Source organism: Balaenoptera musculus, chromosome 3 (genome assembly GCF_009873245.2).
Source record: "Balaenoptera musculus isolate JJ_BM4_2016_0621 chromosome 3, mBalMus1.pri.v3, whole genome shotgun sequence".
NCBI classification, from domain to species: Eukaryota; Metazoa; Chordata; class Mammalia; order Artiodactyla; family Balaenopteridae; genus Balaenoptera; species Balaenoptera musculus.
This window is the reverse complement of record NC_045787.1, coordinates 29,167,671-29,398,197: the sequence shown is the minus strand read 5'-3', so window position 1 is coordinate 29,398,197 and position 230,527 is coordinate 29,167,671. Positions and strand designations below refer to the sequence as shown.

Here is a 230,527-nt window from a genome sequence, read left to right as displayed (position 1 = left end):
TTAAGGCATGCAGGCTAGTCATGTGCCAGTTACTCTGTCATAGCTGCAAGTGGAAGTCTTTTCTTGGTCTCAGTCAATTTTACACCCATACAGCAAACCTGAAAATAAGGACTGAAGGAGGGTAGAGCATGTCAGCAGAAGACTGATGGTCCTAGGCAGTCTCCAGCCTCTAGCCTGAATATGTTCTCTTAGTCTTCAAAAAACTGCAGTATGACAGTTTTGTAGTGTGCCTGACACAGGAAACAGCCTTACAAGGAAGGGTCTAGACGGCACACCTTCCAAACAAACAAGGGTTAAAAGAAGCAGTTTCCATATCTAGATTTCAAGCACTTACCATGCTTGGGAATACCTCCAGTTATCAAAAGGATTCCCCAATTTCTCAAAACAATATTATTTTGCTCACATTTTTATTAGAAAATATGTTATACAGCATTTAGTGTCATGTATATCTAAACTAAAGCCACATCTGAGTGTCCTGTTCTTTATTCTGGCTGAGTTTGGAATCTGTTAGCAAAGGAAGCTCAAACACAAAGCTTCTGCCAAGAAATTATATCCATGGACCTGGCTTAAAAACACCAACTTCAGCCTTTCTTTCTTTCCTACTTCAGCTCCTACTGTTTCTAGCCTATAGTATATGCTCAAGTGTTTGATGAATTCACGAAAAGCCATTATAGCTTATACCCTTTTCTATTTCTCAACAATTCAAATAATTATGTACCATGCTTTGTGTCCTGCTAGCTTTTCTCTAAGAAATCAAACCTTGGACCTTACTGAGGAAATCTGAGAGAGAGGAATTCTGCAGAAGTCACATTGGTAGCCCTCCAGAACTCCAGTTTCCTTTAAGCATTGCTTATACCCTGACCCTTCATGTGTGTTCAGCATTTGGACTGTGACTCTGTGTCATTAAGGTGACCCTAGTGGAAACTAATGCTTTCATTTTTTTCATACAAATACTGAATCTGGGGAACATCTGAGAGGAAAGAATCCTTGTTAGTTAAGGTTGGTGTGTAGGTTAGGAATGAATTTATATATATGGGGCCTAGGGCCAACTTCCATGGCAGGAGTAGCCTAGTTGAAGGGAAAAATTTTATGTAGGATTTTTTTTAAAAAACTGATACTAATTTAAAAAGAAGTATTTAAAATATATTCAGTCAGTAAAGGTAAAAACAAGCTAATTAAAATAACCAGCGTTAAGAATTTTAAAATGGTAAAATATTTTACCGTTCGATAAATTATTTTGATTCCCTCTAAGACCTAAGTGAGAGGATAATAAAAGAATTTTTAAATGTGTAAATCACCACAAACGAAGAGAATTGGAGAGGAGATATCACCGGAGGAGAGAAGTCACAGGAGGTGTAAGAGGGTGAGGAAACCATAATAGAATTTGTGCAGAAGAGGATAGTGATGAACAGTGAATTTAAGATACAGAGCTGACAAGCACAAAAAGGGACAGCAATCATGCTGTAAGTCTTAGAACAGTTGCAACTCATCTCTGTATCCCTTGTGCAAAGAGCTCCCAGTAGCTATGCCCGAGGCAGGAGTCCAACTTCCCACCTGATTACCTTAGAGCAGAGATCAGCAAATCTGGCCTGCTTTCTGTTCTTGTAAATAAAGTTTTACTGAAAGACAACCTGCCCATCCATTCCCATGATATCTACGCTGCTTTTGCTCATCAGTGGCAGAGTTGCATAGTTGCTACACAGACCATGTGACTTGCAAAGCCTAAAATACTTATTTTCTGACTCTTTAGAGAAAAAGTTTGCCAACCACTGCTCTAGAGTGGAGCTCACCAGATGAAATCCACCTATAAACGTTCAGAGCTTCAATAAAGAGCTTCAATAAACTTTCTAGTACCTTGCTCAAAAACCTGAATGGACAGTTAGGCATCACTTGACACAAAGAGAAAGCCCTTTTCATGAAAGGGAGAGTCAAAATTAAATGAGCAAAATAACAGACAAAAAGATCATGCAAGAAATAGAACAAGTGGTTTTTTAAAGCTAACAAGTTGGAAGGCTTAGGCAATGACAGAGGAAGCCCTATTCTCACATTTCTGTTAATAAAGAAGACATATTTCTTATCGGTGCGTGGCAAGAGTTCAACATCAATTGATTTTCATTTTAAAAACGAGTATACATGCATTCACCAAGTATATGTGTGGTCTCTTTGTCCCTACTTCTGGCTTTTGACGAGTGAGGGGCAGCTACTCCAGGAAGCTAAGTAGATTAAATGTTTGCTTTGCAGAGCACTCCGCCAGCAGATGGATGGGTGTCTAGATTTGGGGCAAATGGCAGCAAGCTGGACTGGGTTGCTGGTCCAGGTTACAATATGTTCTCTACTCTGGCTCTACTGACAATAAAGCTGTTAGTTTTATCTCTATCTGACTTCAGTGTATAATTCTAATCAGAACTCCAAGGAGTGAGGAATGTGATGTATCAGCCTCCTTAAATCTGAACATGTGAAGCATTGGCTGTGGCTTGAGCTCAGGCCTCCAAATGGCGAGAATGCTACTTTTTAATCTGACAGATAGATATGAGATGTTGCATTCATAAAATAAAACAAGTTACTGTATGAAAGGAACAATCAGAGAACAAGAAGAAACTCTTTGAAATTTAAAATATAGCTGAAATAAAAATTTTAATAGCAGTTAGAAGATAAAGTTGAAAAACTCTCAAAGATAGACTCAAAAGACCAAAAAAAAAAAAGCAAAAAACATAACTGAGGAGATCAGTCCAGGAAGAATAATATCTGACTAACAGAAATTATAGAGAGGGGCTTCCCTGGTGGTGCAGTGGTTAAGAATCCGCCTGCCAATTCAGGGGACATGGGTTCGATCCCTGGTCCAGGAAGATCCCAAATGCCACGGAGCAGCTAAGCCCATGCACCACAACTACTGAACCTACGCTCTACAGCCTGCGAGCCACACCTACTGAGTCCATGTGCCACAACTACTGAAGCCTGTCCACCTAGAGCCCATGCTCCACAACAAGAGAAGCCACCGCAATGAGAAGCCCGTGCACCACAACGAAGAGTAGCTCCTGCCCGCCGCAACTAGAGAAAGCCTGCGCACAGCAATGAAGACCCAACACAGCCAATAAATTAATTAATTAATTAATTAATTAAAAAAAAGAAATTATAGAGAGAAGAAACCAAGGGGAAGAAATTATCAAAGAAAATTCTCCATAGCTAAGAACACAGATCAAACGTCTATAACATGCCCCGTAGAATGAATTTCACAAAGAGATCCACTAAGAAACATCATAGTGAAATTTTACAATATGAGAAATAGAGAAAATATCCTAAGTTTCTACAGCAGGAAAGCACAAGTCATAAACAAAGGAATAATCATCAGTATGGTAGCAGCCCTCTTAACAGCAACAACACAGACTAGATTACGGTGAAAATACTTTCAAAGGGAAAAATTTCAAGTTAGAATTCTAGACCCAGCTATCAACCATGAGGTGAAAATAATGACATTTTCAGACATCTAATGATTCGAAAATTTTGTCCTTATGTGTCCATTCTTAGGAAACTACTGCAGGATATGCTCAAGCAAACTGAACATTTTTAAGCAAAAAGGAGGAAGTTTTGGGTTCCAGACATGGGTTCTGGATCCTACCAGAAGAGAGGCAGAAAAAGTCTGGTAGAACATCTTTGCAGCAGTCGTGAAAAATCGGTCCAGATTGGTGCAAAAGTAAGAACAGCTCCAGGAAGGAGTTTCTTGATGGAGGAATGCAGGAGGGGCAGGGGGAAGAAGACTCAAATGAATGATATGAAAGAAATCTGTAATTCTTTTGGAGCTCTATGTGGAAATTATGTAAGTGAAAAAGCAAAGCAATTTCACTAAAAGGAAAACAAGAATATACAATAAAGGAAATGTATTCATAGTAAACTTAGCTCTGATCGAACAATATTTACATAGTTTTATATTACATAAATGCTTATTAAAAATAGTGATATCCATACTGGGAGGAGAGGGAAAGACTATAAGAGCCAAGTCTTTATCTATCATAAAAAAGTCAATAGGGCACTTCCCTGGTGGTCCAGTGGTAAAGAATCCACCTTCCAATTCAGGGGACACGGGTTCGATCCCTGGTCGGGGAACTAAGATCCCATATGCCGCGGGGCAACTAAGCCCGCGTGCTCTAGAGCCTGCATGCCACAACTAGAGAGAAAACTGCACGCTGCAACAAAAGATCCCACATGCCTCAACAAAGATCCCATGTGCCGCAAAAATAAACTAAAAAAAGTCAATAGATCATAATATAATTCAATATCTAAGTTCCAGAGTTAATAAATTGCAACAGTATATTCTTTAGAAATATGCATGTTAACTACACAAAGAAATCAGAGTGGTTGCCTGTAATTATATTAAAAGCCTGTCTCATTAAAATCTTTATCTTGGAATTACTCTGAACTGTATTATAAGCAGGATTTTAAAGATTCAGTTGACAGTTTTAAGCTATCCAAGACTATTTTTCTCTTTTTTGGTTCCTTTCCTCACTTCAAATCATGGTTATTCCTCATGGGCTGTCCTCCAGATGAATCAGGGGTAAGTCATGTTATCTTTTATATGGATATCTACCCAGGAATACTTGTCTCACTCATCAAAACTTACTAAGGAAATTCACACCTGTTCTCTCCTCATTACAATTTAATTTTTAATTGTTGGCCATTATTTTAGCCTACCAAAAGCTATGTGACCAACTTAAACATCCTAACCATTTCTACAAATAAGGCTACTTCTCTCCTTCTACCACCACCACCCCAGCCAGAGTTATCATCATCACCTTCCACAGGGCGTTATTGGTCCCCCTCAGATCATTGTCAGTGCTCTTTAAAAAATGCAAATCTGGACTTCCCTGGTGGTGCAGTGGTTAAGAATCCGCCTGCCAATGCAGGGAACACGGGTTCAATCCCTGGTCTGGGAAGATCCCACAGGCCACAGAGCGACTGAGCCCGTGCACCACAACTACTGAAGCCCATGCACCCTAGAGCCTGTGCACCACAACTGCTGAGCCTGCATGCTGCAACTACTGAAGCCCGTGTGCCTAGAGCCTGGGTTCCGCAACAAGAGAAGCCACCGCAATGAGAAGCCCTCGTACAGCACCAAAGAGTAGCCCCCACTCTCCACAACTAGAGAGAAAGCCTGTGCACAGCAATGAAGACCCAATAAAGCCAAAATAAAATAAGATAAAATAAATTTAAAAATAAATAATTAAAAATGCAAATCTGACTTCACAAAAGCAAATCCCTGTTCCACTTCCCACCTATCTTAATTTCTTAATGGCTCCCCATTGCTCATAGGACATCCTTAACATGGCCTACAAAAGCATGATTTGGCCCATCTATTTCATCAGCTTCATCATTACTCTTTTTTCTCTGCCATTCACAGGAACTGCAAAGCTTTAAGCGATATGTGCTTTTCTTCACGCCCTTTGCATATGCCGTGTCATCAATTTGGGATTCTCCTTGCATCCCCTTCTTTCATCTAATTTTTTTCCCCTCAGACTTTATAGAGCTCAACCATCATGTCCCTAGGGAATGAACTGCTGGGAACAAAAAAAAAAGAGAAGTTTTCCCTTTTATCATCAGTGGTTCAACCAACATTATTTGGTATCTATTATATATATTACATGTCAGGCTTTATCCGAGGATTAGTTTCACTTGGAGAAGGAAGACTTTCTTGTCTCCCCCAGCCCTCCAGACTATTTTAGTGCTACATACTCTCATAATTTCTGTTACTTTTCCTTTTAAGCACTCATTTCAACTGTAACTTAATAACTGTATAATTGTGTACTTTGTGGTTCATTTCTTATCTCTTCCACTAGAAACACAAGCTTGTTGCCAATGGGTCCAGCACAGTTTGTTGCTGATAGTATGCACTCAGCAAGTACTTGTAAAATGACTGAATTTGCAAAAACTAAAAATAATGAACCAGTGCCAATACCAAGTGATCTCCAAGACAAACAGTATGACAGGAAAAAAAGAGGTAGAATCCAATGCTTTAAGCTCAGGAAAGGAGTGCAGAATGTAGCCTGTGATTCCTTCATCTCTGCAGCACCAAACTCCGCCTGTTCACTTGATTCATTCATTCCCACGGTCACGTTCCCTACCTGGTTTCCAGAACCACTCTACCTCAGAAATCCCACACACTCCTCTCTCTGACTTTATCACTCCACTATTCCACTTCTGCCACTCTCATTCTACTTGCTCTCCCACTTCATGGAGACCTCTGAACTTTGATCCTTCAATTTTCTCTCAATCCAGCTCTTCAACTATCCCCCCAACAAACTCCCGCCCCTGGCTCACTGATGAGTCACTCCTGCTGTGCAGCTGAGTGCTGCTGGGAAAAATAATGCAGTTTGGCATCTTCACAATCCTCCACATCGTAGCCAGTGAGTGCTTTTTCTGAACAACAACCCTGAGGATATTTACTGTTTAAAGCCCTTCCAAACTCTTAAATATGGCTTTTTAGGCCCTTTATTATCTGCTTTTCTCTCTAGCTTCACTACTCAGCATTTCAGTACTCTGTTGTCTCTCTTCCTGCCCTTGCCACTCTCCCTGATTCTCATTTATTTCTCAACTCAACCACAATCTGGCTTTGCTCTCATCCTCCCTGAAACAACTCTCGCTAAAATTTACCATTTACATCCTGAATGGCGGGATCAAGCATTTTTCAGTCTCAGTCTTACTGTGGCATTTCACGTGCTGCTCTCTATCTTCTTGAAACTCTCTAATCCCTTAGTTCTGGATTCTTCCCAGACTCTTCTAATCATTTCACCTGCCTCCATCACAAATGCATTTTTTCTTGCTGCACCTTAAATGTTAGTAGCCTCTAAGCTTGTTCTTTGGCTCTGCACTGCTTGCTTTAACTACAGCTTACGTGGCTGATGAGTCCCAAATGTAGCCCCTGACCAAACGTCCCCCCGAAAGTGTCATGTTCCCACCTTCTGCACATCACCTGAACATCCCATATGGCACTCACTTTCAACATATTTAAAATTGAACCTAGTCATCTCAAGTAGAGAAACCTGATAGCTGTTCTAGACAACTGTCTTCTTTTACCTTATTAGTCAACTGTCAAGTCTTGCTGTTTTTAGTTCCTAAATACATCTGCAATCTCTCCAATCTTCTTTATCCCTACTACCATCATTATCCTAGTTCAGGCTCTAACCATCCCTGAGACTATATTGCATTAATATCCTCTTCTTGACACCCTTAAATCTATCCTCTAGTAGCAGCCAGAGTGAGCTTTCAGTAATCCCTTGCTTAAGGTCCTTCCACTCCCTACACATTTAAATTCTCACAATTCTATACTTACCTCTCCTTAGTTCTGTAACTTCATTTTTCGATACTTTACTACCCACACCCTGTGCTGCTCACACTTCAAGTTCCCACTTAGCATGGCTCTATGATTTTATGTACCAAACTTCATGTAACACTTATTTCAGAAACAATGGCTTCAGACTGTGTCTTCTGACTTCTCATCAATCCAAGTTTTAGTCTTCTATATCAAGCCAGGTAATGTAAAAGATAATGAAAAATAGAACACATAAAATATTACATTTTGGGCTTCCCTGGTGGCACAGTGGTTAAGAATCCACCTGCTGGGACTTCCCTGGTGGTGCAGTGGTTAAGAATCCACCTGGCAATGCAGGGGACACGGGTTTGATCCCTGGTCCGGGAAGATCCCACATGCTGCGGAGCAACTAAGCCCGTGCACCACAAATAATGAGCCCACGTGCTCCAACTGCTGAAGCCCGGGCGCCTAGGGCCTGTGCTCTGCAACAAAAGAAGCCACAGCAATAAGAAGCCCACCCACCACAATGAAGTGCAGCCCCCGCTCGCCGCAACTACAGAAAGCCCGTGCACAGCAACGAAGACCCAACGCAGCCAAAAATCAATCAATCAATAAAAATAATTTTAAAAAAGCATTAGGAATATTTCAATTAAAAAAAAAAAAAGAATCCGCCTGCCAATGCAGGGGACACGGGTTCGAGCCCTGGTCCAGGAAGATCCCACATGCTGCGGAGCAACTAAGCCCATGCGCCACAACTACTAAGCCTGCACTCTAGAGCCCACGAGCCACAACTACTGAAGCCCATGCGCCTAGAGCCCATGCTCTGCAACAAGAGAAGCCACTGCAATGAGAAGGCCGCGCACAGCAACAAAGACTAGCTCCCGCTCACCGCAACTAGAGAAAGCCTGGGCGCAGCAATGAAGACCCAACGCAGCCAAGAAATAAATTAAAAAATATATATATATACATAATACATTTTACCATATCCATTTATCTAACAGGATGGTAGGCATCTCAAAAGTTACATTTAGTCATCAAGTAGCCTTCATTGAGATCTCAACGGGTGAAGAATGACCTGAAAGACGAAATCTTCCTTATTAAGAACATCTGGAGGGTTGCTCTTGGCTCACTCTTGGCTCTAAGTATGTAGCTTATAGGTAACAAGTCACCTCTTTGAGCTTCAGCTTCACCTTAAAAAGAAGGGTTTGGATTAGAAAGGATCTCTTAACTTGTAATCCATGGATTTTCAAGTCAGGTCATTCATACATAGACCTGGGTGGGGTAACCATAAATCCCTTGAAATTGTATGCACAATTCTGGATATAAATTTGTTCAGTTTTCTAAGGAGAGAGAGTTCATGGTTTTCATTAGGTTCTCAAAGAAGTTCATGAATTACAAAGTGGTTAAGAACATCTGGATTAAAGGATTTCTCAGATTCCTCATATTGTGTAATTCTGTATTTTTAAAACTATGGAATGTGCAGATCCACTGTTGGTTTAGCTTTTATGACAAACCTAGATTATAACTACTTTTCCCTTTCCTTTATTTCAGAATCTAAATCTAATAAGGGTAAGCCTAAATTATAATTCTAGGCAAGTTATGATCAAGCCAAACTTACAGGCATGTCTTAGCAGAAGAAAGGCTAATGTCAAAGGTGAAGACCCTAGAACTACTTGACAAAGTAACACAGAATAACTTTTCATTTCTAAGGGTCTAAGTGACTGAGATTAAACAATGACTGAAAAAAGTTACAAATACACAGGGGCAAAATTCCCTTCAGCAAAAACTGTAATGCCTATGAACTATAGAGTAAAAAACAATCACAGTTTGTAGTCCACTTATTTCAAACAATTAACAAAAAAGTTTCTAACAGAGGGACTATAATCCTAGGGTATCCTCTATTATCTATTTAAACCTCTGTTTCCTTACTTCAGTTCTTTATCTCCAATTGCCTGCTTGGCATTTGCCAAGTAGAATTCAAAGGATGTTTATTATCACCATCTGTCTGAAAACTAGACCTATCTCCTTACTTCATTATCTCTGTAATGGTACCTCCGTTCTAGTTATGCAGGCTCAAGAATAAATACATGAGTTTGGATGAGAGACAATGACTCTCAAATGTACCATAAATTCAGGTAAGAAAAATGATTACAAACCAGAAAATAACTGTTATCCTTCTATTTAGAATTAACTATTTTCTTAAGAATCCAAAGACTTTCTTCATGAAAAATTTGCAAATAAAAGGCAGATGAAGATACATATAAAAACTAAAAAAAGACACTTTTTGAGGAAAGTGAAAATATGAACACTTACTGGATACTTGAGGTCAAGGAGTATTTAACATTTAAAGATATTTTTATAGAGGAAATAATATGATGCCTGGGATTTGTTTCAGAAAAATGAGGGAGAGGAGTGTATAGGGTATAATGCAAACAAGCTTGATCAGAAATTCAGAATTGATTGAAACTGAGTGGTAAGTACATGATGGTTCCATAACAAAAAGTTAAAATAGTTAAATTCTGATGAGAAAAAAACCCTGTGTGCATATGGCATCACTATGAGCAACGAAGCCATATACAACGGGAGTCTTAAAAAGGAAGGGTGGGTTGGTCGTTTTTTCTTGGTTGTCATGCAAAACGTATGAGGATTTTATGACCACTTGGTCAATAAACTATACAAACTGGAATTTGGTCAGTGACCTTTTCTATCATACCAAATTTACACACAAATGTTTCTCAGATGGGACCAATACAAGTGAATTTAAAAAAACTTCACATAAATAAAAAAATCAATTTGTGTAATAAATATCTATGACAAAAATTAGCTAAGGGTTAAACTTCATAAATAGCTTTAAAATAAGCAAGGCAAAAGGTTCAAACAAGCACAACTTTTGTAGAGCAAAAATTACTATCGAATGTTTCAAATTATTTTAAATGGGTAATCTGATGCATTTTATATTTGCAAAAGTAATCTTATTCCAGTTGATATCAATATTTCTAAAGATGCAGACTACCTGGACATTAAGATAGGGACCAGGACGAGTGCTTTATGCAACTAAAAATGGTGTGTGGAGGAGGGAGAACCATACACCTTCATGGTTAAATGCACTTTCTAAATGAAAGTATGATAAATTTGCTTGCTGGTCATGAAATCTATTGGGTTGGCCAAAAAAGACTTACCTGTCTTCATGAAATAGACTACAGTTGTTAAAAATTGCGGTGTACTTCAGTTTACCTGCTAACAATTCAAATACTCAACATATTAACAGAATAAGCCATATACTACTTTCCCCTAAAAGTTCAGAATTTCTTCTCCTAGAGATTACTAAATTCTCTTTTCTGCATTTGTATTTTGGTATGGATTTTTTAAAAAACGACCCATTCGTCAAAATAATAAATAATTTAAATAAGAAAATATTAAATTTCACATTAATATAAAAAGTGAAGGCACACTTAGAAATGTTCATTTCAAATATAACCTCTTTTCAATACAAATCAATAAAACATGGTACAGCTTACTACTTATCAACAAACTATAGACTGAAATTTGTAAATTCCCAATACACTTTAAAATTTTGATTTGTATAATTGACTGCCAAGGCCTTAACTTATTTTAGTGTTAAGACCTAAAATCACATTTGAGAAATCTACTTTTCGAAAACCTTGGTTTGTATATTTAAGGGCTTCATCAATTATACCAATATTAATATACTAATAGCTAAAATATTGGAGCTTAGAATAGATGGAAAATTCCTGAAGACAGCAATTCATCTATGACCAACCAAGCTAACAGAAGCATTACTCTAAATGGGATCCCCAAGTATATATACTCCAAGGATCCTTTAAGAACTGGTTTACTTTCAAAAAGGATCATCTCCTTTAATGCTTGATGTTCAATTAACTTAAGAGTAGTGAGATGCAATTACTTCAACTCCAAATTTAAATCCCTATTATAACATTTAAAAGCAGATTACTGAATCCTGCTGAGCCTCAATTTTCCTTATCTACAAAATGGGGAAAAAAGATTTAACTAGCAGAGTTTTTGTAAAAATTAAAAGACACCATGGAGACTTCCCCAGTGGTGAAGTGGTTAAGAATCCACCTGCCAATGCAGGAGACACAGGTTCGAGCCCTGGTCCGGGAAGATCCCACATGCCGCAGAGCAACTAAGCCTGTGTGCCACAACTACTGAGCCTGTGTTTCTAGACCCCATGTGCCACAACTGAAGCACGCGTGCCTAGAGCCCGTGCTCTGCAACAAGAGAAGCCACCTCGATGAGAAGTCCGTGCACTGCAATGAAGAGTAGCCCCCCACTTGCCACAACTAGAGAAAGCCCGCACGCAACAATGAAGACCCAATGCAGCCAAAACCAAACAAATAAATGTTCCTTTAAAAAAAAAAAAAAGACACCATGCATCACTGAATGTCAGCATTCAAAACTGGCTGTTTTTTTTTTACCCACATCTCTATTCTTTAAAACTCTAGAGGCTGGGTTTTACATTCTACTTTTCCTAACTGGTATTTTACTCTTATTGATATATCATTGTTGTTTTCAAAAGCCACCTCAAATCTTTTGCTGATAAAACAAACTCCAAAGGTGAAAAAACCCAATCTACAATAGTTTTGTCCCACATAGTTCACGGTAAAAAGGAAGAGGAAACATGCAATTAAGTAGAAGAAAAAGAAGAATGAGAAAACATTTCCTTCAAGAAAAAGTTCTGAAATAATTCCACATAGGAAATGGATCCTGTAAAGTTATTTTCATAGTGGTTTAATAGGTGTTCACAAAAAGGTATTTTATGGCAATGTCACTCTTCCTCACAAATTATCTTCATTTATTGGCCAATTTCATAAAACTTAACATTCTAGAGGTCAGATTTAAAAAGCTGACTTAAAAATAGTACATATTTTTAAAAAGACTTAACTTTGAAACAGACCTCGTCCCCTGTAAATTTTAGGCATTACTATTTCTGAGCATCAACTATGCAAATCAACTAATTAAATACCCACCTCCCCATCTGTAGTAACAGATAAACGACAACTGCTCCCAAAAGATGTATAAAACATTTAGAATAGAAAATGAATAAACATCTCAACTAGTAAAATTACTCCTTTTTCAGCATTAAAAAATAACTTGTGAAAAATGTAATGTTATTATGAAGTGTCATAGTCATTTCAATTCTATTTTGAAAATAACACATGGCATAATTTTAACTAAGAGAAATGCTAGTTTTCCAAAATAGCATGATTGTTACCTTTCCCCAAGACTGTTACCTTTTCCCAAGGTTTAAAAAATAAATATTACCATCATGACATTACTAGAAAGAACTTGAAGCATACAAGGAATAAACTATAGTTTCTTTTTATATCAAAATGTACTCTTGAAAATGTGTTTGGCACAGTGCTAAATCATATATAGTTAATACTAAATATTGCAGGATACAATAAAACCCTGGAATTAATTGTTTACACCCTCTTATGGGAATGAAAATAATAGATACCAATTATTCAGAAGTCAGCCTATACAAACTGTATAAACAATATTTTATGTTTTGTTTTGAAAACCAGTGATATAATAAATTTTACATAAAAGACTGAAAAATAATATAAATGGATTTAAACAGATCTTTACAATAAGAAATTCAAATGGAAACAGACAAGTAACAAAGAGAAGTAAAAAAATTTATTGCAGTATTCGCTCCACCAGATTGCCTGGGGATCCCTTTTCTTGTATTGTTTTCAGGGTGACCTAATACATCAAAATCTACATTTACAAAAACTCCTTCTGCAGATAGGTCATAGATACTGCATGCTTTTTTTTTTTTTTTTTTTTCCAACAGAATAAATTATATATCCAGGAGATTCTGCCATTTTACAGCCTGGAAAAGACAATGCTTCCCTGGAAACTGGGCTAAGCTAAAGAAAGCCATCCGCTGCTAGGTTAAACTCCAAGAACACTTTATTAAGAACATTAACAGACTAATTTCCAACATTCACTTGTTTATTTTTTAAACAGAAAGTTTTTTTTCCAAGATATAAACAATTTTTGTTAAACTATAATACAGTGGGAGTAAAAATGAACTGAGAATCTGTTTCTGCTGCACAACAGCGAAGGGAGCTCCCACAAAAATGTTTTGCCCAACATTTCCTTCTTTTGTTCCTGCATCCCAGGTTCCATTCTTACTCTTCATAAAACTGATTTTTTTTTTTGCCAGAATGTTGATATTTCAAGTTTTTCTGCCTTTAAAAAAAAACTCCTGTAAATTTGGCTGCATGTACAAATTCATTAGCTGGAAGTCCCGTCCTTGGCGGCATACAGGGATCGTAAAGTCTGAACAACTTTATTAGTCAGCTTATTAGCACTCGTTAGAGCAATTTTTTTGTAAATAATGTCTGACTCTTTAATAGTGTCTACCCAAGGCACCAGTTTGCGGCCATCACGGCGCTTAGCCTCAGTCCAGGAGCCACTGTAGGAGCCTGCCATCCACTGAACACTGAAGCCATTGCTGGTTTTCTGTACTACTCTTGCAATTTGTGGTCGATCTTTGTACTTTGGACAGCAAATAGCGATGACATCCATGACGTCAACACTTTCATTCATCTGTGCTGCCAACTCCGTAGAGTCTGAATTTCGTTTTGACCTTCTCAATGACTAAAACATTGGGAGGGGGGAAAAAAGACCAAGTGTTACACAAAATAATTTTAGTGAAATTATTGTTTTTATTGCTTTTAATCCCTTGACGCCGGGAGTTGGGATTTCCCAGCACACTTCCATTGCCGGCAATGAGACGCACCGTGACCGCCAGCGCCAAGGGGTTAACATATACTTGTAAAACCATGTAACTCTTAATTTGTACCCGTGTCTTTACTCTTATTGATATATAAAATTATATGTACATATGAACCATAAAGCTACATAAAACTTATCAACAATAAAAAAGGATAACACACATTAATACAATCCAAAGAAAAATTAATAACCCTTTATGCTGGATAAATCTCGTTTCTGTTTTTTTCTTTTTTATTGTCTTTTATGTTAAACTTTCTACAAAAGGATGTATAAATGGATAAGTAGAGAATTTCTATCTACAAAATGTTTTCTCTCATAAGTATTACATTACTTGGTGTACATTTAATAGACTGACATATATAAGCACATAAAAATCATTTTACGTAATACGCTGCGAAATACGTTGACTCCTCCTCCGCCTCACCCCTGAAGTGCCTCCTCCTCTATCCTCCCCATCACTTTCATCATCTTCTGTCTCTGCTGCTGCATTATTTTTAGGGCTGCCTCCTCCAAGCAGCGAGGTAATTGCTTTGTTCCGAGCATTTGTGCTAGCTGACACCTCCCCTTCTTCTTCCTCTTCATCAGGGTCCAGATGTTCCATGAGAAGTTTGAACTACAAAAATTAGATATTAATTTAGAATTTTAAGTAAATTTTTTCAAACAAGACTGCCAAATTCCTAAATGTTTTCCTTTATTTAAAATTTTTTTCTTAAATGTTTTCCATGGTAGTGGTTTGGTGTGGGTGAAACAGACTTTAGCTATTGTCCAAGTTGGGGGCTGGCAAACATTTTCTGTAAAGAGCCAGATAGTAAGTATTTTTGGCTTTGCAGGCCGAAATGCAATACAAAAATGAATGGGCATGGCTGTTTCAATAAAACTTTATTTTACACAAACAGGCAGTTGGCCAGATTTGGCCCATAAGCCAGATGTTGTGGACCCTGATCCCAGTTATCAAGCACCCAGGTGATTACTAATTATTAACAGACTTTTAAACATTTCTGCCCCCCATTTTCTGCTCTCCACCAAGATAAGAGGATACAACAGGAAACAAAAAATGTTGAAGAATTTTAAAGAACGAAAATAAATGTCAAATTTAGAGTACAAGGTTTGCAGTCTATGAATAATATGAAAATCATTGTGTACATTACGTTCTTAGTCAAAAAAATCATTATTAGTTGTGTTCAACTATCAGCTTTAAGTAGATTAAAATTAAAGACTTTATTTTTACTTTTTAGGAAAATCTCAAAAAATTTTTTAAAACGTTGTAAAATTTTTATTCTGGTAAAATATATATAACATAAAATTTACCATTTTAAAGTGTTTAATTCATTGACAGTAAGTATATTCACACTGTTGTACAATCATCACCACAGTCATTTCAAAAACTTTTTCATCATCCCCCAAAGAAACTCAACCTGTACCCATTCAATACTTCCCCCCATTCCTGAGACAGCGGATGCAGGAAGAACTACAATCCTGCAGCCTGTGGAATGAAAACCACAATCACAGAAAGAGAGACAAAATGAAAAGGCAGAGAATTATGTCCCAGATGAAGGAACAAGAAAAAACAGAGAAAAACAATTGAATGAAGTGGAGATAGGCAACCTTCCAGAAAAAGAATTCAGAATAATGACAGTGAAGATGATCCAGGACCTTGGAAAAAGAATGGAGGCAAGGATTGAGAAGATGAAAGAAATATTTAACAAAGACCTAGAAGAATTAATGAACAAATAGAGATGAATACAATAATTGAAATGAAAAATATGCTAGACAGAATCAATAGCAGAATAACTGAGGCAGAAGAACGTATAAGTGACCTGGAAGACAGAATGGTGGAAATCACTATTACGGAACAGAATAAAGAAAAAAGAATGAAAAGAAATGAAGACAGCCTAAGAGATCTATGGGACAACATTAAATGCACCAACATTCGCATTATAGGGGTCCCAGAAGGAGAAGAGAGAGAGAAAGGACCTGAGAAAATATCTGAAGAGATTATAGTTGAAAACTTCCCTAACATGGCAAAGGAAATAGCCACCCAAGTCCAGGAAGTGCAGAGTCGCAGGCAGGATAAACCCAAGGAGAAACATTCCAAGACACAGAGTAATCAAATTTACAAAAATTAAAGACAAAGAAAAATTATTAAAAGCAACAAGGGAAAAACGACAAATAACATACAAGAGGACTCCCATAAGGTTAACAGCTGATTTCTCAGCAGAAACGCTGCAAGCCAGAAGGGAGTGGCATGATATATTTAAAGTGATGAAAGGGAAGAACCTAGAACCAAGAATACTCTACCCAACAAGGCTCTCATTCAGATTCCACAGAGAAATCAAAAGCTTTACAGACAAGCAAAAGCTAAGAGAATTCAGCAACACCAGACCAGCTTTGCAACAAATGCTAAAGGAACTCCTCTAGGCGGGAAAGAGTCTAGCAACTTAAAACAATCTTGTACATATACAGACTGCTATATCAAAACCTCATGGGAACAGCAAACCCAAAAGCTACAATAGATACACACACAAAAAAGAAAAAGCAACCCAAACACAACATTAAAGATGGTCATCAAACCACAAGAGAACAAAAGAGGAAAGAAAGAAGACCTACAGAAACAAACTGAAAACAATTAAGAAAATGGCAAAAGGAACACACATACCGATAATTACTTTAAATGTAAATGGATTAAACGCGCCAACCAAAAGACACAGGCTCACTGAATGGATACAAAAACAAGACCCATATATATGCTGTCTACAAGAGACTCACTTCAGACCTAGGGACACATACAGACTGAAAGTGAAGGGATGGAAGAAGGTATTCCATGCAAATGGAAATCAAAAGAAAGCTGCAGTAGCAATACTCATATCAGACAAAATAGGCTTTAAAACAAAGAATGTTACAAGAGACAAAGAAGGACACTACCTAACAATCAAGGAATCAATCCAAGAAGAAGGTATAACAATTGTAAACGTATATGTACCCAACTTAGGAGCACCACAGTATATAAGGCAAATACTAACAGCCATAAAGGGAGAAATCGACAGTAACACAATAATAGTGGGGGACTTTAACACCCCACTTTCATCAATGGACAGATCAGCCAGACGTAAAATCAGTAAGGAAACACAGGCCTTAAATGACACATTAGACCAGATGGACTTAACTGATATTTATAGAGCACTCCATCCAAAAGCAGAAGAATACACATTTTTCTGAAGTGTACATGGAATATTCTCCAGGACTGACCACATCCTGGGCCATAAAGTGAGCCTTGGTAAATTTAAGAAAACTGAAATCATATCAAGCATCTTTTCTGACCACAACACTGTGAGATTAGAAATAAACTCCAAGAAAAAGACTATAAAAACACAAATACGTGGAGGCTAAACAATATGCTACTAAACAACGAATGGATCACTGAAGAAATCAAAGAGGAAATAAAAAAATATCTAGAGACAAATGAAAATGAAAGCACAATTATCCGAAACCTATGGGATACAGCAAAAGCAGTTCAAAGAGGAAAGTTTATAGCAATACAATCTTACTTCGGGAAACAAAGTAACCTGAACAACCTAACCATACACATAAAGCAACTACAGAAATAAGAACAAACAAAACCGAAAGTTAGTAGAAGGAAAGAAATCATAGATCAGAGCAGAAACAAATGAAATAGAGACAAAGAAGACAAGAGCAAAGATCAATGAAACTAAAAGCTGGTTCTTTGAAAAGATAAACAAAACTGATACACCTTTAGCCAGACTCATCAAGAAAAAAAGGGAGAGGACTCAAATCAATAAAATGAACAATGAAAAAGGAGAAGTTACAGCTGACACCACAGAAATACAAAGGATCGTAAGAGACTACTATATGCAACTGTATGCCAGTAAAATAGACAACCTGGAAGAAATGGACAAATTCTTATAAAGGTACAGTCTCCCAAGACTGAACCAGGAATAATTAGAAAATATGAACCAATTACAAGCACTGAAATTGAAACTAATTAAAAAACTCCCGGGCTTCCCTGGTGGAGCAGTGGTTGAGAATCCACCTGCCAACGCAGGGGACACAGGTTCCAGCCCTGGTCCGGGAAGATCCCACATGCCGTGGAACAACTAAGCCCGTGCGCCACAACTGCTGAGCCTGCGCTCTAGAGCCTGCGAGCCACAACTACTGAGTCCACGTGCCACAACTACTGAAGCCCGCACGCCTAGAGCCCGTCCATGCTCTGCAACAAGAGAGGCCACTGCAGTGAGAGGCCCGCGCACTGCAGCGAAGAGTAGCCCCTCTCGCTACAACTAGAGAAAGCCCGCGTGCAGCAACAAAGACCCAACACAACCAAAAAAAAAAAAAATAAACTCCCCCAAAACGGAAGTCCTGGCCCTGATGGCTTCACAGGTGAATTCTATCAAACATTTAGAGAAGAGCTAACACCTACCCTTCTGAAACTGTTCCCAAAAAGTGCAGAGGAAGGAAAACTCCCAAACTCATTCTGTGAGGCCACCATCACCCTGATACCAAAACCAGACAAAGATACCACTAAAAAAGAAAATTACAGGCCACTATCACTGATGAACGTACACGCAAAAATCCTCAACAAAATACTAGCAATTCAAATTCAACAATACATCAGAAGGATCATACACCATGATCAAGTGGGATTTATCCTAGGGATGCAAGGAGTTTTCAATATCCACATATCAATCAGTGTGATATACCACATCAACAAACTGACAAATAAAAACCATATGATCAGGACTTCCCTGGTGGCGCAATGGTTAAGAATCCGCCTGCCAATGCAGGGGACACAGGTTCGAACCCTGGTCTGGGAAGATCCCACATGCCATGGAGCAACTAAGCCCATGTGCCACAATTACTGAAGCCCTCGCACCTACAGCCCATGCTCCACCACAAGAGAAGCCACAGCAATGAGAAGCCTGTGCACTGCAACGAAGAGCAGCTCCTGCTTGCTGCAACTAGAGAAAGCCCACACACAGCAACAAAGACCCAACGCAGCCAAAAATAAATAAATAAATCTATATATTTAAAAACCCCCAAATGATCATCTCAGTAGATGCAGAAAAAGCATTTGACAAAATTCAACACCTATTTATGATAAAACTCTCCAGAAAGTGGGCACAGAGGGAACCTACCTCAACATAATAAAGGCCATATAAGACAAACCTACAGCTAGCATCATACTCAATGGTGAAAAGCTGAAAGCATTTCCTCTAAGATCAGGAACAAGACAAGGATGCCCACTCTCACCACTTTTATTCAACATAGTTTTGGAAGTCCTAGCTACGGAAATCAGAGAAGAAAAAGAAATAAAAGGAATCCAAATTGGAAAAGAAGACGTTAAACCGTCACTGTTTGCAGATGACATGATACTATATATATAAAATCCTAAAGATGCTATCAGAAAATTACTAGAGCTTATCAATGAATTTGGTAAAGTTGCAGGATACAAAATTAATACACAGAAATGTGTTGCATTTCTATACACTAACAATGAAAGATCAGAAAGAGAAATTCAAGAAACAATCCCATTTACCACTGCGTGAAAAAGAATACACCTAGGAATAAACCTACCTAAGGAGGCAAAAGACCTGTACTCTGAAAACTATAACATGCTGATGAAAGAAATCAAAGAAGACACAAACAGATGGAAAGATATATCATGTTCTTTGATTGAAAGAATAAATATTGTCAAAATGACTATACTACCCAAGGCAATCTACAGATTCAATGCAATCCCTATCAAATTACCAATGGCATTTTTCACAGAACTAGAACAAAATATCTTAAACTTTGTATGGAGACACAAAAGACCCCAAATAGCCAAAGTAATCTTGAGAAAGAAAAATGGAGCTGGAGGAATCAGGGTCCCTGACTTCAGACTATACTACAAAGCTTTAGTCATCAAAACAGTATGGTACTGGCACAAAAAACGAACTACAGATCAATGGAACAGGACAGAAAGCCCAGAAATAAACCTACCCACCTATGGTCTACTAATCTATGACAAAGGAGGCAAGATTACACAATGGTGGAAAGACAGTCTCTTCAACAAATGGTGCTGGGAAAACTGGACAGCTACGTGTAAAAAAATGAAATTAGATCATTCTTTAACACCATACACAAAAATACGCTCAAAATGGATTAAAGACCTACATGTGAGACTGGACATTATAAATCCTCCTAGAGGAAAACACAGGCAGAACACTCTCTGACATAAATCGCAACAATATGTTTTCTGATCCATCTCCCAGAGTAATGGGAAAAAAAACCAAAAATAAACAAATGGAACCTAATTAAACTCAAAAGCTCTTGCACAGCAAAGGAGACCATGAACAAAATGAAAAGACAACCCACAGAATGGGAGAAAATATTTGCAAATGATGTGATCGACAAGGGATTAGTCTCCAAAATTTACAAACAGCTCATGTGGCTTAATATCATCAAAACAAATAACGCAATCAAAAAATGGGCAGAAGACCTAGACATTTTTCCAAGGAAGACATATGGATGGCCAAGAGGCACATGAAAGGGTGTTCAACACTGCTAATGACTAGAGAAATGCAAATCAAAACTACAATGAGATATCATCTCACACCAGTCAAAACGGCTATCATCAAAAAATCTACAAACAATAAATGCTGGAGACGGTGTGGAGAGAAGGGAACCCTCCTACACTGTTGGTGGGAATATAAATTGGTACAACCACTATGTAGAACAGTATGGAGGTTCCTTAAAAAACTAAAAATAGAGCTACCATGTGACCCTGCAATCCCACTCCTGGGCATATACCGAGAGAAAAACATGGTCTGAAAGGATACATGCACCCCAATGTTCACTGCAGCACTGTTTACAATAGCCAAGACATGGAAGCAACCTAAATGTCCATCAACAGAGGAATGGATAAACAAGATGTGGTACATATATACAATGGAATATTACTCAGCCATAAAAAAGAATGAAATAATGCCATTTGCAGCAACATGGATGAACCTAGAGATTGTCATACTGAGTGAAGTCAGACAGAGAAAGAGAAATATCATATGATGTTGCTTTATGTGGAATCTAAAAAAAATGGTACAAATGAGCTTATTTACAAAACAGAAATGGACTCACAGACTTAGATAATGAACTTATGGCTACTGCGGGGGAAGGGTAGAGGGAATGGATAGTTAGGGAGTTTGACACTGACATGTACACGCTGCTATATTTAAAAAGGATAACCAACGAGGACCTACTGTATAGCACAGGGAACTCTGCTCAATGTTATGTGGCAGCCTGAATGGGAGGGGAGTCTGGGGGAGAATGGATACATGTATATGTATGGCTGAGTTGCTTTGCTGTGCACCTGAAACTATCACAACATTGTTAATTGGCTATACTCCAATACAAAATAAAAAGTTAAAAAAAAATCTTTAAAAAACCCACCCAACTCCCCATTCCTGCCCCCCTCCCCCCGTAACTTCTGTTCTATTTTCTGACTCTCTGATTTTGCCTTTTTTTTTTTTTTTTGGCTATACCACAGCTTGAGGGCTCTTAGTTCCCTGACCTGGGATTGAACCCGGGCCCTCGGCAGTGAAAGCGTGGAGGCCTAACCACTGGACTGCCAGGGAATTCCCTGAATTTGCCTATTCTTAAAGACACTTTAAAAGCACAATTTATACACTCACATACTCACTCACATACTTCTTAGGTGGGTCTATATGTAACAGATATACAAATATATATATATATATATACACACACACACACACACACACACACACACTTGTACTGCTTCTGTAAGAATACATGAAAAAGTAGTAATATTGGTTGCCAGAAGGAAGAGGAATAGAATGGCTGAAGAGGGCAGGAGGATGACTTTTCATGGTTTTTCCTTTGATGAAATATAAACCATGTAATCCACTGAATTAAAAAAATACATATATGGGCAGAGCTTTTCTCTAAAACTTGCCTAAAAACTTTGCTTTTCACTAAAATAAAGTTAGTGGTGGGCTGGTATTTCCTAAGAAAAAACAATTATAGTGCAGTGGGTGAAATGGGAAAGACTAGCTTAAAGTAACTCATTAAAACTACACAGACAAAAATAATGAGTGATGGGTCATGAAGCATACCTTCAATGAAAGGAGGTAGCTATCTCTCTCAAAGGAATTTACTTTTTTAAAAACCCATTATCAAAATGAAATATATTTTGGTTTTACTACTCACATCTAGATACTGTTTTACTATACTCCTCTTCACATCTTCAGTGATTTTGGAATTAGCCATATCACTCCGCAGGAAGTCCAGTGTTTGTTTGGGATGAAAATGAACTCCTGTTTTTCGGTTTATCGCTTTATCATACACTTTTGCAGATTCAGATGGAGAGTATTTCTGAATTTTACTGTTTTGGAAAAACAAAACCATTAACTTAAAATTTTTTTAGGCATTTACATTTAAATTGATTCTAGTTAAATTTTATTTACTTATAATTAAACTTTTTGTCATACAGATTTTAACCAGTGAAATTGTATACAAAATAAATATAATTTAAAAAAGGGAAGTAAAGAAAGACACAAAATCAAAGATTAAAAAGAACAATATTCTCTTGTTTCTGTCAGTATTTGCCTTGGATAGAGGCATTATTTAAATGAAAGTAGTTTCTCATGTCTATTTTTTAGCACCATGATTGTGACTGTAGGACAGTTTTAATATAATTACTCAATACTACCTAACTGGTTTACCTCCTTCTACTGTTTTGTGCCCCAACTATTCATTCTCTACAGAGTGACCAGAATTATTGCTTACAAACCTGTTTCACATTATTAACAACTCTGTTTCAAAATCTTTCCAACTCCTTAGCACTGCCCCAAGACTTTACAAGGTTTTAAATTATTCTGAATTACAGGCGTATCTTGGAGATGTTGCGGGTTTGGTTCCAGACCATCATGATAAAGCAAATATTGCAATAAAGCAAACCGCACGAATTTTTTTGTTTCCCAATGTGTATAAAAGTTACGTTTACACTATATTATAGTCTATTAAGTGTGTGACAGCATTATGTCTAAAAACAACATACATATCTTAATTTAAAAATATTTTATTGCTAAAAAAATGCTATCATCTGAGCCTTCAGTGAATCGTAATCTTTTTGTAATAGCAACATCAAAGGTCACTACAAAATATAATAATAAAAAAATTTAAATACTGTAAGAATTACCAAAATGTGACACAGAGACACAAAGTGAACAAATGCTGTTGGAAAAATGGAGCCGACAGACTTGCTTGATGCAGGGTTGCCACAAACCTTCAATTTGCAAAAAATGCAGTATCTGCGAAGTGCAATAAAACCAGGTATGCCTGTGGCTGCCAATATTTAACATCAAGATAGTTCTCATTAAAATCTGGATTATCTAGCTTCTCTTGAAAAGATGGAAGCTCTGGCCACATTGTTCCCACTCTCTTCCATGGCAACAAGCTGATGAACATCTGAATAATATCTAAACCCTTTAGAAGAAACATGTTCTTTTCATTTTGCCACTGACCTACCAGGTCTACTTATTTCATTATCTGTCCCTACGAACATGTGACTTCATAGGGTTTCAATGAATGTGAAAAATGTCCAAAATTCCATGGGTACAGGCAGAAAAGAGATACCTATAGTGATTGACGATGAGTAAAATTATAGGGCACTCTATGTTATTAGTACTTTTCTATCTCTTACTTGATAGTGTACATTAAAGACTGCTAGACTGTTAGAACTTAGCCTAGTTGGTCTGCATCTATTCTTCATTCATAGCTCTTTTTTTTTAAAAAATAAATTTATTTATTTTTGGCTGCGTTAGGTCTTCATTGCTGCGCACGGGCTTTCTCTAGCTGCGAGCGAGCGGGGGCTACTCTTCATTGCAGTGCGCGTGCTTATCATTGTGGTGGCTTCTCTTGTTGCAGAGCACAGGCTCTAGGCGCGCGGGCTTCAGTAGTTGTGGCATGCGGGCTCAGCAGTGGTGGCTTGCGGGCTCTAGAGTGCAGGCTCAGTAGTTGTAGTGCACGGACTTACTTGCTACGCAGCATGTGGGATCTTCCTAGACCAGGGCTCGAACCCAAGTCCCCTGCATTGGCAGGCAGACTCTTAGGCAGTGTGCCACCAGGGAAGTCCCCACAGCTCTTTAAAAACTTGAATTTGTTATCTATTTTTAAGGTTAGCCTCTTTCTCTAATATCTTTTTAAGGATATTAAGGATTTAAGTGCTCTAATTTATAATTTATAATGCATTATCTCCAATTAGAGGAATAGTTTTCCTCTCTTCAATAAGAGAATGGACAAAGTATGGTAGATTATACAACAAAATAGTATATAGCAATTAAAAGGAACAAACTTTTTTTAAAAGAGCATTTTTAATATTCAGCATGCAATCAAAACTGGGTTTCATGTTTGTTCATTATTTGAACACAGCAAGTTTTTTCTCTCACTGCTTATGCAATCTTACCTATCAGAAAATCCACAGAGATTCTTCAAATGTTGTTTTAACATCAGAAGCAATAAAATACCCTGGGAGACATTTGCAAACTCAATTAAAGGAGCTGAATTTTCTGGCAAACATTTCATCACTGAATTTATATCATCTTCTGAATCTGAATCTGAATCTGAATCTACACGTTTCCGTGACTTCCGAGGCCTGGAGACTTCTTCTTCACTCTCGCTTGACTCATTTTCCTTACCAGGAGATGATTTTCTCTCTTTCCTTTTGTCTTTTACCATAGACTGAAAAAAAAGAGGAAATTATTCTGTCTGAAAAATAATAAAACAAAAATACCACTACAACTATACATATGCTCCATTTAACAGCTTCAAAAGTATCCTTATATTAATATTTTATATATTGAAACCCTCTGATTTTCCATGAACAACTGGGGATGTAACCCTTGGGGGGAAAAATTATGTTCCAAGACTAAATAAAATCCACTCCTTCAACCACTGTGCCACCCTCCCTAAACCATTCTGAAATATCATTCAAAGGGAAAGAATTTTCTTATAGGATAGTAATGAAAGATAAATTAGTTATAGAAGTAACAATTTGGTATACAGGTAAGCCATTATAGAGGAAAAGAAGTAATTATAATTTAACTGGGGAAAATATAATAGGCTTGAATTCCCCCAGCTTCTATCAAACTCTCCTTTTTAAGAACTTTTCAGCAAGATAATGTGCAACTTTCCTTAAATACTTAAGTTCTGGTTTTTTGTACTTTATGAAACTGTTAGCTTTTAAAAAGAAACAAAGTCAGCTGGTTTCAAGGTGGAAAAGACCAGATTACAAAGCAATATTCAAAATGTAACTGCTAAGAAATAAAACAGGAGAAACAGATACAAGTATATGTACAACAGTAAGTGAAGTAAAATAAGATAACATGATGGATCAAGTTCCTGGGAAATTATTAACCTCTCAAACTTTAATGTGCATATTAAACAACTAGAGATTTTGTTAAAAATGCAAACTCTGTTTCAGCAGGTCTAGGGTGGGGCCTGAGGTTCTGTAGGTCTAACAAGCTCTCAGGTGAGGCCAGTGCTACTGCTTTTGGTCCGCACTTCAAGTAGCAAGGGTTTAGATACTGCTGTAATTCCAACCCTTAGGTATTTAAAAAGATCTCCCTGATTTACGAGTTTGACCAGGCTGAGTTTTGAGCACGATATTGTAAAATGAGATATATACTTATATCATCAGGTACATGAAAATACTCCAATTAATTTACAAAGAATGTAAATTACTGAGTGCACCTACTATGTACCTAGGGCTATACCAGGTGCTTTTACAATGAAACTAATTATATTTCCTTCTTAAAAACCATGAAAGAAAAGATACAAAGTTTACAACAAAAAATTTAGTAAAGATTTTGGGCATACAATATGCCAACTCCATTATGATGCTGGTGTTCAGGGATAAGGAAATCAATAGTATAAATTTTCTGTGTTTACTTGTAAGTAAGCTACTTGTATTTATTCTGTATTTCTTCAAGTGTACTACTATTATCTACAGCATTACCAGATTTATAAAATAGCAAAGTGTTTTAAAATGGGGTTTAAACAAATATATGAATGAACACCAAACACTTAAGGTCGATGCTTGAAGTGAGATAAATAAAGAAGTGGGATGGCTTATCAAGAGAACAATTCACGTGTGTGTGTGTGTGTGCGTATAAATTCCACCTAAATGATCTGGAATGAAATGGTTTTAAGATCTTTCTTAATGGAAATGAAATGGCAACCCACTTCCTCTCCCCAATTCAAGCACTACCTAGATTTCAGTTAAGTTTATTTAGAAAGATTTTATATACCTGTGAAAAGAATAAAAAGAACAATGAGAAACAAAACAGTGAAAATAGCATGCCTGTACTTTGAAAGATTAAGAATAGTAATGTGTGTAACTTACCTCCTTGAATGACTGCAGTAGGTTACTACCAGAAACTGAGAGTGTAATGTCTATATGATGCATTATAAACAACGGCTCTTCCTGTGTCTGGTATGGAAAACAGGCTAGATTGTCTGCTATATACAAGAGCATATTCACTTCTGTTTTCTGTAAATTTTAGAAAAAAAGGTACACATGTTTAGTGGATAATCTAGAAATCCATCACAAAAGCCTTTTTAGAAAAAATATTACAGGGCACTTTCACCTCAGTTAATGTTTCAGAAAGAGAGAGAGAGAGTTGGGGAGAGGGAGAGGGAAGGAAGAAGAAGGGAGGAGGTGGAACAGAAACGGATTTTACAGAATAATCTTAAACCCATTTTAAGAGATTTCATAATGACTTAAACCATGGTACCTTAAGAAGGGAAGGGGTGAACTTTTTTAGTGCACCCAAGTGGAAGTCCCTGAAGTTTTCTTATAGAGTATATAGAATCTTTATGATAAATCCATACCACATCAGAAAGTATACATATGAATTCATAATTATTTGTCATTGTGCCTCTAAAAGTTTAACCCATATAGAGATCAGTTACACACAGTTACTATTCTGCCTTCAAAAGTAAGTGGTAATTATAGTACTAACATGTGGGTTAAAAAAAAAATCAAAGTTCATGTACTCATAAAACAATTGTCAGTTTCCTATGTGTACATAATTTAGAATATCAGAGTCATTCTGACAGTGCTACCACAGTTTCACAAAAAACTCTAATGCTGGCAAATTATGGTTACTACTAGTTGTTTGCTTTAAAAGAAGTAACAAACTGAGATTTTCAGCATTTACATGATGATACAGAATATAAACAGAAAGACATACTAATATTTAAACTCCTTTAAAACATTTATAGCTTAAAAAAAAATAGGCAATTAAAAAACACTCCTTCCTACCATCTCCCTTATCCTGCTGTCCAAACAACATAAAATACAGTATCAGCAGTAGTAATAACAAAAATCCCATAGGACAGATGGAATGAACTTGCTATTAGTATTCATGAGACCCCCACGTTATTTTTTATTTTTAAATATGTATCAATACCTACATGTTAAAAGTTAGAAAAATACAGACAAGCCACCCTCCTCTCCTTCCTGAAACCTTCTTCCTTAGTTTTCTCTTCCTAGCTCTTTGACTATTCCTCTTCTATCTCCTTCTCAAACCAACTCCTTTTCAAACTGCTTTTAGCAACATTCTGTTCTTTTAGGTTCTCAGGACAAAAATATTTCAGTTATCCTTTGACTATTCTCACAGACTCTCATTTAATTTATTCTTTCCTCACAACGTTTCTTCTTTCCGTTCCTACTGTCCATTCTTTTCTTTCCAACTTTCATCGTAACAGGTCAATCCCTTATTACCTTCAATGTGAACACAATGCTAAAAAATCTGTGTTCCTAAAATGCTCTTTGTCACCTGTCCTCATCACTGAATTTAGCACTTTCAACAGTTTTCCACTGTCTACAAGATCCTCCATTAACCATGCCTCATTATGATCTTGCTGCTCCAGGTAAATAACATCTATTCATTATTTCCCACACATTCTTTTTTTAAAAAAATATTTATTTATTTATTATTTATTTATGTTGGCTGCACCAGTCTTAGCTGTGGCATGCGGGATCTTCGCTGTGGCATGAGGGATCCTTAGTTGCAGCATGTGGGATCCTTAGTTGCGTCATGCATGCAGGATCCAGTTCCCCCACCAGGGATTGAACCCAGGCCCCCCGCATAGGGAGCATGGAGTCCCACCCACTGGACCACCAGGGAAGCCCCTCCCACACATTCTTATCTTTGTACCTTTATTCATGTTTTTACACCTGCCCTGCCTTAAGAGTAGATCCATCTTATCACCTAGGCCTTCAGTGATTTGTTCCTCCTCTGACTCCCACTGTATTATGAGAGCTGGATTTCCAGTTTAGCATTTCACATGCTGAGGTGACAGAGCATCCAGCTAATGATATATAGCAGGCAATGAAACCACGTAGGAATGAAGCTCAGAAAGGAGATAAAGACTAGGGCAGTATCGATACAAACCACCTGGGACTCAGACTATGCTAATCTTAACTGTTAGTTCCTTTATTTAGTGTCCTATCCCTCCAAATGGAGGTTAAGATCCAATGAGGAAAAGAGCACTATATCATACCATTTTGTACTCCTATCTAAATATCTTACACACAATGAAAGCTTAATACTGATGACAGCCCTGATGATGACTAAATTATAGTCCAAGTATTTCTAAAATAGAAGTTTGTTATATTTATTTGTTAGATAATATATCCAAAAATTTCATGTTGTACTTTAAAAGAAGAGGTCTAATAAGACATCTACATTCTGGTAATTTTAATTTTACTTTATTGAAAAAATCTGGTGTTGGAACAGCAACAAAGTCAAGCTATCAAGTGATTAAAATAAGAAAAAAATATTTCTTTTTTTTCTTTTTAAAGCTTTACACAATACACTAATTGGTAAGCTCTACGTGGAAAGATACCACATCTGTCCCATTTACTATTTTATCTTCATCTCCTAGCACAATGCTACCATAACGCAAATAGATGCTGAATAAATATTGATATAAAATGAATGAAAAAATTAAGAGATAAGCTTAAAGAACAGGATGTTTTATTTTCTTGCCTTATGGTTCTGTCCAATGCAACTTGTGCAACAGCCCCCTGAAGGGTCAAAATTGTAATTACACAAAAGTGGGCTCTTCATTAAAGGAGGTCAGGTTGAACAACCAGGGATCTCAGCAGCCAAAACCCTAGAATAGTTACTCTAACAGCATTCGAGTCTGACAGAAACAAGCGAAATTTCACTTCATCCATCTACCTACCTATCTATCTATCTATCTATCTATCTATCTATGTAATCTATCCCTGGAAGTGACAGTTTAGTAACGTAGCTTATTTAAAGGTATGCTTAAAGGAATTGCTATCAAAGTTTATAAGACACTCAGTATGGAAACACAATTACACACAATTATACTTTATCCCACAATTATACTTTATCGCTCATTGTGTTTATTCTCATGCAAAATTTCCCCTTCAATTTTGACTGTATGTATATCAAAGTCTTGCAATTAACATAGATCTAAATAAACACATTTAAAATAGCCTCTATTATTTACTAAAATGGTAATATTTTTAAAATGTTGACTACTTTAGGCATAAAATTTATATAACACTTATTTTCTTAAAATAATAAGTTTTTAATACTTACTGCTGTGTCATCAAACAGGTTGAGTAAAGAAATTAGAAAGGCTCGTCTGTGTTGGCGGTTTCCACGGATCATGGAGTAAAGGTGTGAACACAAAGCACTAGAGGACTCATCTTGTCTGAAACCTCTTACAGGATCTTTTAGGCATGTATTGATTGCCTGTTGTACCTGGTAAGACATCTTCATACCAGCCACTGCTTTCATCTGAAATCAATAAAAGCCTTATTTTTGTCACAGAAATTAGAAGAGTCAAATTAAAAATATAATTTTGAGCATTATAGTTTGAGGCAAACTTCATTATTTGGTTTTCTTTAAAATAATAAAAACCATAGAATGCAAGTGCTGGAAGGAATGCTGCAGATCATCTACTGCAATCTGCTCATTTTACAGAAGAAACAAATGGAGCCCCAGAAGAGCCATCACTGCCAAGATACACAGTAGGGACTAGAACCCATGCATCCTGATTTTTATCAAGTGTGCGTGCTGTACTGTTACCTCTAGCTCAATCTTAAGAGTTAATTTTAAACTAGAGTAAACACACTGGGGGACAAACTTAGTTGCATGTTTAGAAGTAACTACTAAGCAAAATATTTTATTCTAATATGAATCTGAGCAGGACATTTGCTAAAGACATGGTTTACCAAAGAACGATGTTTAAATTTAGGTTGCACAATTTAAAAATACATACATGAATGAATCCAGCATATTTTTTGTCTATTTCCACAAGCTGCTGATCAGCCTTGTTCCGCATAGCTGGTTCTGGGTCTGTGCCCATAGCAATTAAATATGGCACACACTGGAAATAAAAATAAAGAATTCATAAGACATCACCGTAGTAAAAGCTCTATATGTATCTTGACATATGTTAAAACTTGCTATATATCTGGGACATACGAATTTAGCTTTATAGGCCTTCCTATAAATGCCATGGTTTAGTGTTTTTTAAAAAACTATTAATCTTCCCTTAAATCTTTCCCTTAAAGCAAAAAAGCACTGGAGTATCAGCAAGAAAATGATGTGGTGAAATTTAAGCAATTTCAGTGTGATTTTAAGGTTCTTTAAAACTAAAGGGCTCCCAGACTAAGAATATCCATTTAAGATTATGATATATACTACAAATGTATAATTCAATAATTTTTCAAGCCTGACTGTATTTTCTATGTAAAGATAATAGAGGGGAAAAAGTAATTTGCCTTCCATACTCAAAACTAGAAAAATATAAATTTTTTCTCACAAAGTTGATTTTAAATATGGTTCCAATGGTCAGACAGTTGGATAGCTAGTAATTTGGTAACAGCTATACTCATTGTACACTTCTAAAAGTGAGGAAACACCACTACTATGTTAAGTGAATCTGAATTAGATAGAGGTGAGGAGGTCAGAAAAACAACAACAAACAAAAAACAACTTAAAAAAAGTAGACACAGCACTAACTGAAATGGGTCATCACGAATTAAATCCTGAATTGGGGTGGGGTGGGGGGGAGAAGTCCACAAAGAATATTATTAGCTTAACTTACAAAATATGAAAATGAACTATATATTAGATAATATTGTATCAATGTTAAATTTCCTGAATTTGATGACTGCATTATGATTTTGTAAGAGAATGTCCTTGTTCTTAAAAAAATATACGCTGAAATGTTTAGAGGTAAAGAATCATGATATCTGAAACTTACTATCAAATGGTTTGGAAAAAGTGTACATATGAAGAGAGAGAGAAAGCAAATGTGGCAAAATGTTAACAAATGGTGAAATATAGGTGAAGAGTATAAAGAAGTTTATTGTACCACTCTTGCAATTTTTTTTATAATTGTAAAGTTTAAAAGAAAAGCTTAAAAAAAGAAGATATAATAAAAGCACAACCACCTGAGACCATTTAGAATACCAGCAAAGAGCCCTAAGTATCTAAAAAATTCAAGAGTATCAACATAGTACTGTACACTTTATTAAGTAAGCTTGCCCTGAATCATGAAGAATAGGCTAAATAACGCATTACTGTGTTTTGTTTCAGGACACAGGGAAGAACACAGCATAACAACATAGAGCATACTTTAGACAAGTTCCACAAAACATAGCCAAAATAAAAATCTTGAGGGTACAGGCTTTGGTTATCTAACAAATTTACTTCTGCCCCCTATGGCACTCTCCTGAACATGTCAGATGGTGAACACTACAACATCAGAATTAGCTGCCAATCCCTTGTAGTACTAATATGTCTTGAGTACATCATCTAGTCTACACATTGGTGTTTTGAAGTGTTGGGTACTTGATATTACTTCCAATTAAAGATGAAGGAACTGAGTTCAGATTATATAGGTTATTTTTCTGTGGACTAAAATCCACCCTGTTTAAGATAAATTATACTCTTAACCCCAGTTACATTACATATTTGACATTACATACTGTTGGTTCTTAGAGATAAGAGTCAATGTCAATTAAAACATATCTATCATTTCAGAAGAAATAATTTGGAGTACGTATTCTACAAATATAAATTGGAAGTTTGTTTAATAGAGACGTTATGAATATATGGGTATTTTGCAGTAAAGACAACCTAAAAGATGGACTAAAACTTGGATTCTTAAGAGTTTGGGACAAAAAAAACCTCATCAACTAAGAGGAATAAAGAACTACTTATTTTCTAATCACCATGTCTTCAAATGGCAACAAATTTGGCTCTTTTGCTAAGTGCCGCTGCTATAAAACATACTTACCTGAACTGGATGAATAAGACCTTGGTTTAGAGTCAATGCAATGACATTTAGGGCAAAGTGGCGTACACTTGATTGGGTGTGAAAAAACGCCTCGAGCACCTGTTTGAGGTAAAGCTGCATGATGGAACTACTCATCCCTGAGGAAACATCACCCATTTCTTTTAAATCTTCCTGTTTTGCAACCTTCTTCCCTACAAAAGGAAGTAAACACACTAAGAACATGTATATTAACTTTACTAAATAATCTAAATTAGGCCACAACCAAAAGCACAAAATGTTATAGCTGGCCCAATGGTTCTCAATTTTTTTTTTTTTTTTTTTGGTGGGGGGTCTGTTAGAGACTCCTTTGAGAACCTGATGAGAACTATAATCTCTCTCCCTCCATCAAAATGTTAACATCTGCACATATATTAAATTTTATGAACTACTTTAGGGAGTTTATGAAGGATTCTTCTTTAACTGAACTCCTTTATCTAATAGATACGGAATTTTAGGTATCTGGATTAAAAAAGAGTCATAGGGTATGCTAACTGCAGCTACACTGTGCATTTTGAAAGTATGTTTTTACTTACAGTCTCTATCTGCCTGCTGCATACGTGTATCTTCTTCTTGTAGGTAGGTCTGGAGGTTTTTTAACACCTGTATTTTTAAATTTACTGAGGAGTTTTTATCAGATAAAATATTATTGTATAGATTTTTCACCTCTTGCTCAAACATTAGACTTGGATGCTGAATAAAGGCAAATCCTAAAGAAGAGAGAAAACAAAAATTCTCTTGATATATTCATATTAAAATTAAATATAACATTTAATGAAAATGTTGATAAATTATATAAACAGCTCCTTATTTCAAAAATTAAAACTTAAAATGACTGGAAGAATATGCTGGTGGCCTTACCTAGAGAAGTATTAGAGCAGGTACTTCTTTCCCCATGAATTAAAAACAAGAAATTGCATTTCAAAGGAGAATTTCACACAAGAGGAAACCTTGAGGAGGGAGCAGGGCCTAGTGGCTAGGGGAGTGGATTAGGAGTCAGGAGTCTTGGGTTCTATTCCTGGCTCCACCACTGACTTGTAGTGTGACCTTAGGTGAGTCACATAATATCTCTGTGCCTCAATTCTCCATCTGTAAAATGGGGACAATAATATTTACCACCCACCTACCTCAATGGGATATTTTCAGGATTTAAGAGGTAATGTCTGCAAACATTTTTTAGATCCCTAGCAGAAGGTACTACCTTGGAGCTATTAAATATATATATATTGAAATATATTCATTTGATGAAATGGAATAATTCTAAAATAAAGCTTAAAATCTTCTATTTATTTCTCATATATCATTATAATTGAAGCCACAATGCTGAATTCTACAACCACAAGTTAATAAGCAGCAAAATAATATTGTCCATGTTTATGTATACAAAATGCTTATTTATGTGAGATAAAATGAAGATCCTTGATGATAGCAAGTATTATGGATGCCAAATAACAAACTAAATTCAAAGCATAGAGTGATCAGATAACTAGCCCAAGGTGACACAGGATAACTATGGCCCAGGCAAGATGTCTTTTATTAACTAGTCTAAAGGCACTATTTTCTGGATAGTGCTGCAAGTTAAAATTTACACTCTTTGTTCTCTGAATTAGATGTAACACTATTAGTTTTTGCCACTTTATAGAATGTATGTCCAGATTGAATATTCAAAGGTATACATTTGACTTAAAAGATAATACTCTATCAATATAACTCTCTAGTAAGTGATATCTGAATTTTTACTATATATGCTATATGTAATTTTCTGAAAGAGATGAAGGAATAAGATATTAAGATTTAAATTTATTTAAAGAAATCAGTAAACATTTAATGAAGTTTGGGTGACTTAGAAATATCAGCAACTGTCCATGCATATTAAATTATAAACCTTGCTAACGCTGCCAAAATAAAATTTCTAAATAAGTTGTTAACCTTACTGAGTAGCTTTACATGTGTTTGTACAAAACAAAACAAACAACAACAACAACACAAAAACCTGGAGAGAGTGCTCTTCTACTAATTTTTTTACAGTGCATTCAATTCAGGTACTTTAATTCTATCCTTCTCATATTTCTCCCATATACCAATATCTTTCCAGATAAGCCACAAAGACCTAACCTTCTGCAAAGACATGTATTTATTACATCAATGCTCCCTGAACAATAATACAGGAAAAGTATACATCCAAATTGTTCCTGTGGGGCTGTTTACCCTGTGCTTCTATATAAATAAAAGTTTGGGTAGACTGCCCATTGTTTTCACTTTAGAAGAGGCAGACACATATAATGACAAAACTTTGCAAAGAAAAAGAACAATTTAAAAAATACGCAACAGCACAAATTCTTCTATATCACCTTTCTTTATTAAAGTATTTTAATGAATGTTTTTATGAAACCCTATGAATTAGGGGTAGAAGAATGTATTGTCATCTCTATTTTACTAATGAGGAAACTGACAAATAGAAGTTACATGACTTGCTCAAAGTCACCCAGGAAGTCACTGGATGAACCAATAATGGAACCCAGTTGTTTTAATCCCCAGACTTATATTCGAGATATCAGATCCTACTTTAAACAAAAACATACTTAAATAACTCACCAGTTTAAATTCACAACATTTTAAAATTTGCTCAACCTCTCAAACAACTTAAAAATATGAAGAAATTTAGACTTATCTTACCTAGACCAATGATAGCTTTTGTTTGTACTTCTTCATCTGAATGCTTTGTAAAATACATCAATAGTTCAAGTACCTTATCCTTTATGTTAACCTAAGGGGGAAAAAAACCATGTTAAAGTATATAAGGAAGAGTTAACTTAGATCGGTTTTCAACTATAAAGGAAAAAAATACCTAAAAGCAAACAATGAGAACTTCCACATGTGAACTTTACTAAAGAATAATTCACCAATACATTTATAAATCCATGAATTTTAGAACAGTGGCATTCATTGAGAATGTTAAAAAAATGAACTGCTGCTGACATAAACAGTGTGCCTACTAACACAAAGCTGATATAACTTGTGTAAACTTATCTTATTAGGACCGGTAACAAACAGTTCATGGATCAGAAGCCAGTCTGAGGGCCATGTTTTGAGTAGCACTGTTTCAGAATTAAACCAGACTACCCTAATGCCGCCTTCATCCTGAGTCATTATAGTCATTTTCAATGCCCAGGGTCACACAGTTCTGTTTTTAAAGCATACTAAATAATAAATATTAGGATCTTTACCTTACTGTTGCCTTTAAAATCTTCCAGATCAAAATCAAAATGCCGACATAGTGCTCCAACAGTGAAAAGGGATCTAAGAAGTGCTGGTTTGTTTGTTAGCAGTGAAGTGTTATTTGGGTCCTCTTGGTGCTGACTTTTTAATTTTGAAATGGCACCTAATAAAATAAGTAATATTTATTTATAACAAACCCTCTATTCTTAAATTGTTGTGTTCAAACAATTACTGCTAATAAATTAAAATTAAATTTTACTAACGGTTCTAAGTATTAAACGTCTAGAAATATAAGGGCATTCCATTGAGCCTAAAAGAATTAATGTAAGAAAAAAATATTTAAATTTTATTTTACATAGTAGGCAAAAAAGTTACCAACATTTACTTATGAGGAGACAAATTTCTGAAGTAATCATACTGGGTTATTAAGGGAATATAAAAGATACCAGAAAATATCGCTTCTGAGAGTGGACCGGCGAGGACAATCACACCTCTTATAATTCCCTTGATACTACCTTTTAGCAGATGTGTTAAAAAGGAACTGTATACACTGCAGGATCTAGCAGAATAATTTTAAAGCCCAGGCACTGAACTTACCATAGTATCTATTGAAACAGGCCCACACAAATTTAAAATTTTGTGTCACTTTATTTACAACTGCCCCAAGACAGCTTACACAATGTTGCACTACCTAAAAGAGAGAAAATGTTACTGTTTAGACAAAAGTTAAAGACAAAGGTAAAAACACAAGATTAAGTTATCATTTGTGAATTATGTACTGATCAACACAGAGATGGTAAAGTGAATGCTTACAGTCATGCCATATTTGATGATAAGCTTCATTAGATCTTCTTCAATAGTGGCAAGGAAAGTTTCACTTGGATGCTCCATCAGTGGTACAACCAGCTCTAGGATTTTTGCAACATTGCAGATAACCATGAAATCATTTTGTGTCTATAAGGATAAAATTAGTGCTTTATGAATAACAAAATCTGAAAACAAACTATATACAGCTTTATGTAGTTGGGAGGTTTGGTATTATTTATATATATATGTATATTTATATAAAGCTTTTTTTCAAAAAAAAAAACATTATTAGAAAAGAACTTCTTTAAAGAATGAAGGGAAGAAAAGCAGATAGTGACAGGAACCTGGATTCTAGCTCTGTCACTAACTTACCATGTGATCTTTGGGTCACTTATTCACAATGCTACAGTTACTCTTTTTCTTCCTAAAATGCACTGTCAATTCTGAACAATAGTGTTTAACAGAGTATTTTACCAAGACTGGTATCGTTTTCAAGATTAGTATTTTTCAAACTAGGGTATGTTAACTCAGTAGTTCTCAACTGAGGGTGACTTTGCCCCCCAATGGATATTTGGCAATATATGGAGACACTTTTGGTTGTCACAACAGGGGCATGGGGGTGCTACTGGCATCTGGTGGATTGAGGCCAAGGGTACTGCCAAAAATCCTACAATGCTCAGAATAGCTCTTGACAACAAAGAATAATCTGGCCCTAAATGTCAACAGTGCTGAGGTTGAGAAGCCCTGTGTTAACCCTTCTCATGATAGATGAAAATGTGGAATCCCAGAACTAGGTATAAGGCTCCTTTATTTTAAAACTTAGAATATTATAGTACAATTTTTCTTAATTTTAAAAGTTTTAAAGCTGATTAAAAACTAAGCGGTTTAAAAAATAGGTAGAACATTAAGAAATGAAAAAACCAAAAAACAAAGGGGACTTCCCTAGCGGTCCAGTGGTTAAGACTCTGCACTTCACTGCAGGGGGCGTGGGTTTGATCCCTAGTCGGGGAACTAAGATCCCACGTGCCAGGCGGCACGGCCAAATAAAACATCTTAAAAATAAATAAATAAAGTAAAAGCTAGTGATTTAAAAAAAAAAAGGTATTAAAGGATTTACAGTAAAAAGTCTCTTTCCTACCCCTGTCCTCCAGTCACCCAGTGGTGTCCTTGCCCATAGGCAACTAAAGTTACTAGTTCTTTCTTTCCTTTCCTTTCCTCTTCTCTCCCTTCCTTCCTTCCTCTTTCTTTCTTGACTAAGGTTTTAACATATGTTTTTTTATCTAGCCAAGTTATCATTCCTTATTCTTTTTTTTTTTTTTAAAGATTTACTATTTATTTATTTTTGGCTGCGTCGAGTCTTAGTTGTGGCATGCAGGATCTTCGTTGAGGCAGGCAGGATCTTTCATTGCGGTGCGCGGGCTTCTCTCTAGTTGTAGTGTGCGGGTTTTCTCTTCTCGAGTTGTGGCGCGCAGATTCCAGGGTGCGTGGGCTCTGTAGTTGTGGCGTGTGGGCTCTGTAGTTTGTGGCACGCAGGCTCAGTAGTTGTGGCACATGGGCTTAGTTGCCCTGTGGCAATGTGGGATATTAGTTCCCTGACCAGGGACTGAACCCGCATCCCCTGCATTGTAAGGCAGATTCTTTACCACTGGACCACCAGGGAAGTCCCTCAGTCCTTATTCTTAGCAACAGGTTTTTGACACTCATTTTGAACTCTTTGAGCTTATTATTACCTCACTGGTTAAAAACTTTCTGACCTTACATTCATCCTTCCTTTCAGGATACACACAGGATTAAATAAAAAAATAGGCTAAGATGAATTTTTTTTTTCTAAGTAACATAGATGTCCTATTGTTCCCTGCCATCTCCCACTCCCACCTCCTTTAAGCAACAGGGGATGAGTTAAAGTGGGTGTAGGGATAAATTAGTTTTTGTCAAGTAAGATAAATTCATTTGATAATCACTGCCGAAATTTTACTTAAAAATATGTAGTAAAAAATTTTTGAAACATAACTGGCTTGAAAAATCAAGTAAATGAAGTATCTTAAATTCTAGAAGGAAAATTTAAATGAAGACGTAAATCATGAACGAAAAGAGCTGTAGAATGTAAGAAATATTTGAAATGAGTATACATAAGATAGTTCAGTATCTCAAACATTTAAAGAGTTTTCAAAAAGAGGTCCACAATTCAAAGGTAAAATGGGCAAATGATAAGAACAGTCAAATCACAGAAAATCAAGTCCAATTGGTTAATATCATAAAAAAGATGCTCAACCTTCTTAGAAATCAGGGAAGGGAAACTGAAGCAACAATGAACTATATTCTTTTACACCTGTTAGACTGGCAAAGAGTACAAAAATGACGCAGATTGTCATTTACTGGTTTCCAAAGAGGCTGTGAAACATGTCCACCAGCAATCTGGAAAGATCTATTCAAAACCAAAACCAAAACTAAAAAAAATTCCTTCAATCTGGGAAGTTAATTCTTCAGAATCTATCCCAAAGGAAAAAAAGCACCAGTATTTAAAAGTATATGAATAGGAATGATTATTAAGGAATTGTTTGTAGTGGCTATCAATAGGAAACAATGTAAATAAATACCTGCCAAGATGGGAAATGGTTAAATAAATCACAGGACGTCCATAAGATGAATAATATGTAGCCATTCAAAAGGATGAATTAAACATATATCAGTTGTTTTGAGATTAGTAAAAATGCCTAACAGATATGTATATAACATGACCTGATTTTTTAAAAATGTGGTCAACCATTTGTATATTTGTCTATGTGTGCCTACAATTATAGAAACATGGATAAAGTGGCAAGGATATTCCAGATTGCTTATCTTGAGAAGAGGAGGAATAAAGATGGGGGTAGGATATAAAAAACAAAAAAAATTTTAAAATGTGTCTATTATATTTATGAGATGGCCTTATTTATATATAAAACATTATATTGGTGTATATATAAAAATATGTATATATGCATAACAAATTATACAAAACGTTTTCAAAGTAACCTTGCTTTAAAAAAATATTGACTGAAACGAGGACAATTTATAAAGGTTCCATTAAAGTTCAGATTCTAGAGGCAAGCCATGGTGTTGAATTCTAGTTTTGGGACTTGTTAGCTGTGTGACACTGGGCAAGTTAGTTATATTCTCTAAGCTTTCATTTCCTAATCTGTAAAACTGAGATAATAACGGTACCGACTTCACAATGTAAATGAGATAATGTATGTAAAATTCTTCACAGTGTGGCACTGCACTCAATAAATATTATCTATTATTATTAGCCACAGATTACCTATTAATCAGTTTATTTCTGGATCTAACACCAAGATCTAAGCCTTAAAGGTAGAATTAAATGTTGTCTTAAATGTTGTTTTCAGAAGTACTATATATTGTTTTTTTAAAAAAATAAATTTATTTATTTAATTTTATTTTTGACTGCATTGGGTCTTCGCTGCTGCGCACGAGCTTTCTTTAGTTGTGGCTAGCAGGGGCTACTCTTCACTGCGATGTGTGGGCTTCTCATTGCAGTGGCTTCTCTTGTTGCGAAGCACGGGCTCTAGGCACGCAGGCTCAGTAGTTGTGGCTCGCGGGCTCTAGAGCTCAGGCTCAGTAGTTGTGGCGCACGGGCTTAGTTGCTCCGCGGCATGTGGGATCTTCCCAGACCAGGGCTCGAACCCATGTCCCCTACATTGGCAGGTGGATTCTTAACCACTGCGCCACCAGGGAAGCCCTATATATTGTTTTATATGTTGTTTTTAATGCATTTATCTTCTGGTACTTTCCTCAGTCTTTAAAATTTGTCAGGACATCCTGAAGGTTTTCACCTAGAATTTGTTTATTTAGATCGCCAAAAAAAACCTGACCGTGGCAAGAAAACAAATTTAGTAAACAGTTCAAATTAGCTCCTTAGGAACACTGGGAACATAGTAAGTAAAAAACTATTTACATTTATAGGTTTTTAGAGTATTTTAAAATTTAGTGTTATAATAAGCCACTTAACTCACCACGCTGTCATGTTAAGTTGCTAGATTATCTTACTGAAGCAATATTTAATCTTCACATTTGATTTTAGGAAAACACAGTATGTGTAATATTAACTTAAAATAACAGCCTAGCATCTCTGATGATCCTATGTCTTCCATATTCAATATATTGATATGTTATAAAAATAAATAAAATATATCAAAAATGACAAATGAAAAGCAAAATCAGAATCCAAAAGACGGTAAATTTCTCAGTGACAGGAACTCTGTCTCATTCACCTCTTAAGTCCTAACAATAATTACAACGTTTATTAAGCATTACTGAGGATTTAGCTTGAGGAGTTCACAAAGAAATGGGACTTGAACTTTATTTATAACACCTCAGAAAAATGATGTTTGTAGATAACTTGCCACAAATATTAGAACATACATTTGAGTACATAACCCAGTTGATCTGTCAGTGAAAATGACTGTCATCTATCAGTGAAAATGTGGATGACACAATGTGAATTCTAAATTTAAAATATTTACTACATGGTTTATATAAGAGAAAAATAGGACAGCTCTAATACTTACACTACATTTAGTGGTAAGATATGGTTGCATAGTCATGGCATGTTTAACCATGAGCTGGGGTCTTATTTTGCTGAATAAGAACAAAGTGGTTATGCAAGCTACCAATCTTCCAGAATTCACACCTTTATTGTCAGAGTCTGGAAAAACAAACAGAGAAATAAGACACTAAAGTATGACAAGGCAGTGGAAATTATACAGAATATTATTTAAATTACTCAATACTATCCCCTGAATAGATTCAGTACACGCCTGAATACAACAGATTAGCATTTCTTATGATGCTAGACTTCCTGCATTTCATTTTTTCTTTGTTATATAGTATTACATATATTAAGGATAAAGGACAAAGAGGCTGCACTGGGGAAGGCAAGTTTTACACTGAGGGGAGTAGGACTGAAGTTAAAAAGTAGAATGGAAGTTGGGAAGTTTAGAGATGGAATTTTCAGAATAAACATGGTGTTGATTATATCTAAAACTGGATGGAAATGAGTATGGGAAAGAAAATTAGCAAAGGAGGACAAAGACAATTTAGCTGAGGTGATACTGTGTTTAAGGGTATTGGGGAAAAAAAGAGATGCTGCTGTGGTAGAAGAATATTAGAAGACAGGAATGATAAGAAGGTGGACCAGTGCTGTATTAGAAAAGTAAACAAAATGCTGTTCAGGTGAGAGGAAAATGTTGCTAGTTAGGAGATAAAATGTTTCTTGGTTCTCAGGAGTTTTTAGAGGAGATTAGAAACTTTTTAACATTAAGTGACAACAGTATCACCCTTAAAATCTAGGATAGGGAAAAGTAGGGGAAACAACAAAATATACAAAGAAAAAGAGGTAAACATGGAAAATGAAAAAAAAAATTAAAGAAAAAAAACTGCAATAAAAATATAAAGAATATCAACAATTTTACCATAAATGATACCTCTGTATAGAGGCAACTGGCCCCCAATTCTGAAAACTGACTGAGGCTGACTATTGTTCCTCATTAACGTACATTAGGGGATGGGAAATAATGTTAGTCTTGTGTGCTTTTAAGCAATAATTATCAATTATGACTTTTATAGTTTTATATAATTATTTATATTTTCATTAACTTCAATTTTGTGACTGATAGTGTGATAAATAATATAAAATATTAAATATTTAAGGAGTTTCTCAATTAAAAAAATATTAACAGCTTTCTAGGTCAAGATTAAGCACATTTTATATAATAATTATAAATGATATTAGGTATATACTGCAAATCTTTTAAAAACATTTTTATAATAATTAAAACAATTTCATTTTGATAGAAAATTTTATATAATTTAAAAGATATTGAAGTTTTTGGATGAGTGCATTTGGCTAAATACATATTAGCCCCTGGACTTACTTTAATTCCTGTTCATTATGACATCTAAAATTATGTGCTATTGAAAGATATGTGGAAGAGATAAGTCCTATGCTTGTACTGTACTGCTCTAGATAATATTACTCAACCGTAACAATATAGCCTAGGATTCAACACCAAACAAAAAACAGATTTCATTTAAAAGTGAAGTAGTTAATTATTAGGCTAAGCAGAGCTAGAGGCAAAAATGAGAAATGTGCCCAAAGTATTTTAAAGTATCTTATAAAATCAACTTAACGACCAATATATAAAATGTCTTACCAGCTAGAGATTCCTCATATTTAAGAATGTGCTCAACTAGGTTATCAACAAGTTGAGTACAAGCTTTCTTCACAGGTTTATATGAGGAATCCTCTTCGGACTTCAACAACTATATATGTGTATATATAAAAAAAAAAAAAAATCCCAGTATAATTATTCATTAGACAATAATAATATAAACGCATTTAATGTGTCCATAAGTAATAAGCTTTTCAACTGGTTATTAACAATTTAATACTGAAAATGCAAATTAATAAACAAAAATATGTAACAAATATTTTAAAATATCTTAAAAACCAGTAATTTATAGATACTTTCAAACAATTTTAGTATGAAGTTATTTAAATTGCTATGTGTAGGACCTAAGGTAGAATATGAGAGAAATGAGAACGGTGACCTTCCCTTAAGAGTACCACTCAATGTTAGTTGAATGATTTTAAAGAATGAGAATTCCATTCCTTATTATTTCAAGTTCTTTGATGTCTCAAAAAAGTATATTATGGGTTAATTACATTTTTAAAATAATTGTAACTACATCTGAATTGCACCTTATAATTCACAATTATAAAACACAAGGCTGGATTTCTTCCCTGTGTTATCTTTACCAAGTTATTAATAAACAATGTTAGAAAAAATGATATGAGGAAAAGAGATCAATCTAACTATAGCCAAAAAATAAAACCAATCCAATCTTTCATAATAATCAGAGGTCAATGGTAAAGTCATCTAAGGTATATCTGTTTTGTTAATAAAGAACAGCTAATACAATTCTGGGGCTATTAAAGAAATTGAAATGTTTAATTTCTGTCAAGAGTTCCAGTGCTGTCCAATGTAACTTTCTACAATGATGGATATGTTCTATATCTGTGCTGCCCATTATTGCTGCTACAAGCCACATGCAGCTACAAAACACTTGAAATGTGGATAGTATAACTGAGGAATTAAAAGTAAATAAAAATTCAAGTTAATTTAAATGAAAAAACATGTGTGGCTAGTATGGGACAGCACAAGTTTAAACTTTCACTACAATATGCGTGGATGATTAAAACTGATAGCAATCAGAATAACATATCACACACATTTCCCCTGCTCCCTCCAATTTAAAGAAATAAATCAAAGCAAGAGAACTTCAATTTACCCAGTTACAACTCCGAACAGCAAATTCTCCTTGTCCTGCTCTATAACTCAACCTTAAGCAGCTATTAAAATTATATGCTACCCTGGTCTTTTTCAGGCAGGAGTAGAAAACAATCTCCTCGCCTGTTTTTTCTTTCTGCTCTCCAAGACATCAAGTATACATAAAAGTATTAATCATAAATTTTAGTTCACGACATTGCCAATACTGGTATGTGCCCTTTTAATGTATTTACTTATAAATATAAAGATGTACTATGAACCTAACTCAAGAATATTTCCAATAACTTATATTTTCCAATGTACTCCTTCTTTTATCCCATCTTCCTGTCTAACTTTCAAGGTACCGCTTATCAGGAATTTTACCATTTCTTTGCTTAAAAAAAATTGTCTAAGTTAAATATTGTTTATAGTTTTGCTGGATTTTCAACTTTCTGAAAGGTATCATACTGGATGTAGTCTTCTGGGATGTGCCTTTTTCACTCAACATGTCACTAACTGTAATCCAGGTTGTTGCATGAAACTACTTTATTCATTTTCACTGCTATACGACAGGCCGTTGTATGTCTATACTGCAATTCATTTATCCATTCTTCTGAAGATAGGTTAATTAAAATTTTAGTGGCATAACGAACATTCTTGTCTCCTGGTGCACATATGCAAGATTCTCTTGGGTATATACCTTGGAGTGGAATTACTGGGTCATAGGATATATGAATGTTCAACTTTATGAAATAATGCTAAATTTAAAAACTTTTGTTGTAATATTTTCTCAGCACCAGTGTTTAAGAAATGCTATTTAATCCATCTTTTCTCCGTCATCTGTTATCACCTAACTTCAACTTTTGCCAATCAAATGGGTGTAAAATGTGGTCTTGATTTGTATGTCCTATATTACTATGAGGCTGAATACCTTATAGGCCATGTGTGCTATCTCCTCTATGAACTGCCTATTCATGACTTTCTCCTGTTTTCCTACCAGGACTCCTGCCTTATACTGGTTTGCAGGACAGGAGTTCTTTACATATTTTTAACAATGATCCTTTGTTAGTTATATGTGTATCAAATATCTTTCCCAGTTTGTGACTTGTGTTTTCTTGATTCATAAATGTTCCTCATTTTAAGGCAGTGAAATTTATCAATCTTTCCAGGTTAATGGCTTTTGTGACTTAAGAAATTCTTCCCTAAGAAAGGTCAAAAATATATTCACACATATACTTTCTTCTGTAAGTTTTAAAGATTTCCTTTAATCTATATGGAATTGACTGCTGAGTTGATTAAAAAAAAAAAAAAATCCTTATGGATAGCCACTTGGCCCAGTCTCATTTATTGAAAAATCCATGCTACCTTAATTACTGTATCTCTAAAAATAAGTCCTGATATTTGTTAAGGCATATCAGTGTCCCTGCATTTTCAGAAGTGACAATTATTTTCAGCTCTTTACTTTTCCATATACATTTTTAAATCACTTTGACATGTTTGATGAATACTTTTCGTTCTTGATTTTGATGAGATCTTCTAATATCTTTCCATTTTGCATGATTTTCATTTTAGGTTTTATAGTTTATTCTCTGTCAGATTTTATTCCTAGTTTTACTAGAAGTTATCATTCAAGGGTATTAAATTTTAACAATGATTTCTCCTGTATCCTGACATGATTATTTTTTGTTTAATGTTAAATCATACACACGTGTGATGTTAAACCAGCCCCATGATATGCATGCATAGATATATGTATATATGTGTGCATATGTGTATGTAAACATATACAAATCTCTATCCATCTTTTTGATGCATTTCAAAGTAAGCTGCAGACATCAGTGTATTTCCTCTTTTTTCCTTTTGAGATAAAATTTACATGAAATATGTACAAATCTTCAGTGTATACTTGCCCGGTTTTGTTAAGTGTATTCACCTATATAAGTCAAACTCCCTATCAAGATAAAGGACAGTCTTTCTCCATCTTTAACTTATATCAGGATCATCTGCAGACTTTGTTTAGGTGGGCCCCTACTTCAGAGTTATGGATTAATTAAGTCTGGGGTAAAGCCTTAGAACTTCACTTCTAACAAGTCACAGGTAATCTTGATAACTTTTAGAACCACTGATATAGATTATTACCATCACCCCTGAAAGTCCCCTCATGTTCCTTTCCAGTCAATCCCTGGCCCCCTGCAACCACTCTTCTGATTTTTTTCCAATATAGATTAGTTTAGCCTCTCCTAGAGCTTCATATAAGTGGAATCATAATATGTACTCTTCTGTGTAAGGCTTCTTTCATTCTGCATGTTTTTATTATTTACCTATGTTGCTGTATGTATCAATAGTTTGTTCCTTTGTGATATGGTGCACTATTAAGTTGTATGGATACATCAGGTTTTTTTTAACCCATTCACTGGCTGATGGAGACAGAGACAGTATTTGACTATAAACTCAGGCAGGAGAAATCAAGCTGCACCTTCAACACTTTGCTTAGAAATCTCCTCAGCTAAACATTCAATTTCATCACTTGAAGGTCCACCTTTCACAAAACACTAGAAGAGAAACACAGTTTAGCCAAGTTCTTTGTCACGTTATAACAAAGACTCACTTTTCTCTGTTGACTGATAGCATGTTCCTTATTTGCATCTGAGACCTCATCAGAATGGCTTTTAACCATCCATATTTCTACCAACATTCTGTACATGATTATATATATGCTTTAAAGAGATGGAAGCTTTCCCTATAGCTCTTCTCTTTTCTTTCTGAGCCCTCATCAGAATTGCCTTTAAATGTCTTCAAAGCAATATCAGTTTTTTTCTAGTATGCACCTCAAAAATCTTCTGGTGTCTACCAACTACCCAATTCCAAAGTCACTTCCACATTTTTAGGTATTTATTTCAGCAGCACCCCACTTATTGATACCAATTTCTTAGTATGGGCTGCTTTAACAAATACCATAGACTATGTGGATTAAACAACAGAATTTATTTCTCATAGTTCTGAAGGTTGGGAAGTGCAAGATCAACATATGGTTGGTTTCTGGTGAAGATCCTCTTCCTAGCCTGCAGATGGCTGTCTTCTTGTTGTATCCTCACACAGCAGAGAGCAGAGAGGTAATTTCTCTCATGTCTCTTCTTAGAAGGACACTAATCTGATTCATGAGGGCCCCACCCTCATGACCTAATTATCCTCCAAAGCCCCCATCTCCTAATACCATCACACTGGGGATTAAGCTTCAACATTATGTATTTTGGAGAGACACAAACATTCAATCCACAGCATTCTTTGAAGAATCCTCTTGAGGAAGGAGTTCCATGCACTACTGAAAATTTATACTGTTAATCCTTTCTCCAACCTTCCCCAAAGGAACCTATAGTCTTTTACCAGGTTAACTGTGCATTGGGGGAAAAAAATTATTAGACGTTTTAGGGATTACCAGACACTGGCTCTGAACTGACACTAATTCCAGGAGACCCAAAACATCACTGTGGCCCACCAATCAGAGTAGGAGCTTATGGAGGTCAGATGATCAATGAAGGTATAGCTCAGGTCTGTTTCACAGTGAGTCCAGTGGGTCCCCAAACCCATCCTCTGGTTATTTCACCAGTTCCAGAATGCAAAATTAGAACAGATTTATTCACAGGCTCACAGAATCCCCACGTTGGTTCTTTGATCAATGGAGTGAGGGCTATTGTGGTGGGAAAGGCCAACTGGAAGCCACTAGGACTGCTTCTACCTAGGAAAATAGTAAATCAAAAACAATACTGTATCACTGGAGGGACTGCTGAGATTAGTGCTACCGCCAAAGACTTGAAAGATACAGGGGTTGTGATTCCGACCACATCCTTATTCAACTTGCCTAATTGGCCTGTGCAGAAGACAGATGGATCCTAGAGAATGACAGTGAATCAGCATGAGCTTAACCAGGTTGGGACTCCATTGCAGCTGCTGCACCAGATGACGTATCAGTGCTTAAGCAAATTAACACATCCCCTGGGATCTGGTGTGCAGCTATTGATCTAGCAGATGCCTTTTTCTCACCCCTGTCAAAGGCCCACCAGAAGCAGTTTGCTTTTAGCTGGCAAGGCCGGCAATACACTGCACTGCCCTGTCTCAGGGGTATATTAACTCTCCAGCCATACATTATAAATTAGTTTGCATGTTCTTGATTATCTTTCCCTTCAACAAGATATCACACTGGCCCATCACATTGATGACATTATGTTGATTGTACGTAGTAAGCAAAAAGTAGCAACTACACTAGACTTATTGGTAAGATGCGTGTGTCAAAGTGTGGGAAATAAATCCAACAAAAATTTAGAGGTCTTTTACTTCAAAGAAATTCCTGGGGGCTTAGTGGTATGGGGTATGTTGAGATATTCACTGTAAAGTAAAGAATAAGATGTTGCATCTGGTCCCTCCTATAACCAAAAAAATGACTCAACACCTACCTAGTGGGTTTCTTTGAATTTTGGAGGCAACAAATTCCTCATTTGGGTATATTATTCTGGCCCATTTACTGAGTGACCTAAGAAGCTGCCAGTGTTGAGTGGGGCCCAGAACAAAAGAAAAGGCTCTGGAGTAGGTCCAGGCTGCTGTGCAAGTTGCTTTGCCACTTGGGCCATACGATCTAGCAGACCCAGTGGTGCTTGAAGTGTTAACGGAAGACAGGGTTGCTGTTTGGAGTCTTTGGCAAGCCCCCGTAGGTGAACTGCAGTACAGGCCCTTAGGATTTTGGAGCAAAGCCTTGTCATCCTCCATAGAAATAGCTCTTGGCGTGCTACTGGGCCTCAGTAGATACTGAATGCCTAGCCATGGGCCACCAAATTATCATGCATTCCGAGCTGTCATGAACTGGGTGTTTTCTGACTCACCAAGCCATAAAGTTGGGTGTGAAAAGCAGTACTCTATCATCAAATGTAAGTGGTATATACATGATTAGGTCAGAGCAGGCTGAAGGGCACATGAAAAAACGGCCTAAATGCCTGTGGTTCCCACTTCTGCTACACTACCTTCTCTCTCCCAGCTTGCACCTATGGCCTCAGCTGACCATGGGGAAGACCCTAGGGTCAGTTGACAGAGGAAGAGAAGACTTGGTCCTGGTTTAGAGATGGGTCTGCACAATATGCAGCTACCACCCAAAAGTGGACAGTTGTAGCAATACAGCTCCTTTCTGGGATATCCCTGAAAGACAGTGGTGAAGAGAAATTTTCCCACTGGGCAGAACTTGAAGCTGTGCATCTGGTTGTTCACTTTGCTTGGAAGGAGAAATGACCAGATGTGTGATTATATACTGATTCATGGGTCATGGCCAATGGTTTGGCTGGATGGTCAGAGACTTGGAAGGAACATGATTGAAAAGTAGGTGATAAGGAAATCTGGGGAAGAGGCATGTGGAGACATCTCTGAATGGGCAAAATCCATGAAAATATTTATATCCCACATGAATGTTCACCAAAGGGCGACCTCAGCAGAAGAGGATTTTAAAAATCAAGTGGATAGGATGACCTGTTCTGCAGATACCTTCTCTGAGGATATCAGCCTCTTTCCCCAGCCACTCCTGTCATCACCCACTGGGCTCATGAACAAACTATCCATGGTGGCAGAGATGGAGGCCATGTATAGGCTCAGCAACATGGACTTCTACTCACCAAGGCCACACTGGCTATGGCTACCACTGAGTGCCCAACCTGCCAGCAGTAGAGACCAACACTGAGTCCCTCATATGGAATGATTCCCTGTGGTGATCAGCCAGCTACCTGGTGGCAGGTTGATTACACTGGACTGCCTCCATCATGGAAGGGGCAGCATTTTGTTCTTACTGGAATAGACACTCTGGATACAGATTTGCCTTTCCTGCATGCAATGCTTCTACCAAAACTATCTCCTGTGGACTTACAGAATACCTTATCTACCATAATGGTACTCCAAACAGCATTGCTTTTGATTAAGAAACTCACTTCACAGCAAAAGAAGTGCAGCAACGAGCCCATGCTCATGTTCCCGACCATTCTGAAACAGCTGACTTGATAGAATGTGGAATGTCCCTTTAAAGATTCAGTTACAGCACCAGATAGGTGGCAATATCTTGCAATGGCTCAGGCAAGATTCTCTAGCAGGCTCTTATGCTCTGAATCAGCACCAATACATGGTGCTGTTTAGTCCATAGCCAGGATTAGTCCAGGAATCAAGAGGTGGAAATTTGAGGGGCATCACTCACTATTACCCCTAGTGACCCATTAGCAAAATTTTTGCTTCTGTTCCAGCTACTTTATGCTCTGCTGGCTTAGAGAGAGGTTCTAGAGAGGGAATGCTTCTACCAGGAGACACAACCATAATCCCACTGAACTGAAAGTTAGTACTGTCACCCAACTACTGTGTGCTCCTCATGCTTCTGAATCAACAACAAAGAAGGGAGTTAGGGTTCTGGATGGAGTGATTGATCCTGACTACCAAGAAGAAACTGGAGTTCTACTCTATAATGGAGGTACGGAAGAGTATGTCTGGAATACGAGAGATCCCTTAGGCCATCTCTTAGTATTATACCAGCTGTGATCACATTACCAGTTATAGAAATAAGGACTTTAATTGCCATGAGTATTTCCTACTTATTTTTTCATGAATACATTTGTGTGTGTGTGTGTGTGTGTGCGTTGTGTGTACAGAGGTGGGGGAGAGGGAGAGGGAGAGAGAGATCGAGAGGGAAAGTGAGAAAATATCTTTCTTCCCCCCCTTATTCCTTTATCACGTAACATAAAGTGTACTGACCTCATATCATAGTATTTAAATGTTGTTAATCTGACATCACAGTACTTAAATTATGGGATATCAAGAAGAGTAAACATCACTCAAGGACTTCTTCTGGGGAAGGGGTTAGTGCATTTTTGGTTACATGCATGACAGTTGTATCACGTTAGGTAGAATCATGACCTTGTTATTGTCTTTATTTGGAGATCTAGTATGGTTTAAGGAGATGTATATGGGTGCCAAGTTAACAAAGGGTAGAACTGTGATGGTTAATTCAATTCTAAGTGTTAACTTGACTGGGCCAAGGGATGCCCAGTTATCTGGTTAAACATTATCACTGGACGTGTTGGTGAGTAAAGGTGGTTCTAAATGATATTAGCATTTGAATTGTGGACTCAGCAAAGGAGATTGCCCTCTCCCATGTGGGTGGGGCTGAACAGAACAGAAGGTAGAGGAAGAGAGAATCCAACCATTCTCTGAGTACTTGAGCTGGGACACTGGTCTCCTCCCACATTTGGACTGGGATTTACACTATCAGCTTCCATGGTTCAGGCCTTAGGACACAGACTAAACTACATACTAGGGGCTTCTCTGGGTCTCCAGTTTACAGACAGCAGACTGTGGGATTTAAGAGCCTCCATAATCACATAAGCCAATTCCTTATAATAAATCTTTTCTCTGTCTCCCTTTCTCAGTATCTTGTTGGTTCTGTTTCTCTGGAGAAACATGACTAATACATGTCCCTTCTGAGTCAATCCCTGGCCCCCTGCAATCACTCCTCTGATTTTTTCCAATACAGATTAGTTTTGCCTCTCCTCGAACTTCATATAAATGGAATCAGAGTATGTAATCCTCCGTGTAAAGCTTCCTTCATTCTGCAGTGTGTTCATTAACGGTCTATGTTGCTGTATGTATCAGCAGTCTGCTCCTTTATGATGTGGAGCACTATCAAATCGTATGGATATATCCGTTTCTCTATTCATTCACTGATTGATGGCAATAAGAGTAGTTGATTGTAAACTTCAAGAAGGAGATCTTGTTTTGGACTACAAAGGCCAGGAACAGATGAAATATAGTTTATTCAAGTTTTTTCATTGCCTGCATTTTCTTGTAAACTAAAAAAAGGCTGTAGTCTTAGTTCATAAGCGATGACAATGAGTGGCTCTGTGAAATTAATTCTGTGTACCCAACATAGGCTATGACAGTGGTTTAAATTAATTGAACTACTTTTTAGAAATAAAAAAAAAATGTAAGGACTTTCATGATAGAACTTTTTCTTTCAAATACTACTGAAAAAAATCACAAAAAAGCTATGAATTCATTAGGTTATAAGGGAATTGAATTTCCATACATTTACAAAATGTGTATATGTAGTTAGTGGACAGAGTTTGATGCCTGTGTAAATATGAAGCTGTTTCATGTAGTACTTTAAGTTTCCCTAGGAAATCATATTCCATGAATTGGGAATCACTGATCTATACGAAGCCGACCCAACATAAAAATAATAATGAGAAATATCTGAAATTGGACAGAATGGAATGTGTGTACATGAATCCATGTGGAAACAGTAAGAGTGCTAATTATTTTTGATTCAAGAATTTCAAACAATTCCAGTAGTCCCTTTGTATCCTTCCCAGCTTCTCTTAAAATTTATGCACAGTGTTGTTACAACTGCTAAGAGTGGTTATATCTCCATCAGATGTATTTATATAAATATTTTTTAGTTTTCTTTATTTCATTAAACTAAACTCTGCTAGTCTAATGACTGTATCAGAAAGTCACAATGTCATTTTGGTAAACTAAATTGTTGGCAGAAACTAAAGTAGGAAAGCAATGAATAGGGAGCAACAGAAAGCAATGAACTAAAAGAGGACTAGAGAGTAAAGATATAAAGAATATAAAACTACTGCTAAGAGGTTATAAATCTAGTGTTCTCTTTTCTACTTCCAACTTGCTAATAACACATAGGGATATTATCTTAGATTCTTTTTATTAATACTAACTAATGACATTTCTGATAGCTATACTTAATTCTTACTTAAACATTTATTACAATCATCACATGAAACGTTGTTGTAGAGCTTTCTAGGAATTATTATGTCCCCTTTGGAATGGCTGACATAAATATAACTAAGACAGTCATAAGGCTCTATAATATAGAGCTAATTATTTGACTTAGGAGGGAAAGGATGTCAAATATATCATGTAAAATTATAAAATGGAAGATGATTGATGAAGAGAGTCCAAGACATTACAGACTGGATAACAAAGGCAAACATCATGAGGATGCTTAAAAAAGGCATCTTAAAAATTTTTTAAAAGCAACATATTACTACATACTACCAGAGGGCTAAAGTTAAAAAGAATGACAATACCAAGTACTGGTGAGGATGTGGAGCAACTGGAACATTGCTGGTGGAAATGCAAAATGGTTCAGCCATTTTGGAAAAACAGCTTGGCAGTTTCTCACTCACCACATGACCCAACAATTACGATCACAGGAATTTACCCAAGAGAAATGAAAACACCTATCCCCACAAAAACTTGCACACAAATATTCATAGCAGGATTATTCATAATAGTCCAAACTGAAAACAACCCAAAAGTCCATAAATTTGTGAATAAAGAAATTATTATACATCCATACTACTGACACTACTCAGCAATAAAAAGGAATAATACATTAATACATCAGCAACATTCTGCTAGTTAAAAGAAGTCAAACACAAAAGACTACATGTTGTATGATTCTATTGATATGAAATTCTACAAAAGGGACAACTGTAGTGACAAAAAGTGAATCAGTGTTTTCCAAGGATCAAGGGGAGAGGATCAACTACAAAGAGGCACAAGGAAGCTTTTAAGAGTGATATTCTTTACATCACTGTAAATAATTATTAAAGTTAATCAAAATGTACACCTAAAATTGGTGAATATTTTTGCATGTAAGTTATGCCTCAATAAAATAATTTTGATTGATTGTTAAAAATATTGCTAAATACAGTTTTATTACTAAAAGTATTATTAAAAATAAAAAAGTAAACAAATAGACTTAACAGATAGTAAATTGTTGACATAATCGAACAGAAAAAATTACTTCATGATAGACTTTTAATGGTATATGTTTAGTGAGCTACAGATAAAAAGAAATGCAAAAAAAATCTTAAACTGTATCCAGTAATCTTACTGTTAATATAGTAGGGCAAAGCAAATAGGAAATTATGTCCACTTCCTTGGAAATAAGATTTTTAGCCTAAAGGAAATAATAAAATCAAAGAAGCAGAATCTCATAATCTTAAATTTGAATTAAAAATATCAATATAAATTCTTGATTTATTTTTTTCTTTCTAAGAAATATGTATCTTTTAGCTCTATCCTCTGAGAAGGCCCAAAGCTATGATAACCCGTTAGCAATGAACATCCACAGCACCCAGATTATTCCCACCAAAGGGATTCAGGGCTTTTTGGAAAAATGGTTGATTTCAGGTTTGGGACAGAAAATGTATAAGTTGAGTCTGGGGCATCTTGTAGAGGCAGAAAGTAATCAGGCTACAAAAGAGTAATGAGGTTATACCAAAAAGATACAAGATCGATTTGAAGGGACTACCACTGGGCAAAGACGGGACAATTTGAGCTTCAAAAAGAATTATGATTGCAATAAATTAAAATACAAAGATACAAAAATCTTTTAGTTCACACTGATACTGACAGGAAAACTCATTATTCTGAAACTTGATTAAGTAATGGAAAAGAATAAAGTATTTCCCCTGCCCTTCCTGTACAAACTATATTTTACAGTAGCCAAATATTAGGACAAAATTCCTCTTTAAAGAAGAATCCTTGCTAATTAATATGGAATAAATAAAATAACTAGAAAAAAATCAGTATTTTGCAACTTCTAATGAAAATAATGAATCTAGGTAGTGATCTTTTAAAACCAGTCCTGAAAGACTGTATAATAGATGTACCAGGCAATCAAAATCACTGAAAATGTAACAACCAAACATTATGTGCCTCTTGATGTGAGGCAATAATATTTAGCATTGCCTGTGAAGTATTTCTGTCTATACTCCTAAAACTGAACTTCAGTATTAGTAAACCTCTAGATCTAACTTAAGATTTTACAGAAAAAAATGGTGGACAGAGGAACAACTTAAATGACACCAGAAAGAAGAGGTCTATGAAATCCAGAATGTGGGACACTCTACAGGAAAACATGTAAGTGGCATGAAAAAAGGAGTGAAGGGTTGACTATTATAGACTAAGACTTAACAGCCATGTCAACCAAAGCAACCGCAAACCAACTATAAAAATACATTTTTGAGACAATCAGGGAAATGTGAACATCGACTAGGTATTAAATATTAGGAAATAATTTTATTAATATTTATTTTGATATAGATGATAAAGATATTCTGGTTATTTTTTAAAAAGTCATTTCTGTTAGAGATCAATACTAAAGTATTTATGGATGAAATGATACAAAGTATGGGATTTTCTTTATAGTATTACAGCCAAAAAAAAAAAAATTAAAGAAAAAAAAAGATGGGGGAAGGATAGAGATAAATATTAGGAAAGTGCTAACAATTTTTGAAGCTGGGTGATGGGTACATCTATCTATTTGAAAATTCTTAAATAAAAAAAATTCTTATTTCAATTTATAAAATTTTTAAAGAACACTAATTGTGGTTTAATCCTACACTACTATAGGAAATTCTACATATTTTATAACATGTCAAATAATGTAAATATATATTTAATGCAATCTATATACCTATTTATAGATCTCATGTCTATCATCTATATTAAAGGGATAAAAAAATTATCTAGAAGGATGGGAAGATAGAATATCAATATTAGTGATTTAGAAAACTTACTTGTAGCAAGCAATTGAACAATTCATTAAACAGGGATATTAACCAAAACATTCAGCCTAATATATTGAAATAAATTTTCCCTACCACAAAGTATATACTTAAAAAATAACTGAAAAACTTCTTTTAAATCATAAAGTCTACAAAAACTCACGTTTTGAAGAAGTTGCTCAAACCAGTCATAGCCAGTATCTCTGCATGCTGCAACCTAAGGGGAGAAATATGGTGAAACTATCAAAGTCAGAAATTTACTTTAAAATATACTTTTGCTATGCTGTAGCCTCAAGTATATAAATATCCAAAGTTCTAAATTAAAAAAATTATTTTTAGAGTAAACTATTTTTTCAGTGAGCCAATAATTTACCATGTTAAAGAACTTTATTCTAAAAATATCTTAGAAGACATTCAAGAAATTAGTTCAATGTATTGAAATTTTTAAAATGGTATACATTCTGAACGGTATTATTGAATCAAACACTATCAGAAAAATCTGTAAGGTCTAAAAACAATAAAAATGGAAATGTTTGCTTCTTATTTTCCTTCTAGATAGAAGATTTAAAGACAATAGTGAAACTATAGAGTTGATCATGTAATCCGTAATATAAAATTTCTTATGTTCAAAACATGAACAGTATTCTGTGTCAAGAAAAATTGTAGCTTATGTATATAATTAAACATAATGAAACTAATCTTAATTCATGTTTTCTGAAAAAGGTAGAAATTACTATCTCATTTCAGGTTGCCATCCATGGGTTATTGTTATCTTTTTATCCACTTCTCCTTTCCCTTTAAGTTTTCAATCACTGGAAGAATCTGGAGAATTTTACTATCAGTGCTTAAATCAGTGGATGCCAAAAAGTGGGGCTAGGTGAAAACAACACTCTCATCTTACTTGCATCCCTTGAGTACATCCAGAAATATAAAGGAAGGGATGTAGTAGAGAATAACCAAATATCTTGTCATTGTCTCTCCCTTTGTAAGACAAGGCAGACCTCAATGAGGTTTGTATCCACAGGGACCACCCTTGTTCCAGTCCTTCTTACCACATCAGTGATATTTAAAATTTTCCTTGTCATTGCTTCTTTGTCATTGTGTGGAGTTGGAGTAAACCAGAGTTTCTGGAATGTTTCATTTACTAATTTCTAGAAGAAAGAAAAATTTCAAACTAAGTAACTACAACGAATGTGGCAAAATTCTTAACCCCCAATTCTCGTTAAAGCCCAAAACAGAACTATTAAAAAAAAAAAAACCTATAAATAACTAAACAAAACACAAATTACCAGAAACTATTGGTATGACATCCTCAGTATTTTTTTTTTAAATCAGCAATTAACTTACAAAAATTATAATCTTTTTCAACTTGGCAATGATTTTAAATGGGTAATACGATGCCTAGTATAGAACTTCTGAAGAGTACACATTCAAATGCTTTTAATCAAACTAAAAACACATTTTTTCTACTTTTGGGGGAGAAGTCGTTAAAAAACAAAAGAAAAAAAACACAAAAAGAAATATAGGGACAATCATATATACGTAAATTCACTAATGAACTCAGGATTAAACTTTCAACAAAGTATTTACTAATTTAGAAAACCAAGCACATACCATTTGAAAACCAAAATAAACTAAATTTGATAATAAACTTCCTATATACAATGCAATCTCTACAATGATATTAAATATTATAATTGCTAAATTGGTTGGGTAAGATCAGATTTTATTAATTAATGCAAGATCTAGAAATAAATACCTAAGTATGTCTTTTTCTTGAATTTATAATCTAAAATGATGATTCACTTGTAAAGTTTATATATATGTAAATTAACAAAATTTACATAAAATAAACATTTAAATTATTTAAAACATTAATTAAGAAATGAAATTTAAAGTAGTCAACATTTTTATCTCACCTTAATGCCCTCTTCATCATTCACTCTGCGAATCATTTTTACACACATTTCTGTAATTTTTGGAAATGTTGGTTGTTCAATACAGATGTCTCTTAGAATCTTTATTACCCTTTTTCTGACACTGATACCAGTATCCTAGGAATAGAAAGGTATTTTAAACGTCAGCAAAATTGAGATGCTTAGGTGTGTGAAATTTGATAAAATGAAATCAGAAAATACCAACAAGCAGTATACACACTATTTATTAACATGATAAACATGGTCTACATATTTCCTTTTTATATGCTCTTTTATCAGTGTTACTATAAATTTAAGTTATTTTATTACACTGTCTTTGCTTTTAAAATATAATATCTAATACATGGAAAAATATAAAATAGCACTGAACACAAGACTAGAGTATAATAAGCTTGCCAAAATTAAATGGGATAACAAACATGAAACTTTTAGGACAGTGGCGCTTAAACAGCATATGAAGTATATTTAACAAAAATGTTTAACCTAACTCTTTCAAACCATTGTCACTATATTATGATTTATAGTAAATATAAGAAACAAAGGAACAGACTAAATGAAACAGAACCATGAGGAAATAACAATACTGGCTTGGCCATTTTATTACTTATTTATTTATTTTTTAATGATATTTTCCTTTTTTTAAAAGACTTTTTGATGTGGAGCATTTCTAAATTCCTTATTGAATTTGTTACAGTATTGTTTCTGTTTTATCTTTTGGTTTTTTGGCCCCAAGGCATGTGGGATCTTAGCTCCCTGATCAGGGATGGAACTTGCACCCCTGCATTGGAAGGCAAAGTCTTAACCGCTGGACCGCCAGGGAAGTCTCTGGCTTGGCCTTTTTAAATTAGTCAATGTCATGGTGGATGTGTGTAAAAAAGAGCTAGAGAATACTCTAAATAAAACAGAGATGAGGGACTTCCCAGGTGGTGCACTGGTTAAGAATCCACTTGCCAAAGCAAGGGACACAGGTTCAAGCCCTGGTCCAGTAAGATCCCACATGCTGCGGAGCAACTAAGCCCGTGTGCCACAACTACTGAGCCTGTGCTCTAAAGCCCGCGAGCCACAACTACCGAGCCCGTGTGCCACAACTACTGAAGCCCGTGTGCCTAGAGCCCATGCTCTGCAACAAGAGAAGCCACCACAATGAGAAGCCCGTGCACCGCAATGAAAAGTAGCCCCCGCTTGCCACAACTAGAGAAAGCCTGTGCATAGCAACGAAGACCCAACGCAGCCAAAAATGAATAAATAAATAAATAAATAAATATATATATATATATATAAAATAGAGGTGAAATATTGTGGTGGCTACTTGGGTGTTCATTGTACTATTTTTCTTTAACTTTACAAATTTTCAGAATTAAAGCATTTTTAAAATAAATAAAAAGCATTGAACACTTACTGTGTAAAATTATTTCCATTATGCAATTTAGCAATTGTGAAAATATTTTAGGATACATTACTAAGGTAGACACTGTCAGAGTTCATTATACCTGAAAATCCTGAGGAGTTTGTCCTTCACTCTTGAAAAGAGTGAGGCACTAAAATGGAAAAAATTCTTCCACTCCTTCCTTAAAATTCTTTGTTTCCATCAAGATTTTATGCTAGTTGAAGATGAAATTATCTGTAACTCTCAGTCCCACTGTATTCTAATACTGGGCTAAAGGTGATAAAATAAACTCTTGTCATTTCAGAAATATCTAATCCTGTACCTAATGCATCTCTGTTGAGTTACAGAAGAAGTCAATATGTCCGCAGTGGGTGGTATGAAAATTCTACAGATAATTTGTAATGCTAATGTTTCCTTTCATTTTCCAGGGAAATACTTCAGGGCCAGAGAATTCAATGATATAGAAGAAAAGAATATCTTAGAATAGTGTTTCTTAAGTTTGGTCTTAAGACTCAAATGACTTTCTTGTTTAACTTGCAGGTATCTGAGCTTGTCATAATTCAGCTTTAAGGAAACATGCAAATATACATAACGGCCAAAAATACTGTCAGACACCAAAGTTCTATACCTAGTTCTCACTGAAACAATTCTTCCTGCTTATATACATACATATATAATTACTCTAGATTCCTGTCCAAAATATTTAACTATGCCATGTAGCTCCTATCATTTACTCATTGTAAACTGGCATAATCAAAAGGCAAGAGTAACTGGAAAAAGGAATCCAATTTTTGCCAATGATTTGTTTTACAATACTGAGCAGCCCTCCTCTTGAAATATGTCCTTCTTTAGAAAGTTGCTATAGTTTACAGATTAGGTAATATAAATACATAATTGATATCTACATTACTAGCTTAACATTTTTAAAAAGTGACATTAGGAAGGCAAAATTATACTCATAAATTACAATAAAAATGACATAACAAACATACCAATATTCTTTCAATCAGCATATCATAATACTGCTCAGCAAGCTGAGGTCGACAAAGGACAAATCGACCTAGTAATTCTACTGCTGCTTCTCTGACACTAGTGGAGTTATCCATCAATCGTCCATGAACTCCTCGCTGCATATCCAGCTAAAGAAAAATAAAGAAAATGTAATTTATACTAAGTAGAACTAATATTTTAATTTGAATAGAAAACTAAAATAAAAAGAATCATCTGTGCTCCTCTTTACCCTTGCTAGAATACTGGGGTCTACAGCAACAACCTCAGATAAACACTTCATGGCTTTTGTTCGAACGGCAATTGCATTTTCACCAAGAACTCGAAGGATCTGCCAAGCAAATATTGACATTTTCATCAATTTTAGAACACATAACATTTAACAAAATATAGAAAGAAAACATGCAAAACAATTAAAATAAATATCATATTCACTTTCCTTTAATTTTTATATAAGTGAGTAAAAGATCTGTTATCTTACTGATCCAAAGCTTTAACTTAAAACATGGTAAGGCATTCTATGCTTTAGGGACTTTCCTTTATCCTGGCATTCTCAATTAAACCTGTTTTTTATTGCTATGCTTCATCTGCAAGAACCTGTAGCCCCACTGAAACCTTCCTATCTGTAACTTTAATCAACGATATTTAGTATCATTTAAATAATAACTTGGAATTGAATATTTTTATAACACCAATCACTCTACCTATATACCATCACTCTACCTGTACCATACAGATACATATCCATTTATCTGTAAAACAAGAATCAACAGGTAAAAGGCATGCAGAACAAAGATATTTTAACAAATATGGAACACAGAAACAAATGTTACTTTCATGATTTTTTAAAATATCTGTTCTCAACAATGAATAGACATCATACTCAAACACAAATAACCAGAATTAGAAAAATCAATTTCATTGTATAAGGAATTCTGGTCCAGTTTACCTGTGTCAAATAAATATCAAAGCTCTGGGCAAACGGCCTCATAGAGGCCAAGTATCGAACAATCAAACAAGCATCATCATAGTCCACAGTATCAGAGTTCATCCTGCAACAAAAAGTCATTAAATTTTAATTTATTTAATTTTTTTGAAAAGTAGGTAAATAGATATCAAAGAGATAACTGAAAAAGTAAAGATGTTTTCTCTTTGGATCTTACTTTAATGTGCTGAACTGAGAAGGTGTGGTTTTGATAATGCTTCTAAGAAACTTTTTCCGATTTTCAGCTCGATGCATAATTTGACCAGTTGTCTCAACTTCCTTTGCGTGATGTGTTCCTTCAGATGATTCTTCATCTTTTTGTGATTTCATTGCTTTTTCTGTTTCCAGAGTTGTATCACGGAACCACTGGGCTATATAGAATTTACGAGAAAACTGGAAAGAAATTTGGTGAGATTTGAGTTTGATGAAATTAGTAACAAAATTTCCAACCTACTGATAAAGTGTTCACAATCAGGAATACAAATATCAAGGTTTACTTTAAAAAAACTTCCATCAGATAAAGACAGATTTTAAGAAAGCTAGAACATTTAGAACATCTAAATGATAGAAAACTTATTATTTTACTTTGTCCTAATGGTTATATCAATGATATCAAAAGATAATTTTATAAACACAACTGTATTAAGTCTACAATACTACTATCAACTACTTAACTAAGGACGGATCACACAACGAGTCAGTAAAATTAGAGAGAAGATGGGTCAACTAGAAAAGTTTAGAACACATGGATAAAATGCTGAAGGTAGAAGACTCTATAGTTATTTTCAAAATTTCACCTTACTTCTTCAAAAAATACATAGCCAATTATTATTGAAATATATTAACACTAAGGCACACCTATAATCTGTTCCTTTTAATCTGTTCCTGTTTTTTTTCACTTTTATTGAGAAATAATTGACATACATCACTGTATGATCTGTTCCTTTCCACAAAGACTGAAAACCTGCAGTAGTTGGCTGAACAGCTTAGTTATCTCCAACCTCTTTAGATGCATATCTCATCAATTAAAAAAAAAATTAAAAAGTGCCCCAATATAGTGTATAAATTTTACATATAAACTTCTTATACTAATATTCTGGATACCTAATATATAAAAAAACAGAATTAAGGATTATATTTAAAAATAAATATAGACATAAAATTCTAATATTCTTTTTATATGCTAACAGATCATCTCATGCACCACCTGGACAAATGCTCTCACTTGGTCTCAAAGATAACCTATGGAAAGATTTCCAAATATTTCCCATGTCACACAATTTTAGTAAACTACAATATCTGTACCAGAATTCCATTTAAGACAAATCAATCCATAATCATTCTTTTCTGTTTAGACTATCATGTACCCCTGTTTTAAAAATCAAGATTCCAATACAACTTTCCTCTTCACAACACTTCTCAATTTTCTTGCAGACCAAGTTTGAAACAAACATGTAAACTCTACAAAAAAAAGGGAGAACAGAATCCTACCACTAGTGAAGGATCAGTCTCAGTGTTTTCATCCAAGTAATCAAGCAATGCTTTTTGCAATTGTTGGATTTCATCTTCTCCTCCTGAAACCTACAAAATAAACCAAGTAGTAACAAAAAAGATATTACTAATGTTCTTTAACAAATCATCCAGTTGCATACACAAATCTGAGGGAAAAATCTGATAAATGATAAAAATAAAAATATAAGTATAGAAAGAAACAGAATACTATTTTTGAAAAACATTATATATTGATAGCTGAAGTGTACTAATAGCTGAGGTTAGCCTTTATTTTTATGAACTACATGTTAACTTTCTTTAAAGAAGCTTGTAAGTAGCTGACATAATAATTATTAGAACAACGTGTATGTAAATCTTCAGAGGTAGGAAGGTCCTAGCACTGGTTTTCTGTTTGCTAAGAGATAACTCCAAACTTTTAATCTAGTAAATGGAAACTAATTATTGTCTGAATTATTATATGTGTTACAGGTGTCTTTGGGATATTATTTTAAAAAAACATTCTGAAAGGGAAATATTTTTATTTGCAATTAACATAAAATAGTACTTTATTTCATGTAGGGTATTAAATATACAGTAGGTATATTTGAGCTGTGCATTTGATCTAGAATCAGAAAGGGACTGAGTCTTTAGTTCTGTCAAGAACAATACAGAAGCAGAAATTAACTCTGAGTTGACATTAATGTCTATAGCTTATTCTCTGGTTTACCATGTGAAATGCCAAATATATGGTTTAGAATATATCTAAGTAGAAAACAAAGATTAGAATAACCTATGTTCTTGGAGTATAGTGAAATGGATACATTCAGAAATTAGTCATGGCATGCTTGGTGTCAGTCTATTTATGTCTTGTAAAAATAAAATACAGTGTGTGTGTGTGTGAATAAAAAAAAAAAAAAAAAAAAAAAAAAAAAAAAAGAAATTAGTCATGGCACTGTAAACTAGTACACTGTAAAGTTCCAAAAGCTTTTTGGAAGTATGTCAAGAGTCATAAAAATATTTAGCAAGGATCACTCAAGTTTTACAGTGTACAATACATGGCCGTATGTGGCAAATAAGAGGTCCTAGGTCTACTCTCAGAAATACTGAAAATCACCTAGTTACCATTCTTCAATGAAAGGAACCAGCAATACTTGGAGAAATGGCTGATTCCAGGGCTGGCGCAAGAAAGTAAAAGATGAGTCTGAAACATCTTGTGCCACAAAGTCCTCAAGGAAAGATGGGAAGATATCAAAAAGATACAAAAGGCAGTTTAAAGGGGCTCCCACTAGTCAAATCTAGTTCAATTTGAGTGCTACAATAATGATAGCAACAAATGATAATCTATTAAATACAACAGGAATGGTAATATTCCATTAAATGGTAGTATTATATTAATGGTAATTTCTTGCTTTTCATAGAGGTACTGTGGATATTTAAGTGAGAGTTCTTGTTCGTGGAAAACATACACAAAGCAGTGGTTCTCAAACTTCAGCATTCAACAGAATCACCTGGAGGGTCTGTTAAACCAGACTGCTTGTCCCCACCACCAAAGCTTCTGATTTCAGTAGTTCCAGAGAGAGTCCTGAGAATCTGCATTTCTAACAAGTTCCTAGGTGATGTAAAACTTGGTGCTGCTAGTCCAGGGAATCACACTTTGAAATTCAGGGGTCATGGGGGCATCCTGTCTGCTCAAAATGGTTCAGAAGAAAATAAAAATGCATATATAGATACACATGCGTGTATATTTTGAAAAAGAATGATAAAGCAAATGTCAACCACTAAGGGATCTGGGTGAAAGATTAATGGGAGCTTTTTGTACTATTCTTAAAACTTTTCTGTAAGTTTAAAATTATTTCAAAATGCAAAGTATAGTAACAAGAAAAAAAAATTAGAGGCATTTGTCACGGCCAGCATGGATATGGTTATGGACATTAAAAAAAGAAAAAAGAGTAGAAAGAAAGTGAAAACATTGTGCATGGTAGGATTAGAGATTATTTACCTATCAATTTTCTTAAGTAACTTTTAGTATTACTACCACCTCGTCCATAGTTTAAAAAAAAAAAAAAGGTATTGTTAAACCAAATAGGAAATAGAATCATACATTCATAACAGTAGTTCACAAAAAGAAAAGTAAATTAAGGATTATATAAATCATTTGAAAGTTCCTGTTACACACAATTCACCCTACGGTATAAATTTTCTCAGTGGAGCTTTTGAAAAAGCCCATTTTTAGGAGTAAGATTTTACTCTGAATCTACAAAATGAAATGCAACACTAACATAAGAATATCTAAAAAAAGTACTTAACTATTACTTATCCCCAAAATTCAAATTCTTTATCTCAATACCTGTTTTAAAATTCGTTCTATAGACCCTTGATCCATTTTGCTTGTAACAGCATCTTTCCTCAGTCGTGCAGCAACAGTTCCAAGGTAATCAAGAGATGCCACTCTTAAAGCCATCTCTGTTGACTTGTTACTGAATTGATGAACCTACACATGAAAAATAATTTTGTTTTAATTTAACCAATTTTTACTATTTTTAATAGCAACTTATAAATTCCAAATCTATGTTGTATTATTTGAAATTTAAACACTTTTTTCCCCTGTGATATTGTTCCACAAAGTAATTGACTTTTTAAAAAATTTTATTCTATTTTATTTTTTTGGTTGCACCCCAGAGCGTATGGGATCTTAGTTCCCTGACCAGGGACTGAACCCAGGCCACAGCAGTGAAAGCCCAGGATCCTAACCACTAGGTCACCAGGGAACTCCCAGTAATTGCCTTTTGAGTTTCTGGAATTTTTAACATTTTCATTAAAAAAAAAAAAAAAAAAAAAAATATATATATATATATATATATATATATAAATTAAACCTTCTTAAGAACACAGTCACTTTCTTTAAATGTAGGCTAAGCTCTATAAAATGGGATTATTACTGAGTAAGAATTTGTTAGGCTGGAATTCTGATGCCTATGAAAAATTATCTTGGTTTCAGAATAGTATTAAGTTTTCCAGCTGACAAAAAGTAAGGTCCCAAAAACTTTGTAACAATTGCACAAGTCCAAATGTAGTCTAAAGATAAAAAGAAAAATCACAATAGTATTTCTTTGCATTTCCCTAATACGATATTACATTAGGACTAAAACGTGTCATGTTTTTAGAAATACTCTTAAAGATGACAGAGTTCACATTAATCAGTTTCATGCTTTGAAATGAATTAACTACAATAACTTATGACTCAGTGTTGAGATGCTTTTAACTAACAATACCTCCAAACAAAACAAAACAAAACAAAAAACAACAAAAAAAAGTTTTTTAAAGTACTGTTATCTTATGCAATGAAATGAAAGCACCAAAAGTCACAACATTTCAAAGTTTCTACAAGGTACTGACAGTATTGTGTACAGTTATGCACATGCAAAAATAGAGATGCAATGGTCATATTTCCTTACACATTTTTAAAGAATTCATCATCTGTGAATCAGAGTACATCCTCATTATGTTGTCTTCTAGTAATCTAATAATCTTTAAATGCTATACTCTTACCAACAGTCTCCCTAACAAACTAAGGAGTAGTTCAGCAGCTGGCCATTCAGGCTTATTGACTGTTGAAAGAAGGTCTTGAACAAAATTTTCAAATAGTGGTCTGTAATCTTCTTCACCTTGCTTACTACCACATCTGTTCAAAGATAAATAATGGAAAGGCTGTGAATTTAGGTGACATGTTCACCAATATGACTAAAACTTTGTTAACTAAGTTTTTCTCTTCTCTCATATCTAAACATGGTATACGAGAGTACATTAAATAAAATATGGTTTAAAATGAATCTGTTTCAATCTTCATTTTTTCCCCTACTACAGGGAATTCATTTATTGACATTAACATAATTTTCTGGCAAGTGTAACACATTTTAAATAATGACCACTGTTTTTCTATGAGATTACTATAAATTCTTATGAAAGCTAAGGAAACCTCTCTCCCCAAACTTTCCTATTCAATTAGAAAGTCCCAAAATTCACTGAAAAAAAATTATAGAATTTCAGTCTCGAACTTTAACTTCGGGAGTTCAACATATGAGCAAGTTCGTAAAATTTTAGATTTCTAATATTCTAATTTCCTCATTTTAAAGATAAGGAAATCAAGAGTCAGGGAGATATAGTCAAGGTTCAGATTACAGCAGGAAGTTGGATGTAATCTTTTACATAAAATAAATGAACTATTCTCTATATGGCGAAAATAAAAATCAGATTATGTTAATTTTACTCACTTTTTAAGGAAGATGGAAAGGAAGTTTTGGGCTGTTCGCATGGCTGTTTCATAAGAATTGGTAATGACAACATCTTGGTCAACCTAGATTGAGAAAAATGAATTTATACAGATATAAGAAATAACCAACATACAAGTTATTTCAGTTGCTATTGCCATGTTATTACTGAATATAGGGGCAATACATTTAAATACTAAAAATCTTAACTATTATTTATAAAAAGGGAAGCTACAATTAGCATACTAAATATATTTCAATACTTCATAAAAACTAAATAAAAATATTGATAGAGTTCATTTTTATTTATTAAAATATGTTAAGAATGACAAATGTGTTTAACAAATGAAATATCAACAGTTGTTTATCATGATCAGAACAATTCTGATTGAAAATATCAACACAAAAAGAATTTCAAAAAAAACTGCAAGCTCAAAGTTTATGGAATGCTAGAATATAATACTAAAAAAATTCAACTCCTTCATTAGAAATTTAAAGACCAGGATATAAATAGTTAATTCAAAGTTGTGGAAACCCGAAAAGTGAATAAATATATGAAAAAGTTCACTAGTAACCAGAAAAATGAAAAATAAAACATGGTATCATTTCATACTAACCAGACTAGGCAAAATCAAAATGTAAGAATGTAAACCAGAACACCACTTTAGTGAGAAAACTGACAAGTTCCAGTGAAGTTAAAAGTGCATGTACACTATGATTTAATATTCTATTTCTAAGTATATCTAGAGAAATTTTTGCTTCAAGTTGTTGTATGTCATATATGATGTGTTTAACCTAAATCAAAAAGAATCTAGCATTAGTTACATGTATTAAAAACAATGGTGATCCTATAAAAGGGTTTCATCTTCAAGAAATTCATGGAAAAGACTCTGACAAGTACAGGTTTCTGGTAACTGACTGTACTGCTGAACTGAATGAATAAGCATTTTCAGAACTCTAATGAAAAACTGATGAACTCATAAAAGTGCTAACAAAAGATCAAGATGAAAAAAAAAATTAATTACATGGGACTGAGTGAACTGATGAGGATGAGTATAATTTTTGTGACTTTCTGTCTGAATTTAAAAAAAAAAAAAAAATCCCACAAGGACTCAGAGGCAAAGAATATACAAATCAATTTTCACTGCAAAGTAAGGAGCTGTTACAGTGGAGGATTACTGTACTGAATGTCAATATTATGACATAGTATGAGTGTGTTTCATGTTTGGTAATTGCAATCATTGTTGCTTTTGTTGTGGTCATCCATGTACAATGCTTGGTGTCAGTCTATTTATGTCTTGTAAAAATAAAAAAAAAAAAAAAAAAAAAACAATGGTGAGTGAAAAAATTAGCTGTAAATATGTCACTGTATCATTTATGTAAATTAAAAAATTCTGTATCAAATTTATACAGATAAATAAATAAATAAATGGACGAAGATAAACATTCACCAATGGTAAGGAAAGAAAAGCTGAAAAGAGAACAGTGAGATTAGGAGAAGGGGAGAACAGGGACCTCAACTTTTTTGATATTCATTTTATACTTTATTAACCAGTCACTTTATTATTTATTACTATACACACAGCCACGACTATAACAGAATTAGGAAATAAAACTATCTCTCTTTCTTTTGAACTTCTTTGAGGTAAAACTATAAAACTTGGAAAAATTTTAAGTGTTGATGGGTAAGAGTTACAAAACCAAAAGCAAATCTTAGCTATAAGTTACTCAATAGTGAGGGCATAAACTCATTTTCTGCATGAATTTGACATTAATTATATTAACGATTATTTACTGTATGTGATTATAGATACTGCATATTATAATTATAATATTATTCACTTTCACATTCAATATCTCACTTGAGTCTTACAACTTGTAATAGTAGGCTTGTTAGGTATTATCATTCCCATAGCTGAAGAAACAAACTCAGATTAAAACGATTTGTATGTTTCATGACTGGTGGATGTAATAGTCAGGACAAGAACTCAAGTCTCCTAAAACTTAGTTTAATGCTCTTCAAGGATCTGAAAGCCCAGTCATGAAGCCCTAATTAAGAACTTCAGTTTTATAAGAATGGCAGAGAATATAGTTGCTTCCTCCTACAAAAATACACAGTTATAAAACTTACAAATGATTCCTTACTTTTTTATTTGAGTCCTCTTCTGAATTAGAGTCCTTCTCTGATGATGGTAAGTGTACCACACACTGAATTAGTTGTAAAACCAGTGCTGTAACCATCTGAATATACATAGGCTCTCCATCCATATCACTACTGTTTAACCTTTAACGGAGAAGAAAATATTTAAATCTTACAGAGTATGAAGAGAATTTCATTTTACATGTCATCTATGATCTGAAAGTTTCAGGATGCTTTCTTTACCAATATTTCTAGGCATTGTCTTTACTGCTTATAATAATGTCCTTAAGTCTAATTATTTCTAACTTATCAAAAAACCAACTAAATGCCTATGCATAGATAATTAAAATAGTCAAAGGAAAAATGCAGTATTTAATATAAAATTCTATACTTTATATATGTACTGCAGATTGAAAAATTATAACAAAAAATATCAAATATTTTTCAAAATGATTTTTAAAATGAGAAGTCTTCAGGATTTCCCAATGCCCAGGCATTCTGGTATTCATTTTCTTATTAAAATCTGCTACATAGTCAGCTCCTGATCATATGTTCGAGTATGAGCAACATAGAATATAAAATATTCTATGTTATAGAATATTTTATGACAGAATATAAAAAATCAAATTTTAAATCTTTTTGTTTAAAAGACAGTTAAAAACGTAAATTCCTTTAGATGTTGATAGCTTTTCTACAGGTTTTAATGGACAATAGATGTTTATCAGTACACAGTCTAAAAAATTAAGATAAAAACAATTATTTTACAGAAGACAGCCTTCAAAGCAATCTAAATATAACCCTATAAGCTAGATCAACACATTTAATCAGCCAGGAATATTATAATGATAGTTATGAAAATGATGATGATTACCTATGCCAACAAAGGCAATAATGCTGACCACAGCGGTGGATAACATTCCTTAGTTACTCTGTGCTTAGTGATTAAGAGTGTTTAATCGTCATGCTTATTTTCTACACTTCTGTTAGAGTAATTTTTCAGCTCTCTTTTAAAAATATTATGTAATGACTTACTACTGTATAAAGGATTAAGTTCAAGTTCCTTCGTAAGGCTTATAAAATCCTTGAACTGCCTCTGACTCTGGAGCCGTATTTTCTATTGCTCTTCTCACAGGCCAATAGTTCTTAACCAGGGATGATTTTGCCCTTCAGAGGACATTTGCCAGTGTCTAGTGAAAATTTTGGTGATCGTAATTTGAAAAGGTGCGTTTCTTTTGGTATCTATTAGGTAGAGGTCAAGGATGCTGCTAAGCATCTTACTATGTACAGGACAGCACTGCAAATAAAGTATTATCTGGCCCAAAATATCAATAATGCCAAGACTGAAAATCCTTGCCACAGATCTTTACACTTGAGAATCACTGAACTTTTAAGTCTCTAAAATGTGCATTGTCATTTCTCACACCTAAGGTATTCTTCACGCTCTTCTGAGACTGAATTGCCTTTCTTTTATTTGATCATTAAAATAAAAATCAGACAGAAATGATAAAGAATAAATATATGATGGCTACAGTACAATGGAGTTCTTCATTATACTCGGACTTTGCTATAGTTAGTTACCTGAAGTTCCTTAAGCTCCTCTTGCTGGTAGGTAATCTTGCAAGTGAAGTAAAAATTTCTTCCAAAATTAACTGCCTATGTTTTTCATATCTTGAGAATACCTATTTAGTAATTATAAGATTCCAAATTAAGTTTGTTATAATTATTTGAAAATAAACAAAAATGATACTATACCATGTGATAAAAAATATTATCTGCCATTTAGAATGAAAATGTTTTCATCATCTTTGATGGCAATGACTTAATTTGCTCAACTTTTCTATCATTAATTATGACATTCTTGTAGAAGTCATAGTATGCTAGTTTCATCTAGAGGAATGTGATATCTTGGGTATGAAACGTAAACCAAGATTTAAATGATTTAAAATAATTGATTTTACAGTAAATATTAAGGAATTATTAACTGAAATATTTTTAAATATTTAGAAGTGTTTGAAATCTAAGGCATACTAAAATAGTCCTCACGGAAAACTCAAATCTGCATTAGGTTTTGCACATTTGGATTGAATGATACCACTGTTATTTTTCTGAGAGATAACTAAAAATGTGAACTGATTATACTTACTGCAGTGACTAACTTAATGGCACACAACTGTAATTCACTGACATTTTCCACAAAAAATGGTGTTATTCCCATTGATGATACCTGCACAGACACAGACAGTAATCAGTACACATCTGTAACAGATTTCAGTAACATTCTACCTTACTAAACCCCAAAGCATTCATAAACTTCTGGAAAACACTGAGAGCATTTTCTTTTCCCTCATCAATCAGCACCTAGTTTTTCCTTTTGTTCCCTTTCACCCTCAAGCAAATTAGCACAGACCTTCCTTCATAGCTGCCATTCCTCTGATCTCTAACTTCTGGATTGATAAATGTCACAGGAATGTAAAAAACAAAAAATAGTTCACTGTTCTGGAAGAAGCATCCTGACACATTTTAAAGGAAATGATCATTTATCTTTCAAATAATTCACAGTTTAGAATTTATACTACATTCACCTGTCTTCTGCCCCAAATGTTTCTTTTTAAAACTTCTCTAGACTCATTCTTCCATTTAGATATAAAATACTCTGAATGGAAAAAATTAACATAGTGCTGGTATTATTATTGAGTGAGTGAGGTTTTATACTGAACTCAATTAGGTCCCTTATTCTCCTTTATTTTTTTGGTCTAGAAATATGGAAAATGCTTGAAAAAAACTTACCTGAAGAATTGTTGTGTCTGTAAGAAGCTGTATTTCTAGTAGTTCTGATAAGCTGCTAACAATGTCACAAACTTTATTATAAAGCATTACTATTACTCTCTGCTTATGGGTAGAACATTTAGCCCGTTTTGCCTTTGAACTTAATAAGCCTCCTAAAATGAAAAAAAATTCAAAACAAGGAATATATCAACTTGTAATAATGTTTATTAAAAAGTAATAAAACTGCTTTCTGAATTAAAAGTACACACCTTTTTTTCCCCCTATATAAAAATACAACCTGGCAAATAAAGCTGTCTATTTATTAAAAGAGAAAATTATTCTTTAGGGAATATTCAGTTAGAAAGTCAACATTCTTATAACAGATAATTCATGGTACACTTCAATGGTTATTAAATTCTTGTATCTTAAGGATTACTTTATTTCTATTTTTTTCCACTGATTGGAGGATATTAAGATTATATTTCCCTTGAAATCAACTTGCAATAATTAAACAACAGGTAATTAACAGTAGGTATTCGTGATCCAAGTTTGCTCTCCTCTCTTTAAATGTATACATGTTAACATACATGACTCATTTATAAAGATTATAAATAAGAGAAAGAATTATATATTTTTATTTTTTTTAAAGATTGATTGATTGATTGATTGATTGATTGCTATGTTGGGTCTTCGTTTCTGTGCTAGGGCTTTCTCTAGTTGTGGCAAGCGGCCCGGGGCCACTCTTCATCGCGGTGCGCGGGTCTCTCACTATCGTGGCCTCTCTTGTTGCGGAGCACAGGCTCCAGATGCGCAGGCTCAGTAGTTGTGGCTCACGGGCCTAGTTGCTCCGCGGCATGTGGGATCCTCCCAGACCAGGGCTCGAACCCGTGTCCCCTGCATTAGCAGGCAGATTCTCAACCACTGCGCCACCAGGGCAGCCCGAATTATATATCTTTAATCAATCCATTTTGTAGATAATATTTTGGGTAAAATTTGGGGGAAGTGATAAATGGAACCAGAAGCTACTGTTATCTGGGAAAATCTCAGACCAGTAGAAATTACTTCTTATTATATATAAATAGTTGCTAAAGAAATTATCACTGAACAAGTACTGGATTAAAACAAGTTCTATATTCTAGTCAAATGTAAGTCAGTGTTTATTACAATTTATATAATCAAGCAATTTTGGTGCCATTTTAAGTCATTGCATTCTGACCCATCCGACGTGGTAAAATTATATAACAGGTAATTTTGATGTTATACTAAAAAACTATCAGTATAAATGGGCAAACTAACCTCCATGAGGATCTAATCTGTAAACAGGATCATACTGAGGATAAAGTGTATTCTGCAAATGAAATTTAGTGTACTGTATAACTCTTTCGATTACATCCTCAATATATACAGCTTTTGGCATGTTAGGGGATGTCATAATGTTGATAGTTGTAAGACAGGCATCTGCTGATTTTGTCACTCTCTCCATAATAAGGTCTCTCCATAACCTTTCTTCTTCTTCAGTATCATTATTCTATAAAACAGTACATTGTTAATGAAATGGAAATAAACACAATTATAGGTTAAAATATTTTTTAAAGATTATAATATATTTGATTTTCACAGGTTGAAAACGTGGTGAGAGTTATGGTGTGTGTATATTTAAAGAATATCAAGAATGAAGTACAAATACTTATATTACATTAAGTATGATTTTTGTTTCAATGTTTTCAAACATAATGTACTCTTATCTCCTAACTTCACCACTAAATGTCATTCCAATAACAAACTTATAGTTATGTTTATCTTCTGTGTAATTTATTCAAATCTACGATTTTAGCTAAAGATCATAATTATACATAAATCATTTTGTGTTTGGGGTTAAAAACATTATGATAATATTAAAGCTTTTTAGTTCTGCTTGCTCTTGTGAGAGTAAAACAAAAATTAACAACAAAGGATAGACCCTTATTTAAAAGTAGTAAAATGTTATCGACTCAATCATTCCTAGTAACTGTTTTTCAACAATACTGTATTTTTGAAACTGAGATTAAAAAGTGGTGATTATGTAGACTACTGAAAACATAACTTATTTTCTAAAATAGATAATTCAACAACTGATAGACTATATTTTAATTTACATATCCGCAACCTGCATTACAATTGGGAAAAAGTGCTTTTAATCTTACTTTTAAAGTGAAAATTCTTCTATCACATCCTTAGTTATGAAATATCAACTTTATGTTCTAGGAATACTTTTGTATGCATGCTATTCAAAGCTTATAACATTGGGAAAAGGAATAAATAAAAGTATAATATTTGTAAAACACAGAAGGGCTTTCTAAATCACTAATGCCTAAAAACTCAATCTCTAACTTTCTTTCATTTTACTACTTACATACCTACTTAAAAAAATAAAGTAACTTTTCTTTGATATTGAAATTGCTGTTTCGAAGAGTCAGTTTAGGAGGTTCATCACTCATATCAAACATTAAGGCTTAAATGCAACACACTAAATAGTGCTAAGGTTTTCAGGAATGAAAATAATTTCATTAAAACTGAGTCAGCCAGTTCTCCAGAACTGTCGATTCTTGATATTTACCACAATTTCTTGCCAAAGTGTTTTAAATAAAACTTGTAGACTAAAGATGTAGTATATTGCCACTATAGGTCCTCTAATCCCTTAGTTTCTATGATTCAAAAACTAATTTAAAAAGGGCATTGGAAAAATATGGATATATTTAATAAAGCATAGAAATACCACCTGAGATTATTTCTCTACATTTTTAAATTCCATGTAGATCACTTAGCACTCCTGTGGCTTCTGCAAACATCAAGAACATCTCCCTCATGAGATATAATCCAGTGCATGTGCTAAATACATATAGTATGTATGTACATATGAGAATGGAAGTATTATCTACCAAAACTGTTAACAGTGGTTACTGCTGGATGAAAATTGAACCTTTCTGTTTTTTGTGTTTTGAAAAATTTCTATAATACACTACTTTTGTAATCAGTCATTTAAAAATAAAGAAATTTCATTAACTCAAAACATTCCCAAATTCTTATCTCTTACATTAAATTCCTATAAGCATTAGTGTTTGAATTCATTAATGTTAGACACCAAGATCAATTCAAATGCACATATGATTTTGAAAGTCTGCTATAATGCTCGGAAGGTAGATCTCAGTTCATAAACCATTATACCATGTTGCCACTGCTTTTGATAAAACATACTAAAATGTAATGACAGTTGCAGTTAACATTTATTGAGAACTTATAATGTGCCAGACATTGTTAAGCAGGTTACATGAATTAATTTATTTAATATCCTTTCAGCAACCATTTGAGCTAGATATAAAAACAATACATAAGGATTAACATTTTAGGATACATTAGGAAATCACCATAAGGTTTCCAACTATTTATTTCTCTAGGGAAGGTCAAGGAAAAGAATTACTACCTACTAACATTTTATTTTCATTTTATAAATGAAAAGACATTTGAAACACTCATCCACTTACAAAAGGAAGAGCATAATGTAAGATTAAAGAATGGTCTTTTGAATTGAATGACTTTACATCTGTTACTATTCTTATTTGTATCAAAGCTGTGAATTGATAATGTGTAACATTAATTTTAAACAGCTAAAAATCCAATTCTAACTGCAAGGCTAAATGTGAACTAGTAAATGTGGTAACAAGCTCAAATTAATGAAATTTGGAATTTTCCCTATAAACCAAAGTTCCATATGAAAAATTTTACATCTTAACAACAGAAAGGGTAAAATTAACAACATGGATCTTAAACTTACATGATTTAACAAAGTGGAGAGCTTCGACCCATCTTGAATATTCTTCTCCAAGATATTTAGGACTTTCACAGTTTTGTCAGTGGAAAGCTAAAATTGAAGCATAAATTCTTTGATCAATCACTGGTAAACGTAATAAATTATTCAAGAACTATTCTGTACAATTATTCCTTTTGGCCAATGGAATATACAGCATTAACACCCTCTTAAAGAGTGGAAAAACAAAACTTTCCTACTTAAGATCCTCTACTAAAATCTGATTATGCAGAGAACTTAATTATTTGTTTTTGAAAGACAGAATAGCAAACACAGAATGGGCACATATGTATGCTACTAACTCAAATCTTACCACATAGCTAGTTAAGACTGAATTTGTTCTGATGTCTGGCCCCCTGCTCTTATGAAAGTGACACTGAACATGCATACAAACACACAGGCACAAACACACACTCTCTAAACATTTCATCTGTTGAATTAATTATAACATGGTTTCCACACCACAATGTTTTTTAGCGGGTGTCTTAAAATCCCAGGTAATATTTTGAATAACAGAAGCCTGAATCTGAGAATGATAAAAGTTACAAATGTGGTAACACTGCTTTATTTGGTAGAAATTTTTCTTATTTTTAAAATATCTGTTTCATTTCTTACAAATAATGTTTTCTATATTTAAAAAATTAATAGTTGATTTAGAGGTTCTGCGAGGAAGCAACTGTTACTCATTCCCTTGATTGAATAGGTCTCCTTTTAGACTCTTATCATGCAGCTAGGACTCTTAACTGGAATCAGCCAGAAGAGTCAAATGGGAGCATCAATAGAATAACTTGACATTAAGTACATTTTGATTATTCGTATGCTGGCTTACAGAAAAAATTTCCCCCAAATATTGCTTTAGATAATTTCACAAGAGATTAAACTACTGAGACTTTTGGTAAACTGTCCATGCTTTGAAAATATTCAGCAAATTCACCTTTTGAAATAGAAATATTAGCTACATGTAACTATAGAACTTAGGAAATAAAACCTAAGATTGGCATTGGCACTTCAGAAAACTGAAGCCATATTCCTGTATACAAAAGAAATCAACATATCCTTCACTGCACACAGTAATAGCAATGTGAACTAATAGTACATTAATTCTTGGTTAATTATGTGATATGTCTGTATAGCTTTAAAAACCAAACTCAAGGAACCTTTGTGCACTGTTGGTAGGAATGTAAATTGGTGCTGCCACTATGGAAAACCAGTATGGAGGCTCCTAAAAAATTAAAAATAGAACTACCATATAATCAAACAATTCCACTTCTGGGTACATATCTGAAGAAAACAAAAACACTAACTTCATAAGCTATATGCACCCCCATGTTCAGTAGAGCATTATTTACAATAGCCAAGACATGGAAGCAACCAAAGTGTCCACTGGTAGATGAATGGATAAAGAAAATGTAGAAAATGTGGTGTGTGTGTGCGTGTGTGTGTGTGTGTGTGTGTGTGTGTATTCAGCCATGAAAAAGAAGGAAATCTTGCCATTTGCAACAACATGGATGGACCTTGATGGCATTATGCTAAGAGAAGTAGTCAGACAGAGAAAGATAAATGCAATTATGATATCACCTATACGTGGAATCTAAAAAAAAGAATTCATAGATATAAAGAACACATTGGTGGTTGCTAAAGGTGCGAAGTGGGGGTGGGTGAAGTTGGTGAAGGTGGTCAAAAGGTACAAATTTCCAGTTATGAGATAAGTAAGTCCTGGGAATATAATGTACAGTACAGTGACTACAGGTAATAATACTGCAGTTTATATTTGCAAGTTGCTAAGAGAATAGAACTTAAAGGTCTCATCATAAGAAAAAAACTGTAACTATGTGTGGTGATGATGTTAACTAGATTTACTGTTGTATCATTTTTCAATACATACAATATGAATTGTTACCTTGTACACCTGAAACTAATATAAATGAATACAAAATGAATAAGCGATTATATCTTAACTTTGGAAAAAACATTAAAATATTTCCCAGTCTACTTTAAAACTCAATAAATAAGTTTAATTTGTTGAGAGGATAAATTCTTCAGGTAAATATAGTCTTCTATTAATTCTTTTACTATTCTTGGAGAACAAATCATTATCTCTACATTATAGACTAAGAAACTTAAGACTTAGAGTAGATAATTCTATATAAGAGGAGCCTGATTAGAAGAGGAGGAGAGAGGATTTGTCTTGAAATTATATTTGCATAGCAATCATGCAGTGGTTTAGGGGGTGACTGGTAGCTCATAAAGATTATGGGAAGCTAGCCCTTGATGCTGTCACTATTGTTTAAAGTTACTATTAATGAAAAAATATTCTGCTATTCCATTAGTGCAATGAGACTACTCAGCAACAGAGAGCTCAGAGGAAAGACAACTCACGAAAGTCATTATAAAGCCTACAGCAATGAGGTTCTGTACTTATTAACAATTAATGTGTTAACAGACATAGAGAACAGACTTGTGGTTGCCAAGGGGGTGGGGGAGTGGGGAAGGGAAGGACTGGGAGTTTGGGATTAGCAGATGCAAGCTATTATATATAGGATGGATAAACAACAAGGTATGGCACAGGGAACTATATTCAATATCCTGTGATAAACTATAATGGAAAAGAATCTGAAAAAGAATATATATAGATGTATAACTGAATCACTTTGCTGTACAGCAGAAATTAACACATTGTAAATCAACTATACTTCAATAAATAAACTAAAAAAAACTCCAACAATTAATGTGTTAAAACCGTGGCTTTACTCTTTCACCAATGTAAATGGCTAAAGGAAATGTCAAAGAAAAATTTAGTGTATTTCTGCATTTAAATAATCTAAGTATGTGAGACAATGAAAAAATAAACAGTGACAAAAATCCAGGACTGTGCCTCTTTCAATGCAAAAATGATTTTCTTTAGAATGATTGCAGACTATTTCTTTGATTCAAGCTTTGTTGTTTTTTTTTTTTTTTTGTTATTGTTTTTCTAAGAAATAATTCTGGGGACTTCCCTGGTGGCACAGTGGTTAAGAATCCGCCTGCCAATGCAGGAGACACAGGTTCGATCTCTGGTCTGGGAAGATCCCACATGCTGTGGAGTAACTAAGCTGTGTGCCACAACTACTGAGCCTGCGCTCTAGAGCCCGAGAGCCACAACTACTGAAGCCCACGCACCTAGAGCCCGTGCTCCTCAACAAGAAAAGCCAGCGCAATGAGAAGCCTGTGCACCACAAGGAAGACCCAATGCAGCCAAAAATAAATAAGTACAATAAATAAATTTATTTAAAAAAAAAAAGAAATAATTCTGTTACACTCTCAGAAGGCAACCATGAATTTTCTTTTCATCATTACTTACTTTATGTAAACTTTGCAATTTACCTTTAAAACTTTAATTTCAATTAAGTAAAGTTATAAATTTTACTGTAATAGATACCTTATCCATTATACCCATTGCTTTAATTTTAGCAGATTCACTGCCAAGTTCGTTAAGCTGATGTTTTCCTAACAGCAGTTCCTGAGGAATTTCATCATCATCACCTGAAAAAGCAATCCAAACACACACAGTTTAGGTAAAAGAAACAGCTCAAAATAGTAAGCTTTACTTCTTAATAATTTCTGGATATACAAACAGATATAAACAAACTAAAATAACATCCTAGGACGCCTCTGTAAACCTCAAGCAAACCCTGAATGAAAGGGGACAGGTTAAAATTAGAGCTCTGACTAAGATGGGAAGATGAGATATCTTATCTTTACTACTTTATGACCCTTCTCAACCAAACTCTCTGCCCCAGGAGGCTGACCTGTATGGACTACATCAACAGTCTCCCATGCCCTCTGGCTTCTGTTTGGGTTCAGCCAGTGGGTTGCCCTGTCAGAAGATCAAAGAGAAGGAGAGTGAGGTCAGGGTATTTATATCCCTGGCTCCTTCCTTGCAAGGTCTGCTCAAGCTGCCTATGTCCTCTGACTAAAAGATTACTTCTTTTTTCACCGCAACCTATTCTACAACTTTTTTTCCTTTTCCTATTGACTGAGTTCTGTTGATTTCACTTTACCCTTGTTCCTTTGGGTGTAGGGATGGTGAAAGTTCCAAGTCTGGGTTTTGGCTGTATTCTGCCCCCATCTTTGTAATCAGTCTCTTTGTAAATAACTCCTTCTCAAATTATCCTAATTTGAGAGTGCCATATGACTTCCTGTTGGGATCTTAAATGACACGGAAGACAGTTTCCCAGCACAGAACTGGAAAGTTTTAGAAATGATGAGATAGATATTTCAAATAATGGGGAAATGCATTAATGATACTTAGGCAAGTAACTGTCACAAAAACAAATACTTTTAAAATAAAGGGTAATATACCTTTTAATGCATTTTCAAATAGATGTACTAATATCAGAATTATTGTACACCATCTAGCTTTTGTATAAATTAGTGTTTGTATCTACTGAAAGTGGCATAAAATTGTTGAGAGTACCTCTAAACACTGTAAGCAGTGTTTTTTATAAGCCTAACACCTTTAGATCTATAGATATGACCTTTACATATTACCATAAATGTAATATTACATTAATCCTATTGTATTCTGATTGCTTTTCTATTTTGTTTTCCATATTAGATTCTGTATTACTTAAAGCCAGGGGTTGGGGTATTTATCTCTGCACCTCTAGCACTTAACGTACTACTGACAAACAGTAATTATTTAATAAATATTGGCTTTTAGAATAAATTAAATATGTTCCTATTTCTGCATCTTTGCTCATATTAGTACCCGTCTTATCTAGGGCCCATTCAAGTTTCATCTGCATAAAGGCTTCCCTAATTACTCTAACCTACTGTGGTAGCTGCACTCTCAGGACTCTTAAAAAAACACTATCAACACTTAACTAATTTAACACTTGATTTTTATATCAAAGTTTTCAGTTACTTGATAACACAGACTAGACTTGACTCCACAGCTAGGTTTCAAGTTTCTTAAGAGCACAGACCATGCCTCTGTATCCACTAGAGTAACTGGCAGAAAGCTTAACACATAGGTAAATAAATATATCTTAAATTCAGTTTATATTTAGAGGTAAACAAATATATTTTAAAATGATTTTACCAAATGCAGTAAAATCCATATCTTCTAAATTATCCAAAATATTCTCTATTGAGGCTGTGAATCTCTTAAAAGTTGAAGAATCCATCATTTCTAGAACAGAGGAAAAAAAAACCCAAAACTTATTATCCACATTCCAAGTAGAAAACTGAAGTTGAAGACTATGAATAAAGACAAACTAAAATGTTACCTTCAGGTGTTAATTTTGGTTCATAAGCTTTCCGCTTCTTCTGTTTTTCTTTTTTCTTCATTTTTCTAGCAACTAAAATGAACAAAAAGAAATACTGAAATGCAGTAATTACAACTTAAAATATATTTGTTTCTACTTTCTTCCTGAACATTAAATACTTTAACAATAATCATTGCCAATCCAAACTTTTGTCTTGATTAAAAATTAGTTTTTAATTAGTTCATAAAAAAGGTATAAAAATTCTTCAAAGTTAAAGCCCTAAATTTAAAATCAGCTTATGTAAGAAATCCGTTGACACTGATGAATTACCCTCACTAAGGCTGGGAGGAGGAGAATAATCTTCCATGTCAGAATCTGACGGGCTTCGGTTTCGATAACGACCACCTGAACTCCTTCTTCCTTCATGAGAATGGCCACTTCTCCTATGATCCCCAGAGCTTCTTCTGTCACGCTCTTCATATTCCCAAGCTTTATCATCATCTTTTTTATGTCGTTTCCTAGAGGCTAGAAGCAAATCCCCATGACAAATAATTTACCTCATTTAAAAGACTATTAAAACGTGTACTTTAAAAATGAATTACATGGAAGAAAAAATCTTCATTGTGTGGATCTAGGAAATTATGAATCATTCTGTTTAAGCAGAAATATAAATTATGGTACAGAAATGGTATCACTTATTTTAGCATTTATCTAGATTTAGAAAATTTTACATGAAATGGGTTTGCTAATAAATGTAGATAGGAATGTTCTGGGAATTAAACCACAGTGCTCATTTCAAAGAGGTATTCAGTGAGTCAGTAAAGATAATATCTAAACTTCAGGGTTAATTAAGACATATAAAACAAACTTTATCTAGAATTTGGATAAAAACCAGAAACACCTTTAAGCATTTGGATTGTTGATGGGGAGTGGGGTTTGGAGGAAAAGTAAACTTTTGAGAAAGTGTTACAGAATGTGGGTAACCATGCATACTGTCAATTAACAGCCAAGTTAAGCCCACAACTCAGCTATAAATTCAACAAACTCTGATAACCTAACATCGCAAACTACAAAGACAGAATAAACCTGTATAGTTGTAAATACTCACATATTGAATTCCGTTCTCCAACAATATACTTGCTTAAACCCAAGGAGACATCTTGTAAGCTTATGCATGCTAGGTAAGCATATTTATGTATGTTACCTTCAATCCCTTCCCCATTCTTCCAGAGGTATAAGCATTCTGCTAAAATCATCAGTACTGACAGGAGCCTCTAGGCAGAACTGGCAAACAGATCTCATCTGACACATCAACTCTGATCAACTGGTAGTAGCTGCCTAAAGCATAATGTTGAGAATAATTCTGAGCCCTGAGACAAAGCATCATATTTCAGCAAGAAAGACTGATTAGAAATGCCTGTCCAGTGAGAACTGGAGGGAATACAAGTGAAAAATATTTACTATACCTGCTCTAGAGTATAAGCACTACCAAGTTAAAACCAGGATAGAAAACTGATATGTTCTACATCTTGGGATCATACACTGGTTGTTGGAGTGACCACTTGTTGCTGACAGTGAATTACTTTCTAGTCTGTTAATCTGAATCTGACTCCCTTGCTTTCTTGTGACTCGCTTCTATTCTGAATCCTTAACTATGATCAATACCCAAGTATTTAAGACAAAACTCTTGCTTGAGTCCCTAGTCCCCCACTTGGCTTAGATTTAAGGATGCCAACCTTTGGCCCATGCACTCTATGCTTATGCCGATGTCCTTCTGTGTGGGTAATCAATGTCTATACCTTGGCTAATCTTACCTTTATATGCTGCCCTAGCTATTCCTATTCAAGAATCTATTGACAGCATGGCAAAGATAATTTTGTTTCCTCTTCTTTGTGGTCATAGGTGTGGCATAGCAAGAGGACGAATGTAGATGGATGTATTTAAATCTTCAGTGATTTTCTTCATAATGAGGCAAAAATTTGACTATGAAATATATGAAGGAGAGGCAGGATTTCCCCCCTTTTATGATGAGTGTGCCCCAGAACATTCTCTTAGTGAGGGGTTGTCTCATATACTAATAAAAGTAGGTGTGTATGCATGTGTCAGAGAAACAGGTCGTTTATGTATAGCATTCACTAAATGTTTTTTCAACAAGTACCAAAATACCTACTTTGAGGAATGACAACTAACAAGCAAACTTGTTCAGATAGTAGTATTCTATGACCTCAAATATGACCTAGTTAGTCTTTTTGAATTTTAATTAATTTCATAAGAAATCTATTTCAATCCTTTAATTCTATGAGTAGAAAATGCTTGAAAAATCCTATAGTTAGCAAGAACATACAATATGCTGTATCGGTGGTAATTTTTATAGGTCTTGGAGATCTTTTTTTCACATTCATTAAACTAAGCAATTTGAAAAACAAGGAATGGCAAATTAAGAAAAAAAACCCCCACATCTTCTATGATACACTGTATGCTGCAATAAGGTTCTATCAGGATCCCAATTCATTATGACTAGTCTGTTCATTCTCTATATGTCTTGTTACGCTGGAAGAAGCAGGGGAAGAATTCAACAGAGAGGTATGTAAAATATGACTTAGGTGTTTTCCACCCTAACCCTTTCCAAATTTCACCTGTATGTCTCTTTAGCTTCTTGTATCTCCCCTCCTCCTTCCCCAGCAACCCAGAGACTTTGTAATTGTGCTATGACTATCCAAATCTTTGTGGCCCAACTTTCAAAGTTAACCCTGAACAGTTCCCCCTATCTTTCAACATAACTATTTCCGTAGTTTTAGATTTTTAGGAAACCAGTTTGATTAAACCGCAATAAAATTTTGTTTCAAAAAGGTCTCTCTCCCTCAAATCAGGATAATGCTTGCTACTTATGTTCTCATAATATTTTTACATTTTGTATTGTACTCTATTTTTATTACATTGTTTTTGTTGTGGTATAATGGCTATTTGGTTGTTTATGTCAGCTTCTTTCATCACTCATTTCAGTGGCCTCAGAGTCAACTTTTCTATAGTTACTTGTACAGAAATAAACCCCCCAAACCAGGGAACTATCTAAGGTCTCTTGAAAAACCCAGAGAAACTTCCCTTTTTCCTAGCAGGGGCTGAATGAAGCTCAGGTTCCCTAACTAATATTAGCTTTCAATATTCTTGGGCATAGATCCATGGCTTTTAAGATGAAATTATGTGCTCCCGTAAGATGAGACAATATCTCTCATCATAGAAAGCAAAGAACAGAGGTTGCAATGAGGACAAACATGAGGCATGTGTGGCTCTGTCCTCTATTTTACATTTGGTGGGCTTTTCTGATTATGCTACCCTTTTTACTTAACTGTGAGGTAGCTACAAAATTCTCATCAGCTTAGCAATGCAGGCAGCCACTTTCAATTACTTGGAGTTGAAGTGTGATTTGAAATCAGTCTGCAATTAAGGAACTCCTTTTTAGTTATTCCCTTTAGAAATGGGTGAGGTATTGGGGAAAGGAAGGGAAGTGAAGCAGAGGCATGTATATAAAGGGGAGTGAGTTTCTAGGACACCAGATCTCCTTTCTCCTCTCTCTTTCCAGATCGTATGTTCCCGTATGAACAAAATGTTTGAGTATAATAAAAATGTTAGCTTTAGCCATTGAAATATACTGCATGTAAATACATCTCATGATAATACAAATTATAACAATTATACATATAATTAAATGTCAGATTAATTTTGCATATTTTATTTCAATTTTAAAACTTTGTTCAGATTTGTTCAGTATTCATAATCTACTGCTCATACTCAAGAGCTCACAATTCTGAGAAGATCAGAGTAAATGAACATAGATTAAAAACTCTGGAGGTGAAGGGCTTCCATCAGTGATATACATTTTAAAATGGCAGCATGCATCTGTCCTTCCTGCCCTTGCTTGTCACACCTCAATCTATGGACACTAGGTGGAAAAGGTAGAACACACTGGTAGTCTTCCCACTTCTTTTGGTCATAATGACTAAGTCAGTTGGCACACAAGTGAAGATCTCCCATAGTCTGTTTCCACTGAATGCCGTTTAAGTCAAACAAGGTTGCTGACCCCTCTTGGCTAGGCTCAATTCTCTTGCTCCAGTAGAAGGAAGATAGGGATAAAAGAGAAGAACTTTTTCAGTGGACCAGTAGGAAGACAGGCGAGGTATAGCAAGTCTAGTGCAAAGACAGGTGATCACAGTGTTGTAGAGAGGTAGCTGTGTAGTGGAGAAGCCAGCTCTGGAAAACAGTGAAACAAGGGAGGAATTCCAGGACACAGCTGGGCAAAAAGGAGAAGCCAGGTCCAAACCACACAGATAATTGGCAATGTGGCTAATCCATTCATAATTTAGTGATAGTATGGTTTAAAATATTTCTTCATCTGGCTATCTCCTACGTGTCCTTCAAGACTCAGCTCAAGTGTCACCTCTTCCAGTAAGCGTTCTCTGAACCCCAGTATAATTTTGATGCCAATCCAATGTGCTCCCACAGCACCCTGGATTTACTATTATCATTGCACTCTTCTCACTGTACTACAATTGTTTACATATTTCCCCCATTAGACTGAAGGCTCTTCAAAGATAGGGGCCACATCCTATTTGTTATATTTTTATTCTCACTGCCTAGCATACAGTAGGAACTCAATAAATGTTTGCTAAATGCATATAGAGGCATACCTGTGTTATCTGACACTAATTATAACTCATTAAAAATTTTTTTCTTGGTGCCAACTGATCTCATCTTTCACACATTTTTAAGTATAAAGAAAAAAACTTGCTATACTATATTATTAAGAATTATGATCACTGTACTCTTGCTAACCCCCCCCAAATTATAAATGAAACAAACATATCAATCTGCTTTTTAATTCTAAAGTAATAATAAAGTTATATGATACTTACATTCAAAAGCTTCATCACTATCATTATCTTCATCTGAACTGATTTCAGCATATTTTGGCTTTTCATTAACTGTGCTACGCTTGCGTTTATTCATTTTCACACGTTCACAAAGTGGCATGGTGGATTCAATTTCTGCCAGGAGTTCAGGGGGTAATTCTTTTAACACTGATTGATCTATACTACCTATTAATAAAAGGTAAGAAAAAATATAAATCTGAAGATAAAAGGGAAATTTTAACTAAATTAAGCACAATGAAAATGAAATATTAATATTTATGTAAGTTTTCTAAGTCACCTTTGTATTTTAATAAAACACGTTCATATTTACAACTGTTAACAGTCTTAACCCTAAACTGATAATGCAGTTTTTAATACATATATCATCATACAGCAACTTTTAAAATATGTACTTATTATCATAGCAATGGAGGGTAGTTATATCATCAATTTTTGCTACAATTAGTGCCTGCATTTGTCTGCATTGACTAAAAATTTTCTGAAACTAGAGATCCACTTGCATTATCAGGTGTATTTGTAGTTGGGGGTACATCTCACATTCTTGGTAGCACCCAGATTTGTTTTACAGAGGTCTGGAGCAGTTAGTTTGAAAGCAATGCTATCCGTCAGTACAGATGAGAAGAGTTGGAAGACACTTATCACCTCATTCTCTTCTACTTAACACCTGCTTCTCATCCACTATCATCCTGATGGCCCTGTGCGGTGGCTGGGACAAGAGTTTTATATGCTTTTACCCATCACTGTCTATTTGAGAGGCACGGTAATGCCTTTACTGTTACGGAAAATTTCCTCAAACAGATAAACCAAAATATGCATTTAACTGAGCATAACAGGAACATGAAAGGCAAGATAAATGGAAAACAATACTTTAATATATAAATGTCAATAACTGAAAAGAGTAAATTCAAGCCTGTTATGAAATAAATTCACATTTTTCCATGAAAGAGTAAAGACAGGATAAACATATATCAACATAATACAATTAGAACTATTAACATAATATTAACTGTTTAATCCTACACACATATACACAAACACACAAACAGCTGCTATGAAGAAATAAATCCTTAACATCCTGTTGAGAGCTTAAAAATAAAGTAGAACTAGCAAAAGTTATTTATTCAGGATAATTTGTCCTTGATGACTACTAAAGATGACGATTTAAACTTACCCATGCAAATCTTTGAGTTGAAGTATAAAAATGATGTCTTACCTGCTAAATTTTAAGAACTGGGAGCAAAGAGTACCTTAGTGGTTTACAGCAGGAAGTATTAGTAACTATAATCAACATTAAGACTATAACATTCAAATGATAATAAAGAATAAAAATAAATCATTCCAAAAATAAATGGGTACTGATTAAGACAATTTAAAAGCCTCAAGAATATACAATACTAATAATTTAAGAATATGAAATATAAATTACTAATCTCAAATGAAGAATAATCCTTTTTTTATTCATCATGAAACTTTTATTCAACATCATGAAGGAGTTATTTCAGTAACTGTTAACCTCTATTCTTCTAAGGACACGCATAGCAACAATTTTACCCAACAAAGACGTAACATTCGTGACTAGTAATATTCCAAAGACTTCACTGCTTGGAATTGTGACATATTCATGTTGACTTTAACTTATCTGTGTCATTTTCAAATCATGTTAATTTCTTTGTTCTGTCTTTCTTAATTAAACGGTATCTTATCAGTGAGCTCCACTTTTTAGAATATTAGTAGAGGTAAAAAATCAACTTTAGCTTTGGATCGTCAGTATCTTCAACCCCCAAGGTAAACACACCCCTCATCTCATTTAGAAGTCCTTAATGCTCTGAGCACCTCTAACTAAATAGGTGGCTTTTTGATGGAAGGATCATGTCTTCTAGTATGTATCTTCCCCTTTCCACATGACCTATAATATTAAGTATGTATATACAGATGGTCAATAAATGATTTCTGACTCTTTGGTTCACATTATGTTCACTTACAGATGTACTTCCTGTATAATTTCAGAATTGCTATATTTTATACAAATGAAGACAGTTCCAAATTTTTTTAAAATGGAAATTCTTTTTTGTACTACATGAAACATAGCCTTTTGGGGTCTATAAATATGGATAACCCAAAGTATTTGGCTTTTAGTTCATCATGAGATTCTTTTTTTAAGAAGCAGATTTACCTAATTGTTATGTTCTGCTTAAATTTCCATTCACAGAGATATGCTGACTTGATAAAATATCATAGAATTATTCTGCAGATAAACTTACAATAAATAATCAAGGGTTAAGATATGTATGGGTACTTGCACTCTCTTTACAATGGTTTATTATATCCCAAGAACAAGGACTCTGCTCTCTTCATTCTCTCTTTAAAAAAAAAAAAAATTCAGCACAATAGCCAAATATAGAAAATTTATGTCTTATATCTGATAAAGCAGGTAACAAAGTTTATTCATTGTAGTTTACCATTTCTTATTCCCTAAATTAAAAATAATACTATCAGATTTAAGAGCTCTACTATTCTGTACATCATTTTAACATCTGTACAACTCTGAAAGTTACGGCGGTATAATTCAAAGACCAACTGTTCCACTTCTAAAGATGACCAACTTAAAAAAAAAATCCAGCAATGGTTAATGTCTCTCAGTATACTGTCCTCCAAAAGTGGACTGCCTCATTTTGAATAGAAATATCTCTTCCACAGTTTTATGTATTTTCTGTATCTCTTCCTTTTCATAAAACACTTTATAAATTGACTCAGCCAGGTCCCTTGATTATAAAGGGTAAGCAATAAAATGCTTGACACTCTTATACTCACACTCAGGATCTTTAATACATGAAAGTTTGGATAACTGACTCAGCTTCAATAGAAATGAATAAACGTGAGTACTGCAACTGATCCCTAGAACATATCTGGTTATGCTCTTTTCCCTGAATTAGGTAGGAAATAGTCCTTTAAATAATGCAAATACAGTGTTTAACTGGCTACCTCTTAATACGCTGATGATTTTCGAGATTATTGTTGTTTGCTGAGCTATTTGTTCTCAAAACCTTCAGATTGCTAATACTTGATGATTATCTTTCTCACCTCATTTCTCTCATCCCAGCTACTTTATGCTTTAAATCAGGTTGTTTGAAATACCACAAAATTTTAACTTACTGGCTTGAGGGATAATGCCATTTAGTCACTATTTTGTTTGGCACCACACTTCTGTAGATATATATTCCATTAGATACAGTGTATCTCTGTTTTCTGGCTCTAATAAAGCTAAAGAATACATTTACTTGTAGATGTGCTACATTTTAGCAACCTTGGTTTTCCAGTATAAATCACTCATACTAGCACATTTACCAGATTATTAAAACCAGAAGTCATCAAAAGACTTAAAAGTCCCAAAGAGTCACTGATTTGATAACTAACACTGTGTTTTGTCTGTTTTTTTAAATGGGGAAACAACCCTGAGATTAAAATAAATCACTTCAATCAATGAACTCTTTAGGACTGAAGCTTCAGACAATGGAAGCCAGTCCTGTTCAGAAACAAACCAAGAAACTCACATAAACCTCCAAATTTGGTAAGTCATAAAAAAACCTTAAGTAGGCATAATGTAGTTCAGTGACAATCCTTCCTATAACCTAGCACAAATGGATCTTTTACTTCAATCAGGGGCAAAAAGAAAAAAAAAGTTCAGAAGTGCAGGTTGTCAATCTGCCCCTCTTGGAATCCTAAGTTAATATGGTTTGAAGACACATATTTTTTGGTGCAAATGGTTTCTAAATGCAAGTCAACTTCTTTATTTGAAGCCACTGATAGGAAGTGCATTCAAAGAGTATGAAATGCTGATGACACAGCCTTGAAAAAAGTTAACATTTGGGAGGCAGAAACAAAGGGAGGCAACGTGAAGAGAAGCCAAAAAAATGTGGGGTTTAACTATGAGACCAGAACATTGAATGTTTCTTCCACAGGCACCCCAAAGGTTACCTAACCTGACGCAGAACAAGGGGTGAAGAAGAAGACTGTGCACTAGGAACCAAAATCCAAAGTGAATGTAGGGACATTGAATATTGATGAATAAAAGTTTTGAGGTCACAAAACACTGACCTTAGACGAAGAACTTTGACATGTGTATTTTATCAATTATTTGGAAAGAGCAATAGCAAACTAGGAGAAAGGAGATATTACTTTTTGGTGCTAAGGCTCCTTCGTTGACTGAAAATGAGGAGAGCGAAATTCACATCTTCTACAGTAGATGTTAACAGTCATCGGGACAATAAGGGGGTGGGATCTGTTTATAACTGAAGAGGAGGTCTTAATTTAAGGAAAGAGGGGATCAGGTAGACTACACCCTCTAGAAGAAAAGGGTCAAGAAATAATTGAAAGGTATGCTTTTTTGTGATGGTTCAGGATAAAAAGAAATGATGTATAATGAGATAATCAGGTTTAAAGTTGTCATAATTTTGGTAAAGAGGCAGAAATCCTAAGCATTAGCTAGAAGCTTGTTCAGGATTACATTTTTTTTTTTTTAATTTAAAAGAAAGACTAGTTATTCATTTGTGGCTATGGAGCAGTCATCAGGGTCAAATTTGAAGCTATTCTCTTCCTGATAGTCTTTGAGAAATACTCCTGAAACTAACGTAAATCATCATTATATAATCACTATATAAAGAATGCTGTAACCTAAGAACCGGCAAGTCTCCCTTTAAATTTTAGCCAGCAATTTTTCAAGCTGCAGATTGTGACCCATAAGCAAGTTGTGGAATCAGTTTTGTAGGTGTTGACTAGCAATGTGTTTAAAATGAAAGAGAAGATGTTAGTGTTATGCCTGTAGTAAAGGCAGGTGTTGTTATTATGTGTTTGTATGTGCATATTAGGTCACAACACGCATCTTATTTGTCTTAGGTCACAATCAAAAAAGTCTGAAAGCCTTTAAACTTTATGGTTGCCGTGTTTCTCAAAACAGGAATCAATTCAAATTGAAAAGGTCCTTCTAACTTAATCTACCCAATGTTTCTTTTTTTCTTATTTTTGGCCATGCCAGGCAGCCTGGGGGATTTTAGTTCCCCCATCAGGGATTGAACCCATGCCCCCTGCAACAGAAGCGTGGAGTCCTAACCACAGGACCGCCAGGGAATTCCCAGCCCACTGTTTCTTAAACTACAGGTTCAGTGAAAAATAAACAATAATTTAAATAATATACTCAAATCAAATTGATTCTACTCATTATAAGTTGATAGAATATTCACTACCTTAAGTTGATAGACTATTCACTACCTTATGTTGATAGAATATTCACTACCTTGTATCAGAGAACTTAATTATCTACATTTATAAGTCTGATATAAAAGTTGCCAGTACTACACTTTTTTTTTTTTTAAATACTACACTTTTGAAGCCCTGTTACAATAAAACCTTGGATTACTCAGAAATTACTCTTTTAATTATTTTTTATGTAAACCTTTCTAAAAAAGCACTTTATGCATCTTTTTTTAACAAGACAAGTTTCCTGATTCATGATCATCATTGAAAAGATCAAGTTTTCCACTATGCTTTACATGGCAATGCCTTTAGGAGTTAACTGCTATGCATAAGACTGTTCAAAATGATATAAAATGATCTATGCTTTCCTTCTGAGTTCTGTAGGTCTGCTTGCAATTTGCTGAAATGTATACACTCAGATTCTGCTAACAGTGTAGAATATATAACACACAGCAAATGGTGTTCAAATCCTTCAACCCATTTATACCATTCTTGGAAATTTATTCCAAGGAAATTTGTATAACAAAAGGTTCTATGAAGAAAGATGTTTAGATCAGTTTTATCTATTGTAATATCAAAGTGTCCAACAATAGGGGAACACAGTGGAAGAGTAAATCATATTAAGTATTATTATGAACAATGTTAGTACAGAGATAGTAAATGTAAAGAAAACAGAATGCAAAATGATAGGTATACTACATTGCACCTTTGTAAAAGATATTTGTAACAGGAGTTGAAGGAAATGAATGCTAATATTATACCAACTCAAGAGATGAATTTTCCTAAAGAAATAAAATTTATATTTTATGGAAACAAGAAAAAGGTCAATGATTATTTGTGAGGGATTAGGAGGTATTTCATGAGCACAGTGGGTTTTCAACAGAGGTGAGGTGGAGTGAGGTGGAGGATGGAGAACAGGGGACAAGAACTGGGAATTGGTAGCCATTTTAGAGCATTCCAGCTCTGTCTGCTCTGGACAGAGCATGATATTCAATAGGGAGAAAAAGTAGGTAAGCCCATAAAAGTAGGTAGGGTTTAGATGTTACAGTCTTTTTGAGGAGGGACAGAATCAGACTGTACTTTAGAAATGTTACTCTAGCAGTAATTGTGGGATGCACTGGAAGGGGAAAGACATTAGAAAGGAAATCTTCTAAGAGATATTCAATATGTCTCGGGAGAAAAGTAAGTAGGCCATGAATTTAACCATCTTCAAAAAGTGGTAATGTTACTATTATATACATATCATGCAAAACTTCAGAAAGGAATATTTAGCTCAAAATAATATTAACTATTTAACATGTTTAAGATCATGAAGAAACCAGAAAATATGAAATCAAGGACAACAAAATTCACTGTTGATATTTGTTATTTAAATATTTTAATCAATTTGACCAAGTATAAAACTATGTTTATTAGCTATTCAACTAACTACTATTACATTAGGTTGAATATGCAGAGAATTTTATAATATTCTAGAAAAACATTTTCTAACAACACTAGGAATGGCATATTTTCTGATTATGTTTTTACTACTAATGGCTGTAAAACAATGTTTAATTTTAACTAATCTACTCTTACCTTACTTCTTCCACATTGTACTCTAAATTAGCCAAATGTTTAACTTCTCTAAACTTGTAGTGCTTTTTCCTTCTGCCCTTGTGCTAAAAACACCTTTTTTCTTAAGAATATTACACTGTCACTGTATCTTTAGTTACCCATATCCTCCATGAGATCATAAGCTTGATAAAGTCACAGACTTGTGTTCCAGTTGCATCATCTAGCAGAGCGCATGGGATGTTGAAGATGGCCATAAATATTTATTGAATGATTAGTGTAATCATTAGAGTAAATTTGTGAAATTTTTCAAGAAATTTTTCCAGCTGAAAATTCTTTTTTAAATCCTGAAAGCAGTTCTTAGTTGCTCTATATTGACAATTATAGAGAAGTTATCCACAAAATGAAAAGATGGGAGAGAAGATTTCATAATTGACATGCAACAAGTATAAAATATTTAAAGGTAATTTCAGCCTGTATACACTTGTTATATGTTTATATTTAATATATCAATTATATATTAATATACTAATAACATATATAATTCTACTACATAAAACTAAGTGCTCACAAATATTAAATATCCTGGCAAAAATATTATATTTGGCTAATTTCATATTACATTTATAAATATTGGATAAAAATAGGAAAATAATTCAGAACTCTATCTAGATCAGTCTTTTTAATACTCAAATGATAGTGTGAAATACAAATTTTGAGTCTCATTTGCTACAGAATAAGGAATCTAGTTATCAGATGCACCTATATAAAATTTCAATTTTATATTTATATTATGTTCAGCAAACTAAAGCCTGTGAGTCAAATTTGCCCCATCGCCTGTTTTTGTATATAAAGTTTCATTAGAATACAGTGACACACTATCATTTACATATTGTCTATGCCTGCTTTCGTACTACAATGTTAGAGGTAAGTGGCCTACAAAGCCTAACATGTTTTACTATCTGGGCCTTTACACAAGAAGTTTGCCTATCCCCAATTTATATCCTGTTATACTTTATTCCATATGAAACAAAGTGCCACCCACCCTGCAAGTGCAGTCACTATATAGCTATATTCTGCACAGTTTAGGCCATTGCAAATTGGTTTATTTAATGAAGACAAAATACCAAGGAGTTGGTTTAAAGCAACTGAAAAAACACTGTTACAAAGGAAGAATGCACAAGAAAAGATTTTAAGAAAACTCTTGTTTTAAGCATCATGGTTTTGATATTGTGCAGTTGTCAAATTACCATGAGGAAGAACTACAAAAGGAAACATTTTTTTTAAGAAGTTTTTTATGTAAATGATAATTTACTACTACCTAATATAGAAACTAGGAGCAGGGATCATAAGATCCTTTCCTTAATATATATACACAGTGAGAAAAAGAAATGACAGAAGCACAACTTAACTTGCTTCAAGGAACTAGAAAAAGAAGAATAAAGTAGAAAAAGAATAAACTAAGCCCAAAGTTAGTAGAAGAAGGAAGGAGATAACAAACACCATGGCAGAAATAAACAAAAATGAGACTAAAAAGAGAATAGCAAAGATCAGTGAAAGAGTTGGATTTTTGAAAAGATAAACAAAGTAGACTAGCCTTTAGCTATGCTTACCAAGAAAAAAAAAGACTCAAATAAATAAAATTAAAAATGAAAGGGGAGACAGTACAACTGATACCACACAAATACAAAGGACTGTAAGAAACTACTATGAACAATTATACATCAACAAGTTGGACAACCTAGAAGAATGAATAAATTCCTACAAACATATAATCTACCAAGATTAAATCATGAAGATATAGAAAATCTGAACAGACCAATTACTAGGCGACTGGGCCCAAAAACCTCCCAACAAAGAAACCCCCAGGACATATGACTTCAGTGGTGAATTCTACCAAACATTTAAAGCAAAATTAATACCAATCTTTCTCAAACTCTTCTAATAAAGAGAACAGGAGGCAACACTTCCAGACTCATTCTATGATACCATCATTACCCTGATACCAAAACCAGACAAGGACACTACAAGGAAAGAAATTTACAGGCCAATATCCCTGATGAAGATGGATGCAAAAATTCTGAACAAAATATTAGCAAACTAAGTCAACAATACATTAAAAAGACCATACACCATGATCAAGTGGGATTTATTCCAGGGATTCAAGGATGGTTCACTATCTGCAAATCAATGTTATAAACCACATTAACAAAATGAAGGATAAGAATCATACGATCATTTTAATAGACGCAGAAAAAGTATTTGACAAAATTCAACATTTATTTATGAAAAAAACTCAAAAAGGTGGGTATAGAGGGAACATGCGTTAACATAATAAAGGCCATATGTGACAAGCCTGCAGCTAATATCATATTCAACAGCGAAAAACATAAAGTTTTTTCTCTAAGATCAGGAATAAGACAAGGATGCCCACTCTTGTCACATTTATTCAGTATAGGCTTGGAAGGAAGGAAAGAAGAAGTAAAACTGGTTCTATTTGCAGATGACATGACATTATATATAGAAAACCTTAAAGATTCCACCAAAAAAAGTTAGAACTAATCAATGAATTCAGTAAGTTGCAGGATACCAAATCAATACATAAAAATCAGTTGCATTTTTATACGCTAATAACAAGTATTATGAAGAGAAATTAAGAAAACAATCCATTGACAGTTACATCAAAATGAATAAAATAGCTAGGAATAACTACCAATGAGGTGAAAGATCTGTACACTGAAGCCTATAAAACACTGATGAAAGAAATAGAAGACACAAACAAATGGAAAAATATTCCAGGTTCATGGATTGGAAGAACTGATATTAAAATGTCCATACTATCCAAATCAATTTACAGATTCAAGGCAATTCCTATCAAAATACCAATGGCATTTTTCACAGAACTAGAATAAATAATCCTAAAATTTATATAAAACCACAAAAGACCTGGAATAGCCAAAGCAATCTTAAGAAAGAAGAACAAAGCTGGAGGTAACATGCTTCTTGTTTTCAAACCGTATTACAAAGCTACAGTAATTGAAACAGTATGGTACTGGCACAAAAATGGAAACATAGGTCAATGGAACAGAATCAAAAGCCCAAAAGTAAACTCTCCTATGTATGGTCAATTAATTTACAACAAAGGAGACAAGAATATACAAAGGAGAATGGATAATCTCTTCAATAAATTGTGTTGGTAAAACTAGACAGCCACATGCAAGAGAATGAAGCCCTATCTTACACCATACACAAAAATTAACCCAAAATAGATTAAAGACTTGAACAGAAGACCTGAAACCTTAAAACTCCTAGAAGAAAACATAGGAGGTAAGCTCCTTGACATCAGTTGTGACAATGACTTTTTGGATTTGACACTAAACAGAAAGGCAAAAAAGCAAAAATAAACAAGTAGGACTATATCAAACTAAAAGACTTCTGCACAGCAAACGAAACCATCAGCAAAATGAAAAGGCAACCTATGGAATGGGAGAAAATATTTGCAAATTATGTATCTGATAAGGGGTAAATATCTAAAAAGTATTTAAACTCATACAACTCAGCAGAAAAAGGAAGCAAGAAACAATCTAGTTTAAAAATGGGCAGAATATCTGAATAGAGATTTTTCCAAAGAAGACATACGGAAAGCCAACAGGCACATGAAAAGATGCTCAACATCACTAATCATCAGGGAAATGCAAATCAAAACCATAATTAGGTATCGCTTCATGCATGTTAGAATGGCTATTATCAAAAAGACAAGAAATAACAAGTGTTGGCAAGGAGGTAGAGAAAAGGGAAACCTTGTACACTGTTGGTGGGAATGTAAATTGCTGCAGCCACTGTGGAAAACAGTATGGAGGCTCCTCAAAAAATAAAAATTAGAACTGCCATATGATTGGGCAATTCTACTTTTGGTTATATATCTGAAGGAAATGGAACCATTATCTCAAAGATATCTGCACTCCCATTTTCACTGTAGCAGTATTTATAATAGCCAAGACATGGGAAAAAAACCTACGTTGTTTAGCTCATTGATGGGTGAATAAAGAAAATGTGGCATATATACACAATGGGATATTATTCCACCAAAAAAAGAAGTTAATCCTGCCATTTGCAACAACATGGATGGACTCTGAGGGCATTATGCTAAGATAAATAAGTTAGAGAGAGAAAGACAAATACTGTATGATCTCACTTATACGTAGAATCTAACAAAAACAGAATTCACAGAAGCAAAGAACAGATTGATCTTTGCAATCTGTAGGAGGTGGATGAAATGGGTAAAGGCAGTCAAAAGGTAAAAACTTCCAGTTATAAGATAAGTAAGTTCTGGGAATGCAATGTACAGCATGAGATGATGGATGTTAACTAAACTTACTGTGGTAATCATTTCACAATAAACACATATAGTCAGCCCTTCATATCTGTGGATGGGGAACCTGCGGATACAAAGAGTTGACTGTATGATACCATTTTATATTAGGGACCTGAAAGCATCTGTGAGGGGTTCTGGAACCAACTCCCTGTGGATACCGAGAGATGACTGTATGTTAAATCATTATTTTATATACCTTAAACTAAAACAATGTTATATGTTAATTTTATCTCAATAAAACTGTAATGAAATAAATGATGGCAGCAATGTTTTCAGATATACACTGAATATAAAGTATGTATACACAAGTGAGACTTATCTTAAAAAATTACTTCATTAGATAAATTCAATTAAAAATGGGATGACTGCATGTCTTTATATAAAAAAACTAGACAAATTTTAGCTCTAACTGTAAGATTCACTTTGGTCTTCATAACTGCACAAAGTAGGAAAAAAATTGGTTTCTCTATTTTAAAAGTGAATGAACTTTGAATCAGAGCTTTGAAAGGCTATGATTTGTTGAAGGCTCTGATTCCAGTGCTCTTTGAACTACAATGTATAATGGGCTTAACGGAGAATTGTCAAAAGTTAGCACGTTAGTAGTCAAAGAATGCTATTTTTTTGTGGGTGCAGAAAAGGATCCGTATTAAAAAATTCATATTATATTGTATCATATTATATCATAGTATAGTACAGCATATACTGTTAACTCTAATATATATTACTCTAACATACTGAATTCTTAAAAAAACTACTGAAAACCTCCCCATACGAGAACTTGATACAGATATTAAGATAATGAATACCTACTTGATATACTATAATACATTATAATATGTATTATAACATACTATATTATACTACATACAATAATATTAAAATATATTAACTATTTAATATAATACTATGATATACTATACTGTTACAGTTATCAAGTAGGTATTCATTATCTTAATATCTGTATCACGCTCTTGTAGGGGTGGGATTCAATAACATTTCTCATTTTAGAATGAGAGAGAATTCAGTATGTTGGAGTAATGCGTATTTCTTCATAAATACTAGTGGGTTCTCTCAGAATTAATCATTTGTTTTCTCTCACCCTTCAACCATATATCTATTTCTACAGATAAGAAAACCTTATAGAAGCCATGTCCTTAGCTGGCCTGAGATAATGAATGGGAAGGAAAGAGAACACTGCTAGCAAACTTTAATACATTTAATTTTTATGAAAAAATTCTACTTAATGAATCTCTTTAAATCAATATTTATATCAATTATCTACTAAGTAATACTTGAACCAGAGAAATTCTATAAATAGAAATCATGGACAAAATTGTTCAAAGAATTGCTCTAAAATCACAACAGCCAAGTGTGTATTATGCCAACTTCTGTAATAAATATTCTCCAAAAACTTCCTAAAGATATAACTAATAATAAAGTCTTTACGGAAACTAAAAGTTTTATTCTTTTAGAAAAGTATTTCATATATTGTTCAAATGAGCCAAAGTAAATTTCTACTGCAGCATAATTAAGGATTCTGAATATTATAATCATAACTACTTTACTGAGAATTTCTCGATTTAGAAATTCATAAACTATGCCAAAAATTCACTCTCAGAAACAGTACTTTCTCTCAGACTTACGAAGCCTAGAGTCCTAAACACAATCCAATGCTACATAAAAGGCAAAAACTAATTTCAGTGATCAACATTTTACTACAGTAGTAACTGAGGTGAAATAACTGCCTCTAATAATGACTGCAATCATTAACTAATCAAATGAGCACTATATTTTAAACACTGTTGACTATTAGAGCTGTTAGATAACTTTTTAGTTTAAAGGCCATGATCTCAAATAACAGATGGTATGTTATATTCTTGAAAGCAGTAAGTGCAAATGATGGAAAACAATACACTATTTAGAAGGAAGTAAGGGGAGGAAGAAGAAAAAGTGATTTCCTTGGATATAAAGCTTAGGTATTTTGAGACACTCAGGAATTGTAAGAAACCAAAATCAAATTGTTATAGTGTGTAATTACAAATAATACACTGTTAGCAACACATACTGCAAATCAGTTGATGATCATGCCCAGACTTAAAGATAGTATAAGTTTATATTTTAATTTGGAGACACACTGTACATTAGGGTATATTAGGATAATATTATGAGTAAAAATATTTTAACCATAAAGACATCATTTTTGGCATTTAATATACTGCTTGAAGTATATTTTAATAGATAGAAGATATTTTTTTTAATTTAAAGTTTTTACAAAGGTTATGTTGGTTCTCCACTCCCATCTCCCCTTGACAAGGAAGAAACAAGGTGATGGTAAAAAGACTGGGAAGATAACAGCCCCAGGAAATCAGAACAGAATGCATTCTGAGCCAATCTTGTAACAGCTATAGAGCAAAATAAAGGTAAAGAATAAATTAAACAGACATGAATATGAGTAGGTCTCCTTTGGAGCTTAACAAAAACTAGTAGTTGACAGGGTGGAAAGAGGTATTACAGAGTTCAGGGAACAGCTGAAAATTATGTAGCTTTTGAGCAAGGATCTACAGGTGGGAACATAAAAGATAAATACACAATTTTAATCTGCACACAAAAGCCTTTTCTAACATGGTAGCAATACAGTCTATTCATTCAACAGGCATTTAATATGCTCTTTTTATGTACTAGGTATTATGCTAGGTACTAGGGCATACACAGATCCCCACAGAAATAAAATTAAATGTAACAATGTCACTTTGCATTTAATAAGTTCACACAATAGACAAAAATAAGTAACCTATACTGGGAGTCATAAACCTATACCCCTACCATTCAAAATTTACCAGCTTAAAGCATATTCAAGGAACTTAAAATTACCCTAAAGGATGGCTATTTTAAATATGGATATCAGGTGAAATTTTATGGCTCTTCCAAGAAAGGAAAACCTACCAAGAATTCTGGCCCTAAGAATCAAAAAAAAGTATTCCAGCAATATTCAGTTTTTACTTAGAAAACACCAATATGTCAGAATATGTGATTTTCTGTGACTCTCCGAAGAAAATACCAAGTAATGTGTACTACAAAGGGTCAGTAATCCACAACTGGCCTTCCTATGCATGTAATTTAAAAAATCCACAATTATATACCTCTGCTATTGTTAATTTAGTAGCAGAGATCTAAAATAAAACCAAAATTAGTACATTACTGAAAAGCAGATATTAATTCTATGGTATAAATAAAGCCAAAAAGATATCTACGTGGGATCCTGAAATGAACCTAAGCATTGATGAAAAGGTTCACTTAATATAGTTGCATATATATTGATATATGTGTGTGTATATACATACATGCACATGCATACACACAAACACCATACTCTAACAGGCAGACACACCCAGATTAGTTACTCACTAACATCAACATATCAAGTATATACGTTTGTGTTAAAGGTATATTTAGGAAAAACATTGGATTAGTACTAAAAACTTTGTATTCACAAGCAATGAAATTACATGTGGAAAAAACCAGGAGAAATAATACAGCAGTTACTAATTAGGAGCTATATTCATTTCTTGATATTCAGCTGTAAGGATTCTTTGTTAGAACAGAGCTTAGAAAAGCAAGGCTGGCATAAATAAGCTGACAGAGGGCAGGGGAGAAAAAGATGGTCTAGATCAAGGGGACAAGAGGGTACCACTTTCCATCTTTCCATCTGACTCTTCTACAATTGTATAACTTACACTCTTTAGTTTATATATATAAGCCACTCCCAAACTTTCAGTGAAAATTAATAAAGACAATCTTTATCTAAAAGACAACAATTCTAGTGCAAGCCACTACATTCTAACAAGCTCTTTTACCTAAACAATTCTGAAAAGATGCATTCAAGTTAAACACTAAAGACTATTAATTAAAGCTAAAATCTTAATTAATTTTTATAGATCTGACAGCCATAATTTAAAATCTGAAAGCTTCACTAAAATAGTACAAATATTAGTGATTCTGAGGCAATCTTTTTTCATTTTTGAAAGACAAAACCAAATAAATTAACAGTGAGAAAGTAAACGTTTGAGAAGACAAGAATAAAAAGATTAGTCGTGACACGTTATTTCTTCGAATAGAGTTCTTAGTAGTAATACTGTTTTCAACGAGCTTTTTTTGATAGAGAAGGTACAAAGGCATTTTACAAAACTAATAACCAATACACCTTCTGTATCTCCTAATACATTAAGTGCAGTTACACAACTTTCTGTGATGATGCAAATGTTCTCTCTCTGCATTAATAAGGTAAACACTTGTCACATGTTGCTACTGAGAATATAAATTTTAAATTGTATATAGTTTAAACTTAATAGCCTAAAGAGGCTAGTGACTGTCATATTGGAAATCACAACTCTAGAGTTTCATGTATTTGTTAATAAGTATAAATCTAAGTTCTTAATGAACTTCTTTCACAGAATGTGAATTTAAAAATCAAACTATCACCTCTGTTGCCTTAAAAACTATATCCCAATCTATTTATATTGCACAGGCTAAACAGGCCTTACCACACAGCATCATTAAATTTTATATATACATATATAAAAAAATAGTATACAAAGGAACACAAAATTATATTTTCTATACAAACTGCCACTGTATTCTCAGCACTTAAGACTTTTTTTTCCTCCTGGAAACAATACTATTTATGTAACCAGAGAATTTAACTCAGAACCATGAGAAAAAAACCCACAAAAAACCCCCAAACCAAAACAAAAAAACCCTAAACAAATAAAAATACCAAAAAACCTTTAAAACTGATGATTTAACCCAATTTAAGAGGTAACTACCATTCCCTATTACTCTTCCATAGAAAAGGGCAAAACTACATATTTTAAAAAATAAAACATTCATAACTAATCACCTCCTCCACAAAAAGATGAAATAACCTTTTACATAACTTTCTAAACTATATACATTCAAACTATTCATCAGTAATTAACTCAGAGATAGGTCTGTGAGAAAACAATATTAAGAGACACTTAATATTCTTAAAAGAATTTATAATATTGAGTTTTGTATACCACATAGCTTTACTGAGACTTTAGAAATTAAAACTCAGTCAATTTATTACCTCATTATAGAGAATGGATTCTCTCTACAGTCAAAATAACTTTTTAAAAAGTTGTTAAATACATCTATTTCAGTCATCCATTCGAATCATTCACTTGATTAGCAAGCAACTTTCAAAAATACTGAAATAATTAAACAGCAAAAGGAACTCTTCTCTGTGAACCAACAGTAAAAATCATGACTACGGTGAGTAGTAGGGGTGGGAGAAAAAGAATTTTCAATGAGAACTTTTTATCTATATTACTGCAAATAATTTCACTGTGGTTTTATATTGTTCTTTTTCCATGCAGTAGTGTTTCAATTTTTGTAAATTTCCATTTTTTTAATCCATAGTAACCCTAAAACTTAAAAGAAAACTCACTAGAACACAGATGACATCAGAGTAAGTATTCTTACCTTTATTTGACTTTGATGGTTTATTCTTGATAGGTTTAAGGGAACTTCTTGATTTATCCTCTCTATCTTTAATAAGTTTCTGAACATCATCCAAAGACAGTTTTTGCAGGACTACTACAGGCTTAGCTCCTTTATTTAGATCTTCAACTAATCCCATTTTTTCTACTTTGTCTTTCTGCTCTCCTTTCATTTCCATTTTCTTTGTCTCCTGAGTAATATTGCCATCTTTATCCCTCTTGATTTTTGGAATGACAAAATTTTTCAATGCACCAGACCTGCCCCCCAACAAATAACTTGGAAATTCTGCCTTATTGTCAGGGTGTGTTTTATTACTGTCTACTTTACTCTTGTTACCCTCTGTCCTTTTGTCATCTTTACTATTTGGTGATTTAAAACCAGGCTTATCAGGTCTTGATTTATTAGAATCTCCTTGTTTAACACGAGGACTGTCAGGTCTTGCTTTCTGCTCCCCAGAAGATGGTCTTTCCCGTGAGTCCCCTGATTCATGTCTATGTTTTCTTTCTATTTTATCAGGTTTTGAAACATCAGATTTAATGCCATGTTCATTTCTACTAGAGGATCTCAATGTTTCTGGTCTTCGAACCCTAGATTGATCCCCCCGATGTCGCTCAGATTCACTCCTGTCATCTGACTTTTGTTTACTATCATGGTCACGTCTTAGTGACTCAGAAATAGATCGCCCATCAGGTCTCTGCTTTAAGGCTTCAGCTCTTTCTGATTTTAACCGAGGTGAATCAGATTTAATGTCCTGTTTATGTTTAGACACTTCAGGTTTTTTCTCTGTTGTTGGCTTTCCAGAATCCCTCCTATTTTCATGCCTATGTTTTGGTGTTTCAGGCCGACCTTCATTTTTTTGCTTTGGAGTTTCAGGTCGGCCCTCACCTTTCTGCTTTGGAGTTTCAGGCCGTCCATCACCCTTTTGTTTTGGGGTTTCAGGATGCCCATCACTCTTTTGTTTTGGAGTTTCAGGTCGGCTTTCACCCTTTTGCTTTGGGGTTTCGGGTCTTGACTTTGTTGTTTCTGATCTGCCATTATTTTGTTTGTTGTCATTTAACTTTGTGTCAGACACTCTGTTTTCATTCTGTTTAGGCTCGGCTGTGGTGCTCTCATTTTGTCTGGATTCGATCATTCTGCTCTCATTCTGTTTAGGTTCTTCTGTTTGTACCTCTATTTTAGTTTCTATCTTACTTTCACTAGATTTTGTCTCTACCAATCTGTTTTCATTTGGTTTAGACTCTGCCAATCTACTTTCGTTTTGTTTCACTTCACTCTTTAAAAGCTCAGGATCAGACTTTTTTTTAGGAGTCTCAGGATGGTTTTCTGGTGTAGATTTAAGATTTCCAATAATATCTTCCTGAAGAACAGAAATAGGTGCATCATTACATTGTTTGATTTCTTCAGGCTTTTTTATGGAGTCTGAATCCTGAGTTACAGAGGCCTGAGAGTCCACTCTTCCTGCCTGATGAAGATCAATGCTAACCATTAATGCTGGCCTTGACCCATTTCCCGTAGAACCCGTCTCCTGAGAAGCTGGTCTATTACCTCCTGTAGCACCCCCAGCCTCCTGTGGGTAAGAATCTTGTTTTCTTTTTTTCAAAGGCTTATCTGAAATTCAAAGATAAATATTCAGTATCAGTAATAGACATATATTCTCATCTTATTAAAAACCATATGGACTTTGACTATTTTTTAAAGTCACATTTTTAAAAAATGTGGTGAATGCAAATGTCAATACGCATATATAAAATAGTAGGCACGAATGGCATAATACTTTTAAACCAAGGTTTGAGGAAATATTCATGCTTGCTGTACCTCAATAAATATTAGCGAGTATAGTATAAAGATCACTTAAACTGCTAACTGAATAAAAACTACAAAGAGCCCCAAATCTGCCAACATACAAAACAGGGTGCTTTTGTCACATGTAAGAAAAGTATGGAAAAGAATAAAACTCAAAAGAAAATAGAAATCATGCCACTGGAAAAAAGGTAAATGAGGAGAGTAAGAAAAAAAAAAAGAATTTAATAGCTTGTTATTAACCTTTGATCCAGGATTCAAATTCTTCAAGGTGTCAACAGCACAAATGGAATTTAAAAGCTAACACACAGTTAGAAGTATCTTTAGACAAGGAAACATAATTATAAAAATGAGAAGCATATAATAAGAACTTTTTAGATAAACTCTATCTTCCTTAAGCAACTTCAACTGAAGAAAAATGCTTCAGCTCTTCAACATAAAGTTCTAGGGGTCTATATACTGGCTTAATAAGAAATTATTTACAGTATTTATGTGCAATTTAATGACAAAAATACACACAAACACAAATCTACCACTATAATAAAATGTCATGGTATTTTTAACAGCTATGTATTTCTGTGCATGATTCCACTTGACTCAAGAGGCTCCTAGGTCATTTTCTATAAATTGAATTTCCAATTAGGTCTTGGGAATCATAACATGATATATAACTATAACATTATAGCACCCTGAGACTTTGCCTGCTTTAATGATACTTGCTGAATTGCCTGGCTGTTTTAAAAAGTTATTTTTAATCTTTTTTTTTTATTCAGGAGAATCTTTAGATTCTCTTAATACTATTCATTCATTAATGTGATACAGTATCATTTAAGGAAAAGATCACAAGGTGAAAAGTCAAAATGACCACTAAAAAATAGCCCCTTAATATTAGGGAACCAAGTTCTGAAAAAAATGTTTTTAATAGTAATGATGCTTTTATACACCAAAGTTTCATCATTTTGTTTTGAAAGTGAGAAGCAGCAGTCCCTTACAGCTTACAACCTAGTCAAATATTACTAAAATTTGCTTCAGATATTTGCCAGTAATGTTTTGAAGAACTAAGCCATTCTGCTTTTTCAGTAATTCAGAAGTCAAATCATCACATATACTCCACTTGCAAAATAACTACACGATGATAATAATAAAGTATATCATCATTAAACTGTTTTCCCTAGTTAAAACTAGCCTGGTAAGAACTTATATGAAGCTTTCTGCATCAATACCTAAGAAAAAAGCACTTAGAATACTAATTTATAGAATTTTGCTTTAGAATGTTCTGCCACACAAAATCATCTTTATATGTTGCCAAAGGGCACACCAAATAATTATTTCCTCAAAAACAGGATGCTTTGTAACCTTATACTTATCCCTTAAACTTTTATGATAAGCATTTAGAAAAAAAATTTAAGGATCTAGAAATTTAAATAGTATAATCTAATCTAAGATTTTTATAGTTTTAAATGAAATATGCTTTATGAAAGTCATTAAAATGGTAACCTAAGCATACTTAAGAACTATTAATAACATAGATCTCAGGCATCTGAAGAGCTCTCTTAAGAGATCTGTGGCTCATCCTTCTATTAATATGAACAATCTGTCTTTCAGAAGAACATTAAAATAACCTGAAGGCTAAATTTTAAAAGATTACAAAATACTTAATAATTAATAGATCATTAACCTCATTCTAATTTATCTTTCATTATTAAAATGGAAATTTAGCAAAGAGTTTAATTTCAAAGAAATTATGTTCGATTTAGTTATCTTTATAGATGCTATGATTATTTATAATAAAAACATGAAAAGCATTTGCACATGAGTGATGTAGGAAGATTGGGGAAGATCTTATAATTTTCTCTACTATGCATAAAATATTGCTAAATACGAAGTTTTAACTTTTCAACTATTGAAAGGTACTATACCTCTTCTGTAAAACCTGGAAAAATTTCATTACTGTTGCAAGGACTCTTGGATACGTTAAGAGCACGCAGGTTCTGATTCACTTCATCTGATTCAGTTCCACCGTGAACTTATTCCTGTAAAGTGGCTCTGAATCTGCACAGGCCACTTTTGTCTATTCACTTTTGTTATCAGTGTTCATTACATAATAATCTTCACCTAATGATGGAAAGCCATCTCTATGAAGAATAATTTTAATATTTGGGACACTATTACCTGTAAGCCCTCTAAAGCACTGGGAACCATAAAATTAGCTATCAAAATACACGTGTTCCTGAAGAAAATGCATACAAAAAGATATAATTTTAAGACCAACAACACTTGTCATCTTGATGCTGATATTTTGAAAATAGTATCTGGCCCTTAAAGAAATTGTGAACTCAATTGTGCTTGTACGAAACAAACTATATCACTTGCCTAAACCTACAAGTGATAAATGAAAACACTTAAAGCAAAAGGCAGAACAATTGTACACACAATAGCCAATTATAAAAAATGAAAACGTCCCATCCCTAAACCACAGTACAGGCTAAGTGACTAACTGTCCTATTCCTGTCCCAAATCCCAGTCTCTTATTCCAAATGACAATAGATAATAATTTATTTCTAATCAGGGTTATAGTGCAAGAATATTTTAACATCATAAAAAACATTAGTGAAGCTAGACCATTCCTCATACTTGCTAACATGGAAAGTGGACCTTGGGAAAAGATGAAACAGGCAAAGATGAACAAAGAAACCCCCTCTTTAACAAGAGAAAGCAGGAATTTTCAGCACATGGAGATATTAATGTCTATGACAGCTCATCCCAGAAGCAAAGAAAAAGAGCCTTTTGAAATTAATTTATGTAATTACAGATGTTAAAAGTTTGAGCAAAAGATTGAGAAGAAGGTCCTTTAGGAATATTATAAAATATTAGGTTGCACAGAATTAACCTATCAGTGTATATAAATCTCTCCAAAGAAGAGAGAACAGGCCAAAGGAACATAAATATCTAGCAGCCAGAAAAGTGTCTTCTGTGTGTGGAACAGAGGTGTATTAGGTTATACCACAGCCTACATAAAATATTTCTAAGCGTATTCTATCTCTTTTCCTGAATTCCATAGTTATCAAACAACCATGTTTGCCAAACTTTCTAATCTATTTACAAGGTACAGGTTTTTGATTTCTGGTCTATTGAGGGGAATGCTTCATTCATTCGTAACAAATGAATATAATGGGAAACAAGCTCAGAACCTAGAGCAGAGAGCCCTCAGTAAAACCATGTATACCACACAAGTAGTCTTGTTTGCTCCTTGCTACCAGCAATAAAATAGTTATAAAAAAGTACTCAGTGCCAAACCTTAGAATACAGTAAATATCAATTTTACGATATACAGTAGTTCTAAAATGCAGTGGTAGCTAGTGATAAATTCATTTCAAAGAAGTATTTCATCTCTCAAGGGCCGACTGTAAGACTACCACTTCAGAAAACTTTACTTTTATTTATGACCTCACCTATAAACTTAGAGCAACATACCAACCCTTTAATCTTTCCAAAATCTCAAGATAACTGCTTATAAATAAAACACTATCTCATCATACAATGCAGAAATTGAATATAAAATGACAAGATACAAATGTTAGCTGGTACCTAAAATTCCAAAGGTTTTCAAATAAAGCTGTCAGAAGACAAGTTAGAGATGACAGCACTAATATGAGGTCGGCCAAATCAGCATAACCAATTTGGGAAAAACCATCTAAATCAAACTGAAAATCAGAGAGTTCATCTTTTCCCTTAAATCTTAATAGAACCAGATACCTCTGTAAGTCAAATTACATTGTTTCAAAATTGTAAGTCAACTTTGCTCACTCAACTTTTCAGCTATCTTTGTTATAGTCACACCATCAGAGATTACAGAGAAAACTGATAATTAAAATTAAAATATACATAACAAGTGTCAGGAAGAACAGTATGCTGTTTGTCGATTTTGTTTTAATCTCCCAAAGAAAAGTTAGTAGTCTAAAATAAGTTTGCTAACATGCAATTAGCATTATTTACTATCCTTATTTCCATTCAGTTTTTAAAAGTAAAAACTTCGGTTTTAACAAATATGATACTGTAAAAGTTCAAAAAAGTAAGAAAAAAAGTTCACCATTTCCTCTGTTTTCATTCCTACCAACAATTAGGTCATTAAAAAAAGATTATACTCCTTTTAAAGAATATAATTTTCCAAAACACAGATTAAAACGTCATGCAAAAGTTCAGTTTGCAAGGCAACTAATTATTTCTTGGTCAAGAAATTACAATTGTATATGTTTTCTGCAAAACTGTCACAGGACTCAGGAATTTTGGAAAGGTTAATATTATTGAGAGCAGCTGAATAATACTGCTCTCTTCATTTGACATGCATATACTTTTATAAGTGGTTAGAGGAAGAGATATATATTGGAACCCATAGAGTTACTTCCTAAATCCCACACTACTAAGCAAAGAGAAAAAGGGCAAGCAACACTTTATTTCTTCTTTAATGTCCATGATTTGTTAGTTAAAAACAAAACAAAAAAACAACACCAGTTCCCTAGCCAATAAAATGAAGATTTCTAGCAATCTCTTTATTTGCATCTACCCGTGATTTATGCACTTAGCAAACACTGTAGTATAACAATTACCAAATACAGTAACGTTAAAAAGAGACAAATGATAGACAGGAAACATAATACGAATCTTCAGCATGTTTCTTAGCAGAGGAACACAATTATCTAAAAATGATCCTGTCACATAATGAACAAGATCATAGATAAAAATGAGCTCTAGTCAACATCAAGAAGTTTTGCTTTATAATGACCAAATAGAAACTCTAAGAACTATAAATCAATCTAGAATATTGAACTATAAAATTAAATCTTAAAGTATTCTTTGGTTTGAATGGTCAAATATGTATGTATATGCCTCTACTGTAGAGACATCAAATTCATAAATTACTAATTTCAACCACTGATTCATTAGTCTCTCTAAAAATTTAAGAGATTTTATACATAATGTTCACCAAATAATCAAGGAATTAACAAAACTTACTTTGATTATAATTTTTTATAAAGCACAAAAAGAAAGCCCATAAACTCATAGAACAGGTGTCTTGAAAATCCATCCTAATACACTAGTCAGACAAAAGAGAACACTTAACCATAATCACCAACAAAAGATCCCTGATTCTTAAAGTCTGCTATTTCATATTAACTTAAAATTCTTTCCTAATTTGTTTACTTAAAAAAAAATTCGCATTATTAAGAGGTGACAGAATTAGAAACTAAGTGAAAAATCTAACTGCATAATAAACATACACATAAACTTTTCTTAAATGTACTGATTCAAAATAATTCTATAGCGGTTAACCTTGTTTTGGTAGAAAAAATGTGAAGATGCAAAATTATATTAACCTAACTTGTGGAAAACACATGTAATATAGAAATGCTAATGTTCATTTTAGTAGACAAGCACAGATAAAATCACTTGCTATATAATAGGTGACAGATGTGTCATATAGAATTACCATATCTCAGATAGTGGTTTTAAGATAAAAAATGAAATTAAGACTTTAACTTGAGGGATGAGCATTTTAGTAATAAAACCATAATTGAGGAGAAACATTAAAAATTATAAAATATGAGAAAAAAAAGAGTTACTTTAAAAAACTTTTTTGACATTATAATTAAATATTTGCCGAGAGCATGAAGTGGTAGTAATGAGACTATTTTACCTTTATCTTGAACTTCTTTTGAAAAGCGCTCCCTTTCAATAGCCGATTCTCTCTCTATTCGCTCAATTTCAGCCAATGCATCCAATTCCACTTCATCATATATAGGTCCCTGTTGTGATACCTGTTGCTGATTCTGTACCACAGAAGTCTGGGGCTGTTTTGTAGCAACTGAAGTGTTCTGTTGTAAAACAGGCACTTGATTTGCTGGAAGGAATGCTGTTTGTTCTTGCTGCGACAAACACTGAGCAGCATTTAATGGGCGGTTTACATCCTGTGGAGTAATGGGTGTTTTTGAAGTCTGTCCTGGGTACTGCACATTAAAAGGAATATCATTTTCTGAAACATTGCTATTTTCCATACCAGAAAGCATATCCTCTTGCTGGTCCATGTCTGAAGACCTTACTCGAGAAAGTCTTAATGTAAGTTTAGTAGAGTCCTTGGATGGAGAGCTAATGATGTCATACATTGCAGCTTTCTCACTCTGGTCTTTTTCATCCTTGCCTAATTTCATTTTCTTTTGCTTCTTTTGTTTTCTTTCTGGAGAATCTAACAAGATGTCTGGTGGAACATCTCGAGGTGATGAGCAAGGTAGAGACTGAGACTGTAGGATTAAAGGTGGTCTTGATCCTAGAAAAACAATTCAACAGGAATGAACAGTTGTGCTAGTTTTACATTTTCAGACAATGTGATAGACATATTAAATAAGTGACAATACAGTACCACTAGAAAAAATGTTAAATTATCTCATCCAAGCTACTTATTTACAGAACATGAAAAGAAAGCCTAAAGATGTGTCCCCCATGGTCTTTTAGCTTGCTGGTATATGATCCAGGTTTGAATTAAAATATGAGTATTCCATCTTCCAGACCAGTATTATTTCTATTTTTTCACGCAAAAAATATAAATACTTAGCTTGAAAACGGCAAAAGACTTCACTATTTCTAAAGATGCAACACAAATATTTTGGGTATGATCATCTCTATTCTCTCACTTATTATCTAGGAAAACTGACGTGTCTAAAGTAAAAATAAGTCTGTCAAATTACAAAAAAATAAAAAAATTAATCCTAGGGTGTACACTCACAGGAATACTTAATGGTATAAGAAAAAGGAAGTGGGAAAAATTACAATGATCAGTCTTCACTTACTTAACAAATTGGTGGTAAAGTATTAATTTATACCTTTATGTGGTCTTCTCTTTCTCCCTCCACTTAACATCGTTCACATACTCTCTTCAGCTTGCTAATCCTCCTTTTATTAGAAAAATATGCAGGTCCAGCAAATAAAATATCTTCAGCCCAGATCCCATTAAATTAAACACTATACGATATAAGGAAGTGTTAAAAGTAAGCTAATCGAATGGGAAAATTTTTCCTAGTTAACAAGCTGTCAATGAGGAAAAACTGCATCAATATGCTTCAGAAATAAAAGTATAATTGTATCTGAATAATATATACATTTCTTTGAATTAGATTATAAAAATTTTAAAAACCCATAGGAAATTATAAAAATCAGTCAAGCTAAAAGTGCTTTATATGGTTGGCCAAAAAATGTTCGTTCGGGTTTTCCATAACATCTTACACGTTATAACACATCATACTGCCTTTTTATTTAAAGTTTACGTGTCACATTATATATATTTTAGAACAAACTTTAAATTCCAACAATTTATCTAAAAATTAAACTAGGCTAATTGAAGATGCATTCAACCTTCAAAACTAGTTGGAAAACCACCTCACGAACAGAAATAGAGGCTTCTGATGACTAATGTGTTCGTGAGGTTAACTGTTCTCAAGTTTTCTTCTCTTTCTATCTAAAGTTATCTATCCACCTAACAATCCATTCATCCATTCACTCATCTATCCAGCCTCAACAGTTAGAGGAAAAATGGTCTGGTTATCTAGAGCAACCAGCTATCCCACTGTTATTCCTCCCTGGCACTCTGATTATTTCTTACTCTGAAAATACTTGTAAGATATGTACCTAACTTTGATACCTAAAGTACAAATAGAGTTACTCTGGAAGTTGTTCGCTCTTTCAGAAGCCGGGTTATTTCTATGTCTGGAAGTTCATAGAATTATAGAATTAGAATGGCTCATAATTCTAATTATTGAATTAGAATGGCTCATAAAAATTCAACTGTCACCTCATGAAGAATATCCCTGATCAAAGAGTTCGAACATAATCTATGAAAAAAAAAATCTTTACAATGAGGCAGACCAGTCCATGTTTTAGACAGCTATAATTAGAATTTCTCACAGATAGATAAAATTTATTATCAGCTATATTGCAATTAATTAAAAGCTACTTCTTTAAAGTGGATACAATATTCTCTTCCAACAAACTTGGATGACTCCAATTATTAGACCTTAGTTTTAAGTATTTTAAAAAATAGCTGAAATCTGGACTTAGAATTTTGTGACTCTATTATACACAGAAGACCACACAAGGTTCTTTGGGAATTTGAAGATAAATAAAATAAAATTCATGTCCATAAGATAGTACAGGATAAGTTATTAGAAAAAACAGAAACTAACAGCTTGGGGAAACCAGGGAAGAGTCCAAAGAAGATCACCCATTTAACTTAGAATTTGAAGAATTAATACGATTTTAATAAGTAGAAATGAAAGTAGGTGTAAGAGATCTAGTGAAGTAATTAACATAGAACAGGCCAGATTTTGATAAATGACTACCTAAGAAGTAGGAGAAGACTTTAAAGATAATTCAGGATTTGGAATAGCATTAAGAGAAACAGGAATGGAGGAAAGAACAGTGAGAACAATTTTGAACATGAATTTGAAATATCAGCTAGATATGAGGAGGTTTTGTCTGGAAATGAAAAATTACAACTTGGGAGACAGGACTGGAAGCAAAAGACGTTGATTTGGGAGTCCTGTTCACAAAAGTAACAAATGCTATTACCAAAGCTGAGTAAAATAGCCAAGGAAAAAAGTACAATGGAAGATTAAAAATCTAATGATAGAAATCTTGAGAAATGATAGAGCAGAGAAAAGAGCTAATGAAGAAAAAAAAAAATCAATGAAAAAAGGAGGAGGAAAATAGGTGGATTCAACACAAAATAAGTTTGGGAGGGAGGGTGAAGATTGGGGAAAGCTGATCAATAATTTCAAATATTTAAGAAAGATGAAAAAGATTGTGGTTTGAAAAGACCACTGGATTATTAGTAAGAATGATACTGTATATATCTGAAAACAGTATCAGTAAGTACAGGTTCATTTTTTTCTACAATAAGTGAAAAACAATAGAGAATAATTTTTGGTAACTGCATTAAGAAGTCTGAATTCTTTACTCAACTGAAGTGTGAAAAATTTAAGGTAAGGTAGGGGCAAGATGGTGGAAGAGTAAGACGCGGAGATCACCTTCCTTCCCACAGATACAGTAGAAATACATCTACACGTGGAACTGCTCCTACAGAACACCCACTGAACGCTGGCAGAAGACGTCAGACCTCCCAAAAGGCAAGAAAATCCCCACGTACTTGGGTAGGGCAAAAGAAAAAAGAAATAACAGAGACAAAAGAATAGGGACGGGACCTGCGCCAGTGGGAGGGAGCAGTGAAGGAGGAAAGGTTTCCAGGCACTAGGAAGCCCCTTTGCGGGCAGAGACTGCGGGTGGCAGAGGGGGGAAGCTTCGGAGCCGCGGAGGAGAGCGCAGCCACAGGGGTGCGGAGGGCAAAGCGGAGAGACTCCCGCACAGAGGCTCGGTGCCAACCAGCACTCACCAGCCCGAGAGGCTTGTCTGCTCACTCGCCGGGGCGGGCGGGAGCTGGGAGCTGAGGCTCGGGCTTTGGTGCTAGCCGGGAGGGAGTCCAGGAAAAAGTCTGCAGCTGCCGAAGAGGCAAGAGACTTTTTCTTGCCTCTTTGTTTCGCGGCACGCAAGGAGAGGGGATTCAGAGCGCCGCCTAGGCGAACTCCAGAGGCGGGCGCGAGCCGCGGCTAACAGCGCGGACCCCAGAGACGGGCGCGAGCCGCGGCCATCAGCGCAGACCCCAGAAACTGGTAGGAAACGCTAAGGCTGCTGCTGCTGCCACCAAGAAGCCTGTGTGCGAGCACAGGTCACTCTCCACACTGCCCCTCCCGGGAGCCGGTGCAGCTCGCCACTGCCAGGCTCCCGTGATCCCGGGACAACTTCCCCGGGAGAACACACAGCGCGCCTCAGGCTGCTGCAACGTCACGACGCCTCTGACGCCGCAGGCTCGCCCCGCCTCCGCCTCCTCCGTACTGCTCCCTCCCCCGGCCTGAGTGAGCCAGAGCCCCCGAAGCAGCTGCTCCTTTAACCCCGTCCTGTCCGGGCGGGGAACGGACGCCCTCAGGCGATGTACATGCAGAGGCGGGTCCAAATCCAAAGCTGAACGCTGGCAGCTGTACGAACAAAGAAGAGAAAGGGAAATCTCTCCCAGCAGCCTCAGAAGCAGCGGATTAAAGCTCCACAAACAACTTGATGTGCCTGCATCTGTTGAATACCTGAATAGACAACGAATCATCCCAAATTCAAAAGGTGGACTTTAGGAGCAGGATATATTAATTTCCCCTTTTCCTTTTTTTGTGAGTGTATATGTGTATGCTTCTGGGTGAGATTTTGTCTGTGTATAGCTGTGCTTTCACCATCAGTCCTAGGGTTAGGTCCGTCCATTTTTTTTCTTTTTACTTAAAAAAACCTTTTTTCCTAATATATGCTTTCTTAATAATTTTTTCCGTATTTTCTATTTTTAGAAATTAAAAAAATTTTCAATAAGTTTTTTCATATTTTTTATTTTAAAAAATTAAAATTTTTTTTCTTAATAAATTTTTTTCTTAAAAAGTTTTTTCTTATTTTTTACTATAAAAAATTAATAAATCATTTTTAAAAATTAAAAAAAATTTTTTCTGAATACATTTACTCTTAATAATTTTTTTTCTTATTTTTTATTATAATAGCTTTATTTTATTTTATTTTATCCTCTTTTTTCTTTCTATTTTTTTCTCCCTTATATTCTGAGCTGTGTGGATGAAAGGCTCTTGGTGCTCCAGCCAGGCATCAGGGCTGTGCCTCTGAGGTGGGAGAGCCAACTTCAGGACACTGGTCCACAAGAGACCTCCCAGCTCCACGTAATACCAAACGGCAAAAATCTCTCAGAGATCTCCATCTCAACATCAAGACCCAGCTTCACTCAACGACCAGCAAGCTACAGGGCTGGACACCCTATGCCAAACAACTAGCAAGACAGGAACAGAGCCCCATCCATTAGCAGAGAGGCTGCCTAAAATCATAATAAGGCCACAGACACCCCAAAACACACCACCAGACGTGGACCTGCCCACCAGAAAGACAAGATCCAGCCTCATCCGCCAGAACACAGGCACCAGTCCCCTCCACCAGGAAGCCTACACAACCCACTGAACCAAACTTAGCCACTGGGGACAGACACCAAAAACAACGGGAACTACAAACCTGCAGCCTGCGAAAAGGAGACCCCAAACACAGTAAGATAAGCAAAATGAGAAGACAGAAAAACACACAGCAGATGAAGGAGCAAGGTAAAAACACACCAAACCTAACAAATGAAGAGGAAATAGGCAGTCTACCTGAAAAAGAATTCAGAATAATGATAGTAAAGATGATCGAAAATCTTGGAAATAGAATAGACAAAATGCAAGAAACATTTAACAAGGACGTAGAAGAACTAAAGAGGAATCAAGCAATGATGAAAAACACAATAAATGAAATTAAAAATACTCTAGATGGGATCAATAGCAGAATAACTGAGGCAGAAGAAAGGATAAGTGACCTGGAAGATAAAATGGTGGAAATAACTACTGCAGAGCAGGATAAAGAAAAAAGAATGAAAAGAACTGAGGACAGTCTCAGAGACCTCTGGGACAACATTAAACGCACCAACATTCGAATTATAGGGGTCCCAGAAGAAGAAGAGAAAAAGAAAGGGACTGAGAAAATATTTGAAGAGATTATAGTTGAAAACTTCCCTAATATGGGAAAGGAAATAGTTAATCAAGTCCAGGAAGCACAGAGAGTCCCATACAGGATAAACCCAAGGAGAAACACGCCAAGACACGTATTAATCAAACTGTCAAAAATTAAATATAAAGAAAACATATTAAAAGCAGCAAGGGAAAAACAACAAATAACACACAAGGGAATCCCCATAAGGTTAACATCTGATCTTTCAGCAGAAACTCTGCAAGCCAGAAGGGAGTGGCAGGATATACTTAAAGTGATGAAGGAGAAAAACCTACAACCAAGATTACTCTACCCAGCAAGGATCTCATTCAGATGTGATGGAGAAATTAAAACCTTTACAGACAAGCAAAAGCTGAGAGAGTTCAGCACCACCAAACCAGCTTTACAACAAATGCTAAAGGAACTTCTCTAGGCAAGAAACACAAGAGAAGGAAAACACCTACAATAACAAACCCAAAACAGTTAAGAAAATGGGAATAGGAACATACATATCGATAATTACCTTGAATGTAAATGGATTAAATGCTCCCACCAAAAGACACAGACTGGCTGAATGGATACAAAAACAAGACCCATATATATGCTGTCTACAAGAGACCCACTTCAGACCTAGAGACACATACAGACTGAAAGTGAGGGGATGGAAAAAGATATTCCATGCAAATGGAAATCAAAAGAAAGCTGGAGTAGCAATTCTCATATCAGACAAAATAGACTTTAAAATAAAGAATATTATAAGAGACAAAGAAGGACACTATATAATGATCAAGGGATTGATCCAAGAGGAAGGTATAACAATTGTAAATATTTATGCACCCAACATAGGAGCACCTCAATACATAAGGCAAATACTAACAGCCATAAAAGGGGAAATCGACAGCAACACAATCATAGTAGGGGACTTTAACACCCCACTTTCACCAATGGACAGATCATCCAAAATGAAAATAAATAAGGAAACACAAGCTTTAAATGATACATTAAACAAGATGGACTTAATTGATATTTATAGGACATTCCATCCAAAAACAACAGAATACACATTTTTCTCAAGTGCGCATGGAACATTCTCCAGGATAGATCATATCTTGGGTCACAAATCAAGCCTTGGTAAATTTAAGAAAATTGAAATTGTATCAAGTATCTTTTCCGACAACAACGCTATGAGACTAGATATCAATTACAGGAAAAGATGTGTAAAAAATACAAACACATGGAGGCTACACAATACACTACTTAATAACGAAGTGATCACTGAAGAAATCAAAGGGGAAATCAAAAAATACCTAGAAACAAATGACAATGGAGATACGACGACCCAAAACCTATGGGACGCAGCAAAAGCAGTGCTAAGAGGGAAGTTTATAGCAATACAAGCCTACCTCAAGAAACAGGAAACATCTCGAATAAACAACCTAACCTTGCACCTAAAGCAATTAGAGAAAGAAGAACAAAAAAACCCCAAAGCTAGCAGAAGGAAAGAAATCATAAAGATCAGGTCAGAAATAAATGAAAAAGAAATGAAGGAAACAATAGCAGAAATCAATAAAACTAAAAGCTGGTTCTTTGAGAAGATAAACAAAATTGATAAACCATTAGCCAGACTCATCAAGAGAAAAAGGGAGAAGACTCAAATCAATAGAATTAGAAATGAAAAAGGAGAAGTAACCACTGACACTGCAGAAATACAAAAGATCATGAGAGATTACTACAAGCAACTCTACGCCAATAAAATGGACAACCTGGAAGAAATGGACAGATTCTTAGAAATGCACAAACTGCTGAGACTGAACCAGGAAGAAACAGAAAATATGAACAGACCAGTCACAAGCACTGAAATTGAAACTGTGATTAAAAACCTTCCAACAAACAAAAGCCCAGGACCAGATGGCTTCACAGGTGAATTCTATCAAACATTTAGAGAAGAGCTAACACCTATCCTTCTCAAACTCTTCCAAAATATTGCAGAGGGAGGAACACTCCCAAACTCATTCTACGAGGCCACCATCACCCTGATACCAAAACCAGACAAAGATGTCACAAAGAAAGAAAACTACAGGCCAATATCACTCATGAACATAGATGCAAAAATCCTCAACAAAATACTCGCAAACAGAATCCAACAGCATATTAAAAGGATCATACACCATGATCAAGTGGGGTTTCTCCCAGGAATGCAAGGATTCTTCAATATACGCAAATCAATCAATGTGATACACCATATTAACAAATTGAAGGAGAAAAACCATATGATCATCTCAATAGATGCAGAGAAAGCTTTCGACAAAATTCAACACCCATTTATGATAAAAGCCCTGCAGAAAGTAGGCATAGAGGGAACTTTCCTCAATATAATAAAGGCCATATATGACAAACCCACAGCCAACATTGTCCTCAATGGTGAAAAACTGAAACCATTTCCACTAAGATCAGGAACAAGACAAGGTTGCCCACTCTCACCACTATTATTCAACATAGTTTTGGAAGTGTTAGCCACAGCAATCAGAGAAGACAAAGAAATAAAAGGAATCCAAATCGGAAAAGAAGAAGTAAAGCTGTCACTGTTTGCAGATGACATGATACTATACATAGAGAATCCTAAAGATGCTACCAGAAAACTCCTAGAGCTAATCAATGAATTTGGTAAAGTAGCAGGATACAAAATTAATGCACAGAAATCTCTTGCATTTCTATACACTAATGACGAAAAATCTGAAAGTGAAATTAAGAAAACACTCCCGTTTACCATTGCAACAAAAAGAATAAAATATCTAGGAATAAACCTACCTAAGGAGACAAAAGACCTGTATGCAGAAAATTATAAGACACTGATGAAAGAAATTAAAGATGATACAAATAGATGGAAAGATATACCATGTTCCTGGATTGGAAGAATCAACATTGTGAAAATGACTCTACTACCCAAAGCAATCTACAGATTCAATGCAATCTCTATCAAACTACCACTGGCATTTTTCACAGAACTAGAACAAAAAATTTCACAATTTGTATGGAAACACAAAAGACCCCGAATAGCCAAAGCAATCTTGAGAACGAAAAATGGAGCTGGGGGAATCAGGCTCCCTGACTTCAGACTATATTACAAAGCTTCAGTAATCAAGACAGTTTGGTACTGGCACAAAAACAGAAATATTGATCAATGGAACAGGATAGAAAGCCCAGAGATAAACCCACGCACATATGGTCACCTTACCTTTGATAAAGGAGGCAAGCATATACAGTGGAGAAAAGACAGCCTCTTCAATAAGTGGTGCTGGGAAAATTGGACAGATACATGTAAAAGTATGAAATTAGAACACTCCCTGACACCATGCACAAAAATAAACTCAAAATGGATTAAAGACCTAAGTGTAAGACCAGACACTATCAAACTCTTAGAGGAAAACATAGGCAGAACACTCTATGACATACATCACAGCAAGATTCTTTTTGACCCAGCTCCCAGAGAAATGGAAATAAGAACACAAATAAACAAATGGGACCTAATGAAACTTAAAAGCTTTTGCACAGCAAAGGAAACCATAAACAAGACCAAAAGACAACCATCAGAATGGGAGAAAATATTTGCAAATGAAGCAACTGACAAAGGATTAATCTCCAAGATTTACAAGCAGCTCATGCAGCTCAATAACAAAAAAACGAACAACCCAATCCAAAAATGGGCAGAAGACCTAAATAGACATTTCTCCAAAGAAGATATACAGATGGCCTACAGACACATGAAAGAATGCTCAACATCATTAATCATTAGAGAAATGCAAATCAAAACTACAATGAGATGTCATCTCACACCGGTCAGAATGGCCATCATCAAAAAATCTAGAAACAATAAATGCTGGAGAGGGTGTGGAGGAAAGGGAACTCTCTTGCACTGTTGGTGGGAATGTAAATTGATACAGCCACTATGGAGAACAGTATGGAGGTTCCTTAAAAAACTAAAAATAGAACTACCATACGATCCAGCAATCCCACTACTGGGCATATACCCTGAGAAAACCATAGTTCAAAAAGAGTCATGTACCAAAATGTTCATTGCAGCTCTATTTACAATAGCCAGGACATGGAAGCAACCTAAATGTCCATCGACAGATGAATGGATAAAGAAGATGTGGCACATATATACAATGGAATATTACTCAGCCATAAAAAGAAATGAAATGGAGGTATTTGTAATGAGGTGGATGGAGTTAGAGTCTGTCATACAGAGTGAAGTAAGTCAGAAAGAGAAAAACAAATACAGTATGCTAACACATATATACGGAATCTAAGGGAAAAAAAAGCCATGAAGAACCTAGTGGCAAGACGGGAATAAAGACACAGACCTACTAGAGAATGGACTTGAGGATATGGGGAGGGGGTGGGGTGAGATGTGACAGGGTGAGAGAGTGTCATGGACATATATACACTACCAAATGTAAAATAGATAGCTAGTGGGAAGCAGCCGCATAGCACAGGGAGATCAGCTCGGTGCTTTGTGACCACCTAGAGGGGTGGGATGGGGAGGGTGGGAGGGAGGGAGATGCAAGAGGGAAGAGATATGGGAACATATTGTATATGTATAACTGATTAACTTTGTTATAAAGCAGAAGCTAACACACCATTGTAAGGCAATTATACTTCAATAAAGATGTTTAAAAAAAAAAAAAAAATTAAGGAAATTTTAGTTACAGTGATACCTTTTGGAGTTCCATCACTTCCAGCAGGGGAACATACTGGCTGTGGAGACCTCAAGGGAAAAGATGCAGCATTCCTCATTGTTGAAGAATCTCCATCCTAGGAATAGAGTATAACATTTATATCTTGAAAGATAGAAGAGGCTTTATAGAAATCTTAAAGAGAACCAATAAAAGACATAAATTACTGACAGGTAAAGTGTTGGTATTCAAAAGCATAATTCTTCTGCACTTTCCTGTTTTCTTCGTGGTATATCTTAGAAGAATTGAAATTGTATCCAAAAGAATCAACAGCCTAAGCATAGCAATGAATAAGAAAACTGGTATTACTAGTATGCTCCATTTTTGTTTGCTATTTTCTACCAAAGGAGCTCTGAACATCCCACCAGGCTGTAAATGTAAATGTCTTGAGGGCAGAGTCCAATGTCATCTTTGTTAAACTTAAATACATGTAACTTATGTGATAATACCACCAAGCCAATGACAAGACAGATTTCCAGTATGCGGAATATTTCAGTAACATTAAAGCAACATTAAATTTCAGGGAAAAAATTTCTGTACAAGTCTTAGAGGGAAAAAGAGCTAAGCACTAATAAATTAAAGGCTCATTATTTAAGAGGACATCTTTGTGTGAGCAAACATTTAAAAATGAAGTATATTTCATTAAGGACCTAAACCTCTAGACCAGAGGTTGGCAAACTTTTTCTGTAATGGGACAGATAGTATGTATTTTAGGCTTTACGGATCATATACAGTTTGTCACATAACATTCTTTGTTGTTGTTCTTTTAAACTCTTTGTAACTGTGAAAATCAGTCTTAGTTTATGGGTCAGACTACCGGCTAGTTTACCAACCCTGCTCTATAGGTACAGCTAGATTCTCAGACCCAGTATAATCCTCAATAAAAGGTAGATATCCTTCAAATTACAGAATTGAAATACTAGGTTATGAGACAAATATTAGAACTATTTTATTACCTTAATGATAACTAATATATTACATACGTCACTACTTAGCCTGTGCACCATGTGTAGGTAGTCGTCACTTGAGCCGTGTCTAGGATTATCAGCATGATGATTAGCAGAATTGCCAGACAACGAACCAGAAACTTTATTATCATGTAGGTTTCTCAAACCACCTGCAACAATGGGACTTGATACCGATGCTGAAATTAATAAGAATTTTAAAAAAGCTTTATAAAAATAAACTGTTAAAATTCTTACAGGACAATAATAATTGTTCGCAAGTAATATTTTAGCATACATAAATTACAAAGACTAATATAATGAGCTGGCTGACTATCCAGAGCTTGATCAAATCTTAACACTTTGCCACAAGTCATTCAGATTGATTTTTGAAAAGAAATAAGACATTAGATATGGCTGAAGCTCTCCATATATCTGCATATTCCTCTCCTCTACTTCCTTCCCCTTATTCCCTACAAGTAACCACTATAATGAATTTAGAGTTCACTCTACCTATGAATACCTTTTTACCTTTGCTATAAATGAATATATTCTTAAATAACACATAGCACTATTTTGCACATTATGACTTTGTATAAATGGTATATGTATTGTATATATCCTTCTATAACTTGCTTTTTAATTCAATATTGTATTGAAATGTATCCATTTTTATATATGTAGTTTTAAATTCATTTACTTTGAATAATTACATATATTCTGCTGCATAATGTACATACTTTATCCATCCTTGTGTTAGTAGTTTATTTTTTTATTTTAAAAAAATATTTATTTATTTGTTTGTTTGCGCCAGGTCTTAGTTGCAGCAGGCGGGATCCTTAGTTGAGGCTTGCTGGCTCCTTAGTTGTGGCATGCAAACTCTTAGTTGCAGCACGCAAACTCTTAGTTGTGGCATGCATGTGGGATCTAGTTCCTGGACCAGGGATTGAACCCAGGCCCCCGGCATTGGGAGTGTGGAGTCCTAACCACTGTGCCACCAGGGAAGTCCCTTGTTAGTAGTTTAGATTGCTTGAGTATTTTTGCCATCATAAACAATGCTGTAATGTATATTCTTGTATATGACTTTTTTTACAAATGTTTCTAGGATTGAAATTGCTGGATATTCCTGTTTTTAAACTTTACTAAATATTAACAAATAGCTTTCCAAATTATTTATGTCCACTCTACTGGTAGTAGATAAGTGTTCATACTGCTCTATATCCTTGCCAATGATTTTCGTCAATTTGAAGATGGGAAATGTCTCTGACAGCCACTTTAATTAGCATTTCCTTCCTTAATTAACAGTGAAACCAAGCATCTTTTCATGGGTATTGGACATTCAGATTCCCTACTTAACACAAAATCATAAAAATTACTGTCTGATATTTTCTTTCAAAAGTTTCATAGTTTTGTTTTTTCACACTTAGTCTTTAATCCATGTAAGAACAGAATATCTTTCCCATGAATGCTTGCTAGAACTTGAGATAAAACTGCCTGAGCATTTTTATCCCCACCCCTACTTATAAGGGAGATAGATTTTTAACAACTGAAGGAGGTATATGTATTTTAAACTGGAATAGATATTGTCAAACTGCTCTCTAAAATGGTTGTATCAATTTATGTCCCTATGAAGACTGTATGAAGTTCAAATTTCCCTGCACACTATAAAATGTTACTAATCTGATAGATATAAAATTTTATTTCAATTTAATTTTGATTTGCATCCCTTTAATTGTGAGCCAGGTTGACCGTACTTTTGTATAGGTATTAAATCTTTCCGTATCCACTTTGCTTTTCTTTTTCAGTAAACTGTTTAATTCTGTAGTCTATTTTTGTCTTATTCTTATCAACCTGCATAAGATCTTGCTATATTTAAAATGAATACTTTGTAATAAATATTGAAAATTTTTTTCCCCTAAATTTACTTGTCCTTATTTCTTCTCTCCTATTACACAGAAATTTATAATTAATCTGGTTTTTTTTCCATTTCTAGAATCCAGTCCTGCTTAGAAACAAGGCCTTCTCGACCCTAAGGTACCCAAAATTCACCCCAAGTTTTCTTCTTACAATTTCTTTTTAAATTAATTAATTTATTTTTGGCTGCACTGGGTCTTCCTTGCTGTGTGCGGGCTTTCTCTAGCTGCAGAGAGTGAGGGCTACTCTTCACTGCGGTGCGCAGGCTTCTCATTGCGGTGGCTTCTCTTGTTGCAGAGCACGGGCTCTAGAGTGCAGGCTCAGTAGCTGTGGCACACGGGCTCAGCAGTTGTGGCTCGCGGGCTCTAGAGCACAGACTCAGTAGTTGCGGCGCTCAGGCTTAGTTGCTCCGCGGCATGTGGGATCTTCCCGGACCAGGGCTCAAACCCGTGTCCCCTGCATTGGCAGGCAGATTCTTAACCACTGCGCCACCAGGGAAGCCCCTTCTTCTTATAATTTTATGACTTAAAATACAAACGTAAATAGTTCATCCATCTAGAACATTTTTGCTCTAGATGATCTAGGAATCCAAATAAAATTTCAAAATGCCTAGCCAACCAATCCAACATGTTTTATTAAACAATCCATTATTACACACAGATTCAAAGTACCACCTTTAGAATGACAAAATTGGAAAATCACCATTTTCCAATGACCAGTGTAAAAACTGATGAAAAGAGAATCATTATTGGATGGTAAACCCTTTAGGATAAAGATTAATAGGAAACAGGACAGTTACATGATCTCAAAATATCACCTGACAGATTGCTCACTGATTGCAAAGAAATATTATGTTCCTTATAAAAGAAGACATGGAGTAGTCATCACCTAAATGTCACTATATAATGAAGCCACTTGCCATTATATGCCCTCTGATGTGATGCAATATCAAGTGTACAACATTACTTATTTAGCACCCTTGCCAAAAATATACAATTAGAAACTAACAGAGCCTTTAAAATAACTTCCAGTTGGTAGGAAATACAGGAAGTATATAAGCAAATTAAACAACACAATGAGGAAACAGTGAAGTCTAGAATATGGGATATTCTACAACAAAAGTAGCACAGACTCCTCAAAAAAACAAAAATTACCGTCATGGGGAAAGGGTATGGGACTGTTTAGATTAAAAGAATCAAAAGAGATGTAAAAACCAAATGCAATGTGTGAGAAACTAGATTAGATCATATGTGGGGGAAAAAAGGTTATAAAAGACATATTTGAGGCAACTGGTGAAAACAATGTAGATGGCATCAGATGATACTACAGAAATGTTCGTAATTTTTTTAGGGGTAAATTATTACACTTGGTGTTTATAAAGGAGAATTGACTTCCTAGCAGATGTATTTAAGGACAGAGAGGCAGAATGCCTGTTGGTGAAATGGTTCACTGTGCTATTCTTTCAACTTTTCTGCATGGTTAAAATTTTTATAATATAAAGTGTTTTTTAAATATTACCTTTCACAAACTCTGAATTCCCACAGACATCTGCCTTATTTCTGGAACCATTTCTGTCCCATTTACCAATCTATTTGTTCCTTACCATATTAAATTTTCTTATTTATAATAATTTTGGTATCTGTGTGGGGCTAATCCCTAGTATTATTTTTGCTCTCTCAAGTATCTGAGAATTTCTAAGAAATGATTCATTACTGAATAGGCCCTCAAACTACATTTTTCTTTTGATTTTGTGATTTCAACTTATTCTTTTAAAAAAGCTGGGTTTATCTTGTTATAAAACAACAACAGTGTTTAAAGTAAAAATTTATGTTTTTTTCTACACACATTTATGTGGATATTTCCGTATGAAGCAAATGTGTCCTTTCAATATTTTCCCTCTTATGAATTACATTTAAAATGTTTCACATAACTTTGGCATATCAGAGTAGAAGAGTAATATTTCACAAGTATCAAGAGCCCATATACACGCATACTTCTGTTCAGCACTCACATTAAATTCTATAATTTTGGGCGTGTCTATTCCAAAGGTGTGGTTTGTCTCCAGGTTTTTCCTTGACTTACTGTATAAAATAGGCTCAACCTACCATTTCATTATCTAGCTTTGGAAAACCAGAAGTTGGCTGTTTTAATAGATGACACTAAGTTAAAAGTTTGTAAGATAAAAGTTTATAAATGAAGCATGTTTTGATCCATGCATAATAAAAAACCAAGAATACAAACAGGAACTAATGACTGACTGTGAATGTTAAAAATTTGCTGTTAATTATGAGGGACAAAAACACAGATATCTGTTATATTACCTTTTGTACTTTTCAAAATTTCTCTAAAAAAGTACAATATACTAGTAAATACATTATTTAATAGCCATGACATAGATCCCAACGCAGTATGATCTTAAAAAGACATATTATCAACAATTGACTTCAAACGAGAACTAGTAATCTAATCCCAGAAAATTTTGAATCCAAGAATATTAATTTTCCTCTACCAGTACTGTATCTACTTGATATTAAAATTTTCACACTACATATACTTTACTAATTAAAATGTAATTCTTCTTTGACTTAGTGCTACTGTAAGAAGCCCAATTAAATAAAGCAGTTCCTAATTTCATAACTAGATATATTCAGTTGTATAATATAATAAGGTAATCCAAAGAGTCAAATTACACTGATATTTTTATCTCCCAAATGACTTCCCAAGTAATAAATATAACATATTTTTAATAATATAAGCCACAGCTTAAAAGAAATGTTCATTGACAAAAAAGTATACAGTTTAGTATTTGTGTTTTAAAATTTATAAAAAGAAAAAAATGAATTTGCTGGGAACTAGAGGCATTCCCTGTAAATAAACAAGCAACTTTCTTACCTTGCTGCATTTGTGGATGTGTTGTATAACTTGAAGGATGGGAATATGGCATGTATCCTGCAGGGCTTTGTGGGGCATATGGACTAGGCACTGGGCTGTTTTGTTGTGGCATAAATCTGTTCCCAGAGCTTGTCTGTGGTGGCACAAACCGGCTAAAACCCAAAATCCAAATAAACAATATCAGGAAATGAAATAAATATGATATTCCTTGATATTTCACTGTCATAAAATTCTCCAAACTCTAATTTGTATAAAATAAATGTACACAGAAAAATTCTGAAAAATAAATAACGTACAAAAATCATTCACAATTCATAATCTAAGAGTTATACTAAGCAGTTTGTAAAAACTGGAGTAATTCATTTATTTTACATGCTCCCTAAATTCTACTCAATGAATTTTCTTATTTATCTCAAACACGCTGGTTATTTTAACACATTCTTTTGTTTGTATGAAATTAGTTACTATTTATTTAAATTAGTATATTAGAGCATTTCCACATATAACATTTTAAGGCAAATATTCATGTGGGTTACTATTTAAGGCTAAGCATCTAAACTTTTTAACTACACGTAATTCACCATTACCTAAATGTATGTATACACTGTATATTCACAAGCATATTCACTACAGAAAACAGTACTTAATAAAATGATATATACATTACCTGGAGGGGCTATGTGAGATAGTGGTTTGTTGATAATTGGAAGATGCAGGACTACTGTGCATGGAATTCTGAGAAAGTTTATACTGAGACATCATCATTCCTACACAACATACAAAAATGGTAAAACATGTTATTTTCTTCCAATGGTAAAGCATTCTTTAAGTGATTTAAATCAATCATTCTTTCACAAACATTCAAAAGTTCTTTGTTCTTTTCTTTTTGACCAACATGTTAATTTTGAAGAGCAAAATATAGAAACTATAAATTTCAAGTACAACCAATTTTACCAAAACATCCTTTTAGCATATAACTAATCCAGGGACAGAGATAGAGATATAATTTTTTGTTTTTAAATTTACTTGCTTACTTATTGTCCTATCATTTAGCCTTAGAATTGAAAAGAACTTTCAGAAGTTGCTTTATCTAACCTCTCTCCAAATACTACACACTTCTGTCTACAACAGGCTTTTGGATGGTTTTCCTATTACATGGAATACTTTATTACATACATCTCCCACCTTAGGAGCTTAATTTTACAACTCCATTTATTTCATTGTGATTCGGACCTAAGTTTTAAAAAGTACTTTACTTAGGGGCCCAAAGTCTGAGGTATTGAAATTACCATCTGAAAGTCTGTTAACGAACAACAGAATGCTCCTGTTCTTTCTTCCACAGTAATTCTTGCCATAAAATAGGATTAAATGAATATTTGTTTAATGAATGAAAGTGTGAGAAGAGCTTTCAGATTCTCACATTTCTTTTCAAGTTAGACATTGTTCCTTCAACTGTTGCGTAAGTGGCGTTTTGTTATATAGGAGATGCAGAAAAATTCAGCTATTTAGACACTCTAAAATCAAAGACAAAAATCTATGATTAACTCTGACCTTTCTTATGATATGTACAGCCAATCTTTCTGGGAGTTTCAAGTATCACATTATTTCAGCAAATTTCATTTCCTGCTGCTGATATGAAAAGTGCCTTTCACCAGAAACATTCAAACAGAAGTTACATGTTCATCTGCCAGGAACTACAGAAAGGATTCTAGCTCTACAACAGTGGCTGAATGAGATGAGAGCACCTTAAAGTCTAACACTAATAGCGTGTTTTCTATGTAGTCTAAACTTCAATTTACGAATTTTCTCTTCCAACTCAAATTCAGTACTAAATCATATATTCCATGGCTTAATAATTTAATTACTATAACTACTGTTGCTGATTTTTTTTTTTTTTTTGAGAGAAAGGGGGCAAGACTCCATGAGATGGGAATTAAAAAGTATTTTCTCCTGAATTAACAGTCATCACTGTGACAAGCTGGAATTACTAGTTTGGAGGCAGTGGCTTTATAAATAAAAGGGGCAAATAAAATACTAGTAGTCCTTTCCGATTCTCTCAGAGATCCAAAGAACTATGAACAAAGTGATTTGCACATTATTAAATTTTCTCCAAATGTGTGACTCACATTTATATTTCACAACCAAAAATCACCTTTTAAAATTTTAAAGCCAAATGGAAAATGCTTAGAAAAAAAAAAATCACAACATGCAATGAATCAATTTTTAAATGCTAGTTTGTTTTTACAAAGTAGGATATGGAGAAATGAAACAATGTTTCAGACTAAAAAATAAGCATATATAGTAAAAACCACAAAATATGTGACTGAAAGGTGAATACTCAAAGTTTCTTATTAGAGATATAACTTATAAAAATGTAGTATAAATAGCCTTGGAAGACTTCCTTTATTCAGTCTTACATTTATTTACGTTATCCTATACTTAATGCCCTTATCCTATTTCCTATTACAGGCATACCTCGGAGATATTGCAGATACGGTTCCAGACCACCGCAGTAAAGCAAATATCGCAATAAAGGGAGTTACATGAATTTTCTGTGGTTTCCCAGTGCATATAAAAGTTATGTTTACACTATACTGTAGTCCATTAAGTGTACAATAGCATTATGTCTAAAAAAACAATGTACATACCTTAATTTAAAAATACTTTATTGCTAAAAAATGCTAACCACTGTTTGAGCCCTCAGTGAGGTTGTAATCTTTTTGCTGGTGGAGGGTCTTGCTCAATGTTGGTGGCTGATGACTCATCAGGATGGTGGTTGCTGAAGGTTGAGGTGGCTCTGGCAATTTCTTAAAATAACACAACACTGAAGTTTGTTGCATTAACAATGAAGTTTGCTGCATTGATTGACTCTTTCCTTTCATGAATGATATCTCTGTGGGATGCAATGCTGTTTGACACCATTTTACCCACAGTAAAACTTCTTTCAAAATTGGAGTCAATTCTCGCAAACTCTGCTGCTACTTCGTCAACTAAAGCTTATGTAATATTCTAAATCCTTTGTTGCCATTTTAACAATCTTCATAGCATCTCAGCCACAAGTAGATTCCACTTCAAGAAACCACTTTCTTTGCTCATCCACAAGAAGCAACTCCTCATCCATTAAATTTTAATCACGAGATTTCAGCAATTAAGTCACATCTTCAGGCTTTACTTCTAATTCTAGCTCTCTTGCTATTTCTACCACATCTGCAGTTACTTCCTCCACTGGAGTCTTGTACCCCTCACAAGTCATCCATGAGAACTGGAATCAACTTCTTCCAACTCTTGTGAATGTTGTTATTTTGACTTCTTCCCATGAATCATGAATGTTCTTAATGGCATCTAGAATGGTGAAACATTTCAGAAAGTTTTCAATTTGCTTTGTCCAGATCCATCAGAGGAGTTACTATCTATGGAAGCTAGAGTCTCATGAAATGTATTTCTTAAAATAATAAGACTCGAATGCTGAGATGACTCCTTGATCCATGGGCTGCAGAATGGATGTTGTGTTAGCAGGCATGAAAACAACATTAGTTTTGTTGTACATCTCCATCAGAGCTCCTGGATGACCAGATGTGCTGTCAATGAGCAGTAATATTTTGAAAGAAATCTTTTTTTCTGAGAAGTAGGTCTCAACAGTGGGCTTAAAGTATTCAATAAACCATGTTATAAACAAACATGTTTGTCATCCAGGTTTGTTATTCCATTTATAGAGTACAGGCAGAGTTGATTTTGCATAACTCTTAAAGGCCCTAGGATTTTCAGAATGCTCAATGAGCACTGGCTTCAACCTAAATTCACCACCTGTATTAGTTCCTAGCAAGAGAGCCAGCCTGTCCTTTGAAGCTTTGAAGCCAGGCATTGACTCTCCTCTCCAGCCATGAAAGTCCTAGGTGGCATCTTCTTCCAATAGAAGACTGTTTTGTCTACACTGAGCATCTTTTGTTTAGCACAGCCACCTTCATTAATTATTTTAGTTAGATCTTCTGGATAACTTGCTGCAATTTCTACATCAGCACTTGCAGCTTCGCCTTGTACTTTTATGTTATGGAGATAGCTTCTTTCCTTAAATCTCATAAACCAATCTCTGCTAGCTTCAAATTTTTCTTCTGCAGCTTTCTCACCTCTCTCAGCCTTCGGAGAATTGAAGAGAGTTAGGGCCTTGCTCTGGATTAGGCTTTGGCTTAAGGGAATGCTCTGACTGGTTTGATCCTCTACCCAGACCACTAAAACTTTCTCCATATCAGCAATAAGGTTATTTAGCTTTCTTAACATTCAAGTATTCACTGGGGTATAGCACTTTTCATTTCCTTCAAGAATTTTTCCTTTGCTAGGTGGCTGTATGGGACAAGAAGCCTAGCTTTTGGCCTATCTTGGCTTTTGACACGGCTTCCTCACTAAGCTTAAGCATTTCTAGCTTTTGATTAAAGTGAAAGACATGTGACTGTTCTTTTCACTTGAACACTTAAGAGGCCACTGTAGAGTTATTAATTGGCCTCATTTCAATATTGTTGTGTCTCAGAAAATAGGGAGGCCCAAGGAGAGGGGAACTGCCAGTCCTGCCAAAACATACATTTATTGATTAGTTCACTGTCTTACCTGGGTGTGGTTCCTGGTGCCCACAAACAATTACAACAGTAACTTCAAAAATCACCGATCAGAGATCACCAGAACACATACAATAATAATAAAAAATTAAAACTGCGATAATTAACAAAACGTGACAGAGACACAAAGTAAAATGCTGCTGGAAAAATGGCACTGACAGACTTGTTCAATGCGCGGTTGCCACAAACATTCAATTTGTAAAACAGGCAATATCTGAGAAGCGCAATAAAGCGAAGTGCAATAAAACGAGGTATGCCTATAGCCTTTCTTCCAATCAACAATCTCTCCATATTTTCTTTCATTCCAACACTCTTCCAGAGTATGTGTAATTCTAGCTGTCCTTTCACCATTCCTATCTGTCTCCTACTACTGCCACCTAGCTTATTAGTTCTGATGAAGATACAGTCTTGCCCTGCATACCTACCTTTGATTTCCTGAAAGGAAATTTCCCTGGATTCACTTTAGGAAATGGATAGTAACCATGCAATTGCTTTAAAAACACAACTTACACACAAATGTAAAGAATCAACAAAGTAATACTATTAAAAAACAAAACTAAGAAATGGAATGGCAAGCTTCATGGAGGTACTGTCAATAAATGTGGCAATATTCTTGAATACAAGTAACCAATTAAATAAACTAGACCTTCCTGGGTTCTCTAAACTATTCCCTTCTGACTGTTTTAATCTCGAGAGGGAAGCAAGTACTTGGGCTTGCCAGATTCAGTAAGCTTCAGACCAGAACAATGTTCCTAACTTAAAGGTTCTTCTTGACTACAGAAAAATCATATCTGTGTTGGATATCACATTTTTATGGGTTTTCTAATGCTTACTATAAATAGAATTTTCCTTAATAGTAATACTCATTATAAACCTTTTTCTATTGCTAAGGCAACAGAAGCGTTAAACCAATTACTACATAAGCATGAATATAATCACCATCGATACTAAAACTAATACCTGGTATAATTATTTATACATGTACTACATGTTGAGAAGCTCTGCAGATATTTTTATTTATTATTTGATTAATGAAAAGACTCCTTTCATATTTATTCTATGATTTTTTTAAATAAAAAAAATTCCTAAAGCTCCTTCATTGACTGAACTAATAAAGTCTGAAATATCTAGCAAACTACATATTAAGCTTTGCCTAATTCCCAAGGAATTTAGCTACATATTAAACTGCAAGAATGTTAACATCCATTTAGTTTCCTTTTCGTTCTTGGCTTCATTCAAGGTATCAACACGGCATTAACAGATGACAAGCTGGCTTGTTAAAGGACACACCTGAACTTAATTACATGTGAAACAAGTTCTAATACGGGACACATTAAAGAAATATATACTATGAAATTCAATTATGAAAAACCTCACCACTTTGTACATATCTGTTCTGCATACTTTTCTCCCTGAAAACGTTAGGACTCCTCGCCAGGATGGCCTGCAACAAGACTGGTATGTCGCCTTCTGGATCATCACTGCCAAGGTTATCTTTCAACTCTCTGACATTGAAAAAATAAATACAAAACATTAAAACAGTGATGGATGATTAAGAATTCGCCAGTGAAATTCAGACAACGCTGAGGCAGAAAATCAAGAAGACTTATGGTATAAAAATAAATTACACAAGCATGTCTAACAGTTTCGTGGATTTTTGAAGACGCTAATCCTAGAAGAAATAGAATTATCAAAAAAATGACAGAGAGGAATTCTTCTACGGACTTCTTTTCCCCCACCCCATTTTACTTTAAACAGAAAAAAAAAAAAACCCAAACATTATTTTATGGAACTATAAGTTTATTTAAGAATGTTCATATTAGTTTCAAAGGAGAAAATAGTGTCTATTCTAAACTATTCAAAATAATGGAAGGGTAGAGGTGATAATTATGCACAGAAGTTTATATTTGGGCTTGGAATATATTTTCTCCCTTACATCTGAATGTGAGTGGATCTGTCTTTTTGAGAATGTCCTCTGAATGAAATAATGTTGCCATGTTGGTTAAGACAAGACCCAAGGCTACATAATTTTCCCCTCTTTATTCTCTTCTCAAATAAAGCCACCAGGGGAAAAAACCCAAGCAAGTGGTTAAGAATAGCTGCAATAGGGCTTCCCTGGTGGCGCAGTGGTTGAGAATCTGCCTGCCAATGCAGGGGACGCGGGTTCGAGCCCTGGTCTGGGAAGATCCCACATGCCGCGGAGCAACTAGGCCCGTGAGCCACAACTACTGAGCCTGCGCGTCTGGAACCTGTGCTCCCAACAAGAGAGGCCACGATAGTGAGAGGCCCGCGCACAGCGATGAAGAGTGGCCCCCGCTTGCCACAACTAGAGAAAGCCCTCGCACAGAAACGAAGACCCAACACAGCCATAAATAAATTAATTAATTAAAAAAAAAAAAAAAAAAAAGAATAGCTGCAATTAGTAAGTAGCAAATTAAGTTCACAACTATGGAAGGTAAATGATAAAATAATTAAATATAGGCAGCATTTTAAGTCTTATATTCTACACATCACTGTTCCACTCATTAAATCTAGTAAGATTCATAAAGATGGTATCCAATGATAAAATTAATTTCTGGGGGCAATCTTAAAGCAGCTCTCCATATAATAAATCATAACTATACATGTGCTATTTCCCTTATCTCTTTAAATATGTGGTGAAAACTTTTGATTAAGGATGTACATGTATAAGAAGTGATATAATATTTAGACATTGTTGAATTTCTGGAGTGACATAACCAATCATTTCTCAGTTTCTCCATCAGAAAATTCACATTTAGTATTTCACCTAAATTCATCAGGTTTAAAAATGGCCCTAAAGTATGTGCTACAGCTAATGGCAGAGACCTCTCCATTATAATGTGCTTTATCCTCATTCTGCTAAATAATGAACTTTAAGTTAAACAACAGTAAAAGAATGGAAGGACACATGAGTACCACTGAGTAGTGGGTTGTGAACTTTTTTACATTTTTGTGTTCAGATATTGTAAGTATATACTGCTTTTGTAGTAAAAAGTAAATTTTAAAAAGTATACTCGTGCAAAAGTTCTGTAAATAAGCTATGTAATTTAAGTGCATATTATTTTAAAAGTCTATTGTGTGAAAATACACACCTATGTTCAGATTGTACTATAAATCCTGGAAAAAAATTAGTCCCAAATTCTGTAGTAGCCTTCCTTGAAGTTAATCTTTGAGTTCTTGTTATACTTTACACGAAAAGCATATAAGCCTACTCCAAATAAAGCCAGCATTAAAGTCCCTAGTGCCTGGGAATTCTAACGACTCCAGCAATTCCAGGAAAAAGGGAGCTAACTTCATGAGCAACTTTAGACCTCTGCACAGATCCGTCTTGATGAATCCCAAGATTATTATAAGAATCAAAAAGATCCTCATAGAATCACATGGGTCAGAACTACTGTCTCAAAATAACTATGCCCTATTTAAATCTCATTAATATCTCATCACAGTAAGGCTATATTCTCACTTGGATATTCAAGTAATTTAAAATAAACTATGTATTAAAGATTTTTTGAAATAAAAGTAAAACCAGGAATACTGATTCTCTTAGTAAGACCAAAACTTTTCATTTTATTTTAGATTGTACTTACATGTGATCTGTTGATACCTGGTTGAGGCTATGCACAAGCTGTGAAACCAAATTATCATCCCTACAGGCCAAAAGGCAGTTCACCTCTTCTGCTATTCGTGCATTAAAGAGAAGGCTCTTTGTAGTTGTAGCAGGTAAAGGGGATGGAAGAGGCAGCTGGTTCAGGACTATTGGGAATAAAATCAGATTATTAGAAACTGAGTGACAGAAAGAAATCTCTTTAGTGTTTAAATGTATTTGGGGATTAAAAATAAGTTATAAATATAAATGTGACAAATTTATAAAAAGGTATTCCGTCTCTCCCCCAACAAACCCCAAACACCTCTATTAAAACTCCCCACACGTCCCTTGGACCATAATAGATTATACTACTCTCTAAGAATAAAACTCTGTCCTAACTTTTCATGTCTTAAATCTTTATTAATTTAATAAATGAGTAAAAAAACTAGGGTTAAAAACTAAGTAATTTCCAAGAATTGAGACTATATTAATTATTTCTGTTATAAGATTTACCAGAATCAAATAAATAAACCAAGTAACAATACCTGACTCTTTACCAGATAGACAAGTAATGTGTGTTTTTAAAAGCTTAAATAAATACAAAAATAAAGAGCTCACTTTGGTAGGAGAACAACGTCCACAGAATAGGATTCTGAAGGAAGAAAAATATCTAAGGAATTTTGCTTTAAGTTATAGATTACTAAATAGTCTCTCTTCATTTTATTCTGACAGCAAACAAAAGGGCATAAATGTTTTACAGTAGTCTAAATTCAGTTATTTAATGTTTTCATATAAATGAAATTTGTTCATTTGTCTAAACTAAAAGTTAAGAAAGTTAACTACAGTGTCTTTGTTTTTGGTTTAATTTCTAATCACCTATATAGTATAACTATCATGCCACTCAGCCACAATGGGTAATAACAGGGTTTTTATTAATAAAAACACTGGAAACAAATTATTACTTAATAAGTAGGGCTTATTGGGCAAACTTTTAAAATGAGGTACAGCTGAGATAATGGGCAGACCACCCCCCCCCAAAGAAATTCCTGGTAGTATATTTGATTCTGTACTCCTACATATTATATGAATTTATGGCTTACTTATAACAAAGTGATAACCAAAACTAAAGACTGTTTCAAAAGCTTTCTTACCTGAGTTATTCTAACCCTACTGGCTACTTTCTTGTTATGTCAGATTTTATAAACTAGCCCTGCTGCAAAGCTGTAGGCTGTTATCTATTTTACCCCCACTTAAACCAGCTGGACATTAATAACAGAAAAAAATAGTATTTGGGGGAAAACAGATGAAAACATTTCTTGAAGTTATTTTCTTATGGCTCCTTTTATGAAGCCCCATATCTTGCATAATGCTTGCTATACAAAGAAAAGTATGTCATCTCCTCACGGTCTACCCTCCCCTCTCATATCTCTTTTTCCCTTTATTCAGGTAGGATAAGGACTAACATTGTGAGGAGCTTTTTGCACCATTACCCAGGGACTAAGTATTAGAGTTGCCTACCAAAAGAATGAGTCCCTAAAATATTATGCTACACTAATTAAATCTCAAGAGAATGAAGATGTTCTTAAACTTAAGTGTTCACGGTAAAATAGGCTCTTGACATCTATGACAAACTCCAAAAGATTACTAAACATGACATCAAAATAAACGTCACTAAGAAATCAGATTATGTTGGGCTATTAAATTTTCTTCTTTGAAGGGCAGTTTCAGTTACCATTTCCATAAACGCTTTTTTAAAAGTCTGTAATAGTTCCTATATGCAAACCCATGCTTCTTTGGTTTTGATTTGCCTTAATGCTTTGTTTCAACTTCTTTGATCCTTACTTTTGCATTTACCCCTTTATCATATAAGACCTTTAAACAAACACACACTACCATTTCTTAATGGGTCCTTAGCATGAAACAGAAATTAAGGTCTTATCTATTATTAGTTGACTACACTAATTCTGTTACTTTCACATTTATGCCAATAAACCAAAGAAAATAATGTTGTGTGTCATTCAAAATCTAAAATCTTTACACATTTTGTTATTTATGACGCTGCAAATAATTAATGTTATAGTCTCTTTAAAAATCAATGTCAGAGTAGAACATAAATTAGATAAAATAACCAAACTTACGGTCTGTGAGACTAGCAATCCCCGCAAGAGTAGTGATGGGGACATGGGGCATATCCCCATTCATCCTGAAGTTCTGGAATGGTGTTGCCTATGAAAGTACTTAGTTCAGGTGCCAGCTGTCATTACTTCCCATTTCCCAAACACTGCAACAAAAAACAGACAATTATTTGTAACAATATGTCAAATATATTACTACTAGGGAAGTGCTTAAAAAATAAAATTTTCTGCTTTTCTTGTTTGCTCAAGCTATATAACAATAATAGCCATCATGCATATACTACTAACTGTATGTTACACACTGCAAAGTGCTTTGTATACAATGACTCATTTAGTCCTCACAACAACCAACTAAAGTAGGTACTATTATTTTCTGCATTTTACTGATGAGGAAATTAATTTACATGAAGTTTCAAGTAATTTGTGGAGCAAAGATTAGAACCCAAGCAATCTGGCTCAAGAGTCTGTGTAACTAGTAGGCTATATTACCGGACAGGGATACTCAATTTTGACAAGCACTATTTTCTTTGCCACATCATAAATACATAAAAATTTAGCTTCAACTTGCCTTTCTAGTAAATAATGTGCACATTATTAAAAGATTTGTCTTATTAAATAGCTTCATAAAATAAACGGCAAACAAAAGAAGTCTGCTCTACATCAATTATCTAAGACATAGTGCTAAAATAGAAAACTGAATTGTAATTTTTAGTTTAAACAGTTTAAATGTTTTCTCTTTGAGGTTATACCTGCTAGTCATTAACTTTTAAGAGAACCTCTAAGTTTTTTGAATTAAAAACTTCAAAACAGTGTAATGATATAATAACTCCCCTTACTCCTACATCTTAATGCAACTTTACAATTTACGTTTTTTCATTAAAAAAGTAGAAGTATAGGGCTTTCCTGGTGGCGCAGTGGTTGGGAATCTGCCTGCCAATGCAGGGGACACGGGTTCGAGCCCTGGTCTGGGAAGATCCCACATGCCGCGGAGCAACTAGGCCCGTGAGCCACAACTACTGAGCCTGCGCGTCTGGAGCCTGTGCTCCGCAACAAGAGAGGCCGCGAGAGTGAGAGGCCCGCACACCGCGATGAAGAGTGACCCCCACTTGCCGCAACTAGAGAAAGCCCTCGCACAGAAACGAAGACCCAACACAGACAAAAATAAATAAATAAATAATAATTAAAAAATAAAAATATATTAAAAAAAAGTAGAAGTATATAAGTAGTTAAAATTAAGAACTTTCTTTTTCTTCACTTTTATTATAAATATGATATACTGACAAAAGTTCCTAAAACATATATGTATGGTTTAACAGTTAAAAAGTAAGCATCCATGGAACCACTCTAGCAATCTACCTCCTTCTAAAGATAACAACTATCCTGTGTTTTTATCAACAGTAATCATTTCTTTTTCTTTTTATTCCTTTAATGACTTTTATATGTACATTCTTTTCTATGGCTGGCTAAGGAAAAAACACTGTTTTCCTCTGATGAATGACTGACACAAAACTTGCTAGCAGAAGCCCACTATAGGGAAAAGGCACAAGAAATAGTATAGGGAAGATATAATTACTACTGGCTATCCTCTATTTTTCCTTTTGCTCCACGATGGACTTTATACTTTGAAGTAATTAATTTGATTATTTAATAATCACTAAAGAAGTTTAAAGAAGCACTGCATATTTAACAGTTGCATCAAGCACTTTAAAAACTCAGAATTTAAAAGCTGACAGAGTCATCAAAACAATACAGTTTTTCTAAGTTTAGGTTAATAAGAAAGTTCCATTTTATGATTAGTAATTGATGGGGAAAAAAATCATTGAATGCAAATTATGGATAGAACAGCACAAAACCTCTTGTTATTCATATATGACTCACTATTGTACATGTAAATTGCCATATTCATTCAAGCAGATTAAGTAACAAGTGACCGTGTTTAAGTATTTAATTCAGAGGATAGAAACCCATAAAGAACAATATGCTAGGGGATTCTCTTGTGGGCTATTTGACTTTATTCTATTTTCCTAAATTTCAGATGAGTAACATGTAAAGTAGACCCAACCCTAGGCTGGAGTTTTTTTTAGCCTAAAAAGATTTACATATTTAGTTACCACGTGTGAATTGGAAGATTAATAAATCTAACCATAATATTTTTCTCAGTTGATATAATAAAGGCATCTAAACACTCTGATGTCAACTCAAAACTTGGTGCTTTAACTATGAATTAAGTATTTGGCTACTGACAAATATTTACACCATACTGCTGAACTGTGACAATTTCATGTGATCAAAGATTCTGAAGAACAGAAGACTTTGGTAGAAACAGACTTATAATTTTAGCTAAGGTCATAGATTTTAATGAATATGAGTAATCTATAGAAATGTTGCTGTCTTATGCTAGAAGGTGACCAAAGACCATCAAGAAACAACATTCCTAGAACTCTAAAAGTGAATATACACACTCCTAATTAGACATGGCATTTCTGGCTCTGGATTGGGCACTGTTTGGTTCACCTGCCTCTGTGAAAGTACACTGTCTTTCATGAAACTACCAAAACTGAAGCTGAAAGTCATTATCTCTGGGGAAGAATGTGTCCAGAATGAAATGGTAACCAAATGGGAAAGGTTATAATGAGTGCTTTAGAACTGTCGCTTAAGGCAGTGCTTTATTTAAAATCTGTGAACGGTGACTGATTAGTAGATTGTAAAATAAATTTAGTGGGTTGAGATCAATACTGAGAGGGATGGAGAGAATAGAACTGTAAGGCTACACTGCACACTGCTTTGAGAGTCTACGTAACATGTCTTTCTAATGATGGGTCACCAAATCAAAGCAGTTTGAAAGTTGCTGATTTAAAGAAATGGAAGAGTAAAGAAAGTAGCCCACTGCATAAGTGGTAATGAGAATGAAATAAAATAATGCATGTAAATCACTTGACATACTACCTGGCACATAGTAAGTGATCCAGAAAGTTAACAATGTTACTGCTAACTGGAAAAACACTTCTGGAGGAGCAGAGGAGAAACATAGGTGCATAAGGGAAAAGGGGTCTTTCAATACAAGTACTCCCTTCTTCTGAAAGACCTACTAAAAATTATTATCCAGTATATATTTCACCATAGTATTACAAATATGTGTAATAGTCCTAGGCATGCTCACCTACAATTACTAATCGTTAATTAGTGGAAGATATTTTGGTAAATTTCCATTTCAGCCCATTATAATGAGTCTGAAGGGAACTTCTAAGCACTTGCCAAGATTTTTAAAGACCTTAGTCTTTCACTCATTTAATTTCACTTCAAAATTTATTATTTCCTAATGTAAATGATAGAAATGAAAATAAAACAGTATTGGTAAAAGTTATAATAATAATATTCAAATTGAAATGGATTTGGAATAAAAGGCAATCTCATAATCTGACGGTAGATAAACTTTCCTGTACAGCCACTTTGTACCCCACAGCCCAAAAATATGTATAATCTGTCTCAACAATTGCACCTTTTTAGTAGTGAAAAACTGGTAGAAATGATAACTAACATTTATTGAGGACCTACTATATAATAAAAACTGGTAATAAACACATAAAATGTACTCTCATTCAATTCTTATATAAACCTGAGGTACTAATATTCCAGTTTTATTTAATGAGGAAACTTCTTGATTTGTCACATTATCTCAGAAATCTTTCATAAATGCAGATATGTCTCATTCTTTTTCTAATATTATTTTATAGCTCGACTGAAATATCAAATTTAAATGAATGTTATTCAGTAAACTATACCATGTAAATATAAAGTAAGGCGACTATGGCTTTATGGAATCAGACTCCTTACTTGATAATTTATAACCACGTCTATTTTGTACTTGGTTCACATCTTATGGTACTTCAAGTACTCTTACTTTCTTCTTGATCGGACTATAGAGCAGTAAGCAAAACTCACGTTGAAGAAAATCAGTCTTTGATAAAAGATTATAAAGAATAAGTTAACACCCTCATACTTTTTATGCTGAGTTAATAACTTCTCAAAATTGGCATAATATAGTAACATTTTATTAAATGTTGTCAAGCACAAACCCCTTATTTCCTCCATTTCTGAGCATATCATCGATGAGATAAATGTATGCTAAATATAAGATATCAATTTGGTAACTTTTCCCATAATAGCCATTCAGTCTGCCTTAAATTAATAATTGAAATTCCATTAAATTGTACTTTGTATTGTTCTCCAGAAAATATGCGTCACCTTTTTTTGGACCTAACTAAAGCATTTTCCTTTTACCGGATAGTTAAAATAGTCTCAAAATGTCATACTAGGTTAGATCAATAGTTCATCCAAACCCACACAAGCTAGCTACTCCTTGAGTTATAAATGGTAGCCAAAAGACAGATGTTAGCTTCTCATATAGATACTGGGAACTGAAAATATCAATGTGTACAGTTCAAGCCCATTTTTGCTTAAAATACATTTTTATACAAATGATAGGCATGAAAAAAGGTTCTTTAAGAATATATTTTTAAACCATTAACAATGGTTAGGGGATGGGATGTATTCTGGTATTTTGGGGAATTCCCATTTTTGTAATATTTATATCTGTGTTGCTTGGATTTTAAAAAAACTATTAGACAATTATTTTATAAATCAGAAAAACAATGATATAAAATATGTATTAAAATGAAAAACATTAAATGAGCCTTCTAATAGGTGCTGCTATATGTACACAGATTTCTCTGGTATATCTGTATAATTATCTATGAAACCTATGTTAAGAATCTACTGTATAAAGACCCTATGCTAGGTGTTAAAGACTAATAGAACATGCAGCGTGCATTCATAAGCACTTTGGCCAGAGCATAAGGCCAGAAAGATGAATTAGACCCTGCAAAGGTATTTGTTATGAAATGTTGACTTTTTTTTATATACTTGATATAAATGAACTTAGTAAGACTAAAATAAGAGTGATAAGGAAAATGGGGTGGTAGAGAGTGAAAATAGAGGCAGAAAGTTGTTGGACGAATACTTCAATATTGAAATATAATGATGGTCTGATTTTGGATTCATTCAGATTAAAATGCCAAAGTAATATCCAGTTGTTGGAGATGTCTAAAGTAGGAAGTTGGAAATTCTGGAATCCACAAAAGAGGTCAGAACTACAGTTATAAATATGGAAGTGATCCATAGAGGACTGATAACAGTTAAATTATAATAACAGATGAGACAGGCAAGAGACCAGGTAACTTTTGCAGCAGAAATTTTTTTAGCACTTCTTACATGCCAGACTTTAACACATACATTTCCTTAATTATCAAAGTCAGAGGATTGTGAAGATGATCTCTATTTCAGAGATACAAAAATAAGGCTAAGAGCCTAAATGTTTTGCCTGTGGCTACAAAGCACACAGCAGAGCTGATATGTGAACTCAGGTGTTTCTAACCAAACCTTACATTCTCAAGCATATCTGAAGGACATAAAACTGGGAAATACCTACATTGCTAAGACAGAAAAGACAAACCAATAAAAGGTAAAGGAAATGTTCCTCAGAGAAGCTAAATGTTTGTTGAAGGTCTAGTCAAGACTACAAATGTTTGGATTTCTAGTTCAGTATTCTTTATACTACGTTGTCTTACATGATTATAACATTATTTTGAATAAACCAACATTTTATATGTGTGGACTATTTAGCTAATTAGCACTTTTCTTCCTTAGTAATGTTAATTTCTTTTTTTCCTTCTTTTTTCTTTGGTGAGGAAGGAGGGAGGGAGGGCTTAAAACTAGTACATTTTTATTATCTCAGTTTATATTACATTTAATAGAATAAGCTGTCTCAAATTCTTTTGGGAAATAGGTGGCATGTAAATCCTACGTAGCTAGATAAGTAAATAAATACATGTTGTACTATTTACTATTTTAAATAGGTAACAGTGACTCCCTAGAGTGGCACCTCTCCAGCAGAATGCTTTCACTCTGTCAAGCTACCTCCAGATTCCTTTTTGCTGCCTACTATTTACGAATGAATTTTTCACATTCTGTTTAAAGACACTTCCAAAAGACCTTCAAATCCTAGCTCAAAAACAGTTCCCAATCAGCTGTCTGTAAAAATTTTCACTTCTTTAAAACATTTCTCCCTTTCTATAGTTCTAAATTATTTCCATTAAATAAGAAAACTGCAAAATAAAACAAAGCTCTAAAGCCCTCTCTAAACACATGCTTTGCTTTTGGAATCCTGAGCTCTCTGCAGCCACCATGCTGGATACCAATAACGTGTATTCAGTAATGTTGTTATATCTTAATATATTTACTATGTAATAGGAGGATATAGTTACATTATTGAGTACTATTATGAAGAGAAAGAGAAGTCACTAAGAAGTAAATCTGGTTGAGATTTAGAGTGTCTCAAAAGCACTTTATAGAATATGTGTATGTTCATTGAGAAGTAAAACAATTAGTATAACTTTATATATTTCTCTAATCAGTCTTGTTCCTTGTTCTTATCAATTTATTTCACATGCATTTTTATTTGAACTGACTTTAACAAAAGTTCATATTACTTTAAAAGGTCCCCCTTGATTATGACCGTTAAACTGACTTACAGAGGTGCAGAGTAGTTACATGATGTCTAATGATAACAAAATACACAAAACTGCAAGCTTTATCAGGAGAAAAACAGTCCTGAGCCCTGGAATTTTTTTGTTTAAACATAGAGGCTATGGAGGAAATTTCCAAGTGCTGCTATGAGTTATTTGGGTTGCTAGTACACCTCCACACCAAAAATTTTATTTCTCACATTCTTTTCCACTGCAAAAGAAAGAGCCTATCTCAATATAGTTTAAAAGTGATTCTTATATCACAAGATGATTTCCTATACAATGGTGTTAGAAACGCAAAAATCAAACAATGGTCATTTTATTTCTTTCTAAATGAGGCTGAGGTCTTAAAGAACTATAATATTTGGATGTAGGTCTAACCTACAACTTTTGACCATTACACACTTGATGATACACAATTAATGTAATCTAAAATATGAGAGAAAATGCTTTTATGTAAAATTACTGAACAGTCCACAAGAGGGCACACTTTCAACTACTGTAAAAATTTTTAATTCACTTTTTTTTTTTCTAGTGCATCAAATATATTGGCCAGATTTTTCTGAATTGGTCATTCAACACCACTAGAAAGCAAGAGATCCTGAAGTCTGTAATTCTTTTTGTTTAAACACACACAAGCAAATTTTTTGGATGCGTATAAAATATAAGAAAAGCCTGAATACATGAAGACTTCTACATTAATATTAAATGATAAAAGTATGTAATAGTCTTATTAGCCATCTTGGTCTTGTTAGCTATTTGGAATTTGGCAGCCCTAAGAATCTTTTCAAAAAAACTCTGGCTACTTGAAAAATTTTTTTTTTTATTACCGCAATAAGTTTAGTGAACATCTATCATCTCATACAGATACAAAGAAGAAGAAGAAAAAAATTTTCCCTGTGATGAAAACTCTTAGGATCTACTCGCTTAACAACTTTCATATATAACATACAGCAGTGTTAATCATGTTTATCGTGTTGCACGTTACATCTTTAGTACTTATTCATCTTGCAACTGGAAGTTTGTACCTTTTGACCACCTTCATTCAGTTTCCTACCTCCCAACCCCAGCCTCTGATAACCACAAATCTGATCTCTTCCTCTACGAGTTTGTTTGTTTTTGAAGTATAATTGACCCATAACACTATGTTATTAGTTCCTGGTGCACAACATAATGATTTGATATTTCTATACATTTCAAATGACCACCACAGGAAGTCTAGTTACCATCTGTCACCATACAAAGATATTACATTATTATTAACTATATTCCCCACACTGTACATTTCATCACTGTGACTCATCTATTTGGTAACTGGAAGTTTGTACCTCTTAATTTTCCTCATCTATTTCACTCATCTCCTCACCTCTCTCCCCTCTGGCAACTACCTGTTTGCTCTCTGTATCTGTATCTCTGTTTTTGTTTTCTTATGTTTGTCCATATGTTTTGTTTTTTAGATTCCACATATAAATGAAATCATATGGTATCTATCTGACTTGTTTCACTCAGCATAATACCCTCTAGGTCCATCCATGTTGTGGCAAATGACATCAGCCATAAAAAATGTGTGTGTGTGTATATATACACACACACGCATACATAACCACATCTTCTTTATCCATTCACCTATCGATGGGCACTCAGGTTGCTTCCATACACTGTAAATAATGTGATGAACATAGGGTGCATGTATCTTTTCAAATTAGTATTTTTGTTTTCTTCAGAAAAATACCCAGAAGTGGAATTGTTGGATTGTATGGTACTTCTATTTTTAATTTTTTGAGGAACCTCTATACTGTTTTCCACAGTGGCTGCACATTCCCACCAACAGTGCATGAGAGTTCCCTTATTTGTTGACTTTTTGATAAGTAGCCATTTTGACAGGTGTGAGGTGATATCTCACTGTGGTTTTGATTTGCATTTCCCTGATGATTAGTGATGTCAAACATCTTTTCACATGCCTGTTGGTCACCTGTAAGTCTTCACTGGGAAAATGCCTATCCTCTGTCTGGTTATTTTGATCCTCATTACGTGACATATTCCCTAGGAACAATAAATTCTTTAAGACAACTCAGTAGGAGAATAAATGGATATGTTTCAAGTACTTTAGGAAATTCTTCCAATTCAACAGTTTAAGATCATTACTTAAAGTACCTAAAAGAACAATTGAGAAAGGGTACACACAGAAGATATGCAAAAAAATCATGATCACTCATGCATAACATGCATTAATGATCCCTCTTCTGCCCTAACCCAAAGATGTCACTTCCAGCAACTCTCTTCTCTCTCCTGTATCAATTTTCCCTCTTATTGGATCACTCCAATCAGCATATGAACATCTATATGTTGATAACTCCTACTACTCCCACAAAAAAAAAAAAACCCCTTGACTCCTATACCCTCCATCAAACAACTGCTTAATTTTCTGTTTCCTTTCACAGCAAAATTCCTTCAGTTGTCCATATTCATCTCCAATTCTTCTTTCTCTTGAAACCACACTGTATGTGTTTTTATTCTTATCATTCCACCAGAAGTCTTGCCATGGTTAGTAATGGCATGCATCTACATTGCTAAGTGTGACAGACAAACCTCATATCTCATCTGATTTCAATTAGCATTCAACAGAGTTGATCAATCTTCTGTTTTCCAGAACAACATATTCTTCTGGTTTTTCCTCATAGGACACAGGCCACTCCTGAATCCTATTTTGGTTCCTTCTCATCTTCCTGTCCTACCTCTGCTGTTGATCTCACCTGATCTCATGATTTTTTTCATTCATTTTTTAAAATTTTATTTATTTATTTATTTATTTATGGCTGCATTGGGTCTCTGTTGCTGTGCACGGCTTTCTCTAGTTGCGGCGAGCAGAGGCTACTCTTCGTTGCGGTGTGCAGGCTCCTCATTGCGGCGGCTTCTCTTGTTGCAAAGCATGGGCTCTAGGCGCGCAGCCTTCAGTAGTTGTAGCAGGTGGGCTCAGTAGTTGTGGCGCACAGGCTTGGTTCCTCCACGGCATGTGGGATCTTCCCAGACCAGGGATCAAACCCGTGTCCCCTGCATTGGCAGGCGGATTCTTAACCACTGCACCACGAGGGAAGTCTCTGATCTCATGATTTTAAAATAGCACCTATATGCTGATGACTCTAAAATTTATGTCTCCTACTTTGACATTTCCCCTGTACACTACACTCATATATCCAACTACCTACTCAACATCTCTGCTTTGATGTCCAGTAAGTATAGGTCTAGAGTAGAGGTTGGCAATCTTATTGCTGACTTCTGAGAACATGATTTATATGCTTTAGATAAAAGTTTTATTAGATACTATTTGAAAATATTTTATCATCTTTTGCTTTGCCTTTTCATTCTCTTAATATCTTTTGGAATTTTGATGAAGTCCAACTTATAAATATATGCTTTTATGATGATGGTGGTGGGATTTGATTACAAAGAGGCATATAGAAACTTTCTGGTGTGATCAAAATGTTCTATATCATGGAGAGATATTGGTTACATGCGTATATCCAAGATTTCTATTTTTCAATATATCTAAATATTACCAAATTCCAAAATACTGCAAAAGTAATAATGATAATAATTTAGCAATGGTTAGAGAATGGGTGAAGGTATAGATGAAATTAAAATGACAGCATGTTGATTACTATGGAAGCTGAGTGATGGACACTGGGCATTCATTATACTCTTCTGTTTACCTTGAACGTACAAAGTTTTCCATAATAAACAGCTTTTTTTTCATATGTATCTTGCTTTTTCTTTTTTTTTTAAATTTTTACTGGAATATAGTTGATTTAAAATGTTGTGTTAAGTTTCAACTTTTTTTTTTTAATTAAGGGAAATTTTTTGTTGGGTACAAAATATCATTGTCTCATATTTAAGTCAGGATTAAGTAAAGCCTTTTCTTTATCAGACCTATTACTGCTAAACCGTGTGCCATGGAAGTGAATGTCTGTGTCCCCCTCCCCTGCCAATTCGTATGTTGAACCCTAATCCCCAGTGTGATGGTATTTGGAAGTGGGGCCCATGGGAGGTGATTAGGTCATGAGGGTCAAATTCTCACAAATGGGATTAATGTCATCATGAAAGAGACTTCAGAGAGCTCCTCTGTCCCTTCCGCCATATGAGGACACAGCAAGAACACGGCCATGTATGAACCAGGAAGTGGGTTCTCTCACAAGACATGAATCTGCTGGGAACTTGACGTTGGACTGCCCAGCCTCCAGAATTGTAAGAAATAAATTTCTGTTGTTTATAAGCCACCCAGTCTATGGTATTCTGTTATAACAGCCTAAATGGACTGAGACACCATGTTTCCCTCAGACTCTATTTCTGTAATTGGTATTTTTAAAAAACCAGTAAAAGAATTCAAGAGACCCAAATATCATAATTATATAATATAACTAATGAATGTGGAAAAGATATTGGGGTAACTTTTCAGGGAAGATAACCTTGTAAAAAGTCAATTAAAACCAATAACAAACAACTCCTTATTAAGGAGCTCAATTTCAAAATTATTTTAAATAGTTCAATATATAGGAAAAGAAATAATAAATGGAAAAAGCAATTTCTCATCCACATTACCTACAGGAACCTTTTAAATAATTTCCACTAGGTCCCTCCCACTATGCCACTTTATAGGACATAAGTATATAAATTAAGGATGTATATTTTTGAAAAATGAACTAATCATAAAATGCAGATTTTTATAACATCAAATGCCATATCCTTTCTGTATATAAAATGAAAATAATTTTTGGTTATTTAAATTCTGTCATTATCAGTCTGATTAACGTTTCATCAGGAAAAATGGATTTTAAAATTTTAAGTGGAGTTTCTGATTTATATAATGATGAGTTACACAAAAGTAAACTTTCTATGAAAGTTTACTTAAAAAGAAAATGTAACATCAACTATATCCTAAGGTAGAAGGTTAATGGAAATACAGAATAAAATGACTTTGTGTGTTATAGAGGACTTTTATAGTTGTTTAAGAAATCTAGGTAAAATTGGTGGGGAGGAGGAAGGTATGCAGAAAAGAGGGATGTAAAAAGATAGGTTTGGGGACTTCCCTGGTGGTCCAGCAGGTAAGACTCTGTGCTCCCAATGCAGGGGGCCTGGGTTCGATGCCTGGTCGGGGAACTAGATCCTGCATGCATGCTGCAACTAAGAAGTCCACATACATGCCGCAACTCAGCCAAAATAAATAAATTAATTAAACTTTTTAAGTTTTTTAAAAAAATAAAAAGATTGGTTTCTCAAATAATGTTTTGACACAAGTCACTATTACACATAAACACAAAAGCAAACTAAACTTAAAATGGAAATAAACACTTTCAATTTCAATCAGAATACTGAATTGCCTGGACTTGAGGAAGTAGTTTAGCTTCTCTTTACCAGTACCTGATAATCTTAAGTATGCCTATCAGTAGATAATGAAATTTGTAAGTGACTCATTTCCTTTTTCTTGATGACCTGATTTCTTGATTTTTAAAACATTAAGTCTTTATGTATTCACTGTTATGCATTTAGCACCTAACACCTAGAATAGGATCTGACAGATGGTGGGTATTGAGTATAATGTGGTTAAAAACAAAAAAACAAAAAACAAAAAACAAAAAAACAAAAAAACCAGACCCAGTTAATACCCTCATAGAGCTTAGAGAGTCCAGTAGGAGTGATATTATGAATAATCACCATGTAACATATAATTACATATTGTGATAAATTTCACAATAATGGATGACACTTAGCATCTAATATATGCCTGGAATTGTTCTCAGGGATTTACATATTTAATTTCATATTAATTTATATTTAGTTCATTCATATTTACATATTTTAATTCAGTTAATCCTTATCCTATCAAACAGGTACTACTATTAATTTCATTTAAGATAATAAGACCTGAGGCATATAAAGGTAAGTGACTTGCCCAAGGTCTGATTCCAGAGTCCCTGATCTTAACATTCTGGAGTCCTTGCTCTTTTCCTAAATGAAAAGAATTGGGCACTTTGAGAGAAGAAAAGACTGTAACAAGTTTATACTGGAGGGTGGGCAGTAACCATACCTCATTAAGGAAGTCTCATGAATAAGAGTTAGATAGGCAAAAGGGGAAGAAGAAATGGGGACAGGGTGGGGGTGGGTGGGTGGGTGAATAGCATGTTAAAGTCCCTACAGAAGGCCAGAGCCTAGTACAAAGGAAAAGAAGATTATGTGGCTATACATAATGATGGACTGATACAAGATTAAGGAGAAAAGGTACATACAAATTAGATCATACCTAGCCTGATGGGCCAGGTCAAGGGGCTTTTGATTTCGATTCATGCCACTTAAAAAAAAAATGTAATCTACTGGCCATTTACATACATATCTTAGTTACTGAACACAGCAACTGCAGTTGCTTAATTTTTGAATCCATTTCTCCGTTATCACACGGACTCTATATAGTCCTTATTAACGTGAATTCAAATCACTGTGTTTACAGAATTAGGCATGGATTTAAGAGTAGAAGGAACAATGGTTTGTCACAAATAAAGTATGAAAATAACTGCCTCAGAATAAACTTTAAAACATAAACCTAAATGCTAAGTAAGAAAAAAAAAAAAAAAAAAAAAAACCAAAAAACACTCTTGGGTATTTATGAAATGAAAACTTATGTTCATGCAAAAACCTGCACGTCAATGTTCATAGCAGCATTATCTGTAATAGCCAAAAACTGGAAACCCAAATATCCTTCAATGCATGAATGGTTAAACAAACTGTGATAAATCTATACCATGGAATACTACTCAACAATAAAAATAAACTATTCATACATACAACAACTTGAATGGATCTCAAGGAAATTATACTGAGTGAAAAATGACAATCTCAACAATATATACTGTATGATTCCATTTATGGGACATTCTTGAAATACCAACATTATAGATATGAAGGGCAGATTAGTGGTTGCCAGAAGTTGGAGATGGGGAGTGCAGGTGTGTGGCTATGAAGTGATAGTACAAGGAAGTGGTACTTGTGGTGATGAAACAGTTCTGTATGTTGAGTACGGTGGTGGTTACATGTAACTACACGTATGATAAAAGTTCATAGAAAGAGAGTACAGGCACAGCTGGCTAAATCTGAATAAACTGCTGGATTGTACAAATGTCAATTTTCTGGTTTTGAAACTGTAGTAAGGTGCAATGTTACTATTGGGGGACGCTGTGTAATAAGGGTGCACATGATATTCCTATACTTTTTTTTTTTTTGCAACTTCCTATGAATCTGCAATTATTTCAAAATAAAAAATCATTAAAAAGCAATTATAATCTGTGTGTTCTATACAATCCCTAGTTCATTCACTTTGCAGGCTTTTATTATGGAACCAAGTTAAAAGTTCAGACTAGCTGATTCGGAAACTTTGCAAAGCAATTTATAGGCATTAAGTTTGTAAAGTTTTTCCTAAAGGTTTTTAATTTTTTAAGGTTTTTTTAGATTGAAGAGATAACTTTTAAATTTGGTATAATTTCAAACTTACAAAAAGTTACAAAGTTACACAAAATTGCTATACAAGTACAAGAAACTGCCATAACTTTTACCCAGATTCACCAACTGCTTACATTTTGCCCCATCTGCTTTAACTTTCACAATCCCTCTCTCCTCCCTGCCCTACTGTGTGTGTGTGTATATCCCTCTGAACTATTTGAGAGCAAGCTGGAGATATCACAGTCCATTCCTCTAAATAAGTACGTACTTTCTAAGAATAAGAACATTCTTTTACAAAATCAGGAAATTTAACATTTATAAAATAATATCTAATCCAATGTCCCTATTCTATCCATTGTCCCATAATGTTCTTTTTTTACCTGTTTTGTTCCCCTTGGTTCAGGAACCAATACAGGATCACATATAGCTTTTAGTTGTCATGACTTTGTCTTCTTGAATCTAGACTACTTCCCTGAACTTTCTTTGTACTTATTGACTTGTTTTGTAGAATCTGTAGATTTGGGATTCAGGTGATGCGTTTTTGGTGGGTATACCATAGAGGTTCTTAGTACATTATATCAGGAAGCACCTGATACCAGTCTGTTTTGCTAATTTGGTGATGTTAACTTTGGCCACTTTAATGTGGTGTGGGACATGTTCTCCACTATAAAGTTACCCCTTGCAGTTAAGTTAATAAGCAATTTGTGGAGAGAGACTTTGAGAGAGGCTATTAAATATCTGATTCCCATTGAACTTTTACTCCTGAATTTTAACACCATTAATGATTTTATATTTATTTGTTGACATTCTACTGTAATGGAACATCCCTTCCTCCCTATTCATTCATTCATTCACTCATTCATTCATTCATTCATATCAGTATGGACTGGGAACTTCTTTTTTATTGAATGGGTTACAATCTATTATTATTCATTTATTTTGATGCTCAAATTGTCCCAGATTTGGACAGTGGCAGCTCCTTCAAGCTGACTTCCTTGTCCTTCTGTTATGTCCTATCATTCTTTAAGAGATTCCTTACTTTCCAGTGCAAGAAGATGTTCCAACTTCATCTCATACTTTCCCTATCCCAGTAGTGGAAACCAGCCTTTTCTTGAGGGAGGCGCTCTGATTCTATTTAGTGGAGAATAATATTTAGATACAGTGCTAGTTGTGCTCTCTGCTACTGGTGTATCGTTTGTAAGTCAAGCACATTAAACGAAAAACGGAGAATCAAGAGAAAATAAGTATGTAAAAGCATGGGTCCCAAAATAATATAAACGTGAAAAGCAATTCATAAATTCCAGAATCATACAATTTCATAGGCAAGATATATCTCAGGGATAACAAACTCTTGTATTTTACAGGCAAGAAAACCAAGACCTAGTGATGTTAGGTATCCTGAATATGGTCACAGAATAAATTATTAGCCAAAGTCAGCGAATGCTCAATTCAATGTTCATCCAGTTCTGCTCTTACACTGTTTATTAACAAATATTTATTGAATGCCTACAATGTGCAATACACTGTTGTGGCTAGGGATACAGCAGTGAACAAAACACACAACAATCCCTGTATGTCCTCACAGAGCTTAGATCATAATATGGAAAACTGGATCAATTTTCCATATGAAAAGGTGCTTTACTTTATTAGTCTTTAGGAAAATGCAAATTACAACCATAATGAGATTCACTTAAAATTAAAAAGACTAATCAACTGTTGGAATGACAGCACAGTAAACAACAGGAATGCTCATACAATGCTGGTGGGAGTATATAAAATTGGTACAACCACTTTGGATAAGGGACATTATCTGCTAGGTGATTACCCTAGGCCCTGCAATTTCACTCCTAGGTATATACGCAACAGAAAACTCAGTGGCTTAAAACAATAGTCTCTCAATCTCCTCCTAGAACCAGTGGGCCAGGCTGGACATGTTGGTCTTCAGACATGGCAGAGGCACAAAAAGTGCAAGCCCAATCCTGCAAATGTTTTTACAAGCCTTTGGTCATGTCACACCCACTAATTCCAATGGTCAAAGCATGTCCTGTGACCAAATACAAAGTCAAGGGGCAGGGAAATATTCTCTGCCTCTTTAAGACTGGGAGGAACTACACAGTCACTTGGGAAAGGGCTTGGATGCAGGGAGGGGTGAAGAACTGGGGCTATTAATACAATGCATCACACCCACCCAACCCAAGATTTTTCAGAAATGGAAGCTGATATTTTAACAAGCCCCCACTCCCCCACCCCTGGTGATTTTGATGCATGGTAAAATCTGAAAACCAATGGGCACCACAGATTGCTGGGCCTCATGCCCAGAGTTTCTAATTCAGTAAGCCTTGAGTAATACCCAAGGATTTAGCATTTCTAATAATTTTCCGGGATGATGCAAATGCTACTGATCCAGGGACCACACTGGTAACTACTGGGCTGGGAGACAGGGAAAACCTTTTGAGGAAGATGTCACCTGTAATGAATTTTGAAAGCTTGGTAGGAATTGATGAAGAGTGGGAAGGGTGTTCTGGGCAGAGGGAAAAGCAAGTGCAAAGGTAAATAGGTGTGAAACTGCATGACAAGTATGTGGACTGAGGGAAGGTTAAACAGAAGTCAGATCATTAAAAAGTCTTATGTGCTAGATTAAAGAGTCCAAATATGACTGACTGATACAGGCAGTCGTAGAAGATTTTTGTATTAAGAAAATGATATGAACAGATTCTGATATTAGAACATGCTCTATAGCAGCACTGTGGAAGAGGAAAAGGTGCCAGACTTGTAGGAAGGTGCCAGAAGGTAGGAAGAACAATAAGGTAGGAAATAAAGTAATGAAGCAATGAGACGAACCAAGACACGGCAAGGTAACAGCAAGGAAGGGATAGATATACAGAGATGAAAGAGATAAATTTGGTGACAACTTGGATGTGGAGAGTTAGTGAGAGGGAATCTAGGACAACTTCCAGCCTTTAGGTTGGGCAACTAAAGGTGTAATATGCACGTACTCATTCATTCATAAACACAGATACCACATCCTGCGTTGTTCCACAAGGATTTGAGGCAGTTTACCAGAAGAATACATAGGATGAAAAATAAATAGGTGAAGGATTCAAGGCAAAGGATACACTGGGATAAAGAAAGTAAATAGACAAAGAAAATAAATAAAAATAGTACAGAGTAAAGCACAGTATATTGCTCTCCAAAACTCCGAGAGTTGGCCTTCAAATGTGGCTTAAGCCTCCTAGGTAGAAAGGCAAAGAAAATACACAGTGCCTGTAAAAAGTGAATCAGTTGCTCAGGAGAAGTACAGCTTTTCTAAGATACTGTAATCTGAGAGAAATTTCACTAGTGAGTCCTCATAAAGATTCTGGATGTTATAATGGATAAAGTCCTTGAAAGCATCCCTAAAAAAACCAAAAATCTGTTTTGAGTTAATTTTTTTAATGTCTTAAAAAAAAATCATGACCAGAGCCTCCCGTCAAGCCTCTCAGATAGCCTCAACCACCAGAGGGCAGACAGCAGAAGCAAGAAAAACTACAATCCTGCAGCCTGTGGAAGAAAAACCACATTCACAGAAAGATAAACAAGATGAAAAGGCAGAGGGCTATATACCAGATGAAGGAACAAGATGAAACTCCAGAAAAACAACGAAATGAAGTGGAGATAGGCAACCTTCCAGAAAAAGAATTCAGAATAATGATAGTGAAGATGATCCAGGACCTCAGAATAAGAATGGAGGCAAAGATCGAGAAGAATCAAGAAATGTTTAACAGGGCTTCCCTGGTGGCGCAGTGGTTGAGAATCTGCCTGCCAATGCAGGGGATACGGGTTCAAGCCCTGGTCTGGGAAGATCCCACATGCCGCAGAGCAACTAGGCTCGTGAGCCACGATTACTGAGCCTGCGCGTCTGGAGCCTGTGCTCCGCAACAAGAGAGGCCGCGATAGTGAGAGGCCCGCGCACCGCGATGAAGAGTGGCCCCTGCTTGCCGCAACTAGAGAAAGCCCTCGCACAGAAACGAAGACCCAACACAGCCATAAATAAATAAATAAAATTAAAAAAAAAAAGAAATGTTTAACAAAGATCTAGAAGAATTAAAGAACAAACAGACAGAGACGAACAATACAATAACTGAAATGAAAACTACATTAGAAGGAATCAATAGCAGAATAACTGAGGCAGAATAATGGATAAGTGACCTGGAAGACAGAATGGTGGAATTCACTGCTGCGGAATAGACTAAAGAAAAAAGAATGAAAAGAAATGAAGACAGCCTAAGAGACCTCTGGGACAACATTAAACGCAACAACATTCTCATTATAGGGATCCCAGAAGGAGAAGAGAGAGAGAAAGGACCAGAGAAAATATCTGAAGAGATTATAGTCGAAAACTTCCCTAACATGGGAAAGGAAATAGTCACCCAAGTCCAGGAAGCACAGAGAGTTCCATACAGGATAAACCCAAGGAGAAACACGCCGAGACACATAGTAATCAAATTGGCAAAAATTAAAGACAAAGAAAAATTATTGAAAGCAGCAAGGGAAAAACGACGAATAACATACAAGGGAACTCCATAAGGTTAACAGCTGAGTTCTCAGCAGAAACTCTACAAGCCAGAAGGGAGTGGCATGATATACTTAAAGTGATGAAAGGGAAGAACCTACAACCAAGATTACTCTACCCGGCAAGGATCTCATTTAGATTTGATGGAGAAATCAAAAGTTTTACAGACAACCAAAAGCTAAGAGAATTCAGCACCACCAAACCAGCTCTACAACAAATGCTAAAGGAACTTCTCTAAGTGGGAAACACAAGAGAAGAAAAGGACCTACAAAAACAAACCCAAAACAATTAAGAAAATGGTCATAGGAACATACATATTGATAATTCCCTTAAACGTGAATGGATTAAATGCTCCAACCAAAAGACACAGGCTTGCTGAATGGATACAAAAACAAGACCCATATATATGCTGTCTACAAGAGACCCACTTCAGACCTAGGGACACATACAGACTGAAAGTGAGGGGATGGAAAAAGATATTCCATGAAAATGGAAATCAAAAGAAAGCTGGAGTAGCTATACTCATATCAGATAAAATAGACTTTAAAATAAAGAATGTTACAAGAGACAAGGAAGGACACTACATAATGATCAAGGGACCAATCCAAGAAGAAGATATAACAATTATAAATATATATGCACCCAACATAGGAGCACCTCAATACATAAGGCAACTGCTAACAGCTGTAAAAGAGGAAATCGACAGTAACACAATAATAGTGGGGGACTTTAACACCTCACTTACACCAATGGACAGATCATCCAAAATGAAAATAAATAAGGAAACAGAAGCTTTAAATGATACAATAGACCAGATAGGTTTAATTGATATTTATAGGACATTCCATCCAAAAACAGCAGATTACACTTTCTTCTCAAGTGCGCACAGATCATTCTCCAGGATAGATCACATCTTGGGTCACAAATCAAGCCTCAGTAAATTTAAGAAAATTGAAATCATATCAAGCATCTTTTCTGACCACAACGCTATGAGATTAGAAATGAATTACAGGGAATAAAGTGTGAAAAGCACAAACACATGGAGGCTAAACAATACATTACTAAATAACCAAGAGATCACTGAAGAAATCAAAGAGGAAATCAAAAAATACCTAGAGACAAATGACAATGAAAACACGACGATCCAAAACCTATGGGATGCAGCAAAAGCAGTTCTAAGAGGGAAGTTTATAGCTATACAAGCCTACCTAAAGAAACAAGAAAAATCTCAAGTAAACAATCTAACCTTACACCTAAAGGAACTAGAGAAAGAAGAACAAACAAAACCCAAAGTTAGCAGAAGGAAAGAAACCATAAAGATCAGAGCAGAAATAAATGAAATAGAAACAAAACAATAGCAAAGATCAATAAAACTAAAAGCTGGTTCTTTGAGAAGATAAACAAAATTGATAAGCCATTAGCCAGACTCATCAAGAAAAAGAGGGAGAGGACTCAAATCAATAAAATTAGAAATGAAAAAGGAGAAGTTACAACAGACACCGCAGATATACAAAGCATCCTAAGAGACTACTACCAGCAACTCTATGCCAATAAAATGGACAACCTGGAAGAAATGGACAAATTCTTAGAAAGGTATAACCTTCCAAGACTGAACCAGGAAGAAACAGAAAATATTAACAGACCAATTACAAGTAATGAAATTGAAACTGTGATTAAAAATCTTCCAACAAACAAAAGTCCAGGACCAGATGGTTTCACAGGTGAATTCTATCAAACATTTAGAGAAGAGCTAACACCCATCCTTCTCAAACTCTCCCAAAAAATTGCAGAGGAAGGAACACTCCCAAACTCATTCTATGAGGCCACCATCACCCTGATACCAAAACCAGACAAAGATACTACAAAAAAAGAAAATTACAGACCAATATCACTCATGAATATAGATGCAAAAATCCTCAACAAAATACTAGCAAACGGAATCCAACAACACATTAAAAGGATCATACGCCACGATCAAGTGGGACTTATCCCAGGGATGCAAGGATTCTTCAATATACGCAAATCAATCAATGTGATACACCATATTAACAAATTGGAAGAATAAAAACCATATGATCATCTCAATAGATGCAGAAAAAGCTTTTGACAAAAATTCAACACCCATTTATGATAAAAACTCTCCAGAAAGTGGGCATAGAGGGAACCTACCTCAACATAATAAAGGTCATATATGACAAACCCACAGCAAACATCATTCTCAATGGTGAAAAACTGAAAGCATTTCCTCTAAGATCAGGAACGAGACAAGGATGTCCACTCTCACCACTATTATTCAATATTATTCAACATAGTTTTGGAAGTCCTAGCCACGGCAATCATAGAAGAAAAAGAAATAAAAGGAATACAAATTGGAAAAGAAGAAGTAAAACTGTCACTGTTTGCAGTGACATGATACTATACATAGAGAATCCTAAAAATGCCACCAGAAAACTACTAGAGCTAATCAATGAATTTGGTAAAGTTGCAGGATACAAAATTAATGCACAGAAATCTCTTGCATTCCTATGCACTAATGATGAAAAATCTGAAAGAGAAATTATGGAAACACTCCCATTTACCACTGCAACAAAAAGAATAAAATACCTAGGAATAAACCTACCTAGGGAGACAAAAGACCTGTATACAGAAAACTATAAGACACTGATGAAAGAAATTAAAGATGATACCAACAGGTGGAGAGATATACCATATTCTTGGATTGGAAGAATCAATACTGTGAAAATGACTATACTACCCAAAGCAATCTACAGATTCAATGCAATCCCTATCAAATTACCAATGGCATTTTTTACGGAACTAGAACAAATCATCTTAAAATTTGTATGGAGACACAAAAGACCCCGAATAGCCAAAGCAGTCTTGAGGGAAAAAAACGGAGCTGGAGGAATCAGACTCCCTGACTTCAGACTATACTACAAAGCTACAGTAATCAAGACAATATGGTACTGGCACAAAAACAGAAACATAGATCAATGGAACAAGATAGAAAGCCCAGAGATAAACCCACACACCTATGGTCAACTAATCTATGACAAAGGAGGCAAAGATATACAATGGAGAAAAGACGGTCTCTTCAATAAGTGGTGCTGGGAAAACTGGACAGCTACATGTAAAACAATGAAATTAGAATACTCCCTAACACCATACACCAAAATAAACTCAAAAGGGATTCGAGACCTAAATGTAAGACCAGACACTATAAAACTCTTAGAGGAAAACATAGGAAGAACACTCTTTGACATAAATCACAGCAAGATCTTTTTTGATCCACCTCCTAGAGTAATGGAAATAAAAACAAAAATAAACAAATGCAACCTAATGAAACTTCAAAGCTTTTGCACAGCAAAGGAAACCATAAACAAGACGAAAAGACAACCCTCAGAATGGGAGAAAATATTTGCAAACGAATCAACGGGCAAAGGATTAATCTCCAAAATATATAAACAGCTCATTCAGCTCAATATTAAAGAAACAAACAACCCAATCGAAAAATGGGCAGAAGACCTAAATAGACATTTCTCCAAAGAAGACATACAGATGGCCAAGAAGCACATGAAAAGATGCTCAACATCACTAATTATTAGAGAAATGCAAATCAAAACTACAATGAGGTATCACCTCACACCAGTTAGAATGGGCATCATCAGAAAATCTACAAACAACAAATGCTGGGGAGGGTGTGGAGAAAAGGGAACCCTCTTGCACGGTTGGTGGGAATGTAAATTGATACAGCCAGTATGGAGAATATGGAGGTTCCTTGAAAAACTAAAAATAGAATTACCATATGATCCAGCAATCCCACTACTGGGCATATACCCAGAGAAAACCGTAATTCAAAAAGACACATGCACCCCAATGTTCACTGCAGCACTATTTACAATAGCCAGGTCATGGAAGCAACCGAAATGCCCATCGACAGACGAATGGATAAAGAAGTTGTGGTACATATATACAATGGAATATTACTCAGCCATAGAAAGGAACGAAATTGAGTCATTTGTTGAGACGTGGATGGATCTAGAGACTGTCATACAGAGTGAAGTAAGTCAGAAAGAGAAAAACAAATATCGTATATTAACGCATGTATGTGGAACCTAGAAAAATGGCGCAGATGAACCGGTTTGCAGGGCAGAAGTTGAGACACAGATGCAGAGAACAAACGTATGGACACCAAGGGGGGAAAACCACGGTGGGGTAGGGATGGTGGTGTGGTGAATTGGGCGATTGGGATTGACATGTATACACTGATGTGTATAAAATTGATGACTGATTAAAAGAAAAAAATTTTTTTAATTAAAATAAAATAAAAATGGAATAAGAACACACACACACACACAAAATCACATCCTAAATGCACAATTCAGTAAAAGCAAATCTACAAGGGGCCAAAATAATGCAATCTATCCAAGTACACAGATCTCTAATGGTATGGTTTAATCTAAGAGTAAAATTTTAAATATTCAGAGGAATGGACAGAATATCGCCATTAAGCAGTCCTCCATTAATAATTTTCTCAGAACTGGGCTTCTGAAAAATTGAGATGGTCCAGAGTACATGGTGGAATACAAACATGCAGTATTACTAACGGCAGCAATGTATGTTTTATCAATCAATCAATCAAGGCAAGGAAAATGAAGAGAAGATAACATTATGAAGTTTAAGAAGTTTACCCAAAACATGTCCTGCTTCTACATAGAAACCTCAGGCAGGTTAGAATCTTCTTCAAAAAGAAACTCTGATGCTGCTCTAATACATGGATGAATGAGCAGATCATGGTGCCAAATTTCTACTAACTATAAATTATGCAAAATGTTATTGCAATTTTCAGAATCTGAAAGGCAGAAAGTTAATAAAACATCTTACTCTAGGCAATATTGCCTATAGTATTTAACACATCACAAATTCTCCATTATAGAAATGCCCCCCCCCAATACACTTACTAGACTGCTTAATTGCAGGCAGTATATGGCCTATATTCTGTGGCATAGAGGGAGAGAAAAAAATTTGTATCTACCACTTGCTAGTATGTGCTGGGCACTGTGCCAGTTGCTTTTCTTCTCCTTTTATTTTTCATTTGATCTTCATAATAACCCAATGAATATGTCTCATTATCTTCATTTTAAAGATGAGAACAAACTTAAATGACTAGCCCAAAATATAATAATTAGTTAAAATGTGGAATCAGTATTCAAAATCAATTTGTCATCATTTCGATAGAAAAGTTATAAAATGGCTCTTGAACACAAAAAAAGACGTTCAGCCTTACTCTTAATATATGAGAAATGTGAATTAAAACTACACTGAGAAAGCAAGTTTTTGAATTCTAGCCAACTTGATAAATGAGAAATGTTAAGACACTATTGTGGAGGCTGTGGAGAAACAGGCACTCTCATACATTGCTGGTAAGAATGCAAAATGTAGTTGAATTTAGCATATCTAACAAAATTACATATGCATTTACAAAAACTTTTGCCTCAGTAATCTCACTTCTAGAAATTGACCCTCCACTAATATGTAGAACATATATGCACAGTGTTATTCATTACAGCATTGTTTGCAATGTAAATATTTGGAAACATTCTAATGTCCAAGCATGGCAAACTGACTGAATAAACCACAGTACATCCGCATCATGGAATATTATATAGCAGTTAAAAAGAATTAGAGATAACTATGAACCAAGACACAGTAATTCCCAGGATAAACTAAGTGAAAAAAGCAAGGTACCAAATAAATATATACAGAGTACAATCTTTCTCTAATGAAGAAGAAGAAATGAGACTATATATAGGTATTGTTTAATCATAAAAAGAAATCACGAAAGATAAACTTGAAAGTAATGAAATCATTATCCATAGGGAAGGTGGAAATGGGATTGTAGCAAGACTTCTGAGTATACCTTCCTAATACAGTGTTGACTTTTGAACCATGTAAATGTTACATTCAAAAATCAATATTAAATCAAACTGAATAAAAAAGCAAACCCTAAAATCAAACACAAGCAGCATAACTATACTATCAAATAATAACATCATCACACACACAGAAATTTAATACAAGTAATTCTCACCACAGTGCTCTGACTATAAACCATTACTGGGTGTGGTGGGTTGAATTGCGGCCTCCTCCAAAATATGTCCACCTGGAACCAATGAATGTGACCTTATTTGGGAAAAGGGTCTTTCAAATGTAAGAATGTTAAGACTCTCAAGATAAGATCATCCTGAATTTAGGGTGGGCCCTAAATTAGGGCCCATAAGGACACGTTCTGTTGAACGTGTCCTTATGAAAGACAGAATTGGGAGACACACTAACACACAGTAAAGAAGGCCACCTGAAGATGAAGGCAGAGATTGGAGTTATGCAGTCACAAAACCAAGCAATGGCTGGAGCCACCAGAAGCTGGAAGAGAGGCAAGGAAGAATTCTTCCCCAGAGCCTTTGGAGGGAGAATGAGACTGCTACCACCCTGATTTTAGACTTCTGGCCTCTAGAACTGTGAGAGAATAAATTCCTGTTGTTTCAAGCCACCAAATTTGTGGTTATTTATTATAGCAGCCCTGGTAAACTAATGCACTGGGATATATTCTAAGGACAGAAAAGATTGAAGAGAAATCCTGAAACTTGCCTAGTGTGTTTTATTTTGGCAGTGGTGTTAATAAAACAATTCAAATACAATATGGTCTTGGAAGTCAAGTGAAGAACATCTTCCACTGTGTCACTTACTACTGAAGTCTGAGAAATGACCACTGGACTTGGCAGCATGGAAATTACTGGTAACCCTGAGAAGACCAATTTAGAAAGGAAAGAAATGTAACAACAAAAACTTGTTTAGGATAGGCTAAGAAAAAATGGGAGGAGAGGAATAAGAGTGAATTACAGACAAACTTCTATAAAGGGGAGCTGAGATTTTGAGCAGTAGCAGGAGGGTCAAGAGAAGAGGAACTTTTTGTTTAAAATGAGAGATATAACATTATGTTTGTATGCTCATGAAAATGAATGATCAAGAGGGAAAAAAATGACACAGGAAAGAGGGGAGAATACAAGAGTGTGATATCTTTGAGTGCGCGAGGGAGTGAGACCCCAGTGGAAGGGCTGGATTTAGGAACTTGGACAGTTCACCTATAGTGACAGAAGAGAAAATAGAGTATACATGTACTCTATAGCATATATAGTATAGAAAGTGGTAAGTAGATAGATAAACAAATGCGATGCCAGGTACTTACGAAAACTCTCTTATGATTGCTTCAATATTCTCACTGTTACAGGAAATAAGTTCATCAGCTAAAATTTAAGTGAGGGAGAAAATGCTGAAGGTTTTAAGGATGGGGAGAAATTATGAAATAGTCACCTAGAAAAGTGAAAGGATCAAATAAGTGTGGTACAAATGCTGAGAGCATTAAGAGTATACTGTTGTTGTTATTATTTTAGAGTAAGACCAGTCATCATGGTTTTACTATTTTTCTCCAGTTCTATTCAGCTCTTAAGAGCGAAATTTAACCATAGTTGTAGTTTTGCCAAGACAGAGAAGGCCAAAGGAACTGAAGATGTATGCAAGGGAGTGAGTATGACTGAATTTTTTATTTTTTATTTATTTATTTTAAATTTATTTTAATTTTTAAATTTTTTTTTCACATCTCCATTGGAGTACAACTGCTCCACAATGGTGCGCTAGCCCCCACTCTACAACAAAGTGGATCAGCTATACACACACATATATCCCCACATCTCCTCCCTCCTGCATCTCCCCCCCATCCCCCCATCCCACCCCTCCAGGTGGTCACAAAGCACGGAGCCAATCTCCCTGCGCTACGCGGCTGCCCTCCACTCTACAGCTGGTAGTGTACACATGTCCATGCCACCCCCTCACCTCGTCCCAGCTTACCTTTCCCCCTGTCTGTGTCCTCAAGTCCATTCTCTACATCTGCATCTTTATTCCTGTCCTGCCCCTAGGTTCTTCAGAACCATTTTCTCTCTTTTTTTTAGATTCCATCTATATGTATTAGCATACAGTATTTGTTTTTCTTTTTGACTTACTTCACTCTGTATGACAGACTCTAGGTCCATCCACCTCACTACAAATAACTCAATTTCGTTTCATGTTACGGCTGAGTAATATTCCATTGTATATATGTGCCACATCTTCTTTATCCATTCATCTGTTGATGGACAGTTAGGTTGCTTCCATGTCCTGGCTGCTGTAAACAGAGCTGTAATGAACACTGTGGTACATGACTCTTTTTGAATTATGGTTTTCTCAGGGTATATGCCCAGTAGTGGGATTGCTGGGTCGTATGGTAGTTCTATTTTTAGTTTTTTAAGGAACCTCCATACTGTTCTCCATAGTGGCTGTATCAATTTACATTCCCACCAACAGTGCAAGAGGGTTCCTATGACTGACCTTTGAATTTAAGGTATAAGATGAGAAATAGGGGTATCAGAGTAAAGAAAAACAGTAATGAAACATTCAGTACAGTTGACCCTTGAACAACACTGGTTTGAACTGTGGGGGCACACTCATAGAGTGGATTTTTTTTTCAAAAGTGAATACAGTACTACACGATCTGTAGTTGGTTGAATCCATGGATGCAAATCTGTGGACTCAGAGGGCCTACTATGGGACTTGAGTATCCATGGTGGGTCCTGGAACTAATCCCCCGTGGATACCAAGGGATGACTTTGCTTGTGAATAAGTCTTTCCATCCTGCAATAATTTAATCCTTTGATTTCTGTAACCCTACCTTCTCTCTTGTACCTTACTGATTAACTCTTCACTGATTCCACTTTCTCCAATGGTTTACTACCTTTCATCATTTCTCAAGTCTAGCTCCTCGACTCTATGTATACTTCCTCCAAAATTCATTTACTTTCATGGGATTCTGAAAGACCTGTATGACTTCATTATATGAGAATTCATTCATGATTCTTCATTGGCACTTCAAACTCTTACAGTACCAATGTGTCAATATGTCTGACATTCAACAATCATCTCCCTCAAAGTGTCAGAACCTCAAATAACACTTCTAAAATGAAAATCAATTCCTGTAATCTTATAATTTCTATCACTGTTCCCATTCATAGTAATCCAAACTCTTGGGTTATAAGCATCAAAACAAAACAGAAAACAAACAAACAAAAAAATCCACCCAAACTCTAACACTCATTTTTTAAATATCTCATTCTCAGGCACCTGGATTATTCTGATTACCAATGAGCTAGTCTTTTTTTTAAACCTCCGTACTTTTCTACTTTCAGCTGTCCTTCATATAGGTATGCAATGAATTGCCTTTAAACAACTGTTTTTATTATTTATTTCCATAATGAACTATAATAAAAACACCTACAAACTTAATTCCAAAGCCTTTATCCTCACATTTAATCTTTTTCATAATTTAGTTTTTTCTTCAATTATATTTTCCTTTATTCCAACATAAACTGTCCATTCTTGCCAGACTGATCTTTTCACTATTTCCAAAACACGCTTATCCTCAAATCTTGCACCAATACATTTCCGTATACTGTTCTTTTTCCTTTCTATACCCAACCATTTCTACCCATTCTTCAAGCTCCTCTTCCTTGAAATCTTCCTCCACTACTGTACTTCATTATCTTTTCCTTTAATGAACCCCTGTGTTACATGCATACAACTCAGGATCTGACCATGCATAGCTATACTCTCTCTAATCATTTCATTGGCTCCTTAAGGGCAAAATCTTGTCTCATTAATTTTTTTCCATTTTCCCATAATACCTAACAAAATGATGGTCATATGGTTAGTAGGTTAAACCGAAATGAAAACAGTGGGAAACTGCTAGAAGATGAATTAGACAAATAACTCAAGGCCTTACAGAATCAAACACAAGGTAAAAAGAATTTGAAATATGGATGCTGAGCAAGTTCGTTTAGAAGGTGATGACATCAGGGAGTCATAATTGAACATAATCAGATGACCTTAAAACAACGATCTTCACATGTTAAGCTTATATTAGCAGCCTCATATCTGTTTTTATTGGAAAGGGAAACACATTTTAAGAGAAACCTATCAGTTAAACTCTAAAATTCTCCTCCCCCATTTCAATAACCTTATTAAGGAGAATAGAAAAATTAGAGTTGAACTTTTACACAAGCTGATAATTTAAAATCCTTGGGAAAATCTAGAATAAAGCCCCAAACAGCTCCATAAGAAACCAGTAATATTACTAACTTCTTACTTATCAAACATAAATGCTGTACAGCTGCTGAGGGAATAGGAGGATTAAAAAATCAAATCCACTTGGTATCTTATCTGTGCTGAATTAAATGGACTCTGGTAATTTTCGCTATTGATTTCTGAAACCACAACTAAAATCTGCTCAGTCTTAGGATTAATTACTACATTAAAAAATTAAATTCTTTATCAAAAATTACCATTAAGTTGATATTAAAAACAAACTTCTACTTTCGGCATGTGATGGCTCCTAAATTTACAAGCCTCTTTTTTCTTCTTGAAATTAAGAGATTAAGTTCTCTAAAACCAAAGCCCAGAAATATCTCTACTGCTATCTGATCACATATCAGCCAAAAAATGGGTAAGTTTTAAGTAACCACTATGCAAATGTTTCAAATTAATCTTATAATTTCCACAGATCTTTTGACTAAATAGAATCAGAAAATTTTCAAGGTAGAAGAAAAATTAAGAATTACTAGTCCAACTTGCTTATTTTACATAAGAAACAGGAATGCTGCGTATTTACTAAGCTTTTGGAGAGCAACAGTGTGGAGAAATATCATTACTACAGTTGTTGTAATGGGGAAACTGGGAATTTATTGTAACTATGAAACTCACATAATAACAGAACTCAATATAGCTTCTGATACCACCTTTAACTAGATATAAATTCTATTAAATACTAACACATGGGACTTCCCTGGTGGTCCAGTGGTTAAGACTTTGTGCTCCCAATGCAGGGGGCCCAGATTTGATCCCTGGTCAGGGAACTAGATCCCGTATGCTGCAACTAAGAGCTCACATGCTGCAACTAAGACCCGGCGCAGCCAAAAAAAAAAAATACTGACAGGTATAGTTAACTACCATGGAAAACATGGAACAATATCACAGCTTAGAAATATAAAATAAACAAAATAGGGAGAAGACCTGAATAAACATTTTTCCAAAGAAGACATACAGATGACCAACAGGTATGTGAAAAGATGCTCAAAATCACTAATCATCAGAGAAATGTGAAACAAAACCACAATGAGATATCACCTCACACCTGTTAGAATGGCTATCATCAAAAAGACCATAAGTAGTGGACTTCCCTGGTGGCACAATGGCTAAGAATCCACCTGCCAATGCAGGGGACACAGGTTCGAGCCCCGGTCTGGGAAGATCCCACATGCCGCGGAGCAACTAAGCCCGTGCGCCACAACTACTGAGCCTGCGCTCTAGAGCCCGCGTGCCACAACTACTGAAGCCTGCGTGCCTAGAGCCAGTGTTCTGCAACAAGAAAAGCCACCACAATGAGAAGCCCACGCACCGCAAAGAAGAGTAGCCCCCATTCGCCACAACTAAAGGAAGCGTGCACGCGGCAACGAAGATGCAATGCAGCCAAAAAAAAAAAAAAGACCATAAGTAACAAACACTGGCAAGGATGTGGAGAAAAGAGAATTCTTGTTTATAGTTGGTGGAAATGCAAATTGGTGGAGCCACTGTGGAAAACAGTATGGAGCGTCCTCAAAAAACTAAAACTAGAACTACCATATGATCCAGCAATTCCACTTCTAGGTATATATCCAAAGCAAACAAACATTAATTCAAAAAGATATAGGCACCCCAATGTACATAGCAGCATTATTTACAACAGCCAAGATATGGAGGCAACCTAAGTGTCCATCAACAGATGAATGGATATTTTGCCATTTGCAACAACATAGATGGACTTGGAGGGTATTATGCTTAGTGAAATAAGTCAGACAGAGGAAGACAAATACTATAATGATATCACTTATATGTGGAATCTAAAACATAAACTTGTAAATATAACAAAAAAGAAGTAGATTCACAGATATAAAGAACAAACTAGTGGTTACCAGTAGGGAGAGGGAAGGAGGGGGAGAGTCAAGATAGAGGTGGGGTTTAAGAGGTGCAAAGTACTATGTATAAAATAAATAAGCTATAAGGATATATTGTATAGCACAGGGAATACAGCCAATATTTTATAATAACTATAAATGGAGTATAACCTTTAAAAATTGTGAATCACTATGTTGTGCACCTGAAACTTAAACTATACCTCAATTAAAACAAACAAAAACACAAAACAAATAAAAACACAATAAAACAAAAAAAGAAATATAAACAGAATCATCATTGTATTAAAAAATGTATAATTATTCAGAAAATACTTTATGACTACCATTCTAGACAAATCTAGTTTTAACTTTCATTTTCCACTACTCTATTGGGATAAAAATTCAACTATAAAGGTAGACTGTGATTAGTTGAGATGCATATTGTAATCCCTACAGCAACCTCTAAAAAAACAACTCGTAAAAGTGGCAAAAAAAAAAAAAAAAAGGAAGAATTTAAATGGTACCCTAGAATAATATTTAACACAAAAGAAGGCAGTAAGATAAGAATGGCAGGCATAAATCCAATCATATCAATAATTACATTAAATGGGAACAGACTGAACATGTCACTCAAAAGGCAAGACATTAAAATAATGGATAAATTACCCAGACCAACTGACATTACTTCCACAAAAGACACATTTTAGATTCAAAGATACAAACAGGTTGGAAGTAAAAGAATGGAAAATTTATTCCATATAAACAGTAACAATAAGAAAGCTCAAGTGGCTATTATTAATAGCAAATGAGACAGACTTTGAGACAAACACCACTAAAGACAAAGAGGGAGTATTTCATAATGATAAAAGAGTTAATAAATACATCAGGAAGATATCATATTTACAAATGTATTCACTCATACCTAACAACAGAGCTGCCAACATGTGAGGCAAAAAGTGACAGAATGAAATTGAATGAACAAACAGAACTACAGAGAAAATCAGCAAGGATGCCAAAGACTTGAGTAACACTATCAACCAGCTTAACCTAATTTACAGTTATAAAACACTCCACCCAAAGACTGTTCAGAATACACATTTTTTTTTTTCAGAATACACATTCTTTTTAAGCACACATAGAACATTCTCCAAAACTGACCACATGCTGGTCCACAAACAAATCTAAACAAATTTAGGATCATAAAAAGGATATTTCCTGATAATAACAGAATAAAATAAAAAATCTGTAACAGAAAAAAATCTGGGAAAACTCCTGGGTCAAAGAAGATAGCAGAAGGGAAATTAAATATTTTGAACCGAATAAAAATGAAAATACAATACATCAAACTTTATAGGATACAACTAAAGTAGTATTTATTGGAATATTTATAGATTCATATGCCTGTATCAGAAAAGAACAGTCTCAAATCAGTAACGTAAGTTTCTATACCTTAAGAAACCAGAAAAAAGCAAATTAAATCCAAAGCAAGAAGAAATAGTAGTACTTCCCTGGTGGCGCAGTGGTTAAGAATCTGACTGCCAATGCAGGGGACACAGGTTAGAGCCCTGGTCCAGGAAGATACCACGTGCTGTGGAGCAACTAAGCCCGTGGGCCACAACTACTGAGCCTGTGCTCTAGAGCCTGCGAGCCACAACTACTGAGCCCATGTGCCACAACTACTGAAGCCTGCACGCCTAGAGCCCGTGCTCCACAAGAGAAGCCACCGCAATGAGAAGCCCATGCACCACAACGAAGAGTAGCCCCCGCTCACCCCAACTAGAGAAAGCCTGCTCACAGCAACGAAGACCCAACACAGCCAAAAATAAATAAATAAATAAATTTATTTAAAAAAAAAAACAATAGTAAAGATTACAGTAAAAACGAATGAAACAAAACCCAGAAAAACAAAAGAGAAACATCAATGAATTCAAAAGTTGGTTCTTTGGAAAAAAAAAAAAAATCAAGAAAATCGACAAACCCTTAGAATGATAAAAAAAATAAAATAAAATAAGAGAACAGCAGATACAAATTACCAAAATCAGAAATGGAAAAGAAGAAACCATTACCGACCCTATAGAAATGAAAAGGATCACAATGGAATATGATAAACAACTTCCAACCAACAAATCAGAGCACTTGCATTAAAAAGTAGAAAATCCTAGAAAGACACAACTACCAGAACTGACTACAAGAAATAGAAAATCTGAATAGATCTATAACAGTTAAGGACACTGAACTACATATTAAAAATCTTCGCACTAAGAAAAGCCTAGGAACAGACAGTTTAACTGATGAAGCTTTTGAGATATTTAAGAAATAACTCGTTCTATGAGGTCATTATTACCTAATACCAAAGCCAGACATAAACACAGGAAAACTATAGATCAATATCCCCCCTCATTAACATAGATACAAAAATCCTTCTTAAAAAATTAGCAAATTGAATTCAACAACATATTAAAATGGATTATATGTTATCACCCAGTGAGATTTATCCTAAGAATGCAATGTACGTTTAATGATCTGAAAATCTATTAATGTAAAACATCATATTCATAGAATAAAGAACAAAAATCACATGATCATTTTAATAAGATGCAGAAAAAGCATATGACAAATTCCAATATCAATTCATTATAAAAAATGCTCAAAAAACTAGAAACAGAAGAGAACTTCTTCAATTTATTAAAGGATACCTATGAAAAGTCTACAGCTAAGATCATACTTAATGATGAAGGCTTTCCCCCGAATAACAGAAGAAGGATGTCTGTTCTTACTACTTCTATTGAATGTTGTACTGTAGGTTCTAGCCAGTGCAGTGTTGTCAAAAAATAAGAAACTTTAAAAATTAAATTTAAAAAATTAAAAGAGAATAAACTGTTACTACCAGATGACATTATCCTGCATATGGAAAATCCTAAGAAACCATTAAAAAACTACTAGAACCAATAAACAAGCTTAGCAAGGTCACAAGATATAAGATCACAGTCCAAAAATCAACTGCATTTCTATATTCTAGCAAATATGTGAAAATGAAATTAAGAAAACAATTCCATTCAAAATAGCATCACAAAGAATATTTAGGAAAAAAACCTTTAAAAGAAGTATAAGGGTTAGAGAAGGGAGGGGTGGGAGTTAGGTAAGGGCAATAAAAGGGATCCTTGTGATGACAGAAATGTTCTGTACCTTGACTGTTTTAATCTCAACATCTTGACTGTGATACTTACTGTACTATAGTTTTGCAAGTTGTTACCATTGGGGGAAACTGTAAAGGGTACAAGGGGTCTCCCTGTAGTATTTCTTAAAACTGCATGTGAATCTACAATTATCACAAAATTAAAAGTTCAATTTTTAAAATGTGAAAAAAAGGAAGTATAAGATTTATACAATGCTACAAAATACTGCTCAAAGAAAAAGATCTAAATAAACAGAGAAACATTTCATGCTTATGGACCAACAGACTCAATATTGTCAATATGGCAATTTTCCTCAAATTGATCTATAGATTCAACACAATCCTTTTCAAAATCCCATCTGGCCTTTCTAAAAAATAGAAATAAGCTGATCCTAATTTTATAGGGAAATCAAAGGACCGAGAATAGCCAAAACAATTTGAAAAAGAACAAGGAAGTTGGAGGACTTTCACTACCCGATTTCAAAACATAGTATGAAGCTACAGTAATCAAGACAGTGTAATATTGGTATAAGGATAATTCAATGAAGAGAATGTGAGTCCAGAAAAACATCCTTATATTTATGTTTGATTGAATTTTCACAAAACTGCCAAGATAATTCAATGAGAGAAAGAATAGTCTTTCAGCAAATGGTTTTGGGAAAACTGGATAGCACTTGCAAAAAAAAAAAAAAACCCTTACCTCACACCATTCACAAAAATTAATTCAAATGGATCAAAGACCTAAATGTATGAGCTACAACAATAAAACCATTTAAGAAAAATACAGGAGAAAATCTTTGAGTCTTGGTTTAGGCAAAGAGTTCTCAGATAACAAAAGTATGATGAATAAAAGATAAAACTGAGGGGCTTCCCTGGTGGCGCAGTGGTTGAGAGTCTGCCTGCCGATGCAGGGGACACGGGCTCGAGCCCTGGTCTGGGAGGATCCCACATGCCGCGGAGCGACTGGGCCCGTGAGCCACAATTGCTGAGCCTGCGCATCTGGAGTCTGTGCTCCGCAACGGGAGAGGCCACGATAGCGGGATGCCCGCGCACCGCAATGAAGAGTGGCCCCCGCTTGCCGCAACTAGAGAAAGCCCTCGCACAGCAACGAAGACCCAACACAGCCATAAATAAATAAATAAATAAATAAATAAATAAATAAAATTAAAAAAAAAAAAAAAACACACTAGGAGAGATTAGTACTTTAAAAAAAAAAAAAGATAAAACTGATAAACTGGACTCCCTTAAAGTTAAAAACTTTTGCACTTTAAAAGACACCAACAAGACAAGAAAAAGACAAGCTACAGACTAGGAGAAAACAATAAGCAAATCGTATTTCTGGCAATACCCTTGTATCAGAATACAGATAAACTCTCACAACTGAATAAGACAACAATCTAAAAAGAGAAAAGACTTGCTTGAATAGACATTTCACCAAAGAAGACATATAAATGACTTATAAGCACAAAAATATGCTCAACATTATTAGTCACTGGGAATATGCTAATTAAAACCACAATGAGATACTACAACACACCCACTAAATTGGTTATAAGACCAAGTGTTTGGAGAATGTGTAGAAATTAGAACCCTATACACTGCTGGTAGGAAGGTACAGCCACACAGTTTGGCAGTTTCTTAAAAAGCTAATTTATTATACGACCCAGCAATTCCATTCTTGGGAACCTAAGAGAAGTAAAAACATATGTCCACAAGAAGACTTGTCCATGAATGTTCAAAAACACATTATTCATAATAGTCAAAAACTGGAAATGATCCACATGTCTATCAACTAGTGAAAGAATAAAATATGGTATATTAACACAATGAAATATCATTCAGAAATAAAAAGGGGGCTTCCCTGGTGGCGCAGTGGTTGAGAATCTGCCTGCCAATGCAGGGGACACGGGTTCGAGCCCTGGTCTGGGAGGATCCCACATACCGCGGAGCGACTAGGCCCGTGAGTCACAATTACTGAGCCTGCGCGTATGGAGCCTGTGCTCTGCAACAAGAGAGGCCGTGATAGTGAGAGGCCTGTGCACCGCGATGAAGAGTGGCTCCCACTTGCCGCAACTGGAGAAAGCCCTCGCACAGAAACGAAGACCCAACACAGCCATCCATAAATAAATAAGTAAATAAATAAGTAAATAAATAAATAAATAAATAAATAAATAAATAAATAAATAAATAAAAAGAAATAAAAAGGAACAAAATACTGATACACACTATGCCATGGATGAACCTCAAAAACATTTTATGCTAAGTGAAAGAAGCCAGGTGCAAGAGACTACATGGGCAGTATGAGTCCCTTTAGATGAAATGTCCAGAAAAACTTATAAAAACAGAAAGTAGATCAGTAGTTGCCAGAAGCTGGGGAAGGGGTATAGGAGTGAGCACAAATCGGCTTGTGGGGTGTTTTGGTGGTGATGGACAAGTCCTAAAACTGGATTGTGTTGATGGCTGCACAACTCTGTTTACTAAAAACCATTAAATTGTATACTTGCAACAGGTGAATTTTACATCATGTAAACTATACCTCAATAAAGTTGTAAAAATGCAACTGGAGAAATTACTCTCCCTGAGCTGGCTATATGTTTTTCCATAGTTCAATATTTTTCTTCTTTAAAAAGATAATGATACATAATTTTTTTTAAAACATTGTACATATTAGTCATATACTAACAATTTCTGGGAATTCAAATACAGACACTGATTTGGTGGCATTAACTAGCTCTAACCTGCACTTGACTAAAACTTCTAGTGAGGAATAAGGAAAGCAATCATGTTATTTAAGCAAGTTCACTGTCACGTGCATGTAAAGACTATTCCACTTACCCTCTGATGGCAGTTACATTCAATACAATTACCTTACTTTGAATAGAATCACTGACACTTAAGAGAAGGAAGGCATCTTCATAAATAACCTAGTCCAATCCCTTTGTTTTACAGATGAGCAAAGAGATAAAATGACACATTCAAGAGCACACTTTTGAAAGTTAATTGTAAAGCTTCCCAATCTTTTCTGGTATCCTAACTTTCCTGCTCTTTCTGTGCACTGACTATTGTTTTACTGAAAGAAGAAAATGGTAGAAGATTATAAAAAATAATCACAGGGAAAATATCTAGGCAACAGCTAAGCAAATGATTAATTTTTCACCCTATGAACAAATCTCTTGTAACCCCAATTGTTGGTTCCTTTTGTATTCTACAAACAAGGAAGGAAACTTTAGAGAGCCTTCTACATATTTATTATCTCATTTAGTACTCAAAACATCCTCATGAAGAGAATTACCTTATTTAATAATTGGAGAAACTGAGATTCAAAATAGGGACTTCCCTGGTGGTCCAGTGGTTAAGACTCGGCACTCCCAATGCAGGGGGCCCAGGTTCGATCCCTGGTCAGGGAACTAGATCCTGCATGTTGCAACTAAAGATCCCGCACACCACAGTGAAGATCCCGCACACCTCAACGATGTTCCCGTGTGCTGCAACTAAGACCTGGCGCAGCCAAATTAAAAACAAAAAACAAACCTAACATTAAAAAAAATGATAATAATTAACTTGCCATAGTTACTAGAAATCTAATAATAAAGCCAAAATTTAAAAACACTATATTTATCTAATTTCAAAGCCCATGCCCATTTTTCCACACTTCTTTCAGACACTTCACAGCAGTGATCTCCAAACAATTCCTTTCAATAAATATTGTGCTTACATCTCCAATATACAAAAATTATGCTTATTAGAAAAGCCACAATATAGACATTTTAAAAGGATAAGATTTTTAAAATGTCTACAGGTTCTAATTTCCTTTGCACAATAAGCTTAAATTATTTTGCATATCCCTAGTCCCACCATACTACACCTTTTCCTGTACACGTTCACCACTTTGGAAACCACTATTCTAGATAATACTGTGTTATTCCAGAACTGAATACCATCCTCCTTTGAAATTTTCTTCTATTCTTGAAACTTTACCCTCATTTAAAAGCTTTAATTCCTGTACTTCTAATTCAATTAATTCCTCTATTAAACTTGTGTTTTTCTATTCTTATTTTTTGCCTAGGCTCTTGAATTGGGATTATATCCACTTAAAAGCTCAAATAGCTCCATCAATAAAGCTGGATATTCTTACTTAAAAATCAGAATTTTTAAACGAATGTGAAGAAACTGTACAAATAATTGAAAATTATAATGTTTCTGATAGACTGAAAGTTTTCTGTCAAAAGGTTTACAGTGTTTAGGTAGGGGAAAAAAATTTAGGTAACGAACAACAACAACAACAAAAATATATTTCCATAATACTAACATTGGCTTTTAAGTAAAAACAGCAAGTAATCTCTTAACCTTACAAATAATAACGTTTGTTTTCTGAGCTACAGAAAAATCACTGAAACAATTGTTGACAGTGTTATATGAAACCAGGAAGGTGGCAATCAGGTTGCAGTATATGCTTCATTAGAATTCAATGACTCTACAATATGCTTCATTAGAAGTATGCTGTAAGACATTTTTATGTAGCTTAGGATGATTAAATAGATTTGGCTTTGGATCACCTTTTACCAAGATGAAGTGCAATTCAATGTAAAGTAAAATACTACTTCTCAAATTCAGCTTTTGCTGTCCAATTCCTTCCAGATGTTAGAATCTTTCTCCTACCTAATCAAACTTTGTTCTCTTACAAATTTGACTTACAGCCACTGGTTATAAACCAGTGTTTCTCAACTGTTTAAGAGTCCCCCTTGCCAACCAATTTTCAGCCCCTTTGGGATGGTATCGCCCCCCATTAAGAACACATTTTCTAAATATCTTTCACAAAACTTTACACTATAAAGTTACAGGGACTGATTTTTTAAACAATTTGACAAACTAAAGATAAAGAAAGCGTATTTCTGTTGCCCAAGAGAGTCTATCTTCCTGAATAAATTCCCATAGTATTTTCAAAACATGAAAGAGACAAAAGCAAAGTTGGAAAGAACTGGAGTTAGTCAGGATGGGCATCCAAAGAAAGACTGGAAACTGCAACAGACTTAGTGATTGTAGTAATATCTGGTGCTAGTTTCACACAGAAGACTACAAACTGTTGTAGACAGGGAAAACAAGACAATTACAGGAAAAAAAAAAAAAAAAGGAAGGAGGGAGAAGGGGTGGGAGGGAAAGGAATGAAGGAAGGAAGAAGCAAAAGACATCACTGAGGAAGTTTTTAAAGCCCAAACCACTGATTTTCAGAATGTCTCTCCGTAAGTGGCCTTATCATTTGATTCCAACAACGTTATTGTAGTTCTGTCTGTACTATAGTTATATCTACAGTAGATAGGAAGTAGCACTGTCAATAAAGTAGTTTTAATACATTCCTAATAATTTTTACTTGGGGTGTTACTATATACGCAATAACTTATTTATCAGGCATCTTCACACAGACCTTCATGGGCAACTCCAATTACAATAGTGCCGAAGTGATCATCCTGCTCTATCTACTTTTTAAAACCACTGCCTGAGTTATTCTTCTAAAACTGATTTGTTTGTGTAATCTCATGTTACCTCTTGTATCTATGGAGTATTTCTATTTTTGCATTTACACCATGTAATTATTTACGAAATTCTGAGTTTCATGTTAAATTATGAATGGCACAAACGCTATCATTTATTTTTATATTCCCAGAGCCTATCACAATACCCAGCAGTTATACATGCTAAATAAGTGTTATGCTTAACTGTTGGCCTATTAAGTACTTTACCACACACATATATGATATGCATCTAAACTAACTTCTGAAAAAGGCTTTGTCTAATTTTCTATCAAAATAGGATTATCTGATCATGAAAAGCTCTTTTCCTTGTGTTATCTGTGCTTAGAGCTCCTAATGCTTGAGGCATATAAATGTACTAATATTTAAAGTAGGGGTTGTAAACTCAAATGCCCAGTGACTATGGAGTCACTCTAGATGAGTGAAAGCAAAGATGGATAAGGAGAAGGAAGAGAGAATGAAGAGAAGAAAGTGGGAGGAGAAGGAAGTGGCAAGATGGAGACTGCCCAAAGCAGCAACTCCACTTGATTGTAGACAGATTTAGTTTGGTTCAAGTTTGATTATTTAGTTTGAATGCAAGAATTCAAATATTGCTTTGATTTTTAAAATTTACTTCTTGCCTCCTTCCTCAGGCTCATATCCATGCAACCCTTTCTATCTTTCAATATGATGCAACCACACTGCCTTTTAGTTCCAGAAAGTCTTCTTCCTGGCTTCACTGGAAGCCTGGAAAGCTACCTGCTCCTTCAAGTATAAACTACTCCTTCCCCAATCCTTCATGCCATCTTACTTCTACTCTGGTCACTGCCTCAAGAAAGCATTCCATGATCTTTCCTGGACTCGATTATGTCTTCTGTTAAACACATTCTCAAGTATTCTGTGCTTTTCCCAAAAGCATTTGTCAAAACTGTAATGAAATAACCATTTCTGTAACTAGTTGTTTAATTCCTTCTTAGACATCAAGTTCTAAGAGGCCAGAAAATGGGTACATCTTATTTGTTACTATATTCTGATCAAGCATAGCAAGTGATAGGCATTAATAAATATTTGATGGAGGAAGGAATTAAAGGGTCATTTCTTACTATAAGATATAAAACGGAATTAGGTAAAAGATAGCAAAATTTGATGAACGTTTCCTCTGAGATTAACGGGGAGATTTCCACTTAAAATTTTTGAACCTCTGTATATCTCTTTATTGAGCTTGTTACCTACGCTTTTAATACCTCTAATCTTCCTATTGTGTCTACTAGATCTGTCTAGTATTAAAATTTACTAAATCTCTATAATATATACATATCTATCTATCCATCACTTTATACATATACACATATATACATACACTGTACAACTGTACTTTATCAGGTTGCATTTACATTTCAAAAAATCTTTTGCTTTATATATTTAACTATTTGCTGGGTTCATGAAAGTTTTTGCCTGATTTCCCAAATGTCTCTTCACCTGATTTAGTATTTTAACTTTATATTCAACCCTGTCTGGCATTTATACTGCCATTCTTGTCTTCCTTTTTACTTTCTTTCACATCCTTAGTCCAACTCATTGCTTTCATCTCCATAACCACCTTCTTTCTTTGCTTGGTGATTTCCCTGTCTCAAGGATTTTAAACATCATATATGCTAATGACTCTAGCTTGGATTTCTCTCCTGAACACTAGACTGTCTATCCAACCGCCTATTTGACATCTGCATTTGGATGTCTAATAGCCATCTTCAGCTCGAATATTTTCAAAACAAGTTCTTTATATTGTTATTCTCACCAGTTCCTTCTGCAACATTCCCCATTTTGATTAACAACTCATTCTAGTTACTTTGGCCAAAAATCTTGTTATTATTCTTGACTTCTTTCTCACCCCACTTTTGGATCATGAGCCTCTACCTTCAAAATATATCTGGAATTTAACCATTTCCAAGCCGCCTTCCCCCCTCATAGCCTTCTGATTGGTCTTTTCTAACCTAGCCACTCCTTGTCAATTTGACACAGCAGCCAGATATTCTGTTAAAATACAGGTCAGATCATCTCACTCCTCTCTGATCAAAATCCTTCAATAACTTCCCTTCTCATTCAGGATAAAAACCAGAATCTTTAAAATGATATACAAGTTTTGAATAGGAATTATAATATTTCTTAAGCAGAAATGTGCTTTAATACTCTTTTCTTCGCTCAGTAAAATACTAGCCTGCATCTTATTTTAGGAAACATTATTTATAATATTTAAGTGTTATATAAATTGGTGAAAAAGATATAATGTTGGCTCAGAAGCTAAGAAATGGAGCAGGGGATTCTTTGTCTTTCTTCACATCCCATACAGCTAACTTCTTGAACTCAAGACATGTGAGATAAAAGTGTATGGCTTTATACTGTTAATTATAAAACAAATATTACAGGGAGAATACACACATTTATAGGGAAAAGGATTTATAGTTCTAATGTTAAAAAACCATCTCCTTTCAAATCAAACCAATAAACATTTTGCTTGAGTTCCAGGAAAAGATCAACTTCAGTTACAGCTGCTCTAACAATAATTGTTTAAATCTGTTCATGGTAGAAAATACATGAAACCATTTGCCCTCTCTACCACCAATTCATTTTTCACTTGAATTTGCACAATCTCAGATAACTGGTGTGATTCACTGTAGCAGATTAAAAATGGCCACAGATTCTTTGCTAGACCTCATATTGAGGTGAAGTCTAATATCCCTCCCTTTAAATCTGGCCTGACCTTAGTGACTTTCATGACGAATAAAATATGGCAAAAAATGACCTGGGACTCCCAAGGCTAAGTTATAAGAAACCTTACAGCTTCCACACAAGCATTTTATTATACTCCCTGGGAGCTCTGATCCACTATGTCAAATGTCAGACTACCATGAATCAGTCATGCTGGTGATTCTATGTCTGTGATTCTGTACTCTGGTTGATGTGCCAGCTGAGCTTAGCTTTCTGGCCATCTCCACTAAAGTAGCACTCACTGGGTGAACCCATCTTGGACCATAAGAACGAGTCAGCTGAACACCTCCCAAGTAATCTCCATCAACACCACATGAACAATGCTGAGCCCTACCTGAGTTCTTGACCCACAAAATCTTGAGACATAAGAAAATGATTGTTAATTTAAGCCACATTAAATTCTGGGGTATTCTGTTACACAGCAAGAGATAACTGAAATAGTAACATTTTTATTAAATCAGCAACAAAGAAATTTAATAAACCTATATTTTCTTTTCCTTTTTCCTGGAAACCAAATATATGTACTATTTCAAACTTATTTCCCACTTTACTCCTTAAAACTTAAATGACAACATATAACTACTTTGACTTTTAACTTTCTGCGATTATGATAGCAAATTTCAGTATGTAATAAAATATTCTAAGGTTTTTGTAAACAGCAAAAGAACCATAATCTCGTTTTGTATTTAAAGAAAATTTTGTACACTGAGCAATTTATAAATTACAAAGAAACAAGCAACTTCTCAACATTTAAAAATATTTAATCAACCAAAGAATAAAGATGTAACTTCCATCTAGAAAACAAATGATGTGATTAAGAGAAAGTAGTACTATTGCCCTAGGAAGAAGGTAATGGAGTGATACACAAATAAGGAAATAATGAGAATAATGAATGAATAAAAATGCAGAGTCCACTGTCATAATGCTATCTAGCCAACTGGTTTTTAAAAATTACTTGATGCACGCCTGAAAAAAAGGTTAAAATCCAGAACACTGAAATACCAAATGCTGGTGAGGATGTGAAGCAATAGGAACTCTTATTTACCGCAGGGGGAATGCAAAATAGTACAGCCACTTTGGAAGCCAGTCTGACAATTTCTTACAAAATTAAACATACTATTTCCATAAGATCCAGCAATCTCACGCCTTCATATTTACCCAAAAAAGGTGAAAACATATGTCCACACAAAAAACCTGCACATGGATGTTTATAGCACTTTTATTCCTAACTGCCAAAACTTGGAAGCAACCAAGATGTCCTTCCATAGGTAAATGGATAGACTGTGGTATATCCAAACAATGAAATATTATTTGTGCTAAAAGAAATGAACTATTAAGCCATGAAAAGACATGGAAGAAATTTAAATGCATATTACTAACTGAAAAAATCCAATCTGAAAAGGCTACATATGGTATGATTCCAAATGTATGACATTCTGGAAAAGACGAAATAATGGAGTAAATAAAAAAAGATCAGTGACTGCTAGAGATTGGGAGATGGGGAAGAGATAGACACATAAATAAGAGCACAGAAAATTTTTAGGGCAGTGAAAATACTCTGTATGATATTATAATGATACGTATATGTTATTATACATTTGTCCAAACCCACAGAATGTATAACACCAAGAGTGAACTCTAAGGTAAGCAATGGACTTTGGGTGATTATGATGTGTCAATGTAGGTTCATCCTTGATTTAAAAAAAAAAAAGAAAAGTACCATTCTGGTGAATGATGTTGATAATAGGGAAGGCTACACATGTCTGGGGGAAAGGGGTAAGTCTCTGTAGCTTCCTCTCAATTTTGTTGTAAACCTAAGACTGCTCTTTAAAAAGTCTTTTAAAAAATTGCTTGATTTAACAACCAAATAATGGTAATTTTAAAATGACATGTACATTAGTGAACATGAGGGGATGAACACCAAAGAATACAAATATAATACACATATTACTTATACAAGTCAATTAACTATGTTGAGGTCTATTTCTTTATCTGAAAGCTAGGATAGTTGCCGCAACCTTACATGGTCACTGAGGATCAGAAACAACATACACAAAGCACCTTGCACGGTATGGGCCCCAGTGGTGAATGGGAAGTGCAGGAAGTACAGCTTTAAATTATTACTATTACTATTAGAAAAAGGCATAAAATAATATATAAGACCTATAACATAGCAATCAAATAATAAAAAACAAATTACAAGGCAACCAAATTATATTTTCTCTAAAATGTAACTAACATAAAATGCTGGAATTATTGTCACATTCATTTTACTAGTATTCAGAACCTACTATAATTTCCAGGTACAATGCTACCATAAGAAAGGCATAGACTGACAGAAGTACTTTAAGGCTAACTCATTTCTAGTTTAGGTTAATCTTAGGGAACATGATAGATAATTATAGAAGCGGCTTTTTGTCACTGACAAAAGTGAAATCTCCAGAAGAAAAAGTGTAGTTAACTAAAATCAACATCAAATAATTAATTTCAATACAAAGAAACAATTCTCACTTGCAAAACAGATTACTAAAATGTCAACAAAGATGCATCTGACAAGTGCTCAAAAGTGGAAGATTTTTGTGGAGAGAGCCAAAGGGATTAAGTCAGGAAAGATGTTGATTCTCACAGGAATAAGGGGATGAGGAAGGTACTGAATGAACTGGAGTTAGGAATGGGTATGAGAATGAGAAGAAAATATTCATAAATGAACACCTAGCAAAATAAGCAAAGTAGAAGATTAAAACAAATTTATGACCTAGAAATCTAGAAGATAGAGTATGGAATACTGTGTTCTTGGTCTATTTGGAAAGAAGGAAAAAAAGAAAAAAGAAAGGAAGCAGGAAATATGAGTGGAACATGGGAAAATGAACATAGAACAGGAACCAAGGATGTACCTACTTTCTCTTAGCTCAGCCTCTATAAGAAATAGCCTTCAAACAACATGCAATAGTGGCGAGAATAGAGGTTTTAATTATAATTCCGCCACTTATTAGTGAATGACTTTGGATTATTTACTTAGCCTCTTTAAAGGTTTTCTCAAATACAAAGTGAGGATAATAGTACCCAATTCACAGTTATTTTAAAGATTAAATGAGATAATGTATCTAAAAATCAGTGTAGAAGATAGTAAACATTGTTAATAGTTTTGAGATGATATAGTAGAAAAGGTGTGTTTTAAATTTTCCACTTTACATTTATGAAATACCTGTGTACACAGACAAAATAACTTGCTTAATAACACTGTAAAATATTTTTCTTTAAAAAATGCAGTTATTCTCTCTTAACCTGATGATAGTAAGGATATAAGATATATAAAATTACATTAACAAAGATACCGGTGTGCTGAAAGTAAGCAAAGAAAGGGGGCTTTGGCAAAGGCCCCTGGGAAATATCATAGAAAACTGAAGCAAAATGTAAACATCTGGGATGAGGACGGAGAAAGAAAATCTTGAAAGGGAACGTGAGATGAGAATCTAAGAAAATCTATTTCATGTATTAGCTAGACTGGGAGTTTTCTGTTATTGTTGATAACAACGGCAGCTAATAACTCCTGCAAGATACTATGCAAGATACTAGCTTGCATACTAGTATGCAAGATACTAGCTGCTTTATATTCATAGCACCACTTAATTTTCATGGCAATCTTGCAATATAGGTATTATTCATCATCAAAACTTTATTGAGTATCTACTAGGTGCCAGACACTGAATACAACTGTACACAAGACAATATAGTGTCCCTGCCCTTACCAAGCTTGCAGACTATTGTAGAAACTGAAACTCTTTCAAAGAGGTTAACCAATTTGCTTAAATTCATACAGCCAAAAGGGACAGAGTGAGGATATGGACTCAAATCTAAAACCCATGCTCTTAACCACTTAACACAATTTTTAAAAAACTTCTATAATGCTGACAAACTATGAAACTACATGAACTTATATAAAATTTCCTTAAGAAACATAAAAAACAATCACATTATTCAAATGTTTTATTAATAATTTATAATAAAATAATTTTATTTAATTTTAATTCAATAATATTCTGTGCTAATTTGTTTTAACACTTAAAAGATTAAAAATTCAGATATTAGTTCAGGAGAAAAATAGCTGTTATCCAAAGTTAACAGCTATATTCATAGAATTCTGTATTATCTGATCTAGTTTGATTAATCACTTAAGCAAACATTAACAAATCAGAAAGTCCTAAGGATGAAAATAAGGGATCTTTGTGGAAAGCAAAGGCATGAGCAAACAAATTATAACAATGCCATCTATAGGACAATTATTAGAATGCAGACAACTAACTTGGAACTTGCAAACAAAATTCTAAACCACCTTCATTAGGAACTTCTAGAATAGAAATTAGTCATCAATTAAAACACTCTCGAAACTGGATCTCACCTTACACCTTATAAGACTAAACACTGAAAAGACTCTATTTGTAATTCTCATATACTACTATATTTCAAGTTTCTACAAATAGTAGTGAACACTTTGACACCTACCATTGTTAGCTGGGTTTTATCACTTATTAATAAATATCCCCTTAGTCTCATATTGAAGCCAGACAGCTGGTATATAATACACACTTTACACAGAAAGCCAAAAGAGGTTAAAAGACTGAGTTAAGTTATAAGTAACTTTTGTGCCTGCAGGAAAGGATAGAGTTTTGAGTTTTCACAAGACGAGTATTTATAAGAATACACCTAAGTTGTAAAGTAATATAACCAAATACCGTTATGTTTCAGGTCACAGAAAAAAAGAACTATACAAGAGAGATATGGTCAATTTCTGCAAATGACCCTGATAAGTAGTTTTCAATAAAAACTTTTTTAAAAGTGTAAAAATAACCCAGTTACCAAATTAAGAGATATCAATAAAGATAATACCCTCAACTTAGAGAACAGCATCACTGGCCCACAGAAGCCAACTTTAATCAGTTTAGTTATAACAAATATTTTCTTTCAAATGTATTTTTCTTTAACTCTGTCTACAGAAATATTACTGGGAAGTACCTAAAAGTACTGAAAGGTGGTGGAAAGAAAGCGGTAGTTCAAATCTACAAACATACTGCCTACCCTGTCACCACTCACATTCTTTAGAATCCCCTTTATCAAAGGAAGGGTAAAGAAGATAAACCAATTTACAAGGGTCTGCTTTTTGACATTTCATTTATCTTGTCAACAAAATTTCCATGATACATAAAATTATCAACTCTAGGCATAACAACCCTTCCAGATAAATTAGGTGATATATTAGAAAAGCAAAAAAATAAAAAAAATTAATATCAGAGAGACTGTTACTTGCCCAACTTCATAAAATGAGTAAGCAGGCAAGTCAAATCCAGGACTTTCTAAAATAAAACCTAATATAAGTTTTATATCACTGTGTAGTAGTACCAAATACCACAGAAAAAAAGCCAGAGTGAGCCCAGAGAAATTAGATAGAAGTGTGCTTGATACTTCCCACAGCTCATCCTAGTTTAAAAAGTGTAACACTCGCTAACGGCCAAAGGAAAATTGAACTCCAGTTTTCACACGTAGCTCTTAATAGACTCAAAAATTTCTTTCTAAGAATATACTCCCAAATTGCATAACCTCAAAATGAGATTTAACCTATACTATGAATAGCATGATTTTCCTTATTCAAAAATCAAACTAACAGGCATATTTACAGTAAGAGACAAGTACAGAAATTACAATAAAGAAATTACAATTACAGTTTCTAAGAAATGGGTCAAAATCCAAGGTCATATGTAAAAAACAAGAGGGTAGGAAATGGGCAGCAACAGAAATTTTACCTGACCCATGGTAAAATGTAATTTACATAGGCCCACAATGACAAAATCAAAAGATAACTTTGAGGTAGTTAAAACAAAGAACTGGAATGGAGAGTAAAGTGCCTATGGCACATGTAGAGAAGAGGCTGGGGAATACAGATCTCTATTTCTGAGTCTAGGTATGACTTAAACATCTTCAAAGTTTGATTTAAACATTATGGTTAAACCTTATGATTAAATATTATGATTAAGCTTTTTCAAAAGTTGCTAAAACTAGCAACTTCAACAAAGTACTTGAAGATGAGAGAAAAGGCTCAGGTGGTTTTTGAAGAAAATAGGAAACTAACAAAAAGATATGTAAGATCCCAGACACAGGTTAAAGATGCCATTGAAAATATATAAGGTAGCTTGGGACTTCCCTGGTGGTGCAGTGCTTAAGAATCCGCCTGCCAATGCAGGGGACACGGGTTCGAGCCCTGGTCTGGGAAGATCCCACATGCCGCAGAGCAACTAAGCCTGTGCACCACAACTACTGAGCCTGCGCTCTAGCACCTGTGAGCCACAACTATTGAAGCCTGTGCGCCTAGAGCCCGTGCTCTGCAACAAGAGAAGCCACTGCAATGAGAAGTCTGCGCACCGCATCAAAGAGTAGCCCCTGCTCACCGCAACTAGAGAAAGCCCGTGTGCAGCAACAAAGACCCAACACAGCCAAAAATAAATAAATAAATAAATAAAAATTGGGGGGAGGGGGGGAAGAAAGAAAATATATCAGGTAGCCAAGCCATTGAGATGAGGAATGCAATGGTGGTGGTGGCCATGGCAACAAGCAAAGTTATTCTTTGTTGGAAAACAATTATAAAATGAGTCTATTTTAATAGCCAAAGAACATAATGTGCTGTGTCCATTCTTCAAAATAGATATGAAAGTCTTGTAATTACCATTTGAGAACACTGTTTCTTGTTCTACATTAATGTGTTCTTTATTATCCAAAGAATATCAGTCAATAAATCCCAAATTCACCCTACTAAGAAATTAAAGTATCAACTCTAAACTTACATAGTCAAATATCAAAAGTTGAGAGTCACATACGTCCTAAAACGTTCACTTCTAATGCAAGGTTTACCTGTACGACTTCACCATATCTGAGTATCATCTGTGTACCATTATTTACCTAATGTTTTTCTTTAAAATGGCTATTTGTTGAAATGCTTGCAGCACAAATCGGTAAGATGCTTGCAACAAGTGCTTCTCAAGTGACACAAACCTAAATGCCTTTCAAGTTCTGCCATCATCTATTTATGTCTTCCTAGTCTTTGAAAATGTTTGCATTTGTGTCACTTGTGAAGCTTTTTCTTTTTTTAACTACTCCTTTTTACCTATGAAATCAGGGACATAATGTGCAATATTTATATTTTTCCAATATTTGCATCCCCTATCCCTGGCTTCAGGGTCCAAGTCATTAAAGACTACACTATATGGACCCCCTGTCACAATCCATTTTAGAATTAATAAGATAAACTAGAATATCTGACAAGTTTTAAAGGATAATTTTAGAATATAACCAAGATAGTTCTGCTAAAGTCTGTATTTGGCTTAATGAGTATTCAGCCCAGTATTGATGGCTACCAAACACCTGGTTTGTGTGGTACTTAAAAAAATTCTATCCCTGTGAACACTGCAATTAATGAGAATCTGTATGTCAATGTCATCAGAGGATTTTTCATCATGCATATGGATCAATTTGCTGTGTTAGGAAAAAAGTAGTGAATTCTCTGCTTATGTAAACAAATTTACTTCAAATGAAAATATTTTGTTTTACTAGTCATGTACTTGCCACATACTTTCCCTACAAAATCAAAAGCTCCTTTTCTATCGCAATAAGCACTGTAAACTTCATCACAAGATACGTTCAAAATCATGCTTTTCAAATAAGGATGAAAATAAAGTTCACAGAAGCACATGGTGAAAAGAGAAATAAAGATAAATGCAAGACAAATATATCAATGTGATACTGTCAACTAACATATGGAAGGACTGTCTTGGATTCTGAAGTTTTATCTTTCCTACTTTACCCTTTTTGTGTTAAATATGTCCCCTCCTGGGGGGAGGGGAGGTTAACAATTCTGTCCCACAATTTCATCTAGTGAAACACTGGTATTAAACACCTTGGCAGGGGCTTCCCTGGTGGTGCAGGGGTTAAGAATCTGCCTGCCAATGCAGGAGACACAGGTTCGATCTCTGGTCTGGGAAGATCTCACATGCTGCGGAGCAACTAAGCCGTGTGCCACAACTACTGAGCCTGTGCTCTAGAGCCCATGAGCCACAACTACTGAGCCCGTGTGCCACAACTACTGAAGCTCACGCACCTAGAGTCCATGCTCCACAGCAAGAGAAGCCACCGCAATGAGAAGCCCGTGCACCGCAACGAAGAGTAACTCCCGCTCACCGCAACTAGAGAAAGCCCATGGGCAGCAACAAGCACCCAACGCAGCCAAAAATAAATTAAATAAATAAATTTTTTAAAAAAATTAACAAAAAAAACCCTTGGCATGTCCAATACAAAAATAAAGAGATGGCTTTACTTTGGCAAGGTGCTTACTTGTATTTTTTAAAGTTTCAGAGAAAGCTGTCAGTTTCTTCTCAATTAAAGCAATACTTTAGTAAATAACTTCAAAAATAGGGGTCATCTGTCTAACTTACCAGAAAAACAAATTCAAACATCAAAATGAACTTGTACCTTCCAGAAGGCAATTATCTACTTTTATTAGGAAACTTCAAACTTGGATAAAGTATACTGAGATAAGAAATTTCACTAATTTTCCTTTTCTTCAGGAAATAGACGGTTTGGGGAAAAAAGAAAGGAAAACTGCCACAAATAAAATGACAATGACAATTCATTTGCAGCTGAGTGCAGTCATTTCACATATATTTTCCAGTGGAGATAATGCTCTGGGTAAAGAAATGGATACCAGCTGCATTTCTTTTTAGTCTGTGTCCTACCAACGATAATAAATGATGAAATATGATTTCACTGACTTATAAGCTAACAGTTGGATCCTTAGGGAGTCTGATACAAATGCAAGGAATTTCTGATGTGTTCAGTTAGCATCACTTCCACAAAAGATGAAGGCGTGCCATGGAGAGCCTTAGGCATGTGTTACCACATACTACCATGTGATAAGATTTATACCATCTTTCTATGTCAAAAGAAAGGTCAGAAACTACTTATATGAGAATGATGAATAGGAGTGGCTATTTTTTAAAAATCCTCTTTTGACTATGAATGAACAAAAGGTAAAGAAAGTTACTGTTTCAAGCATAAAAACCTTAATACATTCTTAATATTAAAATAATTATCTCCCTTTGATTCTACAGTTATGATACAGCTCCAGTGTGTTTTCATAAGGGTATTGTTTTGAGAACAAAACTCCCATCAAGAATTACTGGGGCAAGGCTTCCCTGGTGGCACTGTGGTTAAGAATCTGCCTGCCAATGCAGGGGACATGGGTTCGAGCCCTGGTCCAGGAAGATCCCACATGCCGTGGAGCAACTAAGTCCGTGCACCACAACTACTGAGCCTGCGCCCTAGAGCCCGCGAGCCACAACTACTGAGCCCGTGTGCCACAACTACTGAAGCCCACGCGCCTAGAGCCTGTGCCCCGCAACAAGAGAAACCACCGCAATGAGAAACCCGCGCACCGCAACGAAGAGTAGCTCCCGCTCACCGCAACTAGAGAAGGCCCATGCACAGCAACAAAGACCCAACACAGCCAAAAATAAATAAATTAAATAAATTAAAAAAAAAAAAAAGAATTACTGAGGCAAAAAGACTGTACTGAACCCATACTGACCTCAGAACTTCACCTAACAAGAGCTTTGGCCTATAATTTACCTAATTTGATAAGAAGATGTATGTATAGGGATCAAGTCAACCAAGGAGTCTGGTTAACTGATTTTGTTTGTAATAGATTTAGAACAAACATCCTAAGGTTAGATATTCAAAATGAAGTTTTCTATTATTTGTAGTTCTATCCAAAATTTTAATATTAGAAATTAATTTTGAACCATACCTCGGAAATATGTTACTAAAGCTTATATAGGTTTAATTAATCTATGTAGCCTTTTCAAATGCATTTAAGATAAACATTTTGGATATTTGTTCAGAAATACATTAGAATGTTTACCTCTGAGAAATGTCAAGTTAAATGCCTAAAAATAAAGGAATGATTATATACAGGGTTATGTACAAGTGGCTGATAGACCACACTGAAAAAACACTACCTAATGCTAGTTTAAATGTAAATAATGCAAATTTTTAAATAAAAAATAAAACCTGAGGAAACCCCCTTTTTAAAAATCTCAAAAAAGTCTCTGGTTAAAGAAGTATTGAAAAGTAGCTATCATTAAAATTAAAATGGCAGGGACTTCCCTGGTGGCGCAGTGGTTAAGAATCTGCCTGCCAATGCAGGGGACACGGGTTCCAGCCCTGGTCCGGGAAGATCCCACATGCCGAGGAGCAACTAGCCCGTGCACCACAACTACTGAGCCTGCGCTCTAGAGCCCACGAGCCACAACTACTGAGCCCGCGAGCCACAACTACTGAGCCCGCGTGCCACACTACTGAAGCCCGCGTGCCTAGAGCCTGTGCTCCGCAACAAGAGAAGCCACCGCAATGAGAAGCCCACGCACCACAGGAAAGAGTAGCCCCCGCTCTCCGCAACTAGAGAAAGCCCGCGCGCAGCAATGAAGACCCAACGCAGCCATAAATAAATTAATTAATTAAAAAAAATAATAAAATGGCAAAGCAAAATCTCAAAACACAAGTTCTCCAAATGATATACAATGTAACTGGGCAAATTACTAAACTTCCCTTAAATGCAGTTTACATTTACTATACAGTTTTGAAGGTAATACATAAAAATGGGTTATGTGAGAAATAGTTAATTTAAAAGTAATAAGCTACTTCCTGACACTAAAAGTAATAGAAACTTTTCCTACAGTTTAATAAGCAGAGTTATGGCAACAATGGCCATTATCCATAGGTTTAAAGACTATCGATGCTCACTACTTCTTGAGGTGAACTACAAAATTTGAGACATTTATTGCTCACCAAATATCCATGTGCTGTCCACATGTCCCAGACCCTTACCAATAGGGTAGGGCCATACAACTGGTTCTGGTTAATGGGCTACAAGTTGAAACGACCTGTTTATCATTTCATGGCTGAAATATTTAAGAGCCAATGGAAGACTGGAAAACTAGACAATTTTATGAAAATACACTTTCACATAAGTAAAAAACCTCTTACAATACAAACCCAATTTGTTTTACACCTTTCTCTTTACCTATACGCTCTCTTTTTTTGTATGCTGAACCACTTGATTTAGTTTCACTATGACACTTCACCCTAAGAAAAAGGACATTCTCCTATACAATAATAAATTATCACACTTAAATTTAATGTTGATAAAATTATCTGCTATATAGTCCGTATTCAAATTTCCCCAATTACCTCAATAATGTCCCCTAAAGGGGTAATCCAGGATCATTCAATCAATTAACCAAGGATGACATTATATTTGGTCATTGTCTCTTTTAGTCTTCTTTAACCCAGAACCGTTTCCCAACCTATGTTTTTAATCTTTCTTTCTTTTTTTTTGGGGGGGGGGGGCCGTGCCACGTGGCTTGCAGGATCTTAGTTCCCCGAGCAGGGATCAAGGATCCAACCCGGCGCCCTGGCAGTGAGAGCACCTAGTCCAAACCACCGGACTGCCAGGGAATTCCCGTTTTTAATCTTTCAAGACACTGATATTTTGAAGAGTTAATGTCAATTGTTTCATAGAGTTTTCCTTAATTTTAATTGCTTTGCTTTTTTCCCTCATGATTAGAGTCAAGTTAAAAGAGACTGTGCTTTTATAATAAAAAAAATATAGAAAGTAAACCATAACAAATCTTGGCTAGTGGGGTCATCACAGAAAGCACTGAAGAAGAAATGGGTTTTTAAACTCTAGAATACTTACTCTCCAGGCAAATATTAACCATTCTTACTTTGAAACTGCATGCTGACGACGCTCCCTAAGCCTGAGGCTTATATAACCAACTGACTGTTGGGTATCTTCAACTGGCTGTCCTACAGACAATTCAAATTTACAGTAGCATGTTCAAAACTCAACTCAGCCACAAAACTTAATGCTACTCTCTCCTTCCCTTTATATTCCTTCTCAAACTCAAATATCAGCACTTCATCTCATCTCTAAAGCCCAGTCAAGACACTTCTCTCTGCCTTAACCCACATCAACTAAGACACCAAGATGACATATCAATTTAATCTATATTTCTTAAATCCATTCTCTTCTACTGAACTATATACTGCCTTTGTTCTAGAATTTTAGGATTTTTTTTCTTTCCTAGACCTCTTACAATAGCCTAACTGGGTCCCAGCTACCATCTTAAGATATACCTTCCTCACTGTAACAGTTTAATGTATTCAAAACACAAATTTGATCAGGTGACTCACCTCTTAAAACCTTTCGATGGTTCCTCTTTAAGGAACATAACAGAGTTCAAACTCAACATCACCTACACAGATTTACAAAGTTGATTGCCTATCTACATTTCTAGACACTTCTTGACTTGCACTGTACTTTTTTCAGTTACATCGCTCTCTTCACTTTAGTCACTGGATATCAGCTTTATAATTTTTGCCATAATTTTCCTCTGGGGCAAAAGACACTTCATGGAGATAGAAGAACAATGACATTTGAAGTGCATGAACTTTATTCTATGTAAATTTCACAACAAATACTTTGATCAGGAAATATTTGCTTAGCCTCTACAGTATGTGCAAGGTATTGTATTAAGTACTGTGAGAAATACAAAAGTTAGACATATACCCTGCTCTAGCAAGAGTTTCCAGTACAGAATATAGATTTTTTAAAAAGGTACACATACAATTACAGGTAGGCGGAAAACTACCAGGGTCATAAATAAGATCCAAGTAAGTTCAGAGGAGGGAGAAATTATTTCTGAGTGGGAAAGGCTGGAAGGAAGTCAGGGGAGATTTCCTAGAAGAGGTGGCAGTTGGCAGCCTTGAAGAATATGAAAGGTTTGGGCATGAGTGTGAAGAAAATAATCATAATTATTGCCAACTCACTTTCTCTAAGCCAACTATTCTAAATCAGTTTTCTGCCCCTACACGCAAAAGGAATATGACATATTATTTTAGTAATAATGGCTCATTAAAACCGATTCTCAAAGGGAGAATGGTAATAAATGGGATGCCATCTCAGAATCTGCTAAGTGTCATTTGGGGAAAAGCTCTTGAGGTTCTTTTGCCCTGTAAATGAGAATCTGCTCTCAAAAGGACACCTGACCATTTCTAAGCAAGTTTCTCCAGATTTCTACAGTCTTCATACAATGCTAGTCAAGACACAGATCACAATAACAAAATCCTTTTTTCCTCTTAGTTTAGCTAAGAATTTCTCAAAGGGAAGATGAATGACATCAAAAGAATAAAGCAAACCAAGACTTTAAAAGATATTAAAAGAGCAGACATGCTTATTCACTATAGCATTTCTATCCTAAAACACAATTCACCATGCAAGCTCTTCCCATAAATAAAACTACTTTAAATCTTGGTTATAATAACATTCTTTCCTCCTGGAAGAGCTGAGTTAGTGTATAAGCTTATATAATAATTATTTAGGGATAGAACACTGGTACTGTAACACAGTAGTAACAGCTTCTATATCTCCCTTTTCTTTTACCTTTTCTCCCCACTACTAAAGAAGGTGAGATAAAAGTTTATTTCTTTACAGAGCAAAGAGGTACAAATTGCAAAAACAACATTTTTTATTAGGGTATCCTGTGCACAGCTGAAAATACACAACACAAGACTGCTTCTGCAAGCGCATTTAAGATAACAGTACTAATCCTGACTATCATATGCTCAGAAGTCGCTGCTTAGCAGGGAAATGGAATGGGCTGAGGCTGAAAGGAAACCAATTTCATAGGCTACTATAATAGTCCAAACATAAAAGTAATGAGAATATGAACTAGGGTAAAAGCAGTAAGAACAAAGATACATATGAGAACAATGTTTTGCAGGTTGGACCCAACAACTGAAGTGAAGAAGAGGTGCAAGGAAAGACAGAAATAGTCAAAAAATAATTTTGAGCCTAGGGTGCCCATGAAGAAAGTGTTGACCCATTAGCTACTAGATCTTTTTTAAGCCTTTTGATGTAGAGATTCAAGAAGCAAGCTTTTCTATTGAATGTAATTGGGTTCTCTAAAGGAGGAAAAGGATGAAATGAAGGTTAAATGATAGGGGAACTAACTGTATGCTAGAACAAAGAAAGTATTACATTGTCTCTTTCTCAACCTTTGAAAGTCCTGGTTCTACTTTTTTTTTTTTTAAATATCTTTATTGGAGTATAACTGCCTTATAATGGTGTGTTAGTTTCTGCTGTATAACAAAGTCAATCAGCTATACGTATACATATATCCCCATATCCCCTTCCCTCTTGCATCTCCCTCCCACCCTCCTTATTCCACCCCTCTAGGTGGTCACAAAGCACCGAGCTGATCTCCCTGTGCTATGCAGCTGCTTCTCACTAGCTATCTATTTTACAATTGGTTGGTTCTACTTTTTATTTATTTAAACAGTATCAAAAATCACCTTCCAGGCCTCACATATACTTGAATGCACACACAATTTTATTGCAAAACTGGGACTGCACTAATCATACTGTTCGAACTTGTTTTTTTTCCTTTAATGGTATATTATTTGTTAACAATTTATCCAGTATATAGAGTCCTACTTCCTTTAAAAAAAAAAAAAAAGTAGATGTACAGTATATACTATGAACTATTTAACTGCTATTTATATCCACTTGGGTGGGGTTTTTTGTTGTTGGTTAATTGTTTGTTTTTTTCAACTTCCGTGTATTTGTACTGCGCTATTACCAATACTGCAAATGCACATCCTAAAACATGAATTTTTATGCCCTCCAAGATTTCTATTGGCCAGATTCCTCGAAGTGGTGTTAGTGAGTAATGGACATTTAAAATTTAGACTGACACAGTAGTGCAAAATTACCCTCCAAAAAGACTGTAACAAGTCCTCTCCTGCATTTCTAAACCATCAATTGTTGGAATGAAAAAAGAAGACCCAAATCCCGCCCAATACACTGAACTCTAATCCTTTTCACTCATGTCCAATGTGAAGTTTCAATCTAAACTCTACAACATTAAGTTAATCTATTTTTAAAAGAGCTAACTGGCATTCTTCTAGAGACTAGACTGATAAATTCTCAACGGAAGGTGGTACTCACTCATCAACCGACAGAAAACTGTGAGAGCATTTTTGGTATTCATAATACCTGAGGGATGTATCTGGCAATAGTGAGTGAGACACTGAACCACCGAGCAGTCCAGCACAATGAATGTCTTGCCCAAAAATGCCAACAGAACTCACCCAACCTGTGGTTGGGAAATATACAGTTCGGGTATGCTGCTCAATTTCAGGTTTAAGAAGCCTGGAAAGACAGTCAAAGAGGTTCAAGTGGGGACACAGTAACAATTTGAGCTTTGTGAACTATCTGCAATATTATAAGTTTCTTTTCCTTTACCTAGTTCCTTAGGTAAGGCTTCAAGTTTCTAAAGAAACTGCATCTGACTTATTACTTCTGAAATTCCCTGCTTCAACTTTTGACTGTTGTGGCTTACTGGCATAGATTATTTCTCTTTTTGCTCTCCAAGATTTAAGGTATGTTTGTCAGTGGCTGCACTATTTTGGATGCAACCTTGGATACTGGAAAGAAGAAACTGAAACCAGGACTTAGAGATTATTCTTTAAAGATGCCCAAAGTTCTTCAGTCATTTCTGAAGCAGTATCTTTAATACCTTTTTATTTCTTAAAATCTTAATGTCTTTGTGGTCCTAATTCTGTGTTCCCTACACAGCACCTGGACAGTAACTGTACCACATACAAAGTCAGCTCAAAAAACCTTCACTAGGGGCTTCCCTGGAGGCGCAGTGGTTGGGAGTCCGCCTGCCAATGCAGGGGACAGGGGTTCAAGCCCTGGTCCGGGAAGATCCCACATGCCACAGAGCGGCTGGGCCCGTGCGCCACAACTACTAGAGCCTGCAAGACACAACTGCTGAAGCCTGCACGCCTAGAGCCCGTGCTCCACAACAAGAGAAGCCACTGCAATGAGAAGCCCGCGCACCACAACCAGGAGTAGCCCCTGCTCGCCGCAACTAGAGAGAGCCCTCACGCAGCAACGAAGACCCAATGCAGCCACAAATAAATAAATACATACATACATACATACATACACAAAACCTTTGATAAAAGGTTGGCTCTTTAATATTAGGAAATTTACAAAATCTCGATGAAAATTGGTTTATTATTTAGGAAACCTCTATAGGACATAGACTGAAGAGGGCCAAAAACATAAAAACAAATAAAACCTAAGCATCCATAATATATAAAATGTGGTTTGTTCACCCTATAGTCAGAAGGCTATCATATGTAAAATTAACTTAGACATACTTGATTTTTTTAAGTTGAAGAGACAGTTTGCAAGATTAAATAAATTTTTTGGTAAATATTAAAGCATTTTGCAGTCTCATCTCTTTACACTCAAATCAGGGCTTTTACTTCAAAAAATTGTCTTTCAGCTTGTAAACATTCTGTATAGTGGCAGCTGGAGTGTGTACAGTACTTTTGTATTTTATTGCCATTATATTAATTATAATCTTTCTTTGCATTAACGATACTGCCTTTCAAAAGGCTGCAGAGTGCCACCAGAAATTAATGAATATATTAGTTTTGCTGTACCTTGTCAGCACTGGAAATCAACTCTAAAGCACTTCTTTTAGGAGAAAGTAGGTACCTATTCTTTGCTCATCTATTGAAATCTTCGTGATTTTCATATGAGTTGTCAATTATTTAGTCAGGCCTGTTCTTCAGAGGCATTTTTGAGAAGTCTAAGGTTTTTTTCTTTTTATTGTGAAGGTAATATATGCACGTTATAAATATTTTAGACTGAAGATAAAAGGAGAAAGTACCTATAATTCTGTCACCCTAATGTATTGTAACTGCATTATATTTTGGCATATTTTTTTCTGGTCTTTTATGAGCAAATGAATTTCAGTTTTAGCCATATTGCTCCCACAGTATTTTGTTTTCTTTACCTAAGGGGACAACATAATGAAACGCTTCTTAAAGTTCTAACTTTTACCTGGAGTCTTAGACAAAGCTGTAAAAAAAGCATGATTTTAATTTCTGGTAGCTACCTAATTTTATTTTTCTTCTCATCACTTATCTGAATTTTTCATAATGAACATGTACTACAGTCTTGCAGGTATGTTGTGAAGTTTAAAAGAGAAAAAGCATATGGGACTCACTTAACAAAATATCTTGCAATTATGAGACCAAGAACAGAATAAAGTACTTTTTGAATAAAGACATCACAACAACTAAAGTCTATCTAGGCAGTTTAGTACTCTGGAACCTTGCTACTCTACGTGTGGAATACAGACCAGGAGTATCATACCAGCTGGTCGTTTGTTAGAAACGCAGACTCTCGGAGACTACTCTAGATTTACTGAATCATAATCTGCATTTTAAAAGATGCTCAGTGAGCATCTCTCAAGAGTGTTTCTTAAACTTGGCTACATACTTGAGTCACTTGGAAAACTCTAAACAGGTACTTATGCCTTGGGTACCACCCCTGTATATATTGATTTCACTGTTAGAGGAGTATGGGCTGGGAACCAGGATTTTAAGTCACCCTCCTGGTGACTGTAATATGTAGCAAAGTTTGAAAACCACTGCTTCAGAATGCAGACACTTGAAATGGCTCACCAAGACAGGTGAAATCCATAGTTTACCACAGTCATTACCTGTGCAAAGAAACACACCACAGCATTTTAGCACTACTCTGAAACTCATTTGTATTTCTTGTGGATCAGTTTTCCCATAGCAATAACGTGCTTAATAAGCTATCATTCCCTCAAAGAACATAAAGGTTAAAGTTCTAGAAAATATTCAAAATCTAGTACTCTTCAATTTTGTGCCCTTTTCTCCAATACTCAGACTTAGAAATCACTAAGTATTAACTATACTTTCTATTTAAGACTTAGTGAGAAAGATAACTACATACTGACAAAATAAAAAGTCAGGTTGCAACAAAGTCAATTAACTGGTTTTTTTTTGATCAATGTAGGTAGTTAATTTAAGGAAAATTATTAGGGAGAGAGGAAAAGTCCATATATTGTAATCAAATTTTCACCTCACTTCCTTCTGCAAAGAACAATTTTAAGCTAACAATAAATAAAACAAAATCTGTTCAGGTTACAGTGGTATGTTTCATATAAACAAACAAATAAATAAATAAAGGAAAGGAGAAAACCTTGGGTCTGAGGCTACAGTAGAAGGAAGATTACCTAAGGGGACTACTGGCTTCCACTTCTAAGATCATTTTAAGACCACTGAAGAAGCTATATAGCCTTATAATGTATACTGGGCATCTTTCTGTGCTGTAAGCTGGGGGGTGGGACTTTGAGAACCTGAATCATTTTAACATTATAAATCTATTTCCTACTGGAGCAAGACCTGGAGCTGAATGGAACAGCATCAGGTAGATCCTTGGTTCCTGGACATCTCACTTTGCCAAAGAAGTTATTTACTGAATAACTTTTAAAGTGGTTAGTGGAGATGGAATCAGAGTAGATAGCACTGAAGACTCTGGAGCCACCAAGACTGTTATTTTCATTGATACATTCAATGAACACAGGCAGAATAAATTTTTAAAAGCCACTGCATTAGTAGTTTGATAGGAAAAAAAAAAGTCGTTCTTAATAGAAAGACTAATAAAGACAACACAATGATTTTAACAGAGGAAAAATTATGTAAAAAGCTCCCAAGATTATGCTTAACAAATTATTCTTTTTAAAACTAGTCTTAAAACAGAGTCCCAAGATATCATAATATTATTAGTATCACTATCATTATTTAAAATTGTTCTGGGAGAGCTAAAAATACACAATTCCTTTACATATTTTATGTATATTTATTATATACTATATATTACATATTATACTGATTATATATTTAATTTGCAGAGATAAGTTGATAGTAGGATTTATTTTAGGGTTGCTCTGTTTCACTGACTTACCTATCATGATTTATTGTATAGTGATGTTTTAGCTATTGTCACTTGATAATATGCTTTAACATAATGGTAAAGCATGTCTGTTTTCCCCTCCCTATTAACTCATAGTTTTCAAATTTTTCTTATTTATTTTTAGATAAATTACATAAATGTTACTTCAAGTTTCCCCAACACCTCACTGAATTTTGATTGAAAATATATTAAACCAAAAAATAATTCAGAAATAGGTATCTTCAAAATATTTTCTCCATTTGCCTTTCTCAAAGTTTTTCTTTATATGTCACATACATTCCTCATTAAGACTAATTTAGGAAAGGGGAAAAAAGCACAAGGGAAACTGCCCTTTTCATACATGAAAAACTAAATTTAAGAAGGTATTCCATAGTCAAGTCTAACCCTGATCTTATAAGCAAACTGTAGGCTTTTCTGCTCAATCACCCACTATTAAGTCTCATATCTTCAAATAAGAATCCTCCATTAGTGGATCTCCTTCAACCAGGAAAAGACTTCTATATCAGAACCAACACAGAAACGAGAAATGTATACCAAGAGAGGACCCTATTCCACGAAGGCACACTTTGTAGTAATACTGTCTTTAAAGTTAGATTACTCAAATTCACTCCTTATTACCTTTTCCAACTGATTCCTGACAAACTACATATTTTTTATCTTGACTAATAATTGTAGGCAATTTATCCTTTATGCTCCTTATTACCTTTTCCAACTAATTCCTGACAAACTACATATTTTTTCACTTGACTAATACTTTTAGGCAATTTATCCTTTATGCATTAAAAGTATGTTTAAAAAACTCAACTGGTTCCTTTTTTTTTTTCTTGGCCACACCATGTGTCTTGCAGGATCTTAGTTCCCCAACCAGGGACTGAACCCGGGCCCCAGCAGTGAAAGCCCCGAGTCCTAACCACTTGGACCACCAGGGAATTCCCAACCTGTTCTTATTTTTGTTGCATTTTTTAACTTCTGCAATACTCAAATCCTTACACTAATCCATAGGGCACTGTGGTAGGAAGTCTCCAAGATGGCCCCCAATGATGCCATCGTCCCAGTACTTATGCCCTTGTGTAACCCCCTCGTCTTGAGTGTGGGCTAAACCTAGTGATTTGCTTCTAACAAATCAATAACAGAAAAAGTGACAACATGTCCCTCTGAGGTTACATTATAAAGAGACTATTGCTTCTGTTAGGAGAACCCTCTCTTACTCTGAGGGAAGTCAGCTGCTGTATTGTGAGCTGCTCTACAGAGAGGTCCATATGACAAGGAACAGAAGTCTCCAGCCTATAACCAGTGAGGAACTTGAGTCCACCAAGAGCCAAGTGAGTAAGCTTGGAAGCAGATCCTCTGCTAGTCAAGCCTTGTGATGACGGCAGCCCCAATGATGCCTTGACTGTAGGAGGAGTGTAGCTTTGGGAGACACCCAGAGTTTACATGGCACCCAGCTAAACCAGGAATTGGGAGATAATAAGTGTTTACTGTTTTAAGTTGTGCAATTTTGGAGTGACTTGTTATACAGCAATAGGTAACTAACATGGTTTTTGACAAAATTCCTAAGAATCATTTAATTTACAGCGTCCTAATAGTTTAATAAAATTCCTTTTGCAGAAACTAACATATAGCACTATCCTATTTATAAGCACTTTTTTTTTTAACTTCTTTATTGGAATATAATTTCTTTACAATGGTGTGCCAGTTTCTGCTTTATAACAAAGTAAATCAGCTACACATACACATATGTTCCCATATCTCTTCCCTCTTGCATCTCCCTCCCTCCGGCCCTCCCTGTCCCACACCTCTAGGTGGTCACAAAGCACAGAGCTGATCTCCCTGTGCTATGCGGTTGCTTCCCACTAGCTATCTATTTTACGTTTGGTAGTATATATATGGTAGTGCACTTCTATTCTTATTATCTCTACTGCACCTCATAAACAATTCCATGTGCAATGTGGTATGTGTAAGAACAGATGTAATTCTGACTTATGCCCTGTATTTAAGGATCCTAAAACTTAATCTAATATACTCCTTTCTATACTCAAATTCTTAAATAACTTGTTCATTCATAGATATTTGGCTTATCTATGAGCACATCTTTTATTAAGTTTTTTCCTCCTTTCTTAAATCTTTTTCCCCAAAGGGTAAGGATGTCAGAGAACTTCTTAGAAAGCTCTAGTAACAATCCTGAGATACTACAGTATCTCCTCAATTATTATTTCTGAAAGAAAGCAGTTTAGAGGAATGATTTTTCATAATCTAAAGTCACAAAGCAAATGACAGTAATTCAGAGAGGACAGCATTGAAATAAAGTCCCTCAACATTCACCTACAAGTCTACTTTTAGCTTGTTTGTATGGAATCATTCAGCCCAAATATTTAGTGAGCACCTAAAGTGCCCGAAACTATACTCATTGTTGAATTTAATTGTGATGAATAAGACACAGTCCACCACCACCCTTCTCCTGACCTATAACGATTCCCAGGATAGTGGAAGAAGATAATTACAATATGATATAATAGGTATTATAATAAAGGCTAAAGGGGAAAAAATGGCCAGATAAAGAATGGAACAACAAATCTTGCCTAAAAGAGACAAGAAGGGGTCACAGAAGAGATGGAATTAGTTGGAACTTGAAAAATGAACAGAAACGTGCCAGGTACACTGCCAGATACAGGGAAAATGGCAGTCTAAAGAAAAAGAACAAGTATGCGATGCAAATGAGATTCCTGTGGATTCCGTCCAGAAGACTCATGGCTAAGGCTAATGAACCAGCCCCTCACAACCTCATTTATTCATTTTACAAAACTAAGTATATACCATACGCCTGGCACTTGTGCAAAACTCAAATCCCATGTTAGGTAATACAAACAAAGCAATAAACATGATATTAACTTCTTGACCTCAGGGAGCTTTAGAGTCTAATTCAACTTAGGAGAGCACATTTTCATTTTAATTATGCCAACTCCGAAATGCTCATGAGATTTCCTTCCCTCTCTTATCCTTTGGGCAAGTCACATTCTTTGTAAGCATCAGTTTCCTAATTTGTAAAGTGGGGATAATATTATATGTATACTTCAAAAGATTGTAGTGAGAATTAAATAATGCAAGTAAAATATTCAAAACAGTGAGCTCAATAAATATTAGCCATTATTGCTTTTACTGTTATTATCCTCATTGCTAAGAATAAGGCAATTAAAAGTTTTAGTAAAGAATTCTTCTGTTTTCTAAATCATTACGGACTGAAAAGGACTCTTCTGTTTCGCTCCTTCTAGGTTCTACAAAGTATAGGAAGCAATAATGTCATCAACCAAGGCACTAAGTACCCCTAGTCTGTCACAATGTCCCCCCAAAAGAGTACTAAAAGTAACACCTAATCTATCAGCAGACATAGTCTCTCATGATACAATCTGGGATTGATTCTATTAGTAGCAGGACTTTAAACTCTGTGTATAAGTGTACTTAAGGAGTAATACTGGACTTCCCTGGTGGTGCAGTGGTTAAGAATCTGCCTGCTAATGCAGGGGACATGGGTTTGAGCTCTGGTCCGGGAAGATCCCACATGCCGCGGAGCAACTAAGCCCATGCACCACAACTACTGAAGCCCGTGTGCCTAGAGCCTGTGCTGCGCAACAAGAGAAGCCACTGCCATGAGAAGCCCACGCACTGCAACCAAGAGTAGCCCCTGCTCACCGCAACCAAGAGTAGCCCCTGCTCGCCGCAACTAGAGAAAGCCTACGCGCAGCAACGAAGACCCAACACAGCCAAAATAAATAAACAAATAAATAAATTTAAAAAAAAAAGATTTCCTTAAAAAAAAAAGTAATATTGAAACACTGTAAAGCAACTATACTCCAATAAAAAATTTTTTTTAAAAAATAAGTAATATTGAATAACAGAAAACCTTAATTAATTCACTATGGGCCTAAAATCTAAAAAACTAAGAATTAAAAATAAAAAGCTGATATACATTGAAAGGCATGTTCTGAAGAGCATGAAATAAGAGACTTGCAGTAACAGATGAAAAAAGAGGAAAGGAAAAAATAAACAAATAATCATAGAAAGGGTGACTGAGGCTTAAAATTGAAAATGTTCACAAAATCAGGAGCCAAACATGTCTCTGACACAAGATTTAGAAAGCAATCCTTTGGAAGGATTATCAGTTATTTTAAACCTATTTAAAAATTCATTTTTAAAAGGGCACAACACCATCCAATGTTTTGGATGATTTCTTTAAGCTAAATTTCATTCTACAAAATCCTATTGTTCAAAGCTCAACAAAACCAAACTCAAAACAAAGATATGCACTGAATGTGGAATTCCGCAAGAAAGGTATAACAAAACAAATGATATAAAACTTCCATAGAGGTTCAATCAAAAAGAAATATAATACATATTAATTTTTAAGTACTTATAAGGTAACCACATTACACTTACTTTTTTTTACTCTGGTTAAGATCTAAGGTAAAACAGAAGTTTTCAAAACAGAGAAAACTCAGAATTCTTTCACTCCTAACTTTTACCCATCATCTCTTTAAGCTAACCTTCTCATCCTAAAATTATTCAAGGAACTCTCCCAGAACTTCCTCTTTTACTGAGTCTATTAGCTTCTGGACTCAAAGCCTGACTCCGTGAGTTTTAAGAGCCAACTTTCCAAAGTGAGGACACTAAAGAAATTTTTGAAACCACAAAAACTGAGTGATACAGCAACATTAAAAGAATGGGCAAACACTATATTTGATTTCCAAAAGCAAAGACTTGAGATTTTTCTGAAGTAAAATTAAAATGCAATTTTAAAATTCTGCTTTAAATCTTATTTAATAGTTATTTATAGTTTAAGGATCCAAGGAGTATTATGTGTAATATTATCAACCTCAGTGCAGGCTCCTCAAAGGAACTGGAGAAGCAGTATTTGTATAGTAGTTAAGATTTCAAAACTAGGCTTTAGAATCAGAAAAACTTGGGTTCAAATTCTCCTTCCTCCTGTGTAAGCTGTATAACCTTGACTTCCTAAGCTTCAATTTCCTTACCTGGAAATGCAAATAATATCTACTCCAGGAGGTCTTTTCTAAGAGTGTTAAATATGACAACGAATAATATATAGAAATTTTTTGATAAATGTTTGTTTAAAGAGGGGGAGGGAGAGCAGGAAGAACTACCCTACCCATTTTTATATGTATTACAACACCGAAAGGTTAGTGATAAGAACAGTATTAATGTTAATGGAAGCTAAAACTTATCTCATAAGAACAATTTTAAGGTACTTTTGCATTTGATTAATCCTTGTTGATCAACAGAACACATCATAAGCTAACTAGAGTACACCTCTTCATTTCTCTAATTGCCACTGATGATGAACATTTTTTTATATATGTACTTGCCATTTTAGGTTCAATTCTGACTCAGGTTAAAAAAACAGAAGTTTGAACTTGAGGAATAATAATGCACTATCACTGTTTCTCTTCTTTTGTTTCTAATCAGCAGATATATTTTTTATATCATTATATTGCTTGTATTAACAAAAGTCAACTTATTAATCTTGCCTCCTTGCCTCTCTTCTCTCTTACCTTCTTTTCCTCTTCCCTAATACTCTTAACCCTCTTTGCCTAGTCATTCTTTTTATCCCCCCACCCCACACCCTGTATGGTTCAAGCTTTCCAGATGCACTAATGAAAATCACTTACTGACCAGTGGAAGACAAAGACTTTAGAAATTACTAATCAACAGAATTTATTTTGCATCCATATATACACATCGTTATCATAAGCATTTATTTATTCCCGCAACAAACATTTGAGATGGCCCTTACTACAGGTAAAGCACACTGCTTTAAGTTCTAGACCACAATTCCTCAATTTTTAATCCTATGCTATAGCCAGATAGCACTAAATGAAAATTTTGACATAATGTGACCATAATTTTTCTTCTGAGCTATCTAATCTTACTTTCCATATATGTACAAGTTTGTTTGGCTTATTTCCAGCTCACAAAGCAGCAGAATTGGACAAGAGGAAAAAGTCTGTCTTGTAACTACTGTTGGCATGTAGTGTCTGGAAGAATGGAGAACAGAATGAACCATATTGAACAAACGTAAATTGTCCCTAGAGAAAGGAGTATAAGTTAGAGCTAATAAAGGAGTTCAGCAAGGTTGCAAGATACAAGATCAATATATAAAAATCAATTGTACTTCCATACACTAGCAATGAACAATCTGAAAAATGAAGTTAAGAAAATAATCCCATTTATAATATCATCAAAAAGAATAAAATGCTTAGGAACACATTTAACAAAAGAAGTGCAACACTTGTACACTGTCCACAATACTAAAACAATCTGGAAGAAGAACAAAGTTGGAGGACTCATACTTCTCATTTTCAAACCTTACTACAAAGCTACAGTAATCAAAATAGCGTGATATTGGCGAAAGGCAAGACACACAGATTGATGGAATAAAATTGAGAGTCCAGAAATAAACTCATATTTACATTAAATTAATTTTTGGCAAGGGTGCCAAGACCATTCAATGGGAAAAGAACAGTCTTTTCAACATATTCTAATGGCACAACTGGATAGTCACATGTAGAAGAATGAAGTTGGATCCCTACCTCATACCATATGCAAAAAATTAACTCAAAATGGATCAGACTTATAGAGCTCAAACTAAATATAGGTGTCAATCTTCATGATCTTGGATTAGGCAATGGTTTCTTAAACATGGATCAAAAGCACAAGCAACCAAAGGAATAAAACAGATAAATCAGACATCAACAAAATGAAAATCTTTTGCACTTCAAAGGATACTATCAAGAAAGTGAAAAGATAATCCACAGAATGGGAGAAAATATTTGGAAATCATACATCTGATAAGGGACACATATCCACAATATATTAAAATTTTAATAATTTAAGAATAAAAAGATAGATAATCCAACTTAAAAATGGGCAAAAGATTAGAATAAACATTTCTCCAGAGATATATAAATGACCAATAAGCACATGAAAAGATGCCCAAAGTAAAATCATAGCCACAATGAGATACCACTGCACACCCACTAGGATGGCTATACTCAGACAATAGCAAGTATTAGAGAGGATGCAGAAAAAGTGTAAACCTCAGTGTTAATGGAAATGTAAAGACCGTGTAGCCTCTTTGGAAAACAGTCTAGCAGTTCCTCAAAGAGTTAAACATACAGTTAGCATATGACCTAGAAATTCCATTCCTATGTATCTGCTCAGGGGAACTGAAAACACAGAAGCTTTATTCATAATAGCCAAAAGGTGAAAACAACCCAAATGTCCATCAACTGACAAAAGGTTAAGTAAAATGTGGTATACCCACACAATGGAATATTATTTGGCCATAAAAAGCAGTTAACTACTCATGCATGCTACAACATGGATGACCAAGTGAAAGCAGCCAGGTACAAAAAAGCCACATTATATGATTTCACTTATATGAATAAGGAAATCCATAGCAACAGAAGGTAGATAGTGGTTGCCGCAGGCTGTGGGAAGAATGGAGAGTGACTGCTAACGGGTATGGGGTTTCTTTTCCAGGGGATGAAAATGTTCTGGAACTAGATAGTGATGATGGTTGTACAACTTTGTGAATATACTAAAAACCACTGAATTTTTACCACTGTACACTTTAAAAGAGTGAATTTTATGGTTTTTAAGAATGTGAAATAGTTTCCAAACCTTTTCAAACTAGTTCAGATGAGCCACTTATCAGCAAACACTTGCTAAAAGCCTGCTCCAGGCAAGACACTTTATAAGGTACCACAGGCAGATCCTGCCCTCAAAGAGTTTATAATCTGATTGATAATATAATGTGAAAACGAAACAAAATAAGCCGTAGCTTGATATACAATACGAAAATGTGATGAGTCAGCATATAACTTACATTACTAACTCCTACACACAGGTATGTATTAGAAAAGGAAGAGATCACATGAACTGGGGCAAGAGCAAAGAGAGAAAATGTAAGCTTGGGGAAAAAAAAAAAAAACCCACAAAAACCCCAGGTGACTCTAATATGCTACCTCTCTCCATTACTACCCAAAACCCCTAAGAACTTTATAGAAAGAAGGTAGGATTTGGATAGATGGAGAGAAAAGGAGGTAAATGTTTTGACTAAAAGGTGTGAAGCTGGAAAATACAAAATGAGCTATCAAAATATAGTGGATATATTTGTATATATTGTATATATATGTATATTGCCATACACAGCAGTATAGTACAATACCTTTAGAGGCATAATTAACTTTAGATAACAGAATGAGTTAAATCAAGTTCCTTGTATAAGTAGAGTTATTATTTGGGATACTTCACTTGATTTGGGGTATATAGCCAAGTTGTATTGTGAAGTACTTACCACATTTCAATACCAGATGAACTTGAGTTGATTTGGTAACTTTTTGTTTCTTATCCAATACCTTCCTAATAATTTATGTCACAAACTCGCAGACTTTTATTTAGAAATATACTTGACAAGTACGTTTTTCATCAAATCACCAATTAGAAAGGTAGCTGTCAACAAATAAAAAGAATAAATATTCGCTGAGGACTTACTGTAAGTGCACAGCACAGTTCCAAGCATTTTACACATCACTTTGTAAGAGTGTATATCAAACATATACAAAATAAGGCACTTTGACTTTTGAGTAAACTTTTTAAACATAAGCCACCGTTACGAACAGATCAGTCAGTTCATCATTTTTTATTTTATTCTAAGTACTGTTGCTAACTTGTATTTGAGTTTTTAACTTCAATTTTTCTCACTAATTCTTTTGCCAAATTCATTTGTAGTATCTGCTACTCTTCTTTCCTCGATTCTACTACATTCTCTCTCATAACCAGAAACTCCACTCCATTCTTCAGAATTCAACACACCTCTCCATTCTACCTCTATTTTTAATTTTAAGTCATTAATAACTCTGCTCACCATGGTTCCTTGCTCCTTTATGCCTCGCAGATGATATTTTTATAGAATAGAAAAAAATAAAATAGAAATAGAAAAAATAAATAAATAAAATAGAGGCATCTCTTAGGCAGCCATGTAAACTTTGAGAGCGAGGATGAAAAAAATTCCTATGATCAAATGCCTAGAATTCATTGCTGACAGCACAACAGTTATTCAATTAATTCTTGTGGAATGATTACTAACGAACTAGCTAATAGAGAAACTTATAAAACTTATCTTACATCTCCATAAAAGGGTTATAGTTTGAAAAAGTTCCCTAGGTGATTCTGACATGCCACCTCGCTAATCCAAAAAAAAAAAAAACCCAAAAAGTACATTTATTTAAATGTACTTAGATCCTAGGAAAGCACTCATTTTCATTTTGATATTGACCTGGTAAATTATTTTTGATAAATCAGTTTGATTCCTTCATAATTATTCCTGCATATAATACTTCAGAAAAGCTACTGCTTTTCATTTTTTATTTAATTATTCTAAAAGGAGGCCTTAAATTATATCTGTAAAGACAATCCCCTCATAAGCAAAGCAACATAGCTCTCACTAAAGATCTCATAATATGTATGCATTTAGTATAAAACCAACTAAAGAAGCAGTCTTCAGATTAAGTTGGATAGACAAATACACCAGGAAGGCCCTATGAACAGCCTTATACAATAGAAAATAGTCATACAAGAACATTCATTTTGTTATCCTAAGTTCATAGTAATAGTCAATATACTGGAAAACAAAGCCATAAGAAGAAACGGTATTATTATCTTCTGGTAATTTAAACCAAGTAAGATTTTTTTTTAAATACTACTTTTAACCCTGATTTAAGACTGTTTGGAGAGATCTTCTAGGTCAGCCTTGAAAGAAATTTTCAAATAACTATTAGTATCTACAACAATTTGACCAAGTCACTAAATTTTTTAATATCCATTCCATCCAAAATGTGAAAAGTGATACAGTGTTTGGTAGACTGTATTCTTATTAAGCAGCCAAAAGTTATTCAACTTATGTTGGCTTTAAAAGCTATATGCTAGTAAGTCAGAAAGAGAAAAACAAATATCGTATGCTAACACACATATATGGAATCTAAAAAACAAGGTCATGAAGAACCTTGGGGCAGGACGGGAATAAAGATGTGGACCTACTAGAGAATGGACTTGAGGACACGGGGAGGGGGAAGGGTAAGCTGGGATGAAGTGAGAGAGTGTCATGGACATATATACACTACCAAATGTAAAACCGATAGCTAGTGGGACGCAGGCACATAGCACAGGGAGATCAGCTCGGTGCTTTGTGACCACCTAGAGGGGTGGGATAGGGAGGGTGGGAGGGAGGGAGACACAAGAGGGAAGAGATATGGGGATATATGTATATGTATAGCTGATTCACTTTGTTATAAAGCAGAAACTAACACACCATTGTAAAGCAATTATACTCCAATAAAGATGTTAAAAAATAAATAAAATAAATAAAAGCTATATGCTAATTCTAATTTGTATATCTATACGAGAACTATAATAATAAATTGAATATTGCCTTGGATATTCTCAGTTAAGGTAATAAAAGAAATTCTAGGATTTCAACATGGTTTTAAACTTAAATTTTACATATCCTTTTTAAAAGTCTACAAAGATTTAGAAATGTCCTCATAAAAATAATTTCCTAATAGACCAATACATAATTATGACTTTGCCAAAGAAAAGCCTAATGTCTTCTCAGCTCTGAAGTATTGAGACTCTCATATCTACCACAAACCTGAATGTCCCACTGACATGCTTAAAACTGTAATATCATCTCCTTCCCTTCCTCTACAACCCCATCTTCCAATTCTTATAACCTTCTCCTCTTATATTCCTGATCTTTAGTGAATGGAACTTTCATACTTCAAGTCCCAGAAATATGAAACTGAGAATCAATCCTCAACTCAGAAGCCAATGCAGAATTCTTAAAGGCATATACATTCCTTCATAATCTGGACCCTGCCCCTCTCTGTAGCTTCAAATATTTTTGGCACGCTCCTTTTCCAGCCCTATGCTCCAATAATCAAAGCATCTGCAGTTTCCAAAATCAAACTGTTGCCCCAGACTCCCAAGTCTAATTAATGGCCTTCTAAACTTACTTTATACACCATCTCTAGTCTAAATTAGGTGATCCCCCTCAGTGCTCCTACTGTATCTTTTTTGTTAATCTTGGTATTGTAACAAAATCTTTATTTATCTGTCTATTATTAGACTGTAAGATCCTTGAAGGCAAGAGTGAAATATTTTATTTCACCACTTGTAATGCCTTATAGTTCCTGAGATAAAGGAAACACTTGATGTTTGATGAACAAGAGAATGAATGTGAGATCACAGCCAAGTCTACATCACACTAGATGTTTCATATCTCAAATATTAAGTCTAAGTAATAGGACCTACCAAAAAACTGATTTTTCTTTTTCATACGTTCCAATCTAAAATCTACCTACTACTTTTCTGCAGATAAAAGACTGATGATCCCTTAACTATAACTGTATCTCTAGGACCTATCTACTCTCTTCTTTCATTTATCTAAATTCCTTTTTTTCCCCTTTGTTTTGTGTTTTTATTAGTCCACAAAAATCCTGAAACCTGAGAACTCCTTCAGTTTACAGCTGAAGAAATGGGCTTAATGACTGGTCTAAATGTCACTTGGCTAGTAGCTAGTTCAGACTAGATCCTATGCTAATTTCACTATATAATACCTCCAAATGATATACCCAGTTTGAAAAACCCATTATTTTTATTATGAAGAAGTTCAAAAATATATTGAAAAGAGACCACAGCCACAACAGTGGAGAAGATGAGCATTTAAATGACCTAAGAATAATCTTAATAGGAAAGGTGCATCATAGGAAAGAAATGAATTCACTGAATGAATTAAGACGCGAATGAAAATAAAGATTATGGAAGGGTAAAACTATTTTTGGAAATACATATTAGGTGCCACAGAAAGGTTCAAACCTTTTGGCCTAACTACCACTAACGGAATTCTACTCTAAATGAATAAAGCCCCCAAAGGGGGAAAAAAACTATACATATAAAGATGTTCCACTGCCTCATTTTCGTACAGAAAGAAGTGACAGCAAGTAAAATGTCCGAAATAGAATACTAAGAAAATTACGGTTCATCCACTGACAAAATGTTGGGTAACATTTTAAATATTTATGAACACTATATAAAAAATTAGGAATATCTTTATGATAAAACCTTAAGAGAAAACAGGACTAGGTACATATATTTATACCATAAATACATATTTAACCATAATTACATTCATATAAATATTTTTATTAAAAACCTAGTAGGGAAAAACATAAAATATGAGATTATATATATATTTTTCCTATTTTCCAAATAGCATGCGGTTTTTTTCCATACTGCTTCTATAATTAAAGGAAAAAAGAGAGGGAAAAGCTTTAGCTTTGAGATTCTTAAAATTTTTTAAGCTCTAAATCCCACAATTTAGCCTTACCTAACATACCAGCAAACTATAAGTAGTTTTGGTTCCCAAGAAAACTAAGGGAATGGAGAGTTGCTAAAGTATGAAATTTTTATAAAGAACATTAGAATTTTGGTGGCTATCGTCTAGTTGAAAACAGAATCACTAAAACCATATGATAATTAGCATAGGTGGCAACATGGCTCAACATCGAGGTAGCATAGTAACAAGCATGTTGTAATCTCTAAGTTGTTTTAAATTCTAGTGTTCAGGCCCCCTCATCTCAATACTGAGGACAATGGCACTTTGACATAAGCTAAAAACCATGAATAACTGGAAACGATTGAAGAACTATAATATCTCTCTCCCTTTCCCACCAACACCTTCCATGTCCTACTATGCATATCTGGATTATGCAGGTCATTTTATCTCTGAGCCTATTACATTGTCCCTTACCACTGAAGATGGAAGCCCAGAGCTAATACTTGAAATCAGAAGCAAAACTGGAGTGGGAATAAAAGAATAGAAAGAATTCAAAAACACTTCTGTACATAGATCTTCCTCTTATCCAGCTAAACAAACCTAATTGTCCAAATACAAGTAGTTAAATTACACAATTCTTTGCTTTAAAGGCTGTCCTACCTTTTACGGGCTCAGTGTTCCCTTTCTTCTATCAAATTTGCTTAATATTTAGCAAGCCCCACCTATCTTCTGTCACTCCAATCAGTCTTATATCTCAAAACTAAAATATAATTCAAATTCATGTATTCAACAATTGTTCGTTGAATGCTTACTATGTGCAAGCCACCACAACGCAATAACTAGGCAAGGTTCTTGGTCAGTCTTTGTAAACAGCCTTTGGATTGATCCCATTTTCTCAAAAACATGGCAATTAGCACTAGAACAAAATACAGCACCTATTATTTCTTTAGTTATAAATTCTAGATACAGTGAAGAAAATGTTTACTTCATTTTTCAAGATAGCATCACATTTTAAGATGCCCTTCACAAGAGATACTTAGGGTTATTTAAATCAGTAACTCTAAGCATACCCTTCTGTTAAAACTGGGGAATAAGGAGATAACTTATTCTAAGGAAGAAACATTGCAAGGTTATACAAAACCATGAGCAACAACTTCCAAACTCACAAACAAGTAATACAGCTACAGTATATGTGACTCTTGCCATTAAAAATGTTTGCATGCCTAGCAACTGAACAGTATCATATCCCCACTGCATTTGCTTCTTTAGTTTTGTTACCTGCAATAAAAATGAAAATGTTATTCAAGTAAAGTTGCTTCCACAGTACAGGAAAGTCAATTAAAAAGCCTTCCTTTGCTCCTACATTCTCATTTTCTTCTCAATTCAGACTCTGCCCCTGAACACATAAACATGCAGTATTTAAATGAACGTACACATCCATGAAATGTAGTGCTCTAAAAGTAAGGTATGGAAAGAAGACTGAGTTCAAACTGTTCTACTTGATACACTGGGCTCTAAAGTAAGAAGTTCTGGATTTTAGATATGGAAATGGGTACAGAAGACATTGACATTTAAGCTATAAAACATGAAAGGTACTGAAAGTTACACCTTAATTTTAAACATCAGAGCCCAAGCATATAAGCAAAACGTATCCTAACACTAAATACATCTTTCACAATTACCTCTAAATCTTTCTTAAAATGCTATAAGTTATTCCATCCAACAAGCTGTACGTACAAGCCCACTCTCAGAATCAAACTGTAAAGGAGGGATGGATTCAAGTGATATTCAGGGAGGTGCTATGAATGGGTAAACAACTGGGTAAACAACTCGTTTGGAGATACACTAAAGAAGAAGGGTCAAGCATTATCACCAAGTTTCTAGTTTAGGCAACTTGAGTTAATGATGGGAACATTAACCTACTTCACATAGTTCTAAGAATAGTTTTTCTTTTTGAGTGGGAGGGGATAAGGTTAGGGAAGAACTGACAGATGAGTTCAGATTTCTACACTACTTTTGAATTTATAGTATTTATGGGACATCAGGAGGTGCCTGGTGAGACAGCTGGATCTGTCTCAGAAGAGAATTATATTCTGGAGATAGATATGTGAGTCATCAGCATGTAAAAAAAGTCAAATGAATAGATTAAATCAATAGGAAGAGAGAACAGAATGAAGGTTGAAGAACCACCCTGGGAATACCAATATTTAAGGAGTGGGCAGAGATGGAAGAGCTAGCAAAAAGAGTCTACAAATGAGAGACTGATATCCTTGAACCCAAGAGAGAAAGCGGTTTCAAAAAGGGAGGAGGGAGGGGGAACAAAATAGGTGGTCAAATAAAATAACTCTTTTTCATCATTATCTGCCCCAACTTTCAGTAAATAGCACTACTTCTCTAACTTTAAGCATTAGAGGAGAAGCAATGACTGTTCTTCACTATAACCTATGCTCTATTTTTAGTATAAACAGCAATTTTATACTAAAGTGTAAACTCAATTTCTGGATAAGTTATCACTGCACCATTGTTCCAGTTTCTATGTGCTGTATGTTCAAAATACATGATGCTACCTATTTTAATTATGATGAAAAAGAGGGCAATGTCTATTTTACCTACTTGGTAGAGCATCTAACCTAACAGAATTAACTAGTATAAATGCATGCCACTCAACAGTAATGTAAATTACAAGATTTTTGGAGTTGAGGGGTAAACATGGGCAAGTAAAATTATGTCCAATAATAAAGCAGCTGCAAAATCTGAGACAAATATCTAAAACCGTTCAAAGTATTTTTTGACAGGGTAGTACCAAAGTTAAAGAGTATATCAAATTCAATTTCAAAATTCAGATACCAACAAACTACTAATACAGGCAACAACATGGATGGATCTCAAAAGCCTTATGCTAAGTGAAAGAAACCAGACACGGAAGCTTATATGATTCCATTTATGTGACATTCTAGAAAATACACAACTATAGGGACAGAAATTAGATCTGGCTGTCAGAGGCTAGACTAGGGGTAGGAAACTGATTACAAAAGGATATAAGGGAACTTTTGGGGGTGATGGAAATATTACATATGTCTTTCATATGTCTACATATATGTCTTTCAGGATAACTTGGAGTAGATTACAGCATGAATACTGGATTCTTAATTCTTTTCTCAAAGGGAAAAAAATGATAACAGTAGCTTTTAGGCCATTACATTTCAACTTTCAACCTTAAGAGTTTTCTGAGACATAGGCAGAACCCTGGGAAAAAGATTACGTTATGTGCAACAATTTTTTAAGAATAGTACTTTTTTTTAATGGGAGTTAGGGCCAACATATACCCATGTAAAATTTCAATTTGGTCATTACCAAAGAAAAACTAAATTATGTATAGCCTATACTCAGATCATCAATTTCTTTAGGTAGAAACTGGCAATCTTATCAGACAAAGAACACTAAAAGCAGATTTTAAAATCCTGAAAGGGTTAAAATAGATAAGCAACAAGGATATACAGGATAGCACAGCGAATTATACCCATTATCTTATAATAACCTATAATGGAATATAATCTGCAAAACTACTGAATCAATATGCTGTACACCTAAAACTAACACAATATTGTGAATCAACTATACTTCAATTAAAAAAAAAAAACAAATAAAATAAAACATAGCAAATATAGGAAAAAACCAAGCAAAAGAACAAATAAAATAAAATCCTGAAAGGGTTGCCAAGTAGCAGTGTTGAGAAAACTCAGTGTTGAAAAACTCCTATTTCCTTACTAGGACTAATTTCAAGGACTTGTTTGTTTGTAAATAAAAAAATTAAATAAATCATCATAAATATTAATATTTTTACAGTAAACTATAGTTTGAGTTTTAATAATTCATCAGTGTTTCAAGCACTGTTAGTTTTTAAGGTATCTAGAATCAGTGACTATTTTTAAAAAACAGTACTTGTGAAGTACATATGCATTTTATTGGCACAAGACTAAAGAATTGAGATTATAAGTGACCCAAATGTGTTCATTGTAACGAAAAGGAATCCAGTATTTCAAAATTATGTCACAGCTTCTGAATTTCTCAGAAGAGGTAAAAGTATACAAAATTATTTTAATAAATAAATTAATCAATGTTGCTAATTCTATGCTTTTCCATCCTGTTAAAGTTTTTCCTTTCTGCCAAAAGGCAAATACATACAAAAGAAAATTTTAAGAGTTTGCTATATCATATTAAATGATGTTACACACACGTAAGATGGCAAAAAAATTTACCTACATTAATTATGTTAAAAATTTAGTGTATTCTTGAGCATATTTTTTAATGCTTAACGTTTTTATAAAAAATAATTCAAGAATCACAATATTATGAAAATAAAGTGGCTCTTCCACACTTTCAAAAAATACAGCATGCATTATATTTAACGTCAATATTCTATTTAAATGTACATCTGTACATAGAAACATTTTGTATATTTTATATAGTGTAAAGTTAACAAGGTATGTTTTAAAAGACTGTAATCAGATAATGAATCAGCTATAACTGACCAAAAAACTTTAGAATTCCTCTTTTTAAGCCATAGGATCGCTTTATAAGCCACACAAGAAAAACAAGTCTCACTACTTTATAATCAAGCCTACTCTTTTTATCAAAAAAACAAACAAAAAAAAGTATTATAAATCTTGAAGAGACAGAGTGGTAGAATGGAAAGAATAGAAGTTTTAGAATTAGACATATTTGAGTTGGGATCCTATCTCTAACACTGTCTAGATTTGCCACCTTGGACAGGTTATTAAACATGATGAGCTTCAACTTCCTTGTCTGTAAAACGAGAACATTATCACTAACCTCATTGGATAGTTGGGAGGTAATCATGATAATCAGTATAGTGGTTAAGGTTGGTGGGTGAAGCATCAACTCTGGAGTCCTTTCTCCACTTTCTTCCACTTGTTAGCTGTGGGACCTTAGTCACTTAATCATTCTATATTTCAGTTTTCTCAAATATCTTAGAGTAGTAAATATAACCAAACTCATACTATACCTTGAAGAATTGAGAAAATCCATATAAAGCCCCTGGCACAGTTTTTGGCACATGGGAATCACTCAATAATATTACATATTACAAATGTAAGGTACTCAACACAAAGCCTGACACAAAAGAGATCTTAAATCTTAGCTTTCCTAAACTAAGTTCTAAATTACTTTTTTACTGTCTCTAAAATTCAAATTCACCCCTGAAGATAAATGTATGCCATTAAGGATGATAAAAAAATACTAGTTCAAGGTCTATAAAGGTATTCACTAAAGGAATCCCCATAAAAGTGTATGTAATGGCAACAGCTCTGGAATAAGTGCACAACTTCCCAAGCTGAGAACTTCAAAACGATCCACATTCTTTGGCTATATAAATACTGGAATTTTTAAAATGTACCAGTCATACTAATTTATAGATTCATCTACTACAATACAAATTGGTCATATACATTTCTACGAATAAAATTACTCTAAAGCTCAATTTTCCCTTTCTAAAAAGATGCTTTGACAGTTTCAACTCAATATAAAAAACTTAAAAGAAGTAAAAACTTCAGATTAACAAACTCAAAATTAAAATGTAAGATAGTAAAGATGTGCTGACTTCAAAATTATTGAAATTATGATTAATATATATAGCATATATAGTCTGGATTCTATTTTAGTTCTTTGCCTAAAGTACATAATTTCCTTGACTACCTGACTTTTAAGTATTGATTCAACTGAGCAACTAAAGGATAATATTAAGAATTTACTAAAACTAGAAATGTGGAATCCTAAGTCCTTAAGAACAAATATAAATCAGACTGATCATACTAATAAGACAATAGACAATTTTCTGACATTTTCAGCCTCAGTTTCTTCATCCGTAAATTGTGGATGATAATTGTTTCTATTTCATGAGCCTGTTAGCAGAATTAAATGAGATAATATTGGGGGGGGTCATACATACGTTAACACAATTCCTGGCAAATAATAACCCCTCAAAATCTTACCTAGCTGGCAATGCTGTATCAAGAAATGATGTCTCCTAGTAATATCACTTTGGGAATAGAAAGAAACCTGCCTTAAAACATAATGCAATCTGACAAAACTCAATTCATTAAAACTGACTGCAGATTTGGTGTTTAAAATTGCATTTAAATCAAATAGAAACACTAAAATTCCACTCTAGTAGTTGAAAAACACAATAAGAATAAAACTTTAAGGAGTCATTATTTACTACACATACAGTTAATTCACTTACACTCCTGAAGAGGGACATATGTAAATAAACTTAATCACCTGAACACCAAATATATACACACAAGGTCAAGATTTCTAATGTAAAAGTACTATTTTCATACCAGGAAAATACAACCAAAAGACAAGTATCATATCTCTATGGAGATGAGAAAAGCACCTTGGACTCAGATAATTGGAAAAAATCACAAATGGTATCAGTGTCAGCACTGAGCAATACCTAGCTTCATGACCAAAGCTCACAGGTTTCTTAAAGCAACATAATCTAATAAGAAACTATTAAGAGTCAGAGAATACCTAATCTCCCACTGAGTCACTACATGAATCTCTACAAATCATGTGGCCTCTGAGTTTTTTATCAAAAAATGGAAATCATGCTGGTCATTTACCTTGCAGGGAAATGAGAATATTTATGAATGAACTCAGGTCACCCTGAAAAAGGACCAATTTAAAAATACAGAGAATAATTATTGACACCTGCTAAAAATAGAAAAAAACTTTGTTCAAAAAGTATATTTTTAAATGATTTTTAAAAGCTACATAAGACCATACATTACCACCAAAGCCAACTTAGTATGCTCAGGATATTAAAGATGTCAACTAAACACTTAATTACCAGGCTTCTATAAAGTTCCTAGTCAGTAATTTCCTATTCGTTTTATGGCAAATAAATGTGATAAACGGAATTGAAGTTACATTTCTATGAAAAGAATTTTTATTTACCTCAGTCTTCCCAGTCACTTTATATAAAACTGAAATTTTACATTATTTTAAAAATTTCAGAATTACTTACAAATTATGCTTTTCCTAATAAGCAACAGAGTGCGGAAAGTTAAATGAAACTGTGTAAAACACAAACTCTTTAGTTTTTATTTACTCTTTACTGTTAATTTTTACACCTTATTTTGGGAGAGTAAAAATACCACAATAGAGTATGTCAAAATATAACACAGATGGGTTCAAATGTTTCTATAGCAGTTTGATGATGAATTGGTACCAAAAAATTAAATATGAAATTAGTTTAGGAAGCCTTAGAAAATACATGTTTGAGTTGGGTAGCCTGGCTCCAAATAAAGAAAACTTCATGTTTGAATTGGTACAGCTTTGCTCATAATATTTTTGAAATTTAATAATGATCATTATGCAGAAAACCAAAACTAGGCTTACTACCATACTGAAAACTTTCACTTTTCATCCCCAAAGAGAATCTGAGATAGTCTTTCTTCGAAGATAACTCTTTTCTTCTTAAAAGTGGACAGTATTATAATGATCCGTAGCACAGGTTCAAAAAGCTTTCGAATAACTTTAGTAAACAAATTTGTTGAATGGCTTTCAAAAGGAAGCACCCAATATACTCATCTCAAAACAATAGAAGTAATTATTTACTATTCAACTTTAATTTGATTTACTAGACTTTCATGATATACTTTAAAACTACTTTCTTTTCAAGTAATTATTATAAGTTACTGGTAACTCTGCAGACTCAAAAGAAACAATAAACCATACTGTTGAAATTTCCTCTAAGTATATTATAAAATATTTATCCTATAATATAACCAGCATTATAAGATTTCTGGAACATTTATAGTTGTTTCCTTTCGCTGAATTAAAAAAAAAAAAAAAAATGGAAATACAAGATTAGCCACTGGTGACTATCCCGACCAATACAGGGGAGGTAGAGCAGACTATTCATAATCTCTAGGGAAACACAAATTATTCCTTCCAACTAAGTTATCAAAAATGTAAACTTCAAGTTTAGGTTTTACTCAAGTTTCACAATGTCTCCTTTAAAAATAATCTATTTAATTGGTTTGGACTAAACAAAAAATATTTTCAATGTAATTTAAAGAAATATTTATGGTATCTGAACGAAAGCTATCACACAACCTATATTACTTACAGATTACTAAATATGTAGAATTAGGAAAATAAGGTCTGATAGGAACTAATTCACTTTAATTCCAAAGTCACAATAAAAAATCAGTCACATAAATAGATATCTAATATACTGATTTAAACATCTGTGTAAGGAAGCTCCCTTTAACTACATAAAACGCTAAAGATAAGTTGTTCCTGTTGATGAAAACTAAGCAAGCAGAACTCCTCTTTCCATTACCTTTAGAAGAAGTATGTTCATCCCTTGACATACATCTCAGTATTTTATTTAAATAAAAGTTGTAAAGACAATCGCAGGTTCATATAAGGGCCTTTTAAACATTTACATTGAAGCCCTTACCCCGCCTCCCACCCCCAAATCCTCCGCTTAAGAAGTGAACTGTTCCTACCTTCTGTATTCTTCCCCCCCCTTCCCCAGCCCCCATTCGCGTGCCCCCCACCCAGTGTAGGCCTGAGGCCCTGTAGCAAACAGTGTCTAACAGGAGCAGGCAGCACAAAGACAGGAATGGGAGATTAGTGGGAGGGAGGGAGGCCGGGATTGGGGCTCAGCAGGAGCTTCAGGCTTTTTAAAATTCAAACTGCTCCCTGACCAATACAAATCACGGACACGCTACTGACTACTACACGGATTTATAGCATTAAAAACATGCCTCGTACGTGACAGCTATATTAACTTCACTCTTTTTAACATTTATCCATACGTTTGCAGGAAATGTGGAACAATTTATTTTAAGCAGAGGGCCAAACTCAAAAACAACCTTCAGAAAAGTTACTTATTCTACAATGACAATAATAATTCAATGAGACACAAAAAATTCGAACCAATGTTAACACCCACTAATAAAACAAGGGACTTTTTTGATCAGTGTCGCTTCATTTTAAGCAATGAAAGTTTTCCTTCAGTGACTATGAGACAAACTATCAAAACAGTCTAACCCAGGTACATTTATTTTTCTGTGCAACTTGTATGGCTGAGGACTTTTAAATTGGTTTTTCCCTTATGCCAACCTACATTACCAACGCCTCCATAAGCAAGACCTAAACACTTAACTTACTTGCGAACTAGAATTTAAGATAGAACTGATCTTTTTCTCCAGCATTTACAGATACATTTGACCTATTAAAATGACACCTCTCTCATTACACAGTCAAACATCATGGGCACAAACAGCCAATGACAATCCTGGGACCTCAAGAAGATCTGCCCAGACATGAAAGGATGGCACCTTCTACATTTTTTTTTAACCTCCCAGGGATTTTAAGCATAGCTTAATTTCTATCCTTCTAAAGAAAATTGGTTGTACCTGTATCTCAGCACAATTCTCAGAACATTTAAAAAATCTTTTTTAAGCTTCTACACGTTTAGATCAGGAAGTACCTAAGTGTGTTACGTATAATCGTTTAAAACTGTCCTTATACAACGCACACAAATATAAAGTGGCAGGGTAAACCTGTCAAGTACTTTATACTTGTCTTTGAATAAAAAGTCCATGTGCAACACACTGTCAAACAGCAACATAAAAGCTCTTTGCGTGGGTGGGGGTCATATGCAGTGTCTACCACACTACGGGTTCCTATATGAAATATTCATGTGGACGACTTAATTCTTTTTAAAAAGAAAATGAGTCTTTATTAACTTTCCAACGTCCAAACAAGTTTTACACAGGAAAAGAATTACCACTGGATCCGAGTCTGAGTATTTACATTTGTCTCACTAACTGAAACTACTTCCTCCCTTCATGGGGTCACAGGGGGAAGAAGGGGGGTTGTTTGTTTCGCTGGGACGTTCCCCACTCCCGGACCAGGAAAGTTGTAAATATGGGGACGGTCAAGGCACATTTGCTGTTAGTTGTATTGTTTCCGCCTCCTCACTAGCTACGGCTCTTCTCCCGGGCGAGGCCTGTCACCGACCAGCAGTAGCTCCGCTCAGCCCGAAGCTCTCCTAATCCCCGAGCTCAAGTAGATTCCGCTGGCCCGCGGCCTGCACTCTCCGCCGGGCCTACGCCTCCCCGGCCGCCCGGCAGGAGCCCAGTCCCCGCCACCGGAGCCGGCCGGGAGAGGGTACCAAACCACCGCCACCCAGGGTGGCTGCCACCAGAGAGGAGCGAACTCTAGACTCGCCCGTGGAGGAGACCTGGGGCCGCTAAGGAAACGGCGGGGAGGGGAGCGAGGAGGAGAGACGCTGAGGACCTGGCGCCGCCGCCGCCGCCGCCGCCGAAATAAAGAGCAGGAATTTACCTGGGCGAATCGGCGTCTGAATCCAAGGGGAGGCCGAGGCCGCTGTGGCGAGAGACTATAATCCGGGCCGGGAGGGGGGGTGGCTACGGCTCCTCTTCCGTCTCCTCAGTGCGGGGAACATGTAGAGCCGGGGGGAGACCAGCCGAGAAGACAAATCGCTGCTTCTTCTTCCTCCTCCTCCTCCTTCTCCCACATAGAAACACTCACAAACACCCGACCGGGGGCCCGAGCTACCGGGGGGGCATCGCCGCCGGCCCGGGAACCAATCCTCCAGTCGGCGGGGGCGTCCCTCCCTGCGGCTTGGTGGTGTCGGGTGAGTCGGTACCGACGGAGGGAGGGGGGGGAGGGCGGGGGGGGAAGGAGCCCTGTGTGTGTGTCTCTCTCGTTTCGTCTCTCCCTCTCAGAACAAAATGCCGACCGGAAGTGCAGCTGCAGGAATGACTCCCTCCGCCGGCGCCAAACACTAACAACCACCCCCTCTTCCCCACTCCACTTCCGCCACCGCCGCGCCGCCGCCGCCACTTCGGCTCGCGTCTTCGGCTGCGCCACAGCGCACGGCCAGCTCCGCTCCGCGCCGCACCCAGGGCCGGGCGGCGGCCGGCAGCGAGGCGTCGGCGGCTCTTCTCTGCGCCCTTCTCCTCAGGGCGGCTGTGGATGTTGCCTTTTAGTGTCGATCCTGCGGAGCGGCGTTTTCGCTGCGGCACGGGCGGGCCGGGTCTTCCCGGTCTTTATTTTCCTGGAGGCCGACCGGAGCGCGGCCCGAGTTCGGTGGTGGTCGCGTGCGTGGGGGGCGCTCAGGCCCGGACCGTCTCGCAGCCCGCGCACGCCGCCCCAGCTGCTCGTCTTTAGCTCTCGGGAGCCGAGCTCGGGGCGGCCACGTAGAGGACGCCCGCGATCCGACGGCGACCGAGCATTTTTTAAATGGTGTCCCTGCAGCCGGGTGGATGGATGTATCGTATTGTACACCTTTCTCTCCTTTTGAGAGGCCAGACTTTAGGCCCGTCTCTGCATTATTTCTGAGGAGTGAGAACGCAACGCGTGGAGGAGACGAAGATTCTCAGCTGGACTGAAATGGAACCATGTTTGTGATGCATATATTTCTGGAAATATGTGGTCTTTTCTGGTCTTGCATTTTGTTGCCGGTGGTTTTGGCTCTTGCCTAGCAGTCGGGAGAAGGGCCTGTAGGCGACGCTGTTCGAGCGAGGAGCTGTCCGCGCCCCCCTCTAGGTATGGGTGGAGCCGAGCACGCGGGGAGAGCCGGCGGAGTGCGGGCCGCGGGGGGGCCTGGGGCCAGCCGGTTTCAGACTTCGTTTTCCTTTACGTTCGAAACAGTGAGGTACTGGCCAAGGCTGGAGTACAAATGTGATTATGTGTACAGTTCCAAGCCTCCTGTAGTCTCTGACTGAAACACGTGAAATAACTTTACCGTACAGGTCACTATTAAGTTTACTTCTGTACATTAAAAGGGGGCTTTTCTTCAGGTAAAAAGTGCATAGGTAAGCGAATTTTACTCAAACGGGACGAAATTTGTGTTATATTTTCATGAGTTTACTTAAATGGTATGTTAATTATATATGCATATGTACCGGTACGCTGAAAGTAAACAGGAAAATTTTCCCCACAGGTTATTCCTTTTGCCTCACATCACTCGAAGGACTAAATCAGATCTTGTCACTCCTTTACTCTAGACCCTGCCATTGTTTAGCTGGGAGTAAAAGCCAAAGCCTTGACCGCGGCCTAAAGGCGGTGCGCTCGGTGGGGCGGGGGGAGGCTGCCTCGGCCGCCTTGCAGGCAAGACGTCTGTCCTGGCTTTTCCTTGGGCCAGGCTCCTTCCCCAAGGACCACAGAGTTTGCTGCCTCACCTTCAGGATTTTGCTCAACTGTGTCCTCGGGGCTCCGTGGCCACTCTTTAAACTGCAAGTTCCCGGTCCCTTTTCCCCATTTTTATCCTTCAGGCGTTCTACATATCTTACATGTTTATCTCGTTATCTGTTTTAACCGACAGAATAACGTTAAGCTCTAGGAGGGCGAGGTTTTTTTTTCTCCACTGGTGTTTTGTGGAGAAAATAATTCCTGACACACAGTAGATGCTTAATATTTGGTTAATGAATGAATGACGATTGTAAGGGCCCTGACCCCACCCACACATACACCAGTTTCTGAACTCTGTCCCTTACATATGTATATATTTACACACTACAGAGAACTTTATGAAAGATTTGTGGGGGGAAAAAAAAAAACCTAGGGAAAAAAGTGCAAGTTTATTATAAAGTTCTAGGAAACGGTACTACTTCTAGACATTGAGAGCCGTCCACAACAACACCAGAAGCCCACAAACTGTGATAATTATTTGTTTTTGGGTTTCTGTAAATGGGTTTGCTAGAGGACAGTGCATTATTGGATTATATGATCGTATGCGTACTGGGGCAGTTAGCTTTGCTCTCTTCCTGAATGACAAACTGCGTTCTTCATCCAGTCTGTCCTCTTTCTTGCAAACGTTTAATCATTTAATCACTAAATTGAAGTCCGAAAATTTGGTTGGCTTAGCCCAAATCCAGCACTACTGTAAAAGTTCATTCAGCAAGTATCTATCGGGCACAAAATGTGTGCCCGGCACAAAGATTCAAAAGGTGCTGTGTTTCTGAGGCTTAAAGGACCACATATGGCTACTTCGGTTACTACTCAATTATGCTGTCAAGCAAAGCAAACGCTAGTGAGATTTATTTTTACAGTTTCCTTCTGAAGAAAAGGTTCAGTGAATGCTGAGGTCAGGCTTATTAGTGTGGATATTTTAATTCACCTCTTAGTTTGCTGTTCATTTACATTTACTTTATGATAAGCACCAGGTATACCAATAAATTAATTGATAAATGATTTTTGAAAACTGAAACAAATTGAGAATTTTTATTTTCTAGTGGTTGGATAAACAGGGCTTTTAAATTAAAATACAAATGCCAGGAAACTAACAACTATGCTATAAGCCTTTGGCAGTGATAATTACAAATAATCATATTTCATGTATGGAATTTTTGGACAAGAAAAGGTATTTTATAACCATTAATACAATTAATTAGACACTGTTTAGTAAATCCGTTTGTTCATTATAAGTGTACCTTTTAATCTTAAAGAATAGCTTTAATATATGGGTGGTTCAGAATATGTTTTTTGTTCATTTTCAAAATACTAATATTTCAATTTGCTTAAAGAAGCACCATTATCTTCTTATATACTTCCTTAAATGTTACTGGTAAGCTGATAATTTTGCATGTCCAGGTAACGAAAGTCTTGGCATTATTGTAGCATTTAATTTAAAATTTTACATATTTTTTAGTTTCTTCCCTCATTTATTTACTAAGGACTTAACTAGGTGCTATAATTAGCTTTACAATAGGCACCTCCTAAACATTAGTGAATTAAAAATAGACAGGGTCCCTGCCTTTTAAGTGTTTTAACTTGTATATTGTTTATACCAATTTTTTCCAAATCATAGAATTAATGAAATTGTTTCAATGCATATCAGGATATTTCTCCATTAAATCAATTAGTGTTTTGCTTGCCTAAATTTAAGTATCCAAGTTGAGATCTTGTGTAGACTATTAATAGAATCTTAGTGTTTTCTCTATTTCATTGCTTTGTTTCTTGGTGTTTGTTTTTTGGGGTGGGGGGTTTGCTTAATAATTATTTTCCTCACCACCATCTATTTATTTTGCTCTTACATTTTAAAACCTTTATGTTCAAAATCAGTTGATTTATGGTGGGCTTATGTTTCATTGTTAGATCATTGATGTATCAATTCTTAGTTTGTAGGGTAGCCCAGTAAACCTTAAATCTGACTTAATATTGCCTCCTTGCTTTAAGTACTGAGTTGCACTACTCATTTTATTTGCCAAGGAGATTCCTGGATATTCCCGTATGTATTCTTGATCAATAAACTGCAAAAGATTTAATAAAATATTTTAAAACGGATTTTAAGTATTAATTACTGAATGTCATCAACAGGAATTGGTACAATTGGCAAATTATGAATTATTTTTATTGAAAATATTTTTAAGATAAATACAATTTGCCATAAAATGATAGGAATAAAAAATTTTAGAAAATAATTTTCTTCTCATTATTTTGTCTACCAGTTTTATCATTTGTTAGTGATAAAATTAACCTATAGGAACAGATTTTGAAAAAATAGACATGTAATGTATATACGTTTCGTAGTTTATTTCAAACTACCAAACTTATTTCACATATCGGATAATTAAAGTTACTTTTAGGATGATTTTTATCTTAAACTTTGACAAAGTATTAATTATAGATGTTGATTTGAGGGTGAGCTACAAAAATATCAAATAGTCTGTAAATGTTTCTATTTCAAGTTCTCAAAGTAAATACCTTTATCAAATTTGTGATAGTGTTTATGAAGGTTATTCAACATATCTTATCCATTTTTGTTAAGATGATAGAAATGAATGGTTTTTCCCCTGAATGACTTAGTTCATGTTGGCCTTGGAGAACAGGCTTTGTCTTTTCATTAATCCTTCTCGCCTCTAATTAAGGATTTTCTCTAAATTCATAGATTTTATTATTCATGCTATCCATTTATAATCCTGTGACTTTCCTATATTGTTGTTTATATTTTTGTGTAGCTATGCCTTATGTTCCTGGATCAAAGTGACTAGTTCTGTGTTATACTACATTGCAAGTTTCACTGTGCATTGCATTACTGTAGGGCACTCAAAAAGTGCACTTCTGAAATATAAGTTCAATATAAAATTATTTAGGGTCATTAAATCATCATGAAAGCCTCATCTTAATGGAACCTATGCATATGCTGAATGTGAACCAGAGAATTAAACTCTACACGCATTTTAATACTAAACTAATCTGGAACAGCACTGTTTAAAAAAAGATTTTATCAATGAAGGAAAAATACAAAATCCATTAAAAACTTAACATCTAAAATAGGTATGAAGGGGGTGCTTATGATGCACATTTCAAAGCACCTCCTCTAGACCAGTGTTTTAAAACTGGGTCATGTACCATTATGGGTCATGAAATAAATTCAATGGGTTGAGACTAGCGTTTTTTATTTGAAATAGAGGAAAGAATAGAAAATCTAAGAGTACATCACACATGGTAAAGTCTGTATTTATAAACATTCATTCCATTTATGTGTGTGCATGTGCTGGGTTACCTTGTAAAATATATTTTTTATTCTGGGTATAGGCCAGAAAAAGTAGTGTTTTATCTACCGTTCAGATTTTCCTTTACTTCCCCCCTTAGAAAATGAAAAAGAAAAATGCTAGAAAGTTCTGATTGCCTATGAAATAGTGAGGAATTTTAGAGGAGGCACTAGGATATTTTAGAGAAGTTTGATATTGGTTACAGAAAGGTGATCTTAAGGTAAGAGGTAGGTAATAAACTATGTATCAATGGAAACATCAAATTTGGTTGAAGTTGTGAGAAGGAATTATTTTCCTAGTGGAGCTAAATTTGGTGTGTTTAGGTCCATCACTATTTTCTTACTGATTTGTTGTAGCACATTTTCTAATCTCAGATGCCCAATACAGCAAGATAATAAATAAAAGGCAAAAAATGTTTTTCTGTTTCTTCCCACCTTCCCTTCAATCTCAAAACAGATATTAACTAGTCATAGGAGTGCAAAGCAAACTGCTGCTTTCACAAAGTGATTATCATAAGAACAAGTTATTCCCTGAAAATGAAACTCCTGAAAAATAACAAACTTTGAATAAGGTTTTTCTCTCTAGCCAAAGTAAATAATAATTTCTTAAATTTAAGTAAATAGTTAACTTTCATTCGCCACCTAGCTCATCTATATTTAAATAAATGTACTTAAAACTGTACAGAATTTAAAAGGGGGAAATTTTAAAATGAGAGAATTGTGTATAGAATTAAAAGGGAGGCAATATACTGTGATCAGTGGGATGAAAACTACGTACCAAACAGAAAATGAGAATTATGTTATACTGAAATGTTTTAATAACATTTAGACATTTTGAAAAATTTAAACATTTCATTACCATTTCACCTTATTTCAGTATAGATTTCTGTATTGTAATGTTGATGAGCGTCAATGAAAGGTTTTTTTCAGACATATGATACCAGCTCCCTTTTGATTATAGATGTTTAAGACCTAGTTTGATTAAAACCTTAGCTAAACACAAAATTTTCTAGAGAACTGACATGAGAATCTCGAACTCAATTATTGAACCAAAGCTTATTTACCCCAAATATTTCACCAATACAAATATGTACCCTATTGAACTAAGAAAGGAATTATATTACTAACCAGCAGAGGGAGCCAAGTCAGTCCTGAAAGATAGGAGTATAAAGAAAGACCACATGACTTCCTGTTGTGAGTTGTGGCAGCTGTTCAGTTTAGTCTACCAAAAAGCCAAGTAGAAGGCTAAGAAGGCTACCAATGTATCAGATGTGGATAGGGTGACAATTCTAACTGTCAAAATTACGTTGCAGGAAGCAAACTGAAAGAAAACACTTATGCTTAAGTTAAGGGCAGCCCTGCGAAGAATGTGTAGCATAAAAGAGAATTCTTTAAAAACAGATGTTAAAAACTAAATGAGTGGGGCTTCCCTGGTGGCGCAGTGGTTGAGAATCTGCCTGCCAATGCAGGGAAGACAGGTTCGAGCCCTGGTCTGGGAAGATTCCACATGCTGCGGAGCAACTAGGCCCCTGAGCCACAATTACTGAGCCTGCGCGTCTGGAGCCTGTGCTCCCCAACAAGAGAGGCCGCGATAATGAGAGGCCCGCACACCGCGATTAAGAGTGGCCCCCACTTGCCACAACTAGAGAAAGCCCTCGCACAGAAACGAAGACCCAACACAGCCATAAATAAATAAATAAATAAATAAATAACTAAACGAGTAAAATATGCAAACTAACATTGGTTTTCTTTCTACTATAGGTGGTGAAACTTAGGTGGATCAGAACAAAGCAATGATAAGCTTATCAACCATTAAGCAGAAGCAATTCAAGTAGAAATATAAAAGTGGAAATGTCTCGGTATTATAACCTAAGATGGAAAACCAAAGAAAATAGTACCTAGGGCCATGATGCATTACTCACTAGATGTAACAGTAAACCATTTCTTAATAATTCCATTTTTATTGAAAGCTGAAATTAGTCTCTAATAGGCACATTATAAAATGATCAAGTTGGCACAAATAGATCTTACATTAAAATTGTATGTACTTTGATAATCTAAAAAACAGGATAAATTTTAATAAAGAATGATTACAGTGAATTAATATGAGGTGATTTTTCACTTTAAAAATGAAAAATAGAATTGTTTCCATTACCCTTTATAAACAAAACAAAAAGTAATACCTTGAGTTATGACATGTTTGGAGGAATATAGTAGCTAAATGACAGTTGTACTGTCAGCTTATTTAATATCTTCTAAGTACCTCAAAATCCCTGATAGAATGATTATTTGAAGTAAAATTGTAAGAGCTGGATGTTAGCAAACTGTATTAAAATTAAAAAATTTAAAGGCCCAAACAATTTTAGTTTAATAAACTAAATAATGGTAGTCTAGCCACTTACTCATTGTAAGGTTTGTGGAAACATACTGTCCAAAGCATAGAAGGACAATGGATTCAGGGAGATTTTAGCTATAGGTATATTTACTTATGTGTTTGTTCATTCTAAAAATATACTTCTTGAACACGTACTATCTCCACAGGACATGGAGCATGTATTCATTATGAACTAGACAAAAGTCTTACATCTTGTTGAAAGACTTAATTTCATTAATATTATGTGAATAGTCATAGAAATTCAATATGCAGCCCATTGAATCCAAGGAGATGACACTTAGAAGCAAATCATTTAATATTGAGTACTAGAAGGTAGATTGTAAACCTCTGTAGGTCAGTTCTTTTATAATACTACATTATACTGACATTATATATTGTCATCTGGTGTCAAATCAGTTAATCACAGCAATAATATCCAATAAGTAAAATTCATCTAATAGCAGCCACAGAGACATTTTAGTGCCAAAAAAGAATTCAACCAGTATTACTACTAATTATGTGCTTCTTTTACACATAAGTTGCTATAAATATGGGCTATTAGAATTGCATAAACTGGACTTCCCTGGTGGAGCAGTGGTTAAGAATCCGACTGCCAATGCAGGGGATACGGGTTCTATCCCTGGTCTGGGAAGATCACACATGCTGCAGAGCAACTAAGCCCGTGAGCTACAACTAGTGAAGCCCGTGCTCCGCAACAAGAGAAGCCACCACAATGAGAAGCCCGCGCACCGCAATGAAGAGTAGCCCCCACTCGCCACAACTAGAGAAAGCCTGTGCGCAGCTGGGAAGACCCAACACAGCCAAAAATAAGTAAATTAATTAATTAATTAAAACAAAATTGCATAAACAGCCTGACCTTTTAATTATATTTTAAATTTTGTTAGTGTTTTCACCCATGGAAAATGCTATACTGATCTTTTAAAAATTTCATTAATAAAGTGGCAGTAGCTTTGCCGTGAACCATTTTTTAATTGATAAGCATAATAATGGGTTAATTCATCAAAATTCAATAAAAACTATTAACTTTGTCACCAAAGTCAACATTTCAGAGTCTAAAATATGTAGTATGTTTTTCTGCTTTATCTAGTTTTTATTTAACAATCTAAAGCTCTGTAAAGATAAAACCAAAGGAAGGAAAGAAAATAGCTCATACCTTATCTTATTCCAGAGTAGGGAATGGTGACAGATTAAGAAAAGCACCCAAACAGTGACTTCCAGTGAACAAAATGAGGTCTGAGTAAAGAATTTTGCTTTCCCTAAAAAAAATTAAATACAACATTTTAGTCAGGAATTTATACCCACACATGAATACTGTTTTTAACACTGCACTTGAGACATTTGAAATATTTTATTTTCTCTTTGAAAAAACAACACCAAAATCCAAAGTGCTTTAGTAGTCTTGTTTCTAGTTTATCATCTTCTTTTGGTCTTACACTGTTGAATTCTGCATCTCTTCTAAAGCACCTCTCTGGTGTAGCCTTCTCACTATTGCCTTCTTCCTAATTCAATCATCAACATTCATTAGCTTTCTCCAATATATTCAGCTGATTTCTCATGATCATATCCAGACAAACGATGTAACTTTTGCTTTATGTAAGGAGAAATAGCTTATTATGAATTTAGAAGAGCTATAGTAGTACTTGACAATACTTTATATATGCAAAAGTATTTTTAATTTGAAGAACTTACTGCACATCTTGTAGGCTTTATGTAAAAAATTTTAATGTCTATTTTGTTTTAGTTTAGAATTGATAATGATTTAATGTTTAATCTTGTGTTTACATTAAATATTTTGGGCTTTAATTCTCCCTATAATATTGCTGTAAAAACATCATGGTTGTGAAATCTCAGTTTAAGAAATGCTCACCAGAAAACTGGTTTGAAATTATTCTGACTACAATGTAACTATTATATTCAGTATGGCAAGAGTTAAGTGTGATCTCTGAATAAATGTGTCTTTAATTCTGAGTATCAGAAGACAAGGTGCTTCTTAAAGAAATTTTGAATTTGTATATCCAAAGTTAAAAGATAAGTGTTTTTTACTTATTTACAACATTTTTACTGTAGATCCTTCATTTGACAAGAATGTACCCAGCACCTATCTACTGGAAACAGTGAATCCAAATGAATAACCTTGTCTCTTTCTTCATACAACTCACAGCCAAGAGGAAGACTAGATCAAATACCCTTAAAACAGTGAAATAAATGACTATGAGTTGTATCAAAAGTGCTATGAAAGTACTAAAGATACCTGGAGGTTTTGAGAAAAGCTTCACAGGAGAGGTAAAATTTGAACATTAGTGGAGGAGAAGTAATTTTCCAGGCAAAGAAAGACAGGAAGAAAGGAAATCAACCATTCTAAAGAGGGAGAGGAACATATAAAAAGGTATAAAATTGGGAGATTGGGATTGACACATACACACTACTATATATAAAACAGATAACTAATAAGGACCTACTGTATAGCACAGGGAACTCTACTCAATACTCTGTAATGACCTATATGGGAAAAGAATCTAAAAAAGAGTTGATATATGTATATGTATAACTGATTCACTTTGCTGTACAGCAGAAAGTAACGCAACATTGTAAATTA

At 34.9% G+C, this 230,527-nt stretch overlaps 2 protein-coding genes across 4 annotated transcripts; one reads left to right on the top strand and one right to left on the bottom strand.

Moving 5' to 3' along the window:
* Positions 1 to 12,965: 12,965 nt before the first annotated feature.
* Positions 12,966 to 220,786, bottom strand: NIPBL (NIPBL cohesin loading factor). Of its 3 annotated transcripts, none has more exons than XM_036846419.1 (47): positions 220,361 to 220,786; positions 136,453 to 136,595; positions 134,316 to 134,481; positions 132,085 to 132,212; positions 126,768 to 126,867; positions 126,101 to 126,252; positions 121,334 to 121,494; positions 120,333 to 120,429; positions 109,658 to 110,284; positions 102,145 to 103,770; positions 85,446 to 85,628; positions 80,866 to 81,060; positions 80,557 to 80,628; positions 80,370 to 80,459; positions 78,705 to 78,808; positions 75,254 to 75,340; positions 72,739 to 72,970; positions 71,464 to 71,615; positions 70,820 to 70,900; positions 70,255 to 70,355; positions 68,682 to 68,820; positions 66,540 to 66,622; positions 65,818 to 65,950; positions 64,616 to 64,759; positions 62,269 to 62,358; positions 60,956 to 61,170; positions 60,742 to 60,844; positions 60,025 to 60,123; positions 59,777 to 59,923; positions 57,380 to 57,514; positions 56,513 to 56,611; positions 55,624 to 55,677; positions 42,733 to 42,841; positions 41,089 to 41,225; positions 36,527 to 36,667; positions 36,311 to 36,404; positions 35,722 to 35,876; positions 35,171 to 35,261; positions 33,031 to 33,204; positions 32,459 to 32,649; positions 30,431 to 30,538; positions 29,746 to 29,946; positions 26,508 to 26,654; positions 24,570 to 24,844; positions 22,313 to 22,487; positions 14,473 to 14,702; positions 12,966 to 13,951 (listed from the first exon to the last, which is right to left on the bottom strand). In XM_036846419.1, the coding sequence occupies exons 2-47, from the start codon at positions 136,514 to 136,516 to the stop codon at positions 13,945 to 13,947; spliced, it is 8,094 nt and encodes a 2,697-aa protein (XP_036702314.1). In that variant the 5' UTR covers positions 136,517 to 136,595; positions 220,361 to 220,786; the 3' UTR covers positions 12,966 to 13,944. The 3 variants fall into 3 exon arrangements, with proteins under 3 accessions (XP_036702314.1, XP_036702312.1, XP_036702313.1); XM_036846417.1 differs by having other exon boundaries at positions 14,514 to 14,702; XM_036846418.1 differs by having other exon boundaries at positions 14,514 to 14,702; positions 121,355 to 121,494; positions 220,361 to 220,493.
* On the top strand, positions 204,952 to 222,628 carry LOC118892052. Its single transcript, XM_036846088.1, has 4 exons — positions 204,952 to 204,977; positions 219,998 to 220,081; positions 220,348 to 220,673; positions 220,765 to 222,628. Exons 1-4 carry the CDS (start codon positions 204,952 to 204,954, stop codon positions 221,340 to 221,342), a joined length of 1,014 nt encoding a protein of 337 aa, XP_036701983.1. The 3' UTR covers positions 221,343 to 222,628.
* The last annotated feature ends 7,899 nt before the right edge of the window (positions 222,629 to 230,527 follow it).

Excerpts from the sequence above, each read along its gene's own strand:
- NIPBL (XM_036846417.1), bottom strand. The coding sequence starts at position 136,516 with ATGAATGGGGATATGCCCCATGTCCCCATCACTACTCTTGCGGGGATT. Across the intron at positions 126,253-126,767 it reads ATCTCACATAGCCCCTCCAG|CCGGTTTGTGCCACCACAGA; the intron begins GTAATGTATATA and ends TTTGGGTTTTAG. Across the intron at positions 61,171-62,268 it reads AGACTGATCCTTCACTAGTG|TTTTCTCGTAAATTCTATAT; the intron begins GTAGGATTCTGT and ends ATTTCTTTCCAG.
- LOC118892052 (XM_036846088.1), top strand. The coding sequence starts at position 204,952 with ATGGATGACCAAGTGAAAGCAGCCAG. Across the intron at positions 204,978-219,997 it reads GACCAAGTGAAAGCAGCCAG|CTACGGCTCTTCTCCCGGGC; the intron begins GTACAAAAAAGC and ends CCTCCTCACTAG. Across the intron at positions 220,082-220,347 it reads CTCCTAATCCCCGAGCTCAA|AGCAGGAATTTACCTGGGCG; the intron begins GTAGATTCCGCT and ends GCCGAAATAAAG.